The sequence below is a fragment of the Pezoporus occidentalis genome, unplaced genomic scaffold (genome assembly GCF_034315485.1).
Source record: "Pezoporus occidentalis ecotype Australia unplaced genomic scaffold, CSIRO_AGI_Poc_V1 ctg3, whole genome shotgun sequence".
Taxonomy (NCBI): domain Eukaryota; kingdom Metazoa; phylum Chordata; class Aves; order Psittaciformes; family Psittacidae; genus Pezoporus; species Pezoporus occidentalis.
The window spans coordinates 10,459,119-10,747,476 of record NW_026914940.1 but is presented as its reverse complement, the minus strand read 5'-3'; the positions used below and the strand labels follow the sequence as shown (position 1 = coordinate 10,747,476).

Sequence of the window (288,358 nt, the reverse complement as noted above, 5' to 3'; positions counted from 1 at the left end):
CTCCTGCCAACTCCTTGTGCCTCCCATGGCCAACACCTCTCCAAGGTATAGAGAGAGCGAAATACATCAGGACTTTACCATGCAGCTAGTGGATTTTCATGCCAGAACACAAGTGTGTGCTGGGAGGAGCATTTCAAGAAATGGATGCAACTTGGCCCTAAAGTCAGAATCTAACATGCAGTGCAGGGCACTGGGATTGTCTCTTGTGCTGGTATCTAACCATCCTGTGTCCTCAGCTGTTCCTGTATAGCTGGCTACCTGGATTTTCATTTACGGGTAATTGGTTCAGCCAGCCTTTACAAACAGGAATGCTGTGGTTGGGTTTGTGCATTTCTATATGAACAATACAAATATTTCAGAGCTGAATCAAGTTTTTGCTACCTCTCTATGAAAAGGAGAAGGCTGTATTTGTCCATATCTCTGCCACCCCAGCACCATGAAAATACATCACAGAGTTTCATGGGAAGAGGGAACAGAGGCTTCTTCTCATGAATGGTATATGTTTGGAGATGCCACCCCACATAGATATTAGGGATTCCTAATAATATTGAATGTTTTCCTGCAGGTTTAAACAGTTCATTTCATCAGTTAGCTCTATGGTCAGTGCTGCACGCCTCACTGCCATGGCCTAGATGCGGTGCTTGCAAAGACCGCATGCACAAGTCTTGTCCCAGCAAAACACTCAGGAATTATATCACGTGCACAGGCAGCACAAATAATTTCAGTGAGTCTGGGTTCCATCATCTGCAATGATGAGTAATGTCTTACCAAAGAATGGGCAGTAAAGTGCACATGCTCCAAGATAGCTATCTATACACACAAAATAGGGAAGTGCTAAGTACTGAGGGGAGTATATTTGTTTTGTCAAGTTGCAAAGGAAGAAAAATGTTCCCAACTGAACAGAAAGAAGAAAATAAAATAGCAGGCACCAGTCTCCAGTTTTTTAAGCTGTCTGCTGCTGTTGAATTGGGAGACAGAAGGAAACTTTCATCATTTTGAAACTCATTCCTTGATCCTTCCACTGTGTAAAAGGGAAGGCACAAGGGTAGTATAATTAGACCAAACCATAACAATATATTGAACTTGGATACGAAAAGCCCTTGGCTAGCTAGAAACCTCAAGGACTTCTATGGGTGGAAGGGCCACAGTTTGCATTTAGCAAATTCCAAATCAAACTATACCCTTCCCTGAGCGGGTAAAAAACCTACTGCTGTATATGGGGACAGTATCTAACTAATTATATACCAAATCCATTAACAGGAATAGTAGCTATTTCTAATTTAGATGGAAATTGCATGTTTGATCGGTTGTCATTAGCTGAATTTGTGCTGAATCCACCAAATACTGAGCTGTAGTTACTTGCATCTGACTAAACTCCTGAAGGCTGCCATGTGATTACTAAAAGCACTTAAGAATTCTTTTCCACCAGAGTTTCACACTCCTTCCTACTTTACTAACAAATACTCACAAAAGCATCACAGAATCATAGAATAGTCAGGACTGGAAAGGACCTTAAGATCACCAAGTTTCAACCCCCCTGCCATGGGCAGGGACACCTCTCACTAAACCATGTCACTCAAGGCTCTGTTGTCCAACCTGGCCTTGAACACTGCCAGGGATGGAGCATTCACAACCTCCCTGGGCAAACCATTCCAGTACCTCACCACCCTAAGAGGAAAGAATTTCCTCCTTATATCCAATCTAAACTTCCCCTGATTTAAGTTTGAACCCGTTACCCCTTGTCCTATCACTACAGTCCCTAATGAAGAGTCCAGCCCCAGCATCATTATAGTCCCCCTTCAGATACTGGAAGGCTGCTATGAGGTCTCCACGCAGCCTTCTCTTCTCCAGGCTCAACAGCCCCAACTTTCGCAGCCTGTTTTCATACGGGAGGTGCTCCAGCCCTTGCTCATCCACGTGGCCCTTCTCTGGACTTGTTCCAACAGTTCCATGTCCTTTTTATGTTGAGGACATCAGAACTGCACACAATACTCCATGAGAGCAGAGTAGAGGGGCAGGATCACCTCCTTTGACCTGCTGGTCACGCTCCTTTTGATGCAGCCCAGGATACGGTTGGCTTTCTGGGCTGCAAGCACACACTGCAGCCGGCTCATGTTCATTTTCTCATCAACCAACACCCCCAAGTCCTTCTCCTCAGGGCTGCTCTGAATCTCTTCTCTGCCCAACCTGTAGCTGTGCCTGGGATTGCTCCAACTCAGGTGTAGGACCTTGCACTTGGCATGGTTAAACTTCATGAGGTTGGCATCAGCCCACCTCACAAGGGTGTCGAGGTCCCTCTGGATGGCATTCCTTCCCTCCAGGGTATCAACCGAACCACACAGCTTGGTGTCATCAGCAAACTTGCTGAGGGCGCACTCAATCCCACTGTCCATGTCAGCGACAAAGATGTTGAACAAGACCGGTCCCAACACCGATCCCTGAGGGACACCACTCATTACTGGTCTCCAGCCGGACATTGAGCCATTGATCACAACTCTTTGTGTGCGGCCATCCAGCCAGTTCTTTATCCACCGAGTGGTCCATCCATCAAATTGATGTCTCTCCGATTTAGAGACAAGGAAATTGTGTGGGACAGTGTCAAATGCTTTACACAAGTCCAGGTAGATGACATCAATTGCTCTACCCCTGTCCATCAGTTCTGTAGCCCCATCATAGAAGGCCACCAAATTGGTCAGGCAGGATTTCCCCTTAGTGAAGCCATGCTGGCTGTCACCAAGCACCTTGTTGATTTTCATGTGCCTTAGCATGCCTTCCAGGAGAATCTGCTCCAAGATTTTGCCAGGCACAGAGGTGACACTGACTGGTCTGTAATTCCCCAAGTCATCCACTTTCCCCTTCTTGAAAATGGGGGTTATATTTCCCTTTTTCCAGGTGTCGGGAACTTCACCTGACTGCCATGATTTCTCAAATATGATGGCCAGTGGCTTAGCAACTTCAGTTGCCAGCTCCTTCAGGACCTGCAGATGGATTTCATCAAGTCCCATGGACTTGTGCACGTTCAGGTTCTCAAGATGGTCTCAAACCAGATCCTCTCCTACAGTGGACCTAAGGTCTTCATTCTCACAGTCTCTGTGTCTGCCTTCCAAGACTTGGGTGGTTTGGTCAGAGCCTTTGCCAGTGAAGATCAAGGCAAAGAATTCATTCAGAACCTCAGCCTTCTCCAAATCCTGTGTAGCCAGTTCTCCCGAGAGCTTCTGGAGAGGGCCTACGTTGTCCCTAGTCTGTCTTTTATTTGCAATGTAATTATAGAATCCCTTCCTGTTATCTTTCACATCCCTAGCCAAGTTTAATTCTAACTGGGCCTTAGCTTTCCTAACCTGGTCCCTAGCTTCCCAGACAATATCTGTGTATTCTTCCCAGGCCGCCTGTCCTTGCTTCTGCCTTTTATAAGCCTCTTTTTTCCTCTAAGTTTCCTCAGCAACTCCTTATCCACCCATGGAGGTCTCCTGGCCCTCCTGCTGCACTTCCTTCTAGTCAGGACATCATTTTTAGTTGTTGAAGTTCAATGCCACTGGGATGGGATATTTATAGCAATTTGAGAAATACTAAAGCCTTGCTTACAGTGAGACTAGAAATGCAAAATTTCCTTGAAACTTATTCATGACACTTTTGCTCTTTACAACAGTGTCACATCCCATTAAGAAATCTGAAATATCTTACGGTTTCGTATTTTCTATGTAAGACTTTAGCATCACCTTTATTACCCCTCTGCTAAAGCTGTTTTATATTAATTCATATCTCTTTAGAATCTTTAGAAAATACTGAATGGGGTTTACTTTAGGTTCAATAAATATTTTTTTCTCCTATTTTTTTGCTATCACTCATCATTTTATTTAAAGCTCTTAATATCTGCTGTTTTACCTAAAACCAGAGCTTCTGAAATCATATCATGATGTGATTGCTTCTGCTTTAAAAAAAAAGACTTCTCCTAGATGGCCGCAGAATGAAACCAATGAAACATTCGTATGATGGGTTTTGGAACTTGATTTACAGTTGAAATTTCAAGAAGAGCATCCTTTCCCAGCTAGGTAAATTAATATTTATATTAATAGAAATAAAGCAAACATCTCTTTTTCCTCAGAGGCATTTTGAAAAGAAACTATTGCTGTCATCTTTGTAAACCACAATTTCTACTTTGACCTTAATATTTAACTACCCATCCTGTTCATAATATTTCAGCTCCTGTTAATAGTGACCCTAGGGATGTCTACAATAGAAGCTCGTTAGCATGCTCAAGACTATTTTCAGCTCCACGTGGAGTAGGATGTCTCAGTACTCATTACAGTAACACCCTGCTGGGTTTGAGTCTTAATTAGTAGTTGATAAAGCACTTTTAAATCTTGAGGTGAAAGATGATATACCCTTTCTAAATGTTATTACTTTTCCATTCCTGGATGATCATCTTTTACATCATCATTTCCCATCTTAAGAAGGAAAATCATGAAAAGGCTGTTTAATGAGCAAGCTGAGCTTACACTTTACAGATACTGATTGGCTCATTCCTCATGGCATTTCATGATAACACCAGGTGCACACATCTCTGTAAAAGCTATGTTGAAATACTGACCACTCACCAGTTTATTAAAGCAGGTGTAGGGGCAAAAACGTAAAAAAAATCAATTGGATGACTGCATACTTCTCATGCAAATGATCACTGAATGAGCCAAAGGAAATTGATTTACCTAGAAAATGTTTAACGGGGTCAAAAGAAGAACTGCAACTACTGTGCTAAATAAAGTCTAAGTCAGTTTTGATTCATTTCCCTGCACCCAAAATACACTCAGGTTGTAAATAGAACAAGGGAGGGAAGAAAAGTCTAAGGTACTTTCTGTATCTATGAACTCATGCCCATACCCTGGCACAAACAAAAGGTCACATTAACCGATGTCCTTTCATGTGCTACTGCGTGTGTCGTATTGCTGCTAGGAGCTTGAATGCATGCTAATAATAACCACACAAGCTAACCTTTCTTAGCGAGGCATGAAGTAAAAGTGTTAAGTACCATTTGATAAGGCCCAGCATACTCAGAGGTGAAACAGTCTTAGCCAGCCAAACTCAGGCATGGGCACTCCAGTGATTTCAACAGCACAAGTCAAACCAGAGTGCTCATCTGCAGTAAACTGGTGATACACTCCCAACTGATAGCTTTCAGCATCCTTTTCCTGATGGAGTGCTTCCCGTTTGATTTGGTTACATGGGCAACCCATTCTCCTGGGATGTGGCTGCAGTGGGAATCCCAGGGTGAGGGATTTCCTGGGATGCTGGAGAAAATGTGTAATTCCTCAGGTCCCCAGGGTGGGGAAGCCACATTGCTCCAGCAGAGTGCCCAGATCACCCCACTAGACTCCAGGTAAAGAAATGACTGGTGCTTCTGCTCCAGAAGTTAGTACAGCAGTTTGTTGTAGGAGTGCACTTGGCTCAGTGTTGGACAACTCTCCAGTGAGTGCAGCAACCAACAGACATGCAGAGCCATGGAGTGTGTCTGGTTGCACTGCATCAGGATTTTGGGCAGCACACAGGAGATAACAGATTAGGGCCATGAAGTGGGTTTCTCTTTCTATTGCTGAGCAATAGATGAAATATCTCCTGGCTCTACCTGCGCACCTTTCCTCCACCCTGGGCTCTCAGTGCACATCCCCATGGCAGCGCAGCAAGACGAGCAAGAATGGGCACAGTGTGTGAATGTAAAGCCAGAGAAACCTTGTTATTCCATCTGACAATGGCCAACAGCAGATGCTTTAGGAAGAAGGACAGGTAACCAGAATGTAATGCTGTCCTGGAGAACTCCAGCAAATTGCTGCTCAGGGACTTTAGGAGCTGAGGGTAAAGTTTTGGGGTTTAATAGTCTTTGATTCATTTTTCTCCCATCTTCAAGGAAACACTTGTCCAGTCCCACATAAAATCTTAGTAATATTCTGCAGTGAGAGTCCCACTATTTAGCTGTATGCTGCAGGAAGTAACATACTGTTGTGTTTCTTTTGAACCTGCTGTTAGTGCTCCTCATTCCTGCTGTGAAGGCACACTCACCTTTTATTATTTGCTTCCTGTGTTTGACTCATGGTGTCAGACTCCTGTTGGACAACTCAGCAGGTGTACAGACAACCAGGGATGCACCACTGACACCAGTGATGGCTATTCCCTGATCATTGTGATCACAGGGATACCAAATGGTTTTGGTAGCTTCAGGCAAGTTTTTCCTCCAAACTGATACACTCATACTGGTAGTGCAGCTGTGCAGATTGTGTTTCCTAAGGCCTTCCGTACTCTTGCTTCCTTGAGAAATGAAGAACTATGTCAAACATAATAACTGTCCTACAGCAAGGAAAGAATATGTTATTAAAGGAGCAGATGCTGGGTGATCACAGTGTGAGCCTCTGGCAATTTAAATGACCCATGAAAGGTTGTATGAACAGGCTGGAAGCTACCCAGCAAACATCTCTGTTACCAATGCACACTGTGTTTACCACGCTGTTCGGGAGGCCAAGAGAGACATGCAATAGCTGGGGACATGGGAATGAGCCACCTGTTGATTCCCAGCAGCCAGCTGTGGGGTAGGCACAAGAACCAGCTGAGGCGCTGGGAGGGTGAGGAGAGGCTGAACCACACAGTCTGACATAGCTGCTTACAACATATATCACGGTGTGATACTTTGTGCCTATAGGCAGGAGCTGCTTTTTCTTTCCTTGGAGAGCCCTCCAGATCAGAAAGATTTATACTCTGCACCTGCACCAGAAGAGAGAACTTGGCTTTCGACACAACGGGGATCCAAACTCAGTAAACATTACACAGACTGCTCAGAAAACAAAGTGCTTCCTGGGCCCCTGTGAAAGCCTGGATGCATTCATTAGTCCTGCTCTCCACTGCAGAAACGATCTCCCCAAGAGCTTCCTGACGCATCACTCCGGGGAAGGCATATGGAGGAGGACACAGCTGTACCCAGTACAACACCTCCTGAGACGGCCCTTCGGCTCTTTGCTTTCTGTCTCTTTGAAGTACTCTGGTTTGCTCTGCAGGGATCCTGAGGACAGCTCTGCATACCTCTTACCGCTTTTCTCTCTCTTTCAGACCTACTTTCAGACTCTGAAGTTTCGTGCTATTCTGTGAATGTCACCTGTTACATATATTCTCACTTTACCAAGTCTCAGAGGGTTTAGCAAGAGCAGCTCTTTATAAGGTACTGTGAGCTCCACGGTAAGGTAAACAGCTTGTGTGTTGTTGCTAAATTCAAAGAGGTTAACATCAAAATATGAATAGACAAACAAATAGACAAATAAATTCATATAAGTATAAATATTTATGTATTCGTGGCTGTTGAACAGCAGCAGAGCACAGTGAGACCATGGGCACACTTCTGGATCTCCTAAATGAGGTGGGTGTGGATGAGCTGTGTGACCTAAGGGAAAACACAGTGCAAGCTATGAATTTTCTGATATGCAATGGAAAGCATGATGGATATATGCTGTGGGGGGATACTACACGGCAGAGAGGTGTGTGAGACATCCTGTGGCTGCCCACCACCACCATATTGTAATTACTGCCCTTTAATAACCCATCCTCTCCAAGATCTCTTGGAGACTTGCATCGGAAAGGTCCCTGCAGTGGAGAGAGGAACAGGGCAGCTCTGCCGGTGAATATTCAGGCTAAGAGCAAACACCAGCTGGGTGAAAAGTTTGGCAGTTGTTCCAAAGGAGCTGAAAACTGTGCAAGCAGAGATAAACCACAGCCTTTACAAACGACAGGGCTGTGATCCTGGCCAAGTTACACCCCTTCAGCAATCCAGGCATGTACTGGTTTGGCTGTTTTCAGTGCCTAACTGCAACATCCAAATAGCGTGTTATGAAAACTTGTGTTCAAGAACTATGCTGCTCTTTTTTTCTACACACTCCTGTGGTCTGGGTGCATGGTTACTGCTTGTTCACAAATCCTTTCCTAATTCCAGTGCATTTCTTTGTTAGCAGGAAGATATTGTCACCATAGCTACCCTGAGTGCTTCGGTAATGCTCTGCACACAGCTTACCATCAGTGAAAGCAGATTTATTAATTCGAAATGTGTTTTGCTGGATTACATTCCCACAAAAGCCCGAGATTTTTATGCAACAAAGGTGATTACAAAGTACTGATGTGGGAAGACATTTTGGCTGCTGACTCTTGTTTTTAAATTATCAGTCCTCCATTGTGCTGCCAGGTCATGCTCTTAAAATTAGTGAGTTATTTCAACAGCAGAATTCCTTTTGTCCCTCCCAATGTACTCTCATCTGCCATCCAAGTGAGGAAAGAAAGTCACTTTTGGAGGCTTTGAAAAACACATGAAAATGAATGGATTCAGTGAACCCTGACCCCGCCTCAGAAGGTAATTTGTCATTCTGTTCATCTGAGTATCAGCGAGGTCTTGGCCCTCCAATGGTCCCTATCGCCTCCTCCCAGACAATTCTGATGGCTCTGCCTGGTCTTCCTGCAATATCATAGTGCCACTGAAATACAACTTTGTTCCTGAGTGCATGCAAAAGTGAGCTACCCACCATGTGCAAAGAGAGGAGGAGCTGTGAGCGATCAAAACACGTCCAGACACCACAGCTTCTGGGCAGGAGGGTTCAAGTATGAACAAAAATGTGGGGGGTCAGGGACTGCAGGACTTTTGCTGGAGGAAGGCAAACATGAGTGCTTCAGCAAAAGCCATGCCTGTGGCTAGTAGGAGGCACATTTCACGCAGCAGATGAGTTTAACATCCCTTGGCAGCACTTCAGTGTGTTGTCAGCATGACTCAAGCTGTGTCTGCCAGCCCATGAGGACACCAGTGATGCTGGTGCGACCTGGTAAGGCAGGGAAAACCCAGGTAGGGCTGTAAAGAACATGCCACCTAGTACCTCTGGTACATCAATATCACACACCTTGTAACAGAGCACTGTAGACTGCAGGCATAATTCTGCAGGTTTTATGTGGGAGCAAAGCAAACGTCTGCTTAAGTGGATATTCAGTTCACAGATTGAACCATGGCAGATATTCAATCAAATACAAGCCAGCAGCTGAGCTGGTGTGATGTACATCATGTACATTAGCATCACTGAGATCAGCGTTCTTGACTTTCTGACTGTACTGGCACTGCTGCAAGTGTGACGAATAGTCTAACAGGGACAGAGTGCTAAAGAAAGACAAACATACACATAAAGTATTTCTAAACAGGCTTCCAAGAAACCACAAAAAAGAAGATGGGTAAAATTACCCCTCATAGTTAGGTTTCCTCTCTCTGCAGATGATACCCATTTTCCCTAAAAACCTAGGTGTGGGAGATAATCCATGCTATCCTAAAAACAGTGCTTAAGTCATCTGGGATAATGGTCCTTCCAGATGTGCTTGCTGCCTCCCTCAGCTACCTCTAAAACTTTAGAAGGCTGAAGGCAGATGAGATGATTCCCATGCTATGAGTGAAACTGTTTGCAGCACCTTACTGGAGTTGGGAGGAAGATGAGCATGCAGCTTGTAAATAACCTGTAAATTAAAGAAAGGAAAAGCAAGAGTTTTCACATCAGAAACTAATGTGTTATCACCAGCCAGTCCCATAATGATAAGAACTCTCTCCTTCCAAAGCCTCCAAAGCGGAAAGCTTTCATTTCCCATCAGTCTCATCAGTTCCCTGAAATGTCCCAAGCTATGGCTGCCCTCTCAGTGCTGTTGTAAGAAGAACAGAGCAGCCCAGGTCAATGGGGTTTGTTTGTAGTTGAGAACATTCAGAAGCTGTGTCCCCTGCCACTCCTATAAGCTTGCTCTCAGACACCCCAAATACACACACCAGTCACAACAGCAAGCATGGACAGCAAGAGACCAACAGTGCTGCCTCATTCCTGCGCGAAGCTCCAATAGCTTTCAGCTGCTTTAGTCACAGTGGAGGCAGGGAGGCTCCGTTTCCATCCTCTCAGCTCTTCCTGGAGGAAATTCCTTCCAGACCCTGGCCAGAGGGATGTGGTCTGACTTGGTCACTCCAGTTCTGTGCGACAGATCTGTACAGCACAAAGGTCTGGGAGACACGGAGGTTGTGAAGATTTATCAGCATCAGCCTGAAGTCACACTCAAAATCTGTCATTGCAGCACCCTTCCAAGAGTCAATATAACCAAAACCTGGATCTACCTTGCTGGAATCACAGCTCCACCTGATGCTCCAGCCAGTCCCTTTTATTGTAAATTCTAAAGTTAATTACAATGGCTAAGCCTGCACTTAAAAATGGGCAGAAGCAACAGTCTAATCAATCCTATTCATGCTTGTAGGGTTTTATAACCTGAAGGCTCTTGGCTAAGGGAATTACCCTGTACAAGCATGTGAACAGCATTTGGGGGTCTCTGAAACAACTCATGAGCTGAATTACCTGGCTAAAAATTAATGCGTTGGTGCTCCCCTTGGAGGTGATTACCTTCCACTGCCCATTAAGACAACACCTGACCACCTCATTACACTGCGTTGTCTAATTCAGCTGCTCTGTTTTCCACATTAAACACTATTAAAAAACATGTACTTCATGGCATCAGCTGGTAAACGATATCCACGGGCTTTCATAACAGTGTTGGAAGGATAAAATACTGAACAACCCCAAATCACACACAGCTGTCAAGGTGCCAAGATCACATTTTGGCCAACCAGCACAGTCACTACTGTGACTACTGTTATGAATGTCCTCAGGGCCTCTGGGGATATTCATAACAAATTTAACTGTCCCCAAAAGGAATTAGTCTTGCAAGCTTGAAGGGAGATGGGCTCCCCAAGACACTGCTTTTCTGAGCAATGAAAATCTTATCCAGTTGCTTTTCTGTCTTAGGGATAAAAAAGTGATTTTTAGATTGAGAAAAGAAGTCAGAATCTTGGAATTTTGAAACTACATGGCAAAAAAAAAAAGCTCAATGTCAGTGAAAAATATTTTGGTTTGATGTCATACTGCATTTGCCAAAAATATTAACTGAGAAAATTAAAAGCCATTTTAAGCCATAAACTTTTGGGGTTGAAAATATCACCAGTTCTTTTAAAACTGAAACACCTGTCAAGGCCAATGTTCTCCTGGTAAGAGCTTTAGTTTTGACAAACATGACTTCTTTAATGTATTTACGCACTATATACAAGTTCTAAATCTATACATCTTCTGTAAATCAATAATGACCTTCACCAAAGAATTGCTCACAGGTCCTTCATACACAGGAAAAAAGCACCCACAGAAGTTATCTGGGGAACATTTCACAACAAAATCTGCCTTTCTCTGTTTGCAACACGTTCTTGTAGGTATCTAACGTGCACAAACAGCACAGGCATTTTTCTTCACGCTGTGGTTTGATCAACCACAACTTGTTTAAAGCTTATAAAAAAATAATTCTATGCTTTTCCTGAAAACCCAGCAGCCAATATTTACATTTCTATCCAACCCACATTCGTTTCGCAGCGACTAATCAGTCTCCACTCAAGGATGTAGCCTGTTCATAAGTGTATATACACCACATGGTAGCATACTGATCCCTGGTTTTGCCCAGTAGCTTTGGGTAAAGCCACTGCCTTAAACAAATGCCAATCTGATTTTATTTTTAAGAATAAGACAATTGATACTTGTGTAGTCAGAGTCACTAAGTTTCACTGTGGCTCAGCAGGTATTTCTTTCCAGATCTTGGTTGACTTCCACATTTATATTGGGACTGCAAGGCAAGTACATGACACTGCAGCTGATGCAGTTATTTCATGGCATGGGGAGTAAATTTGTTTGGCATCTTAAGTTGCATAATTGTATTAGGGCAGTGCTTCATTTATGCTTTGGGTAGTTATTGCACACCTACAGTAACTGAAATATCAAGAGTCTTCTGCTTCCACCGAACTCCCTGCCAAAATCCTGCAGCCAGTCCTGGAAATGGAGTTCAGAGAGATCAGCTCCGAGTGCCATGGAATTTTACATTTGTTCCAAGAAAATGTTTATGGCCAGATATTTGACCAAAAAAAAACCCAACCCAAAATTGCTAGAAGAAAGAATTGCAGAAAAATTAATTACTCCCTTTGTAGCTGAATACTGTTGTCAGGGGTTAAGCATAGAAAATAGAGGTGGAGTTTGGGCTCTATAACTGCTATATAACATAAGGTAAATCAGCACAGCTCAGTTTTCCCCTTATGTCAGACCAGCAAGTAGTCATCCACTTTCTCAGATGTGCTGTGAAAAGAAATTACTTAAATTGGGTTTTTTTTAGTCCTAAGAAGCCCTAAGTGTTAATGATTATTCCCACAGTAGCATCAATCACTATAAATCTCTTCTAAGTCATGGTCTAGCAAAGGCAGCCTAAGGCAGGATTCCAGGTATTTCTGAATTCAGAACCTAGTCTTTAGAGTAACTCATCCTATATCCTTCACCAAACCAATTAGATCCAGATTGCAAGAGATATTTCAGCACTGCACGATGTAAATGACTGAAGCCAATATTGAAAACGGGGCTGTGAAGTTACTTTGCTCATTGCAAGCCTAAATAAAGAGACATTGAGGCATCCCAATTCTATCCTTTGCCAAGTAGGGCAAACGCAATCTATCCACAGTGGGGGGTGGAAGGAGGAAGAGAAACTATGCATGCAAAGTACTTTGAGAGTTTAAAGCAGATAAAACATGTATCATCTCTTATGGTCATCACAGTGTTAAGTGTAATACTTAAATAGAATAGGTATTTCTTTGGCTGAGGGCACTTCTCTGAGCTGCTTGAGGCAATGTCTGAGAGAGAATGCAGGGTGCAGACAGTAAAACCACGAGGGTTCCACATGAGCTTTTCCTATTGATAAACTTATGAAGCAGACTTATTTTCTACCAGATAGGGCGATTGTAGCAGCTGGAAACTTCCATAATGGCCATAGGCCCACATTGTGGCTTCTGACAGTTTCAATACCCAAGTTATACTGCTTAGTAAAGAAAATAACTTCTTTTATTCCAAAACCAATGAGAGTTAGAACCAACTTTTCATGTTCCTTGGCCCATGGAAATGCCATATGTATTACAAAACATAACCTGACTTCATTAAGGAGGACATCATGAGTTACTCTGTTTGCCTGAGGCAAGGTTAGATTGTTTAATGAGACTATTTTGTGTGCTAGAGCCTCTCTAATAGTTCTTGCACTGTTCAGAATGTAATTTACAGACTTCATGCAAAGGGGTAGTAAGCATAATTGAAGATACATAAAATGAGACAAATCAATAGAAATGAGCAAACTAATTGCCTGTATTGGCATCAGTAAACTGCTTAATTTCCTTGGCTTTGTTTTAATGAGATTATCTAATGAACAACCTTTTTCTTTAATTGTCTCCTAAATAGCCAGTGATTATGAACTGATGGTTTTTGTTGTTTTTTTTTAACTGGTTATTTCAAACTAAATATTCCCTTTCTTTGTTTTAAAAACATTGTGCTGTTTTGCACTGATGTCTGCATGATCAGCAATGGGACCAGCTTTGGGCCATGGCGACACATGTTTACAGCCAGTCCTCTGTTTGAACCGTTCTCAGAAGAGAATGAAACTCAATAGAAGTTGCTATAAAACTTTAGTGTAGTTTCAGGGAAAACATTGCCCATGATTTCACACATTCGTGCCTGGATTAACTCAGTTCATTTCACAAGTATAGATACTAACCTCTATCGTCTTCCCATTGCCCTTTAAATCAGTTACACACAGTGCCACATACACATGGATGCATTATCATCTTACTTCCCAAATAGCAGAAAGCACGGCAGATGGGTCTTGCCTCCCTGTACACCGGACCAGTCCTTGCTGCAGAAGCCCACAAGCTCTGAACACATTTGGTCATAACACACTGCATTATCCCCTATGGGATGCAGCACAAGCCTTTGACTCATTGAAGATGCACTAGCTGGAAGTGGCCCAGTGTAGAGCACGCAGGGGAGAGACTGGAGCGTGCTGCACTCATGCAACCACCCCCTCAGCTAGTTCAGACACTGGTGTTGTGTAGGGAAGGCCAGCAGGGTGCTGGGGCCAGCCCCATTGGCTCTGCAGCACTGCAGTTCCTCCTTCCCCTTCCAGCATGGGCCCTCCATGGGGCGAGAGTTGCTGTTTTCTGTGGTTCTGCTCTGCAGCAGATAAAACAAATTACCCCATTTGCAGTAAAACCTTTGGCCTTCTGAAGCAGCTGCCCATGCTCCATGAAAGGCAGCGCTTGGTAGCTGAAGCTGTCACCAATTCTAAAGGGAGCTTTTGACCCCTTGAGAACTAATCTGATGACCTGAGATCTGTAATTGCTACTCCCTGAAGCTCCAGTAGATAACCCTATGCATAAATCACCATAGCATTCCAAACATCAGAAAAGCACGGCTTTTTTTTTTCACCTGCCCTCTAACAGCTCTCCCAGCTTTTAAGCATGACGTTCAGAGAGGAGAAAGAGGAAAGTCAGGGCAGGCTGGCAGAAAGAGTGTTTTTGCAGGGATTTTGACCAGAAAGGTCTACGTTAGGAAGGTGTACAACACACAGAGAGTTGCACTTGTACTTTTAAAGTGTTAAATATTACAGCTGGTGTCTCACTGAGAGGTGTAAGGACTGCTACGATTTCCCTGTTATTGTTTAAAATGATGCATTCCTTCACAAAAAGCCTGCGAGTCTATTTGACTGATGAAGGGAAGGTCTTATCTCCCGTAAGAAAGAGGCAGGAATCACTGTAATGCTGCAATGGGAGTTGTGCCACCACGGCAGCAGCTGCAGAGTTAAAGCAGCAGTAGCAGGTCTGGCTGATCACTGCACAGATTTAAGTATCTTATTAGGAAAATCCCTCCTCAGTCACTCCTAAAAGCATCAGAAAGCCCTTTCTCCAGCACCTCATGGTGCTCAGTTGCTGCTCCAGCCTCTGGGAAGCAACGGTGTTGGCATCTGTTACCATCACGCTCTTTCACTCAGTGTCAGTTTACTGAGTTCAAGCAGTCCAAATGAACATCGATTCACAGCTCCAAAATCACTCCTGTCAGGCACACACATGTTGGATGCTCTGAAGTTTCAGTGTGCTGTAGATTATATTTGACTGAAGCTACCACAGGCTGATAAGGACCTCAACAGTTGAACAAATGTTCATGCAAAACAACTGATTCCCTTTTAAGCAATAATTTCCAGAATAGTTCTGTGTTTTCTGAGTGGCCAATAACACTGGAAGATTTCAGTGTTTTAAAGCTTGTTTAAGGCAAATTGCCAGTTTCCTAAATATAAACCATCTAGATTAATTTTTAACCACATTCATTCCAAGAATGTGGAGCTAAATCACTTTTTACAAGTGCAATTCACAAACAAGTGGTGACAAGTGTCGCTAGCTGCTTTGATGAGGATGGAGGAGAAAAATAGAGGCAAAACTGCCACTTTTTGATTTCTGGCCCTAAGGGCTAGTGTTTCGCATGGGAAGCACATACTTACTCTGTATACAAAGCTAGTTTGCTCAGCATCGCAGACTTATTCCAGGTAACCCCTGTTGTTAGCCTGAACAGACACATTCAATCTCATTCAGTGTATGGAGAAAACTCAAAGAACACAGTCAAAACAGTAAGAGGAATACAGACAACCTTTCCACATCAGGACATCACTTCTTGGGCTGCAAGGCAAGTGTAAAGTACAACCCATATTGACAAACCAGCTGGCCAGCACTGACCTTGGAAAGCCACCCTGACTTCACCCCATGAGCTTACCTCCTCTGCTGTTGGGCTGTAGACCTCATTGTCTTTAAGCCAAACCAATGCAAAGCCCAACTGTAGCAGGTCCCACTGCCTTCCTTGAAGGGTGAACTTACTTCTGGGCAAACTGGGAAGGCAGGGAAAAATAGAACCCTTGCTCTGTGCTCCTCCATGCTCTGGTACTGTTGATGCTCCTGCATTGCAGAGCTATTTGGTTGCACACAGCCTGAGACTCAGCATACTTTGTTCAATTCCCTGCTCTTCCACAGACTTCACATGTGATCCCAGACAAATCCATTTGAAAGATGTTTAGGCACCAAAATTCCATTTATATCAACAAAACATCAAAATAATTTTCAGTCATTACTGGGCTTCAGTTCCCATTATAGATACAATTATGCATCCTATCATTTCAGAGTGCCCACAGCAATGTGAGGGGCATGGCAGATCCAAATGATAACCTTTGGAGGTCCCTCCCAAGCACCATTTTGAACCTATGACACAGTGAACTGGTCAGCTCTTTCCAAATTCTGACTCAAGAGTGAGCTAACATCCTTTTTATATGTGATACACATACAACTGTCCTCATAGTTTCATTCAAGCTTTTCCGTTACCTTTTACACTTACCTTCTTTCTGTGCTTTCATCTCTTCATTGTAAATAAATCTATCCTTAACTACCAGCTGAGCTTTTCTCCCCTTTCAGTTTCTACTCTATTAGACCTGCAATACTCTGTGACCACCTGGAATACAAGCTGGGGATTTTCAGACACTGAGCAGCTATAAACTCACAAATTAAATAGATGATATAATTATAAAGGTAGCTACAGTTGTGTTGGTCACCCATAACTCCTTTTCTAGTCAATGCAGGTGTCTGTTTTAAGGATCCTGTATAGGAACCACTGTTTCTCTTGGCTGACTCTAAGGGAAGGTAGCTATCTCCTTTTGCCCATACCAGAGATACTGTTCAAATGAATCCTGCTCAACATGCCTGCGGACAATCCCCAACTCTGTTGGATACAAAATCTATCGTCTACCTCTTGCAGTCTGCTGCTGGAAGAAATCACTTTTCTCTCCCCTCTTGTTACAGCTCATTTGCTCTGTAGCTCCAGATGCATGGCATGTATGGCCTGGGCTATTTACATTACTGTCTCTGAGTCAACAAAGAAAACAGACAGTCAGGATGCTATTTCTCCCAGTCAAGCCAGGAAAACATTCTCTCTTGTCAGGCAGTGTTTGAGAATATACACACAAAAGTCTACAGCTCTACTCTGAATGTCTGAATTTACTGCAGTTCCCAGTTGTGCTCAGTGGGATTGCAATTCAGATGACCAAAACAGTAGCTCATAACTCTCTTCTTCCATCCCAGACTGATAGCCCAGCCTGTACCTCTGCACCATGCAGACTATGTCTTTATTCATTTTTAGTATGATTAGATATTTAATCTGCAGAAGAAATACCAAGTCAGAAAACGCAGAGGCCGCTCTGAATTATGATGATGCTGTTATCACTAGCAGCTCTTTGGTAACAGAAAACAACACAGTGTGCTGGGTAACAGACAGATACAAAATGAAAAAACCTTAAAGAAAGACCTTAAAGAAATAGTTGTCACACCCTGTAAATGATCACATATGGGCCTGGGCAAACCAAAACGTAGGATTTTGCCCTTTGCTAAGCTGTTTCAAGCTGTGCTAATCAGGAAGCCCGAGTTGTTTCTGCTTCTTCCACTAAATGACCAAGTCACCTGTGAGTTACCAACCCGTGCTTATTCACTGTGTGTGGACTCTGAGATATGCTGCAATCTCACACCAGAGGTCATTTTGAAGGTTAGCATCATCAATTGAACGCAAGGCTTCAGAAAATATGAAAAGAGCACAGTATTTGAGCAAGGCTACTGGCAACATCAAACCAGCTTTTTAAGTCTAACACAAAGCAGCAGAGGGGATCCAGCTCTGCTCATTGCTCTCTGACCCCAGTTCCTGCAGGCAGCTCTCCCCTTGGATAAGACTGAAACCCTCCTAGCTGAAAGCCATGTCAGGAAGGACTCGGTGAAATGAGACTGCTGCCAAAATGACAAGGGGATGGAGTTTCAACCTTTGGCAGCAGACGGGATGACTGGCTTGGTGACTGAAGGTCTCTAGAGCAAGAGCAGGGAAGAGAAGGTTCACTCCAAGGGAGTCTCTGGGCAATTTTATCAGACAACCAAAAAGCCTAAGTTTGCACAAGGAGGTTTTACATATTTATGCATTTAAAGAAGTTTTCTACCTTTCAGGATAAAGGGCCTAGAGGCTTTTACAAAAGCAGAGGGCATTGAGTGGATGTTTATAAACAAGATTCTTGGCATACCCTGCTCACAGTACTTTGGAAATCACCAAGATGAGCATCCAGCATTGTATGGCTGCTCTGCTGCTCCTGCTCCTGGAAAATAAGGGAGTGTGAAATGAGATAACCTTTCTGGGAAAACAGAAGGATAATCAAATGACTCTCAAATACATATGAAAAAGACCTCAAATATGGGTCCATGAATCACCATTCCTGGCAAATACCTTTCAAGTAAGTCACTGTTTGGATGCTTTGGTTCCAGTGAGTCAGTAGCTAAGCTTTGGTACATATCTGAGCTGCTGCCATCAGCAGAATGGAGACAGTGCATAAGGCACAAGGGATTTTGTGTGACAGAGGGTGCCCTTTTCCAAAAATGCCAATCTGGATGGCATTGATGACCTCACATCCTCTCCCTTAAAGAACATATACATGGGCAACACCACTCACTTCCCTACTATTACTCCTGAAAAGACTTGCACAGTAAAGCTTGTGCTTTCATAGCAGCTGTAAAATGTCCATAAGTATAATACACATTTTCCTTTGCTCCTTCCAGCCTGAGTGCACTTTGGCCCAGTTATTGCTCTGTGTCGGATGGCAATTTATCATCAGCAGTAAGCATAAGACACAAAGGAGAAGTGCATGAGGTCAATCACTCATGGGTGCCCAGAGAGACAAACCCAAAGCTTCCAGTAAAAGCTATAGGACTGCTGTTATATCGTACTGCTCTTTCTGTGTGGGGCTGCCTACCTCCATACCTGCCACTGTGTGCCAGTGCTTACGGGTTTATTCTGCAGTGTGAGCCACAGAGCTGCTACAGCAAACACAATGCATGTCCCTGACTTTGTTTCCATGCCCTGCTCTAGGAAAAGCATTATTTTATTATATTGCATAAAAAATGGCACTCAGTTTATTGTGAAAACAGAAAGGAACCAAAATATCTTATACACAGGTGCGCTCTGTCTGCTGCAGGGAGATCCTGTTCCTAGTACAGACCGCAAAGCAGGATGGTGGTTCAAACAATTAATGATGATGATGAGGGAGATAAGACAGTACTCTCAGAAAGAAGTCCTTAGAAGAGTCCTTGGAAGGTGGCTACTACTGGGACACGGCTGGGTCCATCTAGCTTTTATTCTGACCTTCCACACATGTGCTCAAGAGCCTAATTACCTATTTTGCCACCTAAAATGGAAAATGAGCCTGGAATACCAATGATGCTTAGTGCTAACAAATCTGTAGTATAAAAGTCATAAGGGTCTCAAAGCTGGACTGACCTGTAGGGAAGATGCTAGCGCTGCTCACAGGGCAGAAACAAAGCACGCACCAACAGGATGCTTTTCTTTTCCAGTAGTTCCCTGGGAAGACAGCTGCCCTTCAGAGCTCAGAGCAGCTTTGTTCTAGAACACCGTTACCTTAGAAAACATTACTGACTTGTTTGCTGGGGATACTGAGGAGGTCAGAGCAGCTACAGAGCGAGTTCATCTATAACATCTTACGAAGGGTTTCTATTTTTATACATCTTTTAACCTCTAGTCTAAAGGAAACATCAATCCACTGTATGTGAGGTCCAGTGAATGCAGACATGTCAAACATTTCCATATGAGCTGCAAGACCTTCAGAACTGCGCACAGCCTCGCAGGGCCCTCTCTAGCGCAGTGTGTGTTGAAGATAAGCAACGGACAGATTGCTTGTCAGCAACAGTGGAGACAAATTCTTTCCAGCAACATTTTTCTTTCATCTGCCCGGGGGTGAGAGATGAAGCATGAGTGTGCAGATGCCTGAAGGAGGGGGAACCTGGGGAAGGGCATGGACTGGCGTCAGAAGGAGGGACTTCTTAGCTTTGCTGTGTGAGCTTAGAGAAAGCAGCACCTGTTTCAGTTCTCCCAGTTCTCTTTGATGTCTCATTTGTTTAGATAACTCCCTTCTCCTGAAGGAAGCTTTTGGGGCAATGACCTACAGCTTTCCACTGCTGCCAGGCTTCCTCTCACTGTGGCAGTATTCATAAGCTTGCTGGAAATAGATTTAGTCAGCCCCTGAAAAGAAATCAGATTCTACCAAAAGTCTCTGTCTTTCACCCAAATGCTTTTATACCCCTATATAATTGATTTATATAGCTTTCTCCTGGCACAGCAGGTGCCCCATGGCCTGACCTTGTAGCATTCAGCTCTTCTTCAGATGTAAAACCAAGCCTCACACTGCTACATCCCTGCACAGTAAGAACATCAAGAGTTGGGCTGTATCCTGTACAGAAAACAAGTTAGCTGGGTTTCTTTGGTACTTTTCAAAGGATGTTTTGTATTGAGCATCCTGAAGTCCCTGTTCCTTCTCAGTGCAGCGTTATCCTCTGATCTACTGATCTGCTTGCTGCTCTCACAAAATTAAGAGACCATTAAATTTACCCAATTTATCATATTCTAAGCCTTATTTAACAAAGAGATGGTTTAATTGGTAAACATGCCAGAAGGTGGTTGCTTACATGGTCACATCTCTTTCTATTTGTGCATAGTGATGCCTATGTAGACTTTTCCTCTGTTTTTCAACAGTCCTGCAACCCAAACTTGCCTTACATAATCCTGCTTCTTTGGCAGATGGCTGCTGAAATTTATTAGTAACTTTTTTTTTTTAATTTAATTGAGATATTAAGAGTTTTGCACTTTCAAATCTAATTGACAACTGGAAACTGATTACAGAGTCATTAAAGTAAATTATTGTGCTAGTAGATTTCATGTAAGGAGAAAAGCTACAATGGAAATATCAGATTTGGGTCTTTGATGTACATTCCTCATGTATAAGATTGTTCTGACCTCTAATCTTTCATCTCTTTGAAGCCATCGAAGGGCTACACTTTGACCACTTGATTGAAAACCTGCCATGAGTGAGGTCTCTGGTACAGAACAAGACCTAGGTGAGGACAGGATTGAGTCTGGACATGGGAACTCAGCTCACTTCTGCAAAGTGCTGCTTTACAGCTTTTTCCTTCTAGTGTGAGAAAGGACTTTGCTTTGCTTTTGAAAGGGACAGAGAAAGCTGGGTCTGAGCAGCCCTTCCTCTCTCCTGGGAGTCTGTAAAAAACATACTTGTACAAGTGTGCATCAGGATTGATGATCATTTGATTGTTCTCCCTTTCTCCCAGTCCTAACCAGCCTTTACACCTCACTTCTTCTTTGCCTGCTTTGTCTTCCTCTTCTTCTTCACCCAATTCCACTGCTCTCTTGTCACCTTTATAGCAGAGGTTTGTCTGTATTGCAGCCCTGTCTGGCCCCGCAGCTATCAAGACTTCCATTTAAAGTCCTGATTTCATGGTTAATGGAGATTTGCTCCCACATCACATTTGCCATTAGGCTCTCACTACTTTTCTTACCTTTCACTCTTCCCCACTACCAACCATGCCCCCACTGCTTGCTGCAGAGTCCAGTGTGCTGCCTTTAATGGAGATTTCATCCCTTATGGCCAGCCTTGGACCGCTCACCCCATCTTAAACAATTGTAGCCCATCCAAGCAGCCCATCTCATTTTTCAACTCATAAATAACAAGAGCTTCAACATAAAGCTTTCTCCGGGTACCTGCCATTTACAGTGCAGACACATGGGTCACTGGACAATGACCCAGTATGGGACATCTTAATTCCAGGGTGGAAGAGCAACTGCCAATGGATTGGCCCCACGCGGTTTACCTCAATTCACAAGTCTTCTGTAAATAGTTACGAGGCAATAGGTAAGAGCAACAGACTAACACTCACTTCCATACCTGTGCAGTCTCACCCATTTGTTATCCAGCCTCCCCAGCTACGTCTTCCCAGCTGAAGACAAAGCCCTAGAACAGAAATGATGCTTTATGAAGCTGACCTAGTTACACATCAGCAAGCCAGTGAAATCTGCAACAGGGTAAAGAAAAGGCATGAGCGCAGTGCACAGCTTTATCCAAACCCCAGCCTAAAGGGCCTCAAGAGATCGCATTAAGATGGCAATTTAAGTAAGATTTACAGCCTTCAGGTCTGTTCCTGGGGCATTGAGGGTTGTGGAGGCCAGTCAGCATGCTCAAAACCACTGTAAGTACCTCTGAGCTTCCTCTGTGTGGTCTGGCATAAAAGCAGCATGGGGGGGAAGTGATTGGCAGTGGGGAGCTAGTTTATCACATGAAGATAATGCCAGCCAGGGGAAGGATCAAAGGAAAATGCACATCATCATTTTTGCTGGTCCTTCATTTCTGCTAGCAGAGAAGTATCTAGAGGGACCACAAACCCTCTGGGACAGGAACTGTGGCCTTGATCTGCAAATACACAGAGATACTGAATTCCCACTGGCATTTCTTTGAGCATTAGGGGCCCCCCAAATACTTTTGCTATAAATCCAAGCACCCACAACGTTTTCCCTATGTTTAATCTCATAAGCACACCTTTGTATATAACTTATGCATATACATGTTTGTGCACGTTGCAATTTTACCTCTGGTGATGTAAAGACATACCTCTGTCTGGAGATCCCAAAGGAGGCATTCCCTGGAACAGGAGCTCAGTTTTCCATACTGTTAAATTGCTGCCATGGCCCTGGCACATTTTTGGCCCTCAGACCAGCAAGGACTGACCCAGACAATCACCAGGCACAGCTCAGGGGTGCGCGTGGTGCAGACACCATTGCCAGCAGGCAGCCTGGATGTGGCCATGATGCACGTTCCGAATGTTTCCCTGGAAAAGATGGGCCACTCCACACCAGCTCAGCTCAGCAGCAGGGAACAAGTACAGGCACATGCCTTTAGTCAGGCATTAAGCAAACTGGCCAGGGTCACAGCAAGAATCTGTGGTGGGAGAGCAAATGTTGGTGTCCAGGGCTCTTGCTACAGCGGATCCTTCCCATCACAGAGGCAGGGTGACCTGTGGGGTGTCCCAGCATCTCCAGCCCCCTACTCACCTGGAGCTTTGGTGAAAGGCTTGGACTGTTTTGTTTTCAAGGATGAAAATCTTTCCTTCCCTCTAAAGCTTTGCTGCTGTTCCAAATACATCAGAAGCTGAAGCAGCCCCAGTCAAGCACAAATGAAAAGGCTCAGACTCCTCTGCCTTATCTAGAACCTCTTTATTAGGAGTCAAATGCACCCTCTCCCCTCAGAAGGAAACACAAGACACATGTGGGAACCCCATGCCCCAAGGGAGGCACGACAATGCAGGGGTTTAATCTGAGAGGTTGCAGGGATTACTGCCGATGTGCTGCCTTGCAGAGGTGCCCCAGTGTGCAGGGTTTGCTGGCTTGTGTTTGACACCAGGCCAGCCACAACGGGGCTGGGGCTGGGTCCTTTGGAGCATGGCAGAGGGCTGTTGCAAGTAGAGGTAAAGCACCCAAGTTTCGACTCCAGACCTGATGCTTGAACCACAGAATAGTATTTCTCCTTGTGGTTTACCTAGAGAAATGAGGTTGAGTTGTTCTGTTCACACAGATTGGATTCAGGATGTCTTTGGACAGCTGAAATACAAAGTACTGCTTGAACTGACTGTATTACTTTGAGCTTAGCTGCCTCTTCACAGCCCTGTATGGCTCACATATAAATGACCTGTCTGACCTTTGTATAACCACTCCTCTGCAACTTTCACCTTCTGTTTTCCTGTTTGCCCTTAGTGAGATTTCATTTCCCCGTTTTCCTGGCACCACACTGTGGGCTGGAAGAACAAGCCTGAATTAACACTGAGAAGGTGAAGCAGGACCAAGTTACAGTGATTACTGCAAGAACTGCTGTAAACCAGAGCTCAGATAAGAAATCTTCATCTATTTCTTTTATGCCTTGTGTCACTCAGGACTCCAGACTCAAATGTGAGGAGCAAGCAGACCAGCACTGCTGAAGCCAGAGGAACAGAACTCTCAGCTCCGGCCAATCTTTTTCCCTAGTCCACTCTAGAGGTGTTATAATACATAGACTTCGTCTAGTAGAGCTTCCTTCCAAGTTGATATTCCTGCTATGCTATTTTGTAAATTCATTTAAGAGCACCCCTGCTCCCAAAAGCCCATAGAAATTATCTGACTTTACAATATTTATACACCCACAGTTCTATACAAAATGGCAGAATTAGCAACAATTTGGGTCTCTTGACTTGCCTGCAGTGCTCCTACCCAGAAGACAGTGCTGCCAAGCGGCATGGAACATGATGACTCCTCTCCAATTCAAGTGATGTCCACGCACCCTTTGACTTTGGCGGTGCAAATGGATAAAGATGCACTCTGCACAGCATTCTCAGGCTGTTGCATGTCCCACCCATGCTGGTGGGTCAGGACTGTGTCTGCAGCTCTTACCTAACACACATCAATAATAGCGTCCCTGGGAAATACTTCCTCCCAGCCACCCGACTCCCCACTATATATAGCTCCATCGTTATCTGTGAAGTCTAGAGGAGGCAGAGTGAAAAACCAATCAACAGAAATATCTTCACTGAATGCAAAAATACCTTTCAAAAAATCACTTTTGAGGCTGGGGGAGCACAATTTGTTTATATAACATCTTATTTTTAGATTAACAGATGGTTAATAATAATCAGAGCTGACTGTAAGAGCAATCGTTTTAAAAGCGGACTAGCTTTAAGCTTGATAAAAAAAAAACTGTTCAGGTTTTGTCTTCAAGGTGATCCCACATGTTTTACCAAAGGAAAACTCGGGAGAAACAACAAGGCTCAGTGAAAAGTGTAGAAATTGATGCCATAAGAGCAGTAGACAGGCACAAGCTGTTGCAGTCTTTTGTCATCTTGCAGGTACACATACACAGAGCAAGATTCTGGGGACACTGACTCCACAGACACCTCAGGAAAGAAGACAGGATGGAGATGCATAGATGCAGCTGCATTCCCATCAGTACTTTCTGCTTGTGATAATGGCAGAAGACTGGCGAGGCACTTTGCAAAACTCTTTGCATTCACTCTGCAGCACAAACTGAGCTACTGAGCAAGCTTTGCTGCAAAGCTCTCACTGTGCATGGCTTTATATTGGAAAGTACATTTATTCTTTGGGGGCAGATGGCTGATTTGAGGCTTTTCTTTAACTGAGTGCTGGAGTAACAACCAGTCCTTTGCAATAAATGACACCTGGGGTGGCAATAAAGCCAGTCTGGTTTTCATTTCCTGATAAAGCTCAGCCTGTTTTCTCTCCCTCCACTGCAAAAACTTTGCAGGATCAGTCTCCATATGGCTAATTTTAATTTCCTAGTAATGAAATGTGAGATTATGAATGTGAAATTATACTGGGAATTGTGCATAGGATGTGATGTCAGATTAGAGAAATGCACTGCAGCTTTCTATCGTCTGTCTGAGGTGATGTGTGTTTACCCACCCCTACACACCACTTTCTGTATTTTATGGGCTGAGTGCTTACAGCTCCCATTAAACTGGTGAGAGTTATTGGTGTCCTTCACACCTGAAATGTCAGCTCATTAAAGGAAACTCATTCCAGTATACACAGATTTTACAGCAGCACTCATGAGCTCCTTTTCCAGGGACCTTTTTCCAGTAGCGACCTAAAGCACAGAGGAAGTTTTACATGACGGAGCTAGACTCTGCACTCAGGCACAGGCAGTACCTCGTGGTGCAGCTCAAACCATACAGATGATTCTGAGATGGAGCTGCTCAAAAGGAAGTTTCTAGGCAAGGTACCAGGAAGACAGCATCTTGAAATCTCCCCTAAAATATTTGCTTTTATTTCCCTGAACTCATGGCCGTTGCCTGAAGTTCCTCCTTTATATAAAGTAGATCTACAATAAAGAGCTTGCTGTACTGCTAAGGAGACCCAAATCTGACCCCCATCTTCACTGTCTCCCTTGGTTCTGCTAAATCTGCAAGGTGCCTTAGTTTTCTGAGATATTTACCTACTAGAAAAGGAATGAGTGGACAAAACCTCACTATAACTTTCTTTGCAAGTGTATCAAAATCTTGACAAAACATTTCCAAAGAGGCACTTTGTAAAATTCATGCTTTCTTATTGCCTTTTCCCATGTGTTTCCCTGACAGAAGCAAGAGACAAAAGCAGTAAAGGAAAACCTTGAATGCTACCCTCTCCCATCTTGTTGCCTTTGATTTCTGAGGCAATCCACAGCGGACCAGATGACTGATCTCTTCATACAGCGAGATCACTTTCATACAGTGAAATCTGGATGAAACCGTTTTGGAATGAGAAGGTGCTGCACGATCTACCTCATTCCTTCTGTAGTTTTATGCCTATAAGAAGATCTTTCCACTTGCAAAGCTTCCCCTGAGCCCCCCTCCAGCATCACGGTCTGAGGACGGTGGTTATTTCACTTGCCTATAAGCATCCAGCAGGCAGCAAGCCTCTATAAAACATAATACTGAGACTGACTCATCTCCCACCAAAATTATCCTGCTACAGTGCTGGGTCACAGGGAATCAACACCTTTAGTCAGCTCAACCTAGGAGAAGGTGGTGTGTTCCTGCATGGAGAGAGGGAACTACAGATGGAAGAGAACTGCAGGAGAAAAACAGTAAGAAATGCATAGGAACTTACAGGCCAAGATACTACTTACCAAGCCAAGAAAAAACAACCTTTTCTTTAATTTACAAGTGATTTCAGTGGTACCATAACCAGAGACTGAGCCATTTTAAGCAAAATGGGTTTTGCAAACAAGCCCATAATAAACCCATTTACTTTTGGCTGGCTATTCCCCAGTAATAAGCCACAAGGACTGTTTAACACCTTTATTTGTTTAATGTTTCCTGCTCGTTTCATATTCCTCCTCAACAGCAGTTTAGGAGCCCTGAAGGAAGCACTGGGGCTGCATATGAGCCCTGCTGCCTGTCTGGAACATTATTCTGCTGGCATTTTAATCTGGTTCAGCTGTGGTGTGGAGAGATCACTGCTTTGACTGGAGATACGCCGAGCTATTTCAGTTAAAGGTCTTTATGGAGCACACACTCGGGGCAGCATGGTGACCGCCTGGAAAGTCAAACTGAATTCATAGCTTCTTCACCTCACCACAAGCTGCTTTGGACTGTGCCTACAGCCAGAGTCATGCAGTTACAGAAACAATCCTAGGTGCAACCAAACTGCAGCTTTTTGCACGAAAACGTGGTCATTTTGGCAACACTTTGACATGAAAATCTTCAAATCAGCTCTCACCAGGTTTAGTTGTGTAGGTTTAGCCAGACAGTTGCCAGGGTTGTTGTGTAACTGTTCAGCTTTTCAATTCGCAGAGGACTGTGAAATATGTAGTACATGTTAGTGCTATTTTATACCACAAAGATACAGACTGTACCATGCTGGTCCTGCACGCTGCCCTGCTGGAGGCCATGGCAGAGAAAGGCCTGGCTGTAGCAGAGAAAGGGCTGAGAGCTGTGGTCCAGGCACCATCAATGCTTGACTAAGTGCCCCTGAGCCCACTCTGGGCTTCAGCTTGCCCATACCAAAATGGGAGCGAAGGAAGAGGACAGATATATTTAACCCATATGATGTTGGTGAATGCAGAGTTCAACCCACAGGAGGAACAGAGGAGGAGGTGAGGTACCATCTGCTAAAATTTGCAGCCAAGAGCCTCAGAGGGAGAAACCACCATGGGGCTGAAAAGTTGCTGAAGATGCCAAAGAAGAACATGGTATTGTACACAGGCATTGTACATTGTCAGAAAGATTCCCCACGTGACTGAAATAACCATTTAATTTAGGGTCTAGATCAGCAAATCCGAGGGGCCACGCTGTAACACAGCATAGGCTTGGGAAAGGAAGGTTTGGGCATTTTCCCAACAAGATTACAAATCTATACACTACAGAGCTATTCTTGGGTCGTCCTGAGACACTTGACTGTTTCGTGGCATGTTGATCAAGCAACATGCACAAAGGAGCTGTTGGCATAAGAAGAGGCATGAGATGCATCAGAGGCTGGCCCCCAGGTGCTCTCAGGTGCAGACAGTACCAGAGGGCTCCTGCAGAGCCAGCATTAAATAAATGCTTTGACTGTGGTACAGGTTTTTCGCTTGTAAAATATGCAGGAGATAACAAGATCAGGAAAGTAGCAAGCAAGCAGGAGAATGGCTTGCCTTTGCAAAGTGATCTGGACTACTTGGAGGGATAGCTACAACCCAAAAGGATGTATTTGCATGCAGGAAATTGTCATAAATGACCAGTTTCTTTACACAGGATAAAGAAAGCATATCACTATGCATGGCATTGTGCTGTCAATGGTTCTTTTGATAGCAAAGCATTAAAATGGGCTGACACCTGTTGGGTGTCACAGAACACACCATCAGAGTTACAGCTATTAGAAATACTCCTCAGCATGTTGTAAACTGTAGTCTGTGGGGTGAGATTTGCAGAGGTGCCCCTTCAGAGAGTGCTCCTTGACATTCCAGAGACAGCAGGAAGGAGTGGAGAGCAGCTGCCTGTTCTATTCTCATCACTGCAATTGCCCCATCATTACTAAAGAAATACACGGCTTTGAACACACAACATACCAAAAGATTTGTGATGAGTGCTTGATTGACACAATTATTAATGTAGAGAATTAAGAGAAGGAGATGTTAGAAGAGCAATCATGTACATGCCAGTCAGAAAGGATATTCTGACTAATAAGAAAAAGCAGTTTGGAGCATGATATCAATATTCTGATTTGCAAAAGCCCCAAAGGAATGACATTAAACTGATGGGAAAGGTCTTAATCAGCAACATTTATAACTCAGCAGTGATCTACTTACTCTGTCTTTTCCTAATGGAAAATGAGACGTTTCCCAAGATTGATAACGTAGCCCACAGGAGCAAATGCTCTATACTCAATGGAATCATCACGCATATTCATCTTGTAGATAAATATTCAGGAAAGAAAAGACTATTCCAGGCATCTTATAAACTAAAACATATGTATAAAATACGTGTTTCAGAAAAGCCAATGCCCTTTCTGAAAAACATCTTGGCAGTGGACTTCACAACTTCCTGTCTTTGCTAACTACTGCATCCCCCATCCAGGAATCCAGGTGAGACCAGAGGGCAAGTCTTTAAGATACAACTTTCTTTCATCTGAGTTTATCAAACACACACTGCACTCAGAGGTGTCAGCCTGCACAGGAACATCATCTCTTACCACCTCCAGGAGATGGGGAGAGGGTGCAGGAGGGTCCCACCACAGCCTGGGCAGTCCTTTGGCAGGACTGTACGGAGTGTCCACTTCAGCAAGTAGTTACTAGTCCTGTGCACCATCACAGGGTGTACTCACAAGTGAGGACACAACATGGAGAGTCCTCACACCCTGCAAACACCTATGGCTATCCAAGCTCCCCAGTCAGGCTCCCTCAGCAAACATTCCTTTAATGCTTCCTCACAGAGATCAAATGAGATGTTATCCCCAAGCAAATCAACCTCAGTGTTTCCTTCCTCCCAGTTTTCTGGTTTTTTTTGCCTCAGTTTGGTGTTACACTCAACCTCCTACACAATGAGACCAGAACTGATGCCAGCCTATTTGGGGATAGCAGCACTTCCCAAACATTTTCCATGATACATCCAAAGGCATAAAAATTGATTCCTGTGATAATACATTATAAATAACCATATTCTGACATTTTACATACTTAAAAGGCAACTTTTATGTTGCCTCTGTTTTAACATGTTCCTGAGACATTCATAGGCATGCAACATCTCCTCCCAGCTCTTCAAGACTCAGTCCCTGGGATTAGGTTCCTTTAACCACCATATGCATAGCAGTTAGCTTCCTCATGCACTCTTTATAGTCCATGGAGAGAAATGGGTACGTCAGGTGATGCTAAAGGAGATCTAACAGACCACAGTGTAAGAACTGCCTGAGCCTCTCCACAGCCTACAGAGCAGCCAGGAGCCACCATCTCACATGCAGCTATCTGTAGGCAGAAGAGATGGACTCCACCTTGAGTTCTGGACAACACTTGTGCTTTGTGCATGCCAGACTCCTGGCTGCACCTGCAGTGATTCAGTGGCCTAGGTCTGGCTCAGACACCCAAGCTCTTCATGGCCATGTTGTCTGCCACAGATGAAACGCATCCTGAGCTGAGCCTGTTCTTCAGTGTAACTTTGTGGTCCTTCTTGCCCTTGTGCTCTGACACTGTCTCCCCTGGAACCTAGTGGTGGCAAACTCTCAACCATGTAAACGTGTGCACAGCTAATGAATTTTGCCTTCAGCCTGGCTCCAGTCTATGCCTGAGCAGCAACAACAAAATAGAACACCTATCGCCTACCCACACCATGACCATCACTACTCTGATTGATCTCAGAGGCAACAAACCACTCTCACCATGGCACCACTGTTAGTTATAAATGTTTATCTATCATTAACACACAGAAATACAAAAACCTGCTGCACGCCCCTTGTGCTAGGGGCTGTACAAGCTTAGGGCAGAAGAGACATTTGCCCTCTTAATAAGAAATGCCCCATGAAAATGAAACACACAACTCATCCCACCTGTTAATTTTTTAACAGAGAACACAGGCTTTTGACCTTTATTACTCAGCATTTGAACCGAGCACAATTTGAACAAGAAAGTCTGCATCTTTGCTTAGCAGCAGAGATGCTGCTTACCTCTTCCTCTGTTTCCTGCAGTGATTCCTGCCACTCATGACTGTCCAGCCTCAGGAGAGATCTCCTGGTGGTATTCTTAGATAATTGTTTAACCTTAAACAAGACCAGAACCATATTCAACAAAATGCTTGCTCCCAGCAGAGGAGCAGGCTGGTTTCAAGGGTATTCAAAGGATATTTGAAATCTTTAGACTTTTCAAATGCGACTGTAAATAGCGTGGTGGGAGAGCAGAAGGTGCAGGAGGATGTCTCCTGCATAAATTGGCTCTTCGAGGAGGGGGGGGAAAGAGGTGTAATTACTAATAATTCCCATTATGTGCCTCCAAAAGTATAGAGGTGATGGCAGTGCTGAGAACACATACCAGAGCAGTTTCATGATCAATAATTCTATCGTATCACAAGCCATCTACATAAAGTACAACAAAATGAGAACCCCAGTCCAGGTCCCAAAGCCAATAAACACTAAACCAGCAAATGCTGGCTGCATGTAAGGCGTGAGATAACACAACTCTGAGACCACATGCAACAACTCCAAGAGCAAATAAAACAACATTGTGACAAGTGATTATTAATCCAAAACAATGAGTGCTTATAACACATTCTTTTTGACACACTGGTCAGATCTGTCGCCCCACGTTGGGCACCACAACGAACTATCATGGTTTAAGCCCAGCCGGTAACTCAGAACCACGCAGCCACTCGCTCACTCTCCCTCTTTTCCCCCCCTGCTCCTGCTGGGATGGGGAGGAGAATCAAAAGAATGTAACTCCCATGGGTTGAGATAAGAACAGTCCAGTAACTAAGGTATAACACAGATCACTGCTGCTACCACCAGTGATAACAATGATAAGGGAAATAACAAGGGGAGAAAATATAAAACTAAAGGGGAAAGGGAAAAAAACAATAAACACAAGAGATGCACAATACAACTGCTCACCACTCACTGACCAACACTCAGCCCGACCCGAGCAGTGATCTGGGCCTTTCAGATGACTCCCCGCAGTTTATATACTGGGCATGATGTGCTGTGGTCATGCCTTTGGCTAGTTTGGGTCAGGTGTCCTGTGTCTGAGTGCCCCTCCTCACTGGCAGAACATGAGAGACTGAAAAGTCCTTGATCAGAGTAAGTATTACTATTACTTAGCAACAACTAAAACCATCAGTGTGTTATCAACATTGATCTCAGACTAAGGCCAAAAACAGAGCACTGCACTGGCTCCTAGGAAGGAGAAAAATAACTGCTATAGCTGAAACTAGGACACTCTCACATTCTAAAAACATCTTCCTTATCTGCATTTTTCAATCTGAATCCTTCTGCCCACATGCTAATCCCATCTTATTGACAAAGTCACAGAAACCTGTGCTTGCATTCTCTCTCCCTGCCCTGGGGGAATAAGAAAAGAATAGCTCAGGTTTATGTCTCAGTTCAAGAAAATGAGGCGAGTGGAAATGAATGAAAATTTTGCTGCTGAGGTGAACTGCTGAAAAAATGAAACCTGAAGTCAAAATTTAGGGCTCATCTTCATTTAACAGAAGAAACACTTTCTGCTCAGATTTCAGACTGTTTCTGCAGATATTAATGCTTAAAACAGGCCCACTGGGCAAGAACTTTTAAATTGTGCTTTACAGTTGAATAAACAGAAGAATAGCAGGACAGAAAGACGATTGCTGCTTTACTGTAAATATTGGCCACATTTTTCCCCCTTTAGCAGATGCAGACAATGTATTCATATTTAAGAGATCCCTAGCAGACCTGCTGTAAATTAGCATTTATACGCAAGTGGCCTTTGAGGAATCTGGCTGCTTTACTCTATAAAGACAACAAGTAATAGGTCAGATGCAAAACTCTTTCCTGAAACTGGTGACGTTCATTGCTGACTTGAAGCAAATCCCATGCAACTGAGCAGAAGCAAAAAAACGACAAGAAATCCTATTCTTCTTAACACCCTGACTTTGTATCTTATCTCCCACTTGCCTACCGCCCAAATCAAAACACTGCAGTCAGTGAGGGTGTTTCCACTGATGTGTTGGGCAAATACATAGAAAAAAAAGTGGTACCTTTTGGGATCCTATAGAGCTTTTTTTAGGGAGAAGAAAATAGAGGATGGAGCTATACATACAAGTGAAATGTAGGCAGCAAAACACGGGGATAGTTTTATATAAGTATAGTATTTATAGAACCAAGGTGCAAACAGATCTTTTAATTTAGTTGCATTTTCTTTGCCATAAGAAGAGCCTGGGCCATATTAAGCAAAATCAGCTTTGCCAGCAAGCATGTAAGTGTGCGTGTGCATTTCTGTGGTGCTGATTGATGGGTGTGTGAGTCATAGAATAGTTTGGGTCAGAAGGGACCTTAAAGCTCATACAGTTCTGAACCCCTGCCACGGGCAGGGACACCTTCCACTAGACCAGGTTGCTCCAAGCCCCATCCAACCCGGCCTTGAACACTGCCAGGGATGAGGCTGTCAGAGCTTCTCGGGAAGTCTGCTCCCTTCTCTCACCAGCCTCATGCCATAGGACATTTAAGAACTCTGAAATGCATTTGTTTGCTTAATATTTTCTGCTGATGGCAACTTTTCCCATGCCTGTCTGCTAGGTTATGGGTGAACTGCTCCCTACCCCAGCACCTCTGGCACAATAGTCTGCAAAGAAATGGCATCCTCCAACTCACACCTCACCTCCCAGAAGGCAATGTCAGACACATTGCCTTGATTCACATAAATGCATTGAGAAAACATTAATTCAGGCCAGAGGTGTCTGACTATATCAGTATTCTTAGGATAGGTACAAAAATATAATCAATGAGATTCTCAAAAGCACCGAGCACAGGTTTTTGAACTCCTATTGAGTTCAAACAAATCAGAGTTAGCTCAATACAGGCTGAAGTTCTGCTTCAGAAAGTCTCATTTCAACTTGGCAAAGTTCAATTACTTTTCCAATCTCTATCTGACAAATTTTGTTCATCCTCTTCCAGATTTAGGAACTGGTATTTGTACAGCATTCAGTAAATCAGAGCCCAAGAGTCAAGGCACATGCTACCACCATAAAATACAGCAAGGAGGACAAGTAACCATTACGTGCCTCATCTGAGACAGAATCAGTGCAAATCAAAATAAATATCCAGTTATAAAATCACTGTTGCCTTAGAGATTATGACAAAGAAGCCTGCTGTGTCTCTGACCTTTTCACACCCAGACATTTGCTGCTTTTCAAACATCCAAGTCCATTTGTTCTCTTAATAGTGTTGATTGATTAGATGCTGGAGATAGTGGGTTTGTAAAGAGCATTTTCTTTGTACCTCTTCCTTACATACACCAGCCCGTTATGGTAAAAGATTACACAGTATTATTTTCTACTCCTCTCCTGGCTGCTGCACAAACAAGAATCACTTTTACTATTTCTAGGTAAGCTGATAATTTTTCTGTTCTACTATTTGCTGGTTTTATTCATATTTCCAGTCAATCCTGGAACACTGCTCCATTTATGCAGATAATGAGTTTTGGCGTAGAACTAAGCATTTAATCTATGGTGTTTGCTGTTTAAGTCTAAACTCTTCATGGCGCTCTTGTAATACTAACACATTTTAGGAGCTGAAGTCAATATCGGAAGGCTGAAATCCTGCTTGGTACAGGGAAGGCAGAGGAGGATTTCACTGAAAGCATCTACAAATTAAGTTTTTCAGGCAGGCTCCTCCTTAGGGAAACCACTTATGTGCCTAAGTTTATATTGTTTCTCATACAAACCCAAAGGAGAATTTCATATTGTTAAAATGCTCTTCAACTGCACAGCACATTTACTTCTAACAACAGGTTTTAGGCTTCCCAGCACTGGACACGTGTTACATAGACCCTCCTCCAGCAACAGCCTCACAGGATCCCCACGGGCTACACAAGCTAACGAGTTTCACCCGTTAACCACTGCCTGTAACTCCTTAGCTGCAGCACGTCCCATGGACAGCCTGCAGTCCTGACTGGTGCATTTCTAGTGATGGGGAGCAGATCTTTTAAAATAAGAAATTCACAAAGCAAACATAAAGAAGGGGAGTCGGGGTGCCAGCTGCTATACTCACAATTCACCACTTCATCCTGCTACTGCAATGATTTGTTTACTGCAATTAGTTTTCTGCAGCTCTTTATTCATAAGAAAAAAAACCAAACAAACAAAACCCCACTACTTTTGGTCATGACAATGTGTTGAAATGCCCATATTAAATAAAGGATAAAAAGAGGACTTCCCCTGATGTCAGAGTGAGCCAGATGCAGCAAGTTGAGAGACATGACCCATGTGAGGCACTGGCTTTGGGGTGCAGGGGGGCTGGGTGCTTCAGTGCTACCACCTTCTTGCATGACATTAAGCAAAACAGTTTTATCCCTTTTCACTTTTCATCTGTAGCCTGGTGACATCAGCAGCTTCCCATCCCTCCTGCTCCTCCTATCCCATCCCTCCTGCTCCTCCTATCCCATCCCTCCTGCTCCTCCTATCCCACTTATTCCCACTATGAACTCTTTGGAGCAGTGCCTCTATTTCAGTATGTGTTTATACAGTGCCAACATCAGCTGTATGCACAGAGCTGCATCAGTACCAAATCCCGGATGCAAACCAGGGAGGAAACATCATTCCTGAGGGCTGCCAGCTCACCTTCCCGCCCCACGCCACTCTCTTCCTGCCTCTGCAATACAGGTAGCATCTAGAAAAACGCTCTCAGTCTCAAGTACACATCCTTGAGCAAGCCTGAGACTTCTCCTCCTGCAAAGCCTCTGCAGGGGACTGAAGGCTTTCCCAGGCATTTAATTGACTTCAGATTTTATCTGAGCATCTCAAAATAATAGTGAGAAGGAAAAATACTTGTGCTATAATTAAATATACCAGAAATAACCTTACATTTTCCTGATGCTGCTTAAATTAGTATTCATTGGGCATAAATCACTGTGAATACACTAATGAAATGATTCATTTGGTCATTTGCCAATGCATGTTGATAACTATATGCCGAGAACTCAACAGTTTATCAACAGCCTCATTTATTTTAAGGAAGCTGCTGTCATTCACAAAGCATTGGCCAGCTGCCATGCATCCCTTCACCTTTCCCTGCTGCCTTCATAAATCTCCCATTAACCTCCTGAGCATCAGGCATTTTCTCAAGGAAAACAGCAGCATCTGCTTGGAGACAATTGCTGCCCATCTGCTCACTCACCTTGCAGACGTTTCTTGGCCTCTGCCCCTTCCCCCATCCGTTGCATCTTTCTGATGCAACTCATTGCTTCCAGCCTGCACAGTCATTTCTCATCATGATTTGTTGCTTTGCCCCTGCTCCGTATAAGAGAGGAGGAGCTGTAGCTCTTCTCCTCTCTTAACCAAGCAGCTAAGATCAGTCATAAACCAGATCATTTGCTCATGGAGTGATTTTGAGCAAAGCTGTTAAAAGTTGCCGTTTTTCTCCATTATGCACAAGGTGCACACAAAAGCCATCCCTCTGCTCCTGAATTTGGCAAGGAGGCCACCAGAAACTGGCAACTTTCCCATCCACGGGGACTGTCGATGCTTATCCAGCCTCTTTGGATATTTCTGAGCATCTACGTGAGACAAGTGAGTTGGTGCAATTATGTCATTTTATAAGTGGGCACTTAAGGTACAGAGCTGAAATAACTGTTCAAGGTCATGCATGAAGCCTAACCAAGAAATGAAGCATTGGTTTTTCCCTCCCATTATATTAGATCAAATCCTTCCATTCTGGGAGAAAGTGACATTTCCAGCCCAGCCTGCTCCTGGAGTTGCAGAAGGTTTCATCAGGATAAAAAGGTCTGCTTTGAGAAACCTTCCTTGCTTCCAAAACAAGTTATCTCCAGTATTGGTAGTGGAGCACAGCGCTGGGGTCACAAGGACATACTATTTCAGTTTCAAAGGAGGCAACCACACAGCCCCAGGACACACAGAGAAGAAGCACTTCTACTTTCCGTCCAGTACCTAAAGCAGCCTACAAGAAATCTGGAGAGGGACTTTTTACAAGGGCAGGTAGTGACAGGACAAGGGGGAATGGCTTTAAGCTGAAAGACAGGGGATTTAGATTAGATATTAGGGTTAAATTCTTCACTATGAAGGTGCTGAGGGGCTGGCACGGGGTGACCAGAGACCTTTGAGTAACCTGGTCTAGTGAAGGTGTCCCCAACTGGGGCAGTGGGGATAGTACTACCTGATCTTTAAGGTCCCTTCCAACCTAAACCATTCTATGATTCTGTGATTCTATGATACATCAGTTGCATAGGCAAGTCCTTTTTCTATTGCGTAGGTCCTCTCACAGCCAACCTGCAACAGGACAGTACTGATGAATATGGTAGGCTCCATTTCTGCCACTGCTAAACAACATCATCACCATTTGCCAAACAGCATCACACAATTACAGTAGTTTCAAGCTATGGCCCATGTACCCTTGAGGTCTGTTTAGCAGTCTGTACCTGGCAGACTTTATGTATTTGACATCAGTTAGAAGCTGGATGCTACAGATACCTGGCGGTCCACCAAGTGCTGCAAGGGTAACAAATGGGTCAGCCACAAAGCGGTTTGAGATTGTCTGGATCCTTATTATTAACAAGAAAAATACCCACATGCAATCTTGTGTTCCAGGCCCATATGGCATGTTTCATTGAAATATTAATAAAGTAGAAGAAAGATACTGGGCTACTGAGCGGAGCTGAATGCATTGCAAGGAATGGAAAATAAACAGCAAGGGTAAGAAGGAACCATAATGGAAAATCATGAGACACTTACAGGGTGCACCTTCGACACGAGATGAAGAGTTGGTTGAATCCTGTATTAGCGTTTATAGGAAGGAGGAAACCCTGGGCCTGGATGTGCTCAGAAACATCCCTTGGTCTGGGTGACCTCATGGAGTCACTCTGCTCTGCAGGTTTCCAGGATGAACTCCAGGGATGCTCCTGGCCCTTTCCCTGCAGTACCTTGGTGCTGCAGATGATCCATGCTTACAATGGCTGCTATGAGTCCAGCCATAGGAGGGCTAAGCCATGACAAGCACCCTCTGATGACAACCCCCTGGGACCTATTAAAAAGTCTTTCCTGCTATTTTCCAGTTTCCTATCGAGTGAAGAGATACATGGTCCATGACACTGGTGCACTAAATGGGACTGGAGTTTTTCCTGGTGATTGCAGTTTGACTATCTTGCAAATACAAGACAGATGAATAGCACTGAGATTATCTTCACCCTGAACACCTCTCCTTCACGCTGTACTATTCCCCATGTGGAAGACATCATTAGGACATGTTTGGAATGAGAATCAGAAACCTGCACAGTGCTTTAGCTGTTTGTATACTCAGAATGGGATATAAACCCCATTTGTTTCTTCTTATGCCACCTCCCAACTTATCAATGTATAAGGCTTCAGAGGGAACAAATGCTTCTGGTTTCATTATGTGTTAACCTGGTGGTCTGAAGCAACTGAAGGAAAATTGAACTGTCTGGCCCTTAGTGTGCAAAATGATGGAAGCAGGCAAGATTTGTGCTGCTTGACTTTCTATCAAAGAATACTGAAATTACTCCTCCGCAGGAGCAACAGCAATGTATTTAGTCCTTAACTTCCCTTATACTGCCCAAGCAAACCCTGGTATGGGCAATCGAAGGCTGCAGGCAGAATTTCTCTTTCTAACATCTTCCAGCAGCAACTGTGACCTAAGAAAGTGCAGTGCCAAGTCTGCAGAGTTTTATCAGCCTAATACATAGATAATCCCAAGAACAAATCCAGGGCTCTCACATACCCACATTCAAGCCCATGTCACCTAAGGTTATCACTTACAGAATCATAGACCAGCTCACGTTGCAAAGGACCTCAAAAGATCATCTGGTCCAACCTTTTCTGGAAAGAGTAGCCTAGGTGAGATGACCACCATGTCCAACCACATCTTGAAAACCTCCAGTGATGGGGACTTTACCACATCCCTGAGGAGTTTGTTCTAGCGATTGATTGTTCTCATTGTAAAAAATTTCCTTCTTCTATCAAGAAGAAACGCTGCCCCATGAAACTTGCTGACTGCCCCTCAGAAGCCCATTGCTCTATTCATTTCTCCAGGGTGCTGTTCCTTCCAACCTACTTCCACCCCAGTATGTCAGAATACTCAACAGGCTATTGGGATGTTGAAAGATACCTATACTTGCTGCTCCTGCAGCAAATCACTGCTTCCCTCTCCCACTGCTCCTACTGCAGCTGGTTCCAGGACACATAGTGAAAACAACTTTCCAGTGCTACACACCACTGTGAGATTTCTATGGTAACTTTAGCAAGTTTTCTGTCGTTTCGTTTTCAGATATAAATGATTTTGTTTACCAAAGAACCTCTGCCTGTCACCTCTTAGCTGCAGCACATCCCAACCACAGACACATTTAGGGTACAGGCATTAGTTGTAGCAATCAAGTTAATATGTCTAAATGATGATCTTCCAGCAAGTGAGCAATCAGGTGAGCCATACATTAATTAGTCTTCTCCACCTGCCACAGCTCTGCTCATGGCTGGTTCCTGATGCTGAACTGACGCCTAACTCACTGCACCCTGGCAGCCTACGTCCACGGAAAGGCACAGGCTGTATCCTCCACCCAGTGTGTTTCTGATTTACACAGAGGGATGAAGGTTTTACATCTGTGCCTACTAAATCACGACACACCAGATCCTAAAGCAGGTCATTAGGAAGTTCATTATTAGTTTTAATATTTTTAGATCAATGAGGAGGATTCACTTCAGTGCATTTCCCAGTCGCAGCAGCTAAACTTATGTTACTCGGCAAACTAACTTCACAGCAAAAAGAAATAAGAAGTGCTCGTAAGGAGTTACAAAGGCAACCCATTTTCCTGTGAAAATTTGATGGGAATACAATTGAGACTTTCCTTTAGGGAACGCGTATAATTCATGCCAATAAAATATTTATATGAACTACCTATCTGAAAGAGAGAAACTAAACATCTACAGTTGTGTTAAATTGAACAGAATTCTAACAATAACTGAATTCATTTGACGTGGCTATCAGTAAAATGCTTTTAGATGCGATTCTAAATGAAATTTTGTTTCACTTTGATGGCTAGGTTTGCCTACAGGCAGGATTTATCCCACTGAAATTTGGCTGCTGCAGAAGACAAGCACAAATCTAGCAGTTGTCTGAGCTCCTCTCCGCAGAAGAGAAAACAGGCTCCGCCAAAAGGAGACGCTGCCCATCCTAACACAGGGACTCAAGTGGGTGCAACAGCTCACCCCAGAGAGGTCTACCTACCTCCACTAAATATCGGGAGGGTGATGTGCCCAGACACCATGAGTCTAATTCTACCTTAATTTAAACAAAAGCAATGACAGAAGGATAGAAAAACCAAACATTTTTAGTAACAACAAAATGAGCTTGATAACAATTAATGAGCACCTTCCTTGAAAAAGCACAAACCATTGATCAAATGTCTACTGGCTCATTTATTGCTCTGCCTGCTCTGACTGTCCTGCAGCTTTCTGTTTGACAAATTTAAAAACTCAGTGTGGTTTCCAGTGTAAAATGGTGGAAATTGTAATGGAAAGGTGTTCTCGGGTTTTAAATTATAGGGAGTATTACTTTGCTGTCACTACTACTGATTTAATGATGATTCACACCCAAAAGAGATTCTGACTCACTATAGTTAGCCTCAACCAACCAGATGACTTTTAAACAGTTTACAGAATTAAAAGATTACTTTTAAGGAAATAATTTATAACAGATGTAGATCAAGCTTAAAATCAGTTGATAGATCACCAACAAGAAGGATGATTTCTACTTACAGAAGTTATGCAGACTGAACTACCAAAAGCCCAAAGTTAAACCAAACCAAGTATGACCATTCAGGATGACCCTTTCCATAAAAGTACCTGCCACTTTCATGGGGTTAATAGGGAAGGAGACTCTTCAGGACACGGTCACTGGGTTTGTGCAGAAGCTGTCAGCAGCAGAAGAAACATCTCAGATAGTAAAAGCCAATGCTACAGATTTGCATACATATTATGTCAAGAGCTTCCTTTCCTCATGATGACACCAAAGACCCCCAGGTTTCTACACAGGACATCCTACTTCAGAACCCAGGTGCAAAAGGCCAGATCAGTCAAACTCTGAAATACAGCAGAAGAAAATACCAAAGTCCTCAAAGGATGTTAACCCCCCAAAACTGCTTTTAAATGGTAAGAAACACTCTCACCACTGCTTCATTTCACAGTCTCTCTCCCTTCATCCCACTACTGTTGATAAGAGCAGGAGAAGGTCCTATTGCCCTTGCAGGGTTCGTGGAGGAGAGCACAGCAGTGGGGCTAGGAGGTGGGTTAGGATTAGCATGTGTGCATTGACCCATAAAAGAAAGCATCCAGCCAAAAAACCCCTAGATCTAATAACATTGAGAAGTGAAATGCTGGAGGGCCAGACTCAAATCCATCCAACTTGAAGCTAAAAAGTTCAAGAGTTGTGGTTTTTTCTCCAAATCACTGCTTTCTGCCTAATAAAAAAAGTGTCGTGACAATATGTTGTCTTAGGATAGATGAAGAACTTTGTATTTTGGGAAGCTGTCTCAGGAATCCATCAATCAAACTTTGCCTCTGAAACACTGATTAAATCTAATGCTTGCTCATAATTTTTCATGGCATAATAATAAGCCATAATAGAAAAAATAATTATTATTTAACCTGAAATGAGTTGGAAAGAGACATAAATCAGACTCCTTAATTAGAATTCTTATCTGTATGGATAACCACAGGAAGGCCAGATCAGAATGGATTAGCCATATGTATGTTTAACTTGAAAATGACATTTATGAGACGTGTACTTAACCTACAGACATAAAAGCATTTTTTCCTTTGTTATTTAACAATAAGTGTAGGGCCCAAGTGACAGAGCTAGCCAGGAAAAGAATGGGTTTAGGGTGTAATGCATTTACCTAAGCTCAGAGTAGATTTGAATCAAGGTATGTAAGGGCATTAAGGTTACCTTCACCAGGGAGAAAATAAAATAGCTGGTCTTTTAGACAAGGTCTTCCCAAAATGGCCAAGGTCCTGCTGAGCAAGACGCTGTTGGAAAGAGCAATGAGATTTTTGCCCTAGGTGGATGTGCAAGAGCTGTCAAGAGGAGCTGAGCAATATGCTGAGGTGTCTTGAATGATGGCTCCTGACAGAGCAATTTGAAATTCAGTCAAAAAGCATAGATAAGGCATTGTTTTAGACCATGGCAGAGATAACTGCAGCACATTATCTGTGTGAAAAAAGCCAATTACCTGTGCTGGCCTCAGCCGCACTGCATGCACTACAGAAACCTCCAGGGGCTTCTGCAAGCTCAGCCTTCCTGTGTGAGGTCCATCATCAATTAGGAACATGACAGCGCAGGTCTGGAAAGGTCTTGACTAAAATCCCCAATCAACTGAATTCAATCAGCGTTTTGCTGTGCCTTTTCAAAGCGTGCCCTGAATGGCACCCATTAACATCAGGGAGGCCTTCACCCTGGGAAACACAACCAGTAGGTCTAGAGGTCTGGAAAGGAAAGGAAAATCAATAACCAAGAGGGTGGGTTTTATTCTGTTCAACTGAATTATCATACATGCAATGTTCTGTCTTGTTCTACAAATTCTGTTTTCTCACCCAGCAGTGATTTTCCTGAAGATGCCATTTACCCCTGAGCACCTCACCAGCACTTCCCACTAGCTCCATTTCCAGTTTCAACAACTTGCACACCGATGACACTGAATACTGGGGAAGGGGTTACCTCTTACATTAACCATCACTTCAGACAACTACAGCCTGACCCAAAGCTGTGTATTTACACAGTCAGAGAACACGCCAAGGCTTCTGAGAAAGCAGAGAGACATTTTAACCTGTTTTCATTATTTATGTTGTCTTTCAGTCAATGCTTTGCATGTAATCGGCCAGTTATCTTTTCCCTGTACAAGAAAATCCTTACAATTACATAGGGAGAAACAAGAACACCCTTTCACAATGGATTTTAGGAAGTTACATATGAAGTCAGATGTTCACCTGACAGAAGGCCACATATGCTTCACACTAATTGAACTACATTTATGCCAAATGAAGATGTGGCCCACTCTCTAAGGAAAGCTTAAAAACTTCAGTAACCCTGAAAAAGGGTTCAGTAACAGGTAAAATATTCCTTTTTTCCCCTCAAGACATGGAATTTCTCTTTAAAAGTCCATAAATCTCATTTGCAGGATAAGTAACTTTCAGTCTTTAACAGTCTCTGGAAGTGAGATCTTCTTACTGCTAGTTAAATTACACCTCCAGCACAACTCACACTGCTGTCAGGAATTCCCAGTTTCCTAACAACGGTTAGTGGTGATGCACAAACCATGTGCACTATCCCCTGAACCAGAAACCAAACCATGCCCCCGGCAATGCTCTTCAAGTTACCTGCTTGCTGGTGATGCTCTGCAGCAACACCTACATCCGCTTGCAGCACCCACCAGGCCCACTGGTGCAAAGAACGAGGAGGGAGCACTGAGTGTGTGAGAAGGGAGATGGTCCTGGTGCCTTAAATCTTCTCAGGAGGAAAGGATTGAGACATTTTCTTCTCCATGAGCACAAAGAACAGCCAGAGCAGGGTGGTCCTGCTGTCACCTCAGCTGCCATCCCCTGACAGACAACTTCCAGACACCCTCCCCTGAGCTGCTGGGAATGGGGAAACAAGCTGCAATACGCGATTGCGCAGTCATTTATCAAGAACTGTTATTGATATCTCATTTTATATATATATATCATCTATATTTATGAATCAACTATTTGTTTTCCCCTACCGAGCCTGTAGAGAAAGAGGTGCAACAGCGAGAGAGCCCTGGCTTTGCGGGCTGTGGTATAATAAAACCCCAAATTAAGTTAGTGTGGTGATTTAGTGGAATTGGGTTTTCAACTGCTGTTCAGCAAGCCCTGAATAATTCAGCAGCAGCTTTGCCTCCTGTGAATAATGTACTCAGTCTTGAACTTGTGCCAGTAAAAACTTACACTGCATCGTTGTGAATTTCTTGCTGTACACACCACTGGCAGTGATGCTGACAAATAAACGTCTGATGGGGTTTGAGTATGGATTTGCTTTGTGTGTGCTCCCACAGATACATCCTTATGCATAACACCTGCTTACCATTACTTAAGTGTTCACATGACACATTTGACTGCAGTTTTCCATACCTCCAGTTGGTTGATAACTTGACAGCCTGAGGTGGCTCAGCTGCTCCATCCTCTTCCTACTAATTCCTGGGCATCCTGATTTGTTTTCCTTGACCACCATGGAACAACTGAGCCAATGTCTTCATAACACAAGCTAATCATAGGCCAGGTACATTATTCCTGCATAGTAATGGTCAGCTCAAAGCCAAGCATTTTGTCCATGAACTTAGAAACAGTTTTCACCATGTGTATCCCTGTACACTTGCGCGTGCTGAATCTCATGGTTTTCTTCACTGTTCTGCAGAAGATCCTTCTGGAATTCTTCATATTTGGTCTGTTTTTTTTACTGCCCTCAAAAGTTTAGCGCCATTATTATTCATTCCCTTTTCAGTCTGCTATGAATATACTGAACAAAGCATCCAGCTGCCTTAGCCATAAAATCATTCCCTCCTTCCTCAGGTTATTCATTCCGTGACCCCCCCATGCAAGAAGAAAAAACTGAATTTTGGAGAAGAATGAAAGATACAAATTGCAAAGTCAAGGTGCAGAAAATATGGGAGCAGAAAGAAGATTACATGGAAATATATACAGCTGGGAAAGGAGACAGCTTTCCTCCCAGCCTTGCATTGTCTTTGTGGGACACAAATGGGGTGGATGTGTACCACGTACACACCTTCTTCTGCTGTGGTGGGACAGCACAAGGCCAGCCCCCTGTGACCCGGCTCTACACACATGTTCACGTGTGTCTGCAGAGGGGACAGCAGCATTTCAGTGTCCTCCTGAAGCAGGGGCTTGGTTTGCCTTAGTGCTGAGCAGGGGCACCATGGTCGGTGCCTGCAGCAGCGCCTGGAAAGGGGATTATCCTGCTTGCCAGCAACTGAATTATTTAAATCCACCTCCCAAGTGCATGCAGAGCCTGGCACCTCTACAAACCAACAGCATCTCTCCAAAACTAATTGCTGGAGGCTGATTGCTGAACATTGCCCCTTTGGCACATCAGACTCCAAGTACCCAGGTATTGCTTCCCAGTGGACCACAGAAATGCTGTGTGGCCTCTGAGAGCAGTTACCTGCAGGAGTGCAGCCATCAGCAATAGCATTTCTGCACCACACTTCATGGGGGGCCCTCCAGGCAGCCCCTCCATGCTATGGAAGGGAAGATGGAAGTACATTCATCCTCTGTGCCATAGAGAAGCACCAGCCTTCAAACACATCACCTTTCCCACCTCTTATAATCATTCACAGTCTCATCCTCTGCGCCCGCAGTTTACCTGCCATTATAGTTCACCTCAATCTATTCAAGCTCCAACACCCAAGCAGTGCATCAAGTGTCAATTTAAGGGAATAAAATACAGCATTTGGAAGAGAATAAGAAAATGAAATTCCAGGAGTCCATGAGATCAGACTGTGTAATCACAGAGCTGCTCCAGATCTGTAATCCCTAAATATTACACCACATTTTAAGATGAGACATCATCACAGCCAAGGTATATTGTATTTGTAATAAATAGTCCTTTAAAATGTATTATTAATCAGCACAAATATTGTGGTAGTGCTGACAAGGAGCCTTCTACATTTTAACTTTCCTTTTAAATGTGTATTTCTTACAGAACAAACTCTGCCTCTGCTCCTTCTGGCACTTTTCATTTGCATCTTTTCCAGTCACTCAGATTAAGACTATTGTATTACACAGAAGGGATTACATCAATCTCTTTGCACACCTAAGTCTAAACGAAACACTTTGGCACTTACATGGAAGAGAAGAGTGTTCCAGTTAGAGGCCCATAAAAATCAGCAGGTATCAGGCAAACGTTTCCATTTTGATGAGACTACACCCTTCACCAGAAAACTATTCCACCTGCAGATTGGATTTATTCTGCTTAATAGTCAGAGATACCTGTGAATCACTGCAAAATACAAACCCATCAAAAATGCCCATGTGCGAGTGATGACTACCACCTGGTTCTGGTCATTCACCTGGATGGATGGCTGGCTTGCAGCACAAATATAGGAAACTCCTGGATCACATCAATGAAACCAGTCCATCATTCTCAAAACCATGGAAGAGACTCCCCACATCTGACAGGCACTGCAGCACTGAGTGCAGCCGTAGGGCTTGGTTGGTGAGCAGCCCTGGTGCACTGCAGGAGAGCCTGCTAGTGAGAGCCAGGAGACTGCTCTTTCTTCCAAAGGTTCGCCTATTTTCACTTTGCCCTCCTGTTTGCTGTTCATTTATTCAGGTTAATACCAAAATATCAAAAAATGATGCCCAAGATTTTACAGCAGCCCTTCCAGAGATTACAAAACCAGGAATAACATTTAATTGCTCGCCAAGCTGCACATTCCTCATTCTGCTTCTAAACCACATTTAGTTCCCAACTCTACCTTGTCTAAAAGGCAATAGACATCATCAGCATCTCTGTCAGGTTCAAATGACTTACAGACGAACTGTAAGCTTGTGTTTGGTCTTACAGTGCACCAAAGACATCCTCTCTGCCAAAGACCTGATGCTCTGAAACAACCTCTCAAAGTCTCCCTTCACCTGGCTCATTTTCCTTCTCCTGGCTTTCAGGACCAGGCTGTCACCAAGCTACCAGCAGACAGGTGACAGCACACTTCTCTGCCATGGCTGGGTGGCTCTCTCAAATGGCAACCAAGTCTCACCAGTGTCTTTTCTAATTACTGCAGGCATCTAAACACATTTTCTTTCTATCAGCATCCTTATTAGAGTGAGAGGGTCCAAATGGGTGACTCCTGCTCATGGTTTCTCTGTACTTGCTGCTGGTCTCATGGACTTTCATGTCTGGTGGTGGGTTTAAGCACCCTCATCCTTACCACGATTTCCTCCTGTATCAGTGACGTTTGTTGCCTTTTAGACAAGGTGGATTTGGGAACAAATGTGATTTAGAAGCAGAATGAGGAATGTGCAGCTTGGTGAGCAATTAAATGTTACTCCTGCTTTTTGTAACCTCTGCTCCTCTGTGGGTTTTGTGTTTCCTCAGTCCTGACCAGCACTGAGGACAGCTCCAATGACAACCCAAAATGCCTCTGTACAAATGCACAGCCGATTATTACCCTAACTGGGAAAGCCTTCATGAAATGGTAGGCACCAACAGCCTGAAGAACAGATTGCAACACAATTTGGATTCTCTCTTAAGCCTAATATTTACTTTCACTTTTAAAAACACAGACATGTACCTTAGTCCCTGTGATCTCATTTGTTTACAAATTGTCACACACTTGTCTGCAACAATTTCCCAGCGTTTACCAAGACCAGCCTTATTTCATGCTGAATTTTAAGTGTTCAGAGTTCCAAGGCATCCTCAGACCCTAATGGGAAGGAGCTCTCTCCAGCAATTTAGCTCCCATAAGACAGGATTGAACCTGCCAACAGCAAATCTCAGCTCCTGCCCTGGCTGCTGAAGGAGTCTCTCACTGAACGAGTAGAGCACTGGGAGACCTCAAGGACACGCACACAAGCATTTGTTAGAAGCAAGGAAAGTCTTTGTAAAACTGAGACACTTCCTGGGTGAATCTTTAATTCCTAGGGTTCAGACACTAACAAAGCACTTTGACACTTTACTGCAGTTTGCATACGAAGCACCCTTTCTCTGACAGGGTCACATTTGTAAGCACCAGTGTTCAGGGGGCATTTTGCCTTGTAGCTGCAGTCCCTCTGAGTTTTAAGATTTCTGGAAATCTTTTGTTTTACTCTAATTTTCAGGGTTTGGTCATTCCAGATATCCAGAAGGATTCAGGATCCAATCCTGACCCACCCTTAGCGAACCTCCCACCAAGTCAGCTGTTACAGAGACTGACTGTCTCAACATCCTCCATTCTTAGAATCATAGAACAGTTAGGGCTGGAAAGGACCTTAAGATCATTCAGTTCCAACCCCCCTGCCACGGGCAGGGACACCTCACACTAAACCATGTCACCCAAAACATCTCAAACTCTGATTCTGCTACACTGTCCACGTCAGGAAGGTACAAGGAAAAAGCACAGAACTTGGATGGATGCAGATCATGGCTACTTTTAAGACACTGAGTACTCCATATTCTCCTCTGTGATTAGTTTTCAAATTACCAAGTGCTTCTCCAACATTATGTAACTTTCCAGGTTAAGGTTTTATTCTTAACACAATTCATGTGTGGTGGAAAGTGCCACCATCGTCTTTGTGTCCCATAACTGAAAAGGAAACAGATAACGAGGTAGCTCTCGCTGTAGGAGACACCAGGGCAACCTTAGAGCAATTGAAACTTGCCCAAATTAGGAAACCTGAAATGCTCTGACCAACCTGTAGGTTACCTATATATGCAAGCAGCCATGTTACAACACAGCAAATGTGCTTCCCTATTCTAAACTAAATTTGGTCCAGAAGTGAAATATTTCACTGGCACGCTACAAGAAAAACTATTTTCCAGTTAGATGCCTACCTTGTACCGTTTTATGGCATGTTACTCAAACTACCTATTTTTTTCTCCTGTGGACTGGCTGACCAAAAAACCCCATCAACAAGCAACATTATTTAGGATTATTCTTCCATATTTGGACCATTTTTCCATTTCAGACCGCTCTTCCATTTTGCCATCTTCAGTGCTTTGTGAAAGCCTCCCGCAGTGCCCAGAGACAACAGCTCTTACCAGCTGTGTGTCAGCCTGAATGTTCTCTGGGTACTGAGATGGTGGCATAGGGTTGAGCATCAGCACAGTCTGACAAAACATGAGGAAAGGTGCCCATCCTGAACCTACCCACTGGAAATGTCGCTTCACCACCCATCCCAGGACCTGCTGGGCAGGGAAATGCCAAGGGCCTGCCTTTGCTGTGAGTGCTATGAAAGTCAGGGAGGAAAGGGTAAAGAAAGAAGGGTCTACCTCCTTCTTGTCCATAAACAAGGCAGCAGGATTTCTTTCTTGATGGAGTAATCCAGCCCTACATCTCCATGGGTAGGATCAGCACAAAGTTTCTAGCACTCACCTGGAACATCCTGCAGAATAAGTATCACTTTCAATACTCCCTAGGCACAGGTTAACCGCAGGATCTCAGCTTGGATCCAGGCTCTGGAACAGATAATTCACACCACTTCCAGAGGGGACCAAAAGACTTGACTGTGAAAAAGCCCTGAGATCCAGGCACCTAATACTAACTGCTTTAAACAATAGAAGTGTTTTCATTGTGTCAGGCTCATGGGTTGCACAAGGTCACTGCAACTCTGGGTATGAGAGTTTAACCAGAGAGTTAACTTGTCAGCACAGCTGCCTGATGGCCTTCCCCCACCGCACAGAGGAAAGCAGCAGAGGAATGAAAAGCAGAGTTATTCAGGAAAATCAGTGTTGATCTGCAATTAAATAACAGCCTTTATGTTTTCCAAGAGTTTCATTCCAGCAGCTCACTGTGTGCAGACCTGTCTCTTACCTACTATTTGCATAAAGCTGATGATGTGCAGCAGCTCTTACAGAAAAACCCACCTCCCCTCCAGTTCTTTGATTTATAATGATAAATGCATTTAGGAGAAAATTCTCTTCTCCAGCTGCAATCCCACAGCCCACTCACGCACTAATTACACTGGGAGTGCCTGGTACCCAGTATTACTGCTTAGCAGATGGCATTTCAGAAGCTCCTGCTGCTCACAACTTTTTCACCTACATTACAACCAGTCTTTTCCCTATGCCCACCACCAGTCAGCCGCAGATTACAGCCCCTCCCCAGCCACCCCTGAAACTATAAATTAATACTGAAGACTGCTTAGAATAAAATCCTTCCATTTTCCTCTCTCCCCTCCAGACAAGAAGAAATGTCCGCTCCCACTGCTGTCACCTCCAGTGCAGGCAGGGCCAAATTATTCTCTTCCAGTGATCAATATTCTCCAGCAGTGATTAGAAAATAACAGCTTTCAGAAGGAGAATGGCCCAGAGCACAGGGACAACGTTCAGTTGTTGCAATGAGATAAACGTGGTCTGTAGGAGAAGAGCTATTTAGTGCCAAGCCCTACAAGCTACAGGATCAGGCACGTTCCTCACGTGCATTCCAAGAACTCGATCCAGAAAGATCAGAGCCTGCAGCTGTTGTATCCTCAGCCTGCTCAGAAACAAGTGACCTGGAAAGCCAGCGCCTTTGGGGGTACACACAGAAAGCAGGAAGAGAGAAATAAGCAATAAATCACAGCTGCATTTGAAAAGCCATAGAGATGCTGTCCTGCTTACTGCTGGCATGGAGGGGCAGAAATGGACAAGCTCTCCTAGGAACCTCCCGGCCATGGCACGTCGCACACAAAGGTAACACCGTATAGGTGGTATGCTATTTACAGGAGCTTCTTCCCACTAGGAAATTCAAAAGCACTTTTTCCAAACCAGGCTTCAATCACCAAACCCCTCCTAGTGCAATTCAGAACACACAACCTTCCTTCGCTGACAAGAACTGGGAATCCCGTAAGAGATGAAACTGACAACCGTAATGACGTTTCCAAGTTCTACCTACCAATGAACTCGTAACTACTTACTGCTTGGTCTCTTATTTTCCACTGAAACACTCTGAACAATAATTCCAATTTCATTCCAGCGAATGATTTACTACAGTATAACAAAAATATATCCTACCCACAGAGCCGCATCATGGTTGAGGTGGGAAGGGACCTGATGGCCCAGCTCAACCCCTGCTCAAAGCAGGTCACCTACAGCATGCTGCTCACGGCTGCATCCAGTCAGGTTTTCAGTATCTCATGCTAAGGGCAAGATAAACAACATCCATCACTCTCCAGTTGTCCACTGAGCCCATCACCTCTGTGGAGGCTATCCACATTCACTTAGAACTATTGAGAAATGACACACATGCACCACAACATAAGTGCTATTTTAAATTCAAATTAATAAGATCCTTTAGCTGTGATTCAGTTGGTAAGCTCATCGAAACCAACACACATTCACACATTGCTTAGTAAGAACTAACATAACATCAGAGTGAGGACTGCACTATGAAGTCAGGCAAGTAGCTATTCCTTCCCTCTCCTCCCATGGAAAAGTACATTTGCTGGAGTTCCAGCAGAGATACCATCAAGATTAATGTGCTCTTTGCTGAAAGGACTATACCACAGCTATCCATATGCTGATTAACCTTGTTGCCTTTGGACTTAAATCCATCATCTATGTTAAGATTAATGATGAAGATTAAGTATGTATTCTGAAATATGCGTATTAATGAAGATTGGCTTTGTTTGAAGCCAGCTGAAAGGGAAATGTTTTGACATCTGCTATTGAGCTATACAGACTTCTTCACCCCCCCCCCCCCCAATTTATCCAATTTCCATTTTGAAATGCAAAAAAAAAAATGCACCTTTCTGCCCCACCCCAGAAATCGTACAACATTTGCACAAAACCCCCAGGACTGTAAGGCAAGCCATGCAGAATCCAAATCTTTCAAGTGCGTTCATTACAGCAACAGAATACAGCCGCTCGGACCAAAGCACCTCGGATTTTCACAGCAACTCCCACCATCAGAACTCAGAATACTGGCAAGGTACGTCCCTGTACTCCTGCTGCCTGCCGTGACATCCATAAAGGACCACACACCTCCACAAGGTTTTAACACAGTTGGTTCATTTGGTAAGATTTTAAAACATCTTACTTATTTCTATCATTTTCTTAGGCATTAACCTCTCAGTCCTCCTTCATTTCCCTCCCCTCTATCCTGCTGTCTCATCACTCCCCCCCCCCAACAATCCAGTTTTTAACACCCAAATACTGTTTTCTCTCACACTGTTTGGCCCATCCATCCCCTGCACTCTAAGTACAGCTCCACAGCAGCAGATGTCCCTCACATACACATAACATCCCTGTTCAAAGAAGCCTACATCCTGTTTCAACCACCATGACTTCCAGTGCTTCTTTTCATCCTGCTTCCCCTTCCCTGCTGGCTCCACTTCCCTTTCTCTTTTTACCAGATGTAGGTTTCTGATGATGTTCTAGGCCTCCCTCCCGAGGCACTGAGTGTTCAGTGTGGGCAGCCGGACTGTGCTGTGAGGACACCTACTTCTGCATCCAGGGCCAAACTGGCTTTTAAAAGCATCACAGCTCCCCATTGCTGCGGTGAACCCAAACTTTCCTGGTGCCAGACTTGGTGCCAACCCTTTGCTATCAGTGACACTTGTCTGCCAGCAGCTCCCTCAGTGAATGAGTTTTCTTCACCCACATGACTAGAGACTACGCATCAGTCAGCAAGGGGGTCTGCAGCTATGAGAGGACAACTGAGTGTACACACAGAGACAAGAGGGGTGGAAGCTTTCCATGGTCTCAATGTCACGCCAGAATCTGTCATGTCTGTGACAGAAAAGCCTTTCCACATCATAAGGAGAAAGGTATCATACTTTGGTCAAAATGACCCTGTGTCCACAAAAAGTTCTCATCTAGGTTAAAGGAACATTCACACCTTACCGAGTGTTGGTGCTGGACCTCATGTACTATGAACCCTCTATCCAAAATATTTCTACAAGGAGACACCGAACAGTATCCTCCCACACCTCAGTGGTTCCAGCTTCATCAGACTGGGCTCATAGTACTTACATATGCATTTTGATAGTAAAAGTCCAAGTGAATTGACAAATGACATGCCTACAGCACTGCAGAGGACAGGAATGACCTGTATCTATGGTTAGATGCTCTTTACCTATATACAGATCATATAGGACCTATCAACCTTAAGCTAAAGGGCTAGTCTCAAGAAATAAATTGGTGTGGCCTCAGCACAGCACAAGTTTACCCCACGCAGACACATCTTGTGCACACAACGGGTGCTCATCTTGTGGCAGCTGCATCTTTGTCTCAAGTCTAACCAGGGCTTACGCTCCAGGAAAAGGGGCTTTCTACTTCCTCATCACTCATCCGGTACAGATACTGCCCGTTGCTAATAAATCTGTGCATCTCGTATGGTGGAGAACCAGACCAGCAGCCACCAGACTCAGGTACCGTCATCTGCACAATGAATTTCACAGAAGCCTTAGCACATTTTCCATTTACTAGTCTTTTCTGGACACAGCCCTGCCAAAGAAGCTTCGAACTGCCCAGAAGACCCAATATACTATCACCAGTATCTGTTCCGGCCCAGTTTCTTAAGCTGTACAGAGATCTAGAGACTGCAAAAGCAGCTTAGCAAAGAATCCCAGCTGCTTTTCCAAAAGTCATTTGATTTAAGACCTCGAGGAAAGTCTCCAGTATGGATGAGGCACTGTATTTCTTTCAGGCTATGAACAGCCTCCTTCTTTTTCCAGTGAAGGACAGCAGCTTTTCATTGCTTGCCAACAGAAACGTCAGCCTGCCAATCCCGCACCAGAACCAGCAATAATGCCTTTATTTTCAATCTAGTAGTGTCTAGCCCTGAAGGTGAAAGACTTTATTATAGCTTTGAGTTTGCTCCAAGTTTGGAGCACGGTTGTGTTAAAATAAATTGTTTCATCCACCACTATTATTCATCTCTGATTGCAAAAATCACTCATCTTGTAGGCCCTACAAGCCATGCATCAAAATCATCATACAGCCAAGAGTCACAGGAGTCAGGGAAATGAATATGGATCAGCCCTAAAGAGTTATTCGATGCATCTGCAAAAGCAGATTGATTTCACTGGGCTGGTCCTGCAGCAACTCAGATGTACAACAGCCATTGCCTGCTCATCTTGCCCCAGCATTCAGATGGCTGGGCAGCAAGCCCCCAAACCCAGCCCCACGGCACAGTGCATGTGCCATGAGCACAGGACCCAGCCCTGAGGAGCCTGAAAGCTGCACACAGTTCAAAAGCCATGAGCGCCAGCACTGGATTTACCTCACCTCCCTCCACAAGTCTAAAGGCTGGGGCATAACTGACAGTCAAGTCAGCTAAGCTTCCTCTTTGGGAGCTGAGAGCTACAGGCATCCTCTGCAGATGGCAGCCTGACTCGTGGCTCAGAGGTATGTAACTTCTAGACAGCCACAGTTAAAGTGAGACAAATTCTATCCTCCAAAGAGAATGACAAGCTGATGTGCCGCAGGTTGCTCCGGCAATGTTATTGACAAAACTGCCAGTTTCTATGAACTGATTCTATGTTTTAAAGATCAGCAAAACCAGAGTTTGCTCGTGGCCTGAACATCTAATAGTTATTGACAATGACCAGAGAAGAAAAAATGACAGAAAGGAAAGAGTGACACAAACATTGTGGAGAAAACCAGCAAAAATATTACAGAATCACAGAATAGTTAGTGTTGGAAAAGACCTTAAGATCATCCAGTTCCAACCCCCTGCAATGCGCAGGGACACCTCACACTAAACCATGTCACTCAAGGCTCTGTCCAACCTCACCTTGAACACTGCCAGCGATGGAGCATTCACAACTTCCTTGGGCAACCCATTCCAGTGCCTCACCACCCTTACAGTAAAGAATTTCTTCCTTATATCCAACCTAAACTTCCCCTCTTTAAGTTTGAACCCATTACCCCTTGTCCTGTCACTACAGTCCCTGATGAAGAGTCTCTCTTTGGTACACAGTTGCTTTCTGAACTGCGAGCACACACTGAAGCTGGCTCACATTTATTTTCTCATTGACCAACACCCCCAAGTCCTTCTCTGCAGGGCTGCTCTGAATCTCTTCTCTGCCTGGGATTGCTCCAACCCAGGTGTAGGACCTTGCACTTGGTTTGGTTGAACTTCTTGAGGTTGGCACTGGCCACCTCACAAGTGTGTCAAGGTCCCTGTGGATGGCATCCATCCTGTTTATAAGCACAGGGAAATAAAGCTTATTGGCTTGCAGAAAAGATAGTGCTACATGGGATTAATTGGATATACAGAAAAGAACAGTATTTTTCAACTGTACTAACAGTGGTTAACAGAAGGGATATCTTTTCAAGATATGAATATTTTTCAGTGTGCATACACACCAACCACGGGGAGGAATCACTTAGCATGACACACTGCGGAGTAACTAACTCAAAACAGCAAACGGGAGAGCAGTTAAAAAAGGAGAAGAAAAAAAACCCCACTATCGTAAGCAAAATATATCAAAGCTGTAGAGCAGAGTTTGCAAAAGACCATGCCTGCAACATCTCAGACATGATACTGCCAAGTGTAGCCAAAATGGTGGTTCAAGGGCAGCAGCATCAACAGCTATGGGTGGTTTTTACCTTTTTCTAATGTTTACACAGCCCCACAGCACCCATGCAAAGAAAAAAACATGTTGAAAAATGTAGAAACTCCCCTGCCTTTCGTTCTAACCCTCTGTCCCACCACTCTTCCTTCTACATTCTCCTACAACCCAGAGGAAGTAAGAGCAGTCACCCCACCACCAACACACCAAAAGGATGTTAATGGTAAACTTTACCCAGAATAAGATTAGATGAGGTTGTGAGATAAAATACACAAAACCCACAGTGCATACTGAGTCAAAGACAGCTCCAGATACAGGCAAGATCACAGAACACAGACTCTGGTTCATCAGAAGACACCGACCTGCCACTTGTCCTGCAGGAGACTGCTCCCTTAAACAGCCGTTCCACGACAGCAAGAGCCTTCCAGGCTCTGAGTCCCTGCACTTGCTCTCTGGTCTCTGCTTTTACAAGCAGAAAGCATGGGTGCTGCTCCACGAGGGTCTCTGGCTCAACACAGGAATTGCTGTTGGCTACACAATCAGGATCATCGGAGCTGTCAGTGTAGCAAAACCCAGGGCACGTGGTGGCACCAGTGCAATGTGGACACTGTCTCTCCCATGCTGCAATGGGCAGGGTTACAGACTGCATGTGGGCATCCAAGTCCCCATCCATCCACTCACAGAGACAGGTCAGATGAGTTCCTAAATCCTTCCTAAAAGCACTACAGGAACTGAAACAGAGATTCATGACTCTACTAGACCAGATCACAAGTGTGTGTGTGTGTCTGTGAGTCACAGCACATCGCAGAGATTTATATTTAAAGGGCTTCATCAGAAACTTGATTTGCATGAATTGATGACTCAAGACAGATTATTTTGGTGGAGGAATTATGCTGAAAAAGTCTCTTCCACAACATTCATGGCCACCTCACCAGGAGGCATGCAAGATCAATGCTGGAATTGGAAGCAACAGAAGGCTGCCTATTTAGTTTGGAGAGCAAGAAACAAACAGAATTTATGCAATCAATGTGGTAACCACAGAGTGAACAGGTAGCTACCACTGCATCTTCCATCACATCTGGAAAGGTCTTTTAAAGGAAATAAATCATAAATACATGAAGTGCACTAATAATTGCCATCACCCAACTGAAGTGAAACACAGACTACCATTACAGAAGAAAGTACATCCTAATAACTTCTGCCACTTTAGATTATGAGTGAGAGATATGTTTACATGTGATCCTATCTTAACAGTTTTTATCCAGCTAAGAACCATATGATAACAGTTTTAAAATGCATTATTTTATTGTCATAGAGGAAAAAACCCACACTATTGTTCTCAATAATAATTTACAAGCATAAACCTAAATAAAGCAACTCTTGCTCTTTTACAGGCTGACTGCACATATGGGGAGCACCCTGATTTACTAAATTGAAAAATAAAAGGTTTAAGAAATAAACCATGCAAAACTCATCATTTCTGTTCCCTATGACTCAGTTTAAATCAGAATCAAGTCAACAGAGGACCTGCACCAAAGGGTTTTTTCTCAGCTGGAATTCAGACACCTTCCAGCTTTACAACCATCAGCAGAATTGCCAGAATGAAAGATGCTGGTTTAGACTGAAACACGGCTATGGTAGTTTGTCAGATGTTTTAATGAAACTTGCAATTTGTTGGTATTTCTTTAAAGGGAGGGTTTATTTCCCTTCTGTGTTCTCTTCTTTTGCAATTATACCGTTCGGTGTTTCATTATGTGCCCCCCACACTGGCACCAGAACCCCATGTGGCTCAGGGAGGCACAAACCAACCCAGCACTGAGAGGGAGAAGCTGCAGGCCACAATTCTCTTAATGATTATTCACAGAATCACAGAATGGTTTGGGTTGGAAGGGACCCTAAAGATCATGCCTGGTTCCACAGGCATAGACACCTCCTGCTAGACCAGGTTGCTCCAAGCCCCATCCAACCTGGCTTTGAACACTGCCAGGGATGCGGCAGCCACAGCTTCTTTGGGCAACCTGTGCCAGTGCCTCAGCACCTTCACAATAAAGAATTTCTTCCTAATGTCTACCCTAGATCTACCCTCTTCCAGTTTAAAGCCATTCCCCTCATCCTGTCACTACATGCCCTTCTGGAAAGTCTCTCTCCAGACTTGTTACATCACACCACCGGCCCACCTTGTGCTGTATCAACCTTCAGCAGCATCAAGCTGACAGCACTTTAGCAGCACATTAGTTACATATATGCTGTTCAATTTCCTTTTGTTGGCCAACCTGTTTAACAGATTCATTTTTCTAGTAAAGTGATTTACATTGTGCAGCTGCTGTGCCACACATGACACCTGCACTGTTTGTCACAGCAGCAGAAAACAAGTCACAATTTGCTACCCACATGGAGCATCACAGAGAACAATCATCCAGAAAGCAGGCGCTCTTCGCTGCTGGCAACCTTCTACTTAAGTCACTTGTTTCCCTGTCACCTTTTCACTACCAAGCTGCTCCACCTGCAATTGAAGTAGGTTTGGTTTACAGCAGCAAACAGTTGAAATAAACTCTTCCATTCCACGGACAAGCTAACTTGCACTATTAATAATTTCACTTACCAAAAGCAATGTGGCATAGGCCACGTTGATCAAAACCCGGGCAAACTCAGCACTGGAACTCCAGTACACTCCAAACACTCAGCACAGCTTAGAGAATATTAAAAGTAAGAATTACTGTTAACATTGTATTCTCAGTGCAGAGGCTGTATAACCTCCTGCCTGCAGAGCATGACCAATCCCACCCTGGACACCTTCATTAGCAAAACATACTCCATAGTGGTTTCTACCATATATAAAGGGGTCAGTGGGTATGTAAAACCCAGGTGAAGTTACAATATGGAAATAGGGAAATGCGATAGGGAAATGTAGCCTTTCCATATATGATATGGAAAGGCAGAGAAAAGCCATTTCAGGAATCCCTCAAATGTGTAGGAAAACTGAGCCTTGAAGCCTGCAGGGTATTGGTAAGTGACTGAGCTCACTGATACCTGAACCATTCACATCACCTGGGTAATCCATAGAAACAGGGCATGCAACTGGGCTTTCCCAGGACTTCATAACCAGCTGAAACATTCAGCCAGGTCATTCATCTACTGCAGAGTTAAAGAGATGACTGCCCTAAGAGATGTTAAGGTTTCCAATCCAGGTCAGAAGGAGCTGCCTCTTTTTTTAGCATCGCCATGAAGGATGCCCCTGTTCCTCAGCAGTTCAATATAAATTAACAAAATCCAATAAAATAATTTCTTTTCCCAGAGGAACCATCCCACTGCCTTCACAAGGCAACTAAGGACTATAAATGAAGATCATACTGCCTCTCACAGCATGACCTCCTCTTGTGATGCTTGCTTACCAGCAATGGCTCTAGTCACAGCCTCTCTCCCAGTCCTGCCATGGTGTTCTCATACAGGAAAGCAGGTAGAAGGACAGTAACATCTTTCAGTGCTCCTACACAAAATGGGGCAAGTAACTAATCAGGGGAAACCACATAAGAAAGAGTCGCTTGCAGATGTGCATTTCAAACTTCACCAAAAATGGCTGTTTTAAGATCTAACTCAGTTTTGATGTGGTCTTTGGTAATCAGGCAGCTGTACTGCAAAGGTAGATCACCTGTAATCATTCTCCTCTTCCCATTCAAGGATTCCTGTGCTCAAAAGGGGGTATTTAAGTATCATCTTTCCTTTGACAAGTACTTCTATGCAGGGATTACTGGCAGCTCAATAGCTGAGATGTGCAGAAAAACCACTCAGAGGGAGGGAAGCCTCATCAGCTCTTTCTTCCTATCTCCCAGCACGTTAGGAGCACTCTGAGGCACAGAGAACAGCAGGAAAGTAGCATGAATGCAAATCATTGTAGTTTTTTTCTCTTTTAATAGATCCTATGTGCATCCCCATGTGGGGAAAATGATCCCCCAGAATCCCATTCTCCTTCCTTTCCTCCTTGGTCCTAGCTGGAAGCAACAGATAAGCCATTTTCAGCTAGAATAGGTAGCATCACCAGGGTGCAAATCACTCAGACAAATGCAAGCAGCAATGCTGTACAAAGACAAGGAAGCACTCTGTGTTACTGCACTACCACCCTCCTTGGTGGCAACCTCTTCCCAACAAGAATGGCAGCTCTAGATCCAACAAATCTCAGTATTCGGATAGATGTTTACTAACCAGTGGATGGTCCCATTCGGTACAGTTCATAATAATCTATTTACTGATGGCTAATATCAACAATTACAGTTTAATTAAATGCTCTAGGCAAAAGCATAAGGCCCTTTTCACAATTACAGATATATAAATGAGACATTGATAAACAGAAGAACAGAACACAGAAGCGACACAAAAATGTATCAGGTTTGAAGACTCAACTAATTTTGGTATTTCACAACTTAGTCTTTGCACACATACAAAAAGGAGCAACTCGTGACACCGTGGAGTAGCATTCATAGCAGCAGCATTATTTAAGCCAGGTGCTTAGATAGCCATGGACTACTGAAGTAAAGACTGCTAAACCAAAACGGTTTCCTGTCAGTTGCCTACACTCTGCTACAAGAGGCCTTATCTTGGCATCATTTCCTTACAGGAGAGATTAGCAATCCACACTCCCTGTTGCTACACAAGGTCACTATTCTGATTTCCACACCTGAGGCTCAAAGAATGCACTGCTCAAACCCTAGTGATGACAATCTCTTGGGGGAGCAGGGACAGGGAAACTCACAGGTCTCTAGAAGGTGGGTTCTGATTAGGGGAGGTAGTCTTCCAAACCAAAGCAAAGTCAAACCCTTTTGCACTTACGTTGGCTGCCTTTTAAGATTGCCCCAAAAAAGTTTGCCCCCAAAAATACTACTATTCTGAAGCAATAGTCTGCATGCCCATGGTCCTGAACACTGAGACAAGGGTAAAAGCCAAAGCAAACTTTAAATGAAGGTTTTAAAACAGGAGCTTGACTTTGTGTTAGGAGAGTATTAACTGCAACCTGGGGTAGCTCTAGCTATTTTCTTAGCATTTTAGGTCAAAAAATTCCAGAGGCGTAAGACTCTCAGAGCAGGATGACAATTCCTCGATGCTTTATTAAGACCTTTAGTTTATATATCACTGCTCTGTCAGCTTGTCACTAGACCATGTAAAACACCAGAGAAGAGGGAAACATGTCGGACAGAAGTGTGACAGACTCTGTACAACATTAATGTAGAGATTTACACAATGCAGCTATACAGGTTGTCAAAATGAGATAAGACCATCCTTTCAGTACAGATATTCCACTCACAGCACTTCTTTATGCACAGACATGCGCAGAAGGGAAGTGACCAAGGAGTGAAACAAAGTGAAGAGCTCCAAAGTCTGGGAAAATTCATGAAGGTTTAGTTTCCATATAAACCCCAAGTGGGCTTCTGGCTCATATTAATCACAAACACCACTGATTTACCATGCAAACATTTTAATTGTTTAAATCACGCTCTTCCAAGCATGAAGAGACAAAAGTACCACTCCACCATGGTGGTATCTCCTATGACAGTAACAAAGGACCACCTGCTTGTAACTCAAATCATCTGTTCCTGGTTTGTATAGCTGAGGCTGAATACCCACAGGATATTATTAACATTTCCCCTCCAGCATCTGGTCTAATAAAGAAACACAGAACACCTTTGCTGTAGTACAAAAGTTTACAGAAAGTTTGACAATTTAATTAAAGACAATACAAAAGATGTTGTCTGAATTCAAATAATTTATGTAAAAGTACATGCATGAGAAAATACTGACAAGAAGATCTAGTTAACCATATTATCAGATGCATGTTCTTTGTCCCTAGAGATAACATACGGTCAAAAATACATTATATTTTAGGTTACAATAAAAGACAGCATTTTAAAATAAACACAATTTCAGGTCTACCAGCCCTTTAACTCAAAAAGTTCCTATTAACACAGGACCAACCGACAGAATAAAAAGATGGAGCAATACTGAAGTGTCTGAACAAGCCTGCAGTGTTTGGTTTTCCTTTAATTGAGAAGAGAGAAGACAACAGGAAATGAAGAAGAGTATTTTGTTAGTGCTCTGTCTTCAGTCTTAAGCGTTTTAAAAGTCATGATCAGAGCCATCAGGGATTACCTTTATCCACGCACCCCAGAAAAACCCACCCTCCCTGTGAGGAGACAGGATACAGATCTGGCACAGATCTTCCACATGAAGCAGCACCACCTCCACACAAGAGCAGACCCTGTAGGCAAAGCAAGCTACCCCTACTGTACTCAGGGTGGCAGCTTGGCCCCAACAAGCACTTTCTCTCAGCCTCCAGCAGAGCCACTGTTCCTCTCAAATCATGAGTTATTTCTTCACATTTGTCAAATACTGAAACCCCAGAAATCACCTTCTTGATTGACGGTATCAGACAACAGCCTGAAACATTCAAGATTTCTTACCATGTGTCACTTGCCCCCCACATTTTTGTGGCCAGCTCCATAGTTTAACAAGACGACACATGATTAATTTCTTTGAAGATATTTTAGTTCATTAATTCCCAATAAAAGTATTGGTTGCAGTACAATAGTTTGACATACAGCAACAAAACATACTCGATTTACATACACAAGCTACTTAACAATAATACACGGTCTTTCCTATTGCCATTATAAAATGAAAACTACTATGACAGCTGACACAGCCTTCCCATTGTTCTCATGAGCTCTAAAAAAGTGATGAAAACAGTGTTTCAGGTGGTACGATGACAAAGAACAGAGGTCTGGCCACTGCTGAAGATTCCAACGAAGATGCCAGTATCATAACGGGAAAGACTGTTGGTATTACTGTACAAACAGCTACAAGCAAATTGTTCTGATGTGTACTTCAGTTAAAAAAGAACATGTGGGAACTATAGCTTTGTATAGAAACATACCAGAAACAAAAGTACATGCAGAGGAAGAAAAGGTAAAGCCAAGGCAAATGTTTGGATGACTAAAACACTGATCACTGAAGTACTGTAAACTAGCAGCAATCTGTGGGGGAAGAGCACATAATTTTCTAAGGAGGATGTTTTTTGTGGTGTTTGTGATTGGTGGCTTCTTTTGTTGTTTATTTGGGGTTTTTTCAATAAAGCTTCCAACTTGGAAAATGAGAGCCAAAACTCCTCTGCATTTGTGTTCCGTGCCTGGCTAAACTCTCTTTCAGATTGACAGTTTGGTCCAGATTCTCATTGTTTAATGTACAAAGTACTGTACATGCTACAAGGACTACTCACTGCAAGTTTTCAAAGTCTGCTTTTCAAAGAACAGATATGACACTGTCTCCCTCATTAAAGGTTGATGCCAAAGTTTCAGTACTGCTGTTTAAAGGGCTTCTAGAAATGAGAACAGAGAAGTCAGATTTATGACCAAGAGAAAAGCAATGAGCTCTGTGAAACATAACACATTACAACAAGACTTTTCCTACAGCAAATTAAAGTCAACAGGGGACATCATTTTTATTCTTTTAACGTTTCTTTCTACAGGTTTCAGAAGTGCCAACAATTCCAGCAATAAAACAGAGCGCCCCGGCTGTGCCTCTCTTTTTAGTGTCTTTCCCAAATTTTATTCAACCAGGTAAGAAACCCTCTCCCCTAATCAACAGTTATCAGTTTAGCATTATGCTATTGGCAAGTCAGATCCTGAAATATTATGGATATTTGATAGTCATAATCAACTTATTCATGACCACATTAAAAAAACACAGTTACATGTGTCTGCGCTGTCAGATCTATAATACACCAAGTAAGACTGCAAAAATAAAAGGCAAAAAAAGGAAAAAGGCCTCAAGTCTCCCTTTTTTGTTGTTTGGGGTCTTTTTTACTAATTGTCCCACAGCAGAAAAAAATAAGTAGCAAAGGCTTAATCTTAAATACAAAATTCTAATCTGCAGATCAGGTCCTCTAATCCAGACTGATGGTACACTATTGTTTCAACTGAACCACCCATTACAGACTTGCAATACCAGCACTCATTCATACCCTGAAGCGTTTCCCAGCCTCATCCACCCACCCAACTATTCACACCTCGTTTTAAGCTGAACAGTGAAAAAAAAATTGTTTGGATTTTTGAAACAGTTGCTCTGAATTCTTTAATACCATGCTCAAAAGGCAGGAAGATAAATTTAAGATGTCTAAATTCTCAAAATACTGTTTACAAAGGAAAAAAAGAGGCAAATATGGAAATATAGAAGGTGCTAAACCACCACCAAAAAATGGACTTGGTAAAGAGCCTATACTGGAAACACTTACCTTGTGAAATCCTTAAAATGATCATCTCAGAAGTCGATTCAGACACACTTAATCAGTGTTGTGAAAAATGCAAACTAGGCTGTCACAGATTACCGAAATATCTAATCTAAAGGCAGTGCAAACTGATGGCTGGTCAGGGGAGCAACCAGACATCTTGCAAGTGAGGGACTTCAAATTACTCATCACTGACCTCCTTAATAATCTGCATTGAAGGACCTGATGAACAGCAGTAAGATTTTTGTCATGCATTTGTTAAGCAACCAATATGCAACTCAAGAGTTATACTGTCACCCATGGTGGATTATCAGAGTCATAATCCATGAAAGAATAAAGTCAAAGGGGAACGTGGTAAACATTTTGCCATAAGTGAAAACACTTCAAAAATTTACAATTAAATAAAAAGTTAGATGATATCTTATAAAAAGAAGTACTGAACACAACAAAGCCACAATAAATTAGTGTTTCCATAAAACGACATGCTGAAGGTTTTGTTCCCAAGTCTATACATTTCTTACTGTCTGTTAATTCCTAAATATTGACAGCGTAATCGAGTAATTGAGGTACAGTAGTTTACATTTGTATATGTCTTGTAAAAAGGTTATTTTTTTTCTTCCAGTTTTTCTTCCTCATCGCCAAAGAACAACAACGGAAACATTCCTAAAATGCAGCCAATGGTTACTCCAATAGCTTTACCCTAGAGAAAGGGGGAAAAAAGTAAGTTTCTCACTGATCAGTTGTTACTCCTTTGCTGTGTAGTACCAACACAACCAGGAAAACAGACCCTTTGTTCTAGTTTTCAGTTGGGAGCCATATTTTTCTTAGCATGCAGACTAGAAACACAATCTATGAGAGAGAGACAGATATGACAAGGTTAGAAACAGCGTGTGCTGTGATAAAAGGCACATTTCTGAATAAAGAGGAGGGGAATGACCCATGAAGAGCTGCATAGGTGGTAAGGGAGGAGACAGACTCAAAGGACTGGCTAGGAAGACAGAGAAGGGGGATGAAACAAACAAAACCACATGCACATTTTATGTGCAATTATAAATGTATCTGTTTGAATGTGGCAATGCAAAGTCAAGAATGAGGAATTCCTTGTGAACACTATGGCTTGCAAAGGCACAAGGGGAAGACAATAATAATAAATAAAAAAGATTGTAAAACATTTCACAGTTTTTCACAATTGCCTCAGAGGTAGAATTCAAAAGGAGACGAAAGTAAAACAAACAACATCCAAACCACATCGCCAGCAGCAGGTGGACAGCGTTGAGAAACTTGAGACAATGGTTATAAAAGAAAAACTGCTCGCATTCAGGCAAAGATGCTCAGAAGTCTCCTCACAGAAAAGCGCTGTGAATGCGCTGCAGTGCAGTGACAGGCTTTTCCCAATTCAGCTTTCAGCAAGATGACTCTTAGGTTGGGCAGACTAGAGAGCAGCCCACAAACATGCCAATTCTTCCCTGCTCAATGCTTTGATCTATCACTGCTAAAAGCAGACTTTTCCCCTTAGTTTTCAGTAGCCAGTGTTATTTCTCTTCCTTTAAATCTGCAATGATATTTTCTCCCATGAAGGTTCATTCTGGCAAAGTGAAAGGAATATGATTCTTTACTCAGTTTCTTATAATCTGATTCTTTCATCAAAATACACTAAATGTTCTCATTTCCGAAGTGGGATCACTTCAAATATTTAAATATTAATTAAGTAATAATCCTGCAAATGAATCTGCAAGTTAAGTGTCCCACAAGTGTAAACCCAGACACTGAATATTACTCAAATGCTGAAAATTTACCCAGGGGAAAGCTAATTTCATATCCAAGCTAATTATAGAATATTAGAAATGAACACATACTAGCACAGGTATATAAATAGCAAGCACTTGACAAAGAATGTATGGGAGTGAACTACTAAGGAGTTATAACTGTCTTATCACAGTAGACAGAGCTCAGTCCAGGTATCTCCATGGCATATATGAAGTCACTGCAGAGACTGCCCATGGTACTAGTCACTCATGGCTTGTTGCATATGGAAAATCACCCCAAGCCCAAAATGATCCAGTCTCATGATGCTCCCTGGCACAGGCTCACGACTAAACCTTCCAGGAAAGGTGTAAAATGTTGGTGATCCTTAAGTATTTAATGGCAAAAGTGACAAAAAGGATCTATCACATATTAGTTTAAACCAAACAAGCTCCACACAAACAGTGCCTAACTACAGGATACTCACCAAGTGTGCACTGAGACGCGTTTGCCACATATCAGCTTGCTTGGGTGTCAGATCAGGGATTGACAGACCCAGTCGTGAAGCTAAAGCTTCTACATAACCTGCAAGACTGGAAGAACAAGAAAACAAGAACAAACGATTTTAGATCTGACATTACTTCTAGTGAGGACTCTGAAGTATCTGAAGCACTGAACTTAAAATGAATAGCTTTTCCTTCAGCTAAAGTCATCAAGAGGTAAATATGGCAAAGTGCGATCATCAGACTTCTGATTGGAATACTTTGCACTGCAAGTTCACTCATTTTCTTACTAATTTGATACACAGTATTTCCAGAAAAAACTTCATGCAGCAAGACAAAGCTGGTGTGAATATTACTGTATTTTTGCAGAGCTTGTTAACCTTCACTGGCGGAAAGGTTACATACACACACTAGGAATAAGCCTCGTTATTTGCAGGGAAAAAAAGAGGAAAAGTGGGCACAAGAGTCACAACTGAAGCTTTACTTTCAGCAATTATTCCTTTAAAAAATAAAGTCAGCTGCATCTGACTGCACCATACAGTAGGTATGCCGAGATCTAAAGGCATTTGAGATACGTAACTTTTGTCTGAGGAGAAGGAAATACCTCTTGATCTAGTTATAACAACCGGAGCAGGTATATGAGGGATATTCTACCATAGCAACATACTGTGTCACAAAAAATGTATTTTTCCATTTTGTTTTTTAACGAAAGCACTTCTTGCAGAAGAAGTTCTCATTAAAACTTCCTTAAAAGCAAGCATTGCCTACAGACTACACTGAGTCGGACTAAATGCCAATCCCAATTTTATCCCTTAAAATATGTAATACTGCAGTAACAGGACAGTTAGTCTGTTTCAGAACTATGACACTGCAGTTTTAACCTTGGCAAGAAAACACAACAGTCCAACTTTTCCTTAGAATACACTTCTACAGGCATGTAGTTTACTGAAGCAAAACTCAAGATCTAGAAGAAACAAAACAATTGTATTTCAGCAGTTTATAATGTTGGAGTTCAGTAACACCAACAGTGTTTGCAAGAGAGGAAAACAATACATATATTCTCAACACAAGTTCAGACATACCCCAGTCCAGCTAAATCCGAAACAAGGTTTCCCAGAGCTGCAGCTGGAGGGAGGAAAAGGGAAGAGAAGGGGGTAAGAAGGGAAAGGATTATTTTCATTACAAATAAACCCAATCAGTTACCATCCCTCCCTGCCCCAGTGTCTGTCACTCTTCTCAGTAGATACAGCATAAAAGACTAGAAGTAAGTCTCTTTAAGAGTTTTTTTCCTCTGACCTTACTACAGTTTGCAGCAGCAGCAGACTAACAATAATAGGGAAGTGTAACTATTTTTCTCAGCTCACACGAAGAACACCTGACAAATACAAACAGAGGTCACAGACACCTGGAAACCAATGTAAGAATTCTTCAGATCAGAGTTAAAAACAGCCATGGGTGGTTGCAGTTTCATACAGCTAATGCTGGACACCAACAAGGCCTTCCAGTGCCTGAAGAGGTGCAGGAGCACGGGAAACAGAAGGAGCTGTTACTCGTATGTGTAGCTTTGATAAACATTTTAGCACACCCACAAACTGTGTCAGATTAGGAATACTGCAGATACGACTGAATGAAGTTATACACTGAATATACATGATTTCACAGCAGATCTGAGTGAGATAAGCTCGCTTGTGATTGCCTTGCATTGCAACAGAAAAATGCCGCACATCTGTTCGGCATTTAAGCTGTCTGTGTGACTTCAAGCCACACTGCACCTGATGGATCCAGCAGTATTTTCTCTCCTCTGACACTGCAGAGGCACCAAAGCTGTTGAGCAGAACTTATCAGTTTTGGTCCAGTGCAGGAGCAGGGTGGCTGCTGGGCCTTCCCGTGGTATCACAGGGAGGCAGAAAAGCCACCAAGAACATGGGCCAGCACAGTAAAAGGACACCAACACCGATCTTCACTCTGCACTGCAAGCAAACAGCAACTTACAAATACATAAACACGCATACCTAAGGATCAGACCCTAGGGAATATAGAGCAGTCCCATTACAGAAATGCAAATACACTTTCCTAAGCAACCCAGGATCTGAGCTTTTAGATTAAAATGGACAACAAGCATTGCCAAAGCTATGTGAACTGAAATTCCATTTCTGCAAATGGAATATGTCCTTGTTTCAACCATAGGTTGTTTCTTTATTAGGAAATGCAGCTGCAAGACCAACAAAGAGCCATTTCCAGCCCTGTGGCCCACTGTCAGCCTAAAATATAGGAGTGTGCTTATCAGTCGACACATACTGCATTTTATTACTTGCCTGCCATAGTCGAAATTCCTAGGATAACTCCAATTGACAATTCTATTTGGGTTCCCTGAAAAATAAGAATTTTCTCATTACTTGAGATATTTGGAGTTAAAATAGATTACACTGAGTGAACCAGCAAAAGTATTGCTTATTGCTTGCTTATGTTGACACTGGAAGGACAAATGGACATTACTTTTACTAGATCTGCACAGCTCCCATCCTCCTGGCATACATATTTCCCCCCAGGACAAGAGCTTACTTCTGATACTCTTTTAATAGATTATATTTTTCCATAATGGCCAGCTAATGGACAGAACTAACCCCTATCTCTGCATATCATTTCCCCCACTGTAATTCTTAGCTGTGTAGCTCTGAATACAAACTTCTACAAATACTGAACAAACAAAACACAGTATTCTAGCTCCTTACTTCTTTAGGTGAAGAAACAAAATTGCAGTGAACTGCATGATGAAACAGCATTACATGGTCCAAAGACGAGACACAACATGCATGAATTAAAACAAGACATGTTCCAGTTGGATACAGGAGACTATTTTCCGCTGTGAAGAAAGCTGAGCATTGGAACAGGTTACCCAGAAAGACTCTGCAGTCTCTGCCCTTGCATCTTCTCAAGTACCACTGGATGAAACCATGAATAACCTAGACTGACCTTACAGGTGATCCTGCTCTGAGCAGGAAGTTACAGATTAGAGACCCTGAGCAAGCGAAAGGCTAGAAACCTGATAGGTCTTGTGGTCCTTTCCCACCTCAATTTTTCCACTATTAATATCACACTGTCAGTGAATCACAGAATCACAGAATAGTTTGGGTTGCAAAAGACCTTAAGATCATCCAGTTCCAACCCCCTTGCCATGGGCAGGGACACCTCACACTAAACCATGTCACCCAAGGCTCTGTCCAACCTCGCCTTGAACACTGCCAGGGATGGAGCATTCACAACTTCCTTGGGCAACCCATTCCAGTGCCTCACCACCCTTACAGGAAAGAACTTCTTCCTTATATCCAATCTAAACTTCCCCTGTTTAAGTTTTAACCCATTCCCCCTTGTCCTGTCACTACAGTCTCTAATGAAGAGTCCCTCCCCAGCATCCTTACAGGCCCCCTTCAGATACTGGAAGGCTGCTATGAGGTCTCCACGCAGCCTTCTCTTCTCCAGGCTGAACAGCCCCAACTTTCTCAGCCTATCTTCATACAGGAGGTGTTCCAGTCCCCTGACCATCCTCATGGAATAAGGTGGAATTTATCCTCAGTAATAGATCTACAGGAAGAACAATTTATTTGGCCTTTATAAATCTTCCTGTTCCACTAGCCCATTTAATCTTCCAAACAAAGAAAATACGTCAAGAGTGTTAGTCAGAAGTGCCAGGCTGCATCAGTACAAATCAACATCAGCACTAACAGTGCCTGCGTCACTCAGAACAAAGGAACACATGAGTAAAAGCCCTGAAGATGCATTCATCAAGGCGTTATAATCACTTTATAATCAGTCAGTACAAAAACATATCAACTACAAGATCATAAATGTGTCTTACAGCACAGATTAAGAGAGGAAAAAAAGCAAGTTTTTTTCTCAGTTCAGTAAACTTTGTTGCAATACTGGCCTTCAGAAGGAACAATGCTCCTTTGCACTGGGCAAAGGCTGAAGACCGCATGGTCTTTCTCTTTAAAGAAGAAAGATTAAAAGGGTGAGTTGATACAGTGTCTTACTGAAGCTCTCAATCTAGTCTGTTTTATTCTACTTGAACGATATGAAGCTTACTGACTTGATTGAGGAAAAAAACAGTGAACTTACCGCAGCAATCATAATTGCGTTATCCAAAAATCCAAACCCTACAAAAGGTACTGCATTGTGGAAGAACACTAAAAGAAAGAAGTAACAAAGAGAAAGTAAATATTTGTAAGAGTTCACTAGTTCACAACAACTGCAATATCAGTCTAATACCGCCTATAAGAGAAACAAAGAGAACATAAACAAAATCCCTTTCCCACTGCTTCTACTGATGACTTTGTTTCTGGCAGGTTTAGTAAAAGCCTTTGGTACACCTGAGTGTTACTAGCAGCTTTTGAAGAATCAGTTAAAGCAACTTACTCTGCAAATACTTGTACAATTTTGGATGTAAGCCACTTATGCCTACTAGAGCACAAAAGAAACACTGAAACTACACAAACTTTGGTACTATTTAGTCCTTCCAACCAGTCACAGTATCACTAAGGATTACCAGACTGCCTCACTAGACTCTCTACACTCTTCTCCTGCTTGAAATAAAGCCCCTTTCTCTGCAAATCCCTCTCTATTCCTGTGCAAAAGCTCTTTTTCATGCACTCCTAACAATTCATATTTTAAGAGTATTGCCTGGAGCCAGGCAATTCTCATCAAAACTCATTCAACTAAACCTACAGATGTTTGGATGGTTTTCACTGGTGTCACACAACGTTAATTATCTCACTATTCAAACAAAGATTTGATTTTAGTTGGGACCTATTCTGAGAGCAAGTCAGACTTGAAGCTGCTCCTCAATCCACTGTTTAAGAATTCAAGTTCCACCTTCTGTTTCATGTGTTTTTTTCTTCCTTTTACTCCTGAAACTCCAAGTAAACCCTGTGTGAAAATATTTTATATTGTAGGGACTTGGAGCATGCTGGTCTGAATAATAATTCCTAACGAGTACAGTGTTAGCGTGTCATTCCTTTTTGTCCTGCTTCATTTTCTCTCTCAAATTTTAGCTTGTAAGCTTCTGATAGAGATGGGATTGAATTTGTATAGCACAGCCTCCAGCTGAGTTTCTTTCAGGTGCTGGCTTCATAAGACTCAATACAACACTGAGGACAGACTACATGACTAAAATACAGCTTAAAGTTAGAACTTCTTTTTAACATTTAAAATGCATCAGCTCTTTAGTTGTTTGGGTTTGAGGTTTAATTCACTTCAGATGGGACCAACAACTCCTGTATTTCATAAACTTACAGAGATGCAAGCATAGGAAGAGGGAAGAAAGAAAAGTGTACAAACCTCACAGTCGTGTGAAAAGCAACTGGAATGAGTCCCTTTTGCATTTACCTCTCACAGACAGCATCAACCCATGACCATACAAGAAAACAAAGCCACACTCAAGAGAGCTTTCATGCTTAGGTACTAGAACAAACCTGGACTTCCAGAGCTGCTTTGTAAAAACACATAACGCACCAGTGAAAGACTAAAGCACAGACTGTATATGAAAGTTTCCAACTGTTTTAAACCATTGCAAGACAAAACCTCCCAAAATAAAAACATAAAAAAAAATCACACAGGTATGACAGATGTGCCCAGTATTTTCAAAATGTGTGCACCAAACTCTGGAGCTACAGAGGGAACTCAAATTCCTACCAAAATTGTTATAATTTTGGAATCCAAGGGGTAAACAGAATCCCAGGGACCAAGAGAAAAAAAAAAACAAAGAGAAGTAAGTGCAGATATGTGGAACAGTAAAAGGTCCAACTACATATATTTGCTAACTGAGAGTATAAAACCACATAAATACACTGATTTGGAAACTAATCCAGAATTTGAATGAGCGTGGTATTACAAAAAATACCAAATCTATCTCCAATCTATCTGCAATTTTATCCCACTTCTCAGTCCATTTAAAATGCAGGCGACTAGAAGCAAGTCAATAGCTTTAAATACAAAACCCCCACAAGGTTATGCAGCATCAACACTGCTTGGCTTAGAAAACCAGTGCTTCCTGCTGGCTTTGAACAACGCACTCTCATTTAGGCTTTCTGTCCTACTTTTACTAAATGGTGCACATTCTCCAGCTGAGGTGTTATGAAATCAAGGTAGCAGAGTGGCTGTTGGTGCTTGCTTTGGTTTTCTGTTACTCCAGACGACAGCAATGAGGGCAGACCAGCATTTGCAGGAGAAAGATGAAGCAATTCAAAACACAGTCTGCACAAGTACTGAACCACATTCAACAAACATTCTTCTTTTACCATGTTTCAGTTGTCCTGGAGATGGTGGGGCAATCTCCAACTTCTCTAGAGAAGTCAAAAGGAAATGAGAAAGTTAGCTCCTTCATCACAAACTCAGCTTATTATAATTTATCAAATTACTAGCAGGCAAAAAAGCAGTTATGTTATTTAACAGCTTTCAAATTTGAAGATAAATGTTTCACATCTACATTATTATTATTTTTACAAAAAAAAAAACCACATATTAAAAGCCAAAAAGTCTTAGAGAAATATTACAAGATTACACTAATATAAGTAATTACGCAAAGTAACAGCATACATTAGACGCAGCTCAACAGCCATCTTTAATTACTGAGAATTAGGAAAACACACTAAAATTAGACAAACCAGGACATCTAAAAAGAACTGTACTTAATTATTTGGTTTAGACCTCCAGGCATGCAGCAGACAACCTTTCCTCCAGAGGCAGTCTGCAAAAGACCTCCTACCTCTGTTCTGACAGAAGGCATCTTTTAATAGCTAGTATAAGAATAAAAGAAAAATACTACAATGACATTAGAGAGCACTGATCCCAGTAATAGCAGAACAAGTCTGGCCATTTGGTGCATGTTTCATTTTGGCTTCAAACCATTAAGTGCTTCGAAGCACCAGGACGTCACTGACAGAGCACTCTACAGGAAGCTAACACAGACTATTAGAGGTGATGCACAGAATGCAGCAGCAACGGGTACCCATTCCACAGGGCAAGGGAAAGAAAACCTACTTTTTTAGGCTTGTGGTGCATTTGTAGGTTTTTTGAAATGTGGATGTTGAGCAAAAGACCCCATTTTAAAGCAGAAAACAAAGCTGCCCCGATATCTTCCAGTATTATGAACCTTGAGCTTCTGACAAGTTGCTCCCATACTTTTTATTAGGTACTTCTATAGGCAAACGTAAAAAATGGTGTAACATGAGAGAAACCTACAACACGACCTCAAGTATTCTAATTTTACTTGAGGCAGCCAAGTACATGAAGAGACAAAGCTGCAAACACAGGCTGTGAACAATTTGAGCATATGTCTGAACAGTGCAGACTAGAGTAAGTATTTGTGTACCCAAGTCACTGTATATGCAAACCTACTGTAAAGGAGAAACTAAAACAGCATGATAGAAAGCTGTAACATAAACGAACTTCCAGGAAACACTCCTATCTACCTCTGAATAAGGCATCTTTTCATAGTTTGCCCTGACTATGATAACCAGTTAGTTTAGGTAATTCCCAAGTGAAGTATTGTGGGTATGAACACAAAGAAGACTACTCAAGTTTGTCACAAAGTATTACGAGCCTCTAGTGGATTTAACATCAGTCTTGTGCATTTAACTACAACAGATTCCTGAGTTTGACAGCACATGGCAGTCTACGTAATTACTCTCCACTCAGTGTAGAGAGAAAGCTATTAAACAAAGCTAAAACCCAGTGCATAATTGATTCTAGGAACTTATTACAAAAGGAGGAATTGAGGGCAAGCTTTTGGTAGAAAAAAAAAAACAAACTTTCACATCTATGAATAATGGAAGCTTCAAATCACATTAATTAAAAAACATAAACCTGCTCCTCCAGAACATAAATAAAGAGCTATCTTGGGATGGTTTCAGAAGAAGGGTGTTTGGGGGACACTACTTTGGGGCTAGAGGAATGATGAGTTACTGCAAGGTAGGGGGAAACAGCAAAGGATCAAATATAAGCAAAAATTGCTTCATCATTGACATAACCTTTTTCAGTAGGGTGGGATATCTGCTAAATAACCATTTCATGAAGCAGGGCACCTAAGGCACTTCAATATTAAACAAAGGGTCACTAAGCACTACAGTGGCACTGTGCTCTGGAGACCACACTGCTCTTGTCTGGCCATAGGAAATTCTTGCATAGGTGACAGCATCTTCCTGCCACATCCATAAGAACTTTCTTTCGTAAGAGAGAGTCTTGCCAAACTCATCTGGCAATCTGCCTGACGTACAGCTTCTATCATAAAGATTAATCTGGGGAAAAAAACTGGGCTTACATGTACTAACTAATGAGAGAGAGATAGGAGAAGTGAGACAGACAAAGCTCAGATAACTAGTGCAGATCAAACCTGCTCATGCTCCAGAGAGGGAAGCTCCAATCCCAACACTCTCTCTGCCTCTGCCAAGCCAAGTCTTTAGCCTGAAGAGACACCCAGTCCCAGCCCTGCACAAAGCAGAGCCAAACCAGATCAGGCTGCTGAGGACCCTTTCATTCAGTACCTGCAGGACCAGACTCAAGGAAAAACCTGCCTCCTGTGGAGCACCAAAACAACCCTTTAAGCACAAAGATGACTTCACTGACAGATGAAGTAAGCTCTGCCACTGCGAGGTACAGATCACTGCCCGACGGGGAAGGACCAGCTCAGCAAGACTTGCAGAGGCCGAGGTTTAGTTTAAAGCTGGAATATTGGGAGGGGAAAAAAAAGGAATGAAAGTTGAAAGAATTAAATAACTACTGTGGCATGAAAGCCAGTAACCTTTTTACAGAATCACTTCCAATACCACCCCTTTAAACCATAACATACTTTGAAAGATAGGAAGGCACCTGGGGAACATATCCCACAGAGACAAAAGAATTCTTTAAAGCAATCTTCTAAAACTCTGGATAACAAAATGTGTTTCAGAATCAGGTATGTATTGTTAGGAAACTGTTCTGACTATTCGAGTTTCCAAGGCTCAGCAAAAAAATACAAAACACCCCATGAAAAGAAACCTTCAGAGTACAGCAAAGGAAACATGCCCTTCACTTGTTTTACTGGAGGGAAAACAAGGTCCAAACTGCAGAATCTCCTTTCAATAAATTAATTCAGTCACAATCCAACAGTTTCAAGAGTTTAGATGTCCGGGAAAAGAGGCAGTACTGGACTCCAGTATTGCATTTCATGACAGCCATTCACCAGCTCATCCTGTGCCACAGGCACCAGAATTCATCTTTATAGAATCACAGAATGGTTTGGATTGGAAAGGAACTTAAAGCTCATCCAGTTCCAACCTCCTGCTATGGGCAGGGACACCTTCCACTGGAGCAGGTTGCTCAAAGCCTCATCCAATCTTATTGCAGAAGGAATAAAATGAAATGGCAGAGTAAGGAATACTGCTAACTGACATTCATTACCATAAGGGAAGTTATAATCCAAGGTTCAAGTGCAACACGGGTCATGAGCCCTGAATTAGCAAGGGGGAGGGGGGGGCAGAGAGAAAAAATTAAGTGCCTCTTAAACCTGTCCTTGATCTTTTTTGAATTTACACCTTTTTTTGCTAATTACTTTTTTTTTAATAGACAGAGCCCAGGGGAGCACAGAACTGTCAACATGAGTTCACGATTACCCCCAGCTTGCCTCAAATCAAGTGAGTTAAATTAACTCTGCCAGTTGTAGCCAATTTAAACCAAGTACTTGAATTTAGTTTTAAGATTATTCTCCTTAGCTGATAAACCCCCCCAGTGGACTAACGGGTAATGGGAGTTCATTTATTCAGGCAGTTGGTGAAAAAATAAAGCAACCAAAACCCAGAAAGCTGTCATCACCAGTTCCTGAGGTATCGATTTTTAAGACCTGGCATACAAAAGAACCTGCAAGCCTAAAGGCACATATTATGTTTTATTCAAATTGCAGCTAATACTCCCATAAAATTTCATAGCTCAATCTTTTACTCTCACCCAGGGGCATGAAACTCGTGACAGTGATAAGAGGTACTGTGGCCAGGGCTGCCCTAGGAAGACACATGCTACAGCTGAGTAGCAAGTCCAAGACAAAAATATGAGCAGTGTTTTATAAGGTTTTAAACGTGAGCAGTGTTTTATAAGGTTTTAAACGGTGACCCAAATCTTATGAGATTGATGTTTTAACAATTAATATCAAGAAGGAAGAGGAATCTGAAGGTTAGGGTCTCATTTGGAAATTAGGAAGAGTTTTGCCTCAAATTCAAACGCCTGTCCACATCATTTCAGTAAATCATTCAGATACACATCATAGAATCGTAGAATAGTCAGGGTTGGAAAGGATGTTAAGATCATCAAGTTCCAACCCCCCTGCCATGGGCAGGAACACCTCACACTAAACCATGTCACCCAAGGCTTCGTCCAACCTGGTCTTGAACGCTGCCAGGGATGGAGCATTCACAACCTCCCTGGGCAACCCATTCCAGTGCCTCACCACCCTAGCAGGAAAGAACTTCCTCCTTATATCCAACCTAAACTTCCCCTGTTTAAGTTTGGACCCATTACCCCTTGTCCTGTCACTGCAGTCTCTAACGAAGAGTCCCTCCCCAGCATCCCTATAGGCCCCCTTCAGATACTGGAAGGCTGCTATGAGGTCTCCACGCAGCCTTCTCTTCTCCAGGCTCAACAGCCCCAGCTTTCTCAGCCTATCTTCATATAGGAGGTGCTGCAGTCCCCTGATCATCCTCGTGTCCCTCCTCTGGACTTGTTCCAACAGTTCCATGTCCTTTTTATGTTGAGGACACCAGAACTGCACACAATGCTCCAGGTGAGGTCTCACAAGAGCAAAGGGGCAGGGAATGGCAAGGGCTTCACTTGCATACAACAAGAAATCAAAGCAACTGGTGTGTCTACTAAAAAGAGATATTCCATAAGAGGATCCTTGTCCCCAGAACTCTGGATTGAATCCTAGAAGTGAGATGTGTGTTATACTGCTTCATCCAGTATCTACAGGTAGATCCTTAAGAGTAAATTCTGACCATGATGCATGAGTTCATTCATGGAATAAGATCATATTCATCCCAACCGTCCTCTGTTCCTCCTTTGTTTTTCTCAGCATTTTAACAAACTGCCAAAATCTCAGCACTTACAGCAAAACACAAATTTGAAAAACCATGTCCATTGATCTTCAATTGCATTCCCTTAAGATTCTGATGGGAAAAAAACAATCCACAGGTTGACAGCAAATAAAAAATTCTGCATCATTTGTTATAACTCCCAAATGGTTTCCTGTTACTACAGTGATTAAGGCATGAAAGGATGCTGACTTGTGCAGTGCTAAATATAAACTTGGCTGTTGGTCTGTTCAGTCACATGCACACTAGAAAGCTGAGCAAAGCACTAGTAAGAGATGAATAGACAGAGGACATAGAATCATAGAATGATTAGGGTTGGAAAGGACCTTAAGATCACCCAGTTCCAATCCCCCTGCCATGGGCATGACAGAATAATTTCTCAGCTATAATTATGTCCGAACAAATATTCTGCATAAAATAAATAGGACATTAAACATTTTTTTAATACTCTGTGTAACACTGTGAGAAATCACACAGTGATTTCATGTTCCATCTCCATCCCTGAACAACCCTGAAGTAGCATAAGAGATTCTCATCTTTATTTGAAACGACTGTTGTATCTACTGGACCAAGCGCTGAACAAGCTTTGCAGGACTGCTATTTGCTCCCTGGCATCAGCCAAACAATTCCCTTGAGAACAAAACTGGGAGTGATTTTGGGCACAGTGCATTCCTGCAAACCCCTGTGAGCAGGCAGGGGAGGTATGGGCCCCCCAAGAGTCTCAGGGCTAAATGCCACTTACATTGGACGCAGCCAGCCTGCTTCCAAAGGAAATAAACAAACCTGTGACTGGCAATACAGCTACTCTGCATCACCTCCTCTAGCGGTCAGTAGTTACTCCATAGAATGGATGCTTTTAGCAACAGAAATGTACATAATAACTCACCACATGCAGGTTTAGATATCATAGAACTTCATTTCAAATTTATCTGCAGTCCTTATTGGATGTTTATTATCAAATATTATGAGTATAGAATGCATTTATCCTGTTATCCTTTCTGAAAACATGATGCACCATTCATATCCTTTCAAACAAGTTTAACAAAACACAAAGACCCCAGGTGAAAACCCTGATGGGGAATCTAGGAGAAAACATAAAATGCAAACAAGTAGCCAGAGACTCAAATCACTGCTTTCATCATTAACGGGTTGGGTCCCCTGTCCCCTGTCCCATCCCCATCCCCCCCCCCCCAATCAAGTCCAATTCCCTATCAGTACTTTATAAACTTAAAAGTCAGCCTTTCATTTCCATTCAAGCAGGTTCACACCAAAATAGCATTTGCAGTAGTTTGCCTATCAAGGTCTCAAAACACAGCTGAAAAGAATTAGAAATAAGATGCTTGACTCAAGATTTGAGGGGTTAATCAGCTAAAATGATGCTAATGCAGAAAAGGCTTGCATTTTGTAATAAAAATGCAGGGTAAAGACAGAAATACAGCATTTGAGCTGTCTTTTTCAGCGAGAAATGGAAAATGTGAGGAAAAACAGCCAAAGTGTTTGAATAAAAATGCCAGAAGCACAGTAACAATAATAGGAGAGCAAAGAGGAAAAATAACATGGTATTCTTATCTGTGCATTTCAGAAGCAAATGGTTATACACTACTTAACATAATAAAAAAATAAGAAGGTACTTGAGTGCTGCCAAGAAATAAACTGGCTGCAGCAACTCCCAGACTGGAGTGAGCCATCCACAGAGTCATAAGCCTGTGCCTCAAAAAAGCAAATGTCCGTAAGTTCAAATGGAGGTTGGCTCTTCTTCCCCTCCTCACCCTCTCCTTAGGGAATGCAATGAGTTCCCAGGAACTAGAGGAGGGACACTTCCCAATGGCACTGCAACTCTCTATCTTCAGAGGAACAAATCTTCCCCTAGGATTAACAATACCCTTTCCACCAGCTGTGGAAAAAGACTGGGTAAGTACTTCAGACCAATATTAGAATGGAATTAGTTTCATCCAAATATACTCATCTAACTGTGTTTCAGTAAGATGAGGTTTTGGCATTTCTCTGTCAGCACTGATTTTTCTCAGGCATCTCTGGGTCAAAGTAAGTATCTATCAATCACTTCACCCGTTTGCAGTTGAGCAGAGAAGCAGCTCAGCAACAGTGATGGAACTAGAAACAAGTAAAACCTTAGTATCTACATATTATCAGGGTGTCAGATTAGGTTTTCAGCTGTCCTCCACAACAGGTTCATTCATGTAAGAGAATAAGCAAAGCAATTCTGTGGGAAGCCACAAAAGATTTGTTAACAAGAATTATCAGAGCTCTGTGCACAACCAAAGAGATCTGATCTAGAAGAAGTCTTTCATCGCCTTTAAATACAGCTGCGTTAGGCATCACTGATGCCTACGTACGAATGCTCATGAAATATCTAGGGAGTTCTATACATAATTATAATCTCCTTTGTTTAATGATGTTCCCCCCAGGCCCTGTTTTCAAAAAGAAATCTAAGGAAGTGGAAAGAGATGAGTTAGTTTATTCTTATCCTTCCTCTCCCAGCTGCCGTTCTCCTACCTGCCCAGAACCACACTGTTTCCACAGGGAAAAATGAGGGAGAAAAGGTAATTTGTGAAGAACAGGGAACAGCAGTCTTGAAAGCCCAGGCACATGATCCTGTGCTTGCAGCCAGCAGCAGACCCTGCTGGAGCAGGATGAAGGTTACTGGGGTACTAACAACAGCCTGTGCAGCTACTGGGGGAACCAGGACACTCCTTCCTCCCCTGCCCTAGCACAGCTCTGAGTGTATTAATAACATGGGGGCAGGTGCTTATGCCTCCTAGCAGATGCAGTGGACCAGGTCTACACTATGCTTACTGGCTTTTTCCATCACACTTGCTCTTTATACTGTCATTCCTGGGCACAGAATGTGAGATTTTGCCTTTTGCAGGACCCAAGGGTCTTGTAATGATAAAAAGTGATCTGGCTAACATCAAAAGAGATGCTTACTGTATGAGCAAATCCAAAACTGGCAACAGCAGCGCTTCCCACAGTCCCTGCTACCAGCAGCACCTGTACTCAGCCAGACAGCAACACCCTTTCCAATACCCGACATCACCTGCAGGCAGCTACAGCAGTGCAGTTACACCAGGAGGGCAACTGGTAAATTTGATGTGTTCGGTAGAATTTGGTTTTTTTCCCTTTAAAAGAACTACACTATGTTTTTTACAGAAAGCCAAAGACCATCTGATATTAAATCACATACCAGTTAAGTAACAGCCTTTTCTTAAGCAGAAAGTTTCATTCCCTTCCTGAAGACAACCTTGAAAGCGAGTAAGACAGCAGAAATAAGCTTCTGTCTGAAGTAACTTTAAATGCACATACAGTTTATTGCTTTTCACCTGTCTCGGAATTAAGACAGCTCCTCAGAGTGAGTGAGACAGAGAGAACACATAAACTGAATGATGTTCAAGCATTATTTTTTTGCACAGTCACATTAAGTGTAATTACAATCCTAATTTTTCACTGCATTGGAGCAATAAAGACAAAAGTATGAGCTTCCCTGAAGTCCTTAAGAAACTATTCATACCCGTCAGCAAAAGGAACACAGTAAGAAACCACTGACAATGTAAGTTCTGGACACATATTGCGCTCCGATAATTTGCACCTCTCTATATTAATGCTTAATGAATACAGAACACAGCAGCAATTAAGCTATTCTTAACTCTTAACCTACTGCTAGAGGTAGCACAGTGGATTCATCACATGGGTTCCTTTCTTCTTCCCTTCCCATGTAACTTGACGCAGCTTCTGGCTGCATTCATGAAACAAGTCAGACTTCAACATCTGAATCTGCATGGTCAAAGCCAAGCTGCAATGTCAGCTATCTCTGGCGAACAGCTGAAGGAATCAATGTTGTATAATGTAAAATGCAAAACCAGATAAAACACACTTCACACGGAACATTACCTAAAGATGATTTCTTTTGGCTTTTATTTCATAAGAATACAGACTATATGCTGGGTTGTTATGCAGCTGCATTATTTCTCAATTTATTCTGCACATGAATTTTAAGCTCTACTAGAAAAACTGTTCCTGAAAATGATCTGAAATTACTAAGATTGATAATTTTGTAAATCAAGCCCTATAAATAAGGAGAAGCACATGACAACAAAACTACCATGTTCTACTCTTCCTACAAGTGAACGGTTCTGACCAAGTTCACTTTTCATTCTTTCAACTAATTGTCTTTATTCTGCGAGACAAAGAAGGAAGGTTCTTCCCCCAGCCTGTGTTTCTGCAGCTTTTCATGAGCACACGCCCTATCTCAAGAGGTTAAACCAGCTCAGTGCATCTCTGTGGCTTCCAACTACAGCACTAACACAGGCTCCAGCCCACTGCAAGTCACAGCTGTGCACACACTCCCTCTAAATCTGCTTCCGGACCTCTGCTCCATGAAGCACTACAAATCTGGTCTGCTTATTTAAGTCCTGTGTTTCTTAATCCTCCCAGAAAACCACCCAGTGGCATTTCACAAAAGCCAGGGTTCCACCACTTAGAACAGTCTTTGTTTTTCAACTCCTCACGTTTCCGCTCTCCCACTGCCAGTTGTTTTTACCTGTTCTTCCGTCACAATTGCCCTGTGAGCACACCCTGAGTGCTGAAATCACAGCCTCCACCTCCAGTTCTGCTAAGCAGCTTGAGAATTAATAAATTACAAACACAAACCCACAGCTAAATCCAAGGTTTTCTGCACACAGAAGCCCGTCTCATTTTCTACATGGGGGAAGCATGGACTCTATTTTACACCCTTCCCCTTGGCAGTGAAAGTATGCTGTGGCACTACTGTAGTGCCTACATTGGTGACATACCTGTAACATTAGTATTTACTGGAGACCTTAATGAAATCTGCACTCCTACATTTTTTGCCATGCTGTGTGATCTCAGTGTGCCTCCAGCATCCTTCCCCTCCCTCATTCTCATCTGCTACTCCAAAATCTGAGCAATGTTTACACAGCCTCTTCTCCAGCAGCAAGGAAGGGGGCTTATTCAGGCTGAGGATGCTTTCCGCAGTGCTGAAGCAAAGTACTATGTGATTCAGGGGGCAGCCACTGATCCCAGGAGGAATAATCCTGGATAGAGAGCCAGAGAAAGGGAGGAGACAGCTCTCTACCTAGTCACACAAGATGAATTTTGACGTCAAAAATGCTCCTAAATATAGAATCACATTACAGTTTGGCTCAGAAAGGACCTTAAAGATCACGTAGTTCCAACCCCCCTGCCATGGGCAGAGACACCTTCCACTAGAGCAGATATAACTGCACGCACTTGACAACGCTAGAAAAAGTAACCTGGGAGACTTGCTGCTCACCAGTGTAAGTCACTGTATGTGCTGTTAGTGGCACAAATCCCAGAACAGACTCCCACCTGAGGCACAAGAACCCTCAGGGCGCTTCCCGGAAGACAGAACGTTAGATCAAACACAAAACTGCACCCTGAAGTGAGCATGTTGCTGCTGCAAGGGGTGATTCTATATTTGTCCTCCCATTCCTAAATTCCCTCCTGATCACCTGTTTGGGACTCTTCCTTTATTCCAGCACTTGTGCTCACCCAGGTGTTCAGCCAGGCCCAGGGAAGAACTGAAGCGCTTGTACGGAAAGTGGAAAAAGGGGCTCTCACACCCAGAGGTTTTGGGGATGCGTGAAGAATAGGACACTCCCTTTGCAACAACGCAAGTGAAACCAACAGCAAATCCACACCCCTAGCACATCTCCCACACATCAGCTCATTCACAGCTCCTCTGTGCATGCTCATACCCACAGTGGGGAAGCCATCTGAGTAATTCTTTTTCCCTGGCCATAGAAGGAAAAGTGAGCTTTTCTTTTAACTGAGGTTTTAACACAAAGCCATAAATTACTGTAAAACTCAGCCACATTACTGCAAAAACGAATCCAAGCATGGAAATGAGGCTGATATAATAGGTTCCTAGCATCCAACCCAGAGAAGCAAACCAACAGTGAAAACATTACAAAACCTAAGGCTTTTTTCTGGCTGACAAACCAGATCCAATAAATGAGTAAACCCGAAGCCGTATGTATTTCACACTGGAACCAGTCAGAAGCACAGACACACCTTTGTCACGTTCCTTCTGTTCAGGGAGAGGCACAGGGAGAGGCACACAGAATCAAAAGGAGTCTGCCTGATATTCTCAAGACAAAAAGGTCACCAGGCTGATTATTTATAGCAGCACTGTCACTTTTACAGCTACTTACTTACTTTATTTACTTTGCTGCATGAAATAATATAAATAGGCAATAGGAAAACTGGGAAGGGGTTCAAGCATCTTCCATCTCTTCTCTCTGGCAAAAATCTTTGTTAGGCAAGATGGCTGTGGATCCAGCTGGCAATTCTTACATCTCTCATCCTGAACAAACCAGTTAATTTTACATTTGTAACATCACATCTTTACTTGTGCTTTGTAAAAATCAGCCCATTGCCAGGACTAATGAAGCAAAGAAACAGCTGGGTTGAAAGGCTATTTGCAATCTGAAAATACAAGCTGATGGTATTTAAAAGATACCATCTTTCGGTATCTTTGGATAAAGAAATCTGTTTCATGCGCATTTCTCTCCAGTGCTCCACGAATCCCAAGAAAGCAAACAAAATACAATTTCTTCCCATTCAGACTGCTGTGAAAGATGGGATAACATCCCAATGGAGACTGGTGATTTATAGTCCTGCTGTAAGATGTTACAGTGAGCTGGCCAGCAGGAAGAGATGGATCACTGCAGAGTCCAAAGCTATTGAGCAAAAAATTGAAAGTCACAAGAAAAAAAGTTACTTTAACAGTCCAGTAACTAGAAACTGATGATGTCTAAAAGTGAAATGCAGCAGGTCAAAATGCAACAATTGCCTGTTGGCTCACAGTAAGCCTTCTGACCTGGAAAAAACACTAGAGCTTCGTGGCAATACAACTTTCCACACATCAACACACCCCAAAGCAGACAGACCCCTGTCTGCGGCATGGGCAAGAATCACCTATCTTATCCCAAACCCTAACCCTACCTGAAGCCTTTTTCTCTCAAATGTTTCCATTCTTTTTGAAATGAAAAACATTTTCCAAGGCTTCATCATTCCCCCAGGTCATGTAGGAGCCTTTCACCAGGATCACTGCTGAACTGTGGCAAGTGAAGGCACCTGAAGGCAAGTTTTGACTCTGGAAATGCGTTATCTGACATTGTAAAAGCTACGTAGCATTTAGCAAGCATGATAAGGAAAGGTTTCATCCCTGGGTACAAGCAGTAGGAGAGCATAAACAAGCCACTGCTCTGTATGTGTGCTTTAAGGCAATAGGAGAGTTGATACAGAATATACCCTATCTCCAAGCACATAATATTGCAGCCTTAAATATGCTCCTATTTACTCTTTTTACTATGTAGAGAGGAGCATACAAGTTAAAATAATGACCTGTTGGAATTTACTAAAAGCTGAAGCATCTCAGTTTGTCAAAAATAAACTTTAAAACCACCTCATCCATGAGAAATACTTCAAAAAGCAATAGATATGATGAGCCCATCACATACAAGTGGAAACTGGCAAATGCTGCAGAAAAAGACGTACAACAAGCATCAGTATGTATTACAGCTGCAAGGGGTATATTTTATTAATAATTAATATACAAATATCTAAGAACCCAAAGTAAATGAACACTGGGAAAAACACCTGATTTTATAGCCCATAATTTTGCATGGAATATGCACTTTGCTGAGTTAAAAATGGTATTTTGTGGGCTTTGCCTTACCACACACTCCCAGTGTTTCAGAGGAAGCAACGGTTTTGCTTCAGGCAAGGGTCAGTCACATCCCAAAAAATCCAAGGGGCTTTACCGATGTTAAAGGAAGATCTCACAAACAGCAAGAAAACAGAAACAAGAACGCACGCTTTCAGGTTTCTGAAATAACGCTGTGCTAATTTAAGGGGAAAGAAACAGGAAAGGGAGCACAGGACAGCTCACTGACAGGTTCAGTTTTGCCCAATGAGAGCAACTTCTTGTAGAAACAATAAACACCGCCAGAGAGATCCAAGGCAGTTTCCTTAAGCCCTCTGTTTGCATGATCTGCTTATCTCATTTTTCCATTTATTTTTCTTTTTAGAGAAGATTTTCTCCCAGAGATACCATGGCTCTGTAGTTCCATATTTGGATTAAATAATAAATAAGGCTGACTAAAGCTATGAGTTTTCAGTTGAATGAGTAAGCTTTAAATAATCTCCTTCTTAAAGAAACAGGTAGACTTTTAACTTCTAATACACCCTGAAACAGTGTCTCTGTGTTCACAGAACAAACATCATTCATTGCATTCATGCCTATCCCAGGGAGATCTAAGTGTTTCAAATATATCAACGTGAAAGGTTTCTGTTACATTGTAAGTACAAGTTGCATTTCAAGTGATCTTTCCTAAAAAGACCTAAATCAAAAGCACCCCTTACGCCTCAGATAAGGCAGTTATCAGCAGATTTTCCTATACATATCAAATGTGTTATTTGACACAAGACACACGCAGTTGAAGAGTAAAGGCTCAAAGTTTAGATTTTCTTATTTTTTAAATCATGATTTAAAAGCTCTTCGTGCATGACACCATTCTGTACACATCACATGCTTAAACCACATGCAAAAGCTGAACACCAAATTTTAACTGGAGCTATCTTCTACTTTACTTTTTCTAAAGCATTAATTCTGGGGAAGGGCAGAGGCAACAAACTAAATAAAGATGTTTTATAACAGTAATATTTCTGCATTATGTTTGGACCACGTAATATAATGTACAGCACTTTCCTAGGAAAAGGCATAAGGTAGATGACACTGAGCTGCTTCCAAGCTGTTCCACAGTCTGAAGTCTTCAGCTCAGTACTATCTAGAAACCATGGTATAGCTCAATTTCCACAAAACCTGGACTTGAAACACTTCTTTAGCCACAGTAACACTAAGCACTATGGGGATCCTTAAAATTCTTGAGATCAAAAGCTTTATATTACTGTAAATAAATAAAACCTGTTTACTTCTTGCAGCAATACATGCCAACTGCATCAAACCAAGCAAGCAAGTCTGTCAAACCAGCAGCCCACTGGCCTTATGCAATGCTATGTCTTAGCAAACACACTTTATTTTTACTGTACCAAGAGTACTGGTCGTCTCTGGTGATACTACCTCCTTCGCTGGCTTCTCAAGTGGTATCAGTGGTTTAGGGTATCTGGATGCTACAATGAGTTTATAAAGCAAGACAGCAATAAGTCATTATTTAAAATCTTCCAATCAATACTGGAGTATCTGTCAGTACAGAAACAGCCTTTATAGGTCTAGATCTTACAGTCACTGCACTTGAATGTTAGCAGGCTCTCCTCTGCAAAAACATACAGTGAAGTTTCTGAATTTAAGCAAAGAATTCAGACTAGAACCTGCTTTAAGTTACACAAACAAGTCAAATTTCAGAATATGGCAGAAAACTAAACTACAATGGCAAAACCAACATGCATTTCAGAAAAAAGTACCTTGCTGAATGTAGCTCAAAAGTGGACAGCTACAGGGACACTTGACATTTTCTGAGAACAGCTTCAGGATAGTTTTACCATTACTACCAAGCATCAATTTTCTTCATTATGACATTAAACCTCAGCCCTTTATTCACAGAGTGCTTTGGAAGAGACCTTCAAACCTCATCTAGTTCCAATCTCCCTTCCACTGGCTGGGACACCTTCCTCCAGATCCAGTTGCTCAAAGCCCCGTCATGACCTGGCCTTGAACGCTTCCAGGGATGGGGCAGCCACAACTTTTCTGAGCAAACTGTGCCAGTGTCTCACCAACCTCATAAGCAAAAAACTTCTTACTAATATCTAACCTAAATCTTCCCTCTTTCAGTTTAAAACCATCCCCCTAATACTGCATGCCCTTGTAAAGTCCCTCTTCAGATTTCTTGCAGGCCCCCTTTAAGCACCGGAAGTTGCTCTAAGGTCTCCCCAGAGCTTTCTCCTCTCCAGGCTGACCAAGCCCATCTCCCTCAGCCTCTTTTCACAGGAGAGCTGGTCCAGCCCTCTGATCATCTTTGTGGCTTCCTCTGGACTCCCTCCAGTAAGCCCACGTTCCTCTTGCGTCTGAGGTCCCAGAGCTGGATGCAGTACTCCAGGTAGGGCCTCACGAGAGCAGAGCAAAAGGCAGGATCACTTCCCTCAACCTTCCAGTCACGCTCCTTTTGATGCAGCCCAGGATATGGGTGGTTTCTGGGCTACAAGTGCACACTGTCAGGTCATGTTAAGTTTCTTGTCAGTCAACACCCCAAGTCCTTCTCCTCACGGCTGCTCTCAATCCAGCCTCCCCCAGCCTGTGTTTGTGCTTGGGATTGCCCCAACCCAGGTGCAGGACATTGTACTTGGCCTTGTTGATCTTCATTAGTTTCAGACCAGCCCACATCTCCAGCCCATCCACATCCCTCTGTGTGGCATCCCTTCCCTCCAGTGTGCTGTTGGCAAACTCACTGAGGGTGTACTCAATCCCCCTTCTAATACTTAATATGCTATTAATACTTAATATGCACAAAGTACTATCTATATTAGCATGAACAGTATAAACCTCACAAACAGAGCTTAAAGCAGAAAGAGGGAATTACCAAATTTATTCAAAGTTAAAATTTGATGAAAATTTTTCCATACAGTTAACATTTCCATCAGGTACTTTGTGTATCAAGATGACAACATGATGAAATATTCAACAACCCAAGCTACCTAGATTTGAGTTTTATTGTTACTTAAAAAAGGAAGTCCAAATGAATCATATGCATCCAGTTGAGACAAAGGTTTAATAGGAAGGAGACACAAGTGTCTGACTAACATGACACAGTAACTGCTGGAATGTACAATGGAAATAGACGGTTTATTACTGCCCAAGAGTACACGTTGCAGGCAAGGTCCTGTTCATTCATTTTTTGCTTTGGAGTTTTGGGATGTGGTTGTGCTTGGTTTGGTTGGTTGGTTGGTTTGTTGGGATTTCACTTTTGAAAGGTTTCTTGGGGGATACTGGGGTCCCTTGATAGGACTTCAGATGTATTAAATCTCTTAACTAAGGCATCCTCATGCAGTGTCCAGACCTTCCCAAGCACTCTGCCTCTCCTGATAAACAGGCATCCATTTTTTTGAGACAGGATGTAATTTCATAACAAGGTAGGACTTTTACCCCAATCTAGGGAGAAAAAGGAGGTAGAACTCCCATCTCTACCTGTTCCTCATCAGAGCAGCTGCAGGGTTCGCTTGATCAAACAGCCTTATCCCTGTTCACAACATCCAGGTAACCAGGGTGAGCTGTCAGCTGCGGGGACACAGCTTCCCCCCGCCGGGCCCCATCCCAGCTCCCTGGAAGGCACAGAAGTCAGAGAGCCCTGCTCTTAAGCATCGATGCCTGCAGAGGCCACAGCAGCTTTATGCATCGAGCATTCCAGATATAGAAGCACATGACAGCTAAGTGGCCAAATACAGTTCATGATTTCTCTCTCTTCTCACTCAGGCTGAACAAAAATAATGTCAGAGCCACTAGAAAAAAGATTTTTCTCACACATATCCCAGCAAAATGGCATCAATTTCAAGTCAATAGCTGGGATCTAACATTATCATTAACTGACATTTAAGATGAGAAGTCTTTTATAATTCTTTATCCTGTGTAATAAAATACTTTTCAATTGGTGGTCATCTGTCTAACGCAAACAGAACAGTTCCATCCGTAGATGTTAAAGTGATCATCAGTCTGTGCAGCACCCTTCCTTCTACATCAGTTTGCTGTCATATTAGAGCTCCATGATGGGGGAAGGGAGGAAGATAAATTAAAACATACAGAATTTAAGGTTTCAGAAGCAAAAAGAGAAGTACCATGTTTCCATGTGAAACATGATCTTCCTTTGACCACTGAGTATTTCTGACTCTATAGCAGTCGTGGTCTATGTTGCGAAGGTCCGAGAACAAACACTAAGGGACCGCACTCCGGCAGGCTGGCAAGAGTTTCCCATCTTACCAGTCTGGCAGGGCACTCCAAACTTGTGAATTACACGCTGGCCAGCAGTCTGCCAGAAGGCCTTCTCCTAGAACAGCAATCAGATGCTGCAGTTAAAAACATTTTCCTAGGTCACAGCAAGGGAGAGGCAGACTGTTCTCCATTTACAGTTCAGTTCATCTGCATACACTGGGCCTGTAGAGGACAGAGGGAGGGAGAACTGACCCTACCAGGTGCCACCATACCTGTCAAAGCATACCAGCAAGGCTGCTCCCTCTTCTCCCAGCTCAGCAGGCTGGGCAGTTCTTGCAAGAAATCTCACACTTGCACTGTGAAATCACACTTCCAACAAGACAAGTACTTCCAGAAGGATCAAATCATGCTTTGTGTGTTACCACAGATCAAGTTCTTACAAAAGGAGGTACTAGAATTTGAGTGGTTCTAAACCACCATGGCAGATTACCTGGTTTGCTCCAAAATGTGTCTGACTCATGCAACAAAAGGAACCTTTTTCATAGGAGATGTTGTTTGGAGTGTCTAAAAACCCCAGTGAAATCCGTTTGTCTTTGATGACATTTGAAGTCTTCTGTATTAACTTCTTAAAGCTGTGGAAGTAGAGGCACCTAGGATCAAACACTCCCTAAACTATTCCAGTAAACCAGTGAGTTCATAAATTAAGCACCAGTTCACACATCAGAGATGTTTCTTCAGACATCAAAGTAAGATCTCACCTAACAATGGCTAAAAGCTTGCAAATTCCCACAGAGAAATCTTGCCCCAGCCACCAACTCTACTGAATGACTTGCTTTGGTACCCTTTACCCACATACTATTTTTTTAAGAACAAAGATTCAGTAACCTAAAATTACAACCATTTTTCTATCAGAACACACCAGTTTGGTCAGATTATTTCCTAAACCATGACAAACCGGTGCCTTCAAAAGAATCTAGCTAGAGACTGCATTTTCCAAGACCTGTGAATTAAACCAACAAAACTAGCTGTTGAGACTGCACTGCTACTGGGTTTTGCATGTTTGCTGGTTAATATACAACCTTGACAGGCAGAGAAACAAGCAAGTACACTTCAGAAAGGCTTTTATTTAATGACCACATCATGAAAGCCTTCTTTTAAAATACAAAATGCAACTTGTTTTTTTTCCAAGGAAATTGTGTTCAATGTTCATTATATATTAAAATATATTTTTATATATTATATATACAAAGTTATATATTGTACATACACATTATGTATATGTACACAAAGATGAGAAAACAGGAATCATTTTCCATCTTCACAACAAAACACAGGGAAATAGGAATTGTTTTCCCACCTTTGCAACAAAGACAGGAAAATAACAGATCCTCTCACTATCAAGACCTGAGATTTCTTAGAGAACCTAGACAGCCATCGTGTTAGTATTATTAATGGAGAATGGTTACATCTGGGCTCAAGAATATTTTAACCTAGCACAGACAAGAACAACAGTACCCTCAGAAGAAATAAAGATGCAGCAGATACGCTAAGTAGTACTTCTTACCTAAGCAAGGTCAAACCCTTTAGTATTTTTCCTCCTTGCTGCTGGGCTTGCTGCACTGCTTACAGGTGCTTTCATGAATCATTTCATATCATTCACTGAAAACTAAAGGTAGAAAACCTGAATACAAGCCCCTTAAGAAGGGAGTTACATCTTCTTTCTAATACCACTCTTTTATAATGGAAAACTGCTATAGAAGGTCAGAGGCATTAAATCATTATCTCCATTGCCAGTAAGATTTTTTTACACTTTTGTTTTCTCAATGCAAGAAACAAGCACCAGGAAAGAGGATTTGACTGCCTGCTGCCAACAAAACTAAGCTTTGATTAAGGCTTCCGCAAGCAGGGAAGCAGAACTATTACATTTACAACAAATTGGCCTACTTGCTACTTCAGTGATCCCTTAACTATGAGAAAGAAGCATACAAACTATTTGCATTCAAGTCCACATGTATCACCTCCATCTGTGTGGCTGACATGCTTACAAGAAGCACACACTGAAACTGAAAAACTTTGTTTCAAACCTCTTCCTGGGAAAAGGTGAGATGTTATTCACCTTTCCGAGATTGGAAAGGGGTAAAAAATAAAGAAAAAGACATTAATGAAGGACGAAAACGAAATCCAGGTGAGGAGGTCTGTGATGTTTTGACTATATTTCAAGATACGGTTTACAGCCTTAACCAGTGTAGCTCTCAAAGCATCATCTGAGAACAACTGCACCAAGATTCAGTTTCACAGCCCTCCCCCCAGCTTCTAGCAAAGCCCATCTATTAATTACAAGCCAGGCTCCCAGCTTCACAGCCATCCTTTTATGACAAGCTCACAGATCGGGCTCGGTCTTCTGACTGATGCGCTAAAACAAACAGAAGAATCTCAGTGTTTATTAATAAGCTAAACTGTTGAAACCGACTGCTGGTGCTCAGCATCGGAAAGGTCTAAGAGCCCAGACATAAACATCCAGGTAAGATAGGTGACAAGGCGATGGCAGGAAGACATTCATAAACCTCTCCCCACCTACAACTACAGCGCAAACAGATGGGTTAAGTTTCAAAACAGCTTCAGAGACTCACCTAACTTACAGGTCAGCAGCTACGACTCACCTACCTGAGGACCGTCCTTCAGCGTAGCAGCCGCAGCAAAGGATGGGTTTCCCTGTAGCCTCTGCCATTAGCGGAGGCCACATATAGTGTGTCCTGTCATATTTCGCGCTAGGGCAATTAGTTGATGGCACTGCATCCTTCTCGTGGTAGGCCTGGGAATGGGCTGAGGAACAGGCCCCATTTGGTTCTTGATGTGCCCAGGTCTCCCCATATTGCTGACAGCTTCCCCTAGCTGATATGGGGTCTGTTAGGGCACAGAAGAGGTAGTGAAGGAAGAAGGTCAAAACTTAACCCAATAAGGACCGTGTTAAGAAGGGTTTGGACTAAGACCTCTCTTTCCATATACAAGTAGTATGAAAAGATCACAGGCACAAAGCAAGCTTAAGTACAGTTGCACAACTGCATAGGTATTTAATGATTGAGGACAGGCTGATTTTCCAGACTCAAACAGGACATAGGAATTTACTCAGTAGGTAGACAAAAGGTTGAATTTGGATCATTCATTGAAAATAAGCATAAAAGTAACTAGCAACCTTATCTAAAGAGTCAGCTACTGGAAGGTACAGCATACTGCCACTGAATGAGAAGATCAAGAGAAACCAAACACCTCTAAAGCCATTTTATCTTGATTGAACTCATCAGTTTAAATACCAAAAGTGACACTAGTAGATTGCAGAAAGTACTTGGAAAGCAGGGCACAAATAATTCTCAGACCCCATCTGCTACTCACAACCTGTATACGTAGGCAGATCATTCCTACACAGTCACCATTTCAACAGCAGGAAAAAGCAAACATATAAAATATTATCTAACCATAACAAAGCATGTTAAGTATATAACATCAGCATCTAACCCAGGAACCATATCATTCTCTTTCAAGTGCAGCCCTTCTCTCCCCTTTATCTTCTTCTGGCACTCCTTGGTGTTGAGAGGGACAACGCATATCCAATACTCCTCAAGAGCCTGGCGCTATGTTCACTGCCTTTCATCATGTAAAATCTGATCTGCCATTACCAGTCTCCTACAGGTAACAGCTATGGGTAATCCATTCCCGCTAGGGAATTCTGGCATTACCGTTCCCTACCCCCTGGGCCAGAGCAGCTCACACATGTGCACACCAAAGAGGATTCAGTGCTAAGGTGTGCGCATCTAATGAAAGCAGAGCATCTGTTTTGCCAGCACTGAATGATTTCTGTGCCACATTTCCTCTCTTGTTCGTGTGATTTTAGTTCTTCAAAGTATCAGGGAACATACACAAGGTATGTGCTATAGTTTTAGGATTACTGTTTTCCCCTCTGATTTGTATTAAGACTTACTAGAAGCCCTTCTTGGTTATGATTTTCCTTTCTCCACAACACATGAAGAAACATCTTTTCTTAGATTTAAAAGCTGACAGCTGTTACCATGCTGCAGTCTGGAAAAACAAAACAACATGAACAGAGGCTAGCTAAAGTAAAAGGTTCTTTCCAAAACATCTTATCAAGCTACTACATGGGCAGATGAAGACTCTCACTCCAAAGACTGAAGTCTGATGCATTACACCACTGTGCAGCCCTCACCTGAGGCTTTGTTGAAACCATCTCTCCAGTGAGATTAATGCCCACCATTTCAGGCATAAGTGAATTATAATTTCCACTAGTTGAATAATTTTGCCCTTTACTACATCTTTACTAAGATCTCATGCAGTAAGGTCTCTAAACTCTAATGCTTTTATTACTCTGTCTTCTAAATCCTCACTCCTCAGAAAGTCACCGTATTACATAGACTTTCATATTATAGCTGACAGCAACTGAGCAACAAGATATTAAATAGGACCATCTGCTGAATTATCTCTGTATCAACATTGAGACATTACACTAAATGCATTTTAAAGTCTCATTTTGATCTCCACCACGATCCTCCAGATACACAGAAGCATTGCAAGCAGCCCGGGTTCACCCAAACAGCAACTGCCAAGACTGAAACTCTCTCAAAAACCTCATGGCAAGAATCCCTCAGAAGCTGAGGAGGATTTATTTAGGAAGAGTATTAGTTGTTAGTACTCAAAAGTTAGTGTCAACATACAGCTCAAAGCATACTTCCCACTATGTTGGAAAACAAACACAAGAGGATTCACGCTCTGCAAAACAGAAGCACTGCTCCAAAAATGAACCACTTAAGTGAGTTACTGGCACTCTGTCTACAAACACTAGTGTTTATATGCAAGTGTGCTATAAATGAAACCAAACAGGCACCTGGAAAAGGTTCTTTCCCTTAGCAAAAGCAGCATTCCTATGGCTGACCCCTGGTCCTGATCTCTGCCCACCACAAGATTTCATCCAGACATGTAGAGAAGAGCCACAAGGCAGAGAAATGCCCTTTCCAAGGGCACGCTACTATCAAAGTCACAAGGAGGCCTAGATCAAATGCACCCTGATCTCTTAAGTACCCGCTATCATCTTTGTTGCAATAGGGGCCATAAATTACAGTTAAGCATCAAAACCAGATGTACCGAGGCTGTAATTATAAGAGGATTTGGTTTTGTCAGGTTTTGATTGTAGGAAAAGTGTCGAGTTGGCAAGAACGGTTGGATCAGATGGAAACAATCACTATGAATTACTGTAATCGGCGCTGCATAGCGCTGTATTGAGACACATCGCTAACCCTCCCCAGCACTCACACACCTTCCCGCGTAACACCCAGCACTTCCAAGAAGCAAAGCCAGCAAGCAGGCAGCTCTCGGTAACTCATGAATGAGCTCGCGGAGCACCAGCAGCCCAGCGCCTCTTAAGAGGTCTGAAATCACTGCTGCACTAGTGTGGAGAGTGGCTCATGAGACACACACTTTCCCACACCCTTCCCCAAAAATGGCCACCCGCACCTCTATAAACTCCTCGGGAGATGAGAAACACCCCCAGCACTCGGCACGGCAGCTCCGTTTAAGTTCAGAAGGAGCTGCAGATGCTTCTGGAAAGTAAGTTTCAGGTCTTGCGCCTCATTTACACCCAGCACGGCGCTCACACACACACCGGCGTGCGCCGCTCGCTGCCCTGCCCCGCTGGAGTGCCCCGCTCACCGCGCCGCCCGAAGACTCGCTTGGGCGACGGGCGGACTGGCCACAGCCAAACTTCGGGGGCTCAGTCCCGCACTGGCCCAGCCCCGGCACCCCAAAACCTCAGCGTGGCCCCGGGCGAGGCGGCGGTGCCGGCCTCAGGCCGCCGGCCGGGGTTGCGGGAGCTGCCGCTCACCTTGCGCGATGGCGATGGACTCGAAGCGGTGCAGCTCCCGCAGCAGGCAGCTCCGCTCGGTGGAGTGCAGGCTGTAGATGAAGTCACGGGCCCCCTGCACCGTGTTCAAAGCCTCCATCGGTTCCTTCCTGGGGTGGGTGCCCAGCGCCCGCCCCGGCGGCGGCGACGACCCCCGCGGGAGGAGCAGCCCCTCGGCGCCGCCCCGCAGGCTGCTCAGGCGGCGGCGGCAGCAGCAGCGCGGCGGGCCCCGCAGCGAGCCCAGGCAGGAGGGAGCGGCAGCGGCGGGGCCCCCCGGCCGCCCCAGCAGCAGCGCCGCCCGGCCGAGCCACGCCGACATGGGGCAGGGAAGGGCGCGGCGCTCGGGCCGCCAGAAACGCCCGCCGCGGAGTCCCTGGGCCGCGCTGCCGCGGCTGCTTCCCCGGGCCGGGCAGTCCGAGCCCAGGCACCGCCCCGCAGCCGCTCCCGCCAGCGGCGGCGCCACCGCGCCCCGCCCCGCTCTGCTCCGCTCCGCGCCGCCCGGGCCAGCTCAGCCGCCGCCACCCATGGCCCCGCGCCGGCGGCAGGGCGGGGCGGAGGGCGGCCGGCGGAGGCGGTTCCGCGCAGGCGCGGAGCGGTGGCGGGCGGTGGCGCGGCCTCCGTCGCCCCCTCAGGGCGTCCTGACGGGGCGCGGCAGCGGGGTCCGTTCGTCGCCGCTGAGGGGAGGCTGCGGGTGGGAAGGGCCCGGCCGGTGTGAGGGGCGTAGCGAGGGCGGCAGGTGGGGTTAAACGCCTGCTGTTCTCCGGACCCTGGTGCTTGGCAAGGCTCCCTCCAGGCTCTTTCCATTGTATCTATTATTAAGGTGCCTGTAAGATCACAGGACTTACTCGCAGCAGCAAAAGGTGTCACCGGCTCGTGTTAATTGTCCCAGAGCGATGGAAACAAGGTTTTGCTTTTCTGTCCTATTTTCCAGGTCTTTGCATTAGAGTATTGCAGCATTGCAACCTCCAGGTTTTGGTTTAGTGTAGTTTAGGTGCTTATTTAGCAGCTCTTCATCAGGGACTGTAGCGATAGGACAAGGGGAAATGGGTTGAAACTTAAATGGGAGAGATTCAGCTTAAAGATAAGAGGCAGAAGTTCTTCCCTGTGAGGGTGGTGAGGCGCTGGCACAGGTTGCCCAGAGAAGCTGTGGCTGCCCCATCCCAGGCGGTGTTGAAGGCCAGGCTGGATGGGGTTTGAAGAAACCTGGTCTAGTGAAAGGTCCAACACTTCGCAGGAATGTTGTACTAGGTGATCTAAAGGTCCTTTCCAACCCAAACCATTCTGTGATTCTATACAGCATCTGTGTTCTTTTAAATTAATTGGCAGATACCGAGTTTGATCCACGCTGAATGGTTATTAAAAAGAAAACAAACTTTTAAGAGACAGTTTATGTCTTGAATGAACAGAGGACGTTGTAGAAACAGATTTGAAGTGTTCTGCTGCTCGGTCTGGATGTTTCCCAGGTATTTATGCCATGCTAGGGATTAATCCGGGTTCTGTATTTTCAAAACACTGTATGCCAAAAGTATTAGGTTTTGTAATTAGACTGCAAAGGACCTAAAGGACCACGGGGACTCACTCATATGCCTAACTCATTTAACACTAAGGTAAGTGACTTAAGGGCGCGCTCAAAATTTATTGCTGTGTGTTCAGCTCTTTTAATACCAAAGGCAGCACACTTTTGGAGTGGGGATGTCCATCCAGGTGGTTTCAGGTCTGCTGCCTTCCTGGGGGGAGGCAGACAGAGAGTTTTAAGTTCTCCCTGCTGGATTCTCTGCAACAAGAAGTTAAAATGTTACATGAAAAAGCAGCATCTTCTCTCCAGTTCCACTGCTGCAGATTTCATGCGTGGTATAAAGACCTAGATCTCATGATAAACAGAGGTGTCTTACCTCGAGTATGCATCAATATTATGTTGTTTACTGTAAGGGTGCTGAGGCACTGGAACAGGTTGCCCAAAGAAGTGGTAAATGCTCCATCCCTGGCAGTGTTCAAGGCCAGGCTGGACAGAGACTTGGGTGACATGGTTTAGTGTGAGATGTCCCTGCCCATGGCAGGGGGTTGGAACTGGATGATCTTAAGGTCCTTTCCAGCCCTATATATTATTTGTTTCTATGTGGTATGTGTATTGTAGAGAGGGAGCAGAAAGCATGAAGATACAGAAAATAGTCATAAATGCTTGAATATATGATGTTGTAATTTCTATCCTGTTAGAGGAATAGTGGAGATAGATGGGTTCAGCTGCTATTTCCAGTTAAATGACTTTTTGCCATACAGCAAATAGAGCAGCCTCTGAGAAAGATTTTTACAGCTCTGTAACTCTTTCTTTTAATGCTTACTCCTGATCCAGAGCCTCTTTGCCATTGATGATGCTGAGAACAGTCCTTATTTTTGCAGGCATTTATTAAAAAAAGGTATCTTCTGCTACTCTTCAGGTGCAATGTGGCAGTCAGTAATCATTTTCCATTCCAGAGGACTGTAGCAAGAGAGTTCATAAAAGTGTTCAAAGATGCCCTTAAAATTTTCTTAATCAGATAGCTTTTTCAATAAAAATGGATGCTTCCATGTGTAAACACAGGACATGCAATGGGATTGCCAAACACCTGGAAAACTGGCATCCAAAAAATAAGGAAAAAACAAGCTTTCCAGATGCCAAACCTTTAATACTTTGATTCTACATGTGTCTGATTGTTTATATCTTGCTACATATAGTATTTGATTTTATATTCACACAGCTTGATTGCACCAGACTACAATGAAGGAGCAAAGAAGGGACACTAGAACCTGGCAAGAAAGGTGCCACCAGTGCAGCCCATGCCAGCCACATGGTACCTCTGTTGCAAATGGTGATTGGATTTGAGTTATTCTTGGGGTGTTCTGACGGTACTCACAAGGTTTCAGGTGTTTTCAGAGGTTGAAGGGAAGGGTTCCTTTGGCTGGTGATGCTGGCAGTCCACTGTGCCAGTCTCTAAAGGATTTCCTTATATATGGGACACTGTCCCATGTGGATCCCTGATGAAATAAAGATGAAATCAATGATAAGTATGGAGTTTGTAACCTAGCCTTCAGGAATTTGCTATATAGATATATCAACCACATAGAGATGTTCAAAGTCATTATTTAAGTAGACATGATCCAATACTATTGCAAAGATAAAGTCATTTCAATACGGCAAGGTAGAAATCAGGGTTTAGCAGACTACAGGCAGCAGCTGTGGCTTATGCCTTTCCGAGCCTTTAAAACTGCATTGGACAAATTGGAATAAAAATGTCTTCAGAGGGACTATCCTATGACGACAGGGAATGAACAGGATAATCTAATAGTTCTTTTTCCATAATTCCTTCCTGGAACTTTAATTTTGTGAAAAAGTGGCATTGAAGCCATTGGTTACACTGACACTTCAATTGATCAGACTATTTAACTCTGTTCAGCAGGTGGTGTAGAGGAACTTCCATTAGTCCCTGACTTACTCCAGCAGAGCTTGTGAACCTGCTGCAATGCGTATTTCTCACAGCATTCTGGAGGCTGAAGTTTCCCTATATTTTCTTGGTTTTTTCTTGCTAATAGATTAATTTTCTCCTAACATGCTTTATTTTAAAAGCAACCAAACTAATAAAGCTGGTTTATATACACCAGAAGTAGGAGGAAATAATTTAAAATACTACATGGAAAAAAATGGTGGTGTTCAGCCCTAAAAGCTAAAGAAACGCTTATGCAGAAATTAGCAGCCATCCTTAACAGAATTGCTGGAAGGCCTTCTAAGGACTGCAAAGCTGAGAGACAAGTCTCTGTGGAGATTGGCAGGAAATAGAAGGCACCCCTCTTCCTATTTAAATAATGAGTGCACATTTAGTAATTTCATTTTGATGTGGTGAAGTAAGAGCACATTAGTTATGAAGGAGTTTTTTATGGAGGGAGTAACATGGTTTCTCCACCCAGTGTAAAGGTAAGTATTGTTAGTTAAGGTGAGACAAAGATTTAAAGGTTGGTAAATATTTGATACCATAAATTATAACTATGCATTGTTTGTGGTTTTCCAGTTAAGTACTGTATTAAGGCAGGTCAAAGTTTCTAGGAAGCTTGCAGATAAGTAGCTCCAGAGAGGCATGGACAAGATATGTTTGTGCTGCCTCACATTTCAAAAGAAGACATGGCTGTTCTGGTCTTGCTGGCCCAGCGAGGCTCTGATCCTGCACATGTTTGTGTGCTGGCAGATAGAGGAAGATAAGAGAACACAACATGATGCTTACTTAAAAAAAGGAGCTTTGAAATACATTGACTGCTTGCTAAAATTTGAAATCCTATCTACAGTCTGAAATAGGAATGTGTGAAAAGATTGGGAGCTTAATGTATCATTAGCTATTGAAATAATAGTGCAAAAATGAGTAAGATCTTGTCATTTAGCAAGAAAAGGAGTTAAAATAATCTTGGGAAGTTGTAGATGATCAAGCGCAAGCATAGGATCTTCCTGATCCTCACTGTTTCCCTCCATACACAGCTTTATACAATCATATGCATTATTGTACTAATAAGCATTTAGAAATGACTGAAGATCATTTGGGGGTTAGGACTGTGCTGGTTTTGGCTGGGATAGAGTTAATTTTTTTATAGTAGCTGGAAAGGGACTGTGTTTTGGATTTGTGCTGGAAACTGTTGATGACACAGGGATGTTTTAGTTATTGTGAGCTTACACAGAGTCAAGGCCTTTTCTGGTCTTCATCTTGTTCATGTAAATTATTCCCTGGTTTTAACATTCAGGGAGCAGTCAGGCCCACTGTGTGGTTTAAACAAAGCTGAGAATCATGGGAGACAATGACTGAAGTAAACTCCTTCTGGAACTGTATACCTGAAAGGGATAGTATGGGTTTGAATATATAAACATGGGGTTATCAAATACAAGAGAAGTTAACACTTTTTCTGTCTTTCAGGGTAAACGCTTTTAGAATAGTGTAATTCAGCTACAGTGTCCTTAGGATACACTGTCCTCAGTCCAAGATAAATTGCACATAGCTCAAGAAACTGTTGGGGGAATTGCTAAAGGTTTGGAAAAATGCTTCTTGGCAAGAGGCTTCAAATATCAATTTATTCACTTTATTAAGTGGGAGTTTGTGGGTTTAAGATAAACATAGTCTCTGAGTAACTTGCTTGATAAAAGAACAATCATAGAATCATAGAATCGTTAGGGTTGGAAAGGACCTTAAGATCATCTAGTTCCAACCGCCTGCCGTGGGCAGGGACACCTTACGCTAAATCATATCACCCAAGGCCTCGTCCAACCTGGTCTTGAACACTGCCAGGGATGGAGCATTCACAACCTCCCTGGGCAACCCATTCCAGTGCCTCACCACTCTAACAGGAAAGAATTTCCTTCTTATATCCAACCTAAACTTCCCCTGTTTAAGTTTTAACCCGTTACCCCTTGTCCTGTCACTACAGTCTCTAATGAAGAGTCCCTCTCCAGCGTCCCTATAGGCCCCCTTCAGATACTGGAAAACTGCTATGAGGTCTCCACGCATCAAATTGATGTCTCTCCAATTTAGAGACAAGGATGTCATGTGGGACAGTGTCAAAGGCTTTACACAAGTCCAGGTAGATGACATCAACTGCTCTACCCCTGTCCATCAGTTCTGTAGCCCCATCATAGAAGGCCACCAAATTGGTCAGGCAGGATTTCCCCTTAGTGAAGCCATGCTGGCTGTCACCAAGCACCTTGTTGTTTTTCATGTGCCTTAGCATGCCTTCCAGGAGAATCTGCTCCAAGATTTTGCCAGGCACAGAGGTGACACTGACTGGTCTGTAATTCCCCGGGTCATCCATTTTCCCCTTCTTGAAAATGGGGGTTATATTTCCCTTTTTCCAGTCATCGGGAACTTCATCTGACTGCCATGATTTCTCAAATATGATGGCCAGTGGCTTCACAACTTCATTTGCCAGCTCCTTCAGGACCCGTGGATGGATCTCATGAGGTCCCATGGACTCGTGCACGTTCAGATTTTTAAGATGGTCTCGAACCAGTTCCTCTCCTACAGTGGGCGCAAGGTCTTCATTCTCACAGTCCCTGTGTCTGCCTTCCAAGACTTGGGTGGTTTGGTCAGAGCCTTTGGCAGTGAAGACTGAAGCAAAGAAGTCATTCAGAACCTCAGCCTTTTCCACATCCTGTGTAGCCAGTTCTCCCAAGAGCTTCCTGAGGGGGCCTACATTCTCCCTAGTCTGTTTTTTATTTGCTATGTACCTGTAGAATCCCTTCCTGTTATCTTTAATACCTCTAGCTAAGTTTAATTCTAACTGGGCCTTAGCTTTCCTAACCTGGTCCCTAGCTTCTTGGACAATATCCCTGTACTCTTCCCAGGCCACCTGTCCTTGCTTCCACTTATTGTAAGCCTCTTTTTTCATCTGAATTTTCCTCAGCAGCTCCTTATCCATCCAAGGAGGTCTCCTGGCCCTCCTGCTGCACTTCCTTCTAGTTGGGATGCAACACTCCTGAGCTTGCAGCAGGTGATCCTTGAATATCAACCAACAGTCTTGGGCCCCTCTGCCTTCTAGGGCTGTATCCCATGGAACCTTCCAAAGCAGGTTCTTGAAGAGGCCAAAGTCTGCTCTTTTGAAGTCCAGGGCAGTGAGCTTGCTGCACGCTCTTCTCACTGTCCTGAGGATCTCAAATTCGAGCATCTCATGATCGCTGCATCCAAGGCTGCCCTGGAGCGTCACATTTCCAACGAGCCCTTCCCTGTTGGTGAGCACGAGGTCAAGCATGGCACCTCTCCTTGTCGGCTCCTCTGTTACTTGCAGAAGGAAGTTGTCTTCTACACAATCAAGGAACCTCCTGGATTGCTTGTGCCGAGCTGTACCATCCTTCCAACAGATGTCAGGGTGGTTGAAGTCACCCATGAGAACAAGGGCCTAGAGCATGAGGCTGTTCCTATCTGTCTATAGAGTGCTTCATCCGCAGGTTCTCCTTGATCAGGCGGTCTGTAACAGATCCCCACAGTAATGTCTCCCATAGCTATATTCCCTTTAACCCTGACCCACAAACTCTCTGTTAACTGCTCACCTGTCCCCAGACAGTACCATACTCTCCAGCCTATCCCTAACATAAAGGGCAACTCCCCCTCCCTGCCTGCCAGGCCTGTCCTTCCTAAAGAGCCTGTAACCTTCCATTCCAACACTCCAGTCGTAGGAGCCATCCCACCATGTTTCTGTGATGCCTATTATATCATACCCCTGTAGACGTGCACACATCTCTAATTCCTCTTGTTTGTTCCCCATGCTACGGGCATTTGTATAGAGGCATCTGAGCCGAGCTCCAACTGAAGCCAGCTCATTGCCTGGAGCGGCTGGGATATCTCTACATTGCTCCAAGCATTTATTATAGGTTCTGGCAACTGACTGGGTGTGTTGGGATGGAATGATGCTCCCCTCACCCAACACATCTAGTTTAAAGCCTCCTTGACCAGTCTGGCAAGCCTCCTACCAAAACTGCTCTTTATCAGACCAGCTCCACCAGCCCCCACTAGACCTGGCCTACAAGCTTGGGTCCCGTGTTCAAGACACCCAAACCCCTGACTATGACACCACCCTTTTAACCAGTTATTAACCTGGCTAATCCTCCTAGCTTTTTTTAGGTCCTCCCCTGTACCCTGGAGAATTGATGAAAAGACCACCTGAGCTCCAGAGCCCCTAACCACCTCCCCCAGGGCTCTGTAGTCCTTCTTTATGTTCCCCAGGCTACTACTATCTATATCCCTAGCACCCACATGTATCACCAGGAGTGGGTAATAGTCCGTGGGACTTACTAGAGCAGGCAGCCTCTCTGCCACATCCCTGATCCGTGCCCCCAGTAGGCAACACACCTCCCTTGAGACAGGGTCTGGCCGGCAGACGAGTGCTTCTGTCCCTTTCAGTGTAGAGTCCCCTACTACTACGACCCGCCGCTTTTTCCTAGCAGCACCAGTAGAGATCTTCTTTACCAAGGCATCAGCCGGCTGTTTCTGGCTCGAGTGCGCTTCCTTATTAGCCCCCTGCAGGACAGCAAAGCGGTTCTGCGTGGGGACAGGGGATTTAGGGGGAAGCCCCTTGCTTTTGTTCAGCACACAATAAAATTATATATAATGGGTCAATGGGTATCAATGTATGGCAAGTTGTGAAGCTGAAACTGGGCAGAATCTGACTATTGCCCAACATTTTAGCAGTGAAAATAATTAACAACTGCACCAACTTTCTAGAGGTTAATTTTCTGCTTCATATAACAGCTAAGTGAAACCTGTGCTTAGACAAGCTTTCTCTTAACTCAGAAGATACGAAAGGAGGTGTTTACTATAATTCCTCACACATTTTTCATATATGGATGCACAGCATTTTTTCAAATGAGGCCTGGAGTTTTTCACACTAAATACGATGGAAGACTTGTCCTTTTTTCTCTTATACAAGTGGAACACAAATATTGGAGGACAGATCAGTACATCCTTCAAGTCCCAATAAATTATTTTGTTAATAAATTGAGTAAGGTGAGAGGGCTGAACTGTTGCAGTTAGTGAACTGCATTAAAATGTATCAGGGAAAAGGTGTGAAAGAAGAGAAATGTTCCAAAAGAGAATAGGGAATATCAAAGGAAAGCAGTAGAGCTTGCATTTAGTGGGACCACTTAGCTGTTTTCTACCATATATTTCTCAGGAAAAGGACTAGGGAGTCTAAATTTGCCTTTGGGAATGTCCACTGTGCAGAGCATCTCCTGCATCAATGTAAAGCTGAGACTGTCATCAAGGGGTACTTGAACATACTGTAAGATCTATAACATTCATTTTGGGGTATCTAAAAATGCTGATCATGAACCAGAGTGGCTGGCTTTCTGTGAGGACTGAGAAGCTCCTGCACAGCTCTGGAGTCAGATGAACACACAGATGCTGTAAAGCACCTTTGCCCAGCACCTCCATCTGGCCCCTGAGTGCTGGGGTAGTCATGCGAAGGAAATTGTACCTTTCCTTTGATGCAAGGGAACAAGATAAAGCTCTCAAAGCATTACAAAGCAGCTGGATTAGGATCTTGAAGACCTTCACCACTTTGCAGTGTAAAATGGATGAGATGAACTGTATTGAACCCATCTTGATAATTTTCTGAAGCAGCTGTTCCCTTATGCTATAGAAAATACTTCCATCAGCATTGACCATGTTGCCCCTTGGTCCTTTCTATCTCTATTGGACAAAAGTAATTAGTGACAGAAGATAAGAGTTAAAACAGTACTGAAAGGGCAGCCCAGGCAGTTGTTCAGCCTCTTAACACAAACTGCTTATGATGGGAAAGGTATGCACAAGCCTCCTTGTACCCACAATTGAACTTGTTCCTTGACCACTGAGTCTTGGAAAAACCACCAACTGTTCATGTGTTACCAGTGTTCCAGGCTCATGTGCATTGGTGCTCACTGGGTCACTCTGCCCCTTTGTGAGATTCCTGGAGGAGTTCTTGGCTGTGCTGAGGAGGAAGGAGGCTCTTTGCCTCCTTCACAGCTAGTTTGGTTAAGAGGGTCGAGTGCATCTGTCACGCCATCAAAATCATAGCGGATATGACAACTAACTTTCTTCTCTTGGGATGAGCAGGTATTTGAAAATCCTTCTCCTCTATTGCTTGTGGTTTGTTAGGAAAGCATGTTGTGATTTCATCTTCCCATTGTTTCCTTTAGTAACTAATGCAGGTTAAACACCTTTTATTGAGGTCCCCAGTGTAAGATTTTCAGTCTCTGTTTACTCAGTCATTGATAACTAAGTTGCTGTTTGAAGCTGCCTTGTTATACAAAAGCAAATATGATTATATGCCATGATAATTTGATGCGCCCTGTCTGTAACTGTAAAATCTCATAGCTTCCACTCATTTTTAAAATTGCAGTATAAAAGTCATACTAAGTTCTTAAAAGATATGTCAAGTTCTGTGAATACAAATTAAGATGCCAATCAGCTGAGTCTATCACATAGATAGTTTTCAAGAAGGAAATAAGCAGGTATGAACTGCCAAAAAAGTCCAACATCTTTCTGTAAACTTATTTGTATCCTCATTGTCTGGAAGCTTGGGAGCCTTCTAAAACAGTAAATGGACTCTTTCCTGAACAGGATCCCAAGCGTATGTCCCCTCAAATGAAAAATCAAACCAGTAGCAGAACAGATTGGAATCCATGTTCAGAACTTTCCCAATGAATAGCTGTTGTGCAGATTTAACTGCTGGATTAATTCATTAGGAGAGTGGTGGTGAATTTTTAATTGCCATCTCTTTAAATTTCAGAATACTTGCACTGTTCCAGTGAGATCTTCTAAAGTTCTATTGCATGCAAGGTGCTCCATTTATTTCATTGTTTATAGATGAGTAACTCCAGCCAAATGTTTTCAGTATTGTATTCAGCCTACTATTGAACTGAACAACAAGAAGAGAGCACAGGGGTTGTTTGTAAAGGGAAACTCCTTCACTTCTGGAAAACCAGATGCAAATGTGATATAAATCAGTAATGACCCGAAGTCCCTGCTTTGTAGTGGCTGGACCAGTGCCACAGTCTGAATATCATCATTTTGTGTCAAATTAGAAACAGTTGTCAGACATAGCTGTACGCTATCAGAGCCTGATGCACTACTTCACTGTTCCTTAGGGTTCACTCTTGGCATCCCTGAGAGTGCTCTCACTGTACCAGGTGTATGTACAGCAGTGTTCCCAGGAGCAAGGTGTGAAGTCTCTCCTTGGCACTGAATTCAAAGTGACCCCATGAAGCTGATACCCAGCAGTTACAGGAAAGGTATGACTGTTGTCCTTATTTTATAATATTAGCATGTAACCTCCAAAAGTTTGTTTTGTTTTAGTATTTAAAATTATAATTGTAATAATTATCTGTATATTTTCTAAGCAAACAAAAGAAAGAACCTTGTTTCCTTCCCAAAATTTGGATACATTTGCCATATCCAGAAGACCTGGACAAGCAGCCGACAGATGGAATTTTCCTCCTAATCTCACAGGCAGGGGCAGAAAACTGTCAATATTAATTGCAGCAAAATAGGACGGTTTGGGCAGTCTGTCTTGGCTTTGTTCCCTATGTTCTCTTGAGGTCCACCCTCTCCCTTTTTTACACTATGCTGTTGCTGAGAGCGCTGGTATAAAACAAGATGCAGGGTATGAAATATCCTCTGCAAGCTTGTTAAGAAAATGCTTTGAGCTAGAAAGGAGTCAGAACAAGGTAAGACACTTGGCAGAATGTTTATCAAAATTAAATGTGAAAAAGTTAGAAGAACGAACGCTATGAGTCAGGACTGAAGCCAAACCTTAGTCACAAGCCACTTACATGGAAAGCAGGTTGTTCCATGTGTACCTGTTGTGGAGTTTCTTATGACTCATGCAAAGGTCAGATATCAAACACTGTCAAAGAGATTTGTGAACTAGAGATAACAGGCTGCATGAGCAATGTCAAAACTAGTGCTTCTGCTCTGTTTGTTTAGAAAATATCAGAGTGGATGCACAAGCAGATAGTCCTGTGTAATAAAGGAGGATGGATGCTTGCTGTCAGTCATTGGTATCTCACTTGTGAAATCCAAGGATTTACCTTGCTTTTCAACTGATTATATTTCTTTTGTTTTTTTTTTCCAGCACCTTGATAACCTGTGGAAGAATGTAGTGCTGAATAAAATGCCCCGATTCTCTCAGACAGAGAATTGCCACTATTGTAGGTGGCTGGATTGTTTGTGGCTTCAGTTTCTTTAAAGAAAAAAAAATGACAGATCAGCCTTGAGTCTATTTATTACCAGTGCAATAGGCCATTATCGTACTATTGTTTTTCTCTTTTGCTCTCAGTCTATGGCAAAGAATCTTTGAATTCGTTTATTTTCAAATAGGGGTTGAATAAATATATACAATATGCATGTGGGCATAAAAACTGCAACAGATGAAAACATGTTTATTGATTTATTGACCTGTTTTCCTCAGATACTTCAATGCCATGCAGGAATTCTTTTCAAGAAGATTTTTCTGTTAAAAGAAATAACAGATGGGGGTGGAATAAATTGGGGATTTGTGCTACAAATATACAGATATATTTGTGCTACAAATATACAGATACAGATATTTGTATCTGGTAAAGAAACAGCTGGTTTGAGCCAAACTTTTAGATGCCTGAAGGCAAATAAGCTCGGTGGAGCTATGACACTTCTACCCTCCAAAGTCATTATTCCATAGCCATTCAGTTTATACTGTTGCTTTAACAGGATAATGAAATACAAGATTATATTTCTATTGTTTGTTTATTGTATTCCATTGTCTTTTTATATGCTTGCACAACTACAAGAGATAAAGATCTTATGTTAAGAAACTTTGATCCCAACAATGCTCCTCAGCATTTAAGACTGTTTGCAAACAGCAAGGACAGCAGAGTCTGTCCTGCCTGATTTCTTTATGACAATGTAATACAGGAAGCTATTGATTTTATTACTCTGATTTAGTATTGCCCAGACCTCAAGTATCTCTGCCAGGCATCTGTTTCTTGCATTTCAGCTTTGTGCTGCCTCTTAAAAGTTCACCTCTTACTCCCTGAAGCCTACATGATTTGGATCAGCAACATAAACTTCTACAGTTGTGATTCTGTGTCACCCTTGTGTATCTTCTATCAGTCTCCTTAAGTCTGTCTGATCTGTAGTTTCCCTCCCAGGCTTTACTGCCTGAACTTCAGATTTCCATGGACTATAAAGAGAGACTAAAGCAATCAGTTCTGCTTAGACATCAAACTTTTTGGGCATCTGTGCTGGTAACTATGGTGTAGGTGTCTGTGTGTAGTAGGTGTCTGGACTCCCAGCATAGACAGGAGGGAATGTAGGCACCTCTGTAAGGCAATTCACTTGACTTACCTTAGAGGCCTGTCTGATGAGCTTAACTACCCTCGACTGGCTATCAATATGTACTGTAAAGGGAGCTAGCTGAGAGTGGTTATGACTTAAACGTTTAACTTACAGATGCATGAGCTTTAGCAGATGAGTATTACTCAAAACCACCTTTTAAGTATGCATACTGTACCGTGTCCTCAGATGCTACTTTACTTCTACTTTGCTTTTCCTACTGCAGTCTCCAGGTAGGATTTTAAACCCAGTCATCAGAGTGCTTGCTCTCCAGCAGGAAATAAACCCACAGCATAACAGGACATGGGCTCAGGGCATGGAGTTTCAGTGAGTCTACTGATTTGTGCAGAACAAGGGATCATTCATCTTGTACCAGGTGTGTGGCAGAAGGTAAATCCAGACTAATTTAATCCATGTTTATCCTGTTGTTTCATACTTTCACTCTCAGTTTAGTCCAGAATATAAACTTGTTTTGTCAATATTTGTTTTGTCAATATGTTTATCTGAAGAACAACTGACATGTTTCTCAAAACCATGTATTTTGGCCAGAAAAACAAAATACACCTGTGTGCATGAACTGCAACTAATGGAGAAACGACTCCTTTTCCAGAAGTTACTGGTCATGATGCACCACAGGAGCTGTTTGTTAATACCAAGTGTTTTTATTTTCTGCTGTATTGCCATTAACAAATGTGATTTTTAAGTGGTTTACAAAATTATTCTTGTGGAGGGTTTGAAAGCACATTGTGCTTGACGAAAATAGGTGGTAGTGCAGACATGGTGTTACGGACCCAAGACAAATATTCATGTGTAGACAGGCAATAGACATGGTGTTCTCCAGAGAAGCAGCTTCCGAACTGGAGATTGCAATGCCACTTAGAAGTACAAGTGCAATCCTGAGCAGGAGTTTTGCTCTTGGTGTTGCTACAAGCAAATTAAATGATCGGTAACGGAGCAGTGGTAATACCAATCATTGCAGCACAAGTTTCCCAGATGTCTGTCTCTGCTGTATGGCAGCTGATTATGTTATTATGTAGGGAGAAAGAACCAACTCTTCAATATGTATGCCAGCAAACATGTACTGTATGTTCACTTATGTTCATTGTGTGCATCACCTCTTCTTTTTGCTATCCTATAAGCTTATTGTGCTGCCTTTTAAAAAATATGAAGCACAGATTCAAATGAGCCTGAGAGTTGAGACTGTGGTGTTCAACATGGCACATAACCCATGAAACCAGGATCTGAGCTCAACAAGGACCTTTTTCAGTAAATTGACAGTGTATATCAGGCACCACAAAATGTTTGTGAAGAGTTTCAGAGCAGGAAAATATTGGATTCCCAGCAGCAGAAATTGCTTTTGGTTTTCCGCAGCACAGAAAGTTGCAGCTTTCACTTCTGGGGCTGGATAAATTCATTACCAAAGAGATCTATAAACACACATACAGGATTTTGAGGATAGAGTAAAAGAAGAGCAATTTGTTAACACAACTATAAACTGGGAATTGCTTCAGAGAATTAACATCAAAATACAACCATAGGTTTTTTATTCTCATCCAGTCTCTGTGATCCATTTTCTACTTACCTATAATTCTTGCTTGGGTTCAATATATGGAAGACACTGGACACTTTAAAATGAGCCTACAGCCTGGACCTAAATCTCAGATTTACTTAGAAAGTTGTACTGCTTCCTCTTTACAAAACACCTTTTAGGTTAGGTTCCTTTTTTATTATTCTTTGGCACTTTGGGGCTTATGAACTACATTCTGATAATGTTTTCAAGGCTTTTATGGTAAACACAATGACTAGAAACTTACATAAAGAGACAAAAAAATTACTGCTGTGTAACCTTTAGACTTAAGCTCTCAAAATCCTCACTGTTTTGTATCATGAGAATCATTCAAACTAATGGTGATTGCCCAGACTGGAGTTTTACTGTATGGCAAGAAGACCTCGAGACTGCTTGCATGCAGCTTTTAGGTTTGCTTAATGTTACAGTGCTCATCAACCTCCAATGATACTGGGGGGATCCTCAGCATATCTAAAGATCAGATAGTGATGAGACACAAGGAAATCAGGTGTATGTGTACTGTAATTTGAAGCTCAGAGGTACTTAACAGAGTAACCTGTGCCAGTTTTGACTTTACAACTGTTTATTTTTACTATTGTTTGGAAACAATAGAGCAAATGTTTTGAACAGTGTTTTGAAAATGTTTTGAAAAAGTGTTTTGAACAGACTATGCCAAATTTTCCAACTGTCTAGAGAATGAAACTTTCCATCTTAATGGATTTCTGAGTGCATTTGGTCTGAAATACAGATCTAAGGCTTAAACGCTGACATTAACTTTCTACCACACGTACTGCTGGTGTTTGGCAAAAACAAGCTCAAAGGCTTATTTTTAGTATGCTAAGGCCCCCTGACAATGTAAGACATCTGTACAATTCAGGGAAATGAGGTCTACCCCTTTTAGAAGCCCTGTTACTCTGCTATTGTGCCATAAAAGCATCTTACTGTAAAAGGAAATTGAAGAGCCAAGAATCTGAGAAAAAATCAAATCTTCATGAGCCCTTAAGAGTGCTCTAAGCCACTGTACTGCAATCAGCCAGGATCATCTAGAAATTTGCATTTCTCATATAGAAGAAATGCTGTATAAAATGTGTTCCAGAACTTGTTTTCAGTTCTACTTGTGTGTGCACTTTACCTCTGGGCAACTTCTCTCTTGTTTCAGAAGATCTGACTAAAACTTCTCTTTTTTTTCCACTGCACTCTCAGCAAATCATCAGGAAGGGAATTGCTCAATGGCGGATGTAACAGCCAAAGAAAAATTGCAGCCTGTCTAGGATTCCTTTATAAGCGTAAAATGGAAGAAAAAAATCTGTATCTTTCAATATACAGAAAGATATTGTATAAGAATCCAATTACACAGAGGTATAGAATTAATACCAGATAGGTAAAATTCCTTGGGTAGATGTATGGGAGAACATATATGAGAATATAATATGTAATTATCTGTAAGGATTAAATTACAAGCACTACTTTTTTATTTGTCTTAACTGGCTCAAAAGCTCCACAGAAGTGTGACTGCTGCAGCTGCTGCAAACATTGTGAGGGAATAAGGCCCTGTCTCAGAGAGCTTTGTGCCAGGGAAGTCTGGCATTGACTATCCTATCAATAACCTTTCAATATCAACCTGACATTGAAACCGTTCTGAAATGCTGCTGGTAAGAATACACAGCAATCAAGGATTCACAAGTAAATTGTCTTCTTGCCATTCTGATAACATATTTATGTAGCACTTGATATTTCTAAAGATGTGGATAAATATCACTGAATTAATTCTCACTAGAAGGAGGCGATTCTACTTTATTTTACAAGCAGTGGAAACACTTAACAGTGAATCACTGATTTGAGACCTGGCCAGTCTCATGCACTGCATATGAGACTTACTCATTTGATTCCCTTTTCATCATCCTCTGCTGTGGCACTTCTAGGTCAGTGCTTGCTGTATAGTCGCATTGACTCTCCTGCTTTCTGATCCCATATATCAGGTGCTGTGATCTGTTTGCCAGCCACATCTTAGATCTCTTTACAAGCTGCAGCTTCTGTGTCGGGACAGGTGAGCCAATCTGCTCTGCAGCTCTGGGTCCTCACCCAGCAGTGCCAAGTGCCAGGGAGCCCTTACAGAACCCAAAGCCCTCAGCTGTAGATTTGCATCATGATTGATGATGCAGGCTGACCTTGCTGTGTGATCTGATACATGGGCATACAGCACAGACTTGGACCAACTGGACAGACGAACAGCCCTGCCATGGGCATGCAAAGTCACACATCCCATTACATGATTAAACATAGGGGACTCCCATAAAGGATCAGAAGAAATGTCAGGCCTTACTTGGGTAATCTACTAAAATATGAAAAACTCAAGCCAGTTTGAAAGTATTTCAGCTAATCCCTGCTTCTGAAGCCATTGAAGTCCCGTGCTAGGTGATGTTCCAAGCAGCCTGAATTGGCTTCTAAATATGGCTTTAAAAATATCAGTAAAAAGAGTCCAGGGCACCTAAAGCTTTTCTACAAATGCCTCCAACCAAGTTTAAAATTGAGAAAGCACCTCCCCAGTGTGCAGTAGGTTTTTAAAACTGATCATAGCAATTACATCTACCCTGAAGTCTCAGCTTTGCCATAGTCCTATACAGAGTCCACTAGAGGCCACCACCCCTCTGTAGAAACAAATAGAGATAAGAACAAACATACTGTACCATGTTTTGGGTAGATTTCGAATAGTCCCATTTATTTAAGTGTGCTTGAAGCTACATATCAGTATAAACTCTTTTGGTTAGTAGAGAATATTGGTACACTATGAACATCATCTTTATTTATATAAACCATATATATATATATATATATATATATATATATATATAAAAACGTATCCTGGGCTGCATCAAAAGGAGCATGACCAGCAGGTTGAAGGAGGTGATCCTGCCCCTCTACTCTGCTCTTGTGAGACCTCACCTGGAGTATTGTGTGCAGTTCTGGTGTCCTCAACATAAAAAGGACATGGAACTGTTGGAACAAGTCCAGAGGAGGGCCATGAGGATGATCAGGGGATTGGAGCACCTCCTGTATGAAGACAGGCTGAGAAAGTTGGGGCTGCTCAGTCTGGAGAAGAGAAGGCTGCAGGGAGACCTCATAGCAGCCTTCCAGTATCTGAAGGGGGCCTATAGGGATGATGGGGAGGGACTCTTCATTAGAGACTGTAGTGACAGGACAAGGGGGAATGGGTTAAAACTTAAACAGGGGAAGTTTAGGTTGGATATAAGAAGGAAATTCTTTCCTGTTAGGGTGGTGAGGCACTGGAATGGGTTGCCCAGGGAGGTTGTGAATGCTCCATCCCTGGCAGTGTTCAAGGCCAGGTTGGACAGAGCCTTGGGTGATATGGTTTAGTGTGAGGTGTCCCTGCCCACGGCAGGGGGGTTGGAACTGGATGATCTTAAGCTCCTTTCCAACCCTAACGATTCTATGATTCTATGATTCTATATTTACCAGTTAAAATACTTCCTAAGACAATGATCAAATAATAGAAAAGTCTTCTCTAGCATCCTTAGAGAGGGCCAGATTTATTCCCCCCCATGCAGGAGTTCTCTGTGCATACTCAGTATGGTCTTGTTAGCAGTGGGAACTCTACCTCTTTACTGATATAGCCCCTCTCAGCTGGTTACTCCAATTCCTGTAGCAAATTTAGACCTAAAGCCCAATTCCAGGCAGTGATCCAACTGAACTCAGTAGGGCTTTCCTCAAAACTTGTGGCAAGGTTAAAGCATGGATCCTCCCGGGGTAGCTCACACAAGCAGAGCCCAGAAGGAGACAGAGTGACAAGGAGAAATCTGTCTTACTAACTTCATTTTCAGGCTTGTTACGGTTTTCATTGTAGAGTGTACAAAATCAGTGCCATGTGAGCTTGGGACAGATACTAGCAAAGGAGGAGCAGCTTATCTAGGTGCTCTTCAATAGAGGAAAATCATGATCTTGAAAACTGTCAGCCCTCTCTGGAGAAAATACTTATTTACAAACTCAGATACAGCCATACAGCGATGCTCACAGCCAGGCTTTTTCCTGGAAGTCTGGAAATTCTCCTTTTCTTCTTTTCCCCATTTACTTTAAAAGTCTCTTCTTAATTTTACATTTGTTATTCCTATGATAAAAATGAGGGAGATACTGGAGAGAAAGAACATATGCTCTTAGCTCTTAGTAGAGATTTTCCACTGGATTATTTTTGTATAGTCATGTGATGGTGATTTGTAGACCATAAAGCTCATTTCCTCCACAGATGTTGGAGAAATCTACATTGCTTTAGAGGGAGCAAATGCTTCTCTATACTGATACTGGCATTTCACTACAGCTAAAGAATGACAAGTTCAGCTACAATGACCTGTCTGTAAAATTCCATTTCCAAAGTGGCTGGTCTCTGTTCCTCCTTAGTTTCAAACTGAAGCTACATTTGACCACTAAACCACCTAACTCTTCATGTGATCATTCAAAACAGCAAACTTGAAAGTTTGCATTACTGGATAAACTTCCGATAATAAATGTAATTTGAATGAAAAATCAGTTACATGGATTTAAAACACTTGTCTCTAGATTCCTAGAGAATTATCATACAAATTATGCTATACCAGATAATTGATTATCTTGTCCAGTGTCTGATGGTCATCAGTGAGAAAGATACTAGGCAGTAACATGAAAAAGAGAAATGTCTTTTTAACCCTGATTTACTCATCTCCTGAAACATAAAGGTTCATAGTCATTTTCCATGTTCATATTCATGTCCAAATCCTCATCCACATAAATATTTAGCTCTTTTAAGCTGAGCTGTTTCATTTGAGTTGAACTAGATGACCTTTGAAGGTCCCTTCCAACCCAAACTATTCTATGTACATTTTGGTTTAAAATAAGAGTAAGAACAAATATCAAATAGTGTTAATTTATGTCAGTGAATTAGCTTCTTATATGGTGGAAGGTGTCCCTGCCAATGGCAGGGAGTTGGAATTAGATGACCTGTAAGGTCCCTTACAAATCATTCTATGATTCTATGATTCAACAGCAAAAATGTGTAAGTATAAAATAATATACTATCATATCATATGTAATACCATATTTACTGATACTTGCTTTTCTTTGACCTTATCCCAAATTCATCTGCTCCTGTTATATAACTCTACTGTGCATTGTATACAAAGGGGAAATTTTTTCTTCTGAAGTCCATGAATGAAGACAATTTCCTCTCCTTGACATAGAAAGAGATTCTTTCACTGACTGGCTTTGTGCAACTGCATAGGCACAGGGCAGTAGTGATTGAACTCAGCATCTTTCTTAACATACCTGTCTCCTCACTTCTTTTATGTGTGACTAGTGGTGCCACTGTTCTTCCTGCCACCCACTCTTTCCAAACTGGGTGTTATTTGTTCATTCCTTTTTTGGAGCACTTCCTTTTCACCATCACCTTCATTAATATCAAATTTCTCATTCTCAGCTTCACAGCCCTGCAGGATGCCCCATTAGCTTCCTTTTTCCTGCATTCACTATCCCAATTCTTTTGTGTCTTTTCATTCTCACAATTCAAGTCACAGCATTGAATCTTAAAGGACGAACTCCACCAGCACAGCAGGGCCTTCTTCTGATGACCCACTCTACTCATGCTTCTGGCCCACAGCATCAAGAGAAGCAGCTGGATTTGGAAATAGCTTTTGGCTTACATTCATCATCAGCTAGACACATGTGCAGGCAAAAAAAAAAAGAAAGATGTTTTATGTGGCTACAAATATTTTAGGAACAACAAATCACCCTTGCATTATTTTGATGTTGTGCTTGACATTTTGTGTTATTTTTGCTAGTTGTGGAGGAGGAAGGGTGGTGAGGAGGAGTGAAACCTACTGTCAATATTTTTCCTGTGAAGGTTTGTGGCATCATTGCCATTAACTGTCTTCAAACATTCTTAATTTTGAGATAATCACTTCCCTGTGCACAGTGGGCTGAAGGAGCAGTGTGCCTTGGTGCAAACTTGATTCATTATTATGAAACTCAGAAACTTGGGGGTTTTTGTACTGCGTGGTACATTCAAATTTTCTGTTCTCTGAATTTCCTTGCCCTGGAATATTTTCTAATGTTGGACTGTCACTGCCAAACTTTTTTGTTGATTCTCATCAGATTCACAAAGATCCCATTAAAATGCAGTTGTTCAGGCTTAGTTTTTGTGTTACTGAAGGATTCATTACTGCCTCAGCTGAATTCAAACCGGAAGAGGAATTTCAGTTATATGTGAAAATGATCTTAAGTTTTACCCTTAGTTCCTGTTTGGTTTCAGGACACCCCTGTGAGGAAAGATGGAAGCAGTTTTCTCAGCCCTTGCTGTGGACTTTCAGTTTTACAGGTTCTAAACTGGTGGTGTGTGCTCCTAGTTGTTTATTGTCAGAAAGATCCCATACTGAATTAGTCCACTCCAAATGTCTTCTACTATTATCGGCTGTGAAGCTCCAGTGTCCAAGTCAGTGGTACTGTGTCAGCAACACAAATGGTTTAAAAGCAGTGTGAAAATGTCGGATTTTATATTCATTTATTTTTTCTATGTAAAGTGGTTTTCTACTTATTTCTGATACAGCAACAGAGGAGCTTGACTATATTATATTAGAGAGGATGACATCTGTGGCACAGGTAAAGGTGCCTGGTGACACTCCTCAATAATTTTATCCATGGTAAGTTGAGGTTAGCCACATGTTTTGATGGAGAAAGACGGGGCTACTCCATCCAGTCACCTCAGAAGGCTGAGGCTGTTACAGGCAGCTACTTCTGTTCTGATCCTGGGTGGGCAGCAGAGAAACAGGCACCAGGAGGATTACATACTGAGGTCTTTGAGGCCCCAGTCCAAGCCTTCAGTAGCTGAGACAAAGAGGCTAGGCAAGGACTAATAAAATGCAGAAGCTTATGTGGGGCATATCTAAAGGTGATCAGTGCAGGCAGATCACTCCACCCTTGAGAAGCCATCTAAGTGTCACACAGCTAATGGCACACCTCTCAGATGTGTTTCTATCCCCAGCCTGCAAAGACCAAACAGCCTGTGCAGCTGCAGAGCACTGCCCACCTGTGCTGGAGACATCAGCTTGCAGCCTCAGAGCCCTGCCACTTAGGAGCCATTGAGCATGTTCCTCAGTAGGACTTCGGTTTTCTCTCATGTCAGTAATCCACAGCCATCACAGTTTTTGCAACACATGATCAGTTAGCAAAGACAATGGGTGAGATAGGCATTATTCAGATGCTGGCCTGGAGAAGGGGAGGGGGGCTCTGAAGGCTCCTATCTATCAATTGATGTTGAACCACACCAGGATTCACAGTGTTGCAGCTGCAACCCTCTCACCCTCCCCTAGGAGGACCACCTTGCCAGGAAATACATGCCAGCCTGGAACTGGCTCCAGCAGAGAAAACAAGGATTAGAAATGGAAGGAGACATTAACACAAAATCCTAGCTCAGTGAATTCAGTAGCAAAATTCTCATTACTTCAAGGGACCAAGATGTTACACCTTGAAGTCAGCTATGGAAGTGTGTCTTCTTAAAATGATTAGGAGAGCCTCAGCAATGACTTTCAACAGGCCATTATAAAATAAATTAATCCTAAAAATCTGCTGGCTCCCACCTCTTCCTGTAACTGCTTAAACTAATCTTCCTGCTTCGCATAAGTGAAGATTAAAGAGGATGGTAAAAAGCAGCTAATAGCTAAAGAAGGAGGTTTTCTTTCTCCTACTGGTCACAGCTCAGCTTACTTTATTACTTTATTTATCATCTATAATGATGCACATGGAAATGGGGGACATTTAGGAAACAGCAATTTGGTCCTTGCTCACACACCCCTCAGGGTGTACAGGGCAGTAGAGGTGATAATGTGTCCCAGAATGGGAACTTAATGGACTTATGTGGTGGAATATTACTTTTCAGGGAAAAAGAAGTGAGAACAAGAGGTTTCATATGGCTAATTGCTTAAATGATGTGAAAACTGGAGGAGTTTGAAAAGAGCCTGAACGACAAATTGTGCAGAGGCAAGGAGAGTAACTGACTCACTTTGCTTCTCCAACATAACAGTCAAAAGCTGCCAGCTATTTGGAGCTAGAAAGTAAGAGTGTATTGAACTTTGTAGCAGGGGTTGGTTAGTACAAAAAGCAGGTCTGTGTAACACAACATTCACTGTTGTATTCTGAATTCTTAGACACGGAGTGGCTGAACAGAGAACAAATTCATACTTACAATGCGCAGATACTCACTGTACTTGCCATATAGAGCAGACATCTTTCTGGGAAATGAAAGGTGAAATATCTCTCCACATAAATCACTCTGAATTTTTCTTTCACCTTCAAAGAAGCAATCCAAAGACATCAAGAGATGAAGAACATTAGCATAATCAGCTCATGGTGTTTAATTCCCCCTAGTCCAACCCAGGAACATTCTCTATGTGTTATTGGTTAACACTTTTATCCTGGCCAGGTTTATATGACCTGTAAATTCCCTGGTCCACTGCTGTAACTGTCAAATAGCTCACAATGTGCATCCTGGATTTGACAGAAAGATGAACTCTACACAATTTTAAAAGTATAGTTATATTGAGTAAATGGAAAAAGGAGAGCACAGAGAAACATGGGAGCTACAGAAGAAAATGTTTTCAAATATGGTTATTTTATACAGGTATAATATACATATATTTTTTATTCCTTCCTTTAAAAATGCTGCTAAGATTTGATAGTGACTGGAGTGATGACCAGAATGGAGGCCGCTGTTGGATAACAAATAGAAGAACATAATGAAAGGAGGGCTTGTGGAGATTTATCAAAAAAACTAAGGAATCTGGTGAAAGCTGTGAGGTTTCCATCACACAGCATGAGCACTGAAGGTTCAGAACTACCACAGGTAAGAATATAAGCTTCTCTTAAGCAAGTATTTATGCCTCACTTAAGTAATGCTTGTCACCTGTCACTTAATGTTTATGTCAGAGATACAGACTTCTCTCAGGCTTTATTTCATATCAAAGAGGTGCAAATCTCCATCCCTGCAAATGCCTCATCCCTGGCAGTGTTCAAGGCCAGTTTGGATGGGGCTTGAAGCTGCCTGGTCTAGTGGAGGGTGTCCCTGCCCATGGCAGGGGTGTTGGAAATGGGTGAGCTTTAAAGTTCCTTCCAACCCAAACCATTCTATGATTCTATGAAATTCTATTCCTCGGTGCAGTCAATTTCCACTAAGGTGAAATCACTCTCAAGTAGCTTCCATCTGCAATGAACTGAGTATGCACTGTTTGCAGACCACACAGTACATGCCACAGTGTTACCAGAACAGCAGTTTGATCCACATTACTGTTATTAATGGAACGCTAACTGTTACAGTAGAGGAGAGCAAGTTAAATGGCAGCTGTTCTTATTTTCTCTTGAGAGCTGAAGAAAAACATTTAGATGCACATACCTCTGCTTGATTTTGTCATTAAACAGAAATCATGCCAGTTCTGTAGAAACCTTCCCCATTTGTCATGGACTCAGCTGATTTCCTTAATTCCACTAAACTGAACTATATGACAACAGCTGATAATTTGGCCTTATGGCTAAATGTAATTCCATGATATAAAATCTGGGTGTTATTCCAAAACACAAAATCTGGAAGAGGAAAAGGTCAAAGCAGTGTATTACACTGGCTGCTGAGAAAGAAATCTTGACAGAATATAAGGAAGATATAAGGATATAAGGAGGAAGTTCTTTACTGTAAGGGTAGTGAGGCACTGGAATGGGTTGTCCAGAGAAGTTGTGAATGCTCCATCCCTAGCAGTGTTCAAGGTTAGGCTGGACAGAGCCTTGAGTGACATGGTTTAGTGTGAGGTGTCCCTTCCCACGGCAGGGGGGTTGGAACTAGATGATCTTAAGGTCCTTCCCAACCCTAACTATTCCATGATTCTAGACGTGGAATATTGATTGAATTTGGCAACGTAACTTGGCAGTGACAGGAATGTGTGGTTCAAAATGGCTCTAAGAACACTGAACAAACCTGAAACAATACCAACACTACACGTGGTCCCTGTATAACAGACTGTGGGCAGTGGCTGCAATTATTTTGTATTTTCTGGAGATCGGTTTATCTGAGGAATATGCAAAGTTCACACACGCATCCCTGTGAATCGTTTTGCAATGGCACATTTAGAATTCTTACAGATGTTCTCTTCCAGCACAAGCAGCAAAACATTCCAGTCATGACAGTTTCTATTTTTAAACTGGCTTCTGGGAAGAAAAAAAAGCAAACAGAGTGCTACAAAAAATCTGCAGCAAAGACAGAGAATAATAATGGGATGAGCCACTCGGTCCTTGATATTCAGATGCATTACTCTGAGGCCTGATGTGGCCAAACTCTTCCCATGGCTTTCCTCCCCTCCTCCCACAGTCACCAGCAGCCAGTCACACCATATGGCTTCACCAAAAGGGATTACAGGGGGGTCAGGACTGGTTTTTTTTTATTTCAATATTTTTTTTTGTTAGTAGTCCAGTTCTGACACCCAAGAGGTATCCCTTCCAGTTCAAGAAAGATCATGGAAGAGTTCTGAAGCTGTTAGCTTCTGCAGTTACAATCTTTTCCATATGTGAACTGCAAGTTTTTGGGATATAGGTGATGAGAAACAGTGTAGTCAAGTTTTCAAAGGATGTGAGGTGGATCTGTCCTTACCCTGCTTCTTGTGCATGATCCCATCCTCTTCCTCAGGCCAGCAGATGCAACTGTGTGTTCAAGTGATAATCCAAATCAGGGAACTACCCTGGGTCAGGGATGTGAACAAAATGTTCAGTCCATAGGCTGGTTCAGTGTATAGCCACATGAACTGCATGCTGGGATAAAGGGAGGCCACTGAACCGTTCTTCCAGGAGCCACAGCACAGAAGTTCATCAGTTCAAACAGATCAGGAAAGTGTACCCAGATGACCTGATCTAAATCCTGCCAAAGCCAGTGTGAGCACTCCACCTCATCTCCTGTCTGGAAGGATTTCAGAGATGGTTGATCAGAGAGGGCATGACTCAAACAGCAGCAATAGAGACAACCTGCTCAAGCACCTGGGAATCAGAGGAGGGAACATTCAGGAGCCAGACCTGCTCCTGGAATCATCCATTTCAACTTAGAAAAGCTGTGAGCAGCAGCACTGAGCAGTAGGAAGTGAATCCTGTTTGATGAAAGTCTGGGTAGGGACCATGAATTTGGCATTCAGAAAAGAAAATATGGTGTTTTTTGTTTTTTTTTTGCTGAAGGTGCATATAATGATCCTTTTGTAAGAACTATCAAGAGTGGGGAAATTCCAGGTGTGATTCCAGGAACATTTCTTCGAAAGCAGCACAATGGCTTGTGTGGAAACACTGAGCTGGACTGAGGAACTGCCCAGCCAGTAGAAGGGAAACATTTTTTCCTTCCAGTTTTGCAGTTGTGGTCCAAAACTACGAAATGACCTCCTGTAAGTTCAGAGACATTATGAGTATCACGGCATTTTGCTCTAAGTGGTGTATGTATTTCTTCAACCTAGTCCTTTCTGTGAACAGAGTATTTCCATACTGGGGAATGCCAGGTCAGGAGACGGGAGCTATGTAGAAACTGAATGTTCAGCCACTGCTGGGAAGCAAGCACTTTGCTTTCCTACATTTGCACTTCTAGCCAACTCAGAAATGAGCTGGTAAAATAAGAGCTTTATCCAATTACCAATATCTGGAGTATGAGGCAGTATTATTCAATGTCTAAGAAAGCAAAAGGATTGCTTGCAGTTCTGGAGAGGATTCAGAAATTGATAGTCTTTGATGGCTGAGAGGGGAAAGTGCTAGACTGTAAAGAGTTTCTAAAGTCACTGCGTGCAAATCCCTGACCCTCACCACGTTAAAGCTGTGGAAGGAAAGAAGAAAATAGTAACAGACCAAAGCAAAAACTTTACAGCAGATTACAATGCACTGTAATTCCACAAGGCAGAAAAAGATACCTGCCAATTGTGAGAGTGCTGCTGGATCAGAAAGCCCACAGCTGGGAGGAGATGTGTCATATTTGGAACTTAATTGTGTGGGATTCTTCCATGGCTTTTTCAGAACTGTGCTCTTACAGAGCCAGACACTAAATGCAGATCAGGACATGCAAGACTGGCACTGTTGCGTCACTCGGAGCATGTACCACATCAGGGAAGCCAGTGGGGTCAGAGGGACTTGCTTCCCTGAGCACTTCTTCCCTCCCCCTGGCCACAAATTACCACAGGTTCTGTTATTTGATGTTACCTTACAGCTCAACCATTATAAGGAGAATGAAACTAACGCTAACGTTTCTAGTGCTGACAGAATTCTTTCGTTCTTACAGCCGCCTGGGTGTCGAGCACGCTTTCTTTGCTCCCACAAAACAAGCCTGCCATCTTCTGGCCAGGCCACCAAGCGTCATGGGGCTGGCTGGAAATACACTTTGAAGTGTCTGTACTGAATGGGCTTTTTCAGTTCTTAACGCAACTCACCAAACAAGTGGGTTAAAATCAGATATTCCTTTGGGATGTGAAGTTCCCCTGTCTCAGAAGAATTCAGCTAACTCCTTTCTCTTGATTCATAAGGATTTGCATGAGTTTTTCCTTTTCTCTTCATACCTGAGAGTATCCTGAGAGTTTCATTTATTCCAAGTCCAAAGGAGACATTCAGCAAAAGGAGTCATTATTATGCTGCTTGTATATTTAAATCACAAGTTTCAGTGTCTTTTATAGGAAACCAGCGTTGATAAAATCTGGAATTATGCCTTTCATTAACATTTATAAAACACCAACATTGCACTGGAACCTGAGGCTGAGCAAAGTTCATGTGATGTCAGATTCCAATGCAGGTATTTGATGTTGCTCTAATCAAAGCTAATGCTGGAGTTTGACATCACTTTAGGAAGCTTCAAGGAATTTGCTAACTAGGAATAAAGTCTTCTTTAGAAGTTAACCATTAAGTTCTAAAAACAATTCTTTGCTCCTCCCAACCTTCAAAACAAATCTGAATCTCTGAAGAATGGGAGTTATTTTAGGTGTAAAAGCCTGGAATGCAGCACTTCAGATTGCACACTCATAACTACTCCCTTTAACTAACTCACAAGAGCAAAGCTGTGAGAGGTTTTTTCCAGGTTAAAGCCATCCTGTAGGAAAATGAAATATCAAAACACTCCCCAAAGTGCACTGCACTAATGAACTTGAAGGGAAAGTGGGAAAAGGCTATGATGATGTTTTCAAAACAGGACACTGATCAAAGGTAGCACACAATATACCTTTATGATATATGCATATCATGTATATCTTATGCATATTATACATATACATATTGCACATCTTGATGCAAATAATATTGAATCTTAAAAATATTTTGCTCAGCATTTTTATATTTTCAGTGCCTCAATATTAAATTCAAAACTGGTTCATAAAAAAGATATTCTGTGCTCCACATCACTTACAGTTAAGAGGGAAAGGGTGGGAACTGGAGCCACCTATGTGAGCATGTAAAACATCAGTCACGCTATTTTCAGCACCTTCCCAAAATTCACAAGTCCATTTCTCACATTGTTGAAGGAGATGTTGCTATTCAGCCATCAGTGGTACATTTTCCTCACCCAGTTTAAGTCAAATGAAGGGCTGAGAACCATCCAGCTCCCCTGGACAGGCAATGAGAAGATTTTCTTCTCTAGCATTGCTGGAGGAGGATTCCACCTCTTCAAAGATGAGTGTCTTAAGACAGTGATGGTGTGGTGAGTTGACCTTGGCTGGCCCCATGGTGCCCACCCAGCTGCTCTTGCGCTCCCCTCCTCAGAAGAGCAAGGTGGGGAGAAAATACAAAAGAAAGAAGTTGTGGGTTAAGATAAAGGCAGTTTAATAAAGCGAAAGCAAAGACTGCATATGGAAGGAAAGGAAAATGACTGGTATCTTCTCTGCTTGCCATCAGAAGGGATGTCCAGCTTCTTCCTGAGAAATGGGGCTTCAGTACACGTAGCAGTTGCTCCAGAAGACACATGTAATGATGAGCACCCCTCCTTGTCCTGTCACTAAGTGCCATTGTAAACAGTCCCTCTCCAGATTTCTTCTTGGCCTCTTTAGGTACTGGAAGCTGCTCTAAGGTCTCCTGGAGCTTTCTCTTCTCCAGGCTGAACAAACCCAGCTCTCTCAGCCTGTCTTCATAGAAGAAGTGCTCCGGCCCTCAGATCATATTTGTGGCCTCCTCTGAACCTGCTCAAGCAGGTCCATGAACTTCTTATGTTGTTGGCCCCAGAGCGTGATGCAGTATTCCGGGTGGGATCTCATGAGAGCAGAGTAGAGGGGCAAGATCACCTCCCTCGACCTCCTGGTCACACTCCTTTTGATGCAGGCCAGGATACAGTTGGCTTTCTGGGTTACAATTGCACACTGCCAGGTCATGTTGAGCTTCTTGTCAAACAAAACTCACAAGTCTTTCTCCTTGGCTATAAAACACAACCTATGGAGCAAGGTTCTGTATGTACAGCTGCTATTTTATTTGTGGTTTTCATTAATGAAGCTCAAAATTAACACTGGATCTGCACTTTATTTTTTACGCTAACAGCTGTATAAAACCAAGTGTGGCTGAGGTCAGAGAAACTCTTGTGATGGCAGCATTTGCTTTTCCATGTGCTTCACACAAAGTATCACAATCATTTTTGTTTCCTGCTCAGTCAGGCACAGCATCTCTGAACTGCTGTCTGGTGTTTGAAAATGAGCTGCACTGCCAGTCATGATTTTCCAGCTTCCCACCTCTTCTAACAAAGACACAGTTTTCTTTGAACAAATAGATATTGGGCTCACAAGAAGTAATACTCAAGAACAGTTACAGAACTGAAACTAATATTAAAATCTGGGAAAATATTGATTATTTCTACACCTGGGTTGCAGCAATCCCAGGCACAGCTACAGGTTGGGCAGAGAAGAGATTCAGAGCAGCCCTGCGGAGGACTTGGGGGTGTTGGTTGATGAGAAAATGAACATGAGCCAGCAGTGTGTGCTCACAGCCCAGAAAGCCAACTGTATCCTGGGCTGCATCAAAAGGAGTGTGACCAGCAGGTTGAACGAGGTGATCCTGCCCCTCTACTCTGCTCTTGTGAGACCTCACCTGGAGTATTGTGTGCAGTTCTGGTGTCCTCAACATAAAAAGGACATGGAACTGTTGGAACAAGTCCAGAGAAGGGCCACGAGGATGAGCAGGGGCTGGAGCACCTCCTATATGAAGACAGGCTGAGAAAGTTGGGGCTGTTCAGCCTGGAGAAGAAAAGCTGTGTGGAGCCCTCATAGCAGCCTTCCAGTATCTGAACAGGGCCTATAAGGATGCTGAGGAGGGAGCCTTCATTAGGGACTGTAGTGATAGGACAAGGGTTAATGGGTTAAAACTTACACAGGGGAAGTTTAGATTGGATATAAGGAAGAAATTCTTTACTGTAAGGGTGGCGAGGCACTGGAATGGGCTGCCCAAGGAAGCTGTGAATGCTCCATCCCTGGCAGTATTCAAGGCGAGGTTGGACAGAGCCTTTGGCATGGTTTACTGTGAGGTGTCCCTGCCCATGACAGGGGGTTGGAACTGGATGATCTTAAGGTCCTTTCCAACCCTAACTATTCTATGATTTTATGAATATCAATTGCTAGGACAAATTTCTAGCATCTGCTCTGATACTTTAAATGTATTTTACTACTTTAGCATTGTAGTTATTTTGACTGTGTGATTTGTAGTAAAGCATGCTGTCTTTTCTACTGTAGATTAATAACAGGATTGAGTGGAGAAACAGGCAAGCACATACATAAATATTGCCTGTCTCAAGCAAGATGATAAAAAAAATCATGGCAAGAGAAAATACATACTTGGCAGTAATAAAGGAAAGGATTGTTACCCATTCTTTCTTTTTGCTTGCTCAGTTAACTCTTTAAATCAGGTCAGGAACACTTACTTGGCAGCTCTGGAAAGGAAGGTAAACCTCTGTGGCAGAAGCCACAATGTGTGTATGGCACTTCAGACAGACAGACATTGCTTCATGTATGTTCTTGGAAAACAAAACACCACCAGTGTCAGTGACGGATCAGGGAGGAGTGATCTGAAGTGGCCCATTTCCCTATGGCCCCAGCACAAAGGAGAGCCAGAGCCAAGACAGCCAGAAGTAAGTGCTGCCCTCAGCATGGCTCCTCGGGCAGCTGGATGGTGTTGCCATGTCTGCTGTCCTCACCATAGAGATGCCTGCAGCACATCTCCCTGTAGCCAGAGGGATGCCAGGAAGGGGCTGCAGTGCCTACATGTACCCTATGTCTCTTTCTTTTCTTGTCTCCTTGCTAAGTATGATGGTCATAGTTAGGAAGTAAGAGAAATATGCCAGTGAGCAACTGTTAATATAATTCATAACCTTATCACACTTTTTTCTCAGCAGAGAAAAACCCATAAGGCTCTTTCTCTGCACAGTTTTATGGAAGACTGTAAACCATGAACAACAAGGCCTAATGCATTTCTTTGCAATCATCTCTTTAAAGAGAATGAGAAAGTTTGTCATTAAAGGAATATGGTGAGAATTATAGAATTGGGAGATTTTCCTCATGCACCTGGATGTCAGTCATCTCCTGTCAGGATGATCCAAGACTCATCCCTGTGCTTTGACTCTCTAGTGTCTGCCTTGCTTTGCCAAGGCAGAAAACTCTTGAGGCATTTTGAACTTCCCAAGTGAGCATCCTCTTCAACAACAACATAAACCTGCCACCCTCCCACTGAAGGGAACGCAGTGAGTGCTCTTGGGTTACAGACATGTCACACAGATGTGAAATCAAAATCCATCTTTCACACAACCTAGTTGTTATGATCTGTTTTGTCAAACACTCACTATGAGTAAATTGCCTTCTGCTTTCTTAGCTTCTTCTGAGATATGCTATCTAAGCCCATGGCATTCAGCAGCAAAGAAGGAACAAACCCCAAACGTAAAACAATAATTAATCTTAAACACACTGATTTTTATAAGGAAATTCTCAATATATTGAAAAGGTCCCATGACAATAACAATATTTACAGGTTTTACCTTCACTTTTCAAATCTTACCTTGATTTGATTACTTTCTCTTCAGAAGACATAAACTATTCTTGGATAAAGACTAACGGTGTCTTTTAATTGTAGAATTGTAGAATACCAGGTTGGAAGGGACCTCAAGGATCATCTCGTTCAACTGTTCTAGGCAAAGCACCCTGTCCAGCTGAGCTTACAAGTGTTCAATGCTGGAGAATCCACCACTCCCCTGGGGAGATTATTCCAATGGCTGATTGTTCTCACTGTAAAAAATTTTCCTCTTGTGTCCAGTTGAAATCTCCCCAGGAGTAACTTGTACCCAACACCCCCTGTCTTTTCCATGTGACTCCTTGTAAAAAAGGAGTCTCTATCTTCTTTTTAGCCACCCTTCAGTTACTGGAACATGGGATAAGGTTTCCCCTGAGCCTTCTTTTCTCAAGTCGGAACAAACCCAGCTCTCTCAGCCTTAAAGTGCATAGATATCAAACTGCAGAACAGCAAGTTAGATGTATGAAAGTCTGTGCCTCTATATGCGCTAATTGCCAGGTCATTCTCATTAGCAGCACATGCTGACAACGCCTGAATGCAGCATTTCAGTGTGCAGAATTATGATGCAATGGGCAGCTTCCAAGAGCACAGCTGAGTGTCACCCACTGCTGAACCCCCCCAAAGCCTACACTAATAAACCACCAGTATTTGTCTGTTTAAAAATACAGACTGGTCTTTTTCATGCTAGAAAATCATCCTGGGAGAAGAAAACATACTTAAGATTCCTTCAGTGACTCTTGGGTTTTGTTTCAGTGCAAAATATAGACATCCTGATGGATTGTAATTAAAAGCTGTTGTGACAAAATTAAAGACATACTGTACAGAGCTTTATTCTTACATAAGGAATGCAAAATGGTATTGGGTAATTCACTGCTAAAGGTATCTGGGAAGGAGATATTAAATGTGGAAATAGTTAATGGATTGCTACATTCATTGCAAACTAAAACACATCTTTGACATGCGTATTTTGCACTGTTTTTCTCAGCAGCCAGCTGTTTTCATGCTTACAAAATGCACTGTTGTTGCATTAGGCAAAATTGACACGTGGTATTTCAAGGCAAAGGTATCATGTCTATTTAAAGCTTTTTAAGACCTTGTAGTTAGAAGAAAAACAGTACTCTAAAACCTCCCCTGCATATTTAGTCTTCTTACTTACAAAAAGTGGCTTTTGCGAGACCATGTGATTTTGTAATACTGATGTGAACACTGGCATTAATCCAATAAAGCCTTTGTCTTGAAAGGCTTGTGACAGCACTTACGCAAAAGGAGGAGTTTGAAAAACTCAAAAATTGTTTTGTCAAAAAGTAGGTATAGATGTGGCCATCATATATGGGTACAGACCCTAAATGCGGCATGGCAGACTTGAAAGTCTTATAGAATCACAGAATGGTTTGGACTTGAAGGGACCTTAAAGGCCATCTAGTTCCAACCCCCTGCCATGGGCAGGGACACCTTCCATGACATGGTCCTACCATTCCATAAGCTAACAAAGATTGCTCCATGTCCACTGATTTCAGCACATGCTACTTATACAGCTGTAGCTCACAGAAAGCACCAAAGGCTGCACTGACAATGTGTAGTTATGCAATTCCTTTTGTTCTAAACATCTCGATTTGAAAAATGTAAATAATTTTTTTTTTAATATGAATTTTGACCACTCTGAGCTGTCAAAAAACCCACCAAAGTTGTTTTTACACAACTAAGAGTAAACCCCCAAATTTCTGCCACATACCACATAGAACGTCAATGGATTGTAGTGACTTGTATTTGTCACTGAAATGATCTGCACCTTTCTGACTCAGAGCCTGATATCGGATGTGTACTAAATTATTTGGAAAGCATTTTTGAGTGTTAAGTTCTTATTTATTATGAAACTGCTCCCCAGGGCATGTTCTTTTGTACTGCCTTGTCACGGGGTGTGGGCTTGACACTTGACACGCTTACCAAGTCAGGTACACACCGCCACAGTGATACGTGGAACAACCTTCACCTTGGAGTTCAGGACTGTTTGCCCTTAACAGTTAATCTATATAGATAAATAAAGAAACTTTCTGCTTAATTTGTTCATTTGTTTATGAACAAGAACTTGCAGAAGTCCCCAGCTAAGAGAATGTTTTTTATATCGTATTAATATAAATGCACTTAGGATTTAATGCCCAAATTTATGAAGATGTTGAGCCTATATTAAACCCCAGAAATAGAATCATAGAATAGAATCATAGAATAGTTAGGGTTGGAAAGGACCTTAAGATCATTCAGTTCCAACCACCCTGCCATGGGCAGGGACACCTCACACTAAATCATGTCACCCAAGGCTCTGTCCAACCTGTCCTTGAACACCACCAGGGATGGAGCATTCACAACTTCCCTGGGCAACCCATTCTAGTGCCTCACCACCCTAACAGTAAAGAATAGGGGTTTTCTTCGATTTATATATATATAACTGAAGTGAATTCAGTAGAGGTGAGCTTGTGTTACAAAGTTGAATCGGGTTTATTATTCCTCACTTGAAACTCTGTAGTGCAAACTGCCAAATTAGAAACCTCCAGTAGGTGTCATCTTCCTACATCTTGTACACAGGAGAGTTTTGATTCTTTTTATTAAATTTAAATGAAATGAAGGACTCTTAAACACTGCCACAAGTTTTCTGAAGAACAAGTGTAAAGAAATATATTCGATTGAGCTGATATGCTCCACTAGCACTAGAATTTCTGGTATGTTTGCAACCTGGAACTGCTTATGCCCAAAATAATTTGCAGATACCCATGACTGTACTTACATGCCTAAATAACATCTGTAAAATATGCTTGTAAATGCACGTATTTAGACCTGAAAAGCCCTTTAATGGATTCCATTTACTCCACATGTCCTTGAAGCGATATAAATATGTATTACAGCATCACCTCTGATCCTGAAGCTTACCAAAACAGATGTAAGATCCCCTTTACTGACAAGGATATTAAATGAAGTTGAACGGGGCTCGGGAGGACAGGGAATTAAAGTACCCAGATCTGCTTGATTTACAGCTCCTTTAATTTCAAACCAAATACTTTTATTTATATCCAGCATCTTATACTTGATTGAGGAGTAAAATTATTCAGGCAAGTCTGAATCACTGTGATTCAGGTATCTTCAAATCTAAGTCAAACAAGCACTTTTGACATTTTAAACCCTAACCTCTGTTATTTAGCATGGGGATACTTACTAGGTCAGAGTTATGCCTTTCAGCATGTGATTACACTTTGTCCATGGGTTTTGTAATACAATCCTTTAGCAATCCGGCAACATTTCTGGCTTTGTTAGAGCAGGACATTGCTGAGGACAGTTCCTGTGCAATGCTGCTGTTGGCGATCCAAAATCCTCTGAGCACAATAGGACTCCCAAGGGCTTAAGCCATGGACTACCGAGGCTGATGAGAGGGCTGAGCTGCGGCAGGTGGAGCTGGTGCGGACACTGGCACAGGCCAGCAGGGCAGATGCCAACAGGCACACGACAGGGGTGGCCTGAAGCGGGGTTTGATCTGCCCAAGTGATGGGGTGCAAAATGCCCTTTTGGGATGGACTAACGTTGCTTACACGTGTGCATTTAATTTGTTTTTTAATATACTTTTTATATCAAGTCAGCCTTAAGTTTCTGATAGTCCCTGTGTCTTCTGTGAAGATGCATGAGGGAGGAAACAGGTTTTAGAGGAAAATACCTTTCTTCCCCACACGATACCGGCCTATGGCCATGCGCTTAGCAAGAGCACTTTTGCCTCACACCCGCCAGGACAGGACGCTCCACTCACCCCTCCCTCATTAACCGCTCATTACTGTCCCAGGCGAACGCCTCACTGCGCGGCGGGGCAGGATTTACCTCAGCGCTCCCGCAGGCCTCGGGGCGGGATCCCTGAGGTGAACGGGCGGGGGGAACCCGCGGCGGGACAAACAACGCCCCGGAATGAGGAGGAAAGGGTTCTTTGTGCTGGAGAAGTCGTAGGAACGTGATGGAGGGGCCGGTGGGTGTGTTTTATGTGGTGGCAGATGGTGCCTGCTCTTCCCCTCCGCTCCCGCAGACACGCCCGAGGGCAAGCGCGGAACTCCCAGGCAGCACCCGCCGCCACCGGGCAGGCCACGGGGCCGCCGCACGTCTGGGCCCAGGGGCGGAGCCGCGCATGCGACGCCCGCGCGGCCCTGCCCCGCCCCCGGGGCCCGGCTGGGGCCGGCGCTGCCGAGGGAGCGCAGAGGAACATGGAGGCGGCGGCGGCGCGGCGGGGGGCCCGGGCAGTGGGCGCGGGGCGGTAGCGAGCGCTGCAGCCTCCCCTCCCCACGCAGCCACCTCTCCGCTCCCTACGAGGCGGGAGAAAGGGGGCTGCGTGCCCCCTTCGCAGGGGATGGCGGCCTCGGGCCCTCCGCAGCTTCCGTGGCTGCGGCTGGGCCCGCGGCTGCGGGCCGGGCTGGAGGTCGCGCTGCGGGTGCCCAGCCTGTTCCTCATCGACGCCATCTTCAACTCGTCCCCGCTGCCGGGGGGTTCCCTGTGCGCCGCGCTCCTGGGCGTGCTGCTGCGGCTCCTGGGTGAGACACCTTCCCCTCCCGCCCCGCCGCCCTTCGCCGCCGGCCGGGCGCTGGGGGTGGGCACCCCGCCGGGCCTGGGCCCGGGCCCTCCTCGCTGCCCGCATTATTTACGGCCGCAGGCGGGGCGCGACGCCGCTTCCCTCCCCCGTCCCCTCAGCCCACCGCCCTGTAGCGGGCTGCTCTCACGGCCTGCCTTCCCCCCACCCCAGCCCGGCTCCGTTCCCCTGCCCTGGGCTCCCCCAAGTCCCCGCTCGCGTGGATCCTGTCCCTGAGCCCCGCTCGGTGTCCGTTTGCCCACCCCGCCTCCGTCCCCCGAGTCCCGGCGCGGGGCCGGCTCCTCCTGCCTGCTGCTCCCCCCCTGCCCCACCCCCCGGTGGCGTTGTCGCTGTCGGGAGGCGCAGGGAGCCGGCGGAGCAGAGCCGCGGGCTGCGGCCGTTGACGGGAGGGCTCCGCTCGCCATGTGCGCGAGGAGTGGGGGCCGTGAGTCCCCCCTGCGGGCTTCCGCGGCGGAAAACGTGGGGCGCCGGGGCTGTAGGGTTTTGTTTGTTTGTTTGTTTTCGAGCACGTTGTGGTATCTCCTGCAATCACGCTGTTAAACACTTACGGTGGGAGCAGCAGTTCAGAAATGCCGGGTATTTGTTTACCGAATGAAAACGAAGTCTTTTAAACTTGCTCATGGTTATCTTTAATAGCATGGGATGAAGGTTGAAAATCACTGGTGTAACTAGGTGGTACTCTTTCGGTATTGTTATCTTGGGCTCTTGCATAGATTCGGTTCTGTGAACTGCTGTAGAGGTGATGCTGCGTTGGATTATCACGTCTGGAGCTGGGAATGCTGAAGCAGAAAGGAAAGGAGAATAGAAAACACAGCAAGAGCTTTTTGCAGGCCTGTGGCATGATGATTCTGTGTTTTGTTTGGTGTTTAATAATCGGAAAGGAAATAGGTGGTATGGCTGTTGGGATAGGCAGTGGAGAAGAGTGGTTGAAAGGGAGGGTGCACAGTGAGAAGGCAGCGGTGATGGCATTGTAGAACCTGAGGCGTAGAAGGCAAGAAGTAAAGGATAACCTGCCCCAAGACAGCATTGAGAGTGGAGGGAGAAGAAAGCAGCAAAGCAGATGCTTAATTTGGGCAGCTTCCCCTTTGGCAGTGGGAGCCTGGGAAATGGCTGCTTGGTGAGACGTGAGGTTAAGCAGGTCTTGCCTCACCTTTGCCTGGCCTGGCAGCTGATACCCACAGCCCTGTGACCACAGGGAGGAGGAGGAGGTGCTGTCTCCCAGCTTCCCATTTTCTTGACCCTTTGTTCCAAAGGTTGGGAATTGTGAAGAGTGCTTCCCATTGATAATTCCGTTTAAAAACCTGACACTGCAGTGCCTCACCAACTTAATTTAGGAGTTCCTTATTGTATTGAGATGCTTTTTTTTTTTTAATTTCAAGGAAGTGCCTTGAAATTAATCCCATGTAAATAAGAATGGTGGATATATTACCTGATGGTCTCAAATGTGTGATACTGGGATCAACAGGTTAAGGTGCTTTTCAGGATTGCAGTGGAAGGGTTTGGGAGAAGTGGGTAATCCCTGCCTCCTGCAAAAGATCTTTGGGAACAGTTTATGCCAAGGGGCTTATCTTGTACTTTGAGACAAGTGGTCTGTGGTTCTTGGCTTTCTGAAATTAAAGAGAAATTAAGCGTAACTGCTTAAAGATGGTGTTCCTTCCATGTGGTTCAGACAACAGGGTGCTTTTGCATCTATTTTTTCCTCATTTGAATTCAAGGATTACAGGGTTGGGGTTTTGCTGCTGTTGGGATAAACGGAAATATTTATTTTGGATCACTCTGTATTTAAATAGTGAGGAAGTTGCCCTTTTAGTTACCATTTGTAGGCTTTGAAAGACTGATTCCCTATCTTCCCTGTAGCACAGTATTAGGATGAACACAGTTTGCTCTCTAGATAGAAAGATTGTAGCTCCGTAGATATCAATAGCTTTCAGGGGTGATACTGAACAAGTGCTGAAACACTCTGGGAGTAGAGCTCTCCAGGAGTGGGAACAGAGATTGGGATGGTTCTGAAGAAGTTTTACTGCAGGATTCCTCAGTCTCGTTCTTCCCTCACTTATTTTCTACACAAATACATGGAGTTACACGTGGCACAGAACCAACATCTCCAACTGGAGCACAGTTCTTTAATCTCATTAACCTTGCTTTGTCTCCAACACAATGTTTACCTTTCATATCTTGGCATGGGTGTTTTAACTCCCATTCCAGCAGAACTGTGACCCCCAGGAGGTGAAACTGGCATTCAGGCAGGAGTCCCTCCTCAGCAGGGACGCAGAAAGGGTTACTGTAAATACTGGAGTCTGTAGAAAGATGTGGGAGCAAGTGGAATGGCTGGGGCTAGGGGAAACGTAATTTGGCAGTTCCACACCCTTAAAATACTGGTGTGTAAAGGTAGTTGAACCCTGCAACTGACTGAAAGTTGCATCCTCAGCAGTGTGTTACTATAAAGACACTGATGAGTGGCAGGAATTAAAGGGGAAAAAAATGATGGGCAAGAATTCATTGTAACACTGGAAATGGGTTAAAAGGAATTGCTCATGGTTTGATTAACTGCTGTGTTAGAGGCCATACCAGAGACAATTGGTGATGGGGTCGCACAGTGAAGGTGAGCAGCAGTATATACAGAAACATGAGACAACTCTTACCAAGGGAGGAACTGCAGCATTTTCCATCAGAGGGAAAGTGGGAAAAGATGGGCTGCTTGGTGAGCACTTTGCAGGGCAGGGGGAAGCCTTCTCATGGCAAGATGGACTGAATGACATGGAGACAAGGGAGAGGAGAGCTCACCTCTTTCTGAGATTTCAGTTACCTCCTGTGGTCTTCTGAGGTTCCTTTGGGTTGTCTTGACTTTTCCACGCAAGTGTTGGCAGCAAAATGCTCCACCTTGTTAGTTCCTCTTCAGAGGAACCAGTAGGCCTAACTCTGCTGTTGACTTGTAGTACTGTGTTTAGGGCTGTCTTGCAAGTGAAATGGTTGTTTTGAGATGACCTGTAGTGCCTAAACACAGGCCTGCCTGCTACTGAAACTGCAGGGAAGATAACTAGGATTTGTTAACAGGCGTGTTTGAGAGCAGCCTGCTCAGTGCAAAATGCATCTCCTTTCCCTCAAATGAGCAGAACTGGGTAAATAAGGAGCTAGTTTCTGTGCCTGCCAGGAAAGGACAGAGGGCACTGACATATCTGGAGTGTTCATTTCCCAAAGGTGTGTGTGTGGCGTGCAGAAGGCAGTGAAACTGTCCAGCTGATGTTAAAACAAGTGCTGTATGTAAGGCATGAATATTCAGGGGGTTTTGTGGCAGAGCTGAACTACAATACAAGGTACTTTCTGGAAACTGACTGTGGCTTTTCCTCAGTTCACTGCACAGGGTTACCAGGTTAATGATTAGTTAAGGAGAGTATTTTTGTATCGACCAGTGCTGCTGGCAGGGAATACTGTAAAAGTGCATTCATAACTTCTTCTGTAGTCTGCCTTTTGCATTGACCCTCTCCCGTCTCATTCAGTCCTCCAGGGTGTTGGTTGTATTATTGTTTTTATGCAAGCAGCTGGCAACACTACTGGTGGAATCAAATGCTGGGTCTGAGCAGAGTTTTTCATTCCCATGATCTTAAAATCCCATGGCTTACAATATATTTTTAAACACTTGATTATGAAGGATTTGGAACAATCTAAAATACAGTCATCAGAAAAGACTGATGATGGCCTCCAGTAGAATTACTTGTGATTTCATTTGTTTCCATGTGGAAATTGAAAGAAACTTAGCAAGTTGTAGAGGTCAAAATCTCCCCAAACTGATTTGGATGAGAAAGCAGTTGCAGTGACTGGAAGCTGACTGAGAAGCCAAAACCAAAAGCAATGTGTTTTCTGAAGGTGATGTTTAAGGAAGTGAATGTAGCGGAGTTCCATTTAATGTAACACCTGATAGGGCAGAGCCTTTACGGATGTGGTACATAGTGATGATGTTCATAAGGAGTTTGCTGCAAGGACATAAATAGAACACAAAAGTACTATAGATGCTATGATAGGATTTCTCATAGGAAGGCACAGACTTCCCAGTCATGGCCAAGATGTGCTCATGGTCAGTGTGAGGGAAAGGTGAGCAAACAGGAATTTCAGGCTCTGAACCTGATGTCTGACAAGGAGGATGCAAGTTCACACTGGCAGGGGCAGCAGGGGCAGGTTTGGATTCTGTGTACAAAAACTTGTACTACAGAAGGTCTTCTCTCTGAAGACTCTGTTTCATGATATCTCATCAGGACTGAAAGCAAACTGAAGGGAACTGGAAGAGCAACGTCTTCCCCCAGTAAACTACAGCGAGTTTTGACTATTTTCCCATTAGGGTTAAGCTAAGCTGGTGACTTACCTTTAGTACTCCAGCTTGGATATCTATAGTTGAGCGCTTTGCTCAAGTGAATTGGAGGATTTACTATTTTATTCATTCCTTATTAATTTTGCCTCTAATGTGGTAATTCTTTTCTGCTTTTAGAACTTAACTACCCTTAGACTTCAAGGCTGAGGCTGAAGGGGTGGGAGCTGTTGCTGCTCTGGTCCGAGACTGCAGATGACCTTAATAAGTGATTGTGATTTACTGCTTGCATTGCTTTGCACTGCAGCTGCAGGGAACAGGCATATTAAATGCAGAGCTGAAGTCATCTTCTGGAAAGGATGTCTGTTCTGAAAGGATGAAAGTTGTTCTGGAAAGGGCCCCATTGGTAATGCAAAGTTATGAGTGACTAATGGGGAAGTGATACATGAAATTAATGTAGCTCCAAAGCTCATAGGTTACAATCTGGTGTTGAATTTCTGCTGAGAACTAAATGACTTCAATGTGTTTTTAGGTGTCTTTGTCTCCAGTGTTGTTCTGGTCTTACAACAGCGAGCACTTTTCAAGTTTTATATGATCGCCTCGGCATTCCTGCTGGCTGCAACTTCAGTGTTGGTGAATTACTATGCTGCTTTGCACATAAACTTCTACAGTGCCTACTACACAGCTGCATTTGGAATCCAGATCTTCCCTCATAAAGGACCTTCGCTATGGATGGCGCTTTCCATCCTTCAGCTGACCTTTGGAATTGGGTATGTTACACTGCTGAACGTGCAGTCCATATACTCTCAACTCATCATCCTGGATATACTGATTCCTGTCATTGGCTTGATTGTTGAATTACCTTTAAATGTCCGGCAGATACTAGTTTTTATTTCAGGCCTGGTTCTGACACTAAACACCACAGCCATTTTGGTGATGAAAATTAAATGGTTCTATTACTCGGTGCGCTACGTTTATCTGCTGGTGAGACACATGTATCGCATTTACGGATTACAGCTCTTGATGGAGGATACATGGAAAAGGATTCGGTTTCCAGCTGTACTGCGTGTCTTCTGGCTAACGAGACTTACAGCCCAGGCTGTGGTATTAACATATGTTGTAAAGATGGCTGAAACTAATACAGAAGAGAAATTCTTCTTGATATCGTGGGATAACTGCTGGGAACTGCTCTGCAGCCTGATCATAAGTGGGTGTGACTCCACTTTAACTGTGTTAGGCATGAGCGCCGTCATCTCCTCCATCGCGCATTACCTGGGGCTCGGCATCTTGGCCTTCATCGGCTCCACTGACGAGGATGACAAAAGGCTGGGGTTTGTAGCGCCCGTCCTGTTTTTCATCTTGGCTCTGCAGACCGGTTTGAGTGGACTGAAACCAGAAGAACGGTTGGTGCGCCTGAGTAGAAACATGTGCCTTTTGTTGACCGCAGTCCTGCATTTTATCCATGGGATGACAGACCCTGTGCTGATGTCTCTCAGTGCCTCCCACGTGTCGTCGTTTCGCAGACACTTCCCTGTCCTGTTGGTTTCCGCTTGCCTTTTCATCCTCCCAGTTCTGCTCAGTTACATCCTCTGGCACCACTATGCACTAAACACATGGCTTTTTGCCGTGACGGCATTCTGTGTCGAGCTCTGCCTCAAAGTAATAGTTTCTATTACTGTTTATATATTGTTTATGATTGATGGCTACTATAATGTGCTATGGGAAAAACTTGATGATTATGTCTATTACGTTCGGTCAACTGGCAATATTATTGAGTTTATCTTTGGAGTGGTCATGTTTGGGAATGGAGCTTACACAATGGTATTTGAGTCAGGCAGCAAGATCCGCGCTTGCATGATGTGTCTACACGCGTACTTCAACATCTACCTGCAAGCAAAGAATGGCTGGAAGACGTTTATAAACCGCCGGACTGCTGTGAAGAAAATAAACTCGCTTCCAGAGGTAAAAGGAAGTCGGTTACATGAAATAGATGATGTCTGTGCAATCTGCTACCATGAGTTCACCACCTCTGCTCGCATTACTCCATGCAACCATTACTTTCATGCACTTTGTCTTCGGAAGTGGCTGTACATCCAGGACACTTGCCCCATGTGCCATCAGAAAGTGTACATTGAGGACAAGGAAAACACCAGTGTTTCCAACAACAATGGGTTTGTGGCACCCAATGAAAACCCTGTAGAAGCTGCAGAAGAAGCTGCTGATGCTGAAAATGAAGTAAATGAAGATAACGACAGTTCTGACAGTGAAGAGGAAGACAGTGACTGTGTGGCACAGCAGTCGACTGAGACTCTGAATGCTGACTCAGACTCTCTTGGTGAATAATGCCCTTTACAAAGCCGTAAGGTATTTGTTTAAAGCTGACTTCCAACAATAAAAGTATCACTTTGTAGTTATTGTACTTAAGCACAACAGCAGTATCTCAGTGTTGAGTCTGTGAACAGTGGTGGTTTACTGTGGTGTGTGCTACTGTAAATATACCTCTGATTTTTGCTGGTCTCTTTCATGGCCACCTGAAAATTATGTACATTATTGTACATGGAATAAAACATTTTCACATGTTTTTAAGATGGTTGGAAAACTACTCTTTAATTGATGTAGTGACAATGCTGTGCCAAAGACTGTATCCCAGTAATCCCCCATCAATGAGTTCTGGATGCAAATCAGAAATACTGGTGAAAACAGACTTGAGCAGGTCAAATCAGTAATGAAAAGCCTGAGCCAAAGCAGCTTTACTTACAGACTCAGTATTAGCAGAGCTTTAGTGCTAAAAACTAGTGAGTTGTATTTAAAATAAGTAAAAATTTAGGTTGGTAAGTGTAATGTTATAGCACCTGTGTGTGTGGTGGAACAACAGGTGAAACTGCAATAAGCTTTCTGGTGAAGTAGCACAGCATGCCAGCCATGTGTTAAACACTGCTGAATTTACTACCAGTAACAGCTTGAAGTGCTCTACATGTGAATGCAGCAGCCTGGTATTCATCTTTCAGTGTCTACAGGTGTTAGCAGGGGTTGCTTGTTTGGGCTGTCCTTGAAATCAATCCTCAATCTTGCTGAAAAGGAAACAGGGCTGAGAAACTGCACCAATGCAGAGACCACCTTTTCAAAAGCAGCTTTAATCTTGTACCATAGGGAAAAAAATAAAGCTACATACTGGCTTCCATTGATAAGAATTTGCAGGTAGGATAATTTTTAAGGTTTTGCAATATACTTAGTAAAGTTATACTGAATAAATGTAAGAAAAACAACTTTATATATTTGGAAAGAAGACTTTAATAGTGTTGTTATATAGAGTATTGGCCAACTCAAGCGGGTCATCTTCTCTTACTGCCGCCATTATTTCCAGTATTTGACTAAAAAAGAAAAGATTGGTATTAGAAGACTGACACTCAGACCTGAACATACTGGAGAGTGCTGCATGTGTATGTACAAGTCACTTAGATTAACCTGGAATACAAACCTATGCTGAGAGAAACAGGGCAGGGGCTCAGCTATGCAAACAGCTTCACTTCCAAGTCACTAACTGCCCTTTCCTTCACACTGAACACTGTTTGCGCACTGGTACAGACTCAACTTTGGTCTTTTGACTTGTTTGGAGGTAATTAAACGGCTTTCTGGTTCAAAGAGAGTGTCATTTTGTGGGTGTCTTTATCAATGGTCTTCATTTTTCAGACTGAAACCCAGAAGCCTTTCAAGGCTATGGCTGTGCTATGAATTAACTGGTCTGTGGCAAAGCTTAAACTCCAACTACAGCCCTACCTGAGAGCAGAGCTGCCAAAGGGACTTATTTGCTACTTCCCCCTTCTCCAGCTTAACTGTGATTAACACATTCAGATACTTGCAGTCAATGTTAAATGAGCAAATTTAGAAGGCCTGTAGCCTTGAAACAAGCTAGGGAAAGGAGGCAAGAAAAATGGGATGAATAATATTAATACCAGGCAACAGAAAACCAAGCCACGCTTCTTCCTCTGTGCTTATTTTCTTGATTTTGTATCACTCTGAAGAAAATGAATATTCTGAACAGTTCCTAAGATGTGTTGAACTTTATTATGCTTTCTAGTAGTGGTGAAGAGAGTAAGCAGCTCAAGCTTGGTAGTAGGGCTTGGTACTTTGGGATCTTGCCGATCCTTTTGAGGAAGACTAATGGAAAAAGTTGCTCTTAGCAATTACTATATGCAAGTACTTTCTTCTGTGCAGACTTAGCCCATTTCATTGACCCCTCCCATGCTTTGCAACCAAACAGCTTCTTGATTTATGGGGATGCTCCATATGATACAGGGTGATATCTGGCCTACACAGAAATAAGCAACAGAGACCAAAGAATTTGCCCTTGAAGAGCTTTCATAGAGCTTTCATAATTAGCCCCACTAGGATGCACGAGGATGCTGTACGTTACTGTATCACTGTAGATGAAATCACTAAAGCTAAAAAGCATCTTGAAAGCTTTTGTTTGTTTGTTTGCTTAATTTTAGCTGCAAGGGGAGTAGTGCAGTTCTAAAAATATATTAAAGATCAGAAATGAAAGGTGTCCAGCACCACCCAAAAAAGACAAGTGCAAAATTCCCCCCTGCCAGCTGAGCTATATCAAACAGCCTGTACACCCTAAACGTGAAATACCCTTTGTGGCCTGGGTCTGACTTTCCCTTCACGCCACATCTTCCTACTTGAGAAGCCACAAAACAGCAGTTCTCAGTTGCCATGCGTGATGTTTCCTAAGGTTGAAGAGTTTCTCAAGTCATTTAGTACAGGTTACAACTGACGTTAAAGGGGCAATCCTTTTTAAATCAGGGTGAACTAAAGATTTTGTTTTATAAAAGGCAGCAGAAGCCAATGCACAGCAGTTAGGTACTGCTGCAGGACAGCCTCCCTGCATTTCCAGCTCAGGGTTTCTGAAACACCCCGTTAGCTACAGCTGAGGCAGCAGACAAAGCCACAGAGTGGTGTTAGCACATACAGGCTCGACAAAACTCAACAGCAGCAGAGGCCCTCCCTCCACTTGTGGTCAGAAAAATGTTCTCAGCTGAATCTCTTCCCTGCTCCAAAATCATGGCCTGACCCTAGAAAGTCATAAAGCCCTTCTATGCAAATATGTATAAAACAACAATAAAGTCAGTTTTAAAGTTATTACAATCCAGGTAACTGCCTAAAGTGTATCTAAACACTAGGAGATGTCACTGTGTAAACTGTGCTTTTAGCATGATCAGTCGTCATCTGAGTTTCTTCAGGTCTCCCAAAAAAGCCACAGAATTCCCTTCAGTTCTGAACTAAACTTGTTTTGGAGACACCTTACTGAATACCTGGATTCTTTAGCACTATCCTAAGCAGTATTTCAGAAGCTAGTTCCAAATAGGCAACTTACACAGCTTTTTATAGAAAGACAATGAGACTTCACAGCAGTAAATCCCATTTCTGATCAAGTACATGGGCTTTGTTCCTGGGCAGGTGGAGCTGTGAGCTTCATCTGCTGCAAGTATATTCACGTACCACACCACAAGAAACTGTCCCGAGCTCCTTGTTGCAAGGAGCTGATGACTGAGCACATTGATACCATTCACTGACCTTAGAAACAGTTGTAAAATTCAGGCATTTCATCTACGGGTGCTATTTAGTGGAGAAAACTGACTGGTTTTGTTTTTCACACCTCAGTGAAGCAGCACATGAAAAGGCAGCAGCAGATGGTTTCTGTGCTTTGCAACTGCCCAAAACCCCTGGAGTTTTCTGCCGCTGTTCTGCACACTGACTGCTGTTACTCAGATCTGACCTTCGTGGGAGCAGTTCTTTTTAAGCACAGCGGCAGAATGAAGAGACAATCCTAACCACAAACCACGTTACAGCAATTCATGGCACGGCCACTGATGCCAGCACAGGCATCTGCACCGCTCACTGCCTCAGTACTGCCCCACTGCTCCAGTGCTGCTGGACTGGAACAATCACCAAGTGCAATGTTACTTCACAGGGTTTAACCCCTTCTCCGGTGTAGCAGTGAAAAGACAAAACCTCTGCTGGTTCCACTTTCAGGGAGCTTTTTACATCCAGAATTGCGGAAGTGGGAAAATTAAACACTTACAAATTTGTCCACAGCCCACAAAGCAACACTGGCCACAAGTTTCAGTACCTTTGGAATTCATTTCTCTTTACTACATTTCCAATGAGCTTGATTGACAGGACAAGGGGTAATGGGTTCAAGCTTAAACAGGGGAGATTTAGGTTGGATGTAAGGAAGAGATTCTTTTCTGTGAGGGTGGTGAGGGCCTGGCACAGGTTGCCCAGAGAAACTACAGCTGCTCCAACCCTGGCAAGAATGTTCAAGGCCAGGCTGGACAGGGCTTGGAGCAACCTGGTCTAGTGTGAGGTGTCCCTGCCCATGGCAGGGGGTTGGAACTGGATGATCTTAAGGTCCTTTCCAACCCAAATCATTCCATGATTCTGTGATTTTTTTCTACCCCCCCCCCCCTCCGAGATTTGATGTATTTTAAACACCAGTGCAGCAGTACACTTACATTATATGGCAGGGTTCATTTCTGTCCTTCAAGCAGTGCCCTACTTCCCATTTCTTTTTTGTAGGAAATGTAGTTTTAATGTATTTTGCTCCAGCATGAGTGTTCTTCACTCCACACCAAGGTGCATCTAGGTTCATGTGAGAAAAAATGATTAGAGTATGCAATCATTTGATAACAGCATGAGGCAGTTCAACCAACTACCAGTCTTCTTCTAGCAGTGACTTTCACTTCAAAATGGAACTGCAGAGATTTGAGCAGCTTAATTTCTCCACAATCTTTGGAACTGGTTTTGATTTTACATTTTACAAAATGACACTGATTTCCTCTGACATGATAAGGACAGCTCCATACACTACATGTGTTCCACACAAACTTCCTATATAACAGGTCTGTACTGCAGTAAGGATTTAGGCAGTTTGTGGTTTTCCTTTCTCAGCTACAGAAAACAAACACTGTATTTATAACTGCCAGTTACTGGTAACTGAAATGAACATGCCATGAAAGCCCCAAACACATCCCTAGTCAGTCAACTGAAATCACTGCTCATGAGGGCCAGAGGGGAATTCAAGTGTTCCTCCACCTTAACCCATTAAAAAGCAGTTGTTTCCACATGCCATTACTGCTACGTGTAGCGAGCTCGTAGCCACTGCCCTGTGCCTGGCACATCTCCAGCAAGCCAAATTTTCAGCTATCCAAGCAGGATTCTGGTCCCTGGGTTCATTAAAAACTCTGGGCTTGATGATTTGTCCTTTTCATCTTCCCCTGCAATGTCAGAACTGACACTGCAGCTCCTTCCTTCCAGCAGATGGCTGAAAAGGAATATTTCTGGAGCCTGTAAACTGCTTTCCCAAGTGGAGAAACAGCCAGTCCTGTTTCTGCTCCAAACTCCCTGGGTCTGGATTCTGCTTTATCATTGCTATACAAGCAAATCTCATTACCCAGCAGCGCTTAAGTCACAAACTGACCAAGATACAAAATCTTACCCGTCTCTATCATTAACCGCTCACTCGGAATTGATTTCAGTGTTTCCAAGTTGGCTTCTGTTTTCAGAGAACTAGGAAAGCAGAGTTTGGTTAATAAAATCAAACACAAAAAGCGTGCAAAAGTCCTTTGCCTGTTACAATGTTTTGCAGCAAAGGCAGCTCCCTAAATAATTCTGTTAGTGAATAAAATCTGATTTAAAGCGCTTCCTGTAAACTGAAACTTCCCAGGAAAAGGCAGATTTGGAGAGCTACAGACTGGGTGAAGCCGTCCCGCCGCAGGGAGCACACGCAGCCCCTGCCGGCACCGCCGGTACTTGGCACTCACTTCCAGCTAGCTGAGTGCTGAGAATGCAGATGAGGCTGTTCAGGTTACAGCCGCATTACTCCCAGGTTTGACAGGCAGCTTCAAATGACGCTGTTTTCTAAACACCTCTCGGAAGGACTATTTACAGGTTCGACAACCTTATTTATTTACAAACAAGAATTGACCCGAGGGCAGCAGAATGGACCCATGGCTAGATTAACTCGCTGAGCTGAGAGCATTTTATGGCTAACAGACTAATGAGTGGGATTCTAAATCTGTCAGATGATTAAAAGTCCAGCCAGCTCTGAAACCCTGACCTCATTGTCTAAAAGAAAGCAATGAGTTCACTGCTGCTGACATTTCAAAATGGCTTTATTTCTTGTGAAGAACTTACCAGCCATTTATTCCAATATAAAGATCCAAATCTATTATAGCTGCTGCTTCTTCCTTTGTGCCATCAAAGGAATGTACCTGGAATGGATATACACATATATACAATGTTTGTACTTCATTTAAACTCCAATCATTTAAAAGTACATGTTTGTTAGTTTTTATTTGTGTCATAAATACCTTTGATAGTATGTATGACACATAACACAAAGATGGGACATGGCTCAGCTGATTCTGAACTAGGCCTAAGTTCAGGCTGAAGGCACTTGAACACTACAGCAGCAGTGGCTACCAGAGTTTGTTAGTGATAAATAGGTGTAGAAAGGGCCTGTCCAGTGTTACCACTACTGGCCCAGAACTCCCATACCTGGGAGACCATACACAGGAAGTAGTCCCGTGCACACTGAATGTTTACGGTCTTCCCTCAGTATTCCCTACAGGGCACTGTAAGAGCAGTGTAACATTCTCCCCAGATTTGAGTCCACTGGAACTAGAGAGACAGTGTATTGGGGTATTCCAGGCACTGCAGAGCCAAGTGGTCAGTCACAAGGCACAAACAGCGTAACACAGCTGGGAACTGCAGCTTCGCAGCCTGAGTAGACGCTGTCAGCTCCCCCACGCTGACAAAGGGCAGTTCAGAGGCTCCTGCTCTTCACTTCTCCACTCATACAGGATTTGCAGGAGAAAAGGAAGGACAGACTGCACAGTGTTACCCAAAAGGATACACAGTACTTGGCAAGGGGATGGAAGTGGCTTGTGGTGACAAAGGGGAAACCTGAGATACTGCTGTGGGAGGCATGATGGCAGTAGATTAGATACAATAATCCAAGCATTTACTGCTTTTAGAAAACCCTGCCATAAGGGAAAGCTGAAAGAACATTGCTGGCCTTTCCTAACCATTTAATCCAAAGTTTTTCCTGTTATGCTTTTGAATTAAAACACACTGTCTGAATATCTAAAGACATAAAGTAATCAAAAGTTACATCTGGATCCAATTTGAAAACAATGTCTAATGTCAGAAGCAAATGTTTGAGGTTATGGCTTCCACAGGGAACATGCAACTAAATTATCTGTGGTCTGAATGCACTGCAATTGCAGATGCTGAGGAGTTGGGACAAGGCCAATGTCAATTATAAGGTGCTTAAACTGTCCTTCTGACAGGCCAAGAAAAACTCATGTCAGCTGCAGGGCTTTTTCTCAGCCTATCTTCTTACCTTGCAAAAAGAGCTGTTGAATAAGCCATGACAATAAAATTACTAGAAGGGACTGGAAAATACTTATTAACTAATAATAACTTAAACCATGTAACAGGAAGCCTGCCCAGATTCCATGACAAACAAGAATCTGCATATTAAGCAACAATATTCACACACATGCATGTAAAAATGGATGCTCTGGTGAAGGCCGTACTTACCACCCCTCCCACAAATCTATCTCTGTTTCTTCTCATTATGTCTATGAAATGAAATAAATACAAACATAAGACAGCTTTAACACAGACAAAGGTGAAAAATTCAGGTTTCCCAGCTCTTCAGAATTTGTTCTGAATATAAAATTCTCAAGGAAAACTCACCTAAGAATTCAGTGTGTGAGTTTCTACAGTGGAGAAACATGGGCAGTTGTGTCTGCTCTGACAGGTCAAACTGCTTTTCAAAATACCTGTAAAATAAAAATCACCTTTAAGAGCAAATAACAATAGTGGAAGAGTTTTCTCCAGCTTTTGCCCTCCAGAACTAAAGACAGAATGAATGGATTTGCCGTGCCAAAGCTCTAATTTGTGCAGGGACTTGAAAGGAGCTCTTTCTCATGGTGCAGTCACATATCAGTGCTGGAAGACAGATAAGGTGGCTGAGAGCATCAATACCGAAGGATGCACATGTGTGCTGAGCATGTACTCTTGCAGTCTGGGTGCTGGAGTCTGGGCTTACTTATTTTTAATGAACAAGGAACTGACTGTTCTGTCCACAAAGTTTGGAAATGTCAGGATTGGGAGAGCATGGATCACACAGAGAACAGTATTTCAACAAGCATTTGTAAATGGGGCGAGGGTGCGTGAGGGAGAACCACACAGACTTCTATAGCCTCAGACAGCTCACACTGCATCGAGGCTGGCTGGGCTGTACAGTAGCAGGCTGCAGTTTCTGTCTGCCCTTCCATGGGGACAAACAGATGAAGTCTGTGCTCTCTTGGGGTAAAACAAATACCAGTATTAGCCATCTTACTTCTGCCCCATTCTGCCTGTCTTCACTCTTGCACTCTTCCTGTTTTCCCTCCTCTGTGTATCTGCATCCTTTCCTTTCCACTCCATTCTGTTTCTCTCCTACTTTCTATTCCTATTTGAATATTGCCTTTGAAGGAGTGGTAGCAGCGAGGCAGCCATCCTATGAGGAGACATTAAAATGTGGGCAGAGGAAAGTAACTTGGTGGCCAGCTTCCTCAGGCAGTTTCCAAAGGAAGCCAGCTAGCACTGAACTAAACCGTCATTTGTCATTTGCAGGTAGCTCTGCTTGAAGCACATTATCATTGACAGAGCCTGTCTGCCCTGGCATGCAAATTACCAACGCTCAGAAACACAGCAGAGGAACTTGTGTGTGGCACAAGGCCACAGTGCACAGGTGACTCAAACCATACTTAATTTGAGAGATGACATTATGTGGGCAGAACAACACTGCCTGTCCCAACAGGCCAGGACACTATGCACCTATGGGTGTTGCTGTTAAAAGCAGTCCAGGACACGGGGATCAGTCACATTCCACTGACAAACTCAAACATCTACAACACTGCAGTGTACAATTCACATGTCAGTCAGGAGGGAGCGGCAGCAAAACATCAGTTTGATTCAAATTTTCCTTAAGGAAAAGGACAATGTGGTTTGTTCTGTGGAAATTTCATTAATTTGTGTATTGCAGGTTCCAGTTTCTCTGCGTTGTTACCTGCCCTGTTCACCAGTGCAGATCTTTGTGATAAAACAGATAGAACAAATTGGCTGTAACCTTCAAAACTGACATGAGAATTCAGAAGAATAAATCACACCTACTTTGAATCTTCTTTGTCTAGACACTGTGCTTAGTTCAGCTTCTTTGACTAAATATAAATGTAATTTGCAACCCATGATTGCTCTTGCGGTTAAATAGCTACAATTGCCCGATTATTGGTGGGGTTTTTAAACAGAAGACATTTTTCATATGGAAATTAGGTTTCAGAAACTGAGCTGCAAATAAAACCCCCATGTAACCTATTTGCTATACGGCAGTGGTCTTGAAAGTACAAAGTTTAGTGCCCTACAAACGCAAAGGCAAATCGGGCTTCTTCCATTCCTAGCAAAAATGAAACTATAAGAGAAAAAGAGGGGGGGAACCCAAGAGAAACCCTATAAAAGCATAAAACCCCCAGACATAGGGTGATCAGAATGGTAACAGAGTAACAAAAGAAACCAAAGAAACTACTTACAAAAGTAACTAAAAGAAACTTGGAAACTAAACCTTAGTAGTTCCAGTGCTTGAGGAGCAACCTTTTCTCTTTGGATGAGCAAGTGTTATTCAGTGCCTGCTGGTTCTGTATTGGTTCTCAATAAGGAAGCTTGAAACATTTCTGTATGGCTTTTTGCAGGTTTAGTGTTGACCATCATGTTCCAATGGTGTGGTATTTTCAGATTTGGGATCAAGGCACTGAAGGAGCTGAAGCAAACTGGCCTTGCTGAGGTAGATCTCCATACAAACCATCCTGGATTCATGGATGAAGAGCAGTGCACGTGACATTGCTCACGCCCTCCAATTTGGTTAAGAAAACTCCCATTTCTGTGCTGCTACGCCCCACAAAGCCCTCCTGGGAGTACAGCAGATGTGAAACTTCTCTATACTTACCAGTCCATTTATAATGTGACCTTCACCATAACATAAAGGCAGTAACTTCCTCTAACTACCATTCAAATCACTATTGTTTGTTGGAAAAGTTATGAGAACGGAGAAGAATTCTGAGAAAGAAAAGTTCTTTGGGCTGCTTCAACAAAGGAATTTCATCTTTATTTGCTTCTCATCTTTATTAATTTTAAATCCAAGAAAAAGGAAAAAAAAATCTTCACAGGTGAAAATTATCAGAAGAAAATACAGAGTAACTAGAAAATAATGATTAACCATTAAACAGATATCCTGGGTTCAGCATCTGGGCCATGCCCAGATACCACTCACAGGGAAACTGCCATACCTCTCTCCTAGATAGCTGCCTGCTGCCTACCTCAGCAACTGCTACCCCTGAATGATGGACCAGCTGGAAACAGTGAACTGCCTCCATGCACTGCATACTTCACCTTCCTTATTTTAGCTGATTTATCAAGCCTATATTGAATCTCAATTTGAAGAACTCACCATGAGTCATGAAAGCCAAATTGCCTCCAACTCCACAGCATTCAACTAGCAGAAATAAAACCAACCCCAAACCTTCACCATGTTTCAAACACACATGGAGAGTGAAGAGCAGGGGAAGCTGTCCACTCAGAAAAGAGGAAATTCACAAGTATTTGCAAGCATCTGGCCTCATATTTCTTCACTTCCTCATATTTCTTGCTTTCTGGGTTTTTTCAGTCAATGACTTCCTTCCAGCTCAATATCCAACAAGGGCCCGCAATAAGATATCTTAGAAACTAAATTAATTGATTTCATATGATTTACTGAAATAGCTCAGGTAAAGACTTTCTGTCATTATCAATCTTAATTAGAAAGGACTCACCTACCCCTTTACAAGTGACTTCTATTCTACCCTGTCACCTCTTTCCTGACAACCCAATTCCAGTGTGCCTGATTTGAAGTTTTTCACTACAGGTCTTCAGCTGCAGCCCTTCGGATAAGGAAAATCAGTTCTTGGTTTTTCTTTCCATAACATCAAGGCAGTAAGGATCTTAGAAAACAATACTCCACCAGAGTTTCAGTTTGCCACAGAAACAGGTTATGCTCCAAGATGTGCTTTGCTGAACTTTGTGTACACTGATTTCTGCCAGGAACAGAAGTTCTGGCCACTTTACTGGATATTTTACTGTACGACTGTAACATTATGCAGAAATTAACTCTACCTACTGCTAACATGTGGCAATTAGAGAAAAACATACAACCAAGCACTGCCCCCCAGTGACTGACTCACTTAGAGCAGTATAATTAATCTTACTTGAATTTATCACTCGTATCTTTCAGACAGTTCCCTCTGTAGAGAGAGGTTCTCAGTGCAAGAACAGAAGCTGACCTGGAGGGCTGTTCTTGCTTCATTTCATTCAGTATCTACATTGCATGTATTACTTGACAGATCTCTCCAGCTCCCCAAATCACCTTTATCACCACCTCTCAATGATATGCTCCCAGCTAAGACCACCCCTACCTGATTTTTTTTCACTGCTGATTTATCCTTTTGGCAGTGCTGTTCCCTTCCCTGTACCTTTCACTCAAATACCCAGTTCTTCTCTCACACACTACACTTAGGTTATTTTTACAGAAACACAGAATGGTTGAGTTTGGAAGGAACCACCACGGCTCATCTGGTCCCACCTCAAACAGAAAGTCATGGGGAAAATCTCCCTAAGTATTCTTGATTATTAGCAAGAATTAACCTCTGTCACATACAGAAATCTACAAATTCTGATTAATTTAACAGAAAAAGACATGTTCAATCAGCACCAGACAGGTAACAACATCTAGCACACAACACTACTGGAATGTAGGCACCCTTCTTTCAAAGTCCCAGTTCTGCCATAAAAACCCATCACCAACCCTGCCAATTGCAGGTGTGCACCTGCCAAAATGTTACGTGGTGGAATACAAGAGAGAAAGCACTCCTGAAAATCGATACAAGTCAATGTATAGTCATCAAAAGTTTCTTACTTGAGTTGGACGTCCTTTGGGCAAAATTCTAATCTATCAAAATCTACAAACAGAAAGAACACAAAACCCCAGTTAGTGTTTTAGGATTGTTTTAATACCTATCTAGAAAAATAAATACTTTAATTACTGAGCTAACACTTACCTAAGCCACATTCTCCAACTGCTATCACCTTTGTCTTGTTTTCTTCAATCAGATCTTTTAATTCAGATAAATACTGTTCAGAACCACTCTGCTCAAATTCTCCACAGCGGGTTGGATGACAGCCAACTGTACTGTAAAACACATCTACAGCAACACAGTATTAGGTTTTAAGGAGGAATAAATAACTATATAAGGTATAGACAGTATCTGTGTCTGGACTGCTCATCATTTTAAAAAAAACCTCCCTTTGAACATCTTTATCTTGGTGATGATTTTATTAGACAGTATCTCTAGTGGGGCTGTGTGGATTTTTGATACACATTATTTAGTATACTCCCAATAGGGCAACTCAAAGCTGAATTATTCTGGTGGAGCAGCCCTCCATAAATCATACAATTGTTAAGGTTGGAAGAGACCTCTTAAGAGCTAGAAATACGTCTCATTCATAATGCTTCAGGTTATCCTCAGCTGGAAGATTTGCAGCTATCATGCCATTTCCCTTGTGTGCCCTACATTAGCTGTTACAGAATTCCACAAACATCCAGCCTGATTTACCAAAGTATCTAATCTCAATTTCTTAGTGCCAAAAGGAACATTTCTGCTAAGTACCTTTATGGAGAATGTAAAAGAACAGGGTGAGGAAATGATTGGATTAAGGCCCCAGCAACTTGACCTAATACTAAAGCTAGCCTTGCTTTGATGGAAGTGGGGAAGTGGATTGGATACAACCAAATTACTTCCTCAGGTTCATACCAACCAACATTATTCTATGGTTCTGTTCATAAATAGCACCTTAACATGTGTTTTAGTTCAAATACATATTTTAAGTAGTTGGTGGAATGGTATTTGCCCAAGGCAAAAAGGAGAGATGCATTCCTTTCCACACCAAGAAAAGAAGAGGCAAGAGAAGCATGAAGACACCTCTCTTGTTCAAGCTGGTCATGACAGACTGGCAAGTAAAAACAAAAAAAAAACCACCAAAACCATACATTCCACACAGCTTATTTCTAGAAGACAGCCTTGGAACAAAATTTTTATTCCAGAAATTCCCTGCAATTTCTTTTTTTATCTAGAAATAGAAATAGCATCAATGAAGGATTCCTTCCAAAAGCCAGGGATCTAAAGAGCAACATACAGCCACTCCCACACAAGGCATTCAGCCCATTCTGAAATAGAGTTTCCCATTTTACTCTGAGATTCTGTAAACACCTCCACGGATGGGTCCTTTTGAACTCTTAATTCTGAGTGAAGAAAGTTCTATTTTTGACTGACAAGGCAAGTTTAAAGTGAAAATACCATTTCTCTGTGCCAGCTGCAATGCATCTTTACTGTCTTGTAGACTCCCACCTGTAATCAAAAACTTGGAAGAAGAAAAGTACTGTCAGTGAGTATGTTCTTCTGTGAACATCAAACAGACTGCTTAAGATAACACTCAGATGTAAGTAAGAATCTAGACAGAGAACATCAGAAGACAATTACTAATGTATACATAACAATTGCATAAATCAGTAACAAACCCCAGTGGTCCTCAGGAGCTAATAAATACACTAGCTATCAAAACATCTTTTTTTTCTTTATCAAATATCTTCTACACTAAGTATTTAAAACATTAAAGGAGTAAAATACTTTTATTTGCAGCAACAGCTTCAGTAGATAACAATTCAATAAACTTTATTTGCATTCAAGAAATGACACTCAGAAACATTCCCTCTTACAGGCGGAGAAACTAAAAACTCCCAAACTCCCATACCAAGACATGAGCAAGTAGATAAACCAACAAAGGACTTTGTATCAGAGTCAGGCTTACAAATTTAAGAGTTTCTGGCTCTGATCTTTTATTTTTACCTTAAGATCAAATGTTATTACACCAGAAATGCCGCTTACAGTGATTTTTGAACCACCACTTGCAGAATCTTGCACCCTAAGTCCTAACAAATCGTGACTACACTGCTTCTGGACACTCTTATTCCTACACCTACTATGCACCAGGCAGGTCTGCACTACTGACAAACACATTCCAGCAGTATCACCAGTAAAATAAGTTAAGCTGAAACTGGCTCAGTGTACATGCACAGGGCAAAACTTTACAAAACATTACCATAAAACAGCACCTATATGGAAGAATAGAAGGATTTTCAAATGAACAGATTAAGTTTCTAAGCAAGTAGAAACAATGTGGGACAGAATAGGCCAGTAGCAAGACTGAAACCAGCTAAGTACAGGGAACTCCAGAATTCCATTTCTGAATCTCATGTGCATCTTGAAAAAGTTATGCAGCCAATCTATTTTTGATGGTGGTGTTGAGATTAAACAGTACTTAACACACACAAACACAGTAAAAGTGTATCTGTACCTGCTGCAGTGTGGGAACTTCTTTTTTGTCTTCCTGTTTATTTCCTACCTGAAATTTCTGGTTTTCCTATCTGAAAGACTTATCTTTACAGAGGAGTCTTTCAGCATCTTCCAAGACCTCTGTTCCTCTTCTAGAGGAGGGTTTATTTCTAACTCACCAGCCTTATTAGTGTCATAGAACACTTTGTGACATTATATGTTGCATTCTGCTGTAATTCATACTTTTGTCTTTACATTTCATTCAGTTCAGAATGAGATATGGGAACGCTGGACTACTGTGACTGCAGGAGTGAGGTGCACTGCTGAAAACACTAATTTCCAGCTAAGAGTAACCAAACTGCTCATAAGAGTAACCAAACTGCCCATAATGCTGCTGGTTTAATATACTTAGGACAGTATTTACTAGCAGACATTCACATCTCAATTATTTAGAATTTATGGGCACTCCCAGCTCTTCTGCAGTTACCCATTTCCATTACATATAGAAACATGTGAAGGATCTCAATCAGAAGACTTTTTCAGGTTTGATCTATAGCAGTAACTGCTGAGTAAGAGTTCACACAGGATACAAGGAGAAAGAAATGGTTGTCTATAATACAACTATCACAGAAAATTACATTGGTCGATTGCAAACGGTCAGAGAACACCTATGTTGAAGCTGTACAAAAGGAATTCTACATACATGTCATATATGATACCACTGAGCTTAAATAATCAGCATATAATGATCTGTGCAGATGAAAGACAACGCTCTGCACAGAACACTTTTGCTTCATGCTATCAAAGAAATTTACTGCATTTTCCACTGCAAGGTCTAGAAACATTTGGTTGAATAGGGGAGCACTAAAGACCCAAAGTATTATAAAGCAGTTTAAAATATTAAAGAAAGTTTATTATAAGAAATCACCTTTTTCACACCAACTTTGACTGCTCTCTCCACCACATCCAAAAAGTCATCTGTGAAAGTTCACAAAAATGTCATCAATTGACCTGTAGGTTTAACAGCATAATTAACTACTTTTCAACTAAAAATCACTTTCATGCACCCAAAATGCCGATCATGAGGAATCTTTAAACCACATTTGATTGGTCTTGAGAAAATAATAACAAAATGCCATAACTGAAGCTCCAATTTAAATCCAGGAAGTCAATGAAAGTTTTTCCATATACTTTAGGAAACTGTCTGGCTTTACATCTGTATCTACAGGCCATGAGAGCAAAAAAGAGGATGTTATAAGTAGTAACTATGATTCAGCAATCCTTTGATAGTTTATTGCTCACAGTTCTCAAGATTTTTCCATGCAACCCTAATATAAACAGACTAGAATTGTCCACTTTGCTCTAAAATCCATGTTACCTCTGTAACAGCTTAACAGCAATTAAGAGAATGTGTTTTGCTCAGATCATCTAACTTATTTTGTCTTGCTTTCTTGTTCAAGCCTAGAGTAAACAAGCATCTAGTTTTTGAGGAGAAAAAACCCCCACCCCTCTAACCTCACATTCTGACATTGAAAGGTTCTATTTTAATGAGAGGGATCCTGCGTTTGATCAGGTACAAAGAAACATTTACCTTGATGTTTTTGTGTTCCCCTGTAGATTCCTCTGAACATAGGATCTGTCAGATTAATACCAATATCTATGAAAAAACAAAGATAGCAATTTGATGTTATGGTCACTCTACACTTAGACAAGTTTGATACTAGAGGAAAATTTCCTCAAGAACAACCAGCTACTGGAATAATCCCCACAGGGAAGTGGTGGATTCCCCAACACTGAACGCTTAACATTTGGCTAGACAGGCTGCTAGGACATCTAGTCTAGGTCATGCTTTGCCCAGAAAGATTCATAGAAATCATAGGATCAACTAGATTGAAAAGGACCTTTAAGATCATCAAATGAGATTGGACCAGATGATCCTTGAGGTCCCTTACAGCCTGGTACTGTATGATTTCATTCTGAGCACCAGCCAACTAGGGAAGACAATGGAAAGTGTATCTTAACAACCCCAACTATCACAGACTGTATAAAGCTAAGCGACTTCGCATACATCCAACCTTCACTCAGCAGGAGCAGCAGCAGAGTGCCTCACAAAAACTGCCTGTTCTCCCCTCTTCTGCCCAGGACGCCCAGTGTGAGCAGCACCACGGACACCTGCAATGCAGTCACCGGCCTGAGCTGCTCCAGCCCCTTCTCTCTGGGCCTCCAAGGCTTTCCCCGGGCTGCAGCCTCCCCGCTCGGGGTTGTAGCCGGGAATCAGGCGCACCCACCTCTGCCGCTGCCCAAGCCACCTTTGTAGGGCGGTTTCTAGTGGGAAGGGAAACGCTCCAGTATTAGGCTTTTCAGCCACACGTAAAGCTTCAACCTGAACCGACCTTCTGAAGTTATTTACGTATTTCCTGCCTCATTTATAAAGCACATTTTCACCCAACTCCATGCAACTAGAAATAACCACAACTAACGCGACAATGCGAAAAGGGGGCGAGGGGTACCCAGAAACCCGAGTTCACGGATAACAGAGGAGCCACAGAGCAGCCCCTCAGCGCCCTGCCCTCAAGCACCTCTTGTAAGCTCAAAGCCAGCCCGGAGACACCGAGAGGGACTGCAGGCGGTGACAAGCCCTGCATGACGGGCAGCCAGGTCACCAGAGCGGGCCCCTCACGGAGCGGAGCAGAGCGGCGGGCACAGGCGGTGGCTAACTCAGCCCAATACCGGGCAAGGTACGGAGGGACCCGGGGCGAAGCGACCAGCCCGGCTGGGGACACAGATCCCGGACACAGCCCCTTTATTCCCGGCCCGCAGTCCCCTCACCGATGAACTTGGCCCGGCTCATGGCGGAAGCTCTGCCCGCGGCGGCGGCTGTAGCGCGGCGTCCTCCACGTTCCCGTCACACCCCGCGCGGCGGCGGCGTCCTCCGGCTTCCCGCCGTGCCCCGCGCGCGAAGGTGAGCGGAGTCAACATGGCGGCGTACCTGACGCACCAGCAGAAGGTGCTGCGGCTGTACAAGAAATCCCTGCGGCACCTCGAGTCCTGGTGCATCCACCGGTGCGTGAGGCCACAAGGGAGCCGGGACGAGGGAGGGGGGCTTGGGGCTGTCCTTCCTAGGAGTGGCCTCTCAGGCCTGGGGGGGGGGAGGGGGCGGAGCGGCTGGGGTTCCCTGCCGGAACGGGGTTTTGGGTTTGGCAGGAGTTTGTTCTCTTCCCTTGCCCCAGGGGTGAGGAAAAAGCCTTTAGGGTCACTACAGGAAAGGGTTATGTGGGAACAGGAGCTCCTCAGGGGCTCCTGGTGATGCCGAATCAAGTTAGTACTTCATTGTATATAGAGACTTAGACATGGACAAGGCTACAGGGATAAGGGAGGCACTCAATAAGAGGACCAGATGTCTTCTCTCAAATCAGTGTTGGCCTTCCTCCTGTTGGTAAGGCTTGAGAAAGCTGCAAAAGAAAACAGCTAGAGGAGCCTCTCAGGGTTGGAAGTTAGCCCAAGCAAGAACATGCAGTTAATTGCAAGACTGAATGCGTTCCAATGTCTTTAGCTAACGGATTTCCATAAAAGGGTAAACTGAGCAGGGGTATTTCTCCCCAAATGACCATGATGACCCCCAGAGACCACTCCTCAAATTCACAGTGCCACAGCCTTATCTACCCAAAGTAGCATATGCAGTGAGGAACTGGGTGGGCATTTTGTGGAGTTACAATGACTATGTATATAACAAAGCTATATAAGCTGTGAGCTGCCTGTTCTCACTGTGTGTGACGGGCAGAGCAATCCCTCATGCACTCGGTACCATAATAAAGTCATGTCAGTTTCTAACCTGTCCCTCTGGTTGGAGAGTTTATTTCCTGTATTGGTGACACTGCTGAAACCCTGTCTTTGCACAGGGGTGATGGGTGATGATGCTAGGCTTTGGTTTTGCATGTGGTCCGTGTTCTCCTCCAGTGTACCTCATTGTGCTTAATCTCTGTCCATAGAGACAAGTACCGCTACTTTGCTGTGCTCCTGAGGGACCGGTTTGATAAGAACAAGGATGTGAAGGATATGGTGAAAGCCACGGAGCTGCTGATGGCAGGCGAGGAGGAGTTCTGGGCAAACCAGCATCCGCAGCCATACATCTTCCCTGACTCCCCTGGGGGCACTTCCTATGAGAGATACGAGTGCTACAAGGTGAGGTGACCGTGACCTGTGAGATGGGGTGTTACTGTGCTTCCATTGTGCTTGTGGTGAATGTAAAGTGAGGGCTTGGGCTGCCATAGGGTTGCAGCTTGACTTGGCAGAATCATTTCTGTCATAGCTCACAGCTGCTGAACATCTTGCTGCTGCCATGGTGGAGGCTGTCCTGCTTGTCTCATGCTTGCAAATGGTGGTCTGTCTGAACACTGCTAGCTTCTGTTTGACCTGTACTTATAGAATCATAGAATAGTTAGGGTTGGAAAGGACCTTAAGATCATCAAGTTCCAGCCCCCCTGTCATGGGCAGGGACACCTCAGACTAAACCGTATCACCCAAGGCCTCGTCCAACCTGGTCTTGAACACTGCCAGGGATGGAGCATTCACAACCTCCCTGGGCAACGCATTCCAGCGCCTCACCACCCTAACAGGAAAGAACTTCTTCCTTCTAACCAATCTAAACTTCCCCTGTTTAAGTTTGAACTTGTTACCCCTTGTCCCATCACTACAGTCCCTAATGAAGAGTCCCTCTTCAGCAACCCTATAGGCCCCCTTCAGATACTGGAAGGCTGCTATGAGGTCTCCACACAGCCTTCTCTTCTCCAGGCTGAACAGCCCCAACTTTCTCAGCCTATCTTCATACAGGAGGTGCTCCAGTCCCCTGATCATCCTCATGGCCCTCCTCTGGACTTGTTCCAACAGTTCCATGTCCTTTTTATGTTGAGGACACCAGAACTGCACACAATACTCCAGGTGAGGTCTCACAAGAGCAGAGTAGAGGGGCAGGATCACCTCCTTCGACCTGCTGGTCACGCTCCTTTTGATGCAGCCCAGGATACAGTTGGCTTTCTGGGCTGCGAGCACACACTGAAGCCGGCTCATGTTCATTTTCTCATCAACCAACACCCCCAAGTCCTTCTCCGCAGGGCTGCTCTGAATCTCTTCTCTGCCCAACCTGTAGCTGTGCCTGGGATTGCTCTGACCCAGGTGTAGGACCTTGCACTTGGCATGGTTAAACTTGACACTGTGAGGCCACACCTTAAACTCTGTGTTCAGTTTTGGGCCCCTCACTACAAGACAGACATTGAGGTGCTGGAGCGGGTCCAGAGAAGGGCAGTGAAGCTAGTGGAGGGCCTGGAGAATAAGTCTTACGAAGAATGGCTGAGGGACCTGTTTTTTTTTAGCCTGGAGAAGAGAAGGCTCAAGGGGGACCTTATTGCTGTCTACAACTACCTGAAAGGAGGATGGAGTGAGGTGAGGGTTGGTCTGTTCTCCCAGTAACAAGCGACAGGACAAGAGGAAATGGCCTCAAGCCTCACCAGGGGAGACTGAGATTGGATATTAGGAAAACTTCACAGCGAGTGTGCTCAGGCATTGGAACGGGCTGCCCAGGGCAGTAGTGGAATCACCAACCCTGGAAGTGTTCAGAAACCACGTAGATGAGGCCCTCAGTGATATGGGTTAATGGTGGCCTTCGCAGCCCTGAGGTAAAGGCTGGACTTCAGGATCTTAAATGTCTTTTCCAACTTAGTTGATTCTATGATTCTGTAATCATCTGCTCTTTTTGCCATTGCTCTGCAGTGGGTCAGGCAGGCATGGTGAAATAGTTGGAGCTGAGCTGTGAGAGGAAGGTGTGCTACCCATTGTGGGGCCATCTGATCACAGCCCTGGTTTCTCTCTGGTCATGTCAGATGTCAGCTTGACTGTTGGGGGCTTCTATTCACTCAGCCTTATCTTTCTTCCAGCATTTTGAGTAATTGTACCAATTACCACTCCCCTTCACGTGTTGTAGAGCCAGAGGAGTATTTGTGCGTCACTATGTGATAGGTGGTATGTCTAAAAATAGGAGCCATATTTTTGGAATCCAGGGCACTTCTAGGGGCTTGCTTTCCCCCCTAGACTGTTTTATTTAGGAAGAAAGAAACAAGTTTCGTAGAAGACCACAGGGTTTTTGCTTTGTTTGCATTGTGTCTCTTAATGCATTGCAAAAAGTTAATAGTATTTTCTGTCTAATTTGAATTATATGCTGACACAAGACTAGATCTGAGCAGATCTTTATGCATAAGAAGCCACGTGAAAGGAAGGATCTGATGCAGATTGATCAGAGGCAGAGAAAAGAACGATGAGTGAAAAGGGAAGAGAAGGACTTAAGCTTATGCCAAGGTCATGGGCTTTAGTAGATGTAATAGTCTCTATTCTATTTTCTGTATCAGAAAAAAGGCCAGTTGAGCAATAAATGGTTAGGATTGGTCTTCATATAGAAATACAAAGTGGTTTATGTTCTCTTTTCTTTGCCCTGTGTGATATGCTAACATTGTCCTTTAGCAAAATGGCTGTCACAAGGATTTGGCTTGTTGATACATCAGTGAATGTCCGTTGTGAAGCTGCTGTAAAATGTGATTTTCACATCTTGGGCTCTTTGGTTTTAAGTTGTTTGGTGTGTGTGGATTTTCTGTTTATTAGCAGCAGCTCTGCTATTTGTGTTCAGTCAGAAGGTTTACTCAGTGGTGAGAATCACAACAGGAAACTGGAAGTGTAAATGTCAGTACATGAATGATGGTATAGGGGTAATGTCTTATTTTTTTTTAAGAATTGGGGTTTTTGGTGGGGTTTCATTTTGTTTTTTAATCCAACTTCTGTCTTTAAAATGTTCGCATTTGGTGATACACTGCTGCAGAGTCTTAAGCTTTGCTTTCATTCTTGACTGACATTTTAGAGGTCAGACCATTACCAAGCTCTTAAAGGCCACTCATTTCTTAGGAGGTGTAGACAAGCAGAAATGAGCTGTAAGGTTTTGTCTCTCTCAAATAAATTAGTAGCTGGAGAAAAGGCTCTCTTCAACCTGCTGCCTTTGGGAGAAGGGAGGCAGAAAGGAAGATCTTCTCTTCCACCAGATGGAATTATTGTGAGAGCTTTATAGTTAACAGAGATGGCCTGGGACTTGTCTTAAGGATGCTGTGATTTAAGCAAGTCATTGTGATGTCTTCCTATTACTTGGAATAATATGTGAAACAAAGATTTTAAGTACTCACCTCTGTCATATTGTGCCTTGAGACCAACAACAGGTGGCTCTAAATGGTTTTATGTAGTACTGTATTTCCTTTATATTTTGTTTAATACTGCTTCAGTAATGGTGTTTAGTTCTTGTGTGTGTGTGTACTATACATGATTTTATATATAAAAGTAATATATATAAATTATATTGTTCTTTAACAGCTTCCTGAATGGGTCTTGGATTACTGGCATCCATCTGAGAAGGCAATGTATCCTGACTACTTTGCCAAGCGAGAGCAATGGAAGAAGCTGCAGCGGGAGAGCTGGGATAAAGAGGTCAGTGCTCGCTCAGTGCAGAGTAAAACCTCTTCAGCACCCAAGTATTTTGTGTGACACCCGATGTCTTCTTGGAAAAAATATCCCATGCCTACTGCAGTCTCACACTCTGCTTTGTTAGAACCCCTGCCAGTGGGAAACATGGACTCAACCTAAAATGCCTACACAGAGATCTCAAGAGTTACAGCTTCTTAAAGGCTGTGGAGGGAATTTGAAGTTGAAAGCTAAAGCTGCCACTGCATTTAACTTAGTGTGGGGCTGTTGTAGCAGTGATGCTAAAAGAAATTCCAAACTGGTATGAGAGGAGATTAATGACCAGAGAATTTCTCTCCTGCTGTGAAGCTCTGACACTTTCAGGTTGCACTTTGAAAGTGACCTACCACAGTGGGCATCAGATGGGAATGGAGACTGATTTCTGGCCACCCTAAACTGAGATTCAGTTGAAAAACATGATGTTCTTGGAGTAGTTCTTGAATTCAGCTGTAGAGAAACAGTTGGACTGTGTGTGATATGACAGAATTAACAGTGACAGCCAGTGCTTGCACTGCTTCAAGAAACATCTGTTGAAAACACCTGAAGGGCTGGCTGCTGGGGGCATACAGGAATAGAGGTCTCCTATGGACTGCAGTGGAAGTTGTTCAGGACTTGTGATTACCTGGCAGCTTTCGAAGAGAATTGAGTCTGATTAATGTAGCATAGCAATGGTAGGCAGGAATTACATGAAAGTAATGACCTTTCAAGTAAAATTTCTCTTGTAAATCACTTTTTACTCTTAAAAATTCCTTCCTACTTAGTTAATATGAGCCTGCAGTGATTAATGACTAAGGGAATGCTGGGAACCATGACACTTGAAGGTGTTACTGCTGGTTCTCGCTTTCTGAAGCAGGCCCCAGTTCTTGCTGCCTGGGCACTGAGCCCACGTCATGGAAATGTTCATTTGAATACTGAAGCACTTCTCTGTCTTGTCTCCTAGCTTAAGCAGCTCGAAGAAGAAACTCCACCTGATGGTCCAAGAACTGAAGCTCTGCCTCCAGCTCGTAAGGAAGGGCATCTGCCCCCGCTGTGGTGGCAGTATGTCACAAGACCCCGTGAGATGCCCATGTAAAAGCATGATCGCACATGAGCATTGAAGCAGTTTATCCTGTGTAGGCAGTTGACATGCCAGTGACTGCATGCTACTCGAATTAATACAAAATAAACCTGAATAATATAACAAGATAAAGCATTTTGCTGATATACTCTTCTTCTGTAGAATGCACACACTTTACTTGCAGTTGTGCAGTGTAGAAGAGATGGCTGTTCACATCTACACTATATACCTACGTACTGACGAGCCTGTGAAGGAGTCAGAGAGAGGTGGAGATTGACACTATAATCCAGCCAAACCACCTTGATTTTTCCTTTAAAGTCTTCATGATTGCACTGGATCTGGCTGGGATGGAGTTAACCTTCTCCACAGCAGCCCTCACAGTGCTGGGTATCAGGAGCCAGGAAGGTGTTGAGAACACACCAGGTTTTGGCTACTGCTGAGCAGTGCTCCCCAGCACCAAGGCTGCCTCTCCAACATCCTCCATCACCCATATGCGGGGGGTAGGGAAGGTCTTCAGAGGGGACAGAGCCAGGAGAGCTGACCTCAACTGACCAGAGGCCGTGGGCTCCTTTCTCCACAGGACACAGGTCCTGCCAGGAGCCTGCTCCAGTATGGGCTTCCCATGGGGTCACAGCCTCCTTCAGGCATCCCCTGCTCCAGTGTGGGGTCTTCCCTAGGCTGCAGGTGGAATCTGCTCCATCATGGACCTCCATGGGCTGCAGGGGCACAGCTGCCTCACCATGGGCTGCACCACAGGCTGCAGAGGAATCTGCTCTGGCACCTGGAGCATCTCCTGCCCTCTTCTGCACTGACCCTGGTGTCTGCAGGGCTGTTTCTCTCACATATTCTCTCTCTGGCTGCTGTTGCTCCTGCACAGGAACTCTTTCCCCTTGAATCTGTTATCTGAGAGGTGCTGTCACAATCTGCTTGGTCAGCAGCTGGTCTATCTTGGCACTGACTCTATGGGATATGGGGGAAGCTTCTGGCAACTTCTCACCAAAGCAGCCCCTGTAACAACCCTCTGCCAAAACCTTGCCTTGCAAACCAATACACGCACAAATGGAAACCCCTGGGCAAAAATGAATCTATGGCAGTGGCAAGGAAACAAATTAGGCCACTGTGTGGTAACTGAAAGTGGGAACAATGTCCTCCCTCTACCTTTGCTCCTGAGAAAGCTGAACAGAAGGAAGTCCTCAGTCACTCGAGCCTGTGGGAGATGGCAGATTCTGGCTGTAAGCATGGGCTGTGCTGACAATAGCAATTTTCCTCCTCTTGCAAAGGAACTGCGGTCCAGAAGTGATGCAGATGCACAAACGTGTAGAGCTACCTATGCTTCCTGGCCAGGGAATAACAGGCAAGGGTACAGAAATGTCACCAGTTATTTAATGGGAATTTCCACTGCTGGCACTGTGCCTTTTTTCTGCTGCCACCCTTCAGCACGCAGCAGTGAAACAGCCTCATGCACCTCATACTTACTAATTCTGTTAGACACAGATGGAACCTGCGTGACCTTCAGAAGCCTGAGCAAGGATCCCACTGATCCCCAAAGCTCCAGAAGCAGGAAGTCTTTCAAGAACCAAAATACAGAAGTTTTCCAGCAGTTCTTTATTTATAATGTAGGCTTAAGCAATCATTACAATGTAGAAGGGAGACACACTTACAGCAATTATTTATACCAGTTTAGAACAAAAACCTGCACAGGGAGAGCTCAACTCTCAGTACAAACTAGCAACTAAACCACAATAATTTACCATTAGAAACATTTTCTTTTTTAGCTGTGACACTGCTTTTACAATATGCAAAAACACAAACAATAGAACTATCCAAAGTGTTTTGTCACATTCTTTCTACATTGAATTTGGCAACATTTTATATTAAATTTTTACTGATTATACTAACGTTTAAGAACTAAACAAGTGAAAAGCTGTACTCGGGTACAGTTACATCCATTTATTCCAAAGGTTTAAATAACACTTTTAAACTATCGAGATTATCTCCTAGCAGTTTTTGTTTATGCAAAAACCATCTCTCGAAGCCTCATTTGCACAACGCATCAGCTACCGTCTCCAGGTTGGTGGGCTACACCACAGGCACTACTGTTCATTAGATTCTGTAGTAAGGAGCTTGTTTTTCAAAGGAAGGAAGGTTTAGTTCATAGTTTCTAAGAATCATGCCTTTTTTTTTTTTGCTTTTTTGCTTTTAAGCCATAACAAAAAAAAGGTTAGCAACCACAGCAGTGTAAAATGTTATATAGAACACAGTGACTACACAGTTACTACAAGTCTCACATCCAATGCAGTTATGTCTTAAAGCATAAGAGGGTATGTAGGCAAGTCTAGAGCCAACAGAAATCTGCAGAGCGGCTGGTGGAAACCAGCCCCTTGTGGGTGGTATTTGGTGCAGTTTTAAACCACCCTGGGTGCACCAGTGCCGTGTCCACCCTCCTGTGGGTCTGGTCCAAACACGTCCCGTGCCCCAAGGTCTGCACATTTCTATCAGCTTTAGGAGATGGGTATCGCGGCAAGAACTTACTTTTACTTGAAGGAAAAAAGCCAACTCTTAATAATTCTATCAACAGTGTTCCAAAAAACACGACTTAAAGTACAAAAAAAGAGGCTCTAGTGGTCAGGCTCCTGGTGTTATCAAAAGAAGAGTCTCTCTGCCCACCCCCCACCCCTCTCTCCCCTTTCTTTTCGGTAATTAAGAAAAGCCAATTGTCAACTGCCATTTAAAAGGAGTTAAGAAAAACAAGCCCCTGTATTGGAAAGGAACATCCGCAGTTTGTTAGCTCAAAGCTGGTTACACCTGCCAAATTTGTCAGTGTCTCCTCAAAATACTTGGGCTTTGGAGGCCCAGCCTGCTGGGCACGGTCACAAAAAGGCATTTGGATAACGTCTAAGAACTCCCTGCTCGCGGTTTAAAAAGGTTCTTTTGCACACATGTAACTGCCTTAAACCTGTCGTCCGTGTCTGTCTTCAGTGAGAGGATGAGCGGAACAAAAGGTGGAGGTGGAAGAACCAAGCCTACGCAGGTCAGGCTGCATGCATGTGACTGAGAGTTGCTGCTGTGCAGTCCCGAAAAGAAACGTGGCAAAAACCCCGGTCGTTAAAACACCCCACAGAAACAAAACACTGCAATCCAGTATGGCTTATTCTGATGCATTTACCATGAAGCTACTAGTAATTAACCCTACTAGGCTACTCTTGTGCAACAGCATCTGCTATTTTGATGGCATCTCCCCCCTTCCCCACTACCCACCCCCCCAAATACTCTACCAACTGCAGGTTTCTTCCTTGCATTATATATTGCTTTTATTGTCAATTTTCATTCCTGCTTTTCAGGCTTCATTTTCTTTAATACTTCAATGAGGATCTGTTTCTTACGGCTTAAACTTTAGAGTAAGTCCCCTTGGTTTGTTCTTTTTCAACCTCACTATCACAAGGTGCTCTACAAAAGCTTGCACAAAAGCCAAATTGTCATGAAATCCCTTTGCTGAAGTTTAACTACTCGACACTGTTTTTGTTTCTCCTATGATTTAAAACTTTACAAAGAGAGTTATAAAAAAGGTCAATGGGATTTGGCACCTTCAGAAAAAATCAAAAGTGTAACTTAGACCAAAAAAAAACAAAAGCAGAAACAAAATCATTGATATTTACAAATTAAAACACCAGTGAAGATTATGTCTTACTACGCTCTTTCACCTTGTTTTCTCCTCTAGAGTACTTGCAGACTGTCTCGTTACCGAGTATCTTAAAAAACTCATTGATTACACATTGGAATGGATAGAGACAAATTAACTTTCCTCACAGTTCCTTCTCGGTGGCTTTAGTACTCCAGCAGCTTCTCCGCTCCTAGGAGATACGAGGTGCCGAGCGATCGTTCGTGGTGGTCTTCTTCAGTTTGACGCCGCGCCGAATGGCATTCAGCATATCCTCCCCTTGCGGGACATCCCCGGGACTCAGCTCTCCGGGATCGAGCTCCGGCTGCCCCGTGGGCGCCAGGGCACTGGCACCATCCCGCTCGCTTTCCTCACCCTCTCCCTCGGGAACCGCTTGCCTCTGCTCGTCGGCACCGCTCAGTTTCTGGCTGGACGGTGGAGGGTTGACGGATGCTTGTCCGCTCCATGAGGATGAGGGCATGCCGGTGACTCCCTGCCCACTGTCTCCTGCTGCCGGAGACTCGGGGCTTTGCTCAGGACACTCTTCTGTCCCAGCGAGGGCGCCGGGCAGCCCCCCTGGGATATCGGGGACGGTCGGTGTTTTGACAGGAATCACTGGGGTCTTGATCGGGATGGGCCCTCCCCCGATGGTGCCACGTCTGACCGAAGGCTTGGTGGAAGGGGTCCGTCTGATGGTGGCGACGCCAGGGGTGACGATGACCGGTCCCAGCGTGGTGGGCAGACCTGCGGTGGAAGCAGGACGCTTGGTTTGAAACATTCTGCGATAGGACTGGCTAATGTCGCTGTTTCTTGGGATGGTGGAGGATTTGTCAAACTCTTGTTGTTCTGCCTCCTGGTCACCACTCACAGAGAAATAATCATAATCTGAAACTGATGCCAAAAGACACGGTTAGGAACAAGCTGCAGAAGACAGCTCAGTCATCACAGAACCAGAGAATGGTTTGGGTTGGAAGGGATCTTAAAGATCATCCAGTTCCAACCCCCTCTGCCATGGGCAGGGACACCTTCCACTAGACCAGGCTGTTCAAAGCCCTGTCCAACCTGGGCTTAAACACTGCCAGGGATGGGGTGTCAGTAAGTTTGAGGTGTGTATAACCAAAAAGGTATATACATCAAAAAAGCCTGGAGGCCAACAGCGATAAAGAGAGGTTTCACCTTTAGGAGGAAGGAAGCCTGAGATACTGCGACCAAGATTCTCTGACGGTGTCGCTGAAGGCAGGCACTGCAGCAGGGTGACCCTGAGGCTGCAGGGTGCCCACATCTCTTGTGACAGAGAACAAGAACTGCACCACTCAGTGCCACCTCTAGAACTAATTAAGTAGCAAAGACTCAATATTTATGATACCAAAACCAGCATTCTACAAGCCATATGCTACCAGTTGTAGATACAAATACTTAAACAAGTCAGTGACTAAGAAGTGTACTGTAGTCTGGGCACTGTGTGGCTCAGGGGACTGTGTACCAGTGATTTCAGCAGCAAATCTGCTTATTTTGCAAACAATTTTGCTGTCAGCTCTGAAAACTCAGCCTCAGCTTTGGTAACTGCATTGGGTTCCTTCCTTTCCATGCAACCGCTGAGCCAAGCTGGGCCCTCTACAAGCCCCACTGCCTCTTGTGGCTGCACAGCACCACTGACATCAGCTGAGCAAACAAGGTGGTTGCTGAACCCCAAACACCAAACTCGGTACCTCTCAGCCTGCTGCTGGTTCTGAACCAGGGTACAAACCCCAACACCTTACTGCAGCTCCCCAGGTATGCCCGAGTTAAGGTCTCCAATGGATTCCTTTTCCAAATACAATATTTCTGCTTAGGTAGGAAATAAAAGGTCACAAAGGGAAACTGAGAGCAGATTCAGAGCACTGATGGAAGAAGAAAGCAAAGCTCATGAGTGCGTATTTGCTAAGACAACAGCCAGAAAGGACACTACTACCACAAAAAGGATGCAATACCAGCGTCATTCCACTTAAACCATGAAATGTAATTCCAGCATCTTCTTTAAAATACTGGCATCCTTAAGCTAAAGCTCATTTTAGTAATGCACAAGAAAATAAGATCATTCAGTGCACTATGCAGCAATCCAGGTTTCTATTTAGTTAATAAATCCAGGCTGCATTCCAACATGGAAAAACTTCACAGCAGCAATATTTGCCCTTCTCCCCAAACAGTGACCCAGTGAGCACCAGCTGCTGGAATACAGCTCTTTGGCACCGCAGGGAGTGTATGATGGGCAGGGTGGGAATGCTCTGAAAGAGAACATCTCTTGGATAGATCCCATACCTTGGGATGGGATTGTGTCCTCTGAACAGCACGGAGTCGTTGTCTGGGTGCTGTAGCCGCTGGAGCACTGCAGGGAATCCCGGCTGCTCCTCTGCGTGTCCAGCTGCAGCCCTCTTGTCAGAGCGAGTGCCAGCTCCTCGCAGGCCTCCATCTCCTCACCCTGCTGGTTACACACAGGGAAGAGACTCGTTTTGTCTAGAAGGGTGAGTCAGTCTTCACAACTTTCAGCTGCCTCTCCTCCCCACGCAGAGTTTGTCACCAGCACAGCCCACCAGGACTGCGTCCAAACACTTACTAGGGCTTAGAAACATGAACTTCTTTGGATACTGTTGCTCTACAACTGCCAGTACCCAATGACACATTCTCTCATGCCTTTGTGACTTCCACTGACCACACCAAAACCTCACCAGTATCGCTGGCCGGATAAACACACAACATAGAATCACAGAATGGTTTGTGTTGGAAGGGACCTTCAAAATCATCCAGTTCCAACCCCCTGCCACGGGCAGGGACACCTTCCACTAGAGCAGGCTGCCCCAAGCCCCGTCCAGCCTGGCCTTGAACACTGCCAAGGATGGGACAGCCACTTCTCTGGGCAACCTGTGCCAGGTCCTCACCACCCTCACAGTAAAGAGTTTCTTCCTAGTACCTAATCTAAATGTACCCTCTTCTAGTTTAAAGCCATCCCCCTTGTGCTGTCATTCCACATCAAGAAGTATTAGGAGCCAGCACATCCACCTCCTCTGCACCAACAGTGTATCTGAAACCAGAGCGTCACCCTTGTGGCAGCCGACACCGTCATGCTCCGGGGTCTCTGGGCCTCCTCTGGGGGCACGGGGGGTCCACTCGGAGCTCCTCCATTGACATCTGGCTCCCGCTTCTCCTTGCGACGCTGCAACGTGTTCACCATTGGTTGATCGTATGGGCCTGGCTTGGCCCAGTCCTAAGGAAACGTGCTTGTTAGTGATAGCTTACATCAGCAACCCCTTTAATTACACACAAACTATGAACAAGGGCAGTTCTAGTGCAACAGGTTACGTATCAAACTGGATATGCCTTTCTGAATAAGGCCAGAAATAAATTAACTGTGAGGATATTCACTTAGCAAACCTATCCCCTTTGTTATCCCCTTTATTATTTCCTGTTCTAGGTGTTCTTACATGATGGTACTTAATGCTTTAGCACTTCAGTTTTCTCGAAATAAAATTCCATTGTGTTAAAGCCTGTATTTTCAGAAATTCAAATGCAAAAATCACTGGCATACAGCAGTAAATATACATCTGTGCCCAATCAGTGATGTAACTGTCCTAGATGGACACAAGTTCTATATCGCGTGCTGTTAGGCATGTCTTCAACTCTGAAAAATTAGGCTTGAACACATTTTTGATGCACATCAGAAGTGCAAGCTGCTCTGAGCAATCGCTGTTTACTTCCTAGCTGAAATCTAGTTTGTAATAGAGATCTGAACTGAAGAAAGACCTCACTGAACTACTGCTGCCAAATTTGAAACAGAAACTCCTCAGGCCACAAGGGCCGGGCTCGCTCAGGGCTCTATTAAGCAAAGACCTGAGGGTGTCCAGAAACCACACAAGAGCAGGACTCATCAGTGACCTGTGCTGGGGAGCAGAACCACTGCTAAGCAGCAGCTCTCACATACAGACTGCTGCAGGGGCAAGCCTGATCCCTAGAGTTTTCCTTCACCAAGACAAGGGGTGCTTTAAAAATAAAAGAACCTGTGTGTGAGAATGGGCCACACACCCAGCACTGGCAGCAGCTGGGCAGACCACACTGCAGATATGTACTGGCATGTGTCTCAGTCCAAGGTAAGGCAAGTCAAGGCAGCTGCACTGACAGAAGCCCCTGTGCAGACAGGCATTTTGGTTTTGTTAGCAGATATGAAGCCCTGCTTTGCCTTCACAGCTGTGTCTCTGCTCTAAGTGTTCTGCTGTGAAATACACTGGCAAAGTGCTTCTAGCATAGACACAACTGGTGACTCTGAAGCCCCAGGACCACTGTGGCCATGCTGTGTGTATGTCTCAACAGTCTGCAGCTGCTGGAGAGAAGATCAGGGGGATCCTTAGCAAGGTACCTCTATTTACACGTATACGGAAGGTCCTATGGTGCATGTGCAGTACCATAAAACCATCCACAGGCACCTAAGACCTGTGCAGATAGCATCGACTGCTCATCAGTCTTGTGAAGATTAAGGGCAACAGACTTACTCTGGGGCAGAGGGGAACTGACTGGCAGGGACAAGAGTCAAGGCTCTGGCAGACCAGAGACATTTTAAATGCCAAGGAAGATCCCTGCAGATCCAGTGGAGCAACTGGAATAAGTGCACTCTGTTTTGGTGGGAGCAGAACAAGCTGGGTGAGCACATTCAGTCTGTGCAGTGAAGCTGGGACAGCTTCAGTCACCACCTAGGTTCAGCTGGTGATGACCACCTTCTCGAATCACTCCAGTTAGGTCTGCAAGAGGATACCTGCCTATGGCTAGCACAGTGAGAAGAGCACATCCTTCCACACAGGGTTTCACTAAGCCAACTGGATGCTGAGTCTGCACTTCCCTGTTCAAGTGAGTGCTTTGACGATGCTAAGCAAGCTCTTTTCTTGCTGAATAGAGCCCAGAGTGCTTTCACCAATGTTCCAGAGTTAAACTATTCCTTCCTACCTATGTGTTGTCAGCTTTAACATGTTTCAGACAGTGCCAGAACAGACAAGGTCATTCAGAAACACCCCCTACCAGATATTAGCTCTCTGATTATCACCATGCAGTGCCCATTCAGAGTGACATTAAACAGAGCAAATCAACGAGTAATTACATGGATCGAAAGGGAGCAACTACTGCTGTGTGCACACTGTTGGGATGAGGAGGTGAGGACTGCCACAACAAAAGGAACACAAACCTTCCAGCTAGGGATCTTAGATGATGGTAACATGCCTGGCCCAATGGTGTAATAATGAGCGTAGTCTGGAAGGAGGGCTGAGGGAGCCCGAGTCCACGCGCGGGAGACAGGCGGGAAATGAGGGAAAGGACCTGCACCAACTGAAGCTACGGATGGGTCACTTGATAAACTACAGTGATAAAACCCATTAGACAACTGGAAACGAAACAAATACAAAAAAAACAAAATCAGAGAACTTAATATAAACAGAATGAATATGAAAATACACTGTGACTGATGGCTCAAGGGAGGAAACTTCTGCATCGTAAAACAAAAGAAAGGAAAAGCTTAGCTTTGCTGCACATAAACAACAGGAAATCGACACAATGCTTGGTACAGAAGTGAGATTGCTTGAAAATTGTCATGTGGTGTAACAAATTTCAGACATCAATCTTGCAGGCACTGTCTCCAGGCTGAGCAGCTTTGCCTTCTGTCCATGAAAGCAGTACACAGAAAAAACCTTTGCAATATAGGTACCCTGCAGACCACAGACATTGAAACAAAATATTCCCAATACTGGAGGCATTTGCATTGCTGGCATTTGTTCTACGTAGCTGGACAGAGAGGAAAAGCATAGAGCCTTCAAACACGATATGTGCTGGCTGTGTAATGACATGGAAGGAAAATAGAGGAAACCAACAGCAAGGATTTTCCAGATGAGAATGGAGACTGCTATCACTTCCTCCCCTCATTCAAAGTGTATCCCACGGAATTTATTCCAACCTATTCTTTTGTTTTCATTTTTGTTTTGGTCAAAACCAAACCTCAATGGCTCAAATGCTACCTAATGGGAGTGAGGGGAGAAGCCAAAACCAGTAAAACCTGGGCAGGATGCCCTTTGTTAGGCAGCCAGCTGGGTTTGGGCAGAGTTCCACAGTCTCTTTGAGTAGAAAAGGTGAAGAAATAAGCTTTTCTTAGAAAATTACCTCTGTAAAATGCCCAATTTGTAGCTTCCCCCCAGCAGCTGATTTAAAGGCAAGTGCCACTGTGGTTTATTCAATCAGATTTCATGTCTGTGGGAGTGTGCAACAGTTCCTATTCTCATCTTCACAGAGAGGAATCCTGGCTGCTCCCCATGCACTTTATTTGTCCACACATTGCTGGGTTTGGATAACGACCTGGTAGGTTTGTATGTCTTTGAGATGAAGTTTTTCACCTTATCTGTGGAGGCCCAAGCCCCCATGGTGGAGCCTGAGCTGACTGAGGTGGGGGAACTGCACTCGCTCACTGACTGGCAGGTTTCAGAGGCTTCTGAAGAGGCAGAGCTGGACGAATTCTGCAGCGTAAAACAGCACCGCAACGCAGGGGAGGGAGACACAAGCCACCAAAAAGGAAAAAAACCAACACAAACAAAACCAAAAAGACAAAAAGCACATACACAGAGACACACAGGAGAGAGGGAAGGATGAGAGAAGCAAAGGGTTAGGCTTTTGAAATCAATTAGAAACTGCTCAAAACCATTGCTAATGTTCAGGAAATCTATGAGAAACAAAACAAGCCATTTGCTTAATGCGAGAACTTGCCAAGCTGCTTGAGAATGAGGGAATTGAGGCAGTGATCTCAACTCCCCATTGCAATTTCAGCGTTTCGATTGTGTTAGCTGTCTCAGAGCAAGAAGCTGAGGGAGCTGAAGGCACCTACGGTCCAACCATGCGATATACTGAGACAACCGATTTATACAGAAAAGCAGATCATCAGTACCTCAAAGACACAAAGTTCAGATTTCCAACATGGAGCAGCAAACGGCACTTACATTCACAAGTTCTCGGATATTCTGATCTGCAAAAGTGCTTGTGAAAAACTCATCTGAGTTCAAATATTATGGAACAGAGAAAGAAGTGATACTTACCCAAACTGGAGGTTTCCATAGTGTGTTATCTGTATGCATGTCCCTCTGTGGGTAGTATGCATACACCAAAAGCACATTGACTCAAACTTGTCTGCCCAGCAGCCAATATGAAGGTTACAGGTACTCTGCTGAGCACCTAAGTGTTGGCATGTGCTTGCCACCTGCTTTCTCTTAACAGCAGTGAGAGCAAGGGCTTGGATGGAGAGGGAAGGGAAATGCAGGACAGTGTCCATCAAACACCTCAAACATCTAGCTCCTAGCTAGGAATTTCTCTTCCAGTTTTCAGTGCATGCCTTTAGGTACATTTGCTGCTGTAAGACCTCTATAACAGCATCTAATTCACCTACAGGCAGGCCGAGGCAAATAGCCACATGGACCATTTTACCAACTACAATGCTCTTACACATCTCCCCCTTGGAAGTGGCAGCCCCTCAGTTGGGGTGTGCGTGCAGGTCCCACCAAGTGCTCAAAATGGTCAAGTATATTGGCAAAGTTGTCAGGGCAGTACAGAGCTCTATTCACTGCCAGGAAATTCAACACTAGCAAGGCTAATTGATCCTTTGGAAGTCCAAGACCTGTGAAGCAAGTCTGTCTAAACATATCCCTGGCATTTTATTTTAGGACAGCAGAGAGAATGTGCTCTTGTATCAGGTTTCTGTTGCAAAGCCTCAGTTCTCAAGGAACAGCACTTGAAGAGGAAGGGAAACCTCATCTGAAATAAAATTCCATCAGTTAACCTTACATGAGATGTTGGGATGAGTCTGCAATAGAGAGCTGGATAAGAGGCACTGTAGAGAAGCAATTACTGCTAACACTCAGAAGCTGTCTCCCTGCTCACCGAAAGCCATGCATCAGGAGTGTATAGCTAATTGCCTAGGTAAAAAGAGCTGTAGGTATCCCAAGGCAGAACATCCTCACCATAAGGATTCTGGTGAAGACTCCCGGGGCTGTTGAGAAGGCAATACAGTACCAGCATCTTAAGATTATTAGCAAACTGTGGGCTTAAGTGAAACTTTGCAAAGGCTGCTAAAAAGATACAACATGATGGATTATTTTATAGAAATAACACGTATCCCATCTTACACTGATGTGAGCTCGGATCTGCAGGTGACCTGTCAAATGTGTTTAGGGTACAAGTAAGCTCAGCTAACAAGGCTTGTATTCCAAGTGCAGGAAGAGCTGAGGTGCATCAGAAGATCAGAAGAAACTAAATCAAATGACACAGAGCTGTTAAGGAGAGAAGTGACAAGCATGCAGTGGGGCACCCAATGATGTTTTGTGGAACTTGTCTCATTCTTGATTTAATGCAACTCCTTTTACAGGAGAAAACCTCTAAAAATAAGAATACTGATAAACATGAGCTGCAGCTGACACTGCCATCGGACACAATTACTGTACCCTAAATGGAAATGAGCCTATTTCTTCTATCCTTAGAGAAAAATACATTATAGAAAATTAGCTTTTGCACTGAAACTCCAGAGTTCTGCCTGACATTCCAGGTAGCTCAGCAAAAGAAACTGTTTGAGAAGCCCCATGAGAACACTCACACTAGTGTTACACTTGGGCCATGGAAAAAGGAAAAGGAGAGAAAAATGTAATTACAGAAAATGCTTTCTGAAACCTCCTATTTATGGCCTGAGAGGCCCTCCTGGATCTGCACACTCTGCAAGTAGCAGGGCACAGAGAGAAGGGTCCGAGTTCCACACATGGCATCATGTCACCTTGTGTTCTGCAGATGCCTCAGTGATGACAAGTGAGAATTTGGAGTTTACATCTGATAGACTATTCCTGTTTACAGGCTAGAAACTTCATGAGAATATGTCAAGTAATGGTAGAAATGGGCTATAAATGAGATTTATTAGCAATAAACCTGCATGTAGCAAACAGATGGGAAAAGGCCAAAAATGCACATTCTGAAGATGCAAAGAATTGCTCCATTTATTTGGTGTCTGGGGAAAAAGGCCTGGAAGTGGTGAACTTATTTTTGCAATAAAATGACTCCAAGGTGAAAAAAAAAGATGGAAGACAGGACTCTCCCATGAACTCAGCTTGGCCATTTTCAGCAGGCAAAGCTAGACCAAGGTGAATCAAGATGCCATGGAGAGAACACCTGGATAGCTGAAGGAAGTACAAGAAGTGGGGGTAGGGAAACAGGGTCTCCTTGTCTTGAGAAACTTGGATGGCACAAGGAAGGTCTTCCTAAAAAAGGATTACAACAGTGAGAAACGATGGAGAAGGAGGCAGAGAATGCTGAACTCCTGAAGGAAAGGTGTTAAGAAAACATGAGTGACAGCAGGTCAAAGTCTGCCTGGATCAGACGGCAGAAACAGTTTGGAATGGTTGGAACCGGGTGTGGGAAGCACAGACCACCCTTTGTTTCTTAGCAGAAAGTACATGAGGGGCTGAAAACAGACACCACACAGTCACTGCTTGGGCAAAAGGCCTCTAAACGTTTAAGTGCCTGTTCTAGGTGCACTGGCACAGGGACTCCTGGAGACACTCACAGGCAAACACCAGCCAGAGCAGCTTCTACTCCACGTCCCATAGAGTGAGAACTTTGACTACTGGATGTTTGCAACTTATTTTTGTCAATTCCTTTTTAAAATGATGGTTTTGTTTGAATAATTTTTAAAATTATTTCTTCCTTTTTAGCTGTTTTAACTCTGGGAGATAAGTTTTTGTCCCCACAGCTGTGGTAATGGTGGTTCTGCTCTGCACTCAAACCAGCTCTTCTGAGGAAAGCTTGAAGTTAACAGCATCAGCAGAAAGCCAAAACTGTGCTCTGCCCAGTAATAATCAGTTCCTCAAGTGCATATTGTACATGTGTAGCTTGACATCTGTCTCTCAGACATTGTGCCAAGGCCTGTTCTTGGGTACTGTCCCACTGCTTGATGTGGTACGTATGAATTCCAGTAAGGACAGGAAAAAAAAGCTGTATTTTGGGCTACTGGAATGTATGATTATATTTTCCATCTGTTGTCCTACTAACCTATATAAGGACTGCTGTTATCTTGGATTACTTGCATCCTTTGCTTGCTATGTTTTCCATTCAAATACAGTATTACTTAACCCCTTCCCTTCCTCAGCTACTGAACAGAGCTTCCTGGGCTCTCCCAAGAGACCAAATCTTAATGAAGAGCTTAGTCCAATGTCTCTCTACGGTCAGTGGAAGACATCTCAGTTACCTTTTAAAAACCTTTGGGTAGTGACTCAAAGTCACCACCTCAATTTATTTCACTTCCAGGAACATGTCTCTTTTCTAGTCAGGGACAAACTGCTGGGAAACTGAATTTAAAAAAGGAGGTTTAGGAGAAACAAATAGCAGGGATTATTTACAGATTCATTTCAGGGTTTGGTTTTGGTTTTGTTTTTAAGGTCTGATTTGGGAGCAGTTATTAATTTACATGGAAAACAGCTGTAACAACATATTTTCCCTATTCTAACCTCAAGCTACTGAAAAGCAATGGGTTTTTCTCAAAAGCAGCATCTTTCCAGCTTGCTAATCTGTACAGGCAGAAGCAAGTTCACATTTAGCTTCCTTCTACTTCACTGTTTAGAGAAAGCAATTTCCAGAATATTCTAACAATAAAGACTCAGTCCTCTGCTGTTCAACAGCACATCAACAGGTTTGCTCTCTTCATCTGCTTCTTTCTCTCCCCTTGCCTTCATCCCCATGAAGTCATAAGCAGCCTCTAAAATCCAGCTGTACAATTACTTCCCCCAGTGTGTCTGCACTCCAAGTCCACTGATCCTTGTATTATTATCCTCAAATATAACTGTGCTACTACCACATTACTTCATCACAGACACTCCTAGACCTCAGTTTGTCTCCTACATAGGGCAATGTGTGGGTTTAGCAGCACCAGCCATGTTCAGTGTTCAACCAGAGAGCTACTCTGTGCTCCCAGCAGCGGGTCTCTGGTGCCAGTACATGCCTTGGGCAATGCTGGCCATGGCTGACCTCACATCTGGCATTTGGAAGAGACCTGTGATGCTTTTCCAGCTGTTCCACTATACCCAAATGTACTTGCTTAATTAAGAATAAAGCACTTTACAGTGACCTTTTCACATGTACAGCTGTCTGTTACAGGCCAACACTTTTACTCCCAGTAATGTTAACAGCTACACTGAAGAAAAGCAATTGTTCCAAACAGTGTAAGGGCAGAATCTGGTTTTGAAACTGCTTTTTCCCTATCTTCTATGCAGAGTGTGGTAACTGTGAAGACCTACTGCTTAGCAGCTATGAGTTGAAAAGCAGTCTTCATTTCGCCAATCTTCTCTCCTCTAGTATAATCTTTATCTTGTTTAAATCTCTATTTTATCATTCTTTTATATAATACATAAATTATTACTTGTTTGAGACACCCCTTGCCCCAATCTGTGATTAATTTCCAGTGACACTTGTCTAAAATGTAGGTGAGAGCATAAAAGGCTTCACATAATTCCTATATTCTCATTCCCATAATATAGGAATTTTATGTAGCCCTCTTTACTTTTTAATTTAAATCCATTATTAAAAGAAAATCAGCTTTGTTGCCTCAGGAGATGCCACAGCACGTAGCTAGCAAACATCAGCAAAGTGTCCACCTGCGCAAGATAACACAGCTTTTAATTTCCTTTGTTGATTACAGAGCTTGCTTTTCTGCTTTCCCAGTGTCACTACTAGAAACAATGACATCAGTGTTTTTAACACAGTGGCTGAGATTGCTGCTCCTCCCCACCCAGCACCGAGCCTCAAAAGCACAGTACCACAAGGAAGATCTGTCAGTTGGTTAGAGACACACAACATGGAATAACGCTGTAAATTGAACAGCTTCTCGGTAAGCTCACAATCACAATTATCTGTCAGCACAACACACACAATTTACTTAGTGCTGAACATACAAAGCAAGACACTTAAGCAAAGATGAAGCGGCCAGGCAATGATCTGTTACCTTTTCCTCTGCGCAAAGGTAAACAGACCTAGAGACATACAGAGCACATACCTCTTTGTTATACCAACACACTACACTTGTCAAGTCAACGCCATACTGCTGCAGCCTCCTACAGCTCATTAATAGCTCAAGTGATGCTTGGATCAGTTTGCAACTTTATGGATGGTTTCTAAAGTGAAGTGAAAGCATATGAACTTAGCTGGCGCCAATCAGCATAGTTCCCACCAACTTACAGAATGTTCTGCCAACTGACACCAGCCTAAGTTCCCTCTCCTGTTTAACAGGGGAACTTGCAAAGAGAGAGGTATTGGGTTTTTTCCATGCTTAGGGCAATTGCAAAGTTACATCCTCATCTGCAAACACTGCATCATCATGGAGATCACCGCCCTTTTATGCAGGTGCAGTGGGTACTATGAAAACCAGAGATGATGCTAGCATGTATAACGGATGGATGTGTCTTAAAAGCCAACTTCCTTACCTTGTTACTATTGCAGTTTACTTTATTATTGCTCATTTACTTTTTTGCATTTCACTTAGGTTAGCCATAGCCAATCTAAACAAAACATTTGTTTTAGTAGTGTGCACAAAGTTCTTCAGGATGTCATCTATAAAAAATGGTGATGTCCAGACTGGGGACAGTGCAAAAGAGGCATTAATTTGAAAAGAAAGCATTTCTATTAAAATGAAAGAGGTAAATATATTAAATTGTTGAGCTTCCATTGAGAACATGTTCCATGCTTAAGTGAATCTGTGGTGTTTTGGATGATACCCTAAAAATGTCACTAAATGTCACTTACTAAACGTTCTGCAAAAGTAAGGGTCTATGTGCTGTTGAAGGCGGTGCAGAGCAGCTTCAGTGTACAGGTTACACTTGGTAACCACTGACACTGAAACTGTTGGCTCCTTGCTGACTGGAAGGATTAAAACCATCAACTCCCCTGCACAGGAAAAGGAGCAAACTACATTTATTAAACTAAAGGACAATCTTCTCCAGTGACCTCAGGGTGTACTGAGTGGTACTCAACAACAGGATATTAACTTTACCTCAGTTTTGCAACTGCGATTTATGATGGGATTTTTAATGTGAGATGGCAGCTCAGCCTTATTTAAAAAATACTGCAGTTGGAGTGTGATTTGATTAAAAAAAAAAAAAAAAAATAGAAAAGAGAATTCCTGTGCTGGAGGATATGTGCCATGGAGGCACATTGAGCCTCTGCCTGCAGGTGGCCACCTAGTTTGTATAGGAATGATGCCATGAATAAATAGAGCAGGAACTTCCTCCTGCAGGCAAAAAAATGCTTTGGAAAAGTTTTGCTTATATTTGTAGTGAAATCCTTTTAGTTCATCTGTGTTCAGGATCTTATCATATATGACTGTGCAAACACTTCTGATGAGTTCCATAAAGAATTAAAAATACCTCTAACACTCATGCAGAAACCTTATTTCCGCAAGGTGCTCGGTTGAGAATCAAAAAGAGCAGCCCCATCCACAGAAAGGGATGTAATAAAAAGCTGCAAAACCAATTTCATATGATACCATTAATGGCATTCTGATTATTCCAGGCTCTTTGCAGGGGAGGGTAAAAGTAGTCTGTCTGATGCCGAAGCCACTAGTATCAATACTAAGGCTGTCAGAAGGCTGTTCTGGCACTGATATTTGTCATTAAACAGCAAACAGCCATCAGGTATCAACAACCTGCAATCTGTGCAGGGTATTAACTGGTAACCTCAGTGGGTCAAGTGAATATTATTCCCTCGTGTAAGGTGGGACTTCTTGCTCTTTCTCATCTGTCTGTATCTGAAAGTTAGGCATCTAGGCTCCCTGCAGAGCCAGAATGAAAGCCAAATTCCTTGAGAGCAACTTATCCCTTTCTTCAGGGATGCTGCAAAAGCAGCATAAATCACTCCAGCTAGAGGCCCAACTTTTAGATGGATGAAGTGTAATGAGACCAACCTTACCCTCATTGTTTCACCTGACTCCAAGGTACCCCAAAACCACATCAGATCCTTCTGTGAAAGGTGAGCCAAGTTAGAGAGGCCAGCTCACGCTCAGGTTTTTGTTCTCATGCTTGCACGTACCTGGTTAGGTGCTTCTGGTGGCATGGGGGATGGCGATTTGGACTGGAAAGCATCCTGGGACATGAATCCAGAATCATGGGAGGACACACTGGACAGCCTCATGGGTGCCTGCTGAGGCAGATTGGAGCTGCGATAGCGATAGTGTGAACTAGGTGAGTGCGAGTGCGAGCCACTGGACCGGGAATCACTACTGTTAACGCTGTTCAGACTGCTGTGAGAGACAAAAGGAACAAAGAAAGGAAAGGGGAGAGGAAAAGACACAAGGGCGGGGTGGGGAGAGACCCATATACAGTACAATTAACATTCCACATGTCTCTAGCAACAGGCAGCATAAACCGGAAAAGAAAAAATGTTGACAAATTAAATTTAAATATATATATATGCACATATATATCAGTAAAGAACCATAAGCAGCTGCAGTATCCCTTGGGACTAGAGAGAAAATGGCATTTTACCTTCAATTTTATTCAAATTGAATTCTGTAACCACTCAAGAGTTCAAAGTCAGGTTAGGGATGAAGGGATGGATCACTATATGCCCTCTAGCATTTGCTCAGCACTTGCACAAAACCCTCTGCTGATGGCTCTCTCCTATTCCCAGCTTACACCTTGTTGCTCTTGCACCATGGCCCAACTTTTCAATGGGATCTCTAGCAAGGGGTCCAAAGGCATCACAGTTCATCCAGAAGTCTGCCTCTAGGCATGCCACTGCAGTCAGACTAGCCTAGTTAGTCTAGTCAGTCACCAAGCCAACCTGTGAGACTTTTGAAAGCAGCATCAAAACCTCATGCTTCAGAGTACCTGGAGTAAGTTATGCTCACATAAAGGCTTCCTACCAGATAAAAACCATGGGACGGGACACTTGAGTGAAGTCAAGACTTCTGGGTATGTAGTTTAAATTAGTGAGATAGTCAGAGAATTAAAACTCCAATGAATATCGATAAAAATACTTGAGTTTTCAAACAAAGAGATTGATTTTTAATCTCTAATATCCATGAATGACAGCCACGACATGCCGGCAACGTGGGAGCCTCTGAAGCTTCCTGCTGGGGTGGCTGAGCAGGACTAGCAGGATGCATCAATCTGAAGGCAGCTTCCTACTTTTGCTGACAGGAGCCCACTGACTAGCTGAAGGGATGGCTCTGAAGGATACATGGGTGAGGACTGCACCTCCTGTTCACAAATGCCATGTACACAGAAGACGTCCAACTCAGCTTGGAGCAGGGGAAGAGGAGATCTGCCTTATTCTACCCATACACAACAGTCTGTTGTCATACAGGTTTTACCACGCAAGAAGATGAGGTTGATTAGGAACAGATGATGGAGTTTTGGGTTTGCTTTTTCTTTTTGCCATTTTCTTTTACAGCTTCAGGATATTGCATCTTTAAGCCTGTGCTCATTGCTCTAAATATGCATGTTTTCACATATATATATAAAAGTACTGAAGTTTTTTTTATATATATTTGCATGCAGAGACAAGTAGGTACATAGGAGAAGTCATGTTCACTTGCTCTGACATGCTATAGGTAACTTTGCTCATACACAGGGAACCCGCAGTACATTATTTATAAAGCAAACTAAAAGGTAATCATTTGAGAGCAGCTAGAAAGGTGTTGAGCAGAATACACAATAGGGTATCTTCCTTTTCAGTAAAAGGAAAGAGTAAATGTAGACAGCAGGGTATGGGGGCAACATGCTAATAAACTGTTTTATGAGAGAAAACAGTTTTTTACAGAGAAAGCATAGACAGAATCCAGTGTTTCAACATATTCCAGGACAGCATTAGACAGCATTAAACAGTCAAAAAAACTTGTATCAAAAAAGCATTTCCATCTACCAGACTGTTAGGGCAATTGCCAAGGATGTTTTTCCCTTTTCAAACAGTCTAACTGACCAGTAACAGCTACTTAGAATAATCTAAAAGGTTATCAAATGAAAAACAGAAAAGGAAATTCTGAATGAACAATTTCAGAGCTTAGATCAGTACAGTCTGCTCTTTGATCTGAAATGGATTCAATAGAACTGAATCAAAAGCATCTTCAAGTTGCCTTGAGTTCAAAAGTTGTTCAGTCATGCCCACCTTTTTTAATACTCCCAGTCACACACTTAAATGGATAAAGACCATGAGGGGTTGATTTCATTAAGAGACAATATTTAAGATTTACGTATGCATATAAATCCGTATCACAGTCTGAACTTGCCTCTCTTTGTCCCCAAACAGGTTAACATTAAATATTACCAGTCTACTTACCTGCAAACACTAGATTTTCTGGACATCGTAGTACTGGGAGAAGATGGAGGAGTCTGATAAGACCAGCTGTAATCAGAACCTTTCAAATCTAAAATTACCTGATGAAAGATAATCAATAGCATCAAGGACGTGGAATTTCGCACCCCCCCTTGACAGAAAGCATCTGCTTGTCATACAACATTCATCACCACAACAACCTTTCAGTGCCAACTGACCCAGCCTCTGTTCTTCCAGAATTACAGTGTGTATGTTACTCAGGTGAGTCAGCTTCATCCTTAGCCTTTCAGGAGCTACCATACTTCAACACTAGGGCTGCTATCAGAGATGGAAAGCTCAGATTTGAGTGGAAATGTCTTTGAAGAGTAAACTGGAGATTTATTTTATGCATGCTCTTTTGTTTTGTTACAAAACATAACAGCCTTAGGGTTTAAAAACTGTTGCATTTTAAAAAATTAATCAAAGATCCAATATTCAACCACAGCAGAGTTTCCCTCCTTCACACGCCTTCAAGCTATCTAATCCCAGCAATCTTACAACCATGTAAAGACAAGGATGCTGAAATGTAAGGTGAGGAGATGACACTCCTTCCTCATTTACTCTCAGCAGAAACTGGGTATCTTCATATACGTCAAAGTGTCTCTGCTACCACTTCACAGTGGTCTCACCAAATACTTCAGGAGCACTCAGTCAGCATTTCAAAACCTATTTTGTTTAAAGCTGTTGTTAAAAATGACCTTGCTGCACTGAAGCATCTACAAAACATAACGTTAAGGCACTAAGTGCGAGTAGTCAATATTCCTCATAACACAGACAGAAAACTGGTACAGATAAAAATGTTTTCAGAAAACCAGGACTAACCTGTTCACTTGAAGATGGCAACTTGTGTGGATCCATGGTGAGACTTTTCAGGTCATCTGATATGGTTTGCAAATGGGTTATTTCTCCCAGCATTGATATTTCTTCTTCCTTGAAAGACATAAGAGCAAGGCTAATCACAGACTTGCTTTTAAACATCACACCCATAATACAATACAGGACCTTCTTCTTTTTGCTGATGACTGTAGGAATGCGCACCAGAGCTTTTTTCTTTGCCCATTAAGTAATTGTTTCTTATGAAAGATGACTGAAAATATTAAGAGTTTAATAACTACTTTGAGATTGCTGTCAGTTCTGAGGCCCAGAAATCATTTCTCTCATCAATGAGATAAATAAATCTCAGTCTTCTTTTTATGACATCTTCAGAAAAGAGAATGTCATTTCTGCTGCCTTTGGAAGATTTAACTCTTCCATGTGCACTCACTAATATGCCCTAAGGATTTTAACCTTGAACATAAACAGGGACTAAACTCATTTGCTAGTTTTTGGAAACTTTGAGATAAAGGAACTACACAGGTACAGAGCATTAATACATCTATGATTCATACTGGCTCAAGGTACATCAACAGCTAACTCAGATTATTCCTGCACTGTAAATTACCATGGTAATACCTTAGCTACCATGGTGATTTCATCCAGGTCCTCAGAGTCTGGAATTCACATCCTCCCGCTCAGCCATCACCTCCCTACTTCTCTAAGCATGGTTTTCTGTTGAGATTGGTGCTCTTTGTAAACAGGCATTGGGAACATTTTCCCGGTATGCTGGAGACCTTTCAGAATGCATCATGCTTGCACAAAGCCACAAACAATTCATCACTGGGCTTCAGACAACCTCAGATGATGACAATATACCCAAACCTTTTCAATGAACTGAAAAAGCTGACATGTAGGAGGAAAAGAGCTACCAGAAAACTGCAAGGAAGCAGCCTGCAATCTGTCAGCTAATGTCATCTTACATACACAGGGGAGGTCTTGAAACATTTATCAGTCCTAGGACTGGAGTAGGGGTAAGGAAGATTTATATTTAAGTGGGATGTTACGGAAAAAAGCAGTGGAAAAAGTGCATTAGCAATGTCTCAGGTTGGTATGCGTAAGGAACTCAAGTCCACTTAAGTCTTTGCGCCCGCTGCTCCCCCATTAGTCATCCTGAAAGAATTCAATGTCTTCCATCCCTGAATTACTCTAAATGCCTAAAAGAAAGGTCCTGACTCTTGCCACTTTCTAGGCAGAGATGCAGGTTGAATTTTGGCTCTAAAAATGTCCTCATAAGATGTAAAGAGATACTCTTTTTAGAGACTTTTGGCCATTTATCTAATTTGTGAATCATACTGACTTAAAATGGAGAGCTCTTACTATCACAGGGCGCAGCATGGAGATGAAAGCACAGAATCGACCGCGCTCCTCGATCAGAGCTTTTCTGACAGCTTGCTTCTCGGTTTCTTCAAGCAGCAGGTACTTATCATTGACATCTTGTAAAGCACTGTCCAACTGGGGCTGAATGTCACCCCGTCCTGTATGGAGGAAACAATCAAGAGTACATTTTGTCAAAACTGTGGATCTCCATAGTGGAAACTTCATTTTCAGCCAGCAATGCTGCTGGATTGCGCTTTTGCAATGCAAGTCTCAAACAGCATTTTCCCTTCTTTCAAATTAGTATGTGGGTTCTTCCTCGACTAAATCAGGAATTTCATGCCAGTTTTTTCCTCTCTTGCCCAGAATATAAATCCAGATCAATTCAAAAAGGCTCAACAAGCCAAAACCAGCATTTCACATGGGGGTTTTCTCAAAGTGTTCACTGTAGGAACCCTTCACACCATCCTTGCTGAAAATGAACATCTTGCTAACAGGGAAAGCATTAATCACTAACTGCAGGTAATAGTCCCTTTTCCTTCCTACTTTTAGGAAGTAAAACTATCTACTTTATTTGTCATTAGCAAGGTCCTAATGACCACTTTGCAGGGTCACTAAATGAGTGCATGGATCTCCTATATGAGATGGTATTAAGGACGTGTTACTGGTCAGTGGATCACTGGATTCAAGTACTCTACAGAAGCAACTGCTAAACCAGTTTTCTTCGTTCCAAAGTCCACAACAAAAACCACTTATCAGCATCACAAGCACACATTAATGTCCAGTATTTGTCTGTGGAAATAAAAAAAGAAAACAACGAAAAAACTTCCGATGTTTTGCAATCAAAAAGCTTCACTCTCCTAATTGAGCCAACTCATTAATACCAAAACCTTCCGTGATGGTTAAGTACCTTATTCTGCACCAACTGCTTATTCTGCATAGTGCCAAAAAGTTTACTTCTCTAGGAATGAAGAGCTACTGCTCAGCTTTAGTGCTAGTGAGCCAACAATGTCACAGTTGCAAGATGTTTTTGTGCACCCCTAAATATTTTAAAGCACCTCAGTTGTGTAAATCTGGCCCAAATCTCCCAGAAACACCATCACATGCAAATTGAGTATCTAGGTACATATCCATGACACTGTTACTGAACACTAGGAAGTTAATATTGGAAAATGATGGGTGAGTTACAAGCAGCTACCCAAAATCAATTTTTATGGACAATAACCTTTCTACATAGAGGATTTACAGCTGTGAGCAAGAGGAAGAAAAAGGTCTCTTGATGTGTGTAGTACACAACGCAGACGACTCAAGGTCAGGGTTATAAAACCTTTGCCTTATTACCATATGTACTTCTTCAATACTCCAGAGCAAGGTAAAGTCATCAGCTCCCCTGCACTGAAACACAGCCAGAGCCGCAGGAAAGAAAGCGGTGATAGAAGCAAAGAGAATCATATGAGTTTAGTGACATTACAGACTGGAGACACACAAATCTTCTGTGTACAGAGTTAGACAGAGGTCAGATAAAACTGCAGAGACACCCACAAGCAGAGCTCTGTGATGAATCACATGCAGTGCAACACAGGCACAGCCACTGCCAAATCTACCTGGGTACCAAACTGTCAGCAAAACACCCAGTGTCTGATCCTACAGGTCAGGATGACTGGTGTATTGTGGCCATGAAACTGCTGTGGAAGTAAACAGCTTTAACAGAAAAGGACTCCAAACTTGCAGTCACATGCTTCCTCTCTCAAAAGTAGCATTTGCCAGAAATAAGTTACAGAAGAGTCCTGGATAACTCCGTGAAGGTCCTGTACCTTCTCTTCTGTCATCCTTAGAAGACAAACTGGGCCCTTCTGCTTGAAGACTTTTCTGTACATTTCAGGCTCTTCCCTGTATTCTTTTTCCTATTAGATGCAGCAATTACACATTCTAATCTTCTCTGGGATTGTTCTTTTAAATTCCTTATGAAACCAAGACCTGTGTTATTGCTCAGACCCCTTATTTAGAGAGCTGCCTGGAAATTACAACAGGCAAAATAATCTGTTGTTCAAACTAGATACTGGCTCACTACCATGAGTGTACCAAATGCAGAACATATTAGTTGCTAACTAAATCACATACTCATTAGTTCAGCTCTAGAGAACTGCTGTAAACATTCAGCTGCTCCACCATATGATCATGCACATAACACAGTAAACCCTTGCTAAATGCATTCACCTACGCGGTGAGAAGGCACACACTTAGAAAGCAACGGGACCCCACTGATAAAGTGGCTTTAATTATAGTGAATTTTGATAATTTATGTGGACCTCAGAGCACCACATCTTGGACCAGAGCAAAAAGAGCACCCAAAACATGGGGCAAAAATGAACCTCATTTGTACCTGTGTTACTCAATCCAACAATTATCAGGATAACGTTTGCATATTTTAAACCTCTGGCAAAAGTGTGTGTAAAACTGCATTGCTCCAACACCCTCTGCAAAGGATGTGCAGACCTGGTTTTATGCTATAAAACCTATATAGTCCTACAGTCAGTGGAAACACGCAAGCTGTCTGGGGTGTCACTCAGAGCAGGAAACAAGCTTAGGTGAATCATTCAGATGAGGCTCTGAAGTCAGATGTTTACACAGCATGAATACAGCTGTCTCCTGATGTCTCCTTGCAACTCATCTTTCAGGAGCAGGAAAGCTTTATTAACATCCTTTAAAAGCTCCAAAATGAAGATGTCATTCTAGCAAGTCTTTTGAAATCAGGCATTAACTCTTCCCACCCCCTGAATCACCAGTTGCCTCCCATGGCACTCAGCTTGGGAATTTGAGGGACAAGACCTCTGCACAATTTCACCAGTTTCCTTTGCTAAGCAAAGAAGAGCATATCCCCTTGACAGCACTCCTGCACCCAGAGGACCGTGAGGATATGAGGGCCAACTGCTCCTCATCTACCTTGTGACTCTTCCAGTTTGAATCCACTGCTCATCTCAGAAGGGAACACTGACCACTAGAGAGCAATGTAATTCTTTTCCTCTTTCAATTATGAGGAGGTCATTTGTCTATGGCATCCCTGACAAATGACTGAAATGTTTTTGCTGTGGACATGAAGCACACTCTCATAAGGAACATCAGCAACTGATGATTCTCTCCAGCCCATCTTCTCTGCCCTTTATGTTACTTGTTCGGAAACATTTCCAAACCAACACAACTATCTAATGAAAGAAAATAGTTCCAGATCAGTCTTATCATGGGCCAGCTGCATAAGTACACCAGGAAGGACACCACTACCCCAGCTGCAGACAGGTCTGAATGACCCACCAAAGCAATCAGCATTAGCAATGGTCAACAGCATCAAAGGTAGTCACAGCCCTCTGGTCTGCAGCCAGCCAGACACAAATGTGATGGAGGGATGGTTCTGCAGAACATGCCCAGTTGTACTTGGAAGAACAAGTCAAGTATCTGAAAACCAAGGAGAAATCCAGACCCAGCCTTTCCCCAGCTGGACCTCTGGTGTTGCAGAGAGCAGCAGAAATGCAATACCAGAAGTTGTGGACTGACTCTTCCAACAGCCTGGGGACTTGTGGATTGACACAGGCAAGAAACAGCTAACTGAACTGCTTCTTATCAGTATTAACACGAATCAACTGCGACTCCAAGGACAGCCTTCACATGCTACCTTCAGAGGATGTGCTTCACATCATTACCATGATGTAGAAGTGCTTTAAGGGACCAGCATGCATTAGAGCCTCAGGTTTAGAGTGTTCTGTGTGACTCCTGGCTGAAAGCCTCACACAGCTTCTTAAATAACCACTGCTGAAAAAGAACTTTAGTAGATGAAATGTATTAGGGACAAAGGAAAAGGTAAACTTAATTTTAAACCCAGTTTCATGCCTATATTTTATAAGACAAACTATCAAAGCTATCAGCAACAGGAAAGGAGAACAGTGATTTTTAAATATTGTCAGTGCAAGTCTGACTGCTAAAGTTAATGCTGTTATTGACAAAGTAAAATATTGGTGATTCATTATTACTGCAGCAAATAATGGTGACATTTTCCACATACTCACTTAAAGAATGCTCCCTAGCACTTTTTCAGGTGTCTGCACAGAATCTGAATAATCAGTACTGGACATTTTACCCAGACTGGTGAAATTTACAATGTATGAGACAATGCTGAGTACACTTTTATTCATACAAACCAAAGCCATTCATCCCCAGATCAGCTTCTTTGTAAGAGCACACCTGCCAGGATGAACAATCACTCTAAGTCCTGCACAGTGAAGCCAATAAACTAATACAGATATAAGCTGAGAATGGAAGAATTTTGCCACCAATAGGTGGGAAAAAGTGGAAAACCTCATTGCTGGGCTTAAGTGCAGACCCCTTCAGCCACCAAATCTGAGTCTTTCTGGTGGCCACTGGAGATCTAAGTTGTCCCTTAAAAGAAAAGTTCCAAGTTACCAAAGGGAACTTCCAGATTGAATTACAAACCAGGAAAAACACAGAGGGGACAAACAGCAGGCACCAGGGTGCCCAGCTCCCGAAGCCTCACTGAGATGCCTCACAGCCAGGGTTACAAGCAATTTATCTCATCAATCCAGGCTTCTCCAAAGGGCAACACCTACATCATCACACTTACAAGGGGAGACACAGTTATTTCTCTCAAACTCAGAAACACTGCGTTTCACTCGCAAAAACCCTCAAGGCAGCTACTTTAAATCCGCAATACAACTTGAACAACATTCCAATTTAAACAGGTTTGAGATAGGATCAGGCAGGAGACAATTGTGATGCTGATTTCCATCCCTTTCCCAGCACGCAGTTAAATATAGTGATTTCTTACCTATTGATTAAGAAAGGCGCATGCGATTTTCAGAGAAAGGGGGACTCAGATCACAGGTTTACAAAGAACAACACTAAGGACTTTAAGCTCTAGACTTTAAAAGTCGTATTAATTATTAATAAGATACTCAGTTATTTGAACATCACCTTGATGACATGTCTATTCCATTTAACTTCTCTCCCAACTGTGACATGACTTATCAGTCCATGTTAATCCCTTTCTAAAATATACCAGAGGTTTATCTACAATACTGATTTTCTTTTTTTACAGCATTCCAATTAGGTGCCAAAAGAAAATAAATCAAAAAATGGTTTGTTCATGATTAAGTGGTATTTTAGTAGTTTCATTAGAAATTAAAGTCTAGGCAGTTAGTTGAGACCAGACACCATAGAGAGGCCACAGCAAGGGCTACAATGAACCAGCCACCAGGGTTACAGCATGGCACAGACTTACCCAGAGCCTCAGCTGTCAGGCAGGTGCGCATGGTGAGAAATTGCAGGACACAAAATTGACACAGAAAGGAAAATAAAAAAAGTCAAACTGATATTCCAGCATTCCTGGAGTGCAGACATTATCATCAGCGCCAAGACAAGAGACCAAGTGGTTCACACTAGACTATTTTGACTTCTTCCATTGCTGATAAAGACAAAGGCGTTAGCTTTGCTTCCTGAAGAGCTGCTGCCAGTTAAACTCCCGGTTATTTAGCATAAGGTTTTATTTTAAGAGTCTTAAAGCAGTTTAGGAACTTAGTTTAGCTTGCAGATCCCTAGGTGAGAACATGCTAACCCATGCTTCAGAGAAAGTGCACAACACAGCTAAGTGCCAAATTCTGGTGAAGCTGATGAAGTGGCACAAGGCTCATCCCCTCACAGGGAGAGGGAACTCCGACTTAAAAAACTCTAGGTGGGTGCTGCACTAGAAACCACAGTGCTTTTTGATGTTCTCTGCTGCAATTACATTAATAGATTGTTAATTAAATGAAAAGCTAATTGCTGAAGCAATGTGGAAGAACATCAAACAGATTAACCATGATATGTAGATTTTAATATAAAAACTTTATATAAAATGTTGTGCAATAAACCTGGCTTGCTGTCAAAAAGAGGGAACTATCAAGAGGCATTCAAAGCTCCAGGAATGAAAATAAACCAAAGAAATAACTCCAGCCATGGATTTTGCAATTTATTTTCACTGAATTCACTGAAGTGGAGCTTACATTACAAGCTTATGGAGGGAAATAAGAAAAAACATCAAAAAGCCCTCAGGCACCATGGCCTCATCCACACAGGATTTTCCCCCTGCAACAGATAAGGGTAATTTTCTCATTAGCTTCCCTCCTTCTGAGCTGTATCACACCAACTCTGCAGCGAGTCCTGGCTCTCACTTCAGTCATTATGCCACACTTGACCACTTTAGAAGAACAAGGGCATCTCCGGTGGAGAAAGGGTCTGGGCAGGGGTCTTCCCTCCCCAGCCTGCCACTCCAGATTGGATATATGTCAAGTACAGAAACAGTGCAAAGCGCTTGAATGAGAAGGTCAACATGTGCTTTAAGACCTGAGATGTTCTTTGGTTGTAATTACATCGAAGAACTTTGTTTTCCAGTTAAGAGTCAGGGTTTGTGCAAACATCATTGAGAGCACTGTAACAATATTACAGTTTCAAAGACCAGTGTAACACAAAACCAGTAAAGGCTCTAAAACACAAACAGGTCATCTTTGCTAACCAGAAAGAGGGGAAGAAAAGGCACTTTTAGCAGTATTACAATAAATGAATAATGATGATTCTCTCCCTCAACTTCATTAAAAGTGAGAGTACTTTCCAAAACTGCTGCATACACAAAATCAGAGGTTGTGAGTTTGGATACTCAGCGCTGCTGGAAGAGAAGAACAACTGTTGTACTGAATGTTAAGGGCATTCTGCAGAAACTTCTGGGAATGGCTTAAGAGATAAAAATCAGTTTTCACATTAACACGTGTATGTACTATTGAGAATGTTACATATAACTCCTTTTCACACATCTGCTTGGATTCAAACATTTCCACACACAGTGTCACATAAAGAACCTGAAAACGAAACCTGGCAGCCAAGTTACAGGCACAAGGGAAATCTGCTTAGTTAGTCATCAATAGCCAAGGTGAAATATAGAAAATAAAGCCAACGTGCACTCCAGATTTTACACAGACATTCACTTACATTTTAAGTTAGTCACTCAACCATTGTTATTAAAGTAAGCATCATGAATTTGATTAACCTTCCAAAACGGTCACATGCAGAGCCACAGCTGCTGTCTCTGCTCTGAATTCAGTATAGCATCAACAGCTTCCAGCAGCTCTGGATCCACTTATGAGGCCTTGACTCAGCAGAAACCTAAACATGGGATTTATTTTAAATATGTGCATAATTATTGTGCTGGCTCAGGTTTGCTGGGCTGCCTTCTGATGTGCCATGTTTGACTGAAAACAAAGAGCAATTTAGAAAAGGCATCCAGGTCCATGCATTACGTAGCTTCATCTGTTCAGACAAGAGCGAAGTTTCAGTGCTGGGGTGGGCAAAAAGTCCTAAGGGCCTGTTTTCACTGGGAACAAAGGCATGAGGAAAGGATGCACCTTGAAGACCACTGTGACATCCCCAGGGACTGCATAGATCTGGGAGGTGCACCAGGATCCTACTTAAGACTTTATATACTTAGACTACATATGGGCTTATTTTATTTAATAGTCAAAGACAACCTAAAGAATGAAAATTATCCCTGTAAGGTCTTTTGAAAAGCAAGACCTTCATTTACACAGAGACTTGTCATTTTATCACATATGTTCTTGCAAACTTCCAAAAAAGACCCCTACATTCTTTTTGTTTTATTGGGAAAGCCTGGTGTTTTCCCCATTACTTCAAGCTTTGGGAACACCTTCACTGCAACTAACACACCTGCCCTGCAAACATAATTTCTAAGAAATGATTTTAAATGCCCAGCCTGAACTTTCAACTTGGCCACACGGAACCAAAACAAACAGACCATGCATAAGACAAAGATCAGGTGAATCCCAATGTATCAGCTCTGCTAAGGTGGGGTGCCCAACCTTGTGGTGCTCCTGCCAGGACAAGCCATGCAGCCCATGGGCCTTTCTCCCAAACATCCTTGGGATGCAGGCAAGGAACTGCTGTGCATGCTGCAGACACCGGCTACAAGAGGGAGCCTCTGCAGCCCGATGTGGCAGGGAGAGAGAACACCACTGCCATGACACGAATGAGAAAAGTAGAGGGTTATATTTGAGTTCCCAGATCTGAAACTGCCCAAAGCAGAAGAAAACCATTTTCCCATCCAGTCAGAGCAGAAAAAGCTTGAAGTGTGGCTTTTAGTAGCATGCACAGTATTTAAGCGAATCCAGAATTCAGCAAACATCTCACTTGCCCACAGATGATCATAAGGTTAATTCAAAAATAGTCTTAAGGCACTAGGAAGGAAATGACTTGGTTGTTTTAGAGTTCCCACAGGTGAGTCAGTAAATTTACAGAGAAACGAAAGGGACAGGTCCAGCTTGAGGAAGAACAGAACAAAAAAATGTAAGTCTGAGCAACAGGGAAACGGGAGAGTTGAGGACACAGTAAGACATCCATGCACCCAGCCACATGCCTGCCACGACTGTTTCACTCAAGCTTCCCTGCCCACAATTCAAATCTCGTCTGTGACCTGAAGCAGAATCGCTACTGCAGCTTTATAATTTTAGAAATTAACCTCTACTAGGGATTTTTATCCCCCAGTGACAGGAAGAGCAACATAACTTCACCACAGAGCACGTTAAACAAATCTGTCAAGGTGGGTGCATACAGAAGTTATCACAACATTTGACATTGCACTCAGACCAATGCTTTAGTTCTTTAAGGTATGGATGAAAAAGGAAAAGAGGGGAAAAAGCATCTGCTACTTTTCTTTCTTCTATATTTAACCTCTGCAGGTAACTTGCAAGAAGACAGGGAGAATTTCCTCCTGCCTGTTCATGCTGGGAACCCATAGGGCCAGCAGCCTGGGGCTTTCATTCTCACAGCCACATAAGCCTCTACACCTCACTGCATCTCTCCTCCCCAGGGGTCAAGAGAACAACCCTAAACTCATCAAAAATATTGCAGCTCCTCCCTTCCCCTGTACTGGTGACTAGGGAGTCTTCATCAGTTCTACCTTCCCTGTGTACATCCTTCTGCAGTCAGCTTTAACCCCACTAGTCCCACTGGGCTTGTGCTCTGGACCCAAACGCCATGTGTGTGACAGCAGTTCCAAGGGAGGCAGCACAGAAATACAGCAGGTTCGTTAACAACTCCAAAAGCATGTCAGAACAGCAAAATTAAGCAAGGGAATGACATTAAAAAAGAGGAAAAAATATACTTTAATTGTAGCATGGCTGCTATAAAAATGGCAGCAAAATGAGGCCTGTTCCACTCCCTGAGCAAAGATGTTTAATCCTGAAGGAGGACAAGTCACCTGTGTGCTGACCCTCATTGCTACACATGGCACACATCTGGGGAGGGAAACAGAAACCCAGAAAATACAAGGAGGAAGGCCACTTGCTTTAACCACCGAGAGACAACCTACAGTGGCAACTGCAGTATGAGAACAGTAGGGGGTTATTTCCAGAAGGCTTTAAGAGCTTCTCTCTCCTTTTCCCACCTTACAGAAAATGCTGTCTCCTCCTCCAAGACTGCAGATTAGTTTACTCAGTACTCAGAAGCAGGATAAAAGGGAGATGGAGCCAAATAGGTGTCAATGCACAGAAACAGGTTCAAAAAATGGTTCCTTCTTTCCAGATCACAGACATGTTTTTCTCAGCTCTCACCTACCATGCATTGAGGGCTTGTCTGTACCACAAGGGGACAAGAAGCAATGAGCCTAGAAAAGGGGGTAGTGGGAAGGAGAAAGGAAAAGAAATGGAGGGAACATCACAGGCTCTCTAAAGCTGTTGGTCTGAAGTCAGACAATTTTGACACAAAATGAGAAACATACTTATGCATCACCTCAAAATAAAACCTTATCACAAACAACTGTGTCCCCCTAAAGGTGACCATTTTGATTTAAAACACTGAACTTTTCCATGGACAGACAGACACACTGAGCCTACTGAGCTAAGCTCCCTCTTGCTGGCTCCCACCTCTCCCTCCCTTATCCCTCATCTAAAGTCAGCTAAAATTCAAGAGCAGTTTTCCAGTCATGTGGCTTTCTACCAGTGCAATTATTGACTCACCTATTTAGGAAGGACAGAGATAGCTCACATGTTCTGGATAACACACCATTTAAAAGGTTCAAGAAACTCCCCACCCCAGCATTTATTTTGCTTGTCCCTGGGCTGACAGTTTTTAGGCAAGAGGAGAAGGGCAAGTTACAACCTGCAGGCTGAGAGCTGCTCACAGCATGTTTCCTACCCAGCTGGGAAGAGCCTAGTGCGGGAAAAGGAACCAGAAAGTCTGCTTCTGTACAAGCTTCACATCATTTTCCCAAAGCCTGGTGGGGTTTGCACTTGGTCAAGTAAATCCCTTAGTGATGGCAATGCTGCAGCTCTCAGTGATGCATGTTTCCATTAGTGTGACGATGAAACTCCTATGACAAGATGGTGGTGGGAGGGCAACAGGAGCCTGAGATTCAGCTGCTAAAGGAGACAGACTGCCTTTGTGGAGAGCTCCCTTTCTTTTCTGACTCATCTTTAGCTTTCTATGGTTGCCAAGTGCCCGCCTCCTGACAACAACCCATGCCACCTTCTCACACTGAGGAATAAGGTAAGGTTTAGGAGATTATAGGATGTTAAAAAAAAAATCAAGAAGAAAGGTGGTAGAAAGGGAGAACAGCGAGAAATGTTAAGAGTTACAGAACATTTACATAATGGCTTTCTTTATAGTACTCTAAAAGATTCTAGAAAATCTTACAGGTATCTGCACAAGCCATGTTACAGAGGCAACGTTCCTAAAAGGAATAAGTTAGCAGCAAATGCTCTATTTTAAAACATGATTGACTTTGTACAGTTTTAAGGCTTTTGTATAAGAACTTTAGACAGCAGCTTCAGAATATGATTGAAATGACACATAGTAATTGTACCCTGGTGTTCAAGTACATACCAGGGATACATTACAGGAGACCAAACTTACAATAGAAAGTCCTATCTCTGTTCAATCTTTGCCAACGAGCATAGCACAAAAGGGTTTTAGTAGTACAAGTATGAAGCAAGTTACCTTTTTTTGCTTTCTTCTGCAGCTTCAGTGTATCAGATGATTTCTTTTTTATCTCTTGGCGGGCCTTTTTGTACTCTAAAAAACCACATAGTCTCTATTACCAACATACTCAATGTCAAAATGAATGCTTTTCACAGAAAAGCCTCTGTTTAAAGACATTAGACTACAAATTTTAGGAGGACAGTTACTATTAATCAAAGCAACTCAGAATTTGCATTTCGTAGTGCCTATACATTTGGCTTAATATAACATTCTAGGGTGTGAGCACATTCACATACCAAAAACTTTCCCAAATAAACAAAGCCTTTACAGAAATAACAACTGAGAACACAGTACAAAATTAGAGTGCTTTTTGTTTGAGACTCATCGACTCTCAGGAATGGAAAACAGAGATGACAGGTTTCTCAAAACATCTGTGTTCAAAAACAAGTATCCAGAAATGGCAAAGCAGAGAATATCCTGTGATCCTTCTCCAGCATGAGAGTCAGGCAGAGGGTGCTAAAACTTTGCCCAAGGAAGGGTCACATTGCCAGCTCTTTCTGATGAAGTAGACCACACTGCAGTTGTCCCCATTTTCAGATAAGCTGCAAATCCCAGGAGAATTAAAATTCCGGAACCAAACATTACACCTCTAGTCCAGGCACACTAAAGGTACCAGGTATGAAAGCTGATACTTAAAAAAAATAAAATAAAAAAGGCATGTATGCATGTATATACACATACACATACACTCTAACAAAGGAGGGCAATGCTATACTCTTCTATATATGGAAAAACAGAAGCAGGCTGGTGGTGGGCACAGGAACTGTACTGGGGCCAACTACACCCATGCCTACCTACTAAACCCTAAATCTCACTGCCACTTTGGTCAGGGTCACCCCTACCTGCAGGAACTCAGGTGATGCCTCCCTCCTGCTTACTACCTGCTTAACACTCTGTAGTGCAAGACGGAGATCTTTTCAAGAGCTGCTGATTTAGCTGCTTCTGTTTGACCACGGTAATAGCTGGGCAAGAAGCAAATCCTGTTTTGGAGGCCAGGCTAACTTCTTCTCACCAGCTCTCACCCTCCCCAAAATAAATTATGGTGATGCTGCTTCTTTCAGACATAGCAGAAGTCTTCAGTTTTCAAAGGTTAGTGGTGAACTGCAATCTACTTTCAGCCTCTGTACTAGAGGGCCATCATCCCCAGTGCAAGTCTTGCAAAGCCAAAGGCATCTACCAACATGCTCTCGCTGCACAAGACTTTGCTGCCTCCTGCTCATTCCCCAGGAAAGCCTCTGGAGCCATCACCAGCACAGCAGTTTTCAGCATCCCATGTCCAACAGCACAGCTTTCCCATTCTCTGGGCGCACATTTCTGTACCACATCAGACATAAAATAACGACACTGAATGTTTTACAGGGCTGTGTATTCTCTGGAGGACACTGTCTGAGACATAACATGATATTACAGTTAGCTTTTAATGACACCCCAGGGCTTTGCTGGGACAGATGTGGCATCCCCAGTTCTCACCACTACTGGAGATAAGGTGAGAGTGGGCTAACAGAATTAAAATCAGTCATTGCTTCCCAGTCTAGGAAAAACAACCCATCCCTTGGGGTCCTGCAAACTAAAGCTTCAGAATGTATATGCAAGTGTTAAAAATGTGTTAGGCACTTTGGGAATGCTTTAGAAAAGTTGCTATACATATTTAAGTGAGTCACTCAGTTCCCCAGTACAAACATGAAAAGAGGAAGAAAAGCTGATATTACAATCTTACTCCTATTAAAGAATTCTTCCTCTGTTAACTACCTTTTGCATGGTCTTTATCCAGTTGATTGGCCACTTTCTTCCACTCTTCCATCTGTTCTTGAAGTGGGTTTATCAGACAGTCAATTAAAGCACTAATTTTGTTGAAAAAACACAAAGAGCAATCAAATCCTGCAGATGCCCCTATTCTTATATAGAGAGCCAAGGTCAATATTGGAGTATTTTTACTTTTTGCTGTGACAGCTACCAGTGTCACAATGTAAATACCAGAACATAAAAATGTTTACGCTGGAGAAAGGAAAAGAAAGGACTGGATCAAAAGGAAAAACCAAATCCACATCACAAGATTACTGCACAGAAATTGAGGACAGCGAGGAACAGAGCGTAAACCAGAGGAGTGACCCAAAACAAGCCCAAGATAAACAGTTAGATCTTACTCGTCTGTCACACAAAGAGCAGTTTAAATGGGTACTGTGGAGACTGGAAAGGTTCATGCAGCCATGAAGATTCTGAACATAAGTAACACATGTATACACACAAGGAGACAGAGCAGCTGTGCAAGCGAACAACATCCTGCCCACTGATGCGCCTCACCTCTCACCAGTGGAGTCCATGATACAGCACTAGCAATGCTCCACTGATTAATGAGATTGGGATGGAATCATTTAAACAGCTTACTCTGGGGCAACTAGAGACTAAGGTTGTCCCCTCTCAGCCAATGTCACAAATATCTTCATTTTAAAAAGGAATAAACATACCAGGTCATAAGGCAAATGGTGAAGCATCACTTTGCTTTGCCTCAGGTCAAGGATAACCTTAAAGTCTGGTTTAAAAAGGCACACATGCAAACTACTACTTACTGGTAAAGTAGGTTGTTTATGTATAGCCCAGCTTACATGTGAGTTAATCCTCTCCCATTACCTCTACAGTCTAACTGCAAAAAGGTGATGAGGGAATTTGCCTTTTTCATACTTATTTGCTGAAAGTTTCTCTCTTGGCTGCAAGTTATTTGGGCTCTTCAGTAAGCTGAGGAAGCAGCACAACACTTGCTTCTGCTTTAAAATTTAGTGACAAAGCTTAAAGTCCTGAAACAAAGACAGGTTGGTCACATTAGCAGCTGCCTGCTCAGCACTGAGCAACAGGAACCAACAGTGACTGAGGTGACAAGCTCAGTCCCCAGAACATGCATGAAATCCTGCATGTTCACAACACCTAGTGTGCTGCTGGGGAGAAAACAACTGCTGCTCTCAGTGGCATAGTCAGAAAGCAGCTGAAAAGCCAGTGCTGGTAAACAGCTTTAGGTGTCCCCCAGCAGCAAACGAAAGACAACCTTGAGCTCCAGGCCAGGCACAGAGCCACTCACCTTGAGAACTGCCGGAGTTTGGACTCTATACTTCTGTGCCTCATACACATCCTGGTGAGAGCAGAACCAATCTCTCTGGTACCACCTGAAAAACAAAACACAAGACAGGTGAGATCCCTGAGGAGACTGCAGCCTGTGGTGTAGAGCCATACCAACCAGAAGGCAGATGCCAAGTCTTCCAGAGCAACTGTAAAACAGATTCATAACCACTGTAGAACTGACCAGGCTATTAACTGGGCAGACCTCAGGGATATTTACCACCTCGGGAAGAGATTCATTTTTGTTCATCCAGACACCAGAACAAGCAAACAAACACAATTAAAACACAGTTCTTCCTAACAGCTTGTGCTGTGAGGCACAAGTCCATGGCAGGAGAGTTAAATGAGAAGGGCTTGAGACGTCAAAAGAAAAGAAGCGAAGCTGGAGAGTGAGCTGGCATCTACAGTTTATTTCCACATTTTGGATTTGATTCAATTTTTCCATCCCTAAATTCTTTAGACCCAATGCCTCAAAAGAATTTTGCTCCTCCAGAATATGCAACTAATCCTACACATTACCTCATACATCACTGACACATGCCATCAGTGCGTCACATGTACCTGACACCTCAAATCACGCATATATTTTCCATTATATTGCCAGGAGGTGGCACTATTTGCTCTATGCCCTCGCTCTTCTCTGCTCCTGACGACGGCATGACAGCAAGAATCATTTGCAAGTGTTCCTCCTCTTCGTTTCCCCTTGTAAAAGCACATATTCCTCCATTTCCCGCTTTAATCAGCATTACCAACTTTGATCAGCCCATTAAATTCCAATATAATTTTGTTTTGGTTAGCGTTAGTCTTGATAATTGCTTAGTTCCTATTTGCAAGCCAAATCTATATTCCCAGGGTACAAACATCAACCTTTTGCACAAAGCTTTTCCAAACTGTAGCATTCTCCACAATGGCAAAGATAGCAGCATCTATTTAAAAATCATTTGATTCTTAAAATAACCTCAGACTTGTAATATACAGTAAAGTATCTTCCCTATGCTTTATAAATGGTATTGCACAAGTAGAACACTATTTTCCTAGTAAAGAAACTTGAAGATTTTAATAGTTTTATTTAGGTTTTAAGCATGAAAGCAAGTCACCACCTTCCTGCATTCTTGCAGAATTAAATCCTGTGCCCACAAAACGGCTCTGGAACAAAGACACTAAATAACTGGAGCGAATTGTGGCTATTTGGTATTTTCCATTGTCCAAGAAGATAAACAGAAAGTCCTTTGTCACTTGCCCAATTACTCATGTTTTTATAAGGAGCTTTTGAAATAATATTTGGTAACACTGAAGAGCTGTGGTCTCACTGTGTGCGGGTGGCTGGGAAAAACATATGGATTTCAGCCTGGATCCAGACCCGTCTCTTCCGGCACTGCTGCACTTGCATAAGCTGCCACAGACTCTGGGAAGTTGAAAAGCAATAGATAAGATGGCAAATAGCATAACAGAGAAAAAGTAATTGGAGGAGGAGGGCAATGTCCACAGCAAAAAGCAGATCTCTGTCCAAAACATCACCATTTTTCTCTAGCGTCACTGCCAAATAAAAGTAAGTCTGAGCCCAACGAGGCACAACTCCAGCGAGATGAAGAAACTTCCATGGCCATTGGCAGAGCAATTCCCAATTGAGTTTAAGTGAAAGGCAGGTTTTTCAGGTTGAAAACTCACTGAAACACTGGAGTATTAAGGACTGTCAAGGGTTAAGTGACACTGCTTTCCTAAACCCATTATATGAAGGAAGAGTCGTTTCAGAACAATACATAGGAAATAAGACACTGTGTTTTGGAGACTAGGAAACAAGGGTCAGTTACTATTAATACTAAATTGTAAGATAACAAGATTTTAACTGAAACCCCAATACCCAAAGTATTAATACATCCCTTCAACATATAGCACAGACAAGGCAAGGTTAGCAAAACAGCTGTATAAAGGTAGGTCCATACATTGGTAGTTGTGCTTGTTTAGAAAAACCCAAACAACAAAGCACAACAAAATAAATAAGGAATAAAACAATAAAGGAATAAAAAGGTTATTCCATGGAAAAAGAACAAACCCAGCTGGCTGAGGATGAGGAGCTTTATGGTTCTTCCCACCTTGTGAAACTTCGTGTTATCCATAGTGTTTACAAGACTAGGGGGAAGTACAAGGTGTTAATTTCACCCTGCAAATAAAGACTACTCTAACAAACTACTAAAAAGCATAAATCTCTCCCAAACAGCACTTAAATTATAACCTCAACCTGCCTAACAACGAAGCACCGGGGAACTCATCACTCCAAATGGCTACAACAAAGAAGGATTCCTGTTCCTCTGCAAAAATCATACATTGCTACAATCAATAAACTGAGTTTATTGATAAATAAAGTGAGTTTACAATAAGCTGAATTCAGAACAACCCAAGCTTAACTACCTTGGCAATGAGATTTCTGCAGTACTTCAAATTATCAACATAACGCTTGAAGGGAATGTACATCCCTTACAGAGTCTTCCAAGTGCCCTCTCTGGTCCTCTTGCTATTAGGACCATTTAAAGAACTCCCTACAGCCTCTTACTGCAAGGCACAGGAGTGAGCTTTGTTTTTATTCCTCAAAGCCTTCTCCTTTCCAGCCTGGCAGCTAATGGACACTCGGTGCATCAAGCACAGAAGGGGGCAGGCAGCAGGCACCTGCTGAGAAGCTGCTGTGTGCCAGCAGCTTCTGCCCCAGCAAAGGGAAGTAGTCTCCATTCAACACATGCTGCTACAATAAAGTCACTATGCATTTCCAATTCCTGTTTAAAAGATGTTACTGGTGTCTAATTAAGCGTGGGAGAGAGAACCTCTGCGAGAGACAAGGGGCTTTTTCATTTTGGCATTCACTCCATTAGCAGAGGCAGGAACCATGTCCAAGCGTCCCTATGTACCTACCCAGGTGAGACAGCCCATGATACACCTCCTGCAGAGTTTCTGGATGCTGAAACAGCAGCATTTCAGAAAGGATCACCTCCTCAGATATGCCTAAACAATGTGCATTTTGGGGCTGCTTCAGCAGTGCCTTGTTAAAACAGCTACCAGACTGAAGAATAGTACCCGCCTGTCTCCTCCCACACCTGAATCCCACTACTCCTCAATTTATTACATATGCCAACAGTACAGAGTTAAGCAGAGCTTCACCTCCCTGGTCCCAGCTGTATTATCTTGAATAATCAAAATGCTTCCTGAGAAGGTACCCCCAAAATAGGTCTCTCACCACCCCTTGATTTACTGAGCTGGAGTGCCATGGCCATTTCCAATGCATTCAGCAATCCTAATAATGTGTGGTGCAAAGGGTTTATCTCAACTGCCAGCAGCTTCCTGCGAAGGCTGGTTCCCACCAGCAGAACTGCACTGACGCTCTTGTTTCCAAAGGGCTGGGATCAGCTGGCTACACAAACTGGCAGAAGGGAATCATTTTATACCACTGCAGTGGTTTGAAAACATCCAAATGTAACAAGGATGGTAGTTTGGATTTTCTTCAGTTACCCAATCTCAGCCAGACAGCCTTAGTCAACATGAGTAACATATGCTTTCCATAAATTATCATTCAGTGTTACAGTAGTAGTTTACTCACTGCTTGGACCTTACAAGCAACATTCATGTATGCACAAGTCCGGATGTGGGCTATGCAGCTGAGTATTCAGAATAAGAAGTTTAGTGCACTGGCCTATGCTACAGCCATACAAAACCTACTTCAGCCTTCAAATTAATTATGGTTTACTTCTTAAAAAAGAGCTGCTGTGTGGGTGACCAAGTGCCTACTTACTCGAGGACAGAGCCATGAGCCAAACAGGCAGACGACCAAGTGGAGATAACTCCTTTGTCAGTGCTATCAACCCACAGACGTGGTGGCCAAAAGAGTATCTGAAACAGAAGTGCATCAGGAGCCTGCCAAAAGCACTGCCCATCTCCACTTCACTTACAAGCAGGTGCCTGGCAAAGAGTCATGGCGTTCTCCACAAGACGTAATTTCCTGAAGAGAAATACTGAGGCCACGCCAGCAAACTTTTCATCAGACCGAGTACATTGGGTGGGTGACCTGGGCTCCATTCACTGCTCTGCAGCCATGCGAGTTAAACTGCTGTGCCTTGGGCTCTCAGGTTATAAAATGAGGCTGTGAATTATCAGCTTCTCTGACATGCTACAGTAATTCATCCATTAAGGCAAACAATGCTTGGGAACGGTGTAAAGTAATACTTGGAAACCGGAGACAAGAGCAATATTCATCAGAATTCCCACTCAAAGTGGCTTAACAAAATGCTCCTGTCAAATTTGATTAGAAAGTGGGTGATAACATCAGTCTTATTTCTCATAAGTAAAAGGCAACTCTGCCAGGCAAAATGTGCTTTCGCTCTCACCTTCCCTGTTCTCCCTATTCCTGCCTAAGCCTGTAAAAGACCAAAAGCCTTTTTCATGTAAGATAATTAAATGAAAGTCTATGGACCACGACACTACAATGAGTCCACTATAAAGGCATAAATGATTTTCTTTCGATGCTTGCTTGTCATTCAACATTGCAGAGAGACAACAGGGAGAGACTGTAGCAAAGAGACTCAATTGTTTTATTGGAGTCATTATGTTCGTATTTAATAATGATCATATATCAAGGAAATGATTATTTGATGAAATGTGCAGCTGTACAACTGCATGGCCTCTGTATACTCCAAACAACCCATTACAATCAACCTCTTATCTTCCTTCTCTTGCTTCACTGTTGAGCAACCGCAGAAGGCTCAGGAGATGACTGCCTTTCAGGAAGTGCCTTTAAGGCTCCAACTTACTCGTCTTTATCTTCAAGGGCAGAGTCAGCTATTTCCCTCTTTCCCAAAAGGGAGAGAATGATGAAAAATGGGTGTAATACTTTAGTAATTTCAAAGTTATCAGAAGAGGCTTCCATTTTTGAGCAAAGATTAAAAGCAGGAGCTGAACAGAGGCTAGATTATTAAATGTAACTCTGAATACAGAGGCTACGAGGCGAGGACTAACAGTAGGACATTTTAAGTTAATGGTCATTACTCAACCCTTTCCCAAACTCACACTGTTAGAAGAGCAAGCAGTTTCCATCACTGATTACATAGGGCATGGACCTTGATCTTGCAAAACTGTTTATGTGGATCCCTCTGTGAAACTCAAGGATGATGGGATCAGTGCCAGGGTGCTACAGCAGACAGAGAAAAAAGGAGGGCTTTTGCCTAAAAGTGAACAGCACAGGGCTTGTAAACATTACCACTGGGATGGAAGCCTGGAAGTGGAGCTATGGTAGCACTTCATGATTCAGAGTGTCAATGGCCTCCAGGTAAGGCTTGTAAGGTGGAAAAAGAACTGCAGACATCAGCATCTAGCAACCAAGCAAAGAAAAAGGGACACCCTTATTCCTAGAGCTACCATGAGCCTTTCTGAGCAGCATCTGGCAAAGCCTCTGAAAGCTGCTGCTCAAAACCAGCAAAATAGAACATTTCTTGAGGGACTTTTACACAAGTTTTAACTGTCATCTTTCAGAGAAGACTGGATCAAGAAATGTATACTCAAGGTCAAGCTCACCTAAGGATTTCAGATTAACTGAATCTAATAAAGCAACTCTGGCAGGCCACAGTCACATACTGCATCTCTGCAGCTGTCATTTCAAAGGAACAGCCTGCTTGCCATGTTCAGCTGAGTGCCCTTTTGGGCAAATCACTTGGAAAACATACTTTCAGAGGCCTGATATAAAATTGTCACATTTGCTAGAGCCCCACACAGTCCAGATGATCCTGAAAAAAAAATGCAGTCGGTGGTTTGTTTTCTCCTTTGCAGAAGAAAAACAGCATTTGTTCATAGACTGAGCTAGCAGGATCTCCAATTTCATTTGCATTGATTTTAAAGGAGGAAGATGAGAAGAATGGCAGTGGCAGCTAGTTAAAACAGCGAAGGAACAGGAAACCTGGGCCATTGCTCACCCACAGCCTGCCCTGGCAACCACCAGCTTCAGGAAGTCCTTAAAACAGACTATGACCATGTTCCAGTCACTATGTTAGAGAACAAGCAAGAAACTCTCATGACTCGTTCTGTTTTAGCTTATTCCTCTGCTGAGCAGCATTTTTGCTTACCCTAGCTGTTCTCCTAGCAGAGCACTGGGCAAAACCCTTGCCCCATGGGAGTCAACACCAGCGTTGACATTAAACAAGCGGGGTCAGAAGTTCAGCCATGTACACGGAGGTCATTACAGTCTGTCTGACATATTCAATACGGTCATGAACCAGCTCTGCTATGATCTTTGGACAGTTTGAGTTTAATCAGCATCCAAGGCATGCTGGAAAGCTCACCTGGGGCCTTCTGTTTTTAAAGAGGAGGTCACACACAGAGAGGTGACTGGAAATGCTTTGGCAAGGTTTAAGTTAAGTTACCGTAGGATGCGTGAGTTCCATTCTGGAGAAACTAAAAAGCCTGTCATTGATTCACAAACTGCTAAGAGATACAAAATGCATCACTGAACCGTGACATCCTGTTAGAGAGCAGTAAAAGTCCAGGCAGAAGTGTTTCCCAGTAACAAAAGCCTCAAGTTCAAGCATGTCTGTGTCAGGAGTGCAAGCTGGCTTGGTCCCTCCTCTTCTCCCTTGCACAAACTGTGTTGTTGCCAGCACAGATAGCACGGGTTTGCTTCTGCTGACTTTTCTCAGAATTTATATCCATCCCTTCTTGCAGGTGCTTGTTGCTTGTTTTTATGAACCCAGAGTTCCACACCAAGATTTTAATGCCGCAAAAACAAAGCATCATTAGAAACAGATTTGCTTAGAAAGGCAAATAACCACACTTGTGTTTTCCAAGGGCCGTTATTTACTTTTTATTCTTTGGGAAGCAAATAACTTCATTACTGAAAACACAGAGGGTCTGCCAAACATCCGTACTCATAGTGAAGCTGGACCCACTGATACTGCCCATACCTATTCCCCATTTCTTTTCAAATGCATAGTTGAATGTATTTCCAAAATCATTCTATGACTAGCTATGTAAACCTAACGGTCTTAATCTGAGCAGATCCAACTGCTTTGCTCCACATGCTTCACTCACTAATGGTTTAAGGAGATGTGAGTCACCAAGCTCACTCTCCAAAACAAAAGGAGCATGCTAATAAACAGGACTCTGTAATGGAAAGGGAATTGCTGAAGTTGCTGAAGAACAGAAGGCCAAGCCTGTGTGCTGTTTTGGAGTTACCCCTCACCTGTGCTGCATCCCAGAGCTGAGCTGCCAGCCAACACATATCTAAAGGCTGGCTTCATCATCCAGGGATACTCACTGCACTGAGGACCATATAGTGAGAAGATGGATATTAGTTCAGGCCTATTTAGATAGCCAGACTTATTGATCGCCATACCTTGATGAGTCTGGCTCTTAATGTCAGCCCAATGTGTGAAGAAGGCAGTAATTCAAGATCCTTATGCTCTTCTGAAGCACAGCTCTTTATTTTGTCTGGACACAGCTAGGAACTGCAATGTAATCTAATTAGACACCAGCAATATTCAATGAAGGGAAGGGATAATACACTTACAGCAAACGGCTTGGAACACCAACTGCCATTCCACTGCATGCTCAGCAGAACATGCACTCCTTATTTTGAACTGGCAACTTCCACAGAGGCTGTGAAAAGTCTACGGCATCTCTCCTCTTCGTGTTTAGCTATCAGCCTTGCAAACACCTCTGGCCCCAAAAGTCAAAAGCGCCTTAACTCAGGTCTCCCAATCACCTGGGCTGCTGATCCCAATCCAGCAAGGATTTCTGCTACAACCAAATGGCTGCTGCCTCCGAAGCACAAAATCAAGCACGACCAGGACAAACAGGTGCAAAAAGCAGAAGAAAAGATTATTTTTAAATCCAAGTCAGCAGATCTGACTGAAACCCCACTGCCAGCAGATCTGCAGAATAAGGCAGTGCTATTTTTACATGCTGTCATTTCTTCCAAAGCACGCTTCCTTACTGAGCAGAGTGAAAGATCATGGAGGGATAAAGGGAGGTACAAAATCACTGAAACCACCTTAAGAAGTTACCAGTTCAGGAAATTTTAGAGAAAGTCCATTATGTTTCAGTTACTTATACAAAGATACAGCATCATCAACCCAGCAAAAGCCCCAAAGCACAGCATCTTCGTCCCTGGACATAGGGGGGAGCTCTGCCCCTGCCCTGGGTATTCAGGGACGTGGATACCCCTTGCTAGGGCAACCTCATGCCTTTGTTCAACGTTCGTGACTTCTAACTGCAGCGGGCATATATAGGGGGGTGACAGTGGTGAGGCTTCAAAAGGCAACACATCTTTTCTTGTACCCTCTCAAGGCAGCTGCTCTGTATGCTTCAAAAGCCACTTAAACAACTTCTCAAATATGTACTGAAATACCCATGGCTCAACTTCATCCCCCCTTGATTTATTTAGTGTGCCTCCAAACTCATTTCAGCATGGCTTGGTAGAAGCCTGGAGATTAAAACCACACTGACTTTGCAGACTCCCCTAAAGCTCAGGATACTCAGCAGCAGACATTGGGAAGCTGCAAACCTCTTTAATCCAGCAGCAGATAACAAGAATCTGGGGCACTAGTGTTTAGAGTTACTCAGACTGCCCCCCAAAGCTCATTTCGTGCTGTGCTATCTACGGTTAACACTCAGTTAACTAGTTTAGGTTGAGGTTATTTTTGGCAGCATTCCTCTTATTTTCAACTGCAGCTTCCTCAGTTCTATTACAATATAATGAATTTTCACAAAGCAAACGAGAACGTTACCACTCGGGTTTGACACCAGCTGGCTGCTTGCGCCTGCAGTACAAAGGAATTTGATACACAACACTGAGCTATGCTTACAAAACCAGCAAGACTCCACCTGTCACAAAGTGAAATGAGGACAGTCACCTCCACGTAGAGAAACCAGAAGTCTTCGTGCTTTTGGCCACAAACCCAATAAATACATAGCAAACTCAGAATTCATACTTCTGTACTTAGAAAAGGCCTGGTCATTTTCTTCACTACCTGTAAGCAGGAAGCAAAGTGAGCTTCACTCAAGAACAAGGCTGCATGCAAATCAGGTGAGACAGCTGACAAACACAGGGCTGTGCTCCCCAGATCTTTGGCTGCTTTGAATGCACAATTCACATGCTCCTCGGGCAAACTCCTGTTGATCCCACAAATCCTTCCGCTGTCAGGCTGCATCTAAAGTGTGCCTGCTGAAACCATGAAGAGTGCAGCAGGAGAAAAGCTTCAAGAGTTCTTTGATTCACAAAAAGAAAAGAGCTTAGCTTATAGAAAAGAACAAGTGAAGCTGCATTAGCAATGTGGCTTCCAACAAGACACTTAGCAGTGCAGACTGGCATGCAGACACCAAGGACCAGCTTATCTCTTTCTGCAAGGACAAAGCAACTGGATTTCTTCTTCAAAACAAGCTCTGTTGGACTGTAGCTAACATGACTCGACCACTGGAACAGCAGATGCACGTACTGCTGCTGTACTTGCCCTCTGTGATGCACACACATGCAACGAGCACCAGGTTTGGAAGATCAGTGCCAGAAGGCCAGGTTTTAAAACATCACTCAATCATCCTCAGTAAGAACAACTGCAAGAAGCTTCAGGAAACCAGGGTTTGAATCAATGAAAAATACTAGAACCAAAAGTTAGAAGGAAAACAAAGATTAATTAAGAACAGGGCTTTTCAAATCCTGAAATTCAAGCCTTGAAAGGGGAGCAGACGCTATCCTGTGCCCACAGAAACTGCTTTACAGCATTGCTTCCTCATCATTTTAGCCGTTCCTTCACTACAGTGTGGAACACCTTCGGTATCTCCTTGAAGAGAAGCAGGAGGGGATTCACCCCTTACACTACATGCAGGACAAACCTTCGGAGTACTATTACCATTCTAGCCAAGTCCTGCTCATCTTATGGTCCTTAAGCATCAAAACAGCTAGGGTTAGGCTGTTTTAAATAAGGCTGTGATACATATACAAAGTGTCTCTAAGGCTTTTGTCATAGTAGCATGCAGTACTATGTTAAGACCCTTCTTAGCGATGCTCCTCCTCCGTGGTAGAGAAGTCTATGTGCCTGTATTGCTCCCCTCCAAATGCTATGCTTCCCTCCACTGCTATAATGTGTTTGGTTACTGGTCTTCCCTTCCAGCATCTCATGCAAAAAAACAGGGAGACAAAACCGGAAGCAACCTTGGGAAGCTGTGTGGTCTGCTCCCCCACTAATAGCAGGGACAGCTCTGATGAGGTTCCTGGGGTCTGTCCAGTCCAGCTCAGCTTTGAGAGTCTCCAGGGGTGGAGACTCCCAGGCTCCTCTTCCCATTGCTGACTAGTGCCACTGTGAAAGTTGTTTTCCTTACCTAAAATCCAGAGTCCGTTGTCCCAGCAGTTCAAACCCACGGTGCTGACACTGCTTCATCAACACAACACAGTAAATACATATGGAAAGTGCTTATTGGTTTTAGGTAAGTAAAAGCTTTGACGAAAAGATCCACCTTACACACATATAAAACAGCACTGCCACAACCAAGTCTGGACAAAAATAACATCTGTGGTGTTTTCAAATGACACAAACCCAATTAAAGACCACCTACGAGAAGTGGCCAGCCCAAGTGCTAACTTGTTTAAATGTATCTATGTACATTTACTTTTGCTGTATTTCTTAGGGTTTCTCTAAAAATGAATTAATAGTACTTTTATGGTTAAGCTGATTTGAGCAGAGAAACATTCATCTGGTCATTTGACATCTCTGGTAATGCAGGAAATCCATCTAAAACTCACAGCTCCTCACACGCTCTGATGCTCCCTTGTTCTTCTAACAGACCTCATCAACCCGCACCTACAATGCACAGTTGGCTGTGACCTATTGCTATTAATTTATCTATTAAAGACAAAAGGAAGTGTCAAAGTTGGATGGAAGGTTTCTGACCTAGGCTTTAAGCATTGTAATGCACAAGATGAGCATATAAATTACAAGTTTAGAGGAAAAGGCTCAGAAAGGATCACCTCCTATTTAGGATTTATTAACTGCTCCCCCCAGAGACCACCTTGATTTAATACCATGTAACCCACATTCCCACATTTCACAGTGATACTGTTACACGAGAGGTTTCTCTTCCATCCTGCTCAACCATGTGAAGACAGAACTATCAATTCACCTAGCTCTTCTCCCAGAGATGGTCAACTCGAGAGACAGGTCACTCAGAACTTGAACACACAAACATGAACACAGTTACAGAGAGTCTGAGGAAGCCTATGTTTGTAACACTGCGCTGAGGAAGAAAAGCCTTGGATCACTCAACAGAAAGTCATCTTGCCATGCAGTCTCACAACCAGTTTGTAACACCCAGCGCCAACAGCGATAAGATTTTCTTTTGCTAACCGATGTGAGATCCCCCAGGTTTTGGAAGCTTGAAGACTTGGGCTCCAGTCCCAAATCCCCAAGTGCAAGCTTGACTCAAATCCATCTGCTGCTCACTACCATGTTCTGCTCTATCCTACACTGAAAGGCAGAAATCTTGCAAGCCAGTGAACAATACAATCTGCAGAGTAAGGATGGAGCCACTAAGAAAAGGTGTGTGGGGAAGAGGCAATTACTGAATTGCCCATCTTCCCCTGATGGGAAGTAACACTTTAAGGCACTGATTCATGAACTGTGCTTACTGAGATGGTGTGTGTCCTGCCACTATTCCACAGGCAGTGAGTGCAAAGCCCATGCTGCAATACAACTGTGTCGAGATTATGGCAACCAAACACCGAATGGAGTAAAGCACCTTCTCACCAGGTAAGCACTGAATGGACCCCCATGTGAGGGGGTCAACAGCACTCATGTGCCTATATTTAACATCTGCACTGAGAAGTAATTCATGGTTTTGTTTAAGGGGAGCTTCTTGGAAGAGAGCAAAGGTGCCTCAAAGTGTTAGCCCCAGGGTAAAGTGCATCTGCAGACAGCTCCTGAGGCACAGCTCACACATGGGAGTTTAGTAACAGGATACAGCTCTGGTTCTTTGACGTTCCCCTGGGCATTCCAGAGTCAACACAGGCCAAAAGTTTGGCAAATTTGAAGTTTCAGTTAAAAACACATACACACTTTTCACATTGTTCACAGACCAGACACAGCTTGTTCCAGAGTGAATCAATCCATTTCACCCACTTGTACAAATACCCACCAACCAACTTAACCACCCTAAGCAGCCAAACACTTGTACTGGTAACTAGTTTAGTTACCACAACTCAAAGTGAAAATGTGATACAAGCAAGAATTTAAAATTAACAATGTGATACAAGCAAGATTTTAAAATATATTTCTTTTTTAATGTGCTCATTTTTAATGTGGTCAACTCCTGCAGTTACACTCTGGTAAGCGTGACATATCATCAGTCTTAATAGACTTCCAATGCAACATCAGTTTCTGATTTATTTCCCCTCCACCCCACATCTTCTTCAGAGTTCATTTCTATTTCAAGCATCAGCAGCCAATGCTTGCAACATCTGCAGGTTGCCAAGCCAGTTTATCTATGGAAAAATGGATATGAACTACTTGCCAACAGAAGAAAATACACCCTGCGCTGAAAACTGGCTAGCTTGTGCTTATTCCATCTATCTATAAATACAGCAGTGCCAACTGCTAATTAAACTAGACATGTTCAAATGGTGTAAAAGCTGTAATCACAGTATGACATGCGTAAGTCTCTAAATATATATATTAAAAAATGAGGCTGAAAAGCCCTCCAACCAAAACCTTGTAAAGGGATAAGCACTCTCAGCTTTTTACACCACATTAAGGAGAATAGAGAGCTGCTGATCGAGGTTTCCCTGTGCAGAAAGTACAAGATACACAGTAAGAAGCACAGAAAACGCAGCCCATGAGATCTGTTATTATGTGGTTCTGAAGCCACTCTCCCCTTTGCCTCCTGAGGAGCCCTTCAGCTGCTGGAGTCTCTGCTCCCAACGTAAGCTGACAGTAACTGCAATGCAGCACTCGCACGGGTGCCTAGCATCTCTGGATTCCTCTTCCGAGGCAGCAGCACTGCCACTCAGCCTGAGCCAACTCAAGCGCATGCCTTCCACAGCAATACTTGCCACATTTAATGTGTCCAGCTGCAGTCCATTGCAGATACAAATGCCTGCGATAGGCTTTAGCCTAGATTTTTGTAACAGTTTAAAGTAGGTAAGATAAATGATTCATTTACAAAGATAGCCCCTAAAGAACTGGCTTTTGGTACGGCAGTAAGGACAGTATAATTGGGGCTTGATGTAAGCAGTATTTCTCCAGTTAAGAAAAAAAAAACTGCCCAAAGAAAGTAGTTAGTCTCATCATTTTGCCGTTCCCAACAGGATCAAAAGGCCATGAAAGGCATGGCTTGCAGGACAGACTATACATAAAACTAGAACAGGGTACCTCAGCTGGCAATTCAGGATAAACCAGTTATACATCTGGGACATATTCTGTATTGTGTATTAGTTTCCTATCTGGGTGATGTGGCAAAACGCTACAGCAGCAGAGGTGGGCAGCACTGAAACCTCCTGTGGGGACTGATGGGTTATAAACGTTAATGCAAACAGAATCACACTCAAGGAGCTCCAGTTTATCTACTAACAAAGCTTTACACCAGGTTTGTTAACATACAGGTGAGCCAGGGGCATATGCAGCATGAAATGATTAAAAAAATGTACTGAGCTCCAAAGACAGACACAATGAGTATCTGCTATGAAAACAAAATTAAACCTAACACTATATTAAAGCACTGGAGAAGGTGATTGAAGACAAAATAGGTACAAATCAGAATCAGCAATTACCCACCAGTGATCCACCCCCCTACGAGAGGCAGCTCTTGCAAGTTAAGTCAGCAGTTGCGATGGGCAGGAGGAGGGAGAGGATCTCCAGGGACATTGTTTCTTGCAAGAGCCAAGTGAAAGAAGCCTCGGCTTTAAACGTAAAGTGCATACAGAAGATGGTGCAATATGGCTTCCTTTGAAGTTTGACTGCCTTTTGTAAAAGGAAGAGAAAAAACAGTATCAAAAGAAATGAGCTTGCAAAGAAGATGAAGATATTATTTTAACAGAAGATGTTTTCCACAAGATCACCCCTTTCCCTCATCCTGACCCCGGCATGGGGCAGCCTCCAGGGAGTCACACAGGCAGGGCGCTCCTCATCCGAACGTTGCTGCTGAAAACGCACCTTTGCTTCAAGGTTGTATTAACTGAGTTGCACTGGACACGTTTCAAACAACTCCGATGCTGTTAAGCTTTGCCAGGCAATAGTGTGAAACACCAACCCGTTCTCTAACTGGAGAAGTGAAACTGAGGGTTCTACAAATGCCTGGGGCTGGATGAACACTTACCTCAGCAGGCATCTCCCTGCCAAGGCGCACTCCAAGCAGGAGTGTTCTGACAAGCAGGCAGTGACTAAATGCAAAGTTCTGTGCAATTTGCTCATTTAAAGATAAATTTATGATTTAGAAATCAATTTACTCTGCCAGCTGTTAGCAAGGTCAAAGGTCAACTCAAACTCCAGGCAAGCCACCAGCCCTGATGGGTGAGGTGCCCTTGCTTTCCGCAGCCAGTGTCTGATGGGCTCAGGATCTCAGCCAGCTTCCTCTGGCTCTCCAGCCAAAGTGACGTGATGAATTTGGAGCAAGGCTGACCAGGGACAGCCTCGGGCACAATGCAAACCCAGGCACAAATGTGGATCTCTGGATCTGCAGCAGGAAGCTGTTATCTACCCTATTCCTTCAGAAGTTTTGGATCTTTCTGTCTCTATGTGACTGGCATCAACATCTCCCAGCAGCAGTTCTGTAGCCCTGGAAAAGGCCACTAGGGCATCCAGGGATCCCTCCTAAAAATAAGCAGCAGCACTAGAGATGAGAACACCCAACAGAAAGATGGGCAAAAAGACATAAATCAAGATAGAGCTACTCCCAGCACCTCATTGGATGTCAGACCAAGGCGACCCTCCCTCAGATCACAAAACAGCTGTCTGCAGCCCAGACCTCTTCTCTAGATAGTGTTGGTCAGCTCCACACGCCTTTTGGCCCTCAAGTTATGAGAACTCAGCAGCCAACAGGAAACATGTTGTTCTGGCACTGTGCTCTCTTCGACCCACTCCAAATGTAAGGAAACAGTCAAGCTCAAAACATGACAGTGGTCTACCAATTTAGTACAGCCAACACTTCCGAAAGGAAAAACTTCCATTCATACACAGTCTTTAACCCAGCCTCTCAAACAGGCTAATTCATTTATAGCAGGATATGCTTCCTGCCATAAAACATCCATATGCAGAAAATATTACACACTTCCTTCAAAATCTATATTTAACTTGGAGTGATAATGCACTGATGATACTCATTGTCTTTTCATTTTGCTCTTTAAGCAAGGTAGAGATTTAGATACTTCAGCACAACCTTCTGCTGTTCTATTTGCAAGTTTTCCTCCACCACCACCCGAGTGCTCCTGCAGATGAGCTGCCAAGACAGGCATTACCTGCCTACTGAGAAGAGCTATCTAAACCAAGCATTTTGCTAAGGAAAGCATCACACCTTTGTCAACCCGGAAGGCTCTTTTACAGCAGAGAGCATGAGAGGATCCACCAGGCAAAGGGCCAAGCTGTCTCTCCACAAAACCTTCCCAACAATTGCTTCGGTGACTGCTGGGACAACCGCAGGGACAGGAATTATAGTTCCTGTCCAAGTGACACAGTTCCTTGCTCACCCGCATGGACAAGTTTACTCCAGGAAGAAAGAGTCTGTTCTCTTCTCAGCCAACACAGTAAAATTAGAGAGGTCTCTTTAGGCAGACCCTGTTTCCTGTAAGATGCTCCTGAACCAGTGAACAATAAAGTGCTATTAAACTGAAAATACTGAACCCACCTGGCTGTGGGAATAGGGACCTGAGCTCCAGTTTTATTCCTGTAATTCTCTGTGATGAATGAGAATGAACCCCCCAAATATCTGGGTTTCAAATTTTAGGATAATTTAATTCTCCACAGATCACCATTGCCATACTGGTGGTTTTGGGGAAAATCTGTGCGAAGCCAATGCAACATTTTTCAGCACGGACTTTCTCATAAATGAATGCACTGAGGTCCACAGTGTGAGATTGAAAGATAAGCGTGCTGAGCTTCATCTTCAGCATACACATCTCCAAAGAGCATCTTCTCCATTTCCCATAGTAACTTCAGACATAACAGAGGGGGCGAAAAAAAAAGGCAACGCTATTACAATTTCTATGACTGTGACCTTTAAATGTTTAACTAGCAATCTCTTCTTCACAGTCAAGATAAAGCAGCAGGTGATTAGCTTCACTATGAGTCACTATGCCCCTGTAGTGCAATAACTCAATTAGACACTTTAACAGCCTTCAGTTTTGTTTGGGATCTGCTTACTAGAGCCACAGTCCCTTAGCTACAGTTCTGTTTTGCCTTCGCAAGCTAAACAGGGTCACTCTAGGTCAGAGCTGGATTCAATGAGGGGTCTCGCAGAAAATCCTAGATGCTCCAGGAAATGGGGTTGATGTTTTTGGAGGAGGCACTGAGCACAAGAGCTCTGGGAGAAGGTCTGGAGCTTGTGCCTGGATACAAGCTGCAAACTTGCAGTGAGCTACAGGCAAGCCTCTGACCCCTCCTACTTGCTGATCTCAGGATACACATATTTTACTTGCTCAGGCTATCTGCTATCCTCCAGCTAAATCAGACACACTATTCTTTATCTTCTGTTGTAGCTGCTGCAAATATACTCTTAAGGGTCTGTCTCACATCAATCTCCAGAAATAGCTTCAAACCTTCACCTTCTGCCTGATCCATTCCTCAGCTGGTGTTATGGGATCAGGAAATTGCTGGAGCAGCTGAATAGAGTTTCCTGTGTAATATGTAACACACAACATCATTGTCATTCAATCACACCTGGATTTTGGAAGTTATACAGGAAAGTATCTGCAAGCCTGAATTGTGTTCTTGACAGCCAAGGCTCTTCCCCCCTCCTCCAGAGTAATTTTTTTCCCCCAACAGCTTCATAAGCAATTCTGAAAAGGAAAAACATATTTCCCTCTTCCCCACAGCTGAGTCAGCAATGGCAGCAGCAAACTCCCAGGGCCTGCATGTATCCTGGTGACCTCTGGACCTCTAAAACTGTTTCACTTTCCCCTCAGCACTGGAGTTCTCCAAGCCCAGGCACAGGCATGATGTACTCAAGTTGCACTCGTGCTCTCTCGCAGGACCAGCCCCCGATTTCTGCTCAAGAGTCCAGAGGGTTAATAAAACACAACAATAGATTAGTGGGAAGGGTAAATCCATCAACCCATAGCCAAATGTGCTTACCAAAAATCAAACTACTCACAGCATCTCCTGCTTTAAGCTTGTACCAGATGGCATACAGCTTAAGTTTAAAAATTACTTTTTGTAAGTTTTAGCTTAAAAATTACCTTTGGTCACCCTTTGCTGACCATTTCATAAAGGTCAGGAATCTGTCACTGGCTGCAAGCTAATGGGTAAGTGCTTTACCTCAGACAACATCTGCTCACTGGTTTTGCTCCAGAGATCCTGGGTTCAAACTCCACTGCCATGGTCTGGCTGCTAGGGCTGTACAGTCATTAACAGAAAGAGCAAATGATGAGCTTTCAGAGGGAGCAATGAAACATCTTTGATCTACTGCACATAGTTCAATCAAAGCCTTTTGATAAATATTCTTCCACTTCTTAAACCAAGTGTTTCGCACTATGGAAAGAGTTGTTTTTATCTCATACCAACCCTGGTTGTATTTATAAGGCCACATACAGTATGATCTGGGTTTTTTTTAAATCCAGGATTAGACTCACCAAGAGCCTTATCAACACATCAGGGGTTTGCAAGGAAAATACTAGTGCCGTAAGGTCCAGCGTGTGTGCACATAGCTTCATTAACAAACACATTCACCCCAATAAAAACTCCATTTTCATTAGGCCTCGTGCTGCTGTTCCTAGACGTGTCAAAGCAGGGTTATTGACTAATGGGTCTAATGTTGCCCTGACACAGGGAAGACCTAACGAGAGTTTTGCAACACCGTGTTACAAAAGGGCTCCAGGACCAGTCACAGCAGGAAGATTTATGCCAAAGACATCTGTACCTATATGAACAGGAGAATTTTACAAGGCTAAAGAAACTAAAACTGTGGCCTTGTAATAGAAAGTGAATCGAGACAAAAGACATTCCTCTTATGCTGCAAGAAGATAAGCTGGCAAAAAATAAAAGCAGGTAAAGAGTGAAGTCATGTATCAACCTCGTGACTCGACAGCAAGAAAGATGCAATCTATTTGGATTACACTTAAGTACAAAAATCTCATATTTCTTTCTAAGAAGGTCTTAAACCAAGACTCTTATCTGCCATTATAATCTTGTACTGTGGCTCGCACAATAAGAGTAAATGTGCAGCATGTAGGCACCACAATCTCTTTCTGTTTCCAGCTCTTCTAAAATCACTTTCAATTCTTCAACCTTTCAACACTCCTACCAGAAAAACCTGGTGAGTCACCACAAGCAACTGAAATACCCAAACACCTGTGACCTGTGCAGATTTTATCTTCCCAACACACACCAGATGATTCTGAGTTGGCATTAACACCTACAAAACCTGAACGTGACTTCTGGAGCTTTCTGCCAAAACAAGGGATGCCAAAGGCATCACAATTGGAGATTTATGGGGCAAAAACTCAGAATAAAGCATATGTTTAACAACAGGGCTAGGAGAGGCCATAAAGCTTTCCTTTTTAAGAGCAGTGCAATCTCCACACCACATCCCACGCCCTGAGAGCGCTGGAGCAGATAGGTCCCTGGCACAGCAGTCTGGACTCAATATGCTGCAGCTCAAGCAGCTCCTGCCTCTGCTGGGTAAGACATAAAAATCACTGTCAGCCTCAGAAAAGACAGGGGTTGTGCTCTTGTATGCTCAGCACATGGGAGATGTTCTTTCCTTCAAGGGCCACAAGTGACCGACATTAATTGTCTATTACCATGCAGCTGGGGACCTGATAATGAGAACATATTTTTTTCTTCCCGATTTGATAGAAGAGACACCGAAATATGTTTTAATCTGCAACACAGACGGGTAAAACCAGCTGCCCAACAGCCACGAAGGCTTAATTCTCCTCATAGAGCTTGAGAGCAGCTTTACTGCCTGCCAGATAAGTCATGTTTACAGCAGATCCTCAGAGCTGTTCAGTCTCCTGTATGCATTTAGGAACCAGACCACAGGGTAGATTTGCAGCACCATAATTAGCACAGGAGACAATGGAGGAGCAATGGAGAAGAATAATTTAGTCTGTGCCAACACCAGGTCAAGGTCCAGGGGGCTTGTCTCAACTTCTGGGCAGCTCATGGGGAGAAAGGCTGGGAAGGATGAAACAGGGGGATCCGCACTCTGGAAGCCCAACTGCTCCCCACAGACCAGCTTGAGCAGCCTTAATCAGCTTTGCAACTCTTCTTCCTTCCCATTTCAGGGCTTATTTTGTGTTAAACGAAAGGCAGGTAGTGGGCACCCCTCACAAGCAGCACTGCCATGTTGCCACAGTGACTGTAACTGTACACGGTGTGTTGGCAGGCAGAGCATTTCCCCACTCCTGCCTTTCTGCTAGTGAGTCAGCAAGTGCATTAACTTAAATAACACATCACCAGCTCATCAGGCTTGTTACTGTGCAACTGCACCCCAGAGCAGAGCAGATGGGAGAGCTCCTGTTGTACCAGCTGGATTCTACCCTGATCCCCTCTAAAGCCACGTCCAGAAAAAGCCAACATGGGTAACTCCAAACACCACTTACACACAGATCAGCATCACCATTCCCATCTGGGATGGACTGTGTCAGAACTGAAATGAAACAGAGAAATTGTTAGACAAAGTCAAAAATATGTAAATATGAGATACAGACATCTCAAAAACCCCCTCAGGTCAAGAGGAAGGCCAGGAAACATCAGGCAGTGCAGCTCCATTTGGGTTCTCCTGATCCAAAACAGAGCCATGGCACCAAAACTCATACACTGCCTCTCATGTGCAAAGAGACTAGAGAATTTGTCCAACTAGTTTATGAAGGACTGGTTTATTTGTGCTCCTCTCCATTCCCAGGAACTAAGCATCTTCTTTTTTAAGTCAGTAAGAATCTATCACTGACATTCCATCTAAAGACAAAAAGCAGTACCAATAGCATCGATACCAGCACATACTCCTTCCATACTCCTAATATGTTCCTACTCCTGGAATTAAGATTGTGAAAAGTCCCAGAGCACACACAATATTTGCATGCTCAAGAGCACAGAAGCAAGCAAAAAGATTCATTTATCTTATGTAAATAGTTAAACTATTCATATTCCTTAGACCCCAATGCATAAAGCAACACATGCAGATTTCCAGAAGAGCTAAATACAGGGTCACAGACACATCAACCAAGAAGTGCACACTATTTACTGGCTTTCTGAAGATTGAAAATGTGCATTAATTCAGGGAGCAAAAAGTGGTTCAGGAAGAGAAATAACACCAGATCCAGCCTTTTCCAACTTGCAACCTGCCCCTGGCCTCTCTCCCATTTTCCAAGGCATTTCCCACCCCATCTGTGCCTGGAAGAGACAAGCTACCCCAAATCTCACCCACAGGAGACAGTCTGTGTACTGCTCCTGTTTAATGGAGACACAGCAATTCCTGAAAAAAAAACCAGGGCTAAGAATAAATCCCAGTGGCCAGAATAAGCACATGAACTAAGTACAAGGAACACGTAAGAAGATTTATTAGGTCTCACACTGTAAATCATATTGATGCCCTATTTGCTATCCACATACACCTTGAAGTCAATGATAAAAAGTTCAGCTGGCACAGAAAGACACCATGCAGGGTTTCACCTGCAGTGTTTTACTTCCAGCCTTCCTCAATTCACTTGTGTTAATCCAAAAATTGACTACTTTGGTGGTAAAAGATGGAAAAGTCCTCAGGTGTCTCCAAGCTGGGGAGCACACAGAGCTGACAATTCTCCAGGCTGACATTGCCCCACTATGTCCAGTAAGTTCAGGATACATGAGATACACTGAGTGAGTCAGTGATCATGAGAATGCTAACAGCAGATGATCTTATCTTCAAGAATGCCCTTTATTAGGAACCTGTGATCTGAACCCTCAGAAATCAAGGGAAGTACTACAGGAACTGCTGTTGGCGTTGCTGTTAGAGCCACCCTGCAGCCACTGCCGGACAAGGTGTGTGGAGAGGAAGGTGGGCTGTTCCAGGGCATCCTGTTTGCAGCCTGAAACCACTCCTGAAGGCAACAAACATGACATGATCATTGTGACAGCTGTGACAAATTAGGTTTCATTTGCCTGAGAGCCACCCACGTTCATTTAACTGCAATTACTGGCACATCATGATCCCCAAGCCGAGAACCCACCAGGTCATCCAGAGAAACAGTGTCTTGTACAGATCAACCTGTTCAAAAGGTTCTTCTGTAACAGGAAAGGACTCCTTAGGGATCATGCCATGAAGGGCAGGACTGTTACTACCAGCGGTAAATGGCTAAAGGAAACTACAATGAGCAACAGGAGGAAGCGAGAGAAGAAAGAGTGCCTTCAAAACACAAAGCAACCAATGGTGGGTCTGTTTTTATCTCCTGTTTTCCACACAAAATTACTACACATCTGCCATCATGACCAGACTCCTCTGCGTGGCAGGTTTGACCATCTCTCCTCATAAGGCTATAAAAGATTTACTGATAGACGGCACATACAAGCCCTCTGGTGCTAGGCATATTCACAGTACTGGTGACAGGGGCCTTTCAGGAAGTCCCACCCCACATCCTTTTGTATAACCTGGCTTTCAAAACTAAACATAGGCAGTAGCACAACTTGTTTGCTGTGCTCCACAAGCCTGTCTTGCTCCCGTTGGAAGCAACGCCACCACATCATTTGATCTAAAGGGACAGCCATACCTTCAGCAGAGCCTTCCATTTGATGCTAACTTTGATGCTGGCTTCTTTGCTGGGAGCACGTCTCTGGTGCAGAAAGGATGGTAACCAAATTTACTTGTACAAGCCTTTGGAGAGCTTTGGAGATGGAGCAATATTGAGTCACTGTAAGAGTGTTCTAAATGAAACTTCAAAGTACAGCTACAGACACGCTGCAGCCACACTCCATCTCCTAAATCACTCATTTCCTGAAAAATTGTTAATGTGCATAAACCAAAGTAAATGATAGTGAAGCCACAGCTGTCCTTCTCATCTGAACACACCTTTTATTCATTGGTCCTACATCCCAACTCATCTGGGATCACTGGAAAAACAAACAGATGGAAATGTTAGTTCTGAGGTCTACAGATTTTTTTCTATGACAAAACAGGGCCCTCCAGGGCTGGTGCAGGAGATGAGGAACATCCTGACTAACGGCCAGGGATCTGTTCAATTCATTGCACATTCGTTAGTCCTACACTATCTCTTATTTCACAACAGGACCTCCTATTCGCACAAACCTCATTCAACCTTTGTTTGCCAAGGACAAGCAAAACTGAACAGAACACCACAGTTCTCCCAAAGCCACGGTACAGCTCTGCCTTTATTTCTCTTGTTGTAAAAGAGACACAAGGCAACCAGCACACATGAGCAGTTGGGGAAAACAGTCATCTCCTCTGGCATGCTCTAAGTCATGAAGGGGCCATTTCAGCTCAAAACCACCAAATGCTGAATGGGGAGACAGGCCTGAGAGCAAGTGGCTGGAAGAAGGCGAGGGGGGTTCAGAACAGCCCTGTGTGGCCCGAGAGCACCAGTGCTCACCACTGAGCATGGCTCTGCTCTGCGTTCAGGATTATTGATTATCCTCTGCTAATCCAGTGATTGACTGCCCAGGGCAAAGGGAAAACAAGTTTCATATTCTATACAGAAAGGTAGTTATTTAAAATCACTAACAGAGATCTGTATCTCTAAGGTTTCTCTGGGGAAACCAGACAGCTGCATAGCATGAGACTGAAAGCTACAATAAAATGAAGAAAGGAGCTTCAATAAATCATTAAGCAAGAGCTCATAATGTTTATCTGCAATGTCATGTCCCCACAATCTACAAAAGCAGATGTGTAACTTTTTGTTTTTCTTTTATCAACTATTAAACTGTCATGTAGCTATTACAGAAGATTGAAGCCTCTTTTAAAATGCACTGAGCATCAGGGATTGCAGTTTCTTGTCATGGAAGGGATACTTGTATGCCAATCCATATTGTGTAGGAGGAACTAGAGATAAAATACATGGAAATAAACCTTTGAAGGAGAGGCTGTTCACCACTTGCCGATGTTCTGGCAGCTAGATGTGCCCAAAACTTCATTAACAAGACGGCTCTGAGGGATCACTTTTACCAGTTTTATTCCACTGTCCCTCATTTATTCTTCTTCCGGTACACCCCATCCCTACATTTCCAGGTGTACTATATACACAGTGAGGCACAGGCAGCACCAGAGCTGGTCCAAGGCCCTCCAGCAATGCAGGCAAAGTCCTACGTGGCCATGGCACTTCTGCCCAGGGGAGGAGGAGGTACACAGAAAGGCTGTTAGAAGGCACTAGGAGGTTTCAAGGGTCAGCAGTCACTTTCCTACACCCTCCCTTATAAGCACTACTGCTTCTTCCCCAGCCAGCCTTGCTCTCTCCCCCCAGCCCTGGAATTGCTAGGGAGATTGGAAGCACCAGGGCTTGCGCCACAGGAGCAAGGGTGGAGAAAGGAAAGGATGGCCCTGGAGACACTTAGCAGGGCTAAACCGATGGGAGATGCAGATAGCTGTGCCCCAGTGTCACCATCCCCAAGAGACTGGGGCAGCTGCAGCCTGGGGAAACACTTCACCAAGATTCAGCAGTGACCAAGGAGCAGCCAGTGTTGGATCATGAGCAATGCGGTTGTACAACCTCTCTGTTGAAAGCTCAGAGCTCTTTCTGCTCCAGGTAGTGCCATAAACACCACTGACGTTTCCCAGCCTTGTACTGCAACACACTGACACAGACACTGCACCTCTTCCTCTGGAGCCTTACTGCAGCCACCAGCACAAAGGGAGGAGAAATCAGCCTCACAGGTATTGCAGAGATCCAAATGTTTCTTTAGAACCTTGTTTCCTTCCTTTAGAAGGAGAATAGAGCAGGAAAGTTCTCTGCTCCCTCAGGCTTGACATTCAGAAATTAGCATCTGTTTGTTTTACAGAACAGGACTTGTTCCATCCAATTTAGACCCCATCTGTTAATCTACAAACAAAAGCAAATAAACACTGAAATTATGACTAAGGGGAATTTCAAAAGGCCTACACCTCACTGTGCTTTCTTGAGGAATTATGAAGAGAGCCTTGCATTTATCCTGTTGTATTTCCTGCTGGCACTATTGCAAAACTTGAAGCTGCTGTGCTGCTTTTGTCTGCTGCTGATGTTGTGAAGAATAACTGTGTTCAATCCAGCCGAGAGGGCTGCTCTTTGAAAGCACGGTTGAAGCACAAGCACAAAATCCTGACCACACCTATCTGTGAGCAAATCCACTGCTCTATACAAGCCCTCAAATTACTGCTATGCTTCAGGTCCTTGAAGTCCACCAAATTAACAAGCTCTAGCCCACATGACTAAGGTTCACAGAAGTTCAACCCCAGCTTATATAAGAGACAGAATCGGTGTGTTTGCCTTTAAGAAACACCCCCCCAAGATAAACCTGAGGGTCAGCAAACATGCTGTGCAATATTTAACAGGAAAATACTGGGACCTTAACAGGATTTGCAGCCTGAAACCACTCCTGAAGGCAACAAACATGACATGATCATTGTGACAGCTGTGACAAATTAGGTTTCATTTGCCTGAGAGCCAGCCATGTTCATTTAACTGCAATTACTGGCACATCATGATCCCTATGCCAAGAACCCACCAGGTCATCCAGAGAAACAGTGTCTTGTACAGATCAACCTGTTCAAAAGGTTCTTCTGTAACACCAAGTCTTCAGCCATTTGTTAATATGTGCCAATAGCTTCTTTGGGTGTTTATTGTGGTCCCTCAGCTCTTTTTCACCCAGTGGAACAATAAAACCTGGTTAAGAGGGTTTAAATTCTGCACCCCTGGTCACCAACTGCAGTGCTCGCAGGAGAACATGCTCTTTAGAGACGTTTACTGTGTCTGGTCTAATCCAGGAGATCTGAAAATTGTTTCATCCAGCCTGAAATATTATCTTGGAACACTAAACATATCTGGACTCTGTGATCTTTACAGCACGATCCTACACATGTATCTTCAATTTCTAAGAACCCTTTCATTATCCCCTTTATACTTCAGCCCCACCAAAGAGGAACGCTTCAGTGGATTATACACGCACTGTATCAACATATTTAGTGGGTGAGCTAATTTAAAGGGGAAAAAAAACCCTCCCTCTGGGATGTGGCCATCGGCTTCCTTGAAAATTCCTAGATAACACATCCACAGCACGTCTAATCCATTTAGTCACACCACAAAACATCACTCATTTCTCTTCGAGACACACTGTATTTACTCCCAGGCAGGACTTCACAAGCCCACGCGTTCTGCAGGCAGGAATGCAGGAGCTCTGGCCCCTCTGTCCATCCGTCTGTCCGTTTGCTGCTGCGGCACCAGCTGCTGGCAGGAGCAGGTGTTTTCTGGTTTTCTTCTCAAGAGAAAGTCCCAGGCACTATCTTCAGTGGAATGCAAAACACCAGCTCGGCACGCTGGGCCCAACACAGAGCCACATTCCTTCTGAGCAAGCAGGCAAGGGGCCCTCCCTCATTGCTGCTTGCTCAGATGCCTTCCTGGGGAGGGAGCTGCATTTGGGTACATGTACGCAATAAAATTCAACCCTATCAGCCCTATCACCACCCAAAAGGCAGTTTCCCCCTCATTTCAAGCAAGAAAAAGCTGGTTTATCACCAGCTGCAGAGCATGGTACATTTGTGCAGTGCTGAAGACTCTGCCCTGGCAGTAGCTGACTTCTATTCAGTGTTTCCATGCAGGGAAAATCTTCAAAAGTTATTGTCAGTATTTTTCTTTTCCCTTTTCAAACTCTGCAATGAGCCAAAATAGCTCAAATTGCTGAGAATAAGATATGCCAGAATAAAAAATGAAAAATGGGAAAAACAAGTGGTGAAGACGAGGAAAAACATGGAAATGGATTTTTGATCAAAAAAACTTGCAAAATAACCCATGACCAAAGCAAACAGCCATGCAACATGCCACCTGCATCTTCTGAGGAATGTTTAGCAGCAAGGCATGACACCGCCAAGCACAGATTTCAAAATGAAATCAAGTTGTTTCTGATCTTCAAAGGCTTATAAATGCGTTAACCTCTACTCACTTGGTGTAGCCCCGCATATTTACAGTGAATTAAGCTAAACATGGGCTTAAATAACTGCAGGATTCCTGCTTAAATCACTCCTACACAGAGCCCTTCTCATACTCTTGTACATGAGGTGTTTTTAGACAGCAGCTTTCTCATAGTTCAGATGGACAGCATCACCTAACACACTCTGAATAGAATCATGTTGTCCAAACTCTAGTCATGTTGCCCATGTTTATGATGTAAAAAGTTACGTTTATCCTGATAAACACAGCTTCTGAAAAGGTTAAATCCCTCCCCCTCTGCAAAGAGAAAAGGTTAACTTCATCATCTGTGGCGTGCACGTCAAACTATCATGCAAAGGACAGAGCTGCAAAGAGCACAGCCCTGCATTCCTCTGCACCAGAGGACCTGTCAGAGCATCCCAACAAAACATACAGAACACCTTCCCAAAGTTATCCTACCCTGCCTCAAACTCCCCTGCCACAGCCTGCTTGCTTAGCAGACTTCATTTTAAAGCAAGCGTCTGGGGCATGGGTTGATAAACAAGTCCTCAGACCAGTAAATTCAGAGGCAAACCCCAGCTTTATTTAGTGCAGTCATTAAAAGCAAAGTGAGAGGAGAGTTCCTCCCTCTGCCTGCGTTCAGACTGACCCTTTCGATACAGCTAAATCACAGAAATTTACTTACTCAGTCCTAAGTGACCACTGCACTGCTGAGAGCTGACTCCAGCTCCTCTTTACCCTTATTTCTTCAATTATTTTTATTATTATTATTTTCAAGATAATGCAGGATGCCCAGAGAGACATCACTACTGTGACACTAAATACAGCAGCACTCCAACACTAAATTGCTCCCCAAGAGGTGTACCAGCAAAGTTCAGAACCACCATTTCATACACAGGCAGGCAAGATGCTCAAAATGCAAGAGGTCAGCTCATCAAAGCTCAGTGATGCAGGAGCTGGGGCTCCTTTGGTAGCTGCCTGGCAACACTCCATTATCTTAGATTCATTCATATTATTTTTAATGCACATAACCGCAGGTCTCACCCAGGGTTCTCCATTTTTCAGCATTTTCTGTCATCAGGGAGATGCTGGTTGCTTTCTGCAAGTCTTCTGGAAACAACTGAGTTCTACTGAAAAGAGCACAAAACCCAAGAGCTTTCTAAGGGCAGCTTATGGAACCCTGCTGCCCTCCAGCCTCTGGTCTGCTCCTTCCAGTCTCAGTTTTACATCACAACATGCATTCTGGCCGGCTGTTTAACAAATACCTCTCACTGATGCTTTCGTCAGCATCCAGCTGGACACTCAGCCCGTTTCATGAAGAGATGGGCTGCACAGGCTATTAGCTAAAAATACCAGTTGATGGGAAGCTACTGTAATATTTAAAAGCATTTTTATGCTTAAAAAGCATTCAAGTTTATTCCCTTGTCAATAAAAACAAGGCAAACTTCAAATTCAAGAGGACCTTGATTTGCCACTAGGTTTTCCAAATTAAAGAAGGAACCTGTTCAATTATTTATTTCTGGGGAGAGAAATCTCCCCCCGTCCCACTTCCCTACTTAAAAAGAAAACATAATCAGTGTCCACACAAAAAACACCCTCAAGCCCTTTGGGCATGTTTTGAAGAAGCTATTTAGAGTAAGGAACATGGGCATTCTCTATCCTTGTATTTATAATAAGGCTCCACCATCCCCAGGAGCTAAAGCGGAATGAAAATGGGTCACATACCTAATTAGCACTATTGAAGCGTGAAGCCCAAACATCCCTGAAATGTAATAGATTTTTTTTTTTTTAATAACTCCAGCTTCATTAGGGCTGTCCCACAGTCACCTATGTGAGATGCCAGAAGCTTAAAAAAGGGCACCATAAAGCAGGCACGTATCCCGCATCACACTGCTTTACTACTGGGGAAAGGGAGACAGTGCTTCTTACAAAATCCAACCTATTACTTAAGAAATGAAGCGATTAGTCAATGAGCCTAGCACACAGCCTGGTCTTTAATCACCTTTGAATATTAAAAAAACCAAAACCACAGAAAAAAATAACCCCTCTCAACACAACCCCCTTGACTACAAAAACAATATCCAGATTCAGAGACGTGGATGAAGCGTGTTAAAGAAGGGCGCTTCCTAAAGCAGACAGCCAACAGAAATTGGTGGGTTCCCATTCTCTCCCAGCAGAGATGCCCACACACTGCCCCACACTTTGCCCCCTTCCTCACATCTGTTAGCCACCTGGCAGGGGTTCTGCAGCAAGCCCTCAGCCAACTCTGCACTGGCGTTACACCATCCAAGTGTCAAGACACCAGCAGACACATCGGGCTGTCGCAGATGAATGTGTTTAAATTACACGTGTGTGCATTGGCAGAGAGCACTCATAAGCTTCTCCTCCTGCTTGCCAGAGAGGAGGCGTGGGGAGATTGCACGACGGGAAGGGAGGTGGCGGGTGACTTTTCTTGGGGTGTGTTAACAGTACACGAGGCTCCAAAGAAGGTGCATGAGCACCTGCACATCAGGCTGACACACTTTGCTTTCCACCCTGCTTCTATAGCCTGCTACTTGCTCTCACCTCCCAGGGCTTGGTTTTACTGAAGTCAGGACCACTGTCCTGTAACCAGTATCCAAAATACTGCTCTGTGTGAGACAAGTGCCAATGAAGCGATGGGAAAGCACCCAGCACTCAGTCCACCCACCCCAAAAGACATCCAGTAGAGATTTTCACATGCAAACTCATTGTGAGCAGGCCTCTGTGCTGCATTTCAATCAAAGTCAACAAGCCATGAAGGCCACTCACCCGTGAGGGGCTGGAAGTCACTGCAGCCTTCTGGAAACAAAGTACTATGAAAAAGTCAGGGATGGGAATTAACTGAGCCTGCAGCTGTCTGCTCCACATAGCAAACGTCATGAAGTCCACGTTGCTGCACGGGATGTTTTGTGTACACAGGATGAGCAGGCAAAAGTGGCACAAAAACCACAGAACAAACTGTTTAGTCTGCTCATCCATGACTACACTTTTATCCTGCAGGCAGCCGTGCCTTTTGCAGGACTTGGCATGTGAGCACTTTGATGCATTTCCTGCACTGACTTAGCATTTCTATTTATGACAGTGAGAAGGTTTTTTCTTTTTCTAAGTTCTTTTATCCCAGTGAAGAATGAGGCATACCACTGCATGTGTGTGAAACACACAGTGTTTTATTCGGTTTCATCTAGCAACTCCTCTACCTGCAAATGGAAACAAAAATGGACACTCATGCTTCCATTAGAAAAACATGCATAAAAACTTGTCTCTTCTTTTCATAGTGCAGCATGGCAGTTCCCAAAGCTCTCCCACACTGCTCCAGTGCAAAGGAAGGCAAAGCTAAAGCAGAGCAAACAACACTGAATGACCCATGCCAATGACGGAGACCAGCAAAGGCTGGAGACCGCTGGTCCAGCATCTCAAATCCAGACCTCACATTACCACTGCTGGGGTAATAGTCACCAGTTTTATTGCTTCTATCAGTAGAATTTCAATTAGATTTGTAAAAATACAGCTTATACCAAAAGTTATTCTTCACGATTTCTTCTCTAACCAAAACTCACTCTCTATTATTTCATTACAATACCAGTACTAGTGATATGTCTGCAAGGAGACTCAGCCACCAGCAGTGCTCCATCCCTGGCAGTGTTCAAGGCCAAGCTGGACGGAGCCTTGGGTGACACGGTCTATAGTGAGGCATCCCTGCTCACGGCAACGAGGTTGGAACTGAATGATCTTAAGGTCCTTTCCAACCTTAACTATTCTATGATTCTATGACTCTCTAAGTGGTTCAAACTGTATAATGCTTGATGTACTTACTCCTCCTTCCCAAAATCAAACTGCCTGGGAATTGGCTGAAGTGGCTCCAGAAGCTCCACTGAGGAGCTCACCAGCTCAGGAACGTACTCCACACAGTTCTCAAAAGATGGCCACTTGGTTGAACATCCAACTGGCAGACAACCTTCCCACTGTGTTTGATACTGGGACCTCCAGGCTGTGAAAAATGCCTTCCAGGGGGCTGATCCCATATGCCCAAACCAGTCTCCTTGCAGGCCGAATTGCATGTTTGAAGTTTCCCACCCATGGCAATGTACAAGAGCCCGTGAGGAGCCAGGGAGAGCGTCCAGAGCTTCTACCACCAGAAAGCCCCATTTACTATGGAACAGAAATAGCAGAGGGGAGGCTTTCAGTGGAAAATGTGATGAGAATAGAAAGCAAGAGAGTAAAAGCCCCTGTCAGCACATTTCATAGACAGTCTTCTTAATGAGGAGATAAACAGATAAAGCTTTCAATCCATGTATGGAGCTTTTTATTTCCTTTTTTTTAAGTTGAAAAGAAGCTAGCCAAGCACATGGGATTCAATAGAAAACAAAGGCTGAACAGAACATTTTCTGACAAGGCCCAACCAATTTGAAAGATGTTGATTCTAGTGCCCCAGAGAAACCAAAGGTTTCTCCCCACTGCCTACCCACCCTATTTATTTTCTTTAATTACCTCTTCCTTCCAGGTAGCTGCCTGGGCAATGAAGTTCACAAAGTACATACAAAGCCCAGCTCCCAGTTCTGCATGGGACCAAAGACTGGGAGCAAGCTAACCTTCCCTACTGGAGATGGTTAAAGCCACACAGTTTGAATCCAGACCTCCCCAGATGCCAGAGTTCCACCAGTGTGGCAAGACTTTGCTCCCATTACACAGTTGCTGGCTATAGCATCTGCCACCCTCTGCAACCGTTTGATGTGCAAAGAAGCTGTCCCACCAATAACGTGTTGTTTCTTAAATGTGATGCAACCCATTTAAATCAGGTGTGCAAATGGAAAAATCAACATTCAAAAGCCAGCCTGAAGCTATTAAGCAACAAGGGAGATTTCTTCACATGAAGATGATCTGAAACACAGAATTTAAAAAACATGAGATGGGACCAAGACAAGCAACACTGTGAAGGGAAGATCTCTCTTTAGACACCACACAGCAACAGCCAAGTGCTCTCCCACCAAGGTTTCTTCCATCCTAACACAGAGTGGTAACCTCAGATGGGGGTGGCAGCTTATCTTCAGTGCCCTTTGAATGTCCTCCCTTTCCTGTTGACACTCACCCTTTGGGGGGAGTCTTCAAATGAGTTATCTCCCATACACAGAGATTAAAAGCCAGCAGCCTCCAGTGAAAGGCTTTATATCCTCTATGCTATGCTCTTGTGGGTAGCTTGCAATACCTTCAGATTTCATATATGGCCTCTTCAAAGATAAAGGATTTAGGGGGGGGTTCAGCACAATCAGAATCTGCCCTTGAAGTACTACCATAGTATCATCTCTGTAAGAAGATCTCTTGTAAGAAACTGCGTGCATACATATAGGTATGGACCTTTCCCTAGGCAAGATGATATACATCTACATAAACCCTAAGCTTAAAAACGAAAACAAAGCCAGTTCAATATACAACATATATATATATATATGTATATTTACAGAAAATAAATCTTGGTTTGGGGGGTTTATGTTTCAGAGATTGCATTTCAGGTTAGCAGAAGAAAACCATATCCTAAAAAAGCCAGCCACAGAAACCTATTATAAACATACATACACTTAAATATGAGATATTGCTGCCAGACATTTTGAACAAATGGCAAGCTTACTGCATATTCAGCCATCCTGAATAGTCCCCAGGGACCATTTTCCGTGGTAATATTCAAGATGTGTGAGTGTCACCATGCAGGAAGCAGCACAACCCTGTAACCTGTTACCGAGTTGCGCACACCACGCAATTCAAAGCGTGTAGGTTGTTATTTTGGAGCAGTGAAGTAGGGCTAAAAACTGTCGCCTGCATATAAATATTAATGCAGAAAAGTAGAATTAAGTCATTGCCTACATGTCAGAATAAATGAAGCCTAATGTGGTTTCTAACAGCTGGGCCAGAATTATCTCTAGACATTAAGGGTCATGATCAGAGCAGCGACTGCACCATCACAGACCTCAGGAGTGGTGTCTCAGCCTGCACTGCGAGGCTGCAGACCCTGGCTCCCTGCGAAGCAGAGCCTGTTCTCAGCCCTGCTGGCACAATGGCCCAACTCAGACCCTGTGCTTGCCTCTGCCTGCAAAAGGCGCTGGCAGCCCTGTTCACCAGGAAGCCCATCCTGCTCCTTGTTCTCTTGAATGAAGATGCCGTGGTACGTGACTATATGCATCTTCATCGCTGTGTAATGCAGTCTGAACACAATCGCCTCAACTCTCCCCTTCTCATCTGGATTTGTTCAAATAGCTACTTAGAAGGGCATTCTTCCCAAATGACAGTGTAAGTGAACATTTGAGTTTGTTTTACAAATTCTTGCTTTCTCATTTCTATTTTCTGGAAGCAAGCAGGGCCAGATCAACCAGCCTACCAAGGGAAGCAATAAATTCAGCACCTCTCAGGCTTCTGAGTCTGCTGAGATTTGAACAGCCTACCCGAAAGTTTGGGGCACAAAAGCTTTCCCTTCACATCAGGGAGATCTCATTACAGGAATTCCTATGTGAAATTCTCAGGCTGAATTGAGTAAGAGATGAGATAACATAGCAAGGACACAGACTGCTTATGAAAACCTCCTCAAAATACGCATGCTCTCAGAACAGATGCAGCAGTTAATATATTTACCAAGGGACTAGAGATGGATCCATCAGCTGGACCAGTGATTGCTCCTCAGATCATGGAATAACCCCAGATAAATGGGAAACTGCATAATGAAGTGCTCACAGCAAGGCCAACTGTCTACAGCATCCCAATTTACTATAATAGTTGGCCAATCCAACATGAAGTATGATCTTTTTCTTGCATCTTCATCCTAACTTTTGAGATACACCCTGCGCTGCCTTCCTTCAACACATTTTTTTAATCTGAAAGCTGATTTTGGTATTGAGAAACCTGTGTATGCTATTGATTAATTTTGCTTGAAAAGGAATTCCAACAGTTAAGCACTTTCTTTAGCTGCGTATTTCATTTTGTCCAGAGCATTCATCTCTCACTCCCATCAATAAAGGAATTTGTTAATGGACTTTGCTTCAGTCCCACTCACTTTTATAGCATACATCTACAGCAAAGAAGTTTCTACATTGATGGCAAATTTCCAGCATTTGCTTTCAGGCTGCTCATCATGAAAAATACAGCTCTATTCCTTAAATATTCTATGAATCAGAGCCATAACTTAAAGCCAGAAATAATTACCTTCTCTGGACAACATTTAGCAATCAATTCCCTTCTTCCCTGGCCTGCCAGCTGCCTTCAGCACAAGCAGCCACGATTTCCCTTTTAATTGTCCTCTTGCTTGTTTCTTGTGGTTTAGTCTTTTCCCATTTTTCTCCTCATCTTTCCCACTCCAGCTTTTTACAGGGGTTATAGGGGGGTCCATCTCCAGGCTTTCTGCTCTCAGCACTCTGCTCGTCTTCCTCTTGGGGGACCAGACTCCTACTGAAATCATTTTATTGTGATCAGCAGCAGTACAGCATCCTCAACCCCTGAAAAAATGATGTTTTCAGTGATCTCAAACATCAACCTAAAACAAACAACTTGACATGGATGACTCAAATTAGCTCTCTTTTTCAGTCTTGTTCCCCATCTTAAACATCTTGGATTGTTTCCATTTTTTAACAAAGTTCAGGCACTGCTTTACAGGAAACACTGCAAAAAAAAAAAGGCAGACTCAAAGCATGCTCTAGCCCCACTTCCTGATGGCTGGAGACCTGACCATTCCACTGACAGACCCAGCTAAGGGGGGTTGCTTTCTGCTTCACTCTTTCTCCAGATCCTTACGTTCAGGCTCTGCTTGTGGATTTCCCCTAAAGAGCAGCAAAGATGTGATGCTCCCATCCATTCTAGAACTGAAGCCTGTGACTGGGTTTTGGTAAGGCTAATACCTCCTTTTTTGGTGTGTCCTGTTGCTCAGACTTGGCTTTCCCTCCGCTGATGTAGCATTATCAACACACTTTGTTTTCATTCTGGTTTTGGACTCTTCACTGCTTACAGTATTTCAACCTTTGGAGAATACACGGTGCTACTGAAGTGTCAAGCTCTGGTCTCAGGTTGGCCAACCCATCTAGATGTCACAGAATCATAGAACATTTGGGATGGAAAAGACCTTAAAGTTCATCCAGTTCCAATTCCCTGCCACAGGCAGAGACACCTTCCCCTAGACCAGGTTGCTCAAAGCCCTGCCCAACCTGGCCTTGAACAGTGCCAGAGCCACTGCTCATCTAGAAAGTTCTCAAGATACATCATGATGATTTTTCTCTAATGAACTCACTGTTCTTCCTGTCACCTACCACACACATCTGTCTGTCCTCACAGCTTTTGCTGTGCTCAGTCAGTCATCTTCAGTCATAGTTAAACATTGCAAGTATATGGCGGGGAAAAAAAACCCAGCTTTCACTGGGTTCAGCGCTGTACAATCTTGACTCGGTACAAGCCAAAGTAACCCTACACTTACTAAAACCTGGCCACAAAACAGCTCAAAAATATTCCCAAATATTATTATAACTGAAAATACTCCCAACTATTTCATAAAAAACATTCCCTGCCCCATCACTGCTTTTTACTTTGGAAGTCAGGCACACTAATAGCAGCACTGATACTAGCATATGGAGCAGACTGCAGCATTTTAAAGTTGCCAACAAGTTTAAACAAACAAATTGCAGAAATTAAAGTTTAAGCAAAACTTTGTTCCCAGAAACAAATACTGACATTGGATACAAAATATGAACAAGTCAAGCCAATACAAATACTGAAAGAGACAAAACAAAACCAGACGGGAATTCCATTTTGGCATCAGTGACACCAGTTTTGTGCCTGGATCAGAAAAGAGCGCTTTCACGTCTGAGAAATGAAGTGTCTGTACCCCCAGGTAGTAGTGAAGCACCCAGCAAGAGCGGGGAGGATGATGCAGACATCGCTGCACTCCCTCTGCCCAGTGACTCACTGGGCTAATGCTCGCCAGATCTCTGGTGGTAGTGGTTTAATTGTTTCACACAGGGCAGACTGGCAGCTCCCGGGGGCAGCTCTTCCTACTAAACACTTATGCTGGCAGATTACAGACTCCACGAGTGGACAAGCCTTGGAGGCAAAAACCTGGGTGTGCAACTTCAATGGCAGAGACTTGCTTTGATGTGACCTATAGCATTAACCATAGTCCTGGTGTGACTAAGTCTGTTATTTACGACCTTTACTGCCCATGAAGGAAAATGTAATGACAGTCCTACCTCTTTTTGCTCTTCCAGGCTAGCAGAAGATAATGCACAATACACTTTAGACCCTATTCCACACTAGCCAGCTACTTTTTCCTCTTGCTTGTATGGATGCTGAAGGAAAACTTAAGCTATCAAGACATTAATAAAAGAGCAATCCAACTATCAAGAAATTAATAAAAAGGCCATCCAGGCATCTTTGTTAGTATTTCCTCTGAACGAAAGGCATTCTGTAGTCAGCTTCATGTGAACTGCTGCCATGCTTTTAGAAGTGGCTCTATTTGCCTATGCAGACAGCGCACAGCCAGAACAGAGCTCTCTTCTGCACAGAGCCCTTTGAGTTACCTAACATGAGCTGTTCAAATTAAAACATGCATAACAAAAGCAACTCACTCTTGAAGCACTGTCATTACATTTCCAAACCAAAATGTCTATGCGTTTGAACAGAGGGTCCTGTCTGGAATAACTTGTTGCCCAGAAACACTGCTTTAAGAGCGTGCTGAACATAGCACCAAATCTTGGGAAGTTATTTTACTACAGGACACAATCACTTCAGACTAACATTAAATTTGGCCACTGCAAAAGCAGCAGCAAGCAAAAAGGCAGAAAACAAATAACTAAACCTTATTGCATGACCTTTTCAATCAGATGCTAAATAGCAACTTATCGCTGTGGCAGATCATTGGTATCATCAAGGTTGCTCCATCAGATTCTTCCTACAGTCCAGTACATCAGCAAGTCAAGTGAGGACACAGCCATTTAACTTTCTCTTTTAATTGAGACTTTGCACAAGAGGAGCAATTTCTTAGGGCCTTTTTTCCCTGCTCACAAGAGGCCATCGTATTCACACTTAACTATCTGTAGCACTTACAGTCCTAAGCTGCCCAGGACCAGGTTCTCTCACAGACATTCCCTATGGGCAGTTCTACACCACTACACCACTGCCTGTGCTAACTGTAGTCTAGGTACTCTGGTGGGACTAATAGCATCTCATCCAGGTGATGTCATTTTAACAGTCATTGCACAATGGACTCTGGTTTCTTTAAGTCCCTCCTGGCTGTATTTCCTAGAATGAATTTCCAAAACTCAAGACAGAAAGCCCCATCAATACATACCCTGGCTTTGCCTCGGCCTGAATGCCACAAGCTGAGAAGTTTTGGTTGTGCACAGTTAAGTAGTGGATGTGAAACCAATCACTTCAGGCAGCACTGCACCATCATTCAGAAGATATCCAGACAGCAGCAAAACTCAGGACCTAACACACAGGCTCCTGAGCCCAGGCAGATACTTTTCAACTCTAATTGCTTTTCCTGTTCTACAGATTACCCTGAAAGTAATTTGTCCCAGTCTGCATTCCTTCAACTGCTTGCTTATGGTAAGTACCTGCTTACTTAGCTGTCCTTGGTCACGTACACAGCTTGCACAGCTCCTTGCCCACGCTCTGCCTCGCCTGTAACTAAAGCAGCTCCTTCTCAAGCTGATCTGGCGTAACATCACCCTACCTCACGGGTGAAAGCAAACTCATACAGAAGGTCTGACAGGCCACAAGACCATTCAGTGGTGGGGAAAACAGCAGCCACGGTGAAAAGGCCAAACTGCCCTATGAAAACACTTTTCAAAAGCTCCCATGAGGAAACCTCTGTTAAGTGCTAGAAGCTTTAAGCAGTGAGAAATCACATGCCTAACTAACCCTGTGGAGTTGTACCCTCATGCTGAGGCTTGAAGGTTTTAGCCTTGCATTGCAGCAGAGCCACCTTCTTGCACAATGGCAAGCTGATCCGGGGAAGTAAAATCAGCTGTGCCTTACCATGTCTAATAAGAGGAAGTGCTTTGTTTAATCACCCAGGTTCAAGCAGCCTCACAGAAGTCTACCTATCAGAAGCTATAGGATGTCCTTGGTATACGTTAGTCTATTATCTCTCACAGTCAATAATGTGAAACCTGGCATGGTGTTTACTGGAAGGGCACTGACTGCAGCAGGCTGCTCTCTGGTGTTCCTAGCAGGCTGTGGTAGAAAATGCCAACAGCTACCCTGTTCTGTCCCTAATCAAACCCCAAGACAGGCAATCCCAGCATCCATACCTTTGCACTTGAGGAAAGCAGAGCAATGACGCATTCATACAAAAGCAATTATTTTGTTCCTAAATATCAGCCTCACATTGCCATTTTTTGCCACACAGCCCTGAATAACCTGGATGCAAGATTTCAGTTCAGTTTCACTTCTCACTTGCTGTTACTCAACATCAAATCCTGTCACTTGTCATATGTGCAAACCTCTTTTTATAGAAGAGCCTCGGTCTTCATTCCCATTCTTAGCACCCCAGTGGCCACAGCAGCTACATAAGGACCACCAAAGCAGAGAGGATATAACACTTGGATACTGCTAACATACAGCACATCAGACATTTTATCAAGACTAAACCACAATAGCTACAGCAAAACCCAATCTCATGCCCATTTATCACTGCCTGCATTTAAGTCTGTTGCAGCCTGTCAAGTGTCTGGAAGCTCTTCCTGCCATCTGTTTCCTTCCTCCAAGGGTGCTGCAGTTTTCCATCACTGCTCTCTCTCTCTCTCACACACACACACAAAGTCTTTATTTCTGTGAATCTTAAGAATTATTTTTAAAACGGACTATGTATTGTGAACCTGCCTGTGCAGATTGTAACAACTGTCATTTGCTTGGATTGACACAATTCACCCCGTTACCTGCCTCCACCCTCACAGAGTAACACCAAAATCTGTTTTGCCCACCCTTGCTTTGTGCGCTGGCACTATTCAACCCAGCCAGTTAAAACAGCAAGAACACACCAAGCTGTTTCCTGAATGCAGCGGCTTGCTGCTCCCATGAAAAGCTGTCACACCAACTACCAAATCAATTAGCAGCAGCTAAGCAGGGAGATAAGACTGGCAGAAAGACTTGCTTGAGTTGCCGTGCTGAGCGGTGGTTTATTGTTGCCCTTTGAACACCAAAGTTTACAATAGATTGTTAATGGTACCTTTTCTGCAGTGCTGAATTCCAGCAGATGAGTATCTGCCTACTATAGGTATGTAAATACTGCCCTTTTCCTCACTTCCTACAGAAGGCACCTAAGGATTTTACCATCTCAGGAAACAGGCTGCCCTAAATATTTAAGGAACCTTTTAGAGTTTTGAAGCAAACAGCCCTAAATGTACATACACATCTACTTGCAGCTATAACAAAGTTTATAGGCGGTGTGTTACACAGTAAACTGTAATTAAAACAACAAAAAAATAACCCCGTACCTTCAATTATAAGTAATTCCCTTGAAGAAACAGTGAAATAAAAGCAGGCAATTTAAATAATTTACTTTCTGCAGCTACTACTTTTGATAACCAAGAACTGGGATGGGCTGACTACTGAACATTCATTTCCCATTTTGTTTTACACTGCAGCCTTTTTTGCAGAAGGAGGAGTATGGGATTTCTCACAAGCAAACATTTTCATTTTAAACTTCAGGCTAAATGACTTGTAGCGGGACATCTGCATTAAGAATATCACTGCAAAAGAGTCAGCAGAAACACTGTGGTGTTAATACCACATTTGGAAGCAAACCCTAAAAATCTGTTTAGAGTATACTTTGCATTAGGACCTTCAGAAAGCCATGGGGAACAAGAAAATGTCCTGCACTGAGTGCATTTCCTGTACTCATGAGTTTTAATAATAATGTCTTTACATAATCTCACTGGAAAACACCAGGCCATTCTGACCTAGATGTTTTAAATAACCTGCTGCTTCTACTTTATGGAGAAGCTGGTATTAAACCATTAAGCTAATAGTCAGAGCTGGCTACTGTTTGGGTTTTAATAAGATCTGGCCCCAGCTGATAAAGTACAGTGAGAAAGAGCTTTGCAAATGGAAGCTTCACATGAAAACCTGGTCATGGTAACACCAACTCAATTTCTCCTCTTAAAAAAAATGGCCATAAAGCCAGCACACCAAGCTGATTTGCTCCATCTATTAAAAGATACCAATATCCACCAGTATTCCAGCAGGTTATGGGAGCAAAGGCATTTACAGCCTTGGGATGTTTCTCAGAAGCGTGTATGCTTTGCTATTCACATAAAGAAAGCCCCATGTTTTGAATACTGAGGAACTACTCAGCATGAAGAACTATGTTCCATGCATGCTACCTGCTAAAGCAAAAATAGCAATGAAATTCAGCAGAATTCAGCCTCCAGAAACTGCAGAAGCAGTTATAGAAGCCAGAGCTGAAATATTTACAATTGTGAAGTTGTGGAAGGAAACTGGGAGGAGGCTGTGCTGACAGAAAAAAGCCAAGCATTCTTCAGATTAACTCCAAACTGCCAGGCACTGCTTGCCTCCCTTCTTCCACCCTCACAAGTTCCCACTATGAAAGAGCAGCTTCAGTGCAGCCGTCCCTCTGTGCCTCCTGACACATTAGTACCAAGGGTGTTTGTATCCTCCAGGTCACCACTCCAGCAGCACTGCTTTCCCATGAACAGAAAAGAGCAGTAATTCACAGCATCACTAAGTAAGATACTGGGGTGTGCTGGACAAATGAGCACTGTGAGACTGGGAATGATACAGAGCGCAAGATGACCCCCACAATTCGATCTGTGACCATGGGTCTGGCTGAAGCTGCTGCCTCTGCTTATTAGATGAAAGGACTGTCTGCTGTGTCCTCAAATTCCCTTCCATGTTCTACCTGGTCTTCCTCCAAAGCCAACACAATTCTGCACAGCAATGCCTAATATCTTTCCCAAGGGCTTTGCTACATGGCAGCTCCTGAATGCCGCATCTGAACAGGCACAAAGAGGGAGCGCTGAGCCAAAGGCTCAACTTTGCTTAATTCCATTATTTTACAGCAAAGGCTTATCTGCTTCCCATGACTGCAGCACAGCCAGCACCAGTGGTAAAAAGGTACTTGAGTTTAAGAAATTGAGCTATCCCCTAGTTTTCTAGTGTTTACAGCACATTCAGTTCATGTTTTCAGGTTCTCCTGTACTCAAGAATGCTGGCATTCTTTTTAATCAAGTATTTCATAAGATTCACAAAAACATTTGAAAAATGTGGACTCCATGACATGAATACACGCCCAGGAACACTCTGCATTTGTAGCATCTCACAAAGAAGATCCTAAAAAAACCCTGAAGTCCTCTCTGAAGCAGCAAGTAGCACAGCACTTTAGACTTCTTAAAGGCAGATTTGCTTTAGGTTCAGATGTTTGGGGCAAGCTCTGCTGTCTGCACAACCCTAACCATTGCTTGCTGTCTGGATTTCCCTTGAGGAACATAATTAAAGGCAAGTTAAAACCCCACCTCCAGCATCAGGGAGCTAATTGAAATCCAGGCAGTCCCAAGACTCTTCTCAAATTGAGGAGTTGCTAAACCAAAATGTAAAGCTGCAGCGAGATGTTTATATTAATTACACTAACCAACCATCAAGGGGCTCCTATCTGAGGGCACTTTTCCATGGATAATTCATGGCAGCTTTTGAATGATGGTCCATAATACACTGCATTCCTCAACAACACGAACAAGCTGTTACAGCTACTTCAGGCTTCCAGTATGAAAGTGCAGTAGCTGCTTAACCCCCCAAAGGAACTAATCTCTCAAGTATTATCTTGCAGTGACTCCTCTGTCAAAACAGAGGGGCAATTCAAGATTGAGTTTCCAGCAAAGTACCACCTTGTAACACGCTCAAATTATCAGCAGCCAATGAAGATACTATGAGACAATAGCCTGAAATTTCAGGCAAAAGCATCCTTTAACTTGCTTTGTAAAAATACCTCGGTGTTCAGCTGCTTTCTGTAATGCTTTCCCTATTAGGTTTTGGCTGCTTTGGGTTTTCCCCTGGAGGCTGGAGGTTCTGCCAAGCAAAGGGTTTTACAATTCCTCTGTATAAAATTACACAGTTACACCAACACAGTGGCTAGATCCATCCCCCTTATACGACTAAATCAATATAATTGACTGGCTACAAAGTTAATCAATTAGAGTAATGGTTGACCTACTTAAAGATAGGGAAAAGTATCTGATACTTTCTAGAAAATGACATGCAATGTAGCATCACCGTATGAACAGTCGAGCGGTCCAGATAAAGCATGCTGAAGTCCAAGGGCATGCTCAGTGGCAGAACTACACCATGCTCAATGGGATGCCAAGGACTCCATTTTACACTGATGCATTTACATGAAGTTTGCAGTCTCAGGAGAAAAAGAAGCAGGACAAAGCCTCTCATATTCCAGAGAGCCCATCTGCTTAACACACTGAGCTTTGCCCAACGGGAGCAACTCAAATGATCAAGTTTCGCCTTCCAGATTTTCTCAAAGCTCTTCAGAATTTGTGGCTTGGGGTTCAATGAGTAGAAGGGAAAGGAAGCAAACGCTACAATGCCCTGATCCATGGTCAACCTTGCTCTGACAGACAATTGCGTGAACTCCTGTGAACCCACCTTTCACACTGTTGCCTCTATGCCTTTCTAAACCATCTATCCTGCAGCAAACTACAGCTGAAGAGGTTTATCTGCATTCAGCAGTTATCTCATTGCATGCACCACTAAGAGCCCCTACTTCCGTCCACGGGATCAATTTATTGGACATCTGATTTTCTAACCCACTTTTTCCTATTCAGTGGACAGCATTTTAGGGTCAAACTGTATTCACAGCTTATTCACAGTGCTTGTTACACTAGGGGAACGATGTGGGACTTTCAATGCTGCCTTTTTGGGTTTGGAATAAAAAGCTTCGTTGGGAGAAACTGTGCTTCAAACAAATGCTACAGGTTCAAGCCCTGCAACAGGGCAAGCAACAGCAGCTTAGCTAAACCAGTGCCCACCCAACACTCCAGTTCTCAGTCTGGTGGTGTGATTTCATACCTGCAGCACTGGATTAAGGCAGTGACTACAGAGCAGAAAGCCCATTCAACTCTTTTGATGAAAGGCTCTTGTGGCAGTGCCATGCTACTCAAAAACACCTATTTGTACTGGAAGCTGGAGCTACAGCAATCCTAGTTAAGTCCTTCAGCTATTTGTCAGTCAACAGCTCGGTACACTGACGAAGGCTGAACTGTCTACAAGTGAAATGTGCTTTCTTTCCATGCAGTCAATCTGAACATCGTAATTCTAGCTCATATCAGGCCATGTGTAACGTCACTTACAAAACAAACCTGAAAAGCAGCAAATAACTCTGATTGAGAGACAACTGAACAAATGATGTCAGGTTTTATGACAAGGAGGTTGTGCCAGAGGCAACGCATCAAACAGCTACGTGACATTAAACTTTCTTCTGAGGAAGCCCTCACCTGCTCCCTATTAATTTACTTATTTGATATTTAAGGACTGACAGAGCTGAAAAAATGTGTCATTCCACCAGACAGATAGCTGTCCTGCCTCCAGGGGGAATGCCATTGGTGTAATGGAAAGAAATTTAAGGCTCATGTGCTGAGAGTCCGGGTCTGCCCTAAGCAGCTGTTCAAAACCCCCATTCCTCAGGAAACCACAGACCTAACGGCTGGGCCAGAAGGTTCCAAAAAATGAAAAGCATCTCTCAGCACTTAAAAGAGCGTGGGTAAACAGAGAGAAGAGCAAACAAAGAGGGGAAGTGGAGGGAGCAGTTGGGAGTTAAGGGCAGCTTCTGCTTTATGTCTCTCGCATGAGGCAGTTCGAGGTGGGAGGATGTAACAAGAACGACTGCTTTGCAAGGTAAAGTAGGACCATTCACTCATGGTTCTTGCAAATAGGTACTTTGAAGGCAGTCTTAGATGGCTTCAGCTGCATACATCCCCTTCAGTCCTAGCTCCCTCAGTAAGTTTTAGGGTGTTTTCATGAGGTGTTGTCACACAATTAGTTCCCCGAGTCATCTAAACAGCACTGTGTAAGGACAGCAGCAGTCCTTGGGATGGATTAATTTCACCCTCCACCAACAGCAAATTTAACACCCACAATACAAGATGAAAGCTAAGAAGCAGAAAAACAAATGCTTGGGGGAACCTGATTACAAGAGAGTCCAGCTATTAGCGGAGTAAGAAGAGACTCCTGCCATTTCATTTTGTTGATGTATTGGGTGATGGCATCTCTTCTCCTTGTCCACACAGTGGGTGCTGCTACTTCCAGCTGAATGGGAACTATGTGAGATAAGAGATCCCGACTATTGGGTTGCAGATTGCACATTATTTCCTAATCCTTACAGACTGTGTTGTTACTTTTCCGATGCCTGGATTTGTTTCCTGGCACATACCTATTCCCTAGCTTCGAGGTGTGAAGAAAGCTGGGTTTGATATCTTGAAAGCAGCATGCCAGTGCTTCTCAGCCCTTCCTGACCCCTCTATCAGAAGCCAGAACATTGCTGGTCGAGTGCCATCCCGACCAGCTGGCCCTCTCACCAGTCTTCACAACTGCCTCATATCTTTGTGTGACCTTCACAGCACTAACCAGGCGCAAAGAGGACCAGGCAAACAACTCAAGGAAGAACACTAAAAATACCCCCAACTTGCATTAGTCACAGGACTACAGCCCTGCTGAGAGCATCAGCCACTGTTCACATTGCGTCGCAGCCCTGCTTTTCCAGCTAAAAGGGATTTGTGCATTGAGTAAGCTCAGACTCTTTCATTTCATTAGAATGGAAGTGAAGAAATACAGACCTCTACCACTGGGGTTTGTCCCATGACCAGATCAGGGTATTAGGAGGTGGCTCGCTGATCCCAATCAGCAGAGACATAATTCAGTGTTCAATGGCTTCATTGTGCCAGGCACAACCACATCAAAGCACTGCCATGGTGGGTCATCCTCCCGTGATTTACTGACACCAGGCTTCCACTCACCAGTTTGTCAGAAGATCCAGCAGAAGGGAAGTACTTGCTCAGCCCTTACCTTGTAAATATACTCCCTGCAGATATGGAAAACAGTCCATACAACCTAGGTACTGAGCTAGGGAATACCAGGAGCTACTGGGTGCAGCCCTTAAGTGGATTCAGCTTAATTCCCATCTGATCAAAATAAAATGCAACATCAAGGGTGGATGGGAGGTAAAAGGAAGTAAAAGAAAATAAATTATAAGTTCTTGGGCCAAAGAAGATTCCACGCATTAAAGGGTAAACAAAACAAGAAGGGACAAATGGATTCTAAAAACAGCACAAAACCCAACTTTTCTGCTAATGTGAATGCTTGCTTGCAAGTGAAGCCCTGTTGCCACTCACAGAAAAGCTGGGTTTAATAGAAAAGGCATTTACATTTTCCCCTCGCTTTTAAAGCAGCCACTCACAGAAATGCCTGTGGATTTCCCAAGCACACAGGGACCCTCATGCAGGCAGTGAGCAGTGTGTGGTGCACGGAGCATGAAACCCCCCTTTCCTCCCTGGCTTCCCCAGCAGCTGGGGCTGTGGACAGGAGGGCTGAGGGCAGCTGCTGTAGGACATGAACAGGCAGCAGCTGTTTGGCCATATGCTTGACTCCAAAGGGTTAAACTCTGTCACCACCCAAACCCCCTGCCCATAGGCCCAAAGCAATGCTCCTGCCTGCAGCATCACTGCTTCCACTTGCCAGGGTTCAGAGAGGGATGGAAGAACGAAAAAGGCTGTGTCTCGATTTCTCAAGATTTTGTTTTGAAGACAAAGGCAAGGAAAACCTCGAGGGAAGTGAAAATCCATTACAGAGTGTACTGAAATAGTCGGGGTGTGCTGATAGCCATTGCTCCCGCCCATTCGTCATGTGAAGGCACTAATGCAATGCTGCACATGTCAGCACTATTTCAGACCAACAAATTCAAGCACGTTCTGGTGCATGGTGACAGTCATCTTCAAGCACAAGATACTTTCTCCTCCTATCACTCACTGCATGGGTGGAAGCACCTCCAAGCCCTGGAGCACCTCGCTGCTGCAGTGCACGTCCACAGCACACCACTGAGCTGCCAGTTCTCTACTGCAGCCTCCTCCCTTCATACTCTCCTCTTTTTGTGGGGCTGCTCATGACCTTCCTCTGCCTGCAACCACCATCCACAGTGCTCCAGTTCCTGTGGAAAGTCTCCTGATGGGAGCACACAAAGGGCAGAGGCTCTTTTTGGAAACAAACTCCTGTAGAGGAGCCGAGAGTGACCACAAACAGCAGCTTCACAACAAAATACAGAACACAGCCTCAGCCTTGCCTTCCTGCCAGCCACAAGCATAAGAAAAGAAGCATATTGGGGGGAATCCTCTCAGACTGGGGTGAGACAGTCTGACCCACAGGGTACACAAACATAGCTGTGTACAGAGCGTTACAGGGCAGAACAGAGCCTAAAGTGGTTTTTAAGTTGTGAACTTTAAAACTCCTCAAATCTTCCTGGCCCTGTGGCAAGGACAGCTGATTTGCTGTTGTTTGTTCAACAGGGGGTTGGAACCAGATGATCTTTAAGGTCTCTTCCAACCCAAACCAGTCTGTCAATCTATGAACTGACACAGCCCTACCCAGCTTCACCCTTGCCATGGGGCTGGGACAGGATAGACAGCACTGCTGCCACAGCACACCACATCAAGCCACGGTCACTTACTGCCTCAAATAGTTCACATTCTCCGTGTAATGCCAGGAATGCATTCCTCTCATCACACAGCAGTCATGAAAGATTTAATGAAGACACACACCACACCTGAAAAAAAGCACTGAAAGAAAGGGATGAATTATTTAAACTAACAGTGTATCTCTTTTTCCCCATTCTCAGCAATCACATGAATGCTCTCCTCTGATACAAATCCTTATCAGATAACCAAGTACCAGCCTTCAGGAGCAGAGACCAGGACTGAACTCTGCTTCTCCCAAAACCAGCTTGGAAACAAGCATTAAAGCACACAGCCATCACAAAGCATGCAGCACAACCAGCCTCCTCCCAGAGCAGGGAGGAGCAGCAGCACGGACACAACAAACCACCATACATTAACAAGAGATGCCACTTCTGGTAGAAGCCTGGGCCCCGTGTTTCTTTTGACCCATTATGATAAGAGCATTTGGCAACAGAATCAGGGCTAGAACAAAAACAAGATAAAAATGTTTATATAGAGAATTTACAGTGCATCTTGGAACCTCTGCAATACTGATTTCCCCAAGCCAGCAGCAACCCCACCACCGCTAAGAAACACAGATCACAGAAGAGATATGGAAAAGGAGAGGCAGGGCCTGCAAGGGAAGTGGGCATCACACCATAGGTTTACACCCCAGTAAAGTAACTCCATCCTGCCGACCCCTTACATGCTAAGTTCAGTTGCAATCTTAAGGACAAAACACTGTGCTAAGAACCACCCTGTATTACCAGGAAGAAAGTCACTTTTCCCTGTATCATTCCCCTTAATGTGAACTGTGGCACATGGATGAAACCTTCAGTTGGAAAAGGGAGGGTGTACAGTACTGTGATGTTCCTGTAAGAGAGGCCACAAGAAAATGCCAAGTGCAACTGATAGGATTTGGCTATGATTCTCCCATTTGCTTCAATGATGTCACCCCCATGAAGAGATCCCATTTATCTCTTGGGACTATATTTAGAACACTGTATCTTATGACAAACTGTAATCATAATGTAGAAGACCACAGAAGCCAAAATGGTGACTCCCCAGGAAGAAGATAAGTAAGCTCATATTTTTCAGGTACTGTAAGGAAGACATTAAAGTGACTGGTACAGAGAAACATTTCCATTTGTTAAGTCTGGTCAAGACAACGTGCATCATTCATAAGTGTGGCTGCAGAGGACTGTTAGTCCCAAAATTAATGCCTGGATGCAATAAATAAATACAATCACATGCTATAGCATAAGGTGGGGTTCTCATGAAGCAAGTATAATAGCTGAGGAAGAACAAGGACAGCATTGTTGAAATCCCCTAATTACATACTCACTCCCTTGTCACTACTACATCACACTACCTGCTGTGTTAGCATGCCAAACAGAACACAGTTCTGCACTGAACACCCGTGCTGTTTATTCTGGTGCTTTATTTTGGCTGTAAATGCACCCAAGAACGCGACCGCACAACAACTATCCAGCTTTATACGCCCTTCTCTCTGACCTCTAGGAATGGTGTAGCCACAGCCTCTCCAGGCAACCAAAGCTTTACTTTTGCTAAAATACTGTAAGTTCATGCTCTTTACAGTTGCCCTGTTCATTGTGTTGCTATATTTAAAGGCATTGGGAACTGTTTAACCAGCAAGCCACCTCCCAAGAAACTACAAGGCAACTGCAGACAGCTGGTATCAGCCTTTTGGCAACTGCACACCCACGCATTTGGAGGAACCAAACTTGAACCGCTTGTGGATAAGCAAAGCTTTTCTTTCTCTGGATTCTGCATGAAGTCATCAGTCTCAGCAAGTCAAGTACGATACATCTTCGTGGAAGCCATACAGCCTATTTTAATCCTATTTTAGAATCACAGAATCATAGAATAGTTAGGGTTGGAAAGGACCTCAAGATCATCCAGTTCCAACCCCCCTGCCATGGGCAGGGACACCTCACACTAAACCATGTCATCCAAGGCTCTGTCCAACCTGGCCTTGAACACTGCCAGGAATGGAGCATTCACAACCTCCCTGGGCAACGTATTCCAGCGCCTCACCACCATCACACTAAAGAATTTCTTCCTTCTAACCAATCTAAACTTCCCCTGTTTAAGTCTGAACTCGTTACCCCTTGTCCTGTCACTACAGTCCCTAATGAAGAGTCCCTCCCCAGCATCCCTATAGGCCCCCTTCAGATACTGGAAGGCTGCTATGAGGTCTCCACGCAGCCTTCTCTTCTCCAGGCTCAACAGCCCCAACTTTCTCAGCCTGTCTTCATACAGGAGGTGCTCCGGTCCCCTGATCATCCTCATGGCCCTCCTCTGGACTTGTTCCAACAGTTCCATGTCCTTTTTATGTTGAGGACACCAGAACTGCACACAATACTCCAGGTGAGGTCTCACAAGAACAGAGTAGAGGGGCAGGATCACCTCCTTTGACCTGCTGGTCATGCTCCTTTCGATGCAGCCCAGGATACGGGTGGCTTTCTGGCCTGTGAGTGCACTCTGAAGCCAGCTCATGTTCATTTTCTCATCGACCAGCACCCCCAAGTCCTTCTCCACAGGGCTGCTCTGAATCTCTTCTCTGCCCAACCTGTAGCTGTGCCTGGGATTGCTCCGACCCAGCTGTAGGACCTTGCACTTGGCATGGTTAAACCTCATTAGGTTGGCATCAGCCCACCTCACAAGCGTGTCGAGGTCCCTCTGGATGGCATTCCTTCCCTTCAGTGTATCAACCGAACCACACAGCTTGGTGTCATCGGCAAACTTGCTGAGGGCGCACTCAATCCCACTGTCCATGTCAGTGACAAAGATGTTGAACAAGACCGGTCCCAACACCGATCCCTGAGGGACACCACTCGTTACTGGTCTCCAGCAGGACATTGAGCCATTGACCACAACTCTGTGTGTGGCCTTTTGTGTGCTTCTTTTAAGTAGAAGCCAACAGTATTTCCTTACTGTTGGTTGACATCAACAGGATGCAGCTTTCTGATAGCAAGCACAGGTTACTTCTATCCAAGGAATATCTTCCAGAACACGTTTCATGCCATTTAAGCACTCACATTTAGATTAATGCATTGTGTGTCCCATTGTTCAACTACTTCTCCACAGCTTCCTTCCAGCAGTTCATTTTCCTCTTGAAAACAGGCACAAGAAAATAAAATGCCCCCTCAGAACTAAATGGATATTCAGTACTTAATCAATAAAACAGGAGAGCTACCTGAACCCTTCTTTTCAGTTTCTGAAAACAGTTCTTTTCCTTTCACAAATTAACAAACATAGCAGTAAAAAATGTCTTTTTTTTGTAAACTACTATTAGAATACTTGCAAAGTGTATTAATGGTTATCAAGTGTACCTTTTTATGGTAGTGAAAAACCAGTTCCAAATTCCAGGATTAACGCTGTTATTAGAAACTTGTTTGGCTTGAGAACTGAATAAGAAAATGTAAGGTTCCAAGACGCTTTCCGTTTGGGGCTTGGGTGACTGATTATGTATTCAGATGCTGCTTGACTTAATATCTACACAATTCCCATTCTGTTTCTGTGGGAAAGGACTCAAAGGACTTTGAAAGAAAGTTTTCCTGACTGTGAACCACAACTTCATGATGCATTATTTTCTGAGGAAAATTAAAATTTCACAATTAGAGCAACATAAACTAAACTGCTTCTCGGCAGAGGAAGCCAAAATGCTTCTGCTAGCACAATGTGAAAATGCATAATGACAGCAAAAGCTGAACTACACCCTAACCGCCCCCCCCCTTCTGCTTAATACTAACAGTGCCACTGTGTTGCTTCAGTGTTTTTAGCTCTGAGAAGACATCTATGAAGAGCAGCAAGTGAAAATCAGATACCTCGAACCCCAAAGCCTCCCTTTATTCTACTGAAGTATCGAGGATTTCAGATCCAACAGGACACTGAGGGGGTGCTGGGGAAGAGCCCAAGCTCTACAGGAACTTGAAAGTTAACTTGAGTTTACATTAAACTAGAAGGACTGAACGTTCCTTTTACATGCCTGGGAAGCCTCCAAAGTAATCCTCCACGTTTTGCTTCTTTGTTATACAGTTTGATAACAAATACACTCTGTCCTGCATGACTGGTGTGAGCCTCGGCCTCCCATGCAAGCTCTGGTTTTCAAATGTGTCAGACCCCATAAAGTCATTTTTGGTTGTTCAACAAGTATCTGAAGCTAAAAGCAGACGCCTATTTTTCCTACGTGGGTGTACAAATACAGCAAATACACTTTTTTGTAGGGACTTGTCTCTGGAAAAAATATAACCTAAACATGTCTGTTACTGGTTACTTCACTAGAAATACGAAGTTTAACACAGTACTGTAATTAAATGAGTAAGGTAGAACAAACAAGCCATTTAACTCTTTAAAAGAGCTGTGACCACTAAATTCACCCATCTGTTTAACCCTTCATTCTTCCACCTCTATGTGATTCTGTAAGAAACCTTCCAATCTCCCTGTCTTCCTGTTTAAGAAGCTGATAGTTTTGAACTTTTACTGTTGGGTGGATGTAGGGAATGAGAGGTCAAAACGAGTCATGTAGACTTAATTATACGGTAAGAGATTTACATTTTGCTTCCACAAAGGCTAAATTACAGCATTTCCCCCAAGACTACAGTTACAGGATGTCAGATTCAGCATCCATGCTTCATTATGGACTGTCATTTGTCTCTAAAAATGGCAGCAGCAAACAGGGGTGTGGCACCAAGGCATGCTCTGCATGGGTGACTTATTAAGGCCACATCTCACGTGCAGCACACCACATCCACTGGCAACAGTTGGTGTTTACTGCAGGCAAAGACAGGTTTAGTCTTGAATTTTAAACCTTTACTCCCACTTACTAATTTTATTAAAACATACGTGAACTAATTGAGCAAGACTGGCTTTTAAAGGCACATCAATGTCAATGAATTTGAAGTTAGGAATTTACCGTTGAACACTCCTGTTTTGAGTGCAGATTGGACTGTGTGATGCCAAATACCCCAGACACTCTAAGTCATTGCCTATTCCAGCATAGAATCACAGAATAGTTAGGGCTGGAAAGGACCATCCTCTTTTGCAATTAAAAAACCCACCAAAAGCAATAGGGTAAAACCTTCCAATCCAACCAGAATGTTCTTCCTTCAGGCACCCAAGAGCAAGGCCATGCTCAAGGCAAGTCAATGCCAATGCAATGATTTTGCTGCCACCTCGAATTCTTCCACCAGAAAGTTCACTTGAATCTGGCTTCCCCATTCTTTTCAAACACAGGAAGTCCTGAAGTCCCCCTCCCAGCCTCACCCTACCCCTCAGACACTGTAAAGACCACTGCAACATTTGCTCGCATCCGAGACATTCATGTCATCTCTTGGCACACGTTCCTGGGTCAACTGTGTGATGCTGCTTCCTTTCAGAAGGATGAGGAAACACTGCCAATCTCTTTTCCTCCTCTCGTTTTTAGTTACTATTTCACAATTAAGAACAACCCTCATGACATTTAGAAATAAAAGTGCCCAACTATCAATTTTCTCTTCCTCCCACCCGCTGTGTGGTCGATGTGTTTACTCAACTATGTAAATCATGAGGTTTTTGCTGTGCCTGAAGTAATGGTATTTGGGGTGTTACTGGTATTTTTACAAGATGCAGGTGTACTCAAATTAGCAGTTAAACACAGATTCATCTTTTACCAGTTACTAACAAGCACTGAGCAGCACTATTTAAATAGATAACATCCTTCTACCAGGAAAATATGATTAAAAATGTATGCTGGTGAAAGGGATCTAATATGTTATTACAAAAAGGACACAATGGAAACAATAAGCTCTGTAAAATGCTCTTTTTTAAGCAGAGGCTGTGTTGAATATACTGCAGATTATCTGGGAGAAAACACGTATCAGAAGAGAAAGATGAGAGAGAAATTTTAACTGTGACAGAGAAGATTTAGCAAGAAGTTAATACATTCTTTGTTAATTGAAAGAAAATTGCTTGAACAACTCCAGCATCTGATACCAGTTCAAGGCTATTTGGATACTTCAGGATTCTCCTTTTTGTCCTAATTGGTCTGTGTTAAGAGACCACAGAAACATTCTTCTGCTAGAAGCATTTGGTTTTTAAAGTTATTATTAGCCATGCAGATCTAAAGCAGATCTGTTCTCAGCTACATTCATAACCCAGATGTGGACATTGTGAAGACTCTGCATGAAGAATCAAAGCCAAGATTCCAGAGTCTCATACAAGAGGACCCACAGGAGATGAAAGGAAGGCTGTCTTCAGCATTTCCATCCTACAAGCTATTTAGGGGACTATGACTTCATACTTGTTTGTTCTCAAGTAGCACAGATGTGCTCTATCAATTCATAGAGTTGGAGAAAGATGTGTAGAACCAGCATAAAGAAAAAAACACCACTTTTGCACCCAAAATTGCAGCAGTACAAACATGGAACTGAGACAGGATTTGCTGCATTATCATTGGGGCAGAATATTTATTTACATAAATAGACATTATATTTTATCTGACCATGTCTGAAGAGATTCTAAAGCCAACAACAACAACAAAAATCTATAGCTGGAAAACAGTTATTCTGTCCCGTTCTCAGCTTGTTTAAACTGCAGGAACAAATCCTGTCTGAATTAGCAGCAAGCCTTTCTTTTGACATGCACACTAGCTGCAGGATACCCGCTTTGCTGAGGGCTTGGTTTATTTTTAAATCAAGTACTGTCCCTTTTAAAAAATGCATCCTGTCTTCGTAAGTCAGAGAGAGAAAGATCTAAACAAAACGTAAGCATCCTCTGTAAGAGTGAAAACTGTAGTAGGTCCAGAAAATGCACTTGCTGTGTTGTAACAGCTTCCAAGTGTGCTGAAGAAAGTGTAGCACAATTCCTTTTTTTGTTGCTGTAAGTTTGCAATACTTTCTGCCAATAATGTTTATGGGAAAATACTTCATAAAGCAACCCATATATTTCCCCTATGATTTTTCCTTTACTAACCACACATCCACCTCCCTTGCACACATGAAAGTTACATTTGCCCCCAACAGGAAAACATAAAATATGCAAGCACAAAGATCAAAATGTGAGATGAACTCGAAAATTTGCACTGGGATGTCCCTGAATACCAAGATGCTGCCCCTGAAGCCATCCTGATTCGCTTGAGTCTTCTACAGAAGATCAGTGTCACGTACTCATGAATAGAGCTGCCAAAGTTTAAGGAATACATTCTCAGTGCACTATCCATATTCTAGTCGATGGTACAGATTAGAAAGAGAGATTCCTTAACTGCAAGTGCTAAATTTAGACTTGCAACTCATCTCAAAGGGTCATAGCCATGCTTATTCCAGCAGCCACAAAAATCCACCTTATACTTTAATGCCATATATACTAGTGTAATTTACAACACACAACACTTAGTTTAAAACAGTAATAATTGCCTCCACAAATGTGAACTCTCCCTCCCATTTCTTTTTCCTCCTCCACTCTCCCACTTCCATTCAAATGAGGATAGCTAAGAAAAACCCTATTCATGGGAATTAAAAGCTAAATATCCAACGCACTCTTGAAATGAACAAGCAGCCTCAGTCACTGTCCATGCCATAAACCTGGAGGTTTATGAACAGGCCCCTGTACTTTTTCATTTGAAGGAAACATGCCTGAGCTATAAGATGTCTGTACAGTAAGACCTACTCAAAACCTGCCAGACCTGTGTTCTGCATTACCTGAACTGAAATTAAACACTTGCTTTTAAAAAGGCAATTAAGATTCACAGATTAAAAGAAATAATGCTCCTGGACTAAATCCCTACATTTTCAGTTACTTCTGTGGTGTAAATGTCTCAGGACGTAGCACAGTTAGGGGTTCTCAAGCTGTTACTCCGATGGTACTACAAACAGAATCTCTCCCGCTGACACTCTCGTTCCAAGGCAAACCCAGCCACATTCACAGTGGTGAGCACGCACTAACTGTTTCAAAGGCCTTGCAATCAGAAAGTTCATTAGAAACACTGTTAACTATTAATCTCCAGTTTACTGACCTGCAATTGCGTTATCACTCAGATTCCATGCTCCTCACGCAGCAAGAAGTGCAGTTTAGCCTCATCTTGTTTTCAGAACATTTAGCAACTGGCAAGATCAGAGCCTTAACAAAGCTCAAAACACAGCAGAAGCACAGAACCAGCACTAACTCTTCCTGCAGAGAATACCATTTAAAATAAAGCACTGAAGCCAAGACATAAATCTCTGTAGATCTGTGCAATTTCATCATCAACCAGCCAGCAGGTAAGAAAAGCTCCTCTACCAGGATGGTCACTATTCACATTTGAAGAGGTCCTGCGTACCAGAAGAAGCCAATTTTGTAGGAGGACCACACTTTCTCCTTGTGTGCACAAAACCCTGCTCATGGAGAAAGACAATGGTTCAGCTGGGTAATGTGTATGTTAGGATCCTCCAACTTTTACATACTGTCTTCCTCCACAATTTTTTCCTGCCTATCACAATGTTCACAGATCTATGAAGGCACCACAGATTAAGGCACCCCAGCAGTCATTCCCATCAGTTAACTCACAAGTGCTATACATCCTTTCAGCAAAGCCTCAGAATAGCTCATTTCCAGGCCCTTTACAGCAGATGATGAAAGGTCATACCACCTGTGGTTTTATGACCATTGTGAACGTACAATGTAAGACACATGAAGGCCACAGCCTGTTGTACAGACTAACTTAACAGGTCACAGAACTGGATACAAACCAGCGATCTAGCCGTTCAATTATTACTGCTTTAACACCAAAAATACAGTATTTACCACTAAAAGACAGGCTCTAAAATCAGTAACTAACTGAGACTACTAAACATGCAGCATAAGATACTATTTCAAGCATCATATAATAATATTCCCTGCCAGTCTGGCAGCTGCATATAAGCACTGCAAATCTGCAAGGTCTAAGGCTGTTTTCTCCAGGTATAGTGGACGCATCAAATTGAAGTGGTCTGGAGTGCAAATCAAAAGCATGTTTCAAGCTGCTGGACATCTGTTGCCAAATGATCTGTTAATTCTTCTGAGTCTTCTTACAAAGACAATCTCCCACCCTCTATAAAAAGAAAAATCACCTAGCTTGATTGTAGTTGATATAATACAGTGTAATCCAATAAAAGAATTGCCCAAATTGTAAGACCACCCCATAAATATGTAAATTTCTCCATTATGAAAAGACCACTCAATCAGCTCCATGAACAGATACCAAGATATCAACTTGTTTACATTAAGTGCCCATCGCTTTTGTCTGGATAGTTGAAATTTCAATTTGCACACACAAAAAGCAGCATTTTCTTTTCATTTCTTTCCAAGCTGAATAGAGGCCAGCACCTCCTTTCTCTCCAATTAAAAAAGAAATTGCAGAACATAATTCACACACTCTCTAGATGAGAATGACAAATATTGCGTTGTGCTGCACTTATCTTACAGCTGCTTAAAGCCTCCACTTCCAAAAAGATATGTCTCAAAAGTAGACAGCAGTGAACGTAACTTGTCCTATGGAAATGTCTCCAACTTGGAAAAAAAAATTGGTTCCCTCACTGCCTAGCTCCTTCTTGTACTGCAAATAAAGAGGGAAATAGAGAAAAGACATCAATGCTAGAATTCCCACTCTGTTATTTCAGGTAGCTGTTTGGGAAAATAGCTGCTCAGAATGTGTATTACCCCAACCACCAGCAAAGGGCTTCCCTTCAGCCAAAGATCATGCTACATCCACAGCCCTTTCAAAGCTCCTTCTGCTGATCCTCATGACCATTCCTGGAAACTATTATTTGTGCAATCCAAAGCACGGTTCCAAGTACATCTCTCTAGTTAGAACAACACATGCCTAGCAGTGTTATAAACCACTACACACAGGATGAGAGAATCCAAGCAGCTCCAAGGCATTCTGTAAACAAGCAGACATGCTGCATACCAGACAGAAAAGATTTAACAGCATACGAGAGCTAGGAATTTCAAATGCATACAGGACATCACCCACTTAATTATGGCAACCATCACGCTTTTCTTTATTAAATACCTACAGTTACCCTACTTAGCTTTAAAATGTCAGAACACAGACACAAAAATGGGTACTAACCACATAAATAAGCAAAGCAAGAGGCTGGTGCTTTTCTTCTCTTGGTACAGTTCTATGCAAATAACACCTGCAACTTATCTTCTGTTTCTCCACATCTTCTAGACAGAAGAGGACAAACATGCTTGAAGCAACACAGGACGGAAGTATGTAAGAGACTGAACATACTGGCAGGGCACCACCTACATTCACCCCTTAAGCCTGATGCTATTTCAACTGTGACACTTTCACAGACTTCTGTCTAAATAACGAGGCAGCATAACCCGGAGGAAAGCTACCAGCAGATAACCCACTGCTATTTTATATTTTTGCTCCAATTTCTAGGCAAGGACATTGCGAAAAAATACCACAAAGCATCACCACAGATGGCAGGTTTGGCATCCTCCGGCCAACCTCACACCTGCACCTTCCACAACCCCTGCTGCAGCTGTGCTTTGTGTGTCCTCCCACCCCAGCACAGACAAGACAAAAGCTGCAAAACATGCAAGTGTTAGTGACCACCACCAGCAAATACTTCATTAATGAAATAAGGCTCTTGGCTCTGCTCGCACCAATACAGATATGCTTGTACCAGAGGAAGAGGTGACCTTCAGGGAGTTTGGTCAACACCATTTGTCATGGGGGTGGTGGGAAGGGAACGGCTATTTTTATATGTCAGAGAGTAAATAAAAAGAGAAAGCATACAAAACTGATAATTCTGAAAAGAACCTGATGGTCACCAACATGAACCACAGGAGCTCTGCGCTGAACAGGGCATCACAAGCCTGCAAGGACTCACTGCAGTTTTATTTAGACTCTTGCAACTAACCACAGCAAAATAGGAGTTACCAGCTCCTGCCACAACAAGTTACGTATTCCTGGCCGTGACATTTCATTCCAGGCCATGGCTTGGCACGGCTGGTTTCATGACCAGCATGAGACTCACATGTTACAGAAGGCATACGCAGTATGTTTTCCTTGTCTCAGAGACAAGACAATTTCTCCCCTCTCTGTAAATGCTATGCAAAATCCACCAATGATAGGCACCACCAAACCTAATGTCTGTATCTCCTTCAGGACTCAAGCCAAGGAAGGCAATCCAGACAAGACTTCTTGTGGGTACTAGTTTGGCTAAAGTTATTTTACATGTATTTTTATACAAAAAAGCTGCAGCCAGAGCATTTTCCAGTGCATCTACAAGTCCACAGATGCTGCCATTCCCACTTCTCTCTCTGCTGCAGGGCTGCAGACATGGCTGTGTCCAGCACAAGGCCTGTGGTAGACTAAGCCCTGAACAGTCCTCCAGAGATAATCACATTAGATGATCTAATGGTCCTTCTGTCCTTTCATCTTGCAGTGGCTGGTCTCAGTCTGTGGGAGGAACCATACCAAGGTTTCAAAGCATAGAAGTGATTCAGAGCTAATTTTCTTTTCAGAAAGAAACGCAAATCAAAGCCAAGTTTTACTTCTGTGGTCAGCAGCACATGGCTGCAGCCATACATATTTCAAAACCAAGGTGAAGCAGATGACCAGGGGAGTGAAGACAGACTGGCTGCTCTGTCTGTAGGACACAGAGGCATTCAGCCAGCTAAGAAACAAATATACAGAGAGACAAAGAGCCTGAGGGGCTTCCTGGCCTGATGCTTTCTGTATGTAAACCTTAAAATGGCAGTCACCAGTCCACCACCATTCATGCCTTCATCCCTACTTATCATCCAAGCACAGTTCTCTCATCAACTGGGCAGACCTTGCTATCTTCACCTCTTGGACGGGTAACTGGAATAACTTGCAATATAATTGTGTTTCACCTTCGAAGTATCTGAATTATGTACTAGATGGCTATTAATAAGGATAACCCAAGACGCTTTTCCTCCAAGATCTACCTGTCCAGTTGTCCATACTAAGGTTGCTCACCAGTGTTTCAATAGTACAAGGCCACCACTGGTTAGCACTCCCCCAGAAACCTTCCCAAGCAGATTTAATTAACTTCTAAGTTATATTGAGACTGTATCCAACAAACCTAGGGATGCTGTTCCTGCCAAAGCAACTGCTCCTCCTCCAGCATAACTGTTCTAAAAATAGCCTTATAAAAGTATTAAAATGGTTTACATCACAGCCTGAACTAGTGACATGGCTTTGACAACTATCCCTGAAAGCAAACTCTCTGGAGACCTTTTTCATATACCCTAAAAAGAGTTGCAGCTCTCCCTACACAACTGAAAGCTAAAACACGTTAACAGAAAACAAAAGAGGAGGTAAATTATTATTCATTGCTGCATGGAAAGATCTTTGCCCAGATATACTGCATTTAAGAAATCTTAATATCATGTAAGTAAAACCTGAACTACTCTGGCCAGGGAAATAGAGCTTTAAAAACAAGGCTTTCAGGATTGTCTAGTTTGACACCTTCTTTGCATGGCTGAAACAAGTTTGTCGGCCTTAATCCTTCCTATACAACCACTGAGAAAGTTTTGTATGTGTTAGAAGAAGAGCACCTGAACCCCTTTAGGGATCAAGAGAGAGTAACAAAGGTGTAGCTAGGCCTAACCCCATTCAAACCATCAAGAACACTGCATCTTGTTAATTTCATTATTACCAATCCTCTTGCAAAATCAGGCTATTCTTCAAGTTACAGATTTCTGACTCATCCTACTTAATGCAGATATGCTGAAAATGCTGCAGGAAACATGCAGTGCCACAGAAAGAATGGGAAAAGCATGGAAACCCACAGAAGCTGAAAACAAAAAACCACAGGTAAGCCTCTTTCCAATGAAAACAAGCACAGCTCACTGCAAAGCAGAAATAACTGAACCAGACAGGGAATCTAGAGAGACCCAAGGGAACAGTGGAAAACAACAGTTACCCAGACGTTTTATTAAGGAGAAAAGGGGGGGTGTGTAAAAATCTACTTGCCTCCAAGATCCTCTGAACAGAGATCATCCTATTCAGCCCCAGTAATGTCTTGGGATAGTATTGGGAATGCAAAGCAGCATAACTAGATTCCTAAATAACATTACTGAAGGGATTAAGTGGCAGGAATTCCAGACCCTACTTTTTTAATGCAATTATTTTCCAGGGGCTACATGGCATCTCACACTGGATCTCCAAATAGCTAAGTAACTTACATGAACTTCGCAGATATTATGACCAGAAGAAATTCTCCTTGCTATAAATAGATCATAAAAACCAGATGTGCCCGCCAATGTTTGACATCCAAGCCTTGTGGTCAAACTACCACTTCTCACCTCCATCCCAGGGGATGTTCAAACCTCTACAATCTAGGATTGTTCTTGGAAGTCTTCATTTTATTCTCCCTTTAGCTAGAACTAAATCTCCCTTTAACGAAATAACTGCAATTGTGTAAAATTGCTGTTACCACACTGCTTGCTTAAAAAGACACACAAAAATCTAAGTTACACTTGGATATGATAAATTCTGTGCATCTAACATATCTGAACTATTGTTTGGGGCAAAATACGCCACTACAAGAAAAAGCTAAAGTAAGAGACTCGTATTTGCCTTGTGTCCCTTCAACCTTTCCTCTAACTGTTGGAAGCAGTGAATCAAAGGTAAAACGAACTGACTCGCCCCAGTTTGTTTTCCCTGCAACTTAAAGCTGCATCATTAATGTTTCATGTTTAGTCCCACTGGTCTCAAGAAGCTTTTTACATGCTAAATGTGTTTCATCTAAGAGGCCTTTTCTCTTAAAGAAAGCAAGAGAAGAAAGCTATTCACATATCCTTTAGCTTCTGGATAGGCTTAGAGGGCACAAATGGGGGGGGGGGGGGGAGGATGGTGGGAATCACACATGAACCAAACTGGAACTAACTCTAAGTAAACAGAAATTGAACAAACCAAAACCATACACTGCTTTATCCAGGATGATCCCAAGCTCAAAAACACATCTGGAGAGGCTGAGATTCTGAATGTTTTCAGCAGATTAGGCAACAGGCAGAACAGTACATTAGAGACAGGGAGCTTTGGAAAGGATACCGAGTAGTTGTACTTTTTAATCTGACACACAGCTTTCATTAACCAACCCCTTCACAGAGGACAGGACAGACTTCTTCGCTCTGGTTCAAAAATCCCTTGGCAATACTCATGATGGGCAGATGGGCGGCTGTATGCACTTCCAAAGGCATTAGCTTTTCTCCTGTGAACAAACCCATTGACTCCAACTCCTTAACAAGAAAGCTTTATCCTAATGAGTACATCTATTTTAAAACACTCACACCTGAACTCTAACTTAAATTATGCTGCGCATAAAGTCACCCAACAGTAACATCTCAAACACCTTCTTTGCTATCTCTATAGATGCACACCAGAAGTTCAGCACTTCCACCCTAGTTGGGAACATACACCATGATTTTCTTTCACTCCCAATTCTGGAAGCCATGTTAACTTAGTAAGGTTGCCAACACAGAAAATACATTGTGAAGAACAAAGTGTCTCTGCAAACAGGCAGCCACTTCAGACAGAATAGCTAAACCCCTTGTTAAAATGCAGCTTGAGAAACATAGAGTTTGTAATTCTTACTGAGGCCAGCCTCAAGTTTACAATGAAAGATTAAAATCTCTTAGTCTAAATCAATTATCCATCCTGAATGTGCAAGGTGCATTTGAACCACACAGTCTGGAGAGGGCTTTGCATCACGGTACATAAGCAGTGACAGCACTCATTTCCCCACCAGCAAGCTGAATTTCAGCTTGATAGCTCAAACATTCCCTTGACTATATTCATAACCATGGCTCCTGCCTCTACAGTAGCTACAGAAGAGCTACATGTGAACTCTTTACCTTTGAACCAAAGTGACTAATGCTCACACTGAGCTGTTATTTTCCATGCAAGATAACCTAGATTTAAAATGAACACCCATTCACAACAGCATCAAAAGGAAATGTGCTCTACTGGACTCCAGTGATTTTGCAAACTAGCAGGAAATGAACAAGCACTCAAACAGGGATAATCCATCACAATATACACTTTAACTACTCACTAAATGTACTTTGGATTTAACTTACTACAACTCAGTGTTCCAGACCTGAACCACTATTTTGCAAATATAACCGGTTCTTGTTCCCAGACCTCATTTCAGGACTCTGTTCAGTACCTGCATGCAAGAAAGGGAGATTTTATTTCTACATAAGTACACAGATGAAAATGATGTCTCAACAACACCAGTCATTATGCTTTTGAATGACAGTTTCCAATCCTGCTTCTAAAACTGTTAATCTGGTCATGTATCAGCATCAAATAATCTCAGATTATTCAAATGCATTATATTACTCTCTTGATGTTTAAGCCACTATTGTGTTTTATTTTTAAATCAATAATATTTTTTACTATGGGCTTGCACACAAACACAGAATAGAAAAGATGATCTATCTGAAGAGATTAATATTTTTTAAATAAAAAGCCTCCTTCCTTCATGAATATGTACCTGATGTCCTGCGAATGTTCAGGGGACAACACATGCAGCAGCTCTTTATTCGCCATCCATTTCTTCCTCTCTACACATTCCTTCCTCAGCTCCCTCCAGGATCCCAAATGCCAAATGAGTAAGAGGTTGTTCTTGGGGTGGCCAAGTCAAGGCTCCCCTTGAGCTGGCTGAGCAAATGGCACTCTTTGTTTAACCAAGGGTCTGTGTGCATACACATCTGCATGTAGGTGCATAAGACATAAAGCTCACCCTCTCTTTGTAGATGCTTGGCTTTTGGGGGGAGCACATGCTCATACACACATTTTCTGTATGAAAACCAACTTTCAGTCACACACAAAGACATCTTCACATTGCAGACTATTTCATCAGTGCCATAAGCTTACCCTACAGCTCAAGCTTGGCCACAACACAATCCTGAGGAACTACTGCAGGAGGGGTACGTAAGAGACCAAAACTACTGCTTCCTGCCTAGGTCCAGTTTCTGTACTTAGAGGACTTCTTTGGATGGAGACCACTGTTCTCCATTCCTTCCCCACCTCCATCATATGATGGAGGTTTTACTTTGAAAGTGACCCTAAAGGGAAGGTTAAGTTTCCTTTTCATGCACCTGACCCCACCACGCCTTTCTGGACTACTTACAAACTCTGAAGACCAGGCCTTCCGTATTACCTGGCACCCTGAAAGCCTACAGTCTACAAGCCAGGTCCCAACCTTCTCCATGACATTCCCTGCTTAACCCTGTGAAACAAATATATTTGTTAGGTATGTCTGGGCCTAAGTGAGGGCAGAAGCTGGTCCTGCAGATGAAACTGCATTAACAACACACCAGCTCTGCCTCAAAACAGAACAGCAGCAACGGCAACTGGGACAAAATGGACCCAGCTCCTACAATTCACTCTGAGGTGGGCTGAAGTGACTCCAGAACAAACACTCATGGGTGTACTCTTTAGCATTTTCATTCAGCAGATCTCCCTCAGTGAGAGGGGAAAGAGTGTGTAAGGGGGAAGGCACCACACAAACCTCCACCTCCATTTTGCAAGATGCCTATTTTTAGACCTCAGTGTACATGCCGAGGCACACAGTGCTACTACTGTAGCAACGGCAGCCAAAACCCTCCGACTGCTTGTTTGTCATCAATCAAATACTCATACAGGATTGCATGGAACTGCGAAATACACTCACATAGCTCTGGAGCACAGCCCCAGCACGCTCCTTGGTATTAGTTACTATAGAAACCAGTCCCTGGGCACAGGCATCACAGCAGGGAATCATGCAGATTTCAATTTTACATAGTAATAAATGCTGCAGGAGAGGAGAATTTCACAATTGCAGAGGTTGATTGTATAAAGCCAGACCTCTTCCACCCCACGACATTGCCATGCTGCAGATGAAAACGTGCTCTCCTCCCCTCCTACACACACATACAATTGCCACCGCTGTTAGTTCTGAAGTGGTTTCCACAAAGCCTGTGTGCTGTGTGCTGGGATGGCTGCTGCAAAGGTTGCATCATTTTTCAATGGCTTCATTAGGTTAGAAAACATACTCATTTTCACATGCGACCAGGTGGAAACAACAACACAAGCAAATTCTGAGGGGAAAAAAGCAAATAGAAAGATTTAAGCATATCTAAGTACTCCGAGTCCAAACATTTCACAGGAAGCACTGTCAGGTCACAACCCAGAGCTCCTCTGGAAACAACCCATCTTCCTTTCCTTCTCCACCCTGTCCAAAAAAAGTAACCTGAATGGAGAGAAGGTCACAGATTAATTTGTAGGAAAAGCCACCGTAAAAAGCACAGAGACAAGAACAGGGCCTGTGGGCCTGAAGTGAAGCAGGGAGGTAATTATAACATCGTAACTTTTCAGAAGTAGTTCTACAGGTTGGACTTCATCTGGCATGGGAGTGGAAGGGGAAGACACACAGCACAATGAGCTTCTTGTCCTAGGGAGATGCTAATTTTCTATTTTAACTCCAGAACCAGTGTGGACTCTTCCCCACCTCTCTAAATGATCCCATAGCCTCAACACTGCAAGCTCTCCTACCTCAACCAGGGAAGAAGAGAGCAGGGAACTGCTTCACTGAAGACAACAAACACGTACGGGAGGAAGGAAGAGGTGAACAGCTTGCACAGCAACAGGGACAAACATTCGTGCTGGCAGCACCCGACAAGTCCTTGGGCAAACAGAAGGACAAGAAAATGAAGGAAGCTGGTCTATTTTTAAGCAAGACCTCATTATTACCATGAGCATGCACTGCTTCCCTGGAAGCAGCAGGTATGCAAACATGAGATGAATCATATCACCAAGTAAACCACCTGGCAGTAGAAACACTAGTTTGCATGGACACATACAGAGCAAACATACACGATCTACTGTCCTGACACCTCTGACAGCGCAGGGAGAAGCATCCTTCTGGGAGGCAGACTGCATCATGGAGCAACAAAACCTGTTAAGACAATGCAAATGTCACTGGTGCTTCTGTTAATGACTTTCATTAATGCTTTTGTTAATTATTAGACTGAGTTCCATTGTTTTGGATGCTCCAGTCAACATGGCTGCAGCTTGTACTTTCGCTTTTTATGTATCTCATCTGTCATTAGAAACAAATGACTTCTGTCCAGCCAGGGTATGAACAGACTTAGGGAGCTGGAGAAGACATCCCAAGTCAAAGTGTGCATCTTTGTACTAGAGCCTTTGCAAAAATTGTGGCAACTCTTTATATCAGCAAGCCAAATGGTTCAAGGTACCTACGGGCTGAGGTAACTGCCTGGATTCTGGTCAGGTATGTGCTCCCCTCCCTAGAAGTCTGGTGAATTTGCCTCAAGCCAGCTGACTGCACCAACCTGATCCTTCATCACGACATTATCTGTTATCTCTTCCTGGAAGCTACCTCTGAGGTGACCAAGAAGAAGACAACCTACATTGAGACATCTGTAATGCACACGGGCCCACAAGGAGGCTGGGGGAGGGCTTCTTCATTAGTGACTGTAGCAGTAGCACAAGGGGTAATGGGTTCAAACTTAACAGGGGAAGTTTAGGTTAGATATAAGGAAGGAGCTCTTTACTGCGAGGGTGGTGAGGCACTTGAATGGGTTGCCCAAGGAAGTTGTGAATGTTCCATCCCTGGCAGTGTTCAAGGCCAGGCTGGACAAAGCCTTGGGTGACATGGTTAATGTGAGGTGTCCCTGCCCATGGCAGGGGGGTTAGAATTGGATGATCTTAAGGTCCTTGCCAACCCTGACTATTCTATGGCTCTATGAGGGAGCAGAAGTACAGCAACTGCTCTGCCGACTCCACAGCACATTATGCCAAGGTTCACAAAGCAAGAAGCACTGCACTTCTTTACAGGAGCCTAGCTTAGTCTGAACTGAGTTTTTAATTCTCCTCCCACACCACACACTACCTTCCTTTCTGTCTCATGGCAGATAAAGATACTAAATAAAATGCAGTGGAAACAGATCTTCAGCTACCTTTGCCATCCTGGTGACAGATTAAAAACTGCAACAACTCCCTTATTGTGGTTCCTACAGAATTGTTGGTATGCACCAACTAGCAATCTATCACATCAAAAGGCTGACTGAATTAGCCCGAAAGGGGATCTCCCACCACAGGAACATGTGCTATACTGGGAAAACCAACCGCCAACCAAACCTCAGCCTCCATTTTCAAATCCACATCCCACTATCAAAAGGACGCTTCTGCATCTTTGTGTCTACCCTAATAAATTATACAAAGGAAATTCTCAGAGCCATTTATGATTTATCCTCATTATTCCCAAACTGGATGCCTAAGACATGATTCTATTGCTAAGACTGAGAAAACTCTTTGGAGCTACAAAACCAGTATTTCTTTACTGAAGTGTAGGTGCTACACATGAAGATGCCCACAGAGACACAAAGTCATCATGTAGCTGGGGACATACATCCATCCATCCCAAGCCTACAGGAAAACATGCCTTGATACTCTACCCTAAAAGCAACACCACCATGTAACAAACAGGAGAGGAAGATCTACAACTGAGTGTATGAAAAATTAACTCCATGCTAATCCCACTTCACATACTCCCAAAGATTTCTGATTCAGATGATAGGATGATAGTGAGTACATTTACATTCAGCCATGAAAAAAAAAGCCAGCCACTCCAGCCTTGACACACCTGCCCACTCCTTGGATGAAGTATTAAAGCAGCTTATTTCCCTCTTCCCCCTCTCATCCTTTTATTTTTTCTCCTTCACAGAAGGTAGTGTTGCATTCAAATGTTCTGTTTCTGTCAGCATACACAATCACCTGCAGCTCTACCCCTTCTCCTAACAACACTGCAGCCTCTTAGCAAAGCACCTTAAGCTTAAAAAGAATACTGGGTTGTAGGGCAAATACAAACTCCACTTGTGCATCACACTGTGCACTCTACCAAAGGGTAGTGACTATGTAAGTTATTATAGGAAGTATTTTTATCTGTTGCCCTGGAAATTTCTCCTTAGTAGGAGCATCAAAGCAGCGCAAATGTCACCAATGACCCTGAGCTAGATTTCATCTTGACCTCAAAGAAAAAGGAGGCCAAAATAAATAAATAAAATTTCTTCATGCTGCAATGCACACACCCAAAGAAAAGGCAATGGTGATGCTTTATGTGCAGAGCAGCCCTTTTAATCCCCTACATATAAAATCTAGTCATGAATAAGCAAACCACTTCACTTGTGCTTGGGCATCTAAGCTGTTCATCCCATTTTGGTTCCAGCCAAATGGGCTCACATCAGCAGCAGAGTTCTCAGGGTGCCACACTTGTTGGAAGACATGAACTGACATTTCCTACTTATCTAGAGAGGGACAGGAATATGGAAATAAGAGAATAATATAGCACCGCTCCTTTTATGTGTGTTTTATATGCATGTTTTATAGTTTTAGCACTTACAAGCAGCATTTCCAAGTCCCACTTTTCAAAATGCAACAGATGTGTAATATGCATCCAGCTAACGATTATGAATTGGTCCTGTGTTTTGCATCACTCCATGAAAGTATAATGGAAGACTGAATGGTTCATTTAAATAATTCTCTTCCTGATTATTTCATGTTTGAAAATGCACAAAGAAAGAGCCAGGACTGTGTTATTTTACTTCAAAGACTCCACAGGAGGAATGAGGGCTTATTACAAAGTCTTATCTTAACTGACAGGAAGCTCAAACAAAGGTTTTGTTATTTGAGTATGAGCATCTGAAATTAAAGAGGAGTCGGAAAGACAAAGGAATTGGACAATGAGAACCCCTTTCCTCTGTGCCCAGCTCTCTTTTCACTCTGAAATTATGCACAGATGCTCATCACAGCTCCCCAGTCCATAGCCAGGAGCACAGGACTTTATTTCCAAAATGTTAATACAGATTTTAAGTCTACTGCTATAGATTGTGGAGTCTTTTCCATCTCCAGGCTCCCTTTTTCATTTCTTCTGGGGTGGAGGGAAGCCACCTTTCAGTGCTGTCTGTAACATTTTGCTACGGCACCAAGGATTTCTCCCCAGGGTCACACTGTGGCTTATTTGCAGAGAGCAAGATACCAGTTCAGAAGGCCTAAGCACACTTACTTGGAAAGATAAGATGCTAATTCCAGCACTGCAACACTTTGTGCAGCTTGTCACCTTGGAAAACCACTTCAATACATACTATTTACATAGTATGGCTGGCTAAGAGAACAATGGAGTAAGGACTACCCGAAGATGCACTCACATAATACCTGGAGCAACATGGATGCAGGGTCTGCCCAGGAACACAGATCTGCAGCAAAGGTACTATTTTAAGCAGCTTTATTAAACACAAAGAGCAGTCACTGAACACTGCAGTACAAGAGCTACCCCAGGCAGACACAGATATTAATCAGATTTAATTTTGTAAGTAAAAGTGTTAAACCATATTTACATTTCTGCACACTGATAAAGTTTAATGGGGCCTGAAAGAAGTACAGACACTTCAGTGCAGCACTTCTAGGCTCATCTATCCTGCTCCTCAAAAGGGTAACATTAAAATGGCTATGCTGGCTTTTTGCTACCCTATCACTGCTACATGGCAGGCAGGCTCAGGCCGAGTTTTGCTTTCGGGTCTGTTTTCAGGTCCCTCTGTAGCTGGTTGACCATCAAACAGCTCTTTCCTGCCCAACCTCAGACCCCTTCTTCCCACCTAGCACCCTCAACTGGTATTTCCTGCAACTCCTGTAAGTGGCTCTGCAGTACCTTAAAGTCCTCTCAGAGATCTGTAAAATGAAAGGTAGAAAACGTAAATAGACCAACCAGCAATCAGAGACATCAAAATTACCAAAGGCAGGGAAAACATACCTTTAGTAGCGCTTGCCAAGTTGAAACAAGGCGACTTCAAACAGCATTTCAATATGTGGAATTCAACTTGCCAGAGAAAGCTCCGTGATACATTGAAATGTATCTTGAAGTGATTTAACTAAGCTGCTAATACCAAAACACACCTATGTATATGTAAAATCCTTCCATATGAAGGAAAAAACAAAAAACCCACAAGCCTGGGTATCACCTGCCTCATTAACCACCTCACTTTGAAGATCAATTTTAAGCTTCAGGGTAAATCAAAGCTCTTAGATCACCTTTCTCTAAGTTTTAATTTACACCTGTAAGATGCAGGTAGGCAATACAGGGGCAGGTTTTTTTCCAGAAGCCACTGATGGTGTATTAAGCAGATGTAGAAGAAGCATGCATGTCTTCACATTAATCTTCATCATTACACAAGCAGAATAGTTACTCTTCTCACCTACTTGTTTCAAGTTCCTGAATTCTAGCACTTATCTACAAAGGACATTCAAATGCAGTGGAGGCAGAAGAATATTAGCATACAAAAAGCAAAGCAATTTACATATGTCCTTTTACATACTGTTCAAACCCAACTTATAACATGCTTATATGTGATATATATTTCTATTTGGGATGCACAGTTCTTGTTTTCATAAGCAAATGAATTTTTAATGCACAGAATACTAGGTAAAGAGCTATCAAATGACTTAAATCTCTTTCATGCTTCAGTTAGAATTGATGAGGATAAAAACATTCAAAATTTCAGGTATTCAAAGACTTAAACCATATGAGGAAAATCTGAACTAAACCTCACAAACACATATCTCCCCTACAGGAAACTTCACTGGAGTTTAAAGGTATCCTGAAGTATCTAATTTAATATTTTGTGAGTATTCTCTTTAATAATCGTAGTGAGAAATAACATCAGATTCCACTGAAGACTATGGGGTCCTGCCAGGCTGTATGCCAAACAGACATAGCTTGAATAATACAAACTGCTAGATAGATGTATGTATCTTGTTAGAGCTCAAAAGTCAAAACATCTGAAGGAATTTTGTTTGTAAAGATCTCTGGTACCAGCAGAAACCAGCGCACACTGCTATACAGCTAGCAATATTAGAAGTTCACCAACATAACTTGACAGCCCTCCATTCAAATGATGCTTTTCAGGTGAGCAGACACACAGAAATAAAACCTTTTGGAGACAGATGCATCAGAACTTCACACACGCACCCCCTGCCACCATGTTTCTCCTTGTCAGGCTGAAATCAAAAAGCACTGAACTGAGGGAACTGAGCTCAGGGAGAAAGAGAGATTTAACTGTGGGTTGATACACATCTAAATGGAGAGACAATAAAGCAAAAGCTGAAATGAGCTGGCCATGAAATTAGTGTATTGAGTCACCACAAAACTCCAGGTACTTCACATTTAGAGCTTTTGCCACTTCAAAAGCTACAACATGAAGAAAATGCAGCAAAGTGCAAGTCATCAAATTCAATCAAATGCAAGTCATCAAAAACAAAGGCTTTACCATTGGCAGAGCTCAAGTTATGTCTTCTACCTGAGCTCCAAATGGGAATTTGGTCATAAACATCAGTACCATTTCAGAACTAGAAGGAAGTGAATGTCAAAAAGAAAGATGCACCAAAGGGAAAAGCCACTGTTTAGGAACAGCAGTAATGGCACAGGAGGCAGAGCAAGACATCAGCTGGAACAAGGACTGGAGTTGATGAAAATAAGCTCTCAAACTTGAACACATAGTGCCTGCGAAGGTAATGATCTCTTCTTGTGTGTGTGTGTGTGGACATGTATATCCATGTAAACACTTTTTCTTCTTTCAAAGCTAATGCTGATGCGAACAGATTAAAGAGTAGCCAGAAAGTGCTTCTGCTGACTGATAAAACACTGTCATCAGCTAGATCAGCGAGTCTTAAAATAACAATTCACTTTCTGGAAAACTATAAGCAATTACAAATAAAATGTAGCATCCAGCTTCTCCACACTCCAGCCATCCTATAGGGAACTAACACCGTCCCTCCGGAACAGGCATCTGCTTCAGCACTTTTATACACAGTTCCCAGAAGAAGCTTTTGGCTCATACAACGATAAATCGTCCTTTACAATTTAAAACACACTAACCCTCCCTGCCTTTGTCATGGAAGGTACTAAAAAAGTCTTGTATACCCCCAGAGGTTGAACATGAACTACTGAATTTGGTTAGTCTCTTCACTGAGAACCCTCTAAACAGTGAGAAGTGCAGCCAAGCATTTGACAATCCAATCCATGGTTTTATAAACTGGGTAAGTAACAGGCCAAGTTTAATAAATAATTGTTCCAAGTTAAGTAACTCCTCAAAGGAAGTACTGGAAGCCCATTAAAATCCCCACATCAGAGAAGAGCAACACTAGATTTGTTTGTGTTTTGTTTTCTGAATATAGCTGTTTATACAAACAGCAAAAAAGTTTATATGAAATTGTGCCCTAGAAACTCATGGGGAGTTTTGCCATCATCTTCCATGGGGTCAGTCCTTTATCCCTGTCCACAGCAAGCTAGGAGGACTTGTCTTTGTTAAAGGACCGCTGTGCAACCTCAGAGATGCTCCAAGGCAATAGACTACTTAGATGTAAATATCCAAATGGGCACAAGTGGAAGTTGGGAGGCAGAGCAGAACCACCAACTAGCTTGGAGTTTTGATTCTTTGCCTAGAACATCACTTCCTAAAAATAAAACCAAAATTCCCTTCTATTCTTTCAGCCAGGGAAGGCAGAAAGACGGAACAGAAGAGCTATACAAATTTGGCAGGCTTGGCTTTACAGAGCTGCTTTTGTAAAGGATGTGTTCGAAGAGATAAGAGACAAGACACGATGCCTGTTGGACTCGGTCCAAATAACACAGCAGAAAGTGCAAAATACCCTTCAAAAACCCGCACAAGTCATTTTTGTTTGAGAGTAGGAGAGTTTTAGTTGTTCTGGTATCTGAATGCAAGTTCTATAAGCCTGCCAGCACAGCCAGAAGACAAGTCTCAAGGATTTTCATAGGGTTTACTTTGTTTTCCCTTTGGGGATGGGAGAAGAAATAGAAGACAGCATGCTCGAAGGAAAGACACGTAAGAAACCCAAGCCGAGTTCTGCCTTGGGTCTCATCCTTAGCTTATTCCACTTTCTGGAGGGTTTATTATTTTATGTGAGTAGCCTACCCATAATATACAGAAGGTATGCGTATAATTAGGAAATTCTTAACAAAATGGAAATATTAGCTTTACAAAGAAATAAAACCTAAAACTCTTCCTTCTTGTCATTCTATGGCTAGATACTTGCTGCAGCAGCTGCTGCTACTCCCACCAGCCAGAAATGGAGGGAAACAGAAATCTGGCTGAGCTTGCATGCTGCTAATGGAAATGCACACTCTTCATATTAGCAATATTACTGCCTTACTCTCAAGTCAAGCAACAAGGACACTTTAGGACTTCAAAAAAATGTTACAAAACCTCTAAGATTAGAGGTGCCCAAAAGCCGCTCACTCAGCATTGATATATGCACTTTGGATTTACTCTTCAGTAACAGAGCCCAGAGATGCAATGACCATGGGGAATGCCCTATTGCGGCAGGGACATCTGCACGCAATGCCTTGGTCATTGCTCATCCAACATCAGAGAGAAGTAGCCTTTTGTTCCCTTCCAACTCAGCAGCCTGGAAAGATTGCCAGCTGCACTCTTTTGGCCTCCATACTCACCAACGAGCTTAGACTGTTACCCAGAGAAGCCCACAGCCCAGGAAAATTGATCTTGATCGGTAACGTCAGACTTAAGAGGAGGGATGAGCAAAGGCTTTCCTCAAAGATGGAAGCACAGGCTACTGTCATCATTATCTGCAGACCCCAAAGGCCACACCATCAGCTGTCTTCAGCAACCCCACACTTATCTATACCAGATGAATATCAAGCCTTTTACATTCACGTAAGGTACAGAAGCATCATTTCAGAAAATCTTGCTTTCAAAAATATTATTCATCAACACAGAATTCAAATGGTAATTAAGAAGTGTTCACATGATTAATGACACATTTAAATTACAGGTTTCCAGCATTTTTTTTCAGTAAAGACTACTTCCTTTTTCACGTGCTGCTTTTCCAAAGTGCAAGTCCATCTAACAGATGTCTCTCAGATCTGCTTGTCAATGTAGCAAGTTAGACTTTTTTTATGACAACAAATGGTATAAACCACACAGCATTCTGTTAAACTCAATATTGACACATCTGCTTACCACGTGTATTAGTAGCCATGTCAGCCACTTTCTGAAAGGCATCCAAAAAGGCCGCAGCTGCTACTACTGTAGTCCTGAAATGCATACAGATAACAAAACATTAGCAGTGTCTCATTGCTGCCTATTTAATTATTGCCAAAAACATTTAAGCTTATAAAGAATACCACTGTGAACTTGCAGAGGCCACAAAAAAATATCCTCTTTTATAGCTGAATTTAGCCTTTTTCCTCCTTCACTTCTTAATCCCTTCCTCGCTTTGTGTTAGCACTATGGACTTGGAGGCAGCCACGCTAATTCTGTACTTCGAATGGCATAGGACAGGTGCTGTTTCAAAAGAGCACATCCCCCTTCTAGCTGATTTCCTCTGATGAACTAATATTAAGCAGTCAAACATGAAAAACAAATATAACGTGCATTATACTGCAGCCATTAGTGTACAAATTACAGCCACTGCTATTTTCCACGGAGCATGTGTATTTTAAGAATAAGCATTCAGGACTTTCCTTTTGTCTAGGATGCTGGCCAAATACTTTCCTGAATTTCTCATCTGAGCAGCATGAAATAGAAATAGCAACTTTTTGGAAATCAGACTTTCCATTTGGAAATGGAAAAGAGGGAAAAGAACAAAGATCTCCACTTCAGGGGTAAAAGAACACCAAACACCACCACAAACAAACAAAACCCCTTTCCAATCCAGTGCTCCTCCAAGCAGGAGGAGCCTCCTCTCTTCCCAGGAAGTACACCAACTAGTACATCCACTAGTCCCATCTCCCTCCAGGTTAGGAAACCAAATTCAGACCGCACACAGAATCTGTTCAAGTGGACAGCAAACGTGAGGCACAGTTTTCCAAACACGTTTGTTCTACATAAGCAGGCCCTAGAGCCCTGAACACCTCAGGTCAGTACCAGATTTCTGATGGTTTAGAATATGCCTGACCCAGTTTAAAGAAAAGTAGGCCAGGGCTCTACAGGTAAAGTGCAACTCTGCCCTCTCCACAGTTGCACATCTTTTCTAACAGTAACTGATTTCCTCTCCTGACAGCATCAGTCAGCCTCTCCAAGCAAAATCCTGAAGGAGGACCATCAACCTCACTTTGTTTCAAAGAGCTCCTTGCTGCCCTCAAAAAACCCCAGGAGAGCTGCAGGAAGTCTGATCCTCAGCCAGGAAGACCACAGGACTGCTTAATTAGGTCAGATTTTATTCAAGCCTCACTCCAAGTATGCTCAAGATACAGACGACATAACTGGCAACGTAGTAAATGGCCTAGTGACAGCACAAAAGATTTGAACACAAAAAAACACAGGCTTGAGAGGACCAACCGAATGCATAAGGTCTCTCCACATGCCCAAGAGATTAAAGGGAGGGCAAAACCACCCCCAACAGCTAGCCAGAAATATTGAGCCTTGGAACCAGATAACCTTTCCTGGCATTTTGCTTAACAGTGTTTGTGTTCATCTTCCAAACTTGTGGGTCATGCTGTTATTTGTGTACCACATTGTTAATTATTAATTCTATTGCTAATAACAAAGTTCCATTTCACCAGTAACAAGATCCAGGAAGACCTGGCTCCAGCTCAGATGACATCTGCGCTGCTTTATCAGAGCACACAAAAGTGAAACGGAGGCAAAAGGCTAACATTTGCTAGAAATGAACAGCATATCCTCAAAGAGGCTTTCAGGCTGCCTGGTTGCACGTTCCTGTAGCTAGAAAAAGCACTACATTGATTGAATGCAACACCACAGGACTGGGAAATAAACAAAACTATCCCTCATGCCTTCCCAGAAGGCCTGTGTTTAAAGAGCACCCAGGGTTAGGAAAGTTCTCCATTTCTCTTCTTTCTCTACTTCCTCTGCTTCTTCCACAATGTGACATGACTGCTGGAAAAAACACACACTCAAGTGTGGTATTTGAGGCATGGTGTGGCAGAACAGCACATTCCAGCTGTTTAGGGCAAATAAGCCTAAATTCCAGCTTCTTCAGGAATGGCTCACAACACTGAGCCACAAAGCAGATTGCCAAGAACTGGTTGTACCTGCTACTACTGCTGCGAAAAACAACAATGATGCTCTGGAGAGCACAGCAGAGACTGTGGCTTCAGGGAGAGTTGTGAAGAAATGGAGCTTGGATTTGTATCAGCAAAGACAAATCTTACAAGTGAATGAATTCTAGAGATAGAATTGGTCTGAATGTGCTACTTCTGGCACTTAAGTAATGCACAATGCCATTTGCAAAGTATACCCCAATAACCTAAGTTTTAATAATCACCGATAAGTGATCCAGTACAGGAAGTCCCTTCATCTTTAAGGCAGAAAAAGCGCTGTTAAGGGTTAAGACACTTAACATTTTGAGCCCTCTTCTAATATACTGCATTCTACGGTAATAAAAAGGACAACATAAGGCTACCTCCAAATGTGTGTTTGCTAAACAACAACAAACTGTTGTTCCAATTTCCCCAAAGAAGCCATGAAATTTAACTTATTTTATGTTTATTACGTACAGCCTGTGGTAGACAATGTATTTTCCTAAATACATGAAAACAGCAGTAGTAGTATGTGAAAAATTACATGCATGGGTGTTGACTCTGAAATATGCAGTTTTACTAGGACATGCTTAGCAAATTATCCTGGCAGAAGCTGCATTTAATCTTACTGTTTGTACATAGAAGGAACTGTGGGGGATCTCGACTGTGTAACACAAAACTTACCGAAGCTGAGACTGCAGTTTCCCAGCTTTATTTATAAAATCTTCCCACACTGGGTAACTTCCCTGCAAGAAAAACAAAATACAATAATGAATACTTAATTTGAGCATTCTGGTTTTGATACTCCAGAACAAATGAAACTGGAAGTAAAGCAATAACCAAGACTTTAGTAACTCCTAATCCATTAACACCAAAATAGGTTTTCCCACCAAGTTCTCTCTCACATCCTTAGACACCAGTCCCTAGCAGATGGGATGTCAACTGGTTCTGAACCCAGATGAAACAGTAGGTCCTCTGAGGGAGTTTTATAGATTTTTCCTATTAGAAACTGGGTAAGAAGTGGGATTTCAACTGAAGCAGAGAAAAGAAACACTCGGGATGGATACAGCAAACCAAGGCTATTAGAAATGGGGTACTAGGATGCCACAACAACATGTACAGAGAAGCTCCCAAAACCAAAGGCAGGATCCCTTTGTAGAGAAGAGTTGTTCTCTACAACTGCATTATTTGTGTCATTACCAGGTTCCCATCCTCTTTCTAAAAAAAGTAAATAAAGTTATTTTAAAAGCCTTTACAATAAAGGGTTTGAGCTGACCAGAGACCACCTCAAACACTGGCCCAAGGTAACTCAGCATTTGGGCACAGAAAATGCACAGTGGTTGTAAGGCAAACTTTCCCAACAGGCACCCTGTAACTGCAAAACCTACTTCCAAAATAGTCTTGAACAACCTTGGAGTGGACTTCAGAACTGCAGCTGATAAAGCAGTGGGGCACTGAGTGCATGCAGGGTTTTTAAGAAGATTTAGTTCTTCTTGACTTCCATGTTTCCCGTAAACATTTTCCCCATTTTTAAAAATGGTGTTAAAAGCCCAGGTTTTTTATTTAGAATAGGGACACCAAGTGTTCCTGCAAGTTCTGATCCTTGTTTTCCAAAGTTAAAAAAAGAAGGGGTGAAAGAAAGATTTTTAAGGTGAAAAAGAAGAAAAAAAATCACCCTTTTTAGTCCAAAAGAAGGTAACTGCTCTGCAGAGCAAGTGTAAATTTTCTGTTAACAGCAAAAACTGTGGTAGAAAAAAACCCTCAAAACTTCCCTTTGATTGGAGTCTAGAGACTAAAATAAAATATCCCTGCTTCCTTTAATAAAGGTATAAGACTTGCTGTTACCAGAGCAACTACACAATAAAACCCAGTTAAGGCAAATCCTCAAGGCTAACATTACCCCAGCTCTGACTGGAAGAGGTTGCAAGCAAATGCAGTTGCTTGTGTAAAACTCAATCTCCCCCCTATAAGCTGGTCTGCTTTTCGTAAGTAAAACAAAATGCACTGCCCGCACTGCCATGAGAGGCGGTCTGGGGCAAAGAGAGACCCTATCCCAAAAGCTGACAGCTATATTCCAGCTCTGGAAAGCTGGAATATATCCACTGTGAAGCCTACTGGAACTCCATATATTTTTCAGGCTTGCAGGCTTTTTCTTAAAAGACAAGCAAAAATGAATAAAACCAATAAAGCCCCAATGTAAAACAGGTGTTCATAAAACCTCTATACCTACACATGACAAAGCCAGTGGGAAATACAGAAGGGGAAAGAGAAAACAGCAGTTACCTGGGCAGTGAGACCTACAGTATAAAGTGCACTGTGCTAGGCAAAAACTGACAGACATTGGGGGGAGGGAGGGGGAGGCTGAAAATGAAAGAAACATACCAATTATTTCAAAGAGAAAAAAAAAAATGCGATTTCTTTAAACCTATTAGTCTTACTGAAATCCCCTACTCTGAACCCGGTCTCCCAGTGTTTGCCTGCATGCCACGTATGCATTATGCATGCATATGCCAGGAGCCCTGAAAGCCCTGACAATTAACAGCAGGGCCTACGGCTTTACTGGATTCTCGAGCAAAACAAGCCGGCAAGTGGAGGATACCAAAGCAGCCCGATTATGTTTCCATCTTGATGGTGTATTATCCAGCTAAACATGCCTCGTGGCATGCAGGAGACTGACACCAGCCTTGCGTTTAGCTGCTTCACGGGGAAGCTTAAGACACTCCTATCAAAACACAGCTCAGGAAGAAAACACCTTTTTGTGTGTGTGGCCACAAAGCAAGCAATATTGTAACAGTCACCAAGCATTTCCACAACCATTTATTCTTTGTCTTTAAAAGTGGTGTTCTCTTCAAGCCAAGCCTACTTAAATAAGCTGTGACAGTGCACCTCATTAGTCTGCTAGATTTGTTGGGTTGAAATCAATGCAATCTCTTCACCTGGGCACTCCTACATTGGCCGAAAGCACCTCATCTTATTTTGAGCAATAGAGAAATGCAACATTTTGGTTTCAATGTCACTGAATTAATAAATTGGGAAGTAGGTATTCTTGGGGGGGGGGGGGGGGGGAGGAGGGGAATGAAGGTGGTAGGGGTGTTTTGTTTCTGAGGGGCTTTTTCACTTGTTAAAGGAAGCCTTTCAGCAGTTTTGCAGCAGTAATATGAACTCCTGCAACATCTGCTCAGCCCATGGGGTCTTCATCTGTTTTCTGCACTCTGAATTCTCTGTAATAAACTCGGATGAAAATTAGGAAGATTTTGTGTTATCTGTGTTCCAGTAGAACTTGCTTTCACTTTTCCCCACTGAAGCCATGTCCTCAAGCTCACCTCTCTCTTGGTAACACACAGCTTAAGTCTTGACATAAATTCTGTCTTTCAGCTCTTCCAAAAAATCTCCCATCACCAAATCCCCGCTGAAACCAAAACCCCCTCGATTCCCACCTACAGCAGAAGTAGGCACAACAGCCACCACTTCACAAGACCTAGGAACTGGGGTTTTATCCCATCTCAAGCACCTAGGAAGCAAGGAAGCAATTTACAGTCATGGCTCTGGGGACAAACCAAGGAGATGACACAGGAATCAAGCTAGAGCTGTAAATACTGCAAGGCTCCAGCACTCTATGGAGCAGCTCCTTTTCCAAGGCTTCTTCACATGCCACCTTGAGCATAGCAACCACCACTCCATGCCTCACCTCCGTGTCTGCAATAATAGCTCCTGCTTTGTCAAAGCAGCCGTCAGGAGAAGTACTAACGGCAGTGGAAAGCGCACACTAAAGAGCCATCAAACTTCCTCCCTAACTCAACATCTATTACTTTCTCAATTTAAGCACAAAGAAACAGCAGGTGGAGTTGGGCGTCTTTGTCCAAGCAGCGCTTTTGTGACAAAAAGCCACTTTCAAAGAGTAATAACACAGTATTTTTAAATCCCATCCTTCCCAGAGCTTCCTCTGCTCCTTCTGCAATTTCCGATTCCAAGCAGCTGATAAAGCAAATCAATTTTTCCCTTTTTAAATGTCAGGGCTACTCAGGCCCTGGTGTTATCTGTGAAAGCAGGAGGCCTCTGCTGCCTCCGCCACTGCTTGGAGAGGAGCTGCTACAGGAATCTGGGTCACAAATCCTCCTTTCAGCTCCTCATGGGTTAGAACAGAAATTGGTTATGGTGAGGGTTTGTTTAAATAGGTTCTTGAAATGGTTTAATCCGAGGACTATTTTGTGCCCAATTATTTCTTCACCATCGGATGAAGCAATTTGACATGTCTTCCATTAAATGAGTGTTTCACCATTCCATACAGCTCTCCTCAGCACCATGTCCCCTCAAGCTGCTCTGTGGGGCCCACCTGCCCATCAAGACACATCACCTGTAAGCCATAACATGCCATCATCCTACCTTATTGCTTAATTAATCAGTTTACAGGTGATTAATCACCTGATCCCAGGGCCCAGCTCCAGCTAACTTACACTGAACACAGGGCAAGGAACCACCCTTCCGCCTCAGGGCGGAGAAACGAGATGGCGCCTCATGCCTGTCACCAATGCAGCCAGTGCACAATTAAGGACATGAAACAGCTTTCCCTCAGCGACAGGCACCACCACAACGGTTTCGAGCAGCACCATGCTCAGCTGGTGAATGCCAGACACCAACACCCAGCCAGGCAGCGTCCTCCATAGCCACAGCTCCTGGGGATGGGTTGTCCCTGCCTGCCACTGGGGACCATCTTCATGCAAGGGAATCCCATCCAACATCCGGACCCATGGGCATGGGCAGATGCTTTCATTTCTGTCCATCTTCCTCATCATTCAAATCTATTTTAATTAGCAAGAAATTTCATCTTCTCACACTGAGTCTGGTTTGCTCATGACAGGGGCGTGGAACTAGATGACCTTACTGTCCTTTCCAACCCTAACTGTTCTATGACTCTGTGAAACTGGTAAGCAATTTCCTCATCTTTGTCTCAACCCATGAGCTTTCACATCCTATTTTCTCCACATCCCATTGAGGAGGAGGAAGAGAGAGCAGCTGCCTGAGGTTAGCCCACCACACCAGGCAGTATCAGGCAATGATCCCTGACAGGCAGCTCTGGAAGAAGATGAACTTACTTCTCTTTGTTTATCTTGTGAACCAGCACAGCCACCCCACACAAACACAACTCTACAAGAGATTTATTGAAGTTTGGGTTTCCCTTTCAGGCCAGCAATCCTGCAGTAGCAGTAAGAAGAGACCCAGATGAGAAACTCAATGATTTCTCAATAAAGGAAGGGTAGACTTGCAGCAAAGAATTGTATTTACTGAAATCTGTTATTGATTACATCTAACAGCAAGAATAGGAACCCAGATTGTTGTATTTATTTAAGATTACAACTTGAGAATCTGCAGCCTTGACAGTTTAAACTCTTCTGTCATTCCTTCTGCTAGGAAGTTACGATTCTTCCTTTTACATTAAGAGAAAAGGCACTTACTTTCTTTAATAATTTATTTCCGTGCACCCCAACTCCCACAGACAAGACACATCACAACTTCTAAAGAACACTGTCAAGAGTTTTTAAGTGCTTTCATTTATCAGAAAGGTTTTTCAGCCCTATTATCAGCTCTTGCTGGGACTTCAAGTCCAAAGGCAGCAGTTTGTTCCCATCAACATCCCATCTAAACTTCCAGGGCAGAGGGAAGGAGACAGAGCTGCTCTACAGTGAGGCAAATTCAGAATCTACTTTTGGCTGTTCTAGCTAAAGAAGCTGGAGAGAAAGGGCTCAGACGGGCAGTGCCCTAGTTTTATCTCACCGGCTATCAAAGCAAGAGCTGAATGCCTTCCAGAAGAGTACTGAACATCAGCCACCTGCAGACTCCAATAAAATGGAATAAAGCCTACACAGGCTACAGCAGTTAGGACTCCTTCAGCTCAGTGTAGTCCTTCAGCTATGCCAGCTAAAAAGCTGAATCCCAAACACACATCACTTACCAAGCTCCATGCCCACACATCAAAGCACCACATCTATCTTTGGGGAAAAAAAATGTAACTGCTCTTGTATGTGTCCTCCAACCCCTCCAAAGTTAAATATACTGAAAATAAAGTATTTCTTAATATAGTTTTCTCAGATCTCAGAATCAGAAGGATTATTACATCTCATTTCTGTGGCATTCAGTACATTGCCTCCAAGCAGCGAGGAGACTTCATTGTTCTAGACAAAGTCACAGATGCTACACAAAAAGAATGGCCTGGATAAGCAAGTATGGTTTGCACATAGAGAGTATCACTTCTCCAGGGGGCTTTCAACAGGCAAAACACAGGAAAAAGTGGAGGGAAAGGGACAGGAAAACAATGACAGCCTGAAAAAAAAATAGTTCCAGCCACAGATGTCTCAACATATGAAAGATGCAGTGGCTGACAGTTTCCCTTCCCGGCTAACATCTGGCACTGGAAGTTCTTCCTCTTTTCTAAAGAAATCAGTAGTCAACTGGGTGCAGCCACAGCCACTGCAAGGGTTACAAAGCACTACCAAACACTAATGTGTTCCTTTGTGCAATCTACACATTTAGCCAAGTCCATGACTCATGAATAGAGTTGTCTAGTCCTTTAATAAGCCACAAAAGCTCCTGCAACACACAGGTGAGCAGAGAACATACATCATCTCACCCAAAGTTCATAACTGCTCTTCTCCATCAAAAAAAATCTTCTTGTTGGCTTTGCCTCTCTCTAGGTTGAAAAATAAACAATTCAAGAGCATGTCTCCTGAAGCTCTTTCAGCTGTATCTGTTTCCCACTCATTCACCAGTCTTTCAACAGACTGAAACAAGCTTTGCTGGTAAGAGAGTCTTCACTCTTTCTGAAGACTTAGAAACACGTATTACATGACTTCTCTAGTTTCATTTACCTCATTTCAAATATACAGAGCCACAGAATGGCTTGGGTTGGAAGGGATCTTTAAAGATCACCTAATCCGACCCTTCTGCCACAGGCAGGGACACCTTCCACTAGATCAGGTTGTTCTAAGCCCTGTTCAAACTGAACATGAACATTTCCAGAGCATCCACAACTTCTTCACAACCTGTTTCACTACCTCACCACCCTCATTCCATAAAAAAAAAACTCTTATGTCCAACTAAATCTACCCTCTATACCTACCCTCTATTTCTTAAATTCATAACCAAACCTGAACCAGCAATGCCTCAATACTGACTTCAAAAGCATCCTATAGACTGATGTTGTCTATCAGCTGTTTCCTAGTGATAGAGGACAAAAAACTATTAGTTTTACTTGCAGCAGAGAAATTTCAGGTTGGAGAATCCATCCAACTGTGAGGCCAGTTTACAGCCAATTCTGAAAGGCCAGGAGCTTCCTTTCACTGGAGCTATTTATGGAAGAGCAACATATTTATACAGGGGTCTTCTAGGAAAGCACAATAATACCACAAAGCAAGAAAAGGGATTACCTGACTGCAAAGTCCCTTTGGTCTTTCTAAGCTAGAGGGCTAGAGGTACAGCCATGCACAGGGGAAGTTTAAGTTTAGCTCCAGCAGCAAAAGGTACTCTCAACTCATGCAGAACATGTGCTGGGCCAGGAATTAAGTCATCAATAGGAAAAGATAGGAACTTCACAGGATTTCACAGCAAGAGCTGTGGAGGAGGAGACAGGCACAAACTCAGGGGCTGAGATATTATAATCACACAGTGAAAGTAAAAGCATGTCAAAGATCAGATTAAGATGTCATTTAAGCTGTAACTACCCTTCAGGAAAGCAAGCAGGGGTAATTAAAATCAAAGCCTTGTAGCCATACATCTATTTCCATTATTTCTGCAATGACAGGGTTAGGAACAAGTTTCCCTTAGTATAAATAGGCATGCCAAGGTCTGCTTTCACAAAGGGATACATTATCACAACACTGCAAACTATGCAACAAAACACTACTGAAGACATCTCAGAGGCTATTAAAATAACTGTGAACTAGATAGCTCTTCTTTGCATCACAGAACCACTTGTTTAGTATTTCCAAAACTGTTTGGGTTTCAGTCTAAACAGAGCACTGGGACATGGAGAAAAACAGATAGTAGCATTCTATCTTGAGAAAGTCAAGGCTAAAATCCCATCAGGATTCAGAAAAGGGTAATCAACACTGCTAGGGGGTGTGGAAATTACCACAAGTTATTTCTACGTTCCCAGACCACCTGAAGACCTCTAAAGAATGCCCAGTACCCCAAGCACTGAAATGCAGTACTTGGTAAACCTCGCTAACCATTTAAAGGCAGGAAGAACCCAAGTCTGGTACCATTCTGTTGTTAGAGCTCTAGAGTCTCTAATTTCTATTATAATAAAGCCTGCACTGCACTAGCCCGTTTTTAAACATCCCCAATGGACAATTACCAGTCACTCCATGACTGTGACTTCAATTTGTAGTACAGCAAGGACCTGTGAAAACTCATCCCCCGTGGTTGCTGCATGCCATCCAAGCTCACAACCCAACTTGTGGGGCTCCCTGATACATCAATAGGGACCACTTCAAATCTGTATTGTCCACAGCCCAGTTTCATAGTTTGCAAGATGAAGAAACTCTGCTTCAAAGCAGCCACTTCATGATTTAAATCCAAGATTGGGTAATTAGCAAACAAAAGCTATACTGTGAGAAAATACATCATACATAAACATACAGTCTCTCACTCTGTAAACATAGGAAGTTATTCACAGGATGAAGGGGGGTGGAGGCAAACAACTAGCCACAGCTTCTAGAGACCTTTTATCCCAAGCTACATTAAAAAAGCTGGACATTAAGTAGTCTTCCAGTGGAAGCATTAAGTTCCACATTCTCCCCTGCAGGTCTAAACAAGTTTGCAAGCCTGAATAGCAAATTTCTCCTCAGAGACTCATCAATACCGCCTTTCATGCACTCAATCATTAAGTGGCCACCGTGCATACTCTGCAGCTATTTGCTAAACCCACAATATTTCAGCTGGATCAAAACGAAGATAATTAAAACATCAGGAGGCAGTCATTCAAGTTAATGCCTACACAGGACAGCCTCGAGCTAACAGCCCTGGTGCTGCTAATGCCAGCAACACCACTGGGGTCTCATCACTTCTTCCCAAGCAAGGAGAAGCCCTCATTTCTGGGTGTTCACTCAACACAACCTGCAGCACACAAGGAGTCGAAACAATCTTGAAGACTCAGTTAAGTGGCAGTGCCTGTTGCCAAAGTGCTGATACGCATCTGAGCTGACCACAGAAGAACATCAGTGTGCAAAAGGCAGAAGCAGGTACCAATGTTTTTAGCGCTTTGTGAAGTTTGGCTCTCACCAGACAGTGAAGTGCAACTGCACTTGTCACAGCCTCCTTTCTCTCATTTGAACTCATGAGAAACAATCACTTTCAGGCTTCAATTTAAACACTTGATTTGCCCATGGACAATTTTGTTAGGAGGCACCTCATCACAAATAAAGCTTTATTAACAAAAAAATATCCCAAATTAGGCCACTACCCTAAAGGCTTCAAAGAAACTGCAAAGCACAGATGTCACTTAAGTGCAAAATAAAATAAAATCTCATGCTTGGGTGAGAAGTATGGTGGCAATTTATATGAAAGATAAAAATAGGCACAAATCTGAACCTTTCTGGATCACAAACCAAATGTCTCTAGTTACTCACTCATCACTGGCACTACACATACTAACACAAGTGCTTTCCTACAAGCGTTCCCAAAAACATCCAAGGTGATTTGTTAAATGATGATTACACTCCAGCTAGTATCCTAGAATAAAAGTGAACTACACAATGCTTATGGTTGATGACCAGAAGAGTGAAAAGCTCACATACTGCCTTACAAAGACAAAGCCAAATTTTTCATGATTGACCAGCCAACGGTTAAGATGTTCCAGTCACACTTCACCACTAAAACCGAGATGTCCTGTAATTTCAGTTACAGAAGAGGAGTTCAAGACACTTGTGTTGAGAGTTGATCAGTCATTTGTAGATGTCACCTCTTCTGCCTGCAAACGCTGAGTTATCACAAGGGAGGAACAGCAATACATCTTAAGCAGTAACAACAAAGTGGTGATGTGTGGATAGACACATGTATTCTACTGGGAGCTGGGAAAACATCCCCTCATTTATTCCGTGCTCTAGATGTACTCAATTCCTTCTTGTCCTAGGGGAAAGAAGTCACTGAACCTGCAGGCATAGCTTGCCTTTCTGTAAAATGGAGCCATTCTTTGCAGCTAAGTCACACACAAAGCACTTGAAGATGAAAGCTGCTATGGTCTTAACCACAAAGCTACCAGACTTTTTGTCTCCAATCCTTCAAAACATCTCAGCATTCAAGCTATCTCACAGCCCAGCAGGAAGAAGTCAATCAACGTCCTTCAGGTCAGCACAGATGCCAGTGAACAGAACACTGCTTGCACCTTACAGTATCAAGGTAGACTTAATTATGAAACCAAAAACACTTGAAGAGGGAGATGTATGCCCATACCCAGCCTAAAGAGGCTACTCTACCCTAAAGAGTACCCTCTTTAGAGTACTAACTCAAACCTCCCTGTACATGCTCTGGAGCAGACCAAAACCACCCTTTTTAGATGCAGTTCCTATTCTGCTCTCTGCCATATACAGCTTCCTGCTTATCTTCAAGACCACATTGTCTCCAAGTAGACTATGAACCTTGAAAATGATTTTCAAAAGCTTGAAAACTCACAGGCTGTTGAGCAGAAGATGCTATTTGCAGATTCACAGATTCCATCGACTGCTATAACTTCTGTACTTTGAAAAGAAAAAAACGTGGCAAAAAAAAGAAAATTGGACATTTTTAGGTATTCTGTACCAAAGATTTTCGTCCAGCTTGTGCACACTCAGAACTGAGGAAGGAAGCAGCAAACTCTCCCAGATATCACCCTCTGTTAGGTATTAACCAGTGCCCAGCCTGTAATTACACAGACTTCTTGTCCTCCAACATTTGGTCAGTCAGTTGTGTTTCATGCAGCACTGCACAACTCCTTCCACACTTACAACCTCACAAATCCCATTATGCAGCTCCTGGCATCCTGCTGGATCCAAAAGGAGTACTCTTAGAAGACATGAGAAATCCCTGCGCTGTGTATGCTGCAGCGTAAGCCAGCCTCGTACGCACACAGCGAGTGCTCAGTTACATAAATTGTTAACACTCACATAAGAGTATCTGGATCAAGAATGTGTCCCTAAAAGAATAACTTACTTGTGAGTAAGTATGCTCTCATCTATCCCTGTTGCTTGAACCCCACTATTTACGCAGCGACTCCCTTCCTGCACCATCATTACCTGCACACCAATCCGTCCCCCTCAGAGATGTTTACACGAAGATACTGCAGCTGCTTAGAAAAGGCAAGGAATTTCACTGTACACAAACCAACCATTGGGTCAAGCAGGTTGTTGGGAGGGTGCAGGGGCAGGAAATCAGTGCAGGCAGCTAAGCTCAAAATGCCTCGGTGGTATAGTCTTTAAGGAAATTGAAAGAAATGGGAAGAAAAGCTGCAGAGAGGGGAAATGAGTTCATTTCACGCTTTTTGGGGAAGGGGAAGGAATGGCTATTTGCTAGGTTTGGAACAGATCAGTTGCCCTAGAGACTGTCACGCAAGGGACATACCAATGCAACACAGTATGCATGGGAAACGAAGGACAGAGATGCCCTTTCTTCTCCAAGATTGTACCTGTCTGTTGTACATGAAACATTTGTTTTCCCTTACAGTACTTAGCATCTTTAACAGCTGAATTGAAACTAGACCTTAAAAATCATTGAACTGAACATTCCTAACCTCCGCAGAGATCCCAAGCTTCAAATAAAGCACAGCTGCAGAAGAGCTGTCACATTACAGCATGTCAGGGTAAAACTAATTTGCCCAGATTCTCTGATATATGTGGGCTGTCCCTTGGATTAACATGGACGCAGAAGACCTGCAGCTGCACTTGCTGTAGTAACTGTCTCACCATTTCTATTTGTTCCATCAAATATTTCTTCCATTCAGTTTATATTATTTGTGTGAACAGCAAAAGGCCATCCCCTCCTCAGCAGATCAGGCCTCCTAAACAAATGTCTCTTAATCCTTGATGGGGCTACCCCCCCAGCTCCGTCTTCAACAAAAAACAAGATTAAAATGCTGCCTCTCACCCGGCACTTCTCCTAACAGGAGATAAGAGGCTGCAATAACATAAATACTTCTCATGCCCATGTGTTCATGGCCTTCTCCTCTAAGAGTTTTTTATGGCCGAAAGCATCACCACCTCATCCAAGTCACAGCAGCAGCCATGCAGTGAAGGGAAGGGTTCACCTCCTTTACAGCATTAGAGGTTACTTCCAAAACCAAAGGTTGACATTATTGAGTTTTTGCTGAATAAGGCACACATACTTGAAATAAAAGAATTTATAACATTTTACTCCTTTGGGAACCTTGTTGTTATTCACCAACATGACTTTCGTAGATTCCCTCATGTCTCTCACATGTGGGAGATGAGTGAGACTAATTGGTAATCCACACCAGGCCCATAAAAATGTAGTAAATCCTCCCACTTGGTATAAATGAAGTCACAGAAAACCTGTGTTCATCCAACTGCTCATTACTCATCTTCCCACCACACCCACCCCATAGGTGTCATGTGCCATACACATACAACAAGCCCCTGCTCTGCCAAAACACGTGCTGCAGAAGAGGTGTGAGAAATAAAGAACATGCAAAAAGCAAAAGAACCAGGCTCACGCAAGCGATGAACTACAAACACTGCCAATTTCAATGTTTTCAGAGGTGTCCCCCTGTTTTCCTTTCTCCTCCAAGACAGCAGAGAACAGTGTGATTTAAAGGAAGGTAAAAATCAAGGCTCAGAAGGAAAGCCAGCATTAAAAAGGATCTGCTCTGCGTGAGAAGACAAGATCTTTTGAAACCCATCTACAACAGGGCCTCCCCAAAATTATCTGCACCAATTTGATTTGCACTACAAGAAACATTGAAATTAGCAGCACATTGCAGCATCTCATTTCCCAATTGCCAGAAATGAGTTACAAACCATTCAGATCAAATACTCCCTTCCCACAGGGAGCCACAGAACGAATGCCACGTTCAAAGAGAGCCGCACGACGTTTGCATGCGGCACACAAAACTGCTGCTCCATGGGGACATGCACATTTTATTTTGCTTTTCGTGAACTCTGATTGCTTTGAAAAAGATCTTTCGTAACAGTATAACAAACTCTAAGTGCCACAGGCTCCGTGATGCACCATAGGAAACACCAGGGCTGTGACAATGAATCTAAACTTAGGATGGGATGGGCAGACTTTTTCCCACCTTTATAATTCTTTAATCTGATCCTGAAATCTCAAAGCACAGAAGCCCAATTATAGAGCACAAGGGCCAAGTACAATTCCCATTGTGGTCTTTCCATAAACAACCCTGTCACCATATACACCACCCATTACTCAACAAATGTGACCCTTGTTTTGCATGAAAGACATGAAATTCCCTTCTCAGGCAACTGAAGTTCCAGAAGTACATTAAGTGTGGTATAAATGGGACGGCTATTAACCGTTCTTATATTTAACTCAATTACCACAGAATGGATAAGGTTGGAAAGGACCTTAAGATCACCTAGTTCCAACCCCCCTGCCATAGGCAAGGATGCCTCATGCTAGTCCATGTTGCCCAAAACCGTGTCCATCCTGGCCTTGAACCCTGCCCTGGGCAACCCATTTCAGTGCCTCACCACCCTCACAGCAAAGAATTTCCTCCTTATAAGTGACCCAAACTTCCCCTGTTTAAGTTTAAACCCATTACCCCTTGTCCTGCTGCTACAGTCCCTGACGAAGAGTCCCTCTCTGGCATCCTTGTAGACCCCCTTCAGATACAGGAAGGCTGCTATGAGGTCTCTATGCAGCCTTCTTTTCTCCAGGCTGAACAGATCCAACTTTCTTCATACAGGAGGTGCTTGAGCCCCCTTATCATCTTTGTGGCCTCCTCTGGACTTGCTCCACCAGCTCCATGTCCTTCTTATGTTGAGGACATCAGAACTGCACACAGTACATCATTTCTCCAAATCACTTCAGGCTTTACAGCAAATTATTTTGGAGCTTGTTTTGTTGAGTATTAACCACAAAGCTATTTTTGGTGGAGGATGAAGAGAAATTTGGGGTTTCTGGAGAAAATATTAAAGCCAGTTCAAGAGACCTCAGACAGCAAGAGATAATCTTGCCATCAAAAAATGTGATGTGTTAAGTCACACTGGCATAAATTGCCCTCATTAAGTTTCAAAGTTAACACAGTCCAGAGACAAATTGAAACAACCACATTGCTCAGAATTATAATTCCAGTTTCTGTAACCTTGTAAAGATGAAGGAGAGCTCAAAATTAACACCTGAGCTAGTTCTGTGTTATTGTGAACAAAGAGAAAAATCATTCCACACAGACTGGATCTTCATCACCTTGGCTGCAGCACCCATCTGCTTCCACTGGCAAGACTTCAGAGTCATTTTAATACTCCGCTGATTAACCCTGCCATCTTTACAACCAGGTTTAAGGTGGAGCAATCTGTATGATAAAAAGATCCTGCAAATTATTTAGTTAAGGAAAAAAAAAAGGCAGATGCTGCAGCAAATCCCTCAGCACTGCAAGGCATGTGGGGACTTGATCACAGCGGTGATGAGAAATAGGCACAGATAGTGCACTTGGTATGTGTGGGCAGACCCCTACGCAACATCTCCAAGAGCCTGCCAGGAGCCTGCCCACGCAGACCCAGCTACATGAAACAGCACTTCAAATGCTAATTTTCACTTTACTACTAAAGGTATCATTAGTGGAAAGGTTCTAGTTAGCTATCAAAAATAGCTATTCTTTCTTAGAAGTTGACACAATCCTTTGTGCAGCAGTCACAAAGGATCCTAGAGCACCTCAGTGGCAGCATGGCCTTAGCTGCATCAAACTGAGCTACAGGTAAGAATTATTTCTTTTGCTCATGCTAAATAACAAGCAGATTTTTGTAAACCTTAACAACTACCACGCTGCTAAATATCTGCTGTGACTGCTTGCAAACCTGCCCCCTCAGTAACTGCCAGTCCACAGAACAGGTTCCACTACTATGGAGCATTCAGAGAAAAAATATTCACACCTGTGCCCATCTCCATAAGCTCACAACAGCCTGTGTCTGATGAGCAGCACTCCCATGCAAGTAACCATGTGTAAAGGAAATAAATAAATAAATCCACACAGCAAAGGCCTGTTTGCTTAAAAGCAAGATAAACCAAATGCATCACTTATGGAAAGAAGCAGAGAATAAACATACTTGGTGTCCCTCTGTGCCGAAGCCCAAAACCACACTTTATCTGGAACAGAACATCTCCTGCATGCTCCCTGCACAGCCCACTAAAACAACTTCAGGATTTGTGTTCGTTTCCTGCTTTTTTGGAGGGTGGGTTGTTGTTTTATTTTAAAATGTCGTCATTATCAAAAATACAAGGGACTAAGAGCCTGAGGAACACCACTGCCAGGACTGCAGCATTGTCTTGACAGATACACACATACACACTCCCCCTCCTCTCCACAATCTGCCTGCTCTTGACAAGCCATGCTTTTAATTAAATGTATCCTAAGATGTGCTGAGAGGAAACTGCATATGAACACTTGCCAGAAATTAACTTCTAGTGCAAACAGCTTCTCTACACTCCCCCCCCCCCCCCCCCCCAAAAAAAAAAAGATACACTAGAAGCCATTCACCTCTGCCAGGCTTCCTCCTAGAGCAGATCCCATCCTCCTCCTCCACCACTACTTGGCACCAATTTCTCCTGCAGCCTTCCCTGCTCCTAAGCCCTGGACCCTTTAAAACACCCACAGAAATCCCGTATCCCTGGCTGGGAGAAGCACAACACACATGGGCACTGCCTTTACATTACGCGGTCCCCCCATTATTTCACACATCCCCCAACATCTGCCAACAACTGCATCCTTCCCAGCCGGCCCTGGGAGGAATACAAGCTGCCCTTGTCCAGGGAACACTGCAGTATTCTGCAGTACGGCCACGCCAGAGGCAGGGCGCCCTGAGCCCTTCGGCTCGGCGGAGGAATGACTGGCACAACACAGCAAGGCTTTTGCGCTATTTATTTCCACGAGCGAAGGGCGGGAGGCACCCACTCACCCAAAGAAAACCCTGCACAAGTGCCCTTGGCTGCCAAGGGTAGACGGGGAGCACCACTTCCAGAGAGACTCTTTGGCAGAAGGGGTCAGTGGTGCCCGAGATTTTCGGTGCCTGGTAAAGAGAAGAGACCTGGCAACTTGAGACCTTTGCATTCATGCACAGAAAGCAGCAAATACCACCCCCATGAGCATACACAGCATGAAAATAATACCACATAACCGACTGAGCAGCAATTTTAATCCAGGCACGCATCAACTTTTGAGCATCTCCAGGCTGAGATTTACGTTCTTTCCACCGTGCCCATCAGGACAGACATCCATCCGTTCATCGCCCCTTCCAGCCCCACCCCACGGCTGACATGTACCATGCCCATCTCCTCCACACCACGCTCCCACCGCACTGCATTGATCCTGCTAGCAGTCCCACAGCCCAAAATAAAACACCGAAAGGGATTTAATAAAAGGAGACAGGTTTGGAAAACGCTGACCCTGGCGCAAGATAACAGCTTGCACGTTTGATCAGAGGAGAGGGAATACGGGGAAGGAGGGAGGGAGAGGTGGTGTCCTGCAAGCAACTCGAAAGCCCCAAACCATGGGGTTGAGGTATATACCAGGGGTCCCTTTACCCAGGGTACCTTCACCGGCAAGGGACACGCACCCAGCTTTGGGGCAGGGTCGCTGGCAGAAGCAGTCCAGGGACGGGTGGGGGGTCACGCTGCCCCCCAATGCTCCTGCATCGCATGGGGCAAAGTTTCATCGGGTCGGGAGAGGTTTCCTCTCACCTGCCCCCCCCTTCCCCAGAGCCTTGTCTCTTACCTTCATGTCGCTTATGATGGTCTGGAAGAGCCCTCCGAGAGCACTACATTCCTTCTCTATCACAGCCTCCATTTTCCTCGCTCGAGCACACTGGAGGAGGCACAAACTGCTGCAATTTCACTACCGAGCTGAAGAAAAATGAGACACCCCGGTCTCCACCTCACGTAAAAATGAAACAGAAAAGAGGGGAGGGGGCAAACAAGCCGACGGAGGCAATAAGGGAAAAAAAAAACACCCAACGCACCTGAACCCCTGCCTGCTACACTCTGAAAGCTGAGAGAATGGGGGGAAAACCAAACCCCCGTGCTGCCGCCGGCGGTCCCTACACACACCTCCCCGCCCGGGCACTCGGGGCCGAGCGGCCACTGTCCTCCCTCGCACGGGCAGCCGCGAAACCCATCTCTGCCCGGAACGGCCTGAGCCCCGGCGGCGGCGGGCTCCGGCACGGCAACGCGCTCAGCTCAGCTCAGCGCAGCGGCAGCCCGCAGCCCGCCAGCTCCGCGGCAGATGCGCACGCACACCCGAGAAACTACAGAGGAAACCCTGTATCCCTGTATACACGGATGTGTCTAGATAAAAAAAGAGGTGCGACCGCGCGTCCAGCCGGTGCCCGGGACGCAGCACAGCGGCTCCCTGCCCGCCTCAACCGACCCCACTGCCGCTGCCTCCGCTACACCCACCCGCCCTCCACAGGAAAGCCCCGGCCCGCCAGGGCACCGCCCGCCCCGCCCCGCCCCGCCCCGCGCGTCACCAACGAGGCCGCTGATTGGCCCCGAGCGGCCGATGGGCGCCGGGTTCGCGCCCCGCGGCCGCCGCTCTCGCTGCCCCCCCCCCGTCACCCCGGTGTTTGTCAGGGGGGTTCCGTCCCCCAGAGCACCCGGCGGAACTGGGGGTTTTAGTGGTGACATTCACCCAAATTGCCCCAAATTCGGGTCTTTATGTGAAAACCAGCTGCCTCAGCGCACCGGCTGGGAACGGCTGAGCTGGAAGCAGCCGGCGGAGGTAGGAGCAACGGAAGATACAGCCCAGCGTAGTGCAGTGACAGCAGCTTCAGTTGCAGATACTGTGGGGCTGTTCATTCATCCTGGCCCAGGAACGCAAGGCGATGTGTAAGGATATTAGTCACAAAAACAAGGGGGTTTTAAGGCAATCCAGTTTTCACATGCACTGTGCCAAATTTT

General features: G+C 43.4%; 5 protein-coding genes and 3 long non-coding RNA genes across 28 annotated transcripts; 3 read left to right on the top strand and 5 right to left on the bottom strand.

The window, feature by feature from the left end:
• Positions 1-59,842: 59,842 nt before the first annotated feature.
• TMEM65 (transmembrane protein 65) lies at positions 59,843-94,696 on the bottom strand. Its single transcript, XM_062627090.1, has 8 exons — positions 94,218-94,696; positions 90,995-91,234; positions 71,575-71,619; positions 69,398-69,465; positions 67,597-67,651; positions 66,364-66,406; positions 65,266-65,371; positions 59,843-63,735 (listed from the first exon to the last, which is right to left on the bottom strand). Exons 1-8 carry the CDS (start codon positions 94,552-94,554, stop codon positions 63,640-63,642), a joined length of 990 nt encoding a protein of 329 aa, XP_062483074.1. The 5' UTR covers positions 94,555-94,696; the 3' UTR covers positions 59,843-63,639.
• Positions 94,697-95,028: 332 nt separating this feature from the next.
• LOC134167913 (uncharacterized) lies at positions 95,029-97,873 on the top strand. 2 transcript variants are annotated; one of them, XR_009966328.1, is made up of 3 exons: positions 95,029-95,139; positions 96,971-97,081; positions 97,670-97,873. It is a non-coding gene; the product is annotated as an uncharacterized LOC134167913 (long non-coding RNA). The 2 variants fall into 2 exon arrangements; XR_009966327.1 differs by having other exon boundaries at positions 97,667-97,873.
• LOC134167915 (uncharacterized) lies at positions 95,124-129,272 on the bottom strand. Its single transcript, XR_009966330.1, has 4 exons — positions 128,908-129,272; positions 98,927-99,081; positions 97,127-97,247; positions 95,124-95,255 (listed from the first exon to the last, which is right to left on the bottom strand). It is a non-coding gene; the product is annotated as an uncharacterized LOC134167915 (long non-coding RNA).
• A 714-nt stretch (positions 129,273-129,986) lies between these two features.
• RNF139 (ring finger protein 139) lies at positions 129,987-138,253 on the top strand. The gene is made up of 2 exons (XM_062627049.1): positions 129,987-130,255; positions 135,144-138,253. The coding sequence occupies exons 1-2, from the start codon at positions 130,075-130,077 to the stop codon at positions 136,952-136,954; spliced, it is 1,992 nt and encodes a 663-aa protein (XP_062483033.1). The 5' UTR covers positions 129,987-130,074; the 3' UTR covers positions 136,955-138,253.
• On the bottom strand, positions 137,726-154,082 carry TATDN1 (TatD DNase domain containing 1). 3 transcript variants are annotated; one of them, XM_062627052.1, is made up of 12 exons: positions 153,973-154,081; positions 152,735-152,800; positions 152,072-152,121; positions 150,109-150,172; positions 148,813-148,956; positions 148,671-148,713; positions 144,380-144,465; positions 144,221-144,261; positions 142,811-142,887; positions 142,113-142,183; positions 141,130-141,256; positions 137,726-137,982 (listed from the first exon to the last, which is right to left on the bottom strand). In XM_062627052.1, the coding sequence occupies exons 1-12, from the start codon at positions 153,992-153,994 to the stop codon at positions 137,880-137,882; spliced, it is 894 nt and encodes a 297-aa protein (XP_062483036.1). In that variant the 5' UTR covers positions 153,995-154,081; the 3' UTR covers positions 137,726-137,879. The 3 variants fall into 3 exon arrangements, with proteins under 3 accessions (XP_062483036.1, XP_062483035.1, XP_062483037.1); XM_062627051.1 differs by lacking the exon at positions 137,726-137,982 and adding an exon at positions 138,698-139,047 and having other exon boundaries at positions 153,973-154,082; XM_062627053.1 differs by lacking the exons at positions 137,726-137,982; positions 153,973-154,081 and adding exons at positions 138,698-139,047; positions 153,316-153,362.
• NDUFB9 (NADH:ubiquinone oxidoreductase subunit B9) lies at positions 154,068-159,880 on the top strand. The gene is made up of 4 exons (XM_062627059.1): positions 154,068-154,206; positions 155,133-155,325; positions 158,545-158,658; positions 159,632-159,880. The coding sequence occupies exons 1-4, from the start codon at positions 154,121-154,123 to the stop codon at positions 159,761-159,763; spliced, it is 525 nt and encodes a 174-aa protein (XP_062483043.1). The 5' UTR covers positions 154,068-154,120; the 3' UTR covers positions 159,764-159,880.
• A 1,458-nt stretch (positions 159,881-161,338) lies between these two features.
• Positions 161,339-287,745, bottom strand: MTSS1 (MTSS I-BAR domain containing 1). Of its 18 annotated transcripts, XM_062627028.1 has the most exons (17): positions 287,422-287,743; positions 287,178-287,305; positions 270,932-270,993; positions 268,227-268,300; positions 196,141-196,225; positions 194,820-194,911; positions 193,029-193,103; positions 187,273-187,284; positions 181,989-182,146; positions 180,618-180,725; positions 179,760-179,857; positions 177,510-177,720; positions 169,805-169,924; positions 168,610-168,804; positions 166,483-166,647; positions 165,705-165,867; positions 161,339-164,297 (listed from the first exon to the last, which is right to left on the bottom strand). In XM_062627028.1, exons 2-17 carry the CDS (start codon positions 287,247-287,249, stop codon positions 163,600-163,602), a joined length of 2,388 nt encoding a protein of 795 aa, XP_062483012.1. In that variant the 5' UTR covers positions 287,250-287,305; positions 287,422-287,743; the 3' UTR covers positions 161,339-163,599. The 18 variants fall into 18 exon arrangements, with proteins under 18 accessions (XP_062483012.1, XP_062483022.1, XP_062483015.1 ...); XM_062627038.1 differs by lacking the exon at positions 187,273-187,284 and having other exon boundaries at positions 161,339-164,150; positions 181,989-182,143; positions 193,014-193,103; positions 287,422-287,745; XM_062627031.1 differs by lacking the exon at positions 187,273-187,284 and having other exon boundaries at positions 177,510-177,717; positions 181,989-182,143; positions 193,014-193,103; positions 287,422-287,744.
• Positions 263,444-268,217, bottom strand: LOC134167898 (uncharacterized). Its single transcript, XR_009966325.1, has 2 exons — positions 263,984-268,217; positions 263,444-263,901 (listed from the first exon to the last, which is right to left on the bottom strand). It is a non-coding gene; the product is annotated as an uncharacterized LOC134167898 (long non-coding RNA).
• Positions 287,746-288,358: the final 613 nt, after the last annotated feature.

Coding starts and splice junctions, on each gene's coding strand:
- RNF139 (XM_062627049.1), top strand. CDS start 130,075: ATGGCGGCCTCGGGCCCTCCGCAGCTTCCGTGGCTGCGGCTGGGCCCG. Junction 130,256..135,143: donor CGTGCTGCTGCGGCTCCTGG/GTGAGACACCTT, acceptor ATGTGTTTTTAG/GTGTCTTTGTCTCCAGTGTT.
- MTSS1 (XM_062627029.1), bottom strand. CDS start 287,249: ATGGAGGCTGTGATAGAGAAGGAATGTAGTGCTCTCGGAGGGCTCTTC. Junction 180,726..181,988: donor CCATGCTGCGCCCTGTGATA/GTAAGAGCTCTC, acceptor ATGTCTTTCAAG/GAAGAAGAAATATCAATGCT. Junction 179,858..180,617: donor TGCCATCTTCAAGTGAACAG/GTTAGTCCTGGT, acceptor ATCTTTCATCAG/GTAATTTTAGATTTGAAAGG.
- TMEM65 (XM_062627090.1), bottom strand. CDS start 94,554: ATGTCGGCGTGGCTCGGCCGGGCGGCGCTGCTGCTGGGGCGGCCGGGG. Junction 91,235..94,217: donor GTCCATCGCCATCGCGCAAG/GTGAGCGGCAGC, acceptor GTGCCCTAACAG/ACCCCATATCAGCTAGGGGA. Junction 66,407..67,596: donor AGGAATTTCGACTATGGCAG/GCAAGTAATAAA, acceptor TCCTCCCTCCAG/CTGCAGCTCTGGGAAACCTT.
- TATDN1 (XM_062627051.1), bottom strand. CDS start 153,994: ATGAGCCGGGCCAAGTTCATCG. Junction 142,184..142,810: donor TATATTGGAATAAATGGCTG/GTAAGTTCTTCA, acceptor CTGCTTTCCTAG/TTCTCTGAAAACAGAAGCCA. Junction 139,048..141,129: donor AATGAACCCTGCCATATAAT/GTAAGTGTACTG, acceptor TTTTAGCTTTAG/TGATTTCATCTACAGTGATA.
- NDUFB9 (XM_062627059.1), top strand. CDS start 154,121: ATGGCGGCGTACCTGACGCACCAGCAGAAGGTGCTGCGGCTGTACAAG. Junction 154,207..155,132: donor GAGTCCTGGTGCATCCACCG/GTGCGTGAGGCC, acceptor CTCTGTCCATAG/AGACAAGTACCGCTACTTTG. Junction 155,326..158,544: donor AGAGATACGAGTGCTACAAG/GTGAGGTGACCG, acceptor GTTCTTTAACAG/CTTCCTGAATGGGTCTTGGA.